A 288,358-nucleotide genomic window follows, 5' to 3' on the forward strand; every position below is an offset into this window, starting at 1 on the left:
GCAACCCTTTGACGTCAGTCCAGCTGCGCCTGCAGGGCTCCTCCTGACTGTGTACAGGCATGGAAGGGATGACAAGAGGGAACAAGGTGAGCCTCAGAGGGGGGGCAGAGCTGTCATACCAGCATAGTCTGAGGACCTGAGAAACTTGAATCAACTGGATCTTCTGCCTCAGGTACACATGCAGTGGTACAGGCTTGGGTCGCACTTTATTTTCTGGTACATTAAAAAGACGTAATATGTGGCCGGGTTAGCTCAGTTGGTGGAGCAGGCACACATGTGTAGGGGTTTGCTCCTCGACGCAGCGAAAGCTGGTTCGGCTCCGAACCTGCGGCCCTTTGCTGCATGTCATTCCCCCCTCTCTCTCCCCTTTCATGTCTTCAGCTGTCCTGTGGAAATATAGGCCTAAAATGCCCCCAAAAAATTATCTTTAAAATTAAATTTAAAAAAAAGACGTAATATGACCTACTGTGTATCAAATTAGACCATAACTAGAAATTATGTTGTTGTTTTTTAGCTAGAAAACAAACAGTTATACCCTAATTCAAGGCCAAACACCCAAATTATCCTGCTATTAGTACATAAATAAGAGATAGATATTTATAGTTATGGTCTAATTTGATACAAAGTACGGCACATTACGTCTTTTTAATGTACCGGAAAATAAAGTGCGACCCAAGCTTGTTTTATAATGTAATAACGAGATAGTATTGTCCGATGTTTATTTCGACAAAGATTTTTTTTCCAAATGTTGATTGCTCTTTTCGAAAGTCTCCTTTAACTGAATGTGAATGTGATCCAAAAATGTCAACATGCCATTGACTTTTGCCTCTACCTGGCAGATATTAAGAACAGAAGGAGTCATCACAAAGGTATGTCAAAATTTGCATGGATGGGAATGACTGTTCCAGGTATAAGTCAAACCCTCAGGTGTTACCAGGGAAACCGAGTTGTTGTTGACTTGATACCACATGGAAATTATAAATGAATGGTCTTAAAAAAAGTGGATCAGTGGCCTTTCAGGTATGAGGTAATTAATGGACTCCCCGTCGGGCATTAACCCTTACGTATAGAGAAAATTGGCCTTGCGAAATTGGCAACAACAAAAATAAATGTCCCATTGAAGCATACTGCATCATGTCTGATTAATTTCTGACATATACTGGAAGGTAGCACAAGCCATGCAATAAAGAAGCAGCCTTCTTTTTGTTGCATCTTGGTTTATGCTAAGTCAACCATGCAGGAGAAGTGACTTTAACACGTCAGTGTCATCATCATTACCAGGGACTAGGCGCTGTCTGTTACATCGTTCAGCTTTAGGAGGCGTTTTAATGTCAGCGTTTGCTTTCTAACATTGTTGTGTTTGGTCTCCACGTGCACAGACACACAAAAGGCTTGTCCACACAAAACGGCGCAAACAATACTTTGTGCTAAACTATGGTGAAGTTAACTATTTGAGTAAGCACTTTTTAAAGCTTTTACAACATAAATCTGAGTGAATCCCGTGTTGTGTTCACTTTGCTTGCTCCATTGTAGTGTCAGATCTGTCAGGACATGAAAGCTGGAAACTGTCCCGTCTGGTGCTCCAGTGACGGGAGTGCTGAGCAAAAAGACTACACAGGGAGGGGCTGTGTTTGCCGGTCCGTTACACCCTCCATTTAAAACACACTGGTTCCTCCAGAGTCATGATCTGCGATTAGTACCGTAATCTGTTAAACCATTAGAAGAAAACCTCCATTCTCCACTAAGGCAAACTGTCCCAGGCTTGTAACTGCTCTTAAATGCATATTGGATTGGTTGCATTGTGTAGAAGAATTGATACAATGTTTTTTAATGTAAAATATCACGTTCTCCTTTCATCATGAAACATGAAGTAAGTAACTGTTGTATGGCAGCTGTCCATGTTGGGAAGCCAAACACTGCTTATCAGCACACATCGGCCACACTGCCATGACACAGAGCTGGATTTAAATCAGCAAAGTATCCTTTTATGCTGCCAATGCAAAGGCCAGCTTAATGTAGACGAAGTATGAGAGCAGGGGATGGGGATGATTGTGGCATATGTATACTGCCATTCACTACTTTCTATCGTTGTGCTCCAAAACTATTGTGAAGTTGTATTTTTTTATATTTTTTATTTTTTTCTTGGATATGTCCTCTGTTTTGACAAACTCTTATAATCCTCCCTGCATGCAAATGAGTTGAGAGGATATATCTTGGTTAACATGGCCATATAGCAGTTACTACCTTTATGTTTTATGAAGAAATGAGACAGTGACATTTTACCTAAAAAAAACATTGTATCAATTATTCTAACACAATGTAACCAATTCAGGATGCATGCAAGAGCAGTTATAAGCCTGGGACTGTGGAGAGTGGAGGTTTTATTTTAATGCTTTGGCAGATTGTGGTAACATTGGGTTTTGGATGCACTCAGTTCTATTTTGGAAGGCACGTCTCATCTGAAATGGTGCGTTAAGCCAGAGCCTCCATTTAACTGGCCCGGCCTGGGTGGACGGACAGCCATGTAGATACTAATCAAAAACCACAGAGCTTTCTGCAATTACTGTGCTGCCGTAAGAAGGGAAACATGGCAAACACACAGAGGAGAGACGGAGAGGGAAAGGGAAGCAAGTCAACTAATCTCTGTATGTGGATACGAGAGTAATCAAATGTAGTGACAAGACGTTTGTCTTAATGTAGAAATGGTGACTGATTGCATTAATTGTGCCAATTGATAAAGAGTTAAGAGGCAGTAAAACTGTTACATGTTTCTAAATGTATGATTCGTCTGCGCAGGGAGCTTGAGCAGAGGCAGAAAGAAGAACGGAGGCGCAAAGGCAGATGGAGAGTGGAGATTAAAAAAAGTGAAGCAGAGCCAGAGCTAGACATCTGGTTGGGTTTTGGTCCTGATCCTGTGTGTGGTGAGGCCTGCCGACATCTGTACCAGGGTAACTCCAGAGAGAGATGTAGCCGCAACCACAGCTAATGGGAGACAGCTGGCCACTGCTGCCCTGACTTGTGTGCTGGACTGAAACTATGTTAAAGGGTAATGTCCATGCATTGATGTCTTTAAGTGATTAATGTGAACGGAAATCTTTGAAAATTGGTCCAGTATTGAGTGACAACGCCGTATCGAGCATCCGCCCAACCAGCCTGCGATGTCACATTACACAATTACTGTAAAGTTACATTTAAGTTTTAGTGTTCAGCTCTAAGATGGACTGGTGTAGAAAAACTAGTTGCGTCCCACCGACTGATAACAACCTAGTTTTGGAAGTAACTAGGAAGTAGGCTACAAGAACAACCACCGAGCTAGCAAGCTACACTCTTAAAATGTCAAGTTTAGATAAACGATTGGATCGTGCAACAAGGCAGGCCTGCTTGGTTCTTTTGGGAGAATGATTGTAAAGATTTCCAAAGAATATGTTTACGACAGGGGTCTTCAACATTTTTTAAGCCAAGGACCCCTGAACTGAAAGAGAGACGGAGCAGGAACCCCCTACTACATATATTGTTTAAAATAAAGTAGCATATTATATACTACATAGGTTGTGAAGTTGCATATTAAACTGGAATTACAATTACATGTAGGGCGTCCTAAAGCCTTTATACATACTTTTTGTACAAGCTTTTAAAATAGCCTTATAATTGTTGGCATGATTTTATACATGTGGCACAGTGAATCCTCAGGATGAACTGGATCTGTGGATGGCTACATTAGTGCACTGTAAAAAAGTACAGACCCATTTAGTTATGTCCACTTATTTCTTATTTTTAACTGAACACGCTTATACAAGTTTTGGATTTTGAACTCAACTTTATGAGTTTTTGAAAGTTAAACTTGCATTTATTCATTGGGTCCACTATTTAAATTTGTATGTGTTGATTGAACTTGGGTATGTAAGTTATCAGTTGAAAAAAAAAGTGTGTGTGTTGCAACAAAAAATGGTTGCCTTTTGATTTTAAAATAACCTGTCTTCACAGCATAGTTAAAGCATGGACAGAATAAATTGATTATACACTGCAGATAAGTGATGTAGCCTATGCAAATTTCTACTAAAATATAACAAGTGTTGTGGCAAACAACAAAGCACTAGCGGGAGGAGGGAGTACCTGTCAAAGGCTTGTGAATTGTGAATTTGGCATTTCACTCTTCTCATATTGAAATGTACTTGAAAAGTACTTTTCAAAAGTCAAACAGCTCCGCCCACATTTAGCCCAACCCCAATCTACATACTGCAGTCAGGTGCAATTGGTTCATTGGCTGGTCAATTCCCATGATGCAAGGTGGTAAATAGAGTTGTGTTAAAATTTGCTGAAAAGTTTGCAATTTGTTCGGAATTGTTTGTTTGAATTCCGTTTATTAAACGTGTGCTTGAATGTAGTGTTTTGTTGCCTGGTAATTGTCATTGTTGTGCTGGTTTACATTTGTAACCATGCGTTAAGTGACTGTTATGTTTGATAAGAAGAGCTGGAGTATTGCAGCATTAAACTTTGAGCAGTAATAGGCTTCCTTCAGCTATTAATCTGTGGTGTGTCACTTCACTACCCCAAGTGATGCAAGATCAGAGGCTTTAGAGGGACCCCTATTTTGCATGGGGCCCTGGGGCGGCTGCACCCAAGCACCCACACTATCTCCACTATAAATGTGGTTATGTTATTATAACTTTAAACCGTGAGTTGTAATAAAGCAGAAAAGTATGTCTGTTATACTAGGCAAGGAAGGTTTCTTGCATTATTAAAGAAAGTATTTTATTTGTTTTAACTTAAAGTATGAAGTTAAACTAAGTAATTAAAAGTTAAATCAACTAAAATAACAACTTTAACAAAACTAGAACACTGTAGTTACATCACCCTCATTAACTTTAATTTCTAAGTTGAAACAAAAGCAGTCTTCAAGTTGAGTGAACTTCGATTTTCAAGGCTGAAGGTGAACTTTCATTTCCAAGTTAAACTACCATGACATTTATTACAGTGTGTGATATTTTAGTAAAAACATGAGTCTGCTTAAGTTGAAAGTATAAGTTCAATTGCTGCCTTAAAAACATGAGTACACCTAACTTGAAAAGACAATTGGTATGAATACAGTTAGTTGAAATTAAATGAAAAATTGTATGTTTGTTTAACAAAAGGAAGCAAGTTTCCTTGAATATACAATGTAAGATAGATGGTTGTTTTAACTCACAGTATCAAGTTCTAACAATAAATTAATATTAATTAAACATCTTCTCTAACTTACCTTCGTGAGTTGAAATAGCATACAATTGTATTTTTGCTTGACAAGAGGAAGCAAGTTTCCTTGAGTGGACAATGTAGTATTGATAGTTGTTTTAAATCACAGTATCAAGTTCAAACAATAAATGATCATTAATTAAACATATTCTATAATCTAACTTTGTGGGTTGAAACAACACTATTCTTAATGTTGGCTTTACTCACATTTTTAAGGCAGCAATTGAACTTAAATTTTTAAGTAGAACCACCCTGATAATTTTTACAGTGTGACTACATCTTACCTATAGGCCAGTCAGCCTATCATCAGTGGGGATTTTTATTTGCTAATAACATGTTGGATTCATGTTAAGACTTTTTATTATTTGAAAAAGCTTTCCAAAAATTAACAATGATTTGGAGGCTCCCCTGCATTGACTCAGAGGACCCCCTGGGGGTCCCGGACCCCCTGTTGAAGATCCCTGGTTTACGGCATTTCCTCTCTAACTGGGACGAAGAGCAAATGAGGTTTAACCATGTATAAAGCTAATTTAAATAGCTCACGTTACTGTACTGTGTCAACAGTTAACTTCATTTAATATTGTATGTGGTGTTTTCTTTTATGGGGTGAAAATGTTCCACCAAAAGTAGCTCCTTCCCGAGACTGTTCTGCAGAGCCACTGGCGCTGCGTCCGGAGCTCAGACGATTGTGATTGGTTTGCTGTAAAGAAATGCAAACAACCCAGAGCCTTTTTCCGAGAATGGATCTGTGGTGTAGCCAGACTTTATGTGGAGATAGGTCTGGCAATGTGACACTATTGCAAACTAGACCCCCAAAAAAAAGCAGATCACCTAAGAAAGTGAAAGATTTAATGAAAAGATGGTAATTTAATCAAGCCTGAGTAAGCTGACTAAAGACTTTTCATGGGGAGGGTTTCCTGTCCATTCTGCTGACTCAATAATCCTGCTACCTACTCACTGCTCCAACAGCTGAGTCGCAGCAGGAGGGAGCCTCCAATCAGGATAATTGGATTGACTGCGCACTAGGCTAAGTGGGCCCAGGGGGGGTTGGACCAGTGACTGAAAGACTCTAGGGAGATGGGACAGGGCAGTCCACAAACCAACGAGTCATGTCACTGATGCTACGTCCATTATTCTTTGCAGCCTGTGGTCTAATGTGATAAATGTTACCTCTAATCGAAAGCTTGGAATCAGAGGTCATAAGGTAATGTGGTCATTTCGTCAAACAATTATACACATCTCCAAAAAACTAGTTTAGGATAAAAGAAAATGAACAAGCAGAGTAAATGAATATAAAATTAAATAAAGTATCTTCAAATAATGTTTCATATAAACAATGTATACATTTGAAATGGTTGTGTATGAACTCAACCCATGCGAAAATAAAAAAAAGCATCAATTTGAGATTTGGATGAAACAAACAGATGTTGCATGTAAAATGCAAGATGTAGCTTGACTAGTGTCATATTTAGCAACAAAGCACGCGTATGGCTTTGGTATAAATTGGACGTGGGGATTAGGCAGCAGGTTTTAGCATATGGCGACTGGTAGAAGTGACTGGTGGGGGTTGGGCGGTGATCTGACCTTCAGTATCTCCAGCTCTGAGGCTGGGAGGAGTGTGGACGCCACGCAAAACTGTAAATATTCGTTTTTGGCCGAAACGTAGTAGTGTAGATGTAGCTTTGTTCAAAACAAATCCCACGAAAAGACCAAAACCAACAATGTGTTAAGGGGCCAGTGTATTCCAGAGGGAAAAAGAGAGAGATTTGGGGCGTCTCACCGAACTGCCGGCTGCAGACGTCTGTCTCGGGCGAGCGGGCAGCTTTTTTCAACTGCAACTCCGCTACCGCTCTGCAAGTGTAACGGGCAGAGCGGTGAACATCCAGGCAATTTCGCCACTGTGCAAACTTCGAAAATGCCGCTGTTCTCATAGCGAATTAATCGACAGCCCGTTCTCACTCCCAAGTTGTATAGCACCGACGCAAAAAATCCCCCTTCAGCGTCTGTATGGAACGCACCGGGCAGAGCAGCAGCACGGCCGCGGCGCTGTAAGATGACGTAGTATAAAGAGTGACAACAGTAGCGAGTAGCATGAAAGACCAAAAGCCGCGTAATGAAGTTGGTTAGGGGGGTGGGGGTGGATGGGTCAAACATCGCAGGACTTTCACCCGGGAGGCCGTGTCGCTGAAACGTACATATATGTAACCCCACCCACCGTCTTTTCCCAGACCTAGCTGTCCCGTTCTTGTGCCGCATGTCAGTTAAACGTACGTCCCGACCCAGAGCGTCAACAAGTCACGCCCAGGAGTCCCGACCAAGCGTGTCTAAAATTGACGCCAAAAGGCTAGACGTGAGTCTCGAGAGCGTCAAATAGTGACGCCTAGGGTCCAGACCCAGAGCGTCAGAAATAGTGACGCCAACAGTTCCAACCAAAAAAGGAGACACCCCCCCCCCTCCCCAAATTGGCAACAAATGACATAAATGGTCTTGTCTTCACAACGCGTCGATCAACCCTTTCAAAAACACAGTCAACCCTGGTTGAGCCCTCTGTGAGAAAGGGGTACCAAGATCCTATATTTGCTACTAATTCTTTTTATGTGAATACAAACTTTTTAACTGAGTTTAGCCTATTGGTCCAGCCCTCCACAACAGTCACAGTTACTCATGTGGCCCCTTGGGGAAATGAAGTGCCCACCCCTGGTCTATATCCTTGACGTTCCACTTCCGGGATTGCTCCGTTGCCGCCGGAAAATCCACGGAATTCCATTCCTCTAGGCCGGATATCCGTTGCCTTGGGCTTCCTTTGTGTTGTAATTTTTTAACTCGGGTGGATTTCTGAGGACTATGGTTAACCTTTTCTGAGATCTCTGCGGGGTAAATCCAGACAGCTAGCTAGACTATATGTCCAATCGGAGTTTTCTGTTAAACGACTAAAACTACTTTAAAACGTACACACGTTCCACCAAAACAAGTTCCTTCCGAGCCTATTTTGCAGCGGCACTGCGGTTTTTCTCCGGTGCTTAGCACCGCCCAAGACGACTGTGATTGGTTTAAAGAAATGCCAGCAAACCAGAGCACGTTTTCCTCCCATCCCCAAATGCTATGTGGAGTAGCCAGACCCTCCTCCAGCACACTTTGGAGGAGGGTCTGGCAAAGCGAGACTAATGGTGCGTTCTTTTTGTCCACCGAAGTCGTTTTACGAGTTGTTTTCCGGAGTTACGACCCGGAAGTTGCAAAAAGAACGCCCCCAAGGTCGTATTTACGACTCGTTAAGTCGTCTGAACTCAGAGGACCCCGAGCTCACTTTCAAAGATGGCTACGTCGTGCATCACGCGTAGTAAACATTGTGGTTTTCTACAATTTTAAGCACTTTTGTCTTTGTTGTAACCAAATGAAGAAGTCGTACACATAGCGCTGTATACTGCTACCTATAGGCATGTCGCTACAGTCTTATTAGGAGTTAAATACTGCCTGATTAGTTATTTTGTAGCTTGTGCAGCTGAAATTGGCTAGAGACGCTCGGTTGCTATATGACAACAATGGCTTTAAGCCGAGTCTTGAGCAGAAAGCAGAGCAGTAGCCTAACGTTAACATTAATCAAAACGTAATTTTCATGTATCAAACTGTGAAATATATGTGTGTAATATGTCAATAACTGGGTGAATAGAATCCTAAATGTTACTAAAAATGTTACAAAAATCCATCTTTTCTCCGACTCGTAGTATTGTGTGACAAAAAGAATGCAACAACCCGCGGTTATTCGTTTTTCGACACGGATGTGACGTCACGCTCGAGCTACTAGTCGCGATTACAAGACAAAAAGAACGCACCATTAGTATCAGAGAACAGCTCAGACAGGTCATGTGGGTGGGGGCTGGGCTGTAACATTCCTTTGTGATCTCCACTGGCTGGATTCAAGGGTCACCACTATAACATTATACCAACAAGCCTTGTATTAACAACAATACAAGTTCCAGTGTGCAGTTAAGTGTTAGTTACCTGCCATCGTGAACTAAAATCCATATTTTCTATGATTATTGCAGAATAACATTTACATTTTAGACGTTAGGCGTTGGTGTCTTGACCCAACATAGGGATGCCTAATACATTTTTAAGGTCACTGGAGGATATTTTAAAATAAGTTGGATACCTTTTTTGGCTTACTGGTTTACTATGGCTCTCTCTTTGTGTATAGTGCACCACTATTATTGATTTCTATTGCGTGTGTTTTGAGTGTGCGCGCGCCTGCCGGCCTGTGTGTGTACAGTATGTTCGTTTGAAGTCTACCTCACCCACACCTTGCTTTCATTTCTCCTTCAAATATTCATGAAAGGCCAAGCCTCTCATATTTGATTCATGCTATTCTATGCACTTATAACAATTATTAATCATAAATCCACACATTTTTCCAGAACTTTCAACTAGTTCAAGTAGTCAAAAGCTCTTGAGTCCCTATTTTTTGTCACAACTACATTTTCAAAGGTCATGAATTAACTTTTTTAGATGGCTACAGATGGAACCAAGTGGGAACCAATGGGCTTGAAGCTCAGAGCCACAGACAGGGTGGGAGGCCAGGAAGTATTTAGCAACGGACCAACAGATTTTTTGTTTTGGACTTCTTAGTTGTTAATAAGAAATATGTAGAGTAACATCAGCCTTAAGAAACAGTACTCAGTTGGTCATTACTCCAAGTAGCAAATCTGTACCTGCGAGTACTGGCCCAATTCAAGTACTGATTGTATTACATTGTAATGTGCTCAGACAGTAGTAGGGATAAAAAAAATAATAAAAAAATAAAATCTCCTTCCACACAGTCTCAACATTAGAAGCTTCACAAAGACAGGATTTAGTTGATGGCCACTGGATTTCGACTTATTGGGCAGGGAATGTATTTTCACTTATTTTGTACAGCTGTATGTGTTGTGTAACGCCCTGCATTATCAATCATTCACCAGTTCATCGTTTCCAGATAACAGTAGCTGTGTATGCTGTGGGAGCACCGACTGCTGATGTGTTTAAAGGTATGTTGTTCTGACAACACTGGAGGGATCATTAGCATGAACCTGTCAGACATTACCTTCTCCCATTCCCCCTAATGCACCGTGACTTTGAATCATCTACAACTCCGGTTAGTCAAATTCTCAGCCATCTTAAGTCAATGTGTAATGAATGAGGCACATAAAATAAAAAGACATGTTTCAAGCAAATAATGCCAAAGTTGCTCAATAATTTATTCATGTTGACAGTCTACAAAAACACAATATACTTGATATAAAAAACTATTTAATGTTTGAACTAACTAACCAACCAAACATCCAGCCAACCCTGGAATACACCTAACTGTGACAAGCAAACGACTTTGGTAAGGAGTGAAAAACTAATCTAAACTTGTATTGTTGGATTGTGCAGCCTCAGTGCATAAGTGTGCAAAGGTCACATCGGTATGACATACCTAACTGAACATTGGGCAGTTACTAACCTAGAATAATCTGAACAGATATATCTTTTGATCAACAAAAGTGTTGTCTTAATATCCCCAAAGGAGGTATTTGGGTGAACATCATGCAACATAAAGATTTGGAGTAAAGTGTGACATTGAAACTTTGAAAGGAACAGGAACTTTGCTCAGGCCAGGCCTGCAGGGTTCTGTTGGCACGACAGTACTGGTTCAAAATATCCTTCAATATTGATGCTAGGGCATCAGTGAGTGTTCACGCATCAGCGAGTGTTCGTTCATATATTGCACAGGTTTTCCTCTGTTGCCCCCTCTGGGGGCTGTTAGTCTCTTTGCCGTGCTGCTTTAAAGATGGGACATGGGGGGTGGGGGGGTGGGAGGGAGGAGTGCTCAAGAGCAGACACTATCCCAAAGGAAGCAGATGTCCAAATGTCTATAGGGTGAAGGGAGGTGTTACCATTTGGAACAGGCTTGAGAGCCAAAGTTTGCGACTCGTCTGGAGGACTGACAGCTTCCCCCTGGTTTCCGAGAAGGCTGCCGAGAAGGTCCTCAGACAAGTCGTGGTTCAAAGAGTAACATCTGTCCCCAAGCAACGCAGCGATCTTGCCGCCTCATCTCTTCTTCTTGCTGTGTCGGAGCACCTTCTTCCTCTTCAGGATCATTTCGTAGAGTTTCTCCAGGCCGGGCTGCAGGCCCTGACCGTCCAGCGCCGAGCAGCCCTGTGTGTGGTGCAGCGTGGACGAGCTCAGCTCGTGGAGAGCCAGGACCTTCTCCACCTGAAACGCAGGAGGCACAAGACAGGACGTCAGTCACAACCAGAGGTCCCGTTCACTGAATATTTCCTCCATTTGGGGGAACAATCGGAAGGCCATCTGTCATTTCGACGGATTAGAACAGTGAGGGTGATCTACCTTACTATAATAATTTAGCACTTTGGAACCAGTGCGAACAACTTGACTCTCTGCACCGTGCATGTGTGTGGAGAGGCTGCAGACGGGCAACATTGAACATGTATGCTATGCCGTTTGCGGAGCAGCTACACCAGGCGGGAGAGCAGCGCAATAGTCGTCCGTATGCGCCATGGAGGTCCGCTCTACAAGCGGAAAACTAGGCCAGTCTTCTTTTTATATTTTTTAGGGTGAAACACCAGAGCAGAGGATATTAATGATGGCGTGAAGAGGAGCTGCAGCTTTCATAATTAGGCAGCAGCGGTGTACGTTCATACCATTGCAAAATGTCATGGCAGTTGAGTCTGAAGTTTCTTTAAAAAGCCTGATAATTATCACGTTGTTGATAAACAAAAGTGGAAAAAGAGGGATTGATGCGATGGAGGATGAAGGATAAGCCACTAATACTGATAATAGCGCACCGTTTAGACAGAGTGGCAGCAGTGTTTAAAGGGACCTCCGCTGTCACTGAGGGAAAAAATATGAATCTGCTTCGTGTGGCGTTGACATAAAAAGTGACCACACGGTCGGCTAATCTACAAGCTTGTTCCGCTTATTTTAATATATTAATGAATGAGCAATTTAAAAAAAAAATATATTAAACACATCTTATCATTAAAATGGAAACTTACAGGTAACAAAACATTAGGATGGAAATTAGTTTGGCCCCTTATTGTTTTTGTTCAATAAAGCTATTGTTCATAAATTCATCCTGGTCTATAAATCAAGCAGTCATGGCGGCTCGCACAGCATTTGAATCAGGACGATTCAGAAAAGTATCATTTGAGAGATATACCCAGGAAATCCAACCGAGTACTGTGCCAAGTTCCATATGTAAAATCAGCTATGCATAATGGATCTCTGGCTAGCCATTTGTTGTTATTTCGGTAAAAGTCTAAAAAACTAAAACAATACTTTGTCTAGATGTCATATCCAGTATAGTGACTAGGGATATAGAGATGATCGGCCCTGGCCGATTATCGGGTGTTTTTTTTGGCAGTTTGCAAATGATCTGTATCAGCGTTTTATTTGCCTGATAACCGATGAAGTTAATACATTAAAAAGTGGTCTACTTTGGCTCGGTTACAGCTCTGTGTCAGTCCCTCACCACTGAGTCTGACTTAATGTCCCGAATTTATAGCCTATTTATCACATATAGCCTACAATTAGTTAATCCCCCAACACTACCTGACTCTTACTGGGTATCATGTTGAAAGTTTCTCATTGACTGCATAATTGCTTAAAGCATTTCAAGTTTTGTGTTGGAGTTTGGAACATTCCAAACATTCCACTCATATCGGTCATCGGTTTCATTGACTACTAGTAATCTGTATCGGCCTTGAAAAACCAGTACGGGTCGATCCCTAATAGTGACATCTTTAAATATCGTGTTTTTTTCCACAATACAGTTGAAAACCCCAAAATACTCAATTCACAGTGATATAACATAAGCAGCAAACCCTTTGATTGGAGAAGCTAGAACTGCACATTTGGCATTTTAACTCGACAATAAAACTTTAATGGTCAATTAACTAACAAAATTGTTGCCAATATATTTTTTTCTGTCAACCGATTCAGCATTTTACCTGAGAAATCAGCTCTACGCAAAAAAAAATACCAACCATTCGTGTAACAATAATTACCTCTGAAGCCGACATGGCGCCATCCAGGTCCTGTTTGTTTGCCAGAACCAGCACGGGCACCCCCTGGTTCTCCGCCGAGCGGCTGATCCGATGGAGCTCCACCTTGGCCTCCTCCATGCGCTCTGCCTCGGCCGCGTCCACCACGAACACCAGCCCGTCGGTCCTCCGGGTGTACGACTTCCAGAGGGGCCGAAGTTTGTCCTGGCCGCCGACATCCCACACCTGGAACGTGGTGCTGTTGGTTTTCGAGTTGCCCATGGGCACTTTGATCCGCTCCATGTTGAAGCCTTTGGTGGGGATCGTGTCGACAAACTCCCGTAGCTTGAGTCTGTAGAGGAGGGAGGTTTTCCCTGCAGAGTCCAAACCAATTACCACGACGTGGAGAGACTGGAAGCTAGGGGCAATTTCTGTTAACTGGTTCCCCATGTTTAGGTCCTGTTGAGTGGATATTCCCTCTAAAGATTTAAAGGACTAAATGATTTCCTTTGGCGGGGGTCCTTTGGTTTGGTTCCGTCGAACTTCCACTATCTCACAGTCTTCCTGGGTCACTTGTCTTCACGGTGTCCTCGGCAGCAAAAAAAAACAAAAAGTGTGTCTGGAGCCGAGGAGGAGGAGGAGGAGCCGGTTTGGCTGGAGAGCAGTTCACACTCCTGGCCTCACTTCAAAGGCTGGTGCGGCTGTAGTCACGGAGGGCACTGGAGAAAGAAAAAAGAAAAAAAAAAAGAGGGCGAGGAAAACATGAGTCAGCTATTTTAACAAGGGCACTGAGCTGACAGTAATTAGACTAACGTTAGCTGAGATTTAAGCTGCGTTTTTTAACTATAGAAAGACACGCATGTAGGTTTTGTATAGGCTGCAGAGTTAACCAGTAATATAAAGTCCGTGCAACAATTGTTTCGATTAAACTATATACTTGGTTTTGTGTAAAAACAGCAGGTTAAACTAAAAAAAGCTTTTGTTCTGACAGACTGCACAGTGAATGGTGAGCCATTGTATTTGTTTGCAAGGCAGAAGGCATTGTCAGGAGCTGCTGCGGTGTTTTTTCGGTTTCTAGCTTCCCCTGCACAGAACTGGAAAAACAGCATCCAGCGGCAGATAAATCCTGTTGTGGCTTTTTGGTAGCGTCAACTAATGCTAATGTTAGGTAACATTAATGCTTGTAATTCGGTTAAAAACACGGCCTCAAACACGAGCAAAGGGAAAACGGCTAAAGAGACAATTGTAGTTTAACAAGTTACAGTTTAGTTACGAAGTTAAAATTCATTAAAAAAAGTAGCTATATTATCCTCTTTACGGTGTGCTTCGCGGCGGAAGGACTCAAAGGAATGTTGTCGCTTGTCGCTCCAACAAAGTCAACACACGCAACGTTAGGTTATTAGACGTTGGTGTAAAACAAATGTAATATATCTCACCTGTCGAAACTTCCAAGCTCCCTAAACTAGTGAACATCGTTGCAGTACGACGAATTTGCGAACAGTATCCAAGTTTTAACGCCCAAATAATCCCGATAATTGTTTTTCAAAGCCGGGGTCGTGTGGCTACGACGTTGGTCCGACGACGACTGGCAACAGTACAGGCAGCAGCGCTGGGAAAAGCACGAGCAACCCCCGCTGCTGACGTAACAGCAGCGGGCGGGACCACGGTGGGCGGGGCGGAGAGAGAGGACTGGAACCACTAGGAACCATGACACATCTCTAGTCTGTAGTATTACAGTAGGCCTAGGCTACTTTCCCTGTGACTGTGGGGGTTCATCATTTTCTGTACAGGGGTTGAGTCCGTTTATGGTTGAATGTTTTCAGACTTGTGTAATCATTTAAATATGCTTTATTTTAAATCACAATTAAAAATGCTGCACGTTGTTGAATTGGATTATGCTGCGTTGGAAGAAGCAGGCCTATTCATACCTTTTGAGGAAAACTAACAATGCCATAATAATAATAATAATAATAATAATAAAAATACTCAATTACAAGTAAGTTAAGAGTATCAAATTAAAAAAGGAATACATTTAAACTTTTTGACATACTGTTGGGCAGTTTTACATGCAACAATGCATCTACATTGCATCATATTCTTAAAGATGATCACAGGTTCTGTGTGTAAATATAACCTGCAAATAGAAACTAAAGCTGTCAAGTTAAGTAAAGTAAAAAAAAAAACACAGTATTTGAGAGAACAAAAAAGTTGCGTGAAATGGAAATGCTTATTTCATTTACAGTACTTTGTTAAGTGTAGGCTACTTACTTTCCACCACTGTTTGACCTCAGGCTAGCTGGGATTTAACTGTTTTTTGTAGTTGTTGTTTATTTTTTTTAAGTTAATAATTATGACCTTAAAGGACTGCATGAAAATGTTTTGGGTGCGGGTCAGCAAAGGGAGAGGGTTCTGGGGGTTCTTTGGGAGAGTCTTTAGTGACTAAACTTCTCTACAGAGACGTCATTTGTCCCCATCCGACAGAAGCTCCTACCTTTACTTTATTTCTACATCTTCTCCATCATTATGGGGCAAAGTGAATTGTACCAATGCACTTGGCTAGTGTTATATTACTTTAAGATATTGAGGGGAGAGTGTTTCAGTTTTTCTGTTAGTCAAAGAAAATGTTAACGATGCTGAAGAGGGCCTTGCTTTAAAATTTTAAACTTTGTATGGGCCAAGACTGGGGATGTGAGTGGCCACACCATTCTCAGAAATGGCAGCACACATAGTTATATTGCCCCCTCGCTGGCCTGGGACATCCACCGTGGCCCGGAGGCCAATAATATTACGGCCACGTCTTCGGCCCTTGGCCAGGTAGAAGCCAGCTTCGTCCACAAACCCGAGGATGTGAGGGGTCTCGTTTCCTTCCAATGCCATCATTCTCTACAATAGAGTAAAAAAAGAAAACATCAAATCAGTCATTTTAGAAGAGTATCACACACACACACACACACACTAAATGAATAGGTAAATGAGTAAATAAAAATAAATATATGTCTTGCTCTATGCACAGTGTCCTGTCCTATACAACATATAATTCCATCATTGACTGACTACATACCTGTTTTCCCTGTGAAAGGTTTGGATGATGGAGGAGACTGTAGAGCCGAGGCACATTAGGCTGCACTCGGCGACCTGCCTCTGCCATTGTGAGGCCATGGTTGATGACATGGTCTATGATTGTGGCCCGAATTTCATCCGGGACAGCATGATGTCTTCGTGCTCCTCGGCCTCTTCCCCCTATTCCACCACCACGCACCCTTACTCCTCCTCCTCTTCTTCTTCTTCTTCCTCTTCCTCTTCCTCGAGCAGGCAGTTGCCCTTGTTCATTTACTTGGCCAGGTGCCTCCATGTTCAGAAATTGTACTGGTCCTGCATGGTCAAGCTCTATATATATATGTTTGGCAGCATTCACAATCATGGACAGCACCTGTCAGGTAACTGATTGGTCATCTGAGATCTCCTTCGTTAGTCAAGTTCTAGTTTCACCTAGCTGTCAATTGCTGTAATCAATTTATCAAATGTTCCAAGAGAGTCATATATGATATTCAAGGTATTATGTTCTTGACAATTGAACAGACTATTGTGCATGTGATGACTTATACAATGAAATGATGCTGACACGTTTTGGAGAGAACAACCATTAGACTGAGAATCAACAATCAGTTTAGATCAACAAGATCTATTCACTTGGAAATTGTGCTAAATGTAGGCTACCTGTACTTAATCATTTGCAAAGATGTACAGATACATTGAGTCATGTACTAAGTCATTTGCAATTTGATGAAATGAATGAGAAATTCAATTCTGTTGTGAACAATTGCCAAGTGGTTTGGAGGTTTGTCCATGTTGTTTTGAGAATGTCATTTCTGTTTCAAGAAATGAGTCAAACCAATGGAGAAATGTCCTCACCCAACATTATGATGTGTTTCGTTATGTCTCAATAAAGATTTTAATAGTCAATATTTCAGTTTTGACCTTTAATTAGCACAATTTCACAGAAGCCCTAGACCTTCAGGCTGAATGTCACAGCTCCACAGAAGAGTGATCTCATAAAACATGAGTTCAGACATGTCCATACCTCTCAAGTCTCACGCATTGGGCGTGAGACACGCGCATTTCAACCCGTTCACACGCTCACACACCACACACTGTATTTCTTATGCAGAGAAATTACCAGGATAACGCCCACCAAGTTGCGCCGATATTTTTTAAACAGTGGAACAGGGTAGAGGAATCAAGTGAGTTCCCCATAGAGTTCAGAAGGCCCTGCTACATACTACATGTACATAGCGGAAACCCTGTTGTATGTCTGCCCTATTTCTGATACTGTGGCGGCAGAAATCACCATAGAGGAAACACTGGGTAGCTTTTGCACCTATTATTATTATTATTATTATTATTATTATTATAGCTACATGTTGAATCGGCTGCAGGGCTACTCTGACAGTTTTATATTTTTTATAAAGATACCCATTTTATAATAGGCCTACCCATAATACTTTTAAACAATACCCATAATAATTTGGAATATTTTTAGTTTTTTCTTTCCTTTTATTTTTACCGCACAACCTCCCGGCCTCCATTGTGAAAACCTTTGGCCTAGGCTATTTCATTATATTTTATCCAGACAATGCATAGTATTAATTATTGCACACACACACCCACACACACACACACACACACACAAAGAAATGCTGAATTCAATAAAAAAACTCCAGTTTTTTCCAACCTGGACCCTATATTCCCAGGTTTTTGTGTCTCAGTCACTGATAGAAACAACAATCTTTGACATTGGTCCAGTATTAAGCGAGGTTGCTGCAGTCGGCAGCGGCGAAACAAGCTACAATGTAAGTTAATGGGGCAATTGTGCAGGTTGCATTTTCGTTCACAAAGTGCTCGTTTTGACACCGACTGGCTCAGATTAATATTCCAAGTGTCTGACAACTAAAAAATCAGTTGTCAGAATCAGAATCTTTGTGAAAAAATCTGGGATTTTTTTGAGGCCATATATCGCCTAGCCCTACTTCCTACTAACACAGAGTATGTCAGGCAGACCCACAGCTGACAACCATGCAGCTAAACTAATTGATGTGGTGGAGACTTGGGAACTGGGAAAGTTGCTGCATGTGTCAACAATGTAGGCAACATTGTGGCTGCTAACTCTCCCAGACGGATGGACTTGGACTTAGTCAGCTGATTGTTAACTGTTGATAAGCGGTTAACACGGGCGGGCTGTCGGTCAGGAAAAAAATCTAAATATGCATCCCTATTAGGATAAATACAGAACATGAAGTCCTGTGGGATTGAACGTGTTGTTTGGCCCCTGAAGCCCAAGTAGTTGTTTGAAGTCACTACCTTAATAAGTCAAAAAACAAAAGGCTAAGAATCTGAACACATTTAGGTATTGCCCTTCTCCAGCTGACCATCCCCAAAATGCACCAGAATACAGGAAATAACATCTACCAAATTCAAAATTTTCTGGGGGAGCACCCCCAGACCCTCCCCCCCTCGCCATTTGCACCCACTCATGCACAAATAGAGTACGGGGGGAGGTTCCTTATGCATCTGTGCCCAGGGGGACAGTAGTTCAAACTCTGTCACTGTATTAATACATAACTTCACTGTATTCATTTATAATGTAACATTATAGCATGACATTTTGTCAATAATCGTCAAGCACAGGCGACTCTGCGTGGTGGGAGGGTGGGCCCCCAAATCAAATTCTGCTTAGGGCCCCCAAAAGTCTCGGGCCGGCACTGCTCCGAACAGCAGCAGACTCTTTTTTTCTTTCTCCCTTTTCTGCCTAGTGCCGCACGTGCCCGCTCGCGGTGTGAAGCGCGTGTCTGCGCTATTCTTGGATATGCACTTTACAATCCCTGCTGATAGACGGCTTTTTGTACACGCTCCGAAACAGACGTAAAAATATCACACTTTCTTTCTGTAGTCTACCGTTAGCTAGCTATTGTAAATGTAGGCTACTTTTAAAATGCCATATTTTACCTCTGGGCTCACCAAAACGGATGTGAAAGCATATTAACCATTCACTGCACGTGATCGCTGGTAAACATATTAAATTTGCTCTGCTAGTCTATCGTTGAGGACAAGACCCTGTAGCCTGGTGGTGGGGGAGGCAGGACAGCCTCCCCAAATTGTCTGCCCTTTCAAACTCCTACCTGGGTGTGTACATGCCTCTTGGACACCGTCTGAGAGAGTTTTCTCCTGTGCAGGACATGCCATAAGTCAGGAGAGGTGTAGTATCTCGCCAGAGAAGGCAAATATGGTCATTTTTCTGCTAAAGAACTGCTAAAGTTTGAAGCTGGTTGGCATACCAACTCAACATTTATTTTGTTGTTACTTGTTAATAGTGTTAACAGTTACACTATTAGGCTACCACTGTAACTGTTATTTGTTAATTTGTTGTAGTTATGTGTTAGGTGACTTTGGTTTACTTATTTAAGTACTTTAAAACGTTCATATATTGTTCAATTTAAATAATTTTCCATTTTAAAAAAACTCCATAAAAAAAAGCCTTTCTTTTGTCATTTTTCAAGAATCGGTTTAGGAATCAGATAGGAATCGGAATCGTTTTAAAAGTACCGGTTCAGCATCGAAATCGTAAAAATCCAAACGGTACCCAACCCTACTGACAACATTATGGAAAGGATTTCTAAGGAGGTCGACCTCTCTGTTAAAGGGTAAGATCCTTTTTTTAAACATAAAAACATCCGCTAAATTGCGTTTGCTATTTTAGCATCGGAAAATACACTTCATTCAAAGTCGACAGAAACAAAAGAGCTGTTTCTGGTTAAACAGAAAGGTCTCACAAACAAATTTGGCATGTATTTTGTTAGTCCTGTCTCTGAGGATACGAGCCAGTCTCTTGACCCTGTCAGTAAATAAGGCCTCTGGCTTGGAACTTATCCCCTCCAGGTTTCTAAGGGATAGTGCTGGGGTTACATATAGTATTCTTACCCATATCATAAATCTTTCCATAAGACAGGGTGTTTTTCCAAATGATATGAATTCTGTCAACTATATCAAAGATTTTTGAGCATCTGGTGTATGAACAGGTGGAGGAGTATCTCATCAGGCTCAATCTATTATATGAGCTCCAGTCTGGCTTTAGAGCTGCATATTCGATAGACGCCGGTCTCATTCACCTTTTCGACTATGTGCGTCAGAACTTTGATCAAGGGAATTATGTTGGTATGCTACTACTTGACCTGCAAAAAGCATTCAATACTGTGAACCACAAGATGTTGATTTCTAAATTACAGTGCATGGGTTTTAGTAACTCAGCACTCATATGGTTCACTTCTTACCTAACAGATAGGTCTCAAATCTGTGATGTTGAGGGGACCCTCTCTGATCCACAGAGTATAAAATGCGGGGTGCCCCAAGGTTCAATCCTGGGGCCCCTGTTATTTTTAGTATATATAAATGACATATCAGCTGCGGTACGGTGCAAGTTGCTATTATATGCTTCTTATGATATTATGATTCTGCTTTACTTGTCCTAGGGTGTAATGTAAAAGACATTGAAAATACTCTTGGCATAGAGCTTGAGTCTATCAACCAGTGGCTGGTAGACAATAAGCTCTCTATGCATTTGGGCAAGACTGAATCAATCCTGTTTGGTACAAAAAGGAAGTTGGCAAAATTAAATACTTTAAAAGTAATGTGTAATGGGTCTGAAATTGTATCCAAATCAAGTGTCACATATTTGGGTTTAACATTGGATCAATCACTTATTGGTGAATCCATTGCAGCCAAGGTTTTAGCCAAATGTGCCTGTAAGTTGAAGTTTTTATATCACAAGACAAAGCTTTTTTGATTTCTCTGCAAAGAAATTATTGGTATTAACTCTGATTCAATGCCATGTAGATTTTGATTTTTCTGGGTTGACTGTGAAACTTAAAAACAAATTCCAAGTGCTGCAAAACAATGTTATTCGGTACCTATTAAAAGCATGTTATCCTTTGGATTACTGTTTTATCGTCTTGATCCAGAAATCAATCAATCAATCAATCACAGAGGTTTAAAAGGTCTATCTTTGTAGGGATCCTTTCCATAATGTTGTCAGACACTTAGTATAATAATAAGCCCGGTCTGTGGCTGCTGGTTACAGCATTCACGCTTAATAATAATAATAATAATTAATAAATTCCAGGTTGAAAAAAAGTTACACTTTAATAGCAGACAGAGAGGACTGAAGGCTTTACAAGTTAATAAAATATTACTTTAGAAGAGACTGTTGGGGAATCGTATGGATATGGACAAATCCCATTTTCAATGATGTAAGTACCTGTGCTGCTCGCAAAGTACTCTTTATTACAGTAAAATCCCAAAGATTTAAACTTGTAATAGCAACTGCTGTAGTGGAGCTGATTGATTTGAACCCCAGGCAGGGACACAGATCGCAGCTAGTGGAACAGAGGCTAGCCCGGACGTGATGTCATGACTCGATACATTTTGTACAGTCCTTAAGAAGCAGTAGTGGAATGTAACTAAATACATTTACTCAAGTACTGTACTTAAGTAGCCTACAAATGTTGAGGTACTTGTACCTTACTTGAGTCTTTTCCTTTCATGCCACTTTCTATTTCTACTCCGCTACATTTCAGAGAGAAATATTGTACTTTTTACTCCACTACATTCATCTGACAGCTTTAGTTACTAGTTACTTTACCCATTAAGATGTTTGCCCACAAAACACACATGTAGATGTTTTTATTCTAAATGAAACTAGCCAACAATATAACGGCCTACAAGTCCAGCTGAAATGATTAGACCATTAAACTATTTGGATCCTTTACACTTTCTACAATGAGAGGAGAGTTCTTTACTTTTAATACTTTAACTACATTTTCCTGATGATACTTAACACACTTTTACTAACATTTTCAATGCAGGACTTTTACTTGTAACAGAGTACTTTTTACAGTGTGGTATTAGTACTTTCACTGAAGTAAAGGATCTGAGTACTTCTTCCACCGCTGCTAAGAAGAAACTGCATCAACAGCAGCTCTGCAACAAGCCAAAAGGAATAATTATGCAAGCAACATTGCTTTTTCACCTCAGAGCCAGACGTGTCCAAATAAAAAGGAGCTACGATGGCCACTGAAAGAGCCGTAGCTAGTGCCGACAGGTCATCATGGGTCAGAATGAGCCATCTATGACATAATGGGTCCGCTGATTTGCATGATAATGGTCTATGTTCTTTCCTGATACTCAACACTCATTATGATAACGATGTGGGTAGGTTGGTGTGTGTGTGTGTGTGTGTGTGTGTGTGTGTGTGTGTGTGTGTGTGTGTGTGTGTGTGTGTGTGTGTGTGTGTGTGTGTGTGTGTGTGTGTGTGTGTGTGTGTGTGTTGAACAGTTGACCTATTGACTGACTGACTGGAGCCAGGCTGACTGACTGCTTGTTGAGCACAGTGAAATCTGACATGCATAAAAGTGTTTTGGGAGGACACAAAAACATATTCACACGAGACACAATTGTATTGAATCATTTTTGCTGGTGCAGTTTGATCCTGCTGCACTCAAGACAAGTAGCAGCCACAATGTTCACGATTTTAATGGGATGTCGCTGCTGTCAGATCATTTGGAGACTCTGATGTAACATTGATTATATCAGCAACATGGAAGATCAGATGCTGGTGTGTGTGTGTGTGTGTGTGTGTGTGTGTGTGTGTGTGTGTGTGTGTGTGTGTGTGTGTGTGTGTGTGTGTGTGTGTGTGTGTGTCATCTAATTAGATCGGAAAAACTGTGTAGTCACTTCAGCAAGCATCACAAGCCTAATCTCAACTTTCTTTCTCTCTCTCTCTCTCTCTCTCTGTTCAGTACCACTGGGATGGGTTTTGTATCTCAATACATTTGGAGCACTGCAATTGAAATAAGGAATGCTTTTCGAGTATCGAAAGCGGGCATCAAATGCTCGGTCAGATTCTGTAGTTATTCTTGGGTTTGATACATTTCTCTCTTTAAATCCTAATTCAGCTAACATTGTATTAAGGCAAATGTCCTTTACAGCTGCTTTATGTCCCACCACAACTAAACACTTATTTACACACGTATTTTAAAATAGATATAAGGTTTTGTAGAAAAAAAACAAACATCATTGTATTTCTCCAAGTAAGGTAGTAAAACGTATTGTTTCGGTAGTGTTACTGTAACTTTGGTACTTTGGCACCAGTATCAAACAATTATTACAGTATTGTGCCTTAGTGGCCTATATGCTGTATTACGCTGACCAGTGGTGGAAGAGGCTTTTGTCACTGAGTTGTGAGTTTTGGGATTATTTAGTTCAAAATGTTGCTGCTTATTTTAGCTGCTGTAGTAGTGATGTTGAAGATATGGAACTGTGTCTGTAAGGCAGGGGTCTTCAACATTATTTAAGCCAAGGACCCCTGAACTGAAAGAGAGACGGAGCAGGAACCCCCTACTATATATTGTATAAAATGAAGTTGCATATTAAACTGGGCCTACAATAACATGCAGGGCGTCCTAAAGCCTTTATGCAGTGCATACCTTTTTTTTGTTGCATAGAATTAAGCTAAGCTAAGCTTTTAAAATAGCCTTATAATTGTTGGCATGATTTTATAAATCTTGAATTTAATGTTACACATGCACAGTGAATCCTTAGGATGAACTGGATCTGTGGATGGCTACATTAGTGACTACCTTACCTATAGGCCAGTCAGCCTATCATCAGTGGGGATTTATATTTGCTAATAACATTTTGGATTCATGTTAAGACTTTTTATTTTGTTGAAAAAAAACTTGAATGCCGGTCGGTCAGTAAGGAAAAGGTTACAGCAGTGTGGCAAAGGAAGTGGGAAAAGGAAAAGAGGGGTCATCATTATTTTTCAATCCCAAAGTAGGGTACGGGAAGAGCAGTGCAATTTGGGCAAAGAAGGAAGACCCTGTGTGTAATAATGACAAGGCAAACAACAAACTGTTCAACATGTACTTTTGGATTGTCTTCAATACAAAAATGAAAGTTTGTTCCCAGTTGTTCACTGCGCCACACAATGTCACGTGGGGATACAGAACATGACATTGAGAGACTTCTGTTGAAAATATCACAGATTCATGCCCCCCAGGAATCGATTCAAATGGCACTTTATATGTGGATGGATCTGAAAATGTTTTCTACATGGTAACATGTAGTACTACTACTACTGTAAAGGCAAAATGACATTTAAGCATGATTCTTTATATTCTTTTATATATTTCTGTTTTAGTTTCTCTCACAATGCTGAAAGTGAGTTTATCTCATTCTCACATGTTGATTTGGATTCTCACTAAACGAAGTGGGAGCCACAAAGTCTGTAACATAACGTGTACGCTGAGCAGATAGGGGCTACCCTAAAACTATCTCTCGGTACACTCATTTGTCCCCTTACAATTGAGATAAACGGCTCCAGGATGTCTCCTGTGTTTCAGATTGTCTTCTATGTCTACAGTTGCCTGTCAGAAACGCAGAGTCATGTTTAGACTAGAACATGTGTGGTTATCACTCCCATTTCTTTTTCTGTATATAAACTCAGTGTTCTTGTTCACTCGTTGAAGAGACTTTTTCACACGGAGCTGCTGTGCTGCTTTTGTGAAACTGTGTTCCTCCTATATTTGCAAATATAATAAAATAAAATAAAATAAAACTTGGTTTAGTCTTCAACTGTCTTATTTGTTTCACTTCCTAACTTTCTAAAATGCACTCCTGCTGCAAAGAAACTTCCACAACACTACCATTACACACTCTCCCATAAGCTCTTCTTCCTCTACAAATAACTCCGCTAGCCCACTGACCAGGGTCACCTGCACTGACTCAGGGGACCCCCTAGCGGTCCCGGACCCCCTGTTGAAGATCGCTGCTGTACAATTAGGATAAATCATTTATAATCCTAAATTATACAAAAATAGAGAGCTGCTGTAGAATCATTACCCAGCACTAGTTAAGCATTTACATTCAGGTTAGAGCCAGGCGTTGTTAAAGTGATTCAGAATACAGCTCCAGACTCATGAAAACCTGCTCCGACACTCTTCTGTTGGTCATCCAGACTGAAGCCATCTTCTCTCACTATTGTCTTAAGGAAAGTAGATCATCCTGAATTAACCACCTTTGTAGGTCACACGAGAGGGGCCTCTTCTTCCTCATCCAGAAGTGGTGAATTAGCTAAACTGATCCCAGCTCCGTCAGCCACACTAGGCCCCCCATTCCTCATCGCACAGGGTGTCATCGCCCTCTGCTGTCCGCAGGAGGAATGGCAACCCTGATGGACCATCAAACCGGACCGAGCTTACTGTAAAGGGAAAACACGTGGTGTGACCTTTAAAAGGTCCAAATGTGTGGGAATTTCTCCCGTCTAGCGTTGAGCTCATACATCGCAATCAACTCTCTCACGCCACGCAGTTCAAAGTACATTTCACGCTTCAAAAAGCCGGCCTCTTGCTCTTTTCAATATCCTTTTTTCTTTTTCTGGGCGAAGAAGAAGAAGACTCCTGTTGCTGAAATTTGGATTTTGAATACGTGTGGTCCCTCCATGTTTCCTTCTTCAAACTTGCCGGGGCCCGGGAAGCTACGATACCTATTAGCATTAGCATTAGCAGCACCCTGTGAGTTTATCATGTGACAGCGAAAACGTGAAAGGCGGAGCAGTATGTCCTGTATGTCCTAACGTATTTCAAGATGGCGCGTGAATATGGAGCGTCTACCCCAGTTCATGTGAACGCAAATGTAAAATTTTAAACCAAAAAAAGGAATACTTGGAATTGATGGTGGAGGTAAATATTCATGAAAAAGGACAAGTTTGTCAACGGGCAACACAGATTTTTGAGAATGAACAACTAAACACGTTACACACTGGACCTTTAATATTTACACATATCTCCACTTTATGTTGTATATGTGTTCTGAAAGATTCAAACCAGAAGCTGAGGAGCAGGGAAGAGTATGTACAGTATGTCTTTGATTGAATTTTTTTTTTAGCTTTTTGATATTTTGATCATTTCATTGCCTGATGAATAGTTAAATCATACATTATGATATACTGGCCCAATCCCAAAGTCCGGACTCACAGACTCACAGACTTTGGTGCGCGTTCTCGCGAAATTCGTAAGGGCTTAGGGTTGTCCCAATGTGGAATTTCGAAGGGCGTGAGGGTTTGAGTACACACTTACTGAGCCCTTTCCGCGAGTCTGCATCAATGCAGACTTCACCAAAGGGATTTACCCACAGTTCAAAGCGTTGTGACGTTTACCGTGGAGATGGTAGGGAAATTACAAAGGTAAACAACAGCACGACACACGGCCACGGAACGGACCAACCTGTGAAGTGCTGTCCCAATCCCATTTCTACCTATCTGAGCCCCTGTGGCCTCACACACTCGCTCACTTAGTACCTGAGATCAATTAAGTCTGTGAGTCTTTAGTCCTTAATCCTCAGGGCTCACTTTGGGATCGGGCCAATGTTTAATATTGCTAAACTGTTCACCCAGTATTCCCTAAAAATGTAATACATGTTTTTGTTTTCATAAAATATGACTGTTTCCTGTAATATAACCGGTTTTCTGCCAGACTGCAAGGTCAGTCAGGACTGAAGGGTTCTTCATCCTTTGTTTCCTTTTGTCTCTCTTCAGTCCTTCCGCATTTTTGCATCATTATTCATGTGTTCTAGTATATAAGGAAGTACACACACACACACACACACACACACACACACACACACACACACACACACACACACACACACACAGCGTGTCACTATCTTTGTGGGGACCCGTCATTGACATAATGCATTCCCTAGCCCCTTACCCTTAACCTAACCATCACAACCAAATGCCTTACCTTAACCCTTAGCCTCACCCTTAACCATAACATAAGTCTAACCCTAAAACCAAGTCTTAACCCTCAAACTGCCCTTTAAACTTGTGGGGTCCAGCATTTTGGCCCCACAAAGCTGTCCAGACCCAACAAGTATACTGTATTCCCAGTTTTTGGACCCCATGAACGTAGTTGCGCGCACGCACGCGTGCGCACACACACACACACACACACACACACACACACACACACACACACACACACACACACACACACACACACACACACACACACAGCGTGTCACTATCCTTGTGGGGACCCGTCATTGACATAATGCATTCCCTAGCCCCTTACCCTAACCCTAACCATCACAACTAAATGCCTAACCTTAACCCTTAGCCTCACCCTTAACCATAACCTAATTCTAACCCTAATCCCCATGAATGTAGTTATACACACACACACACACACGCTGCAGGAGGTGGTGAACAATGATTTATCCACCCTACCTTTCTGCTTCTCTCTTACCAAAGGAGAGCATTATGTTGCCTGGAAACTCCACTTAACAAGGTCAGAGATAGGAGAGAGAGGTAAAGAGAGACTGACAGCTCAGCCTCCACCAGTCCTCCACTGAGGATACAGCTGCTTTCTCTCCAGGACACGGGTCAGGTCAGTAAACACTCTTATTTCTCAGACATCACTGTGCTGAATTGTATTGCCTGCTGAAAGCCATATTCATTTTGTTATTATTTTAGAGCAAAGGATTGCATGTTTTATCCCATGGCAGTTAGTCTCTCACCTAAATACATTAGGTAGTAAGGACGTATTGTATGTGCACATTACACAAAATGAATACCTCTGACTCATATGTTACGTCATGTTTATTCAGACACCAAAAGAGCTTTAGTGGCACAGTTAATAACTGGTACTCTTGTTCTTGATTTTAAGGTTACCAGATGTTACACAGTGTCAATTTTAAATGAAATGGCTCACAAAGAATGTCATTATGTTTGCCAAAAAGACAGAAATTAATGTTTAGTTAGCCTTTACTTTGATTTTTCACATAGGGTTACAAACCACATACCTTATGAGTAATATATGATTTTTGTAATAGACACAAAGGTCTGAAAAAAAGTCGCATGAAATTATAATTTTAAATTTTTGGTCTTTTTGTAGTATCATTTTTAAATGCATCACCCCATTCTTTATATGGTTTATATTTAATGTAAGTCCACACACGCTGGGGCATATTTAAATGCATGACAGAGTGATAAAATGTAATAACCATCTTATTATCAAAATGGTCAAACTAGCGATTAGCTGGGATAGGATATTCAGTGTGTTGCACTGCGATCCGGTAATACAGGAAGAGGTCAGTAATCAGAGGAGCTGATGGCAGTGGTTGGGTGTTAAAGTGTATCAGGTTACTCTGATGTCAGATCAAAAACTCTACACACAACGCAGCTAGAGAGGAAGCAGGTGTACATCTAAACATGATCGTGGTATCAGAACAAAATATCGCATCATATACAGTATATATTGTATATTGCTTAAGCTACCTGCTAACTTTTGACACTTCAAAAGTGGAAGTTTAAGCGTACCTGTTGCGGTTTTATCAGCTGATATACAGTAGATTCAATGTTATACCAGCTTCTTTATATGCTGCCTGCACTACATTTATAGCAATAGTTTGACATTTTGGGAAATAGCCTTTTATTTTTTTGCCTAGAGTTCGATGTGAAGATTGATACCACTCTTGTGTCTGTCTGTTGGACATAAGGTCGCAGCGAGCAACCACTTAACAATGGGACACAGAAAGCAGATTAGGACATGTGGAACTGACCTTTTATTGGGTTTCACCACTACAACACCGTAATGGCTCCAATGAGTTAGTATTGCACTTTCATAAATTTGGGGGATTTGGGAGGGACATAAAAAAACATTATGGTTAAAATCAGTGGTAAGTACAGTTACTCCAGTACTGTACTTAAGTATAAATGTTGAGGTACTTGTCTTTTCTTTTCATGCCACTTTCTACTTCTACTCCGCTGCATTTCAGATAGAAATATTGTACTTTTTACTCCACTACATTCATCTGTTACAGCTTTAGTTACTAGTTCCTTTACACATTAAGATTTCTGCACACAAAACACATGTAGTTTATCAAATCTGATTTTTTTATTATAAATTAAACTAGCCAACAATATTACAGCCTACAAGTCCAGCTGAAATGATTAGACCATTAAACACACAACTGATTGGATCCTTTACACTTTCTACAATGAGAGTTCTTTACTTTTAATACTTTGACTACATTTCCCTGATGATACTTACACACTTTTACTAACATTTTCAATGCAGGACTTTTACTTGTAATGGAGTATTTTTACAGTGTGGTACTGGTACTTCTACTTAAATAAAGGATCTGAATACTTCTTCCACCGCTGGTTAAAATCGATACAGCCCCAAACACTATAATTTCCCATGATGCAACTCAATAGCATCTTCCGCAAGACCTTCCCTGTATGGGAAATACCCTCGTTTCTCAAACTCCACATAATAAAATAAAAAATAAAATTCTGTCATAATTTTGAATACACAAGTTAAGATAAATATGTAGACGGTATGATGTTGTTCATTTTCTCAGACTTGATTACAACTATTTTCACAGGCTGAGTAGGACTCCTCATGAAGGGTCAACAGATTTCCTCATCCCTACCACCTACACATCTTTAAAGTGGCTATAGTCACTATTTTATATTAACAATGCGGACCGCATGACTACATCTGTGTGAAGAGGTGGGGGTCGCTTGTTGTGACCAATCCACAGAGTTATCACCAACAGCTCCATGGAGCTCTACCAGGCAGCATTTAGCAGGTAGAGAGCCAGCTATTTAATGTGCTAATGCTATGCTAATGTTGCTCTGTGTCTGCTGGAAAAGTAAATAGGCAACCGTTTGCTATCACATTAACCTTATCAACTGAAAAGGTGATAATAAGTCAACGTTGTGTTTACACCTGGTCTCCACTGCCCCCAAATTACCACACAATCTGTTATTGCAGGTTTAAATATTCCATTAACACTTAACATTTGTCTTGCCGTTCTGTTTTATATAGCCTACTTTATATATTATTATCAATGTAACCTAGTCTATATCGACAACGTTTCATTTCCGGGTCTGTTCAGACTGTCCGTCCCCTTCCTCTTCCTTTTGTGTTGGCGTTCTAAACTCTGGTGGATTTCTGAGGACTGTGGTTAACTGCTCCTCAGATCTCTGCAGGGTAAATCCAGACAGCTAGCTAGACTATCTGTCCAATCTGAGTTTTCTGTTGCACCACTAAAACAACTTTTGAACGTACACACGTTCCACCAAAACCAGTTCCTTCCCGAGGCTATTTTGCAGGGGCAACGTCATTGTGTCCGGGGCTTAGACGATTGCGATTGGTTTGAAGAAATGCCGATAAACCACAGCGCGTTTTTCTCCCATCCCGGAATGCTGTGTGGACTAGCCAGACCTTCCTCCACAGCGCTGTGGAGGATGGTCTGGGAATGTGAGATTAATTTGACCTAATGCATGAGCAAAACAACAGTTTTTCAGTCATCACGAAATAAACCAAGTCAGACTGTCTCCTGTAGCTGCTGCTGTGCGTCAGGATGTCGGCCATGCACTGGGAGGCCAGGCGGCGTCAGAGTGCTCTGGACCGCAGGATGGCCAGAGACAAACAGCAGGTAAATGGTGTTGTAATAAGCTATTAACAACTATTACGCAACATTCAGAACATTAATGTAGAAACTAACAAATATTTGCTATGTAAAGATATAGTGGAGCAACGGCATCCTGAGCAGAGAATGAAGTCACGCTCCCTCTGTGTGTCTTGTAATCCGAGCTGCTCTATTCTTTGGTTTGGTAGCCGGGCCGGGCGTTAGTTAGTGCCAGGCCCCCAGGAAGTACACCGGGCTTTGAGGCAAACTGGACATAGCGGCCAAATGGTGGAATTGCAACGCAATGATGTTTTAAATAGCCAAATTATTTGCAGGGATGTTGTAGATTTAGAGTGAGGAATCATTTAAAAAAAATCTAAAACAGCGTTTGTTTCATTTACAGTTTGTGGTGGATCCATGATGGAACAGTTAAAAATAGAACGTCTACGGTGGATGTTCTTAAGACATTTCTTCCAAAACTAGTCATATAGACGGTTCTGCTGATGGTGATCCAGCAGCAGTCTGGTCTACTTTATTATTGAACAACAGCAGGGCTGATTGGAAACTGAGAAGGGCCATTTGACACCCCAGCATGGGGTCAAACTCGTTTCCTGTGTGAATCGGACAGCTTGTATCTGGTTGCTGATTTCCAGGATGTGTTCAGAATCAAAAACAAAATGGATGTCTATGGTTTGGACATACTTTTTTTCCAGTTGGATTTCGACATAAGACACCTATTAGATCAAATGTCATGTATAGGCATTAAAAAGAAAGACTAAAAATAGATATCCACGTTGAAATAAAAATGCATCCAAAACAACGGCAGTTATCTTCTGCAAAATCCATTTTGTTCCATAAGACAAAACTAAACAGTGTTTCCAAACTGGGTCACTGAGAAACTGAGAGCTACAGCTCCGGTATCCTGAGTGGAACGTTTCTCTGATAGGGTTATTTAGGGTGGGAGTATTTCTGAAGGATCAAAAAGACTTTGAAGACCAAATTGTATTTTTTCCACACAGAAAATAATTTCATTTGAAAATAATTTAAAAAAGGTAGGCTTTTGTTTTTGACCCCTTTTTAATAAAAATCTTTTCCTTTCTAATGGGCCTTCTGGGGGACATACTGTAAATAAAGTGGGAAATTGAGTGTTAAACACTTCCTTACCTGCATTTTTATGCACCAACTTATGGTGGAAACATTTTTAAGTATGTGAAGGAAAACACAATATTCAGGAGGCAGGGGACAATTCAAAATATAAAATTATAATGGAATATAATGCAGTAAGGGGGCTTTCACATCACCGGTTATGAAACGGTCTCAATGTAATAGTAATGCCACTATATCGGACGGCAGTACAGCCTGCCGCGGACAGACGATGCTAGACTATAATCGAAGCCAAAACATCTCGATCGCCCCCTGGTGGCTGGCTGCAGTATAGGTCATTAGCCCCGCCCCCTCCAAGTTAGTGGATGGGACATGGACCACACAAAAATAAATAAATCTAAGTACACTTTAAATACATTTTCGCCATTAAGTGTTCGTTTTTCTGATCAGTTTGGTTTTAATTAGAATCAGAAAGGGTTTTATTGCAGAGTACGTTTTTTAACACATACAAGGAATTTGTTTTGGTGTTGTTGGTGCACATCACACATTCTCTAAATGGAATATTAAAGAATATAAGTATAATCAATATAAGTATAAGTACATAGTATGTTTTAAATTAAAAATAAAGATAGAAATAAAAAAATAAAAATAAATAAAGAGCAAAGAGCAGATCTGATGCTATAAAAACCGTGTGAAAACGTCATGATTGACAGCTGTGACTGACTGACGATTGGTCGGGCGGGACTTTATAAAGCGGCTCCAGTGCCCGATCACTACTGCGCAGACTCTGGCTCCAAAATTATAAGATGGCGGCTCCCATATCAGAGATATTTTGGCTTCACTTTTTTCACAGTGGGAGAAAGTGGAGTTGCGTCCTTTATCTTTTTTTACAGTCTGTGGGACAGACCCAGATCCGGCAGGAGGCTGAGAGCTCCATACGCGACTTCTTATTTATGTAAAAGCACTTTGTGATATTTTTTCCTGTATATAAGTGCTCTATAAATACATTTTCCTTACTTACTACTTACATTCAGCCGGTCCCCAGGGATACTGCGTCCCCAGACAGACAAACTGACAGAAATATAGGTGTATGCGTCCTGAGCCGCACTCTAGACAACGTAACACAATCTCAGTGCTTCACTTTACATTAACTGCGTCGGGCTTAGGTTGGGTTCGGAAATTGGAAATTAAAACAGAATGCATCTCACATTCAGGTGTGTCCCGAGCCTCCAGTTCACTCTGCCGTCACTCCCATCATGCTCTGGTTCCAACTAGCTCCTCCCACAGAACAACAGTCATCCTCACTGCCAGGTGGCTCGCTATTTGGCGCCATTTGCTGTTGTGAATGTATGTTGACGTTCAAAAGTCTAGACTAGTTTTATATTCTGGCCAATACGCTATTAAACAGAAAAGAAATCCTTTTGAGGTTACCGTTTGAGAGACGGTCTCATTTTGCACTAGATGAAACTTTAAATATGTGCTCTGTTTTGTGGAGATGTGACCGGTTAGCTTCTTATGTGATAATAACATAACGAGAAAGTTATAAAACAGGTAGCTAAAATCAAAACACAACTCTCACGCTGTTATTGGCTGGGGGAGGGGTGGGGTTACACACCCATCAGGGGCCCAAAGGCTCTTTGTTAACGCCCAGAAACGTCCCGCACACAGCGAAATGTCGTTAAGAAAAGAGACTCCAGGCAGAAGGCAGGGTCTCTGCCATACACTTCTAGTGGCTCATAACAAGTGATGATTGGCAGGGATTTCTTTTGTATTAGTCTACACATTGTTTCATTAGTAAAATACGGCGCATATTTTACCGTTAACTGTGCTCTTTTCCGCTGCTTTCGCTGTATTTGGAGTGTTTAGTTCACCTTCTCCTTTACAGCTGTTGCAGAAGAGTTCTGAGACCAGCTCCAATGCAACCGGATCAAACACAACACAAGAACAAACAGGTATCATTATTCTTAAGATGATATATTCAGAACTAGCAGTATCACAATTCTCCAAATCCAAATTGAATTGACTTTCAATTTTAAACTTTTTTTTCCCCCCAGCACTGACTGATATGCCATAGACTAAAGGAGCTTGCACACTGCTCCAACAAACTCCAACATTCTAAACTTGGCAGTTGTTTGTCAGTTGGTAGTCTTTAGAATGTTCATAAAACCAACTGCCAGTCCACACTGCCCAGACAGTAACAGACAAGACTGACTTTTGTCACCTAGTCCTACCTTTTCTTATTTGAGTTTTGGTTTACTTAAACATGGATGAAGTGGAGACCTTGTTGAATGTGGCCAAAGTAGTTCTGGTCTACCTAGCCTGTAAAGCTGCTAGCCATGTACAGGAGAGACAGCAATCAAGACGAGCCAGGAGGAGACTGTGGTGTAAACCTTGGATATTGCGACATGCAAAACAGGGTGTCTATCCTAACTTGTGTCAAGAACTTCGCTCAGAAGATACTCCAGCTTTTGCGAATTTTGCCAGTTTTGCTCCTCAAGCTTTTGAGGAATTACTCACTATGGTCACTCCACTAATTGCCAGAAAAAACACCCATTCAGACAGCATTTTGAGCTGTTAGAATGTTGTCAATTGTTGGAAAATGGACTACATTGGTCCAACATTCTACAACTCCACCAGACCAGACTGGACATGTCAAACTAACTCCATCCAACAAACACAGACGGCCGGCCCACACTGACCCAACTGTTGGAGTTTGTTGGTATTTGTTGGCATTTGGTGGAGCAGTGTGCAAGCTCCTTAAGGAGTCTTGATTCGTAAAGATCAACAGATCATTGGTTTTATTTCAAAAGATAGGCTAAATGGGATATAACCGCCAGTTTTTCTTTTTTTCAGCAGAAAAAACAAACAAAAAAGGCATTTCACTTTACGTTGCTCCAGGTCACCCCACGACTCATTTTCCTATATAGCTTCTTGGTCTTCTAGGCTTCAGTTAACTGCTGTCCATTGATGACATTACAGCGTCCCATCATGCAAAGCGTGAGTCCTCTACTTTCCGTTTTATGGGTTTGTGGCCACCCTCTACGTTCGGAGTGTGAACCACAGCTGTGAGTCACTCGTTTCGGTTGCTGGGTTGATTGCGTTCGCACTGCCAACGACCCGCTCCATGGATCCATTGGAAGGGAGCTGAGTATGGCAGGACATCTTGACCCGCTTGTTTTGTCCCGCATCCGGGTGTGACTGCTTTGTTCATATATGCCCTGGTCTATATCGATGGCGTTTCTTTTACGGGATTGTTCCGGTGCCAGCAAAAGTTTCACCGGATGTCCCTCAATTAGGCCAGATGTCCGTCCCCTTCCTCTTTCTCTGTGATGGCGTTCTAAACTCTGGTGGATTTATGAGGACTATGGTTAACTGCTCCTCAGATCTCTGCAGGGTAAATCCAGACAGCTAGCTAGACTATCTGTCCAATCTGAGTTTTCTGTTGCACGACTAAAACTACTTTTGAACGTACACGTTCCACCATAACAAGTTCCTTCCTGAGGCTATTTTGCAGCAGCACTGTGGCTCCGTCCGCCGCTTAGCACCGCCCAAGACGATTGTGACTGGTTTAAAGAAATGCCAATAAACCAGAGCACGTTGCTCTCCTATCCCGGAATGCTGTGTGGACTAGCCAGACCTTCCTCCGCAGCACTGTGGAGATAGGTCTGGCAAAGCGAGACTATATATGCCCAGACAAACTGATCTTTGGGGGAAAAAGGGAGCCAGGGGTGAAAACAGACTGAGTCCAATATTCTCTCTCATTTTAGCTCTGGTGTAGTCTCCACCAACTCCTGAGAAAAATATCTGTCTCTTTAGATGCTAAATGCTCCACTGTGTTCACCAGTTAGTTGTGCCTGTCTGCCCTTTGCTGCTGAGCTCGGCTTTAACATAATTTCGAAAGACTTGACCGCAAGTGTGTCTGATGCTTTTTCTACTTGCTAGTCTCCCGCAACAGGTAGCTAAACTCTACCGCTCACATCTTAGCTGCATCTCACAGGCGTAAATGTATGGTGGCCCCGAGAGGCCACTGCACTGCAACTTAAGAAAACGCATGCAAATCGATCACATGATGCAACATTAAAGGGGTGATAGAATGATTATATAGGGTATTTCACACTGTTCCTTATGGTCTCCTAATGGGGTATGTAACATTGGTTGGGCTGAAAATGGCCTGGTTGATATTTTATTGGCCCTTATGCATCCCTGTGTTTTGGCCCTATTTGTAACAAGAGCTTTTCTTCCAAATATGGTATGGTCATGAATATTTAGATGAGCTGCGTGCTGATTGGTTGAGCGACTTGCCATACGCACATATTAGAGACGCTGCGATTGGTTGAGCGAACCCCCCAATACACATACATTAGAGAAGCGACAGAATCTCATATTCCAGACACTGCAATGTTTCATTACCAAATTCACTTCTGAGACTTTTTTAAGCGAGAAATCAACTATATAAAGCTGAAATATGGGCCGTTTTACAAAATTTGATGGCTAATTGCAAATTTGGTAAGACGTGTCGGACTTTAGGAGCTCCACACAGTCTGACGAGAAAGCGGCAGCCTGCTGGGCTCCATACCCAGGGCAAAGTCACCCTTTGTGGATACTGCACTACGGGGCTCCGCGGCCAGCTGCCGGCATAACTATAATATATTTACGGTTTGAATTTCGTCACGCCACTTTGATTTTAAGGCATTTTTATGAACGTGAGGCGTCTTTGTAGGAGCGACAGCAGCTGCTTGCAATATGTCCCATTCATTACAATGGGGAAATACCGCCGCTAGCTAGCTACACTGTCGCCATAACTAAATTATATTTACAGTTTGAATTTCGTCACACCACTTATACAACATCATTCCCCAATGTCTTATAAAGCTAACCGTTGTGTCCGATTTGATTTTAAGGCATTTTTATGAACGCGAGGCGTCTTTGTAGGACCAGCAGCTGCTTGCTATATGTCCCATTCATTACAATGGGGAAATACCGCAGCTAGCTAGCTACACTTTCGCCATAACTAAATTATATTTACAGTTTGAATTTCGTCACGCCACTTATATAACATCTTTCCATCATGATGGACTCCATCTCACCGCGGCTCTAACAATGAGACTCGCAGCCAAAGAGGCTTTATTTCCCCGATTGTTTGTTTAAATAACTCAACACACATACCCATTATAAGATTAACTGGAACCTGCGGGCTGCGGTAAAAGATTGCGGGCGTAACAAGCTCGCTGACACTGCGGTCAGGGCGGCGATGTAGCAACCCAGGCAGCACCAACACCGGCAATAAACTCCGACACACAGTCGGAGAAAATTTGCAATTAGCCATCCATTTTCGTAAAGCGGCCCATATTTGAGCTTTATATGGTTGATTTCTCGCATAAAAAAGTTTCAGAAGTGAATTTTGTAATGGAATAGCAGAGATCTGCGTGACCTAGCTAGATTCAGAAGACTACCTGATCTCAGGTCAGTTGTGTAGCCTACGTAAATGTTGGGGCGTGACTGTTCTCTTAAGGTTCCGGATTTTGAGACGGCTTGCGTAAGCAACTCAGCTTTGTTGGGATTCGCCCGTTTTCAGCGGCAGTTTCAAAATATGAGATTTTCATAGTAAAGGGGTGTCAGTGGGACTTTGAGCTTCTATGTATGTCCTATTTACCCACCGAACTGTCGTTATTCAACTATGACAGGGTAAAATCGGTTTTGCATTCTATCACCCCTTTAAGAGACTTTTCTCATATTGTCTTTATTTTTTCTTTTAATACCTGACCCTGTTCATTGATTTTATTGTTTCTGATGGCATGTTTTCTTCTGTATTGCTGTTTATTGACTATTTGTCAGTTGGTAAGCATGCATTCAGTTTTTCATGTGTTGTTTCCATGTTTCTAGCTGGAGACCATTGTCCCCACTGTAAGGGCAACCTGAAGACACCTGTCCATTACAGTGCCAAGATCTCCAACAGATACTCAGTAAGTATCTGCAGGGGCATCAGACTGGGAGGGGGGGGGAGGGAGGGGACTGAGTACCCAGGGCCCTCATGTGAGGAAGGCCCAAAAAGATGCCAGAATTAATAGCTGTAGATGCGGGGAGGGGCCCATAGAAAATGCCTTTCTACAGGGCCCAGAATTTTGTGCTACACCCCTGAATATCTGCACCTTCACTGTCTTTTATCCTCCTCTCCATGACATCTGAGAGGATTCAGAAGCCGTGTCCAGATTGCCTTTCACACATGTAGCACACAACAGGAGATTGTCTGTGTCAGATGTGTTACTGGAAATACTCCGTTTGGTTTAGAAGAGGGGTGGCGCTGCTTGCAATAGACAGAACATGACGTGGTTTACAACCGTGGTCATGTAGCCGGTTTGTAATTTGATAGTCTATATCCACGTCGTTCCACTTCCGGCATTGCTCCGGTGCCACCGGAAATTCCACCGGATGACACTCTTTTCACCAGATGTCCATTACCTTCCACTTTTTTTGTATTGGCGTTCTAAACTCCGGTGGATTTATGGAGGACTGTGGTTAACTGCTCCTCAGATCTCTGCAGGGTAAATCCAGACAGCTAGCTAGACCATCTGTCCAATCAGAGTTTTCTGTTACACGACTAAAACTACTTTTGAACGTACACATGTTCCACCAAAACCAGTTCCTTCATGAGGCTATTTAGCAGAGGCACCGTGGCTCCGTACAGCACTTAGCCCAAGACGATTGTGATTGGTTTAAAGAAATGCCAATAAACCAGAGCACGTTTTTCTCCAATCCCAGGAATGCTGTGTTGACTAGCCAGACACTCCTCGGCAGCGCAGTGGAGGAAGGTCTGGACATGCGATTCTAGTAATATGATAATAAAATCTGGTCCAGGACCATATTTCTCTGCCGATTATTAGGAGGGAGGAATTGGAGATAAAGCGTCCAGAAACTCCTGTAGTCTCATAACATGATGAGCCAGGGCATGCTGGGAAACACCTGGCTCTCAGCTGATTGGTTCAGAATCGACTCAACATGACGTTTTATATAAACTGCTCTCGTCCACTTTACAGGCGAGGTGCAGCTTATCTCCAACGAGCCTATTACTCGAAGCCTGACAAGATGGATTTTTTTACGTGATATGTGATATCGCGATTCTCGCGTGATCTCGTGATATTGCGAGAATCCAGCTGCCGTGCAAGACACTCTGAGCCCGGCTTTAAAGTTATGTTAGATCACCCTCAGTGTTCTAACAGACCTGATGGCATTCAGATTTGTCTGTCCTTTAAGAAAGAATTGGTCAATGACGGAAAGTATCCGGTTAACCTCCGATTTAATATGCCATAAATAAAAGCATTTATTTATTTGGCACCTATCTCAGGATAGAACTTGCTTGTAAAATCAGAGCACATTTTGAGTATTTTCACTAAGGAATAATGCCTGTTTATCTTACAGTCTTCACAGTACAGCCAGCAGTGGTGAAGAAGACGAGGAACATTCTCTGGAGCATGTTTGGATCTCTGAACAGCATCTCTGCATTTGGATTTGTCCAAACTGCATCAGTGAATCAGTGCGAGATTCTCAAATCACATCTCTACAACCATCACACACACACTACGTTATAAAGTTGAAAACCAAGGCAAGCACCACACATGCTCAACTCTCAGCTAACTATCGCACACCCCAGTTCCTGGACTCTTAAGCTGTTTACACACATAGCCGACGGCCGACCGTTGACAGAAAAGCCAGTCGAAATGATCAGTCTCTTGAGTTTTGTTAATCATTTGAACATTTTTATGTATGCATCATGTTCAACAATGCTCACACTGTTCACTGAGCTGTGATATGGAAATGTAGTCAAAGGCCCATGTCCTTTTATTACCTCCGGTGACAGGAACTAGGCATTTTGTAGACCGGACGGAAACACCATCTATGTGGACTGAATGTGAACTGATGTATAGGACAAGGTCACCAGTGGAGAGATGCTGTTTTCTTATAGGACACAGAGGAGTGTTGTTTGAGGATTTCTGTCCAATGGTAATTATATTATAGTAAGTATTGTAGAGAGAATATTTCCCATAGGATAAGGAGAAATTTGTTTTTGGCTGAAAGGAAAGGATTTCTTTTGTTCTCTGACAGTATAAAATCGATGTGCACAAACTTCTCTGTGGGAGTTATTGGGGAAAACTGATCTGGTGAGACCTTGACACTTTTTCTCTGTAACTTCCCTATAATTAATTACATAAACTTTTGCAATATATCATTTTAACCATCTCTGTGTTCTCTGTGCTTCTGTGTTCGTATATTGAGTCCTAAAGCGCATCACTGGAGAGGTCAGAAAATCTCTATAACAAGACGCTCCATATTCATGCACCATCTTGAAATACGTTAGCCGGTAAGGGACATACAGGAAATACTGCTCCGCCTTTCACGTTTTTCGCTGTCACATGATAAACTCACAGGGTGCTGCTAATGCTGCTAATGGGTATCGTAGCTTCCCGGGCCCCGGCAGATTTGAAGAAGGAAACGTGGAGGACCCCACGCATTCAAAATCCAAATTTCAGGAACAGGAGTCGTCTTCTTCGCCCAGAAAAAGAAAAAAGGATATTGAAAAGAGCACGAGATCGGCTTTTTGAAGCGTGAAGGCTACCGTAGCTGTAATACGTACTTTGAACTGCGTGGCGCGAGAGAGTTGATTGCGATCTACAATCTCAACGCTAGACGGGAGAAATTCCTACACATTGAACCTTTAAATGCTTTAAGCAATTATTTAATAAAACTGAAACTTTAAACATAATACACAGTCAAAAAATATTAGTAAATAAAAACAAACATAGCTTCCTGAAGTCTTAACATGGCAACAGTGTGTTTGGAGGTGTCTGCTTACAGAGCTGTAGCCGAGCCAAAGTAGCATACTTTTTAATTCATTAACTAAAATAAAACACTAATACAGATAATCTGCTAATTGCCAAATATCGGCCCCCGATAATCGGCCAGGCCGGTAATTGGTCGATACCTGTGAAGTACCTTACTTTTTCCGCTCATGTAACAATTACAAAACGTAATTAAGCAATATTAGATGCTCTTGCAGTTATTAAATATGGCTTTTCAGACAGTTTTCAACACAAACGACCACAACGTTTTCACATAACCGATAACTTTCAATAACAAAAGCTCGGGACTGATTCAGAATATTTTCAGGAACTCGGAGGGGGGGCAATTCTGATCCAACATTCATACTGTCACAGTATCCTCGCTGCTTTAACCTTGCCGTTGGCCTTTTATCGACATCCAATCAATGTCAATTTTCTTTCTGGGTTTAGTTCACTGTACAAGTACGAGTAAGGTAGAGATGGTGAGAGTGGTGCACTTGTACTTATCCTTCCCTCACAATAGGATGGGGTATAAATAGTCTATTCTTCATTTAGTCACTCAGATTCATCTTTCCTTTCCATCCATTCCATCCATCCATCCCATCCATCAATCCATCAGGGTGGTGGAGGCTGCACACTGTGTGGTACGGTGCTGTTTGCTCCACAGTCGATGTACTCGTACGTCTCCAGGGAGAGCTGCTCATAGTGGGCCAGGTAGTACACAGTCATAGACATCCTGCAGGAAAAGGAAGGCAAAGCATAGCAGAATTATACATATACACACACATATCTATCTATCTATCTATCTCGCAGTATTTTGTGGACCAATTCGTGAAGAGTGGAGCTTCTACAGAGGGAACATGCGGGACAGGGTACCTCGGACTGAGGCAGGTGGGGAACCCCGGAAGGGGGAAAGGACTGAGACATGTCTTGGAGGGTGATAGCAAAGGTGCAAACTCAACTTTTGGTATGCATGCGTATCATGAGTTTGCTAGTGGTACCATTGTTCTGTGTATATAATACCGTCTTGTCATTTGCGTTCTGTTTTTGTTTTGCTTTTTGGCTCTCGTAGTATGACAGATGTTAGGAGAGAAACTCCAACTGTTGTTGGTTGGGTCAGGGAGGGGGGGGACTTGTTCAATAGAGGTTTTATTGTAAGTAAACAAAAATCAATAAAGTCATTGTTTAAAAAAAAGAAAAGGTATTGTGTGTGTATCACAGAGTTCCTTGTTTGTCCAGAAACACATCAATGAGCCGCTCCGTTGCACTGGCTGACATGTTTCTTCATCACCATGAACGCACACTGGACTTTATTTCGACTCAATCCCACATACACCGTCGTATCCACCTATCCATCCATCGTCACCAGCTTATCCGGGGTCGGGTCTTGGGTTCTCTCAATACAGAAAGTATTGAGAGAGCACATTGCTGGTTTACTTTATCCTTTAACAAGGCATGTAAATAAGACTTACAAAGAAAGTATGTGTTTGTGTGTGTGTGTGTGTATACACAGTATGTACTAAGCAAATAGTTGCACTTCCAAACCCTTTATGTTGTTAACACTGCTCTCTTTCCTTATGCATCAAAGAAGCAGCAACAGTGTTCAAAGTTCAAAGTAGTGACATGTACAACAGCTTTCAAACTGTTCCTGGATGCTGCATGGAGTAACACAGCTGGCATTTGAAGTATAATCAAATAAAGGCAAACACTGATGTTTTTTCTTCTGAAGTACGGGACTAAAGCTCTGTGGAGGATTGTTTTATCTGTTCACTAAGAGTCGCATGAACTTTGGCTTCACAGCACAAACTGGGGCAGAAGTTATTCCTCTGTTCTCTGGCAGTAGTCTCAGCACTGGTAACGAGCCTTTAGAAGGATACTGAAGTGGAAACATGGAGAATATAATAGTTTTGATTGCACAACTGTTTTTTTTGGACAGTTCTTACAGGAGGTCCTTTAAAGACCCTAAACCTGCTTTAAATCTTTAGTATTTCTCTATAATTTTAGTTCTTAAATACATCTTGTGATGCACATACGGTCTTTTCGCCACTTGAACACGGGCCTCGGCCTCCAAAGCCGGTGGAGTAGCTCCGATGTAGATGTTGCTGCGACGTAAACTGTATTTATATAACGCTTTTCTAGTCTTAACAACTACTCAACGCGCTTTTACATAGTACAGGAACCATTCACGCCGAGTGCCACCTCGTATGGCAGCATTCACACATCTTTACACACCGATGGCGCAGCATCAGGAGCAATTTGGGATTTTCAGTGTCTAGCCCAAGGACTTCCGATTTTTAGGCGACCGCTCTTACCACCTGAGCCACAGCTCCGATGTATATTTTTGCTTGGCGGCTCTGGAGGCTGTGTGCACTGCCGGACCAAAGTAGCGGCCAGTAGAATGCGGATGGTGAGTGTGGGCGACGCTAAGAGGCTCTGGGCACCGTGGGTCTGGCTCCTCCTTAAGCGTGATTTATGAGTCTGCGTTAAATCAACGCCGTGGCTACGTACGTAGGTATGTGGAGACACGGACCCAACGCCGAAGCCTGACGTGCACCTCTCAAAAGATTTAACTACACGTCGCGTAGGCTTGGTAGCGTTGCATTTCCCCCTCTGACTCATTTCCTGGTTCTCCTTCTCCATAAACAACGTGAGATCAAGGAGAGGGTTAACTTCTCCGGCTACAGATTTCCCACCGTGGTCAGAAAGAACAGGGGAGACACTTTGTTTCTCTCACTATGACTCTAGAGTCAAGTCTAGAGTCATTAGCTCCAAAGCTAATTTAGTTTAGTTTATTTAGCAGGACAATGTTGCCGTCACTCTCTCACTTCTCCCTCACTCTATCACCCTCTCCCCACACACACAAGTATAAACATCAGGCCGCTTATGTAGGCTACGGCGAAAGCTCTGCGTGGAGCCTCTGCACAACCATAAAAAGGCCTTTAGTCCATTGTCGTGTGTTGTAAACCTACGGAGAGCTCATTAAAAAGGTGCTTTTAAAATAAAGATGTGATATATTCTAAGGTTTCAAAATGTTATTGCTATTAATGAACATTTTAGCACCTTGAACCATATTTGCAAGAGCTCCAAATGTTTGGTATTTTTCCCCGACCTTGAAACTGTCTTTGCATGTGGTATTCTGGCGCCCGGCACAGAGCGCCCGGTACCCTGACACATTACTGGACATATGACGATACTTACTGTAAGTGCAGATACAGAATGTGGACCGGCAAGGAAGCCTTCCTGCAGTAGTTCCTGCAGAGAAAAAAAGTGGTAAAAACAGCTAATGAGTGGTGGTGCCAAAACAAATGGCATAGTGCCGTATTTATACAACACAATAATCACACTATTCCAGGGGTTGATGCACAGACTGTATAAGCGAAGCCAAAACATCTCAATCACCCCCTGGTGGCTGGCTGCAGTATAGGTCATAAACCCCGCCTTACAGGGGTTAGGTTAAGTGATTCTCTTCACCGCCAACCGCCTAACACGTTTCTCACCTCTAACATTTTCGTTGTTCAAACAAAGGGCCTGTTTTGACTTGGTTTCAGATGACAAGTGGACAGCTGTAAGAATGTTAGTTCACACCTGGCCGTCTCCACATGCGCCGTGAGTGACCACTTGTCATCAGATCTCACTTCCCCGCTCTATATGCAAAACAACCTCACCATTTTATCTTGCATATAGGCTGGTGGTGTCAATGTGTATAAAGATCAGCTGTTCCTCTGAAAAAGCGCTGGCGACAGTCTGTCTGAGACACGATTCACACTGTGGCTTCTGTGACATGAGAAATACTTTGAATGAGTACTTAGTTCTGCTCACAGTTGAGCACGCGGTCCTTAATGTGGACCAGGACACACTCCCCGTACACACTGCTGTAAATATGTGGCCAAATGCGGCCTAGACCAGCTCCGAATGTGGTCTGAGTAATCAGATCTCAATGCGTCCTGGGTGCATTCACACCTGTCCTTGGAGCGGTCCACTTATGATCCGACCACTCAGATTACATAGTTTTAATACCAGGTCAAAACAGGCCCGGCGCCACAATTTGCTGTTATTTCGAAAGATGTGCCCGAGAGAATTTTACAAATCAGGAAGAAGATACAGTAAGTAAGAATGGCAGCTCACCTCAGGTCAGGGTCTTTCAGCCTGATGGGGATCACAAAGGAGTACTGGAAGGAAGGAAAGAGGCAAAAGCAAATCATTCCCATGCCTCACCCCACAAGTATTTACACTGGCCACAAGTTACATTCATCAATAGCACAATATGAATGAAGAGGATTTTTCTGATATCAACACACAATATGGCAAAGTGTATGTGAAATCACGTGAAACTGCTACAATGTAATGAACAACGTTCCACTGTTATTGTTTCATTACATCAGAAATGTAAAGCAACAACTTCTACTGAATGATTGTACAATTATTTCAAAATCAGACATTTTCTGTGTTCTATATTTTCCTGTCTCTACAGACAAAATAATGCGCCAACTTTCACCGTGTAAAGTGTATGTTAAAGGCTAATGCTGGTGAGAGTCTAGATTATTCTTATTGTCAACAAATCCTATGACAAGACCCAAACCAATAATATGTTAGTCCATCTCTGTGGTAGAGATGTATTAGACATGAAGGAATGTGGGATTTGTGCAAGACCTAGGAGATGTTCCAACTCAACATAGATGAGATCCAGTGTAAATGACGTTATATCAGACAGACTTCTGTTGTAGATTAGTGTTACGTTTCCAGCGTCGCGGCTCCGAACCCTAACGTTAGTTGGGATAGACGCTTTGTTTCTTTAGGCCAATATTAGCTTTAGCCTGGCTGGTAGCAGCTTTCTGGCAACTCTGCGGTGAAAAATGGCCGGGAGACGTTGCGATAACATTGCATTGGTACTTTTCTACACACGGGAGAGCCTCACTTCCCATAACAAACCCTGTCGGACTAACTTTACGTCACATCCACACGTTGGCCACATGGCCGCCTGTCTCTCAGCCGGTAACAATCATAAAAAGGAGACCGGTGAAAGGTTACTTTTCTTTGCTGGACGGCGCTTACAGCGGAGAGCCAAGTGGCACGTCACTAAATCGATAAGACTGCCGGGTTCCAGAAATGCGGTTGCATGTATGTGTGCCTGACGATGCCTGGAACATTGTGGCGAGTCCACAGCTGTCCACGGAACGCGGAAAGTACGTCCGACCCTCCCGGACCATACTACTGATATTTCAGAGCCATGGTCAAGGCCATAGATTCTACCTCGCACAAACCTCAGTCAAATATAGAACCATTGTGTCAGGCAGACTAGACTAACATATTCTGCGTCTGCACTCTCTCTGCTACTAGGGGACGGAGAGGGGGGATGGCAGGTTAACAAGGGACATGCTTTTTCTACTGGTTATCCTTAATTGAACCAGGAAGACTTTGCTGAAAGCCAGGCTCTCTTTTTCAGGAGTTCCCTGTTCACACTCATGTTATGCTCCATTGCATAGAGGCACATTCTCACTTTTGTCATATTTGTTTAATGCTCTTTTGCATTATTCCATTTGCACAAACTGTATATAGACTCTGTACTACACTCAGTATTTTTACTTGGACTATTGTAATGCCATACTACTTAGACATTAGTCTAATAGTCGTTGCACATGAGAATTTGTTCTCAATCGGCCTACCTGGTTAAATAAAGGTTGAATTAAACAAAAACAAAAAAAAACATAGTTCCACATGCACACCTGGAAGCTGCCCAGGACATCCAGTCGGATCTGATGGCAACTGAGCAGCTCCACTGGAGCAGTTGGGGGGTTTAGTGCCTTGCTTATGTTTTAAGAGAGAGTATAGTGTATAGAGGTCCATCCCTAGATGATACTACGCATGTGTTCCTGTGAGGTTGGGAAGATGTCTCACCATTATGATGGATAGAGGTTTGAGAGAGGTGACGTTCTCAATGGAAACTGTTCCCACCACCATTTCGAAGTTCAGGGCCTGTACCGTCAGATTGTAGGCGTGCACCGTCGCAAAGTTGCGGTTGGTGATGTTCAGCACATTCTACAAGGAAACACAGTTGGGATTTTAGAACACATAATTCATCGCCCTAAAATGAGGAAAAAAAAAGTGACATTGCTACTACAAGAAATAACTATTAAAGAAATGACGACTCATTCGATCAATCCTTCCATCCCATAGACAAGATGGAGGACGTGTCTCCCGCGTCCTCCCACTGTGGAAAAGTGAAGCCAAATTGTCCCGGATACAGGAGCCGCCTTCTTGTAATTTTGCAGCCAGAATCTGCGTGGAAATGATCGGGCGGTGGAGCCGCGGTATCAAAGTCCCGCCCACACACCCGCCTGACCAATCAGCGCTCAATCCCAGCTGTCAATCATGACGTTTCACCCAGTTTTTATAGCATCAAATAAGTAATAAAAACCAAACTGATCAGAAAAAATGAACACTTCAACAAACATCGGCGCGATCAGAACTACCTAAAATGACAGAAACCATCTTTGGAAAAAAATTATTTGAAGTGTACTTTTATTTATTTTTTAGTGTGGTACATGTCCCATCCACTAACGATGAGCGGGCGGGGCTTATGATCTATACTGCAGCCAGCCACCAGGGGGCGATGCAGATTTTTTGGCTTCACTTGTTCAGTTTATACAACTGCCACTGGTCCATTCACACCTCTCACTTCTCTTTCCTCATCCATCCCAGCTTTCACTCCTCTTTCACTCTCCCTCTACCCACCGTGATGTTAATTTGGACGTAGTCGTCAGTGAAGTAAACGAAGGATGACTTGACGGATACTGGAGAAAGGAGGACAGAGCGAGGAAACAGGAAGAACAACACCAAGGAGCTGACCAGGAGGCACACACCAACAGACACAGCAACGTAAAGCTTCCTGAGAGAGGAGGAAACACATCATCAAAACATTAGGGGTTAAAAAAAAAAATTAATGTATCGTGATTTTTTGTTGTTGTGACGATTTCTTTTAAATCGATTCTTTTCCTAGAATAGATATTTTTTTATTTTTTTTTACCAATGATTGACCTAAATATTTTCTGTTTCTATGGTACCGCCGACGGCGACTACACCATATCTGTTTCCAGCAAAACAGAGCGAAAGCAGAAAAAGCTGATAATCCATGTTATGTTCTTCTTGATAAAGTAAATAAATGTCAGACTGACTGACTGTTGGCCGTTACACACCAACCAGACGGCAACCGTCGGCAGAAAAGCCAGTTGGACTGAGCAGTCTCCCAGAGTTGGTCAAAAGAACACGCTAAAGAGACGAGACGTAATACGTCTCCATAACAGCAGGCGGCGATAATCTGTATTGTCGCCCAAAAAATGAAAACCGGCAGCTGATTGGACGAACGCGTCACGTGGGTCTGGCTGCTGCTTCCGGATTTTGGATTTTTCAACTGGCCATTAATGGCGACTCGTTCAGAACACGATCTGATATTGTACTAAAATAGTTCACCGAAACGGGTTTCTGAAAACATTTTAAGCGAGAAATAGGCCGTGCAGTTGCTGAATCTGTCTTCATTTCAGATCGACAACGGTCAGTGTAACAGATTTTCGTCAGATTTTGAGAGGCTTAGTCACCGTCATCCCGCTTGCCATGTCCGGGCGAGTCCCGACTGCCCTGTCTCCGACTGAGCATGTCAGGTCGGCCAAAATGAAGGCAGACGGCTCCTCCAACGGACGACGGCACGGAACAGACTCGAGCCACTGACCTCGCCAGACTGTGTGTGTAACTGCCTTGACATGTGATGTGCATTCTTCTTAGAAAACAGTTGTAAGAAATGTCTCATGATATATTGTCTCTAGAAGTGTATTATTCAACTTTTGTTTTTGTTAAGGAAGGAAAAGATAATCGCAATACCCAATACTATCAAATCGCAATGAAAATCGCAATACAAACTGAATCGGCACTCATGTATCGGGAAAGAATCGAATCGAGACAAAAGCATTACGTCCCAACTATACAAAACATAATCAGTCCATTTCAGTCCAATGAAACAGACTCAGACTCATGTTCATGTTATAACGTAGAACCCTATCAGGCCGACACAGTGGCCCAGGTTAAACCCGTGTTGGTGGTCTATCTTTATGGTTCATAAATGCATGCGTCAGCCTACCCTCCTTCATGACTTCTGCAGCAAAAATATGCTTCTTATGCTTTTCATGCTAGGCCTTAAAGTCCGTCACCCTTGGCAGGCTTTACGTCAGGAGACTTTGCTCTGGGCGTCTGGAGGTTAAGCTAAGATGAAGAAACTGTCTGGACCTAGTGTTACACAACACCGCTTTGCAAAGTGTTAATTCTCAAATGTTTCCGTATCAAATATAAAAAATACAAAACATACTTTATACATGGAAGTGCTAGAACTTGCCTGTTAAGCAGCCAGAGACAACTTTGTATGTGATGAGGTATTTAATGTAGCGTAGGTGGGAGACTGTTATTGGGTCATGTACGACCCTTTGTTATGTCTGTCTCCATCATACACTGCAACATCTGGCTGTCTCTGGCTATCAGCTGTGCACATCAGACTGCGGACATGACTGTTGAACATATTGCTTTTCTGCAAGTTTATGCTTGTTGAGCATGCACGTGCTTTGGTAAATTACTCTTTTTGGCTTTTTAAATCACAAAAGGTGTTATTGCACGCACAGTAACAAGCGAAGTTGACGTTAACTGGAATAATATCTTCCATCACTTCACCAGGTGTCATTGTCTCCTCTGCAGCCTCTCTGCTCTGCTGTCCACCCTGTGTGTGAGGACGCCCACACGGACAGTAGAGGAGAGACAGAAACAGAGAAGAGTCTGCATGCGTGACCAAAAAAATGACATCAAAACCATATTGTCCTCTCTGCTAAGGTCACTTCCTGGGTTTGACCAGTGTCCACTGGTCTGATACAGGTCTGCTGTCTGAATCTCTCCATAGATGTAGGTTTAAGGATTAAGGTGCTGAGTATTTATTTCTTACGTGTGTCTGGGTCTCAGCCGCTGGTCATTACAGGAGATGACAGCCACCAGCTTGCACTCCTGACCTGTAACACACATGGGACGTGGTTTCATATCAAGGATGATGTAGGAGCAGGTTTGATATTGTGAGAAGTTGGATCCTTTTAGGTTTGTGTTCAACTGCCAAAGTGAAATGCTAGTGTCAGTGCCAAACCACAACAATAACGACGATATCCTACGTCAGTTCTTAAAAACAGTTTTGGCATCAGTGTTTCATTTTGTTGAAGCGCTGGAGCCTGAGCGATTTTGAGACTGAAAAAAACTCAGATATGCTGTCAATTTATCAGTCACGCTCTATTTAAAAAGGACAATTCTGGCCCAAAATGAACCTAGGGGTTAATAACATATGTGTACCGAGTCAAACGTTCTCTGAGATCTGTTTTCATGCTAATCAAATGCGTCTCTAGCTTTAAACAAGCTACCGCAAACCGGTGGTTAGCTGCCAACGCTAGCATTTGGGGCACATGGTAAATCGCTATTTTCTACCACTAAAAAGGCTCAAAATAGCACCACGCTTCCATGGTAGCATAATGAGGGTCCCTACACGTAAACCGAAGCATTGAGAATTTTGTAAGTATACAGACAGTTTATTTAAAAGATAGATTAGAAAGACAGTAGCTTTCATGTTTACATGCGGGCGCCATCTTGGTCATGAACGTCGAACGCCGTGCAACCAGTAACCAGTAACATAGCTCAAACAACGCGTTTGTGATTCGTACGTAAAATGATTAAAAGAAAAAAAATGATCAATAGATTTAATAGTTTTGGGGAAATTAGTTTTTAATAGAAATAATCGTTGGTGCTGGTGCTCTAGGATAGAGTGTTCTTGAACTTCTTACCCCTAGATTTCACCATGCGCATCTGCGCTGTGTCCCGCGGCGCCACGGCCGCCGTCAGCAATTGCGGCCACTCGTGACAACGCTTGCGATTCCACCAGCTGTCGACGACGAACGTTCCAGAAGCGTCCCAGAAGCGCCTCTCCGCTCAAGCTCAAGCTAAAAAATACGCGCCAGGTTTATTTTTGAAAGTGCCGCAAGGCATTTAACAGGCCAGGCAGGAAGTGGAAGTTTAATTTAAAAAAACAACGAAATCTGCGAATCGGGCGAGCAAATTGCTCCGCCCCCGAGACGCTCCCGGTGTGGTGTGACACATGGTGGAGGGTGTTCTGGGTTCAAGATAAAGCACTCCCCAGCACCCTGCTGGAGAAACATCCTTATTCCCCCTTATTAGAGTGTGCGAGTGCGAGTGTTACCTCTGGGTATACGTCCAGTACCCTGGCAGGTGGGACAGTGCGCCGTCTCTCCAGAGCTCCGTCTCCTGCTGTCATTCTTGTCAATTATAGGCCGGCTGTCACTGTCCTGGCCACTGCCACTGTGCTGTGACCCCGCCCCCCCGCTGCCATCATCACACTTGCTGGGACCCCGCCCCATAGCTGTAGACACACGACAAAACATTTCAGTTACTAGTCAAGTAAAAAAATGAAGCATAAGCGTTAAGTTCTGGCAGGTCACGGAGTCAAGCTCGGCTATTATCTCAGCTCGTAGCTGACGGCTCCTAAGCCAGCACACACCAGCTGATGGCTCAGCTGATTCCCTCTTGTGATTGGATTTCCCAAACAGCGCGCTCTATTTAAACTGCTTTTCCCAGCCTACCTTGCAGCATTGCTGCTAGCGCGTGCAACCCACCTCCACAAGAGCTTCTCCTTTTAAACCCATGATGTCAGACGTTGTGTCTCTGTCATTGATGCTGCTCTGTTCTGTACCCTACGGGGATCCTGCACTGCTGCTCTCCCCGCTTAAGGCTTTCCATACACGCACATGGAAGGGAAGGGAGGTGTGCTCTCCCTGCCTCATGCTTATCACGTACGGACGTGGAGGTGTGGGGGAGGCCCCAGAACAGAGCCATACCGCCAGATACAAACTGCAGAAGAATAAATCTATTTTGACAAAGTGGTCCTGACTGAACTGGTTTTAACAAAATCCTGAGTGATGGGATCATACGTGGACGGTTCTTAGTAGTATAGCTGCGAATGCACCCAGAAGACATTGAGGACTCATTAACATCCGATCACTCAGACCACATTTGGGAGGTGGTCTGGTCCGCATGTGGCCACGTTCTTTAACCAGTGTGTAGGTGAAGGTCTAATCCAGAAGTATCAAAATTGAACAATCACCAGCAACAGCTGTGAGTAAAAGGTTGTTTGTTACTTTGTTTAGAGCAGATTCAGTGCTATGGCGTGCACACAGACCTGATTGAAAGGTATCAAAAATATACGTTTTCAAAAAATAAATCAACTTAAATTAAACTAAATACTTCTCTAAAACCAGTAGACCGAGATCTATTTACAATCGATACCAGCATCGGACCAACACTGTTAAAACAAATCTGAGAACGCTTGCAGCCATGAAATCTAAAAAGGACTTCAATTTGGCCATTATGTCCTTTACAGTGCACAGTGAAAGGTGCTGAAAGCTACTGAGCAAGGTACAGGATGTTGTAGTGGTGGCCAATGACCAATCTGGAGTTTTATTTCATTTATTTTGGTTGTAAAGAAGGATTAAAAAAAAAAATGCTCACAGATCATTGGGGTGGCTTCAGTCTCTTGGCTTAGGAGGGTTGTTAACGGTTTTGAAAAAAATTCTGGGGTTGTGATATTGGAGAAACAGGAAGACCAGGGGCCCGTTTCAGGAAGGAGGTTTAACAAACTCTGAGTCTAACCCTGATTTACCCGGAGATGGAAAACTGAGTTTTTGGTTCCAGAACAGCTGATTCGAGTTGGTTTAATCAACTCGGAGTAAGTGTGGACCAGACATTAGCTTCCTCTGAACTTTGGAATGTGTGCTTGCATGGAATCAGGACTGTGGCTTGTGTCCCCTATCACTTACACTGAAGTCACTTTTAGAAGGGATCTCGTATGTTCCAGTATGGACAGGAGATCTTTACACGATCACCTGACTATTGTTTTAGGACAGACTGGAAGAATGTAACCTGTCCTTTGGATTGACACATTCAGCAATTACATATGGGTGGAATGTTCTGGTGTCCACAAAACTTTTACCGATGCAGTGTGTAAAAGGTCTGCTACAACTAATAAAAACTAAACAAAAAGGATGAACTATGTGCCTCTGCATGTATATTTGCATATTTGTGGTCAGAAAATGGTTGACTAAACTGAATGAAAGAGGAAGGAGGACATTAGGATCTAAAAGCTATCCAGGCACTCAGGAAGAGCGTCCAGTGGCCGCTGCTACGAAAAATCCTCCTGCGGCAAAAAAAAAGGCTTACGTATTCTGAATTTTTAATCCATGGACTTTTTCATATTTGAAAGACTTCACCCTAGCCGAGAAAAGCAATTTGAAAACCTGCGATGTCACCACAATGTAGAAAAGAGAGAAACACCACCTTGTGCCAATATGTGTAAATAAAAAGCAGAATATTGCTATTATCAGTGCATTTACATGTAGATGCGAGTATATGTTAGAGATGGAAATGGAAATTAAATTATTTGAATGAAACTGAAATGATGGCTTAATGTATGATAAGGGTATTGGACTATGTGGTAGAATTTCTAATCCCAATAGGTGAGATCTGAAATAAAGCTTTATTCAACCATAGGGCTGGGCAATATGGAGAAAATCAGATATCACGATATTCTTGTCTTAATACCTTGATATTGTGATGATATAGGGTTATATACAATTGGTGCTTTAACAAAATATCTTCACAATGAGATTTTAGATAAATAATCTTCAGTAATGTAGATATAATGTCTAAGTGGGTAAAGGTAAAAATAACAGAAGAGCTAGAACAGTCTGGTAACACAGACATTTTCTCATTACTATGTGTGTGCATTTTCTCATTATTTTTCTCACGACTCCTCCAAATCTCAGAGAACACAGATATATTTTGAATGTGCACAAAGTTTTGAACATGAGCAGAAATCTTGCTCAAACACATCTGAAATATTACTGTCCAGGGGTTTATTAATTCATTAAAATGGGGGTGGGGGCTGATTGCTAGTATTTAGACCCTATTTTGGTCTCAACTACACACCTGTAAAGGTTTGTAACCACACACACACACACACACACACACACACACACACACACACACACACACACACACACACACACACACACACACACACACACACACACACACACACACACACAAAACAACACACACACACACACACACAAGCCGGTGTTTTTGAATTAACTGGTGATAGAGGCAGATGTGGTGTAGGCGTGGCCCTTCAGGACCCATTCCCGACTAACCAGGAAATAAACATGCTGATCGCTTCGCCTCTATTTCACATTCATTTGTCGGTGTCTTGTGAAACTTGACGATAGAAATGAGTTGCTGAGCATCAATTTTGGTCCCGACAGATGCAAACATTAGCCGGTGTCGTTACGAAATATCATCCGTTGTCTGGCGAGTGTGCACTCACTGCAAGCCACGCACGGAGACACCCAGATCGACCTGTGACATTTTCAATACTAAAAATGTGTAAAAAAAAAAAAAAAAAAGTAATACTAAAAAATTTTGTGAAAATTTATGTTTTATGGCTATTGACACCATATTCTGATTTATGCAGTGAGGATATATCTAAAATAAAATTCCCTCTGTAAAACCCTTTGACTCGAATATGTCAACAAAATAAAAGAAGAATTTGGAAGCTGGCTTCTACTTTGTGAATATTTTTACCAGGCATAGTGAAGATTTGAATATTTCAAATTACACAATATCTGGAATGTTTTTTTTCTCATTATGGATATCTAAAATTAAGATAACTATTAACAATTGGATTGTAGATATCTGTAATTGTAGTGTTTCCTAATCATTTTACTGCAGATATTCAGACATTCAATAACATAAGATATACTTTATTGAGCCCAGACTGGATCGAACTCCTGCCACTTCAAGTCAAGTCAACATTATTTTTTCAATTCTGCAATATGTGCCAGACATACAGAGCAATTGAAAATACGTTTCTCTCCGACCCACGGTGCAATATGCAATATGCACTTGTTGCAATATGAGAGAGATGCCGTCTTATCTTATCTGGATGAATGAGTAGGCATAATGAATATTAAATAATGTGGCTGTGATGAGCCTTTAGCTTTTAGCATAACACATCTACGCAGCCCACAGAAATATAATTACATTTCTATTTTAAATGCCTATGTATCACAAGTTAATCTGAGCGGATCACATTTTGCCACAGCTGACAGCTGTCAAAACCTCATATGTAGTTTCTGTTTTACTTACAGGCTGTATTGAAATATTAACAGATCTCAACACACTTAATCCATGTTGTACTGTTATTGAATTAACTTGTGATGCCGTTGCAAGAACGAAGACTGACAACGTAGGTGGCTGTGTCGATGCCTGTTCATAATTGGCTACTGCAAACGTCAGTGCGTTTTCCAAAACTTTTCCGTTATCAGGGTTATATTTGTAGCCTATCATTCCGTTATTAATCTGACTTCAAGTTGATTTGAGATGCTTTCATACAGGGATAAGTGAAACATACTTTCGGAGGTCTTCGCACGTAATGTTTGTGGCGATGGCAACGCCTGATGCCAGATTAATTTGTGACACAACTTCTATCCCGTTGATTGTGTTTTATATTGAATTCTACGGACGTGCATCATTCTCATCACTATGGTAGTCTACACTACTACTCATTCCTCACATTTGGACAGGACTCAGGACGGTCAAACTCCCATTTTATAGCGATTTGGATATTAGGCGCAGGTGTGGAAAAGTGAAATATCAGGTTTGTGCTCATGTTTTTGTTGTTAGCTTGTTTGTTATCTATAATAGGCCTACCTATAGGTTGGACACCGTTTTATAACTAACTAAAGCGTGAATGTCACTAGATAATCTAAAAAAAAAAAATCGGTGTGTCCATGCATGGTTTACAGTCAGAGACCGTGGTAGAGACACACGACGTACACTCGCCAGACAACGAGTGATATTTTCGTAACAAAAACGGCTCATTTGTTCATGTATATCTGTACGACGCTGAACTTTCGCTCCGGTTCTCTTTAAGTTTCGATTCCACCTTAAAAATGCCTGTTTCAGCCATTGGGTGGCAGTGTTTATTTCAAAATTGTACATATAGCCTACATAACAACAGATGCTGACTTTGCACTGCCCCCTAACTGCCAAATATGCTTGTCCGTTGAATTTCTCACCTGATTCACATACTACAGATTATAATGTTTCCAATGATGCCCCATATGTCCATATTTACTGTAGAATTACGGAGAAAATCGAGTTCAAAAATACATATTTTGACGTTGCTATTGCAACAGATGCTGACTTTGCACTGCCCCCTAACGGCCAAATAAGCTTGTCCGTTGAATTTCTCACCTGATTCACATACTATAGATTATAATGTTTCCAATGATGCCCCATATGTCCATATTTACTGTAGAATTATGGAGAAAATCAAGGTCAAAAATACATATTTTAATTTTTAATACATATTTTTAATAATTGGTTATTACCAGTTACGCTTTATGAATATTAGCGTGTTCATGTGGCTGGGACGTGGGAAGGCTCCCAGTTCTAAACTCCCCAATTCTGAAGAGAGCGTTCCCCATGTTGAGTGACCTCAAAACATTATGCTGGGAGCTTTTCCAAGGACCACACTTCAAACTGCGAAGTCAAGATCATTTGACAATATCAACGTCAAAATATGTATTTTCGAACTCGATTTTCTCCATAATTCTACAGTAAACATGGACATATGGGGCATCATTGGAAACATTATAATCTATAGTATGTGAATCAGGTGAGAAATTCAACGGACAAGCATATTTGGCCGTTAGGGGGCAGTGCAAAGTCAGCATCTGTTGTTATGTAGGCTATATGTACAATTTTGAGATAAACAATGCCACCCAATGGCTGAAACAGGCATTTTTTAAGGTGGAATCGAAACTTAAAGAGAACCGGAGCGAATGTGGAGCCAAGTTCAGCGTCGTTATATCTGTCGGGTCCAAACCTACTTTCCCAACAACCCGTTCCTACCGTAATGTTTTCAATGAATGTGAAAAAGAGGCGAATTGATCAGAATTGTTTAGGCTATTGCAGCGGTGCAGCCCTGCCAGCAACACATATCACCAGTTAAACCAGTTAAACCGAAACACCGGCCCCTGATTACAATATCCAAAATCTAAGATGTTATCTAGTCTCGAATCACGACATCATTATAATGTCGATACATTGCCTTTTAAGTATTTATTTAGGCTAACTATTAACAGCAAAACTGTTTATACCGCACAGTACAAGTCCTGCATTCACATGTTTACTTCGAGTGAAAAGAGAGGCATTATATCAGCCCAACCTCTTTAGCTAGCTACATGTAACGTTACTTAACGTCTGTTAAGGTGGAGCTTTCAACTTTAAAACAATGCTAGCTAAAGAGTTCGGCCCGGTTGGAACAGGCACGTTTTGAACGGGTAAATATGTTGTAAAGTCTGATAGCCACAATAAGAAAGGATTTCCTGTGGCGTTCTTTAAGTCTCATTTAACGAGTTAGCATGACATGAGTTATCAAAACATGGTTACTTGTGTATTGTTGTCTACTGCGCACTGAAGAAATAAGGTCTCCCTTTTAGACGTCATGTTATGTTATGTTATGTCATGTAGCTAGCCTTTACGTTACAGGGATTTGGAGCGGTGTTTTGTTACGTTAGTCTACAGTCGCAACAAGCTATTCATGTCGTACTTTCATTTCCGCCTCTCTCCAGATGTTCCTCAGTATTTACATAGTGTCACTGGCTGCTGAAAGCTTACCTAGCCGCTGAGCTTCGGGTTTTTTAAACGTTGACAGCGTCCTTAGTTCCAGTCGTGTCTGCTGGGAATCAACGAGGTCTTCTTGTTGGCTAATAACATTTGGTGGTGCAGGTGGTCGTTTATTGTTGTCACACGCCTCCTCCGTCTGTCCACACGGAACACAACACACAAACACTTCCTGTCGGAACTTTCAAAGTAAATCTCTTTGATATCGCGATATATTCAGCAGTGGTTCTCAAATGGGGGTACGTGTACCCCTAAGGGGACTTTGGAGGACTGCAGGGGCTACGTGACATTTTATGCAAAATGTTTTTCAGTTTTGTCGCTGTTTTTGAAGTTTGTCACCTTTTTTTTTTTTTTAAAGGTTTTCTCGTTTGTTTTGACCTATTCTTGCCTTTCTTCCTTACTTTTTTCTACTGTCCTTTTTTCTTGTTTTTGTCTATTTTTTCAAAGTTTTTGTCACTTTTTTCGAAGTTTGTCGCTTATTTGAATTTGTTGTCACTTTTGTCGCCCTAGTGTTGCCTTCCTTCTTTCTACTGTGTTTTTTCCAAGGTTTTGTCGCCTTTTTTTCATCAGAATTTAAATGTTTTCCAGGTACAAGACTGTTGTTTAGTAAATCTGACATCGCTGTATTGTTCCTCTTTATATAGACTTTTTTTCTACCAAAAATTATTTGGGCTGGTTAGTGGGTACATGGCTTAAAAAAACTGTTCAAAGGGGGAAAATTATTGAAAAAAGCTTGAGAACCACTGCTTTTCAGTATATGGGTTAATAATACTTAAGATAACGTTAGGAATACTTCCTCTACTATGCTGAAACTTATTTTAGTACATCTCATACATCTTCAGTAGCATTATTCTGCAGCAGGTGCCAGCTGATGTTTGTTTAGGTTTCATTCTGCCCTTAACATATCCCTCTGGATTTTCTGCTTGATCTTTATAAATCTATTAAAAAACATTGGCACTTGTGTCTGTTTTGGCTCAGTGAAGGAACAAGAAATGCCTATTTTCAGCTGACTTTTCTTTGATAGATTTGCTTGATCAAAATAAATATATTTGAGTCCATGTTGAAGTCTTACAGGCTGTGGTAACAGGACATTGCAATATGGCCTTCCACTTTTATTTTGAAATTATTTCCAGTAACATCACTGCTATTTTTGGAAGTTTAGCTCAGCTGTTATTCAGCTTTTTTTTTTTTAAACTGGACCACAACCCATACAAGTGGTGAGATGACAGCAGTGCTCTCAGAGGCGCAGCATCAATTTCTGGGCCCTGTACATACAAATCTGAGTGGCCCCTTTCCGCTTTTATTACATCCATTCTCAAAAATGTCTACATCAACAAATAAACACATGCATCTTTAGTGGTTATTGGAATAATAAGTAATGAACTGTTTACACCACTCATTCACCAACACTAAAAGATACATTTTAAAAAATGTAGACAAAAACAAACTTTTAATTTCAGGCTTCTTAAGAGCCCTCCCCATGTTCCCTGGGCTGTTAGGACACAATGACGGTGCCTCTGCAAAATAGCCTCGGGAAGGAACTTGTTTTTGGTGGAACGTGTGTACGTTCAAAAGTTGTTTTAGTCGTGCAACAGAAAACTCAGATTGGACAGATAGTCTAGCTAGCTGTCTGGATTTACCCTGCAGAGATCTGAGGAGCAGTTAACCATAGTCCTCAGAAATCAGGACATTGCGGAAATGGAGCAATCCTGGAAGTGGAACGTCATCAATATAGACTAGATCGAAAGAGATCATGTGATTGGCCCACTTGTTTGTCGTTCATATGAACACAGGCCATTCACATGCTTGGTCTTTGGCTGACAAAATGCAGCTTCAGTTTACAGACTTGTCACTTGTTGACACCCATGCTCTTATTCTTATTCTTTATTTTATAAAGGACAACACACATTAATTAACATTTCTGTAAATGTGCCAGTGTTAGCCAGCCGGCTAATTTTCAACTGTAGTCCTTTGGCCAGATGATTTTAGACCAGAGCAGCAGGAAACAGCAAGACATTAGTACAGGTTAAAGGTGCACTATGAGTTCCTGCATGACGTCACTTCTGTTGACGTTCCAAGTTAATTCTAAACAAAACAGAGCAAGCTCGCCCCTCCCCCCATGTTTCTGTAACTGTCATGACTAACTGACAAACTGTCACTAACTCTCACCCCCTCCCCCATCCATCTTGTCGGTGATTGGCTGGAGTGATTGGTTATATTTTGGTGCACAGCCTGTGCCCCTAGCATTTGTTTGACGTTTACGACCCCTGTGTTGTCTCCCGAGACCAGGCTTTTCCACAGTGTATTCAGGGGGCAGGTAGCTAACGGAGCAAGGAGAGATGCCTACGATTTGAGACAAAAATGAAATTGCGCTGAAACCGTGCAGGAACTCATAGTGCACCTTTAAACTATATAGACAGAAGTCAACAAGACACCATACAGACAGCTAGCGCAACAAATAAGCTTTCTCAGTAAGCCATGCAGAGCTACAGGAAGCAGCAAGACATTAGCACAGTTAACCACCCTCAACCTTTAGTTATTTTGCCATTCAAGAGCCAGGCAGCCATTTTGACTCAGTGAGTACACTATCAAGTGTAAGCGGCAGCATTAGGGGCTGGTATGTACGTACATGTGTTGGTCTGAGTCTCAAAAGTCCAGGGCTGATATTTTACCCCAGTCGAGCCCTGGTTAGGCGGCATTCACATAGGACCCAGAGGTGATTAGATGCAGGTGTTGTGCGAGGGTGTCGCCCGTTGTGTGTTTTCATCGTTCTCCACGGTGCTAATATTTAGACCCCCGGCCTTTATTTTGGGCTCAAGTACACACCTGTAAAGGTTTGGGACTGCACACACTCTCTCTCTCTCTCTCACACACACAGGTTTGTGGCACTATCTTTGTGGGGACCCGTCATTGACATAATGCATTCCCTAGCCCCTTACCCTAACCTTAACCATCACAACTAAATGCCTAACCTTAACCCTTACCCTCACAGGCGCTTCCTTATAGGTATAAAGGCGGAGGTCATCGGCAAGTTTAAAAATAAAGAAGAAACTATCACCCGGCCGTCCAATTCCGCCCTCGTTCCCCTGGTTATTACCTATTCAGAAAATCTCAGGAATCTTATACCTACCATAAAGAGGAATTTCCAGGGGGCGGGGGTGGATTGTGACGTGCTAAGGGACTGCCGTATGATCTCCGCCTACAGGAGGAATAAAAATCTAAAGGATATTTTAATTCACACAAACTTAAATAAGAATACTGACCCAAGGGAAGCGCTTCGAGGCTCGGATGTTGGTTTTATGAGTCTCCCCCACATTTTTAACCCTTACAGCAGAGTTGGTTTTAACCCGGGGCAGGTCCTGCAGCACACAACCATTAATGTGGTTTATGCAATTAGGTGCAGGGCCTGCCACAAATTGTATTTTGGGGAGACAAGAAATGCACTATATTTAAGAATCAAGCAACACCAGTATATTTTAAACAAGGGCAATGGCACAACTGTTTTATATGCACATTTTAAACTCCATGGTTCTCAAAATGTTCAGAGCATGGGCCTGGAGAGCAACAGAGCCTGGACCACGGCTCAGCGTCGGGCAGCGGAGAGGAAGTGGATCCATCTTTTAAAAACCATAGACCCTACGGGTCTAAAGGAAAAATACTAAAATGGATCCACTTCTCTTTTTAATCTAAGTTTTACAGGGTATTTTTAGAAATACTTCCTCCCACTGCTCTGGTCTCCTCTCTCCTTAGGTTTTATCTGGACCTCCTCTGCAGCACATCATACCCAACCCTTCTTTTCTTTTCCTTGTTTTTTTCCCATCCTTTTCTATTTTAAATGACCTTTCATTGTTTTAATCTATATTTATGATTCATAATAATTTGTTGCAATATTTTCATATTTACGTCTTTTATAGCATGTTTCTCCGATTTTACTGTTCTTTCCTTTCGGGGTTTAAATCTCTGCCTGCAAAGGAGGTCCTACTTAATATTTTAATGTGTTTATTTTAAATAATTATTTTTAATAAATATTTTAAAGATGTCTTGGTGGTCCTTTATAACTTTTATTCTGCCTTACCTATATTTTAAAAATTTGTTTATACTTTTGTCTCTTACCAATATATTATTATTATTATTATTATTGTTTTATTCTTATTACAAATTGAATTACTCAATATTTTAACATAATGATACACATGCCATTGGTTTGATGCATTTTTACTAACAGTGTGGTTTTATTCTATGATGTATTTTAAATTATTTGTGGTTATTTATTGTGTGGCACTTTTTACTTATTAAAGCACTTTTAAATATAGAACTTATTACTAACTTTTAATGGTATGTGTATATTTATTTTCTTAACCTCAAGGGCAAGTAACTCAGACAGTATTTATAATTTAAAATGTTTTAATCTTTGAGTTTAAATAAGATTTTTTAAATATTAGGATAGAATTTATTTTGTATTGGGACACCGGGCTTTTTATTTATTTATTTATTCATTACGTAACTCTATGTATGTGTGTATATGTGTGTATGTGTAGATATATATATATATATGTGTGTATATGTATATTTATTTATTTTATGCATTTACTTTATTTCTCTAGGAGTGACACCAGGGTAGTTGTTGAGTTGACCTTTTATTTAAAGTTTTTAATTTCCCGCTGTCCTTCCTGTCCAGTGGTTCTTTTAACCTTCTTTTAATATCTGTCCGTCTTTTAAACAGCCCCCTCTTTTTTATATAACCGAACCCGGTTTTTTAAGGAGTTCTGTAAAGTGTTTTATTCACACCAGTGGTCCCCTTGTGCCCGTGCCCCTCGTAGCACCCGTCCTGGGCGCCACGTTTTAACCCAAACCTAACCATAACCTAATTCTATCCCTAACCCTACAACCAAGTCTTAACCCTCAAACAGCCCTTTAAACTTGTGGGGTCCAGCATTTTGGCCCCACAAAGCTGTCGGGACCCCACAAGTATACTGGACTCTGAGTTTTTGGACCCCATGAATATAGTTAAACAAGCCCCCCCACACACACACACACACACACACACACACACACGCACACACACGCACACGCGGCTGGTAAATAACGAACCAGAAATCCCTCGTTAGTGTGATGACTTTAATTGGAGACACATTTGTACATCATAACCATGTTCATAAAGTGCAACACAGAAAGAAAACAACTCAAACTCTCCAGCTTTTCTCTTCCGCCATAAATACTTCACTTGTATTCATACCCAAATATGAAAATATTACACCTGACCGTCCCTCGTGGAACACATTCCCGTTAATATAAAGCCAAGCGACATACAGTACAGTATGTGAAACTCTTCACCTTCATCGAGTGCACATTTCAGCCCGGTTCCATTTCACCACGCAGGAGTTTGCATTAGACACGTGTAGCGGGGTTTCAATAACTACCTATGGGAGAACACTTGATGTCTTTTAAAGGGACTGTGGCATAATTTAGGTGAGTTAATATGATATACAATGTACACAAATGTACAAGAAACTCTGGGATACGTGATGTGAGGTTTAGGGTAAACCCTGGCAGATAGGAGTTTAGCTCAGGAACTGTGTACACTGTAGGTAGCAGGAGATGAACTCGTAGGGACATCTCCAAAACAACCAAACAAAAAACCCAGCCCATAATATGTTTCAGTCGCATTTCCTTTTGAAGTACATGTCACAAAGACATTTAAGACACATTTAATAGGTGGCCATTTTTTTTTTATATACTATTTATGACAATTTTGGGGGCAATTCATTGTCCCTTCTTCTCATCTAACTTTGGCCAGGAAAGTTGGACATTAGCCAAAATGTCCAACTATCCCTTTTAAAGTGATGGTTCGGAGTAATTTCACCCTAGGGTCCTTTGCACCATGACATCGAGCCAAACACCCCCCCCAGAAGCTTTTTTCACCTGGGTCGAACATTGGGAGAGTTAGCTAGAGTAGCGTTATCAGCTGAATAGCTTAGCGCAGAGGCTAATGGACCCAGTGATGTATCTCGTAAATGACCCCACTAATAATGCCCGAAATGATACCAAACGTCTACACTAGTATACATAGGTTATGCACTCATAAAACGATGGATTGGAAAGTTTGTAAACACCAGAAGTTTATGTAAATAACACTTGCCTGCTGGCTTCTGCTCTCTGCTGTTGTTGTTGCTGCTGTGAGACGAGTGCTTAGGGACATCTACAAATTACAACACCGAAAAGAGATGCAACAAAAATATTTATTAATTTAACTTTTTTTTTTTTAAAGTAAGTGCTGTAGTATAACTAGCAGGAGACAAGTTATAATTGAGGTAAGTTTGGAGACATTACCTTATTTAATCATTAAATTAATACATATTTTTGTTGTATCTCTTTTCGGTGTTAATTTGTAGACGTCCCTAAGCACTCGTCTAACTGCAGGTAGCAGCAACAACAACCGCAGAGAGCAGAAGCCAGCAGGCAAGTGTTATTTACATAAACTTCTGGTGTACTTACAAACCTTCCAATCCATCTTTTTATGAGTGCATAACCTATTTGTACTACTGTAGAAGTTTGGTATCATTTCGGGCATTATTAGTGGGGTCATTTACTAGATACATCACTGGGTCCATTAACCCCCCCGCTAAGCTATTCAGCTGATAGCTTCGCTACTGTAACCCCAATGTTCCACAAATGAAAAAAATTGGGTTTTTTTTTTTTCTGGTCCCCCAGGGACAGCAGATGTAAACTAGCTATTAGCTAACTCTGGTGCAATTACTCTTAATTGTGCATTGTCCCTGTAAAAATAAACATAAAATGAAATGAAATGAGGTCATGGTGCAAAGGACCCTAGGGTGAAATTACTCCGAACCATCACTTTAACTTCATTTTAGAGTTGGTTTCTATGGATTACTAAAGACTGTGATTTTTAGTTGACTTATTTGACCCGTCCAAAAAAACAAACGCAGAATTTGCATATCTGTACTGCAGGTTTTGTTGGACTACTGATTTACTGTATGTATTACATTAGGGGTGCACGATTCAGAAAATGTCACTATTCAATATCGATTTTCGGGCTCAAGATTCGATTCAAAATCGATTTTCAATTCAAAAATGATTCTCGATTAAAAAAAAAAAAAAAAAAAACGATTCACAGCATGTAAATGTAGTTACTTTTCCCATGTGATTGCAGTAGACATACAATTAAAAAATAAATAAATAATAATGAATTGATTTTTGGCATTCTATGAATCCATTTTGAATCGGCAAGAGCTTGAATCGCGATTCGAATGTGAATCGATTTTTTTTTTGCACACCCCTATAGTACATACATAAAGCTAATCATAATCCTACAAGAAGTGCTGTTTTATTAAATTATGTTTCCAACTCCAACCCCAAATCCTTCAAGTCCACTCATTGGTAAAAAAAATAAAAATAAAATAAAAGACAATAAAACCGATAAACCTGGTAACATCAGTATTTTTTTTTTTTTTACAAAATTAAACACTAACACACACACACACACACACACACACACACACACACACACACAGCAGAGCAAATTCAACCACCACACAATAAGCCTAAAAATACAACATCATCACCAAACAGTCTTCAAGCATTCAAAGCAAAAGCACCTTAAACAATCTTAACTTAAACTAATGAAGTCAACTGATAGTCATTACTTCCAACTAGGAGGTTATATATATATATATATATATATATATATAACCTCCTATATATATATATATATATATATATATATATACATACACACACACACATTTGTGAAGGGGAAAAAAACAGAACACGTTTTCACATTGTGACACATTGTTTGATTCCAGTTTAAGTTTGGAATGACCTTACCGTTACTGTACATGCTCTTTATGCGCTCTGAAAGGAGTCCACATCCTTGAGGAGTTATCAGCCCTCACACCCGACCACTTTGAAGAAGCACAGATGATGCAAAATGATATGAACGCATACTTGTAACCTTTGCTGAGGGGATTCAACTTAACCGAAGCCGAATCCTATTTGAAGTAATTAAACGTACCCCATCTGACTCAACTACGTACAGTCACTTGAAGCGGTCGTTTGTCTCTCTGATGTTAAAAAGAAGAGAATTACAGTGAACAAAATGTCAGGAAAGTCTGCATTTTCAACATCTTTAACCTCGGTGCAATATAAATAAAGAGTTAAGTGGATCATCTACGGTTTCTTTCATACCTGTAATTTGGTATATTTAGTTTCGGGCCAAGAAAAAAAACCAACAACGTTGTTGCGTTTTATTTCTGGTCCGTTTCACGTTCGCGCGCGTTACAAATTAACCAACATGAAGTCATTTGGACTGACACGTAACTCGTTCGTTGGACAGCTCCGGTGATGTCATCTTGCATCACCAGCACTGGACCCATTTAAATGATGACAAACGGTAGAAATGGCAGGTGCTACAGCAGATCACACACACGATACACGTCAGCACACGAGCTGAACGAGAGGGTTCTTCAAGGGTAACTACCGTTATTTAAACATGGACCCTGTTTTCCTATGTGTTTGTGTCTAAGTGACTGGTAGGAACAACAATCTTTGAAACTGGTCCAGTATAATACAGTGAACGCTGTAACCAGCAGCCACAGACCGGGCAGCAATGTTACCCTATGGGGCAAATGTGCATCGTTAGTTTGGTCCACTAAAAGTGCTTAAATTACTATTCTAAGTGTCTGACAACATTATGGAAAGGATCCCTACAGAGAGAGACCTTTAAAACCTCTTTGAGACCTTTCGGTTTAACCAGAAACTGCTCTGAGGTCACTAGAGCTAAACCCACCAGACTCCATTTAAAAAAACAATACTTTTAGCGTGTATAGAACCAACATATTTTCACATGTAAATCAGTAAACTATGTGTTTATTTCAAACAAAACTAGAGTTGTGATGGTTGGAAAAGTGGAAAGACGACTTAAAACGGCTTTTCATAGTTTTTATTTTGTTTCTGTCGACTTTGAATGAAGTGTATTTTACGATGCTAAAATCACTGTTTATTTACATGGAGTCTGGTAGCTTTAAGCAAACGCAATTTCGCGCAGGTTTTTATGCTTAAAAAAAAAAAAAAAAAAAAAGGATCTTACTCTTTAACAGAAAGGTCGACCGTCATCCGTGTCTCAAGTAAAGGGGCAAAGCAGGAATGTGCTATGTGTAGCATTTCAATGCCGACAAATCATAACCATGATTATGATATATCTGCTAACCACTACGCTGCATCTTTCCTTAGCTGTCAAATCGGTTTCATTACTTTACAGCATGGAAGTGGAACTGTATATGAAGGTAACACAAGCTCCCGTTAGCATACTGTGTCACATTAATACACATATTTACTGTTAACGACTGCTTTTATACTTCTCCTTGCTTTTCAAAACCAATGGAGCAATGCCCTCTTTGAAGGCTGCAGTGGGGCTCATGGGATATGTAGTCCTAATTTTGGGAAATGCTAAATGCTACACATAGCTCCTTACAGACTTGTTAAAAACATGTCTCTTTCTTCGTCTCTCTTAAATACCTATGCAAAGCAGCTGCCCTGCCACTATCAAGACCTAAGCTGAACATAATACTACAGACAGTGGGTGTTGGATGCTCTAGTACAATTACCCAAAGAATTAGCTGGAAGGTCTCCTTATATGGTCATAGAGAAGATCTCCAACCCGCTGGACCAATCAGAGGAGGGATGGCCGAAAGGTAGATGAGCGCAGAAAAGAATTTCTCTCCTCCAGTCTTTCCTCATCCATGATTTCTTGTTTCATCTCCTTCTCTCTTCTTTTCTCCGCTTCCTACTCGTCTACCCATCTCTTTCTTCTTTTTTTTTTTTTTTTTTTTTTTTTTTTTTTTTTTTTTTTTTTTTCGCCAGTAGTAGCGTGTTGTGAGTACCAGTCATTGTCAGTCATCTGAACCAGCTCGTTGACCACATCCAGCAGGTTGTAGTTGTATTTCTTCAGCAGCCGCTGGTTCAGCGGCCGATCCCCAAAGCCCATCTCCACCAGCACGGCCATCATGGTGTCCTGAGTGGACGCGTCCACTGGAGGCTGCATAGAAACGACATCTAATCAGTCCAAGATACCTGCTACTGATTTTATGAAACCAAATGTCCCGGCAACATTTGACTAGACCAAGTGAACAAATGACCGTTCGCTAAAACCCCTCCCCTGAACAACGCCTGTCCAATCAGGCGGCAGGCCTAGCTATGGATTTCTCCTACGGTTGGAGCTGTGTGGCTGTAGTTACAGAGATGCTATGTATACGAAGATGGTAGTCTGTTCTTTTAACCTCTTCTAAACCACAAATATAAAAAGGTTAGATGAAAGAAACCCTGTTTACGACTTAGGATTGGGCATCGAGAACCAGTTCCAACTGGGAATCGTTTCAAACATTACGATCCCAATGGAGTCGTTTGGAAATTTTGGTATCAAATCCGATCATCGGTTCCAAATTTAACACGCACTGTACTTCCAGGTGCTTGTTGCGTTGCAGCCATGGAACACAGTAAGCGGCGCTCGGAAGTGTGGCTATATTTTACGTTGAAAAATCCCAATTGAATAAAAATAAAAATGTTCCTCTTATCGGTGAAATAAGCATGTGACCCGTTTCAACTCCACCCATCGATGAATCGGAATCAAGAAGCGAAAAGAACCGCGAAATGGAAAGAAAGAATCGGGATTGGAATCAGAACTGTTAAAATCAAAACGACGCCCAACCCTAACTGTGTAATGCCGACTACGGTGTGAAGGCCCGTCCTGTATGCTATTTTATCCGAGATTAGGCACCACTGCCCTGCTCTACTGAATGTGGGAAAGCTTATACTCCAGCAAACCCAGCCAATCGTTTTCGAGACACAGTTATGTGCATCAAAGTGACCCTAAAAATATTGTAAATGTCACCCTGAAGCCATTTTTGTTAGATGCCATGAGCACAGGTATCCATAATTTACAGAAACAGGAAAATGTTGTATAGGAAAAATTGGATTGGCCTTGGTAACGGCAGATATCTAATATTAAAGGATTTGTGAAAAAAAAAAAAAACTTGATTGGGACAACCCTAGTTTTAGAATTTTAAGAGGAGGAACGACATAAGATGAGTAGATATAAAGTGCTAGCTGACCTGTGTGGGGCCTTGTCCTGTGAACAGAGCTTTGTAGGCGGAAGCAGCTACCGACAGAGCTCCTTTCACCAGGCCGCTGGTGATGCCTGGGTGCCTGAGAAGGGACAAAAAAGAAGTTACACTTCAGTGTTAAATGTTAAGGTTTTTTTTTTTCCATACGGTCGGGCGAAGTGAAAAAAAGTCTTATTGCCCCAAGGCCAATTTTACTGGAACCCTATACAAATTGTTGTTTTTTTTCCCTGGGGGGGGGGGGGAAATGTCAAAAAGCATCAAAAATCTTAAAAACAAAATACAAAATAAGTCAACAATTTGTTTTGTCTTTTTAATCGTCAAAAGCGTCGGAAAGAACTGCGAAAACCCCACCTGAAAAAAGCATAAAAAAAACGTCAAATGTAAAATTAAAAAAAAAATAAATAAAGTCAAGAACCAACTAAATTCTTTAAGTTGGCCAACAGCACATTCAAATCATCAACAACCGTTCTCCGACGGGGACAAGAGAACAATAACGTCATTTACGATTCGATGATGCATGAACGGGAAAGTGGGGTTGTTATATTTACTTGCCCGACGTGGAGTTTTACTTGCCCCGGGCCCATCGGGCAACCCTTATTGTTGAACCCTGCACTCAAAACGTGACTGCTGTGTCAACGCCTTGGCTACATCTCCCACTTTAGCATTTCTACAGAAATAATGTATGTATTTAATTATAAAAGCGGAATTTCTGCAAATGTTTCGCATCAAGCTCAACTTTGGTTGAACTTGGACGCGTGCATTCACACCATTTAACGACACCCTGACAGTGCTGACCTTCTAAGCTAACACAGATGATTAGCGGTGTTAGCTTCCCCTTTTTATTAACCTCCTAAAAACTAGCGCTCCTCATAAGAAGAATGATTTGCAGACAGCTAAGAGAAAAGAGTCAATGTTACAAAATACTTGAAAAAAAAAAAAACCCAACCGTGTGAATGTCTCGTTAGCGACAGTGCTAATGAGCTTGCTAACTGACAGTTGGCAAGCAGTTGGCAAGCAGTTGGCAAGCGTGCCAGCTCAGATAAAAATCTAGAATCAAATTATGTACAAAATGGAGAAATGCCAACTGAAAAAACAGACCAGTAGCAAACAGAGAGAAGCTCTGGAGCTTTTGTGACAGACTAGCACTAGCATTTTCCAGCTAGCTAGCAGTTAGTGGTTAGCTCACCAGCTACAATAGTAACCACCACCCAGCTTTTGGAACTAAAACTCGTGCTGTACCATTTTCTGGTATGAGCAGGTCTTTATGCTGCACAGAGACGGGTTTTAGTAAGCTAGGGGCCTCGATGCAGCCAGCAGAACATTATGTGTCCTTTATATAAACTGCCGATACTCCGGTATATATGCTGGTTGGAGTTTGAATGAGTGTGTTAGACCTGGGGTCCTCAGGGTTGTCGTCCTCTGTGTCTTCAGTAGCTTCAGTATCATCTGTCGGAGTTTGTTCAGGACCGGAGGCTGAGGGACAACACAACATCAGAAGGAGTTTATTGCTGCATCAAGATGCACATACGTGGAATTTGCCTTGGTGATTGGTGCAGGCACACACTAGTGTTAATTTCGTCAGACGAGACGAGACTAAATATGTTCGTCGACGACCTTTTTTTTTTTTTTCATGACTAAGACGAGACGATGACGAGACTGCGCCAATGTCCAAAAACGCTGACTAAGACTAAATTAACATGCATTATTGTTGACGAAAAAAGACAAGACTAAAATGTTTTGCATAAAATAAAAACTAAGATAAAATCTCTCTTCATTTTCGTCTATAATTGTCTCTAATTTTCCATCAAGAGATAGAATATTCAGCTGTTATTAGGGTTGGGTACAGAGACCCCGGTGCTAATATGGCACCGGTGCCTTAACGACCGAATAGCAACGCGAATTTCGGTGCCACCTAAATGCCTGCGCTTCTCTCTTCGCTCCTAAACGGCCGTTAGAGGCAACCGAAACATCGCTGCATGTCACCCTAGTTAACACTACACTTGGCAGCAGGTAACGTTAGCCTACCGTTAGCTAGTTAACACTACACTTGGCAGCAGGTAACGTTAGCCTACCGTTAGATATTTAACACTACACCTGACAGCAGGTAACGTTAGCCTACCGTTAGCTAGCAGCTGGATTAAACACGGTTAAAATGCCGACAGTTAAACGGTTTAAAAGTTTGTCTGAATTTCATTGTATAGAATTCCAACAAGGGGACGTACAACAGTCTGCAGCTGCCGTTGTCTGAAAAACAACACGTATGTTGCGTTCACTTCAAACTCGCCTCGCCAGCATCGTGCTGCGTTCAATGTTATTGTAAAATACCCTTTTCCCATTCAGTGGTTGTTTTTGTTGTTTAACAGGAATTTACTGGCGAAATAAGGAAGAGGCTCGATATTTATATAACTTTATATAATTTATTTTTATATAATTATTTGACTGAAATAGTTATCAGAAATAATCTCAGAAATAATTAGTCATTTAAAAAAAAAAGACTAAAATGTTTTGACTAAAACTTGACTAAGATACCTTGAGTTCTCTTTTGACTAAAACTAGACTAAAATGACGTGCCTTTTAGTCGACTAAAACTTGACTAACAAGAAAAGATATGTGGATGACTAAATATGACTAGGAGGACATTTGGCACAAGACTAAGACTAAATTAAAAATAGGTGGCAAAATTAACACTAACACACAGACAAAGTTCATAAGGAATAAACAATAAATACAGTAACAGAAACAAATAAATACAAAATATACAAATAGCTGTTTAGTGCAAGAAAAAGGAGGCAGAATGGGTTATGTAGCATCACATCGCATTATCTCCGACTCCATCATACATCTATCTAGTTTCAAAAACAAAACATACAGTCATTCACATCTGTATGTCTCAACGTCTACGACACATGCAGTCAGTATCAGCATGTATAGGAAGAAGTGTAGAAGAAGAGTTTTTGCTAGATTTTATACATTTTGATCCGGTTAGTTGTGGTTTCACATCGCAATGATGCGAGCGCAATAAATAACTATACATGACATACCTACGTCCTGTCGCCATCACCTACGTGCGTTTGCCTATACTTGCCATTGTTTGGTTTGTAGACGTGCGTGCGTCTGACGTTGGCGTGTTGTCAACTTGGCGGGTAGCCTTCTATCACCGTTTGAATATAGGGAGAAAAATGTATGGACAGATTAATGTAGTTGCCCATTTAACAATACTATTATGGCATTACTACCAGTAGCATTTTTGGGTACTGCTTCTGCTGCTGCAGCTGCTGCAGCGTCTTGGTCCCCCGTCCTCTTGGAAAATAACTGAAAAGTGTCAAATCTTTGCGAATTTCTTTCCAACGGACTCTTTAATAAGTCATCGGGCCAAATTTCTATTAAACATTTGGTCTCCTCTCCCCCTGTGCTCCTCATTTTGTTTTCTTGCGTGGTTTTTTTTTTTTCTTTTTACGGTTCTGACGATGGCAGAACTTCCTGTAATTGTTCCGAAAGTCCAAAGTACCCCTAAAGAAGATCTAAACACTACGACGAACCTAAGCATGGTTCAATTTGCTCTTGACCAAGACCACCTCTGAACGTCAGACAAAGGTTCGGCTGTGTGGTCCGGGGGAGGTCTCACACCTGTAATTTGGGTTCAGATCGAACTGAAAAGTCAGAAAGTCCGGATAAAAGGAGGTAGGTGTGAAAGGGCCCTAGTCTTGTTATTTCACTGGTAGTGATACATCGACGTGCTTACCATCCTCAGTTTGGTACAGCTCAGGGCCCTCTGCTCCCTCCCCGGCAGCGTCAGGGTCAACATCTGGTTCGCCACTGCTCCCGGGACTGCGCGACATCAAGAGCAAGGCATATTTCAAGCATTTACAACCGGTGAACAAACACTGTGCACCCCTAGTTTGGATCAATGGAAGTACCTTCCCAGGATAAAGCCCCCTCCCCTAACTCCGTTTGCTTTGGGAAACAACCACAAACTTCGAGCTAGCAAGCTACGCGCAAAAAATGTAAGAAAATTTGGATGGTGCAACAAGGCCGGCCTGCTTGGGTCGGGGAATGATTGTAAAGATTTACAAAGAATATGTTTACGGCATTTCCTCTCTAACTGGGACCGACTGGTGAGATTGCTGTGGCCGGAGTACACAGTAAAGCGTGTTTTACAGTAACCGCAGCCCAGCTGGCGCTCGCATATGTGACGTCATGAAATCGCCGTAACCATTTATACCCGCGCTGGTGGTCGAGACACTAGTTGCATTCTTCTCCTGAACAGCGGTGGCGTTAATGAGGAAAGGCTACCGACTTTGCTATTTCTACGGACTAGAAGAAGAAGAAAAAGGTAAACAATGGCAGAACTGGCAGCAGCATTGCCGTCGATGCTTCGATTTGATTCGATGACCTAGCTACTTCGTCGGATCGAGCCTTTCATTCACCGTAAAAGAACTCATCTTAACCCAGTAAGTTTACAAGACAGACCTGAAGTCACTCTGAGTCCTGGCACCCGGTTGTCAGCGAACTCGTTCAGGCCTCCTGTTTCCGCTTTGTCGTGCGCCGCTGGAAAAAAAAAAGCAGTGCGCGACCTCTGCTCGCGCCACCTTGGATGCGGCTAGTATACCGTACGTGTAAGGTTTAACCATGTATCCAGCTAATTCAAATAGCTCACGTTACTGTATAGCGTCAACGGTTAACTTCATTTAATACTGTACGTGGCGTTTTCTGTTGCAATGTGCAAATGTTCCACCAAAACAAGTTCCTTGCAGAGTCTATTTTGCAGAGGCACCGTTCCTCAAGATGAGAGCAATGCTGCCACCAAATTTCGTGATTATCAAAAGGAACTTTCTGAGTGTGATGGGGTCCAAAGCTAATATGACATGACTCTGTTGTCATGCTGATGAAATGAGTGCTGTGGACATGTACATATAGTTAATTTATCAAGACAACAGGTAAACACGGAAGTAGTAATGTGTTTGCTTAGCGGCAAATTAAAATGGGAGCGGATCAGAAAACAAGGAGGCTTCTTATTATAATAGGATAGATACATACTTGTGAAATTAGAGGGAATTAGAAGTAATGTCTTCAGTGTTAGCCTGTTTGACATAAAGGCCTGCAGTACACTGATGCTGTGCTTGTATCCCACCCTCCACACTGACCTTGGTGTGACGGTGGCTTTGGGCGGTGCCACCACTTCAGGAGTCAACGGCTCATCGTCCAGCGTCTGAGACGTACAAAGCATGTCGTTGGCGCTGCTGGCGCCCGACACCCCCATCCCTGAAGCCGCCATGGCTTCATCCGCCTCACCCGGCTCCCCCTCTGAGGGGGAAGTGCCCGGGTGGTCGGGAGACGGGGTTTCTAGGTCTGTGGGGGTCTTGGCTGGGATGTCCCCGGGCTGGGACAAAGCAGAGCTGCAATGGGACAAGGAATTGGGAATTAAAGGGAATGTGACAACTGTTGCTATATTGGAGTTTTTTTAACCTAGGCCGTTTCGGAAACCGCCTACTATACTAGCGGTACGTGCCGATTGGCCCAAAATGCAGCATGTAGCATGCAGTATGTAAACAAAAGCAAAAATATACTAAAAATACCCGGATGTCGTACTCATTCGGAAAAAAAATCTCCAGTAAGCATCGGACCAGACTACCTCGCTTACTGCATCCCACAATGCAAAGCGCTGGAACAACGGTGGCTTGGAGCTGTGACCAACAACTGGAAACTCTTTTTACTAAACTTAGCACAAAAAGTATGGAAGATTTGGTAGATTATTTCTCGGTGGTAACAATGCTTTTTGGCAATAAATCTTATACCGTTGGAAAGCCTGTTTAGGTCCCTTTCATTTGTTTGTAAGGAACATGCATTTGTGGGATGAGCAGCAGCGCTGAAAATGTGGGTTGTGCCCATGAACAATTTGCCAAATCTTTTCTGCCATTGCCAAACAGCTTATTCTTAATATATATATATATATATATATATATATATATATATATATATATATATATATATATATATATAAACACACACACACATCGATTTATATATCCCTATTTAATGGCGCTACCCGTACCTGTACATGGACTCCCCCAGTGGCCGACTGGTGTCAAAGCAGTCAGGGAGGATGATGATGTAATCCTCTGAGGAGGTGGAGGAGGAGCGACTCCTCGTCCGTTCTCTCTTGTCCTCTCCCTCTTTCTCCTTCTCCTCCTCGGGCCCCGTCTCTCTCTCCTCCACCCTGGACTCCACACACACGTTCTCCATGGGGGACTCCTTGCCTTCAACTAAGTTGGGATCAACAAAAAAAACGTATATGCTTCACAGACTATACAGTAGGCGTGGGCCGGTTAGCGGTTTAAAGGTATACCGCGGTTTGAAAAAGTCACGGTTTTAAAACCACTAACATTTTCCGTCATACCGTTCCTGCGGTAAGAGCGGTTTTTATTTTTATTTTTTTTATGAGTCTTCAAGGACAGAAAGTGCAGTTTAGAAATCCGTCTCCCTGCCAGTGTGCAGTGTGTTTCAATGGGGGAAAAAAAGTAGTTTTTTACCCAGACATTTCACAAATGATAGATTTTAAAGCTCTAATTGCAATACCATAATACGGTGAAACCGTAATATTTTTGCTGAAAGTTATACCGTCAGAATCTCATAGCGGCCTATGCCTACTATACAGGGCACAGCATTTAATACCACACTCCCTCAGACCCTGTTAAACAAGTGAAAACACCCTACAGTATATCAGATGGTAACATGCATTTCTCATAGGAAGACAACAGCAGGGGAAGGTCTATATCGACGACGTTTCGTTGAGGTTCCGCCGGATGTCCGTCCCCCTTCCTCTTCCTTTGTGCTGGCGTTCTAATCTCCGGTGGATTTCTGAGGACTATGGTTAACTGCTCCTCAGATCTCTGCAGGGTAAATCCAGACAGCTAGCTAGACTATCTGTCCAATCAGAGTTTTCTCTCGCACGACTAAAACTACTTTTGAACGTACACATGTTCCACCAAAACAAGTTCCTTCCCGAGGCGGTTTTGCAGAGGCACCGTGGCTGCGTCCGGCACTTAACGCCGCCCAAGACCCGGACTCGGACCCTCCTCCGCGGCGCTGTGGAGGAAGGTGTGGCAATGCGAGACTAGGGCTGGGTATCGTTCAGAATCTTTCGATCCGGTGCCAATTTCGATACCTCAGTTTCGATACCGATTCCTAACGATACTTTTTTCGATACCATATGTTTTAAAATCCATTTCAACATCAACAAAAATACATTAAACACAAAGCTTTTATTTCCCACCTTAATTGTGAATCAAAACAGTTATCAAAATTTAAAAAATCTGGTAAAACTGCTCACTAGTAACATTAATAAAAGTGCCTTGCCTTACAAGCTCAGCCTGTCAGTCAGTCATCAGGGCAGAGAAACCACCGTTGTGGCTGCTTGTCTAAGAGGAAGTGTAACGTCAACAGCACCGCGACCGCTTTCGGCTCGCCATTAATATCATATCGCAGCAAACGCTGTCTGCGTGAAGTTTTAAAAAACTGTAACCACACTAGAAACCAACCGTGACTCTCTGTGACTTCAACAAAACTGCAGACAGTTTACTCCGTCCGCACCTCGCCGTGTGTGCGTGCGTGCGTGTGTGTGTGTGTGTCGGTCGGAGCTCCGCTCTGTGTCAATATGCAGAGAGGACAGATAAGCTTGCGCTTACGCGCTCAGATGCTTTTGGAACCGAAATTTGGCACCGAAAGATAAAGAATTTTTCGATATTGTTTTCGATACCATAAAAAGTATCGACGTTCGGTGTTTCGGTTTAACTGGTTTTTGAATGAACTGGTGATATGTGTTGCTGGCGGGGCTGCACCGCTGCAGTAAACAATTCGGATCAATTCGCGTCATTTTCACATTGATTTGAAAACATTACGGTAGGAACGGGTTGCTGGGACAGTAGTTTATTTGGATCCGACAGATATACATGAACAAATGAGCCATTTTTGTTAAGAAAATATCACTCGTTGTCTGGCGAGTGTGTCTCTACCACGGTCTCTGTAAACCACGGACACACCGATTTGTTTTGATTATCTAGTGACATTCACGCTGTAGTTAGTTATAAAAACAGTGTCCAAACTATAGGTAGGCCTATAACAAACAAGCTAACAACAAAGACACCAGCACAAACCTGATATTTCACCTTTCCACACCTGCGCCTAATATCCAAATCGTTACAAAATGGGAGTTTGACAGTGCTGTCCAAATGTGATGAATGAGTAATAGTGTAGACTACCATAGTGATGAGAATGATGCACGTCCGTAGAATTCAATATAAAACACAATCAACGGGATAGAAGTTGTCACAAATTAATCTGGCATCAGTCGTTTCTATCGCCACAAACATTACGTGCGAACACCTCAGAAAGTATGTTTCACTTATCCCTGTATGAAAGCATCTCAAATCAACTTGAAGTCAGATTAATAACGGAATGATAGGCTACAAATATAACCCTGATAACGGAAAAGTTTTGGAAAACACACTGACGTTTGCAGTAGCCAATTGTGAACAGGCATCGACACAGCCACCTACGTTGTCAGTCTTCGTTCTTGCAACGGCATCACAAGTTAATTCAATAACAGTACAACATGGATTAAGCGTATTGAGATCTGTTAATATTTAAATAGAGCCTGTAAGAAAATAAACTACATTTGAGGTGTTTACACCCAGCTGAACGCAGCGTGGAGACAGCTGTCATCTGTGGCAAAATCCGCTCGATTAACTTGTGATATAGGCATTTAAGAAATTTAATTATATTTCTGTAGGCTACGTAGATTATTTATGTTAAGCTACAGCCTCTTCACAACCACATTTTTAATATTCATTATGCCTGTATTAGCTACAACTTTATTCCGTTTTGGGGGTAAAAAATTTAACTCGTCAGTCATGCGCAAACGTGATCATTTATCATTGATGTGTAGGTCTATCTCAGCACAAACGATCTCTTCAACCTGGGCCGCAACCCAGTCAACCAACCTGGTCAACTGATTATAGTTGTGTTTAATTTCATTTTTCATTAGACCCATATTAGGAATCTGAAACAGCAACATTTAATGTTATCAAACTCTCTCGAGTAGCCTACATCAAAGTTTTGTATAATCGTATACCATGATGACCATTTTGTGTCGTCAAAGTAGGCCAACACATTATGTGTGGGATAAATAAAAGTCAAACTGTGAGAAAATAAGCTTCATATGTTCTTCACTTCAAATCACTAGACTTTTGCTGTAACTCACTTCATAACTTAACCGAGACATAACAATAAGTCGCCCGAGAGAAAACGAGGATCAGCACTTTGCTACAAAACATTCAATGGCCATATGGTCATAACAATAGTGTATAGGCTACCATTAGACAAAAAGCGCGATTCTGGGTAGACACAGACATAAATTAAACACAACTATAATCAGTTGACGCATGTTTCATTTATTACCCCCAAAACGGAATAAAGTGTTAAGTGGGGTCATGCCAGTTTGTTGTACATCAGTTAGTTTTCGGTATGTGAGACAAATATGAACTATACTTTACAGTTTCTAGGTTTGCATTTGCCCATGTTAAATTTTGATATCACCAGTTGACATGGGCGTATATTTCTCTCATATGTTAACCTGTGTGAATTTAGACTAAGAGTCCAATATATGGATAGAAATCACAAACCAATTTCAGCAGTGTGTAGTGTAGCGGTATAGATCATGTGTAAGTTAGTCCGTCAACTTTTTCGTCCATGACATCCAAGGTTCGAATCCCAGCTAGATCTCAGCGTTTTTTTGTTTTATTTTATTTTTTCCGTTCATACAGTATGTGTCGTATTTGTGTGGCTAATGCTTAAACGGACATGTATGTGTAAGTGCTACTGCAGTTGAGTTTTCTGACTCTAGTAGTATGAGAAAACAGCCTTTAAAGATTACAAATCCCCACACATTTTGCATGACATTATGTGATAGGGTAAAAATAAATAAGATTAACATGAAACCTCTCCGTGAACCATCACCTTATCGTGGTGAAGAGGTTTGTGTGTCTCTGTGAACCTGAGGGCTGTGTTGTCTGGAGCTTTGTGCTCCTGGTAGGGTCTCCCAAGGCAAAGTGGTCTCAGGTGAGGGGCCAGACAAAGAATGGTTCAAAACCCCAATGGAAAAACAAGGTAGAAATGGAGTGACCCTGCCCGGAGGAAGCCGTCTGGAGCCAGGCCCAGACGGCGGGCTCGTCGGCGAGCGCCTGGTGGCCGGGTTTGCCACGGAGCCCGGCCGGGCACAGCCCGAACAAGCTACGTGGCTCCCATCTCTCCAGCCCATGGGCCCACCACCTGTGGGAGGAACCGCTGGGGTCGGGTGCGCTGCCACATGGGTGGCAGTTAAGGTCAGGGGCCTCGACGGACCAGACCCGGGCAGCAGACGCTGGCTCTGGGGACGTGGAACGTCACCTCTCTGTGGGGGAAGGAACCGGAACTGGTGCGGGAGGTGGAGCGCTACCGGTTAGATCTGGTGGGGCTTACCTCTACGCACAGTCTCGGTTCTGGAACCGTACTCCTGGATAGGGGTTGGACTCTTTTCTTTTCCGGAGTTGCTCAGGGTGTGGCCGCCCGGGGCCGGGGTGTGGGGATACTAACAAGCCCCCGGCTGGCCCTTCACGTTGGAGTTTACCCCGGTGGACGAGTGTCGCCTCCCTACGCCTGCGGGTTGTGGGGGTGAAAGCTCTGACTGTTGTTTGTGCATATGCACCAAACAGGAGTTCGGAGTATTCGGCCTTCTTGGAGACCGCGGGTGGATTCCTGCATGGGGGCCAGTGGGGACTCCATTGTTCTGCTGGGGGACTTCAACGCACATGCGTGGGGCAATGATGGAGACACCTGAGAGGCGTGATTGGGAGGAACGGCCTTCCTGATCTAAACCAGAGTGGTTGTTTGTTGTTGGACTTCTGTGCTAGTCATGGATTGTCTATAACGAACACCATGTTCGAACATAGGGATGCTCATAAGTGTACTTGGTACCAGAGCACCCTAGGCCGGAGGTCAATGATCGATTTTATAATCGTTTCATCTGATCTGAGGCCGTATGTTTTGGAACACTCGGGTGAAGAGAGGGGCAGAGCTGTCAACCGATCACCATCTGGTGGTGAGTTGGGTCAGGGGTGGGGGAAGACTCTGGACAGACCTGGTAAGCCCAAACGTAGTGGTGTAAGTTGGTAAGGCGTGTCTGGAGGAGGCCCCTGTCCAACGGACTTTCAACTCGCACCTCCGGGCGGAGCTTTTCGTGCATCCCTGTGGAGGCTGGGGGCATTGAACCCGAGTGGACAATGTTCAAAGTTTCCATTGCTGAAGCTGCGGCGCAGGAGCTGTGGTCTTAGGGTCTTAGGTGCCTCAAGGGGCGGTAACCCACGAACACCGTGGTGGACACCGGTGGTCAGGGAAGCGCCCGGACTGAAGAAGGAGTCTTTCCGGGATATGTTATCCCAGAGGACTCTGGAGGCAGTTGCAGGGTACCGAAGGGGCTCGAAGGGCTGCAGCCTCTGCCGGGAAAGAGGCAAAGCAGCGGGTGTGGGAGAAGTTTGGAGAAGACATGGAGAAGGACTTTCGGTCGGCACCAAAGTGCTTCTGGAAAACTGTTCGCCACCTCAGGAGGGGAAGCGGGGAACCATCCAAGCTGTGTACAGTAAGGATGGGACACTGTTGACCTCAACTGAGGAGGTAATAGGGCGGTGGAAGGAGCATTTTGAGGAACTCCTGAATCCGACTAATACGCCCTCTATGTTAGAGGCAGAGCTGGAGGATGACGGGGGATTGTCGTCGATTTCCCAGGTGGAAGTCACTGATGTAGTCAAACAACTCCACAGTGGCAAAGCCCCGGGGATTGATGAGATCCGTCCAGAAATGCTCAAGGCTCTGGGTGTGGAGGGGCTGTCCTGGTTGACACGTCTCTTCAACATTGCGTGGAAGTCTGGAACAGTGCCAAAGGAGTGGAAGACTGGGGTGGTGGTTCCCCTTTTTAAAAAGGGGGACCAGAGGGTGTGTGCCAATTACAGGGGTAATTCACTTCTCAGCCTCCCTGGTAAAGTCTACTCCAAGGTGCTGGAAAGGAGGGTTCGGCCGATAGTCGAACCTCAGGTTGAGGCTGACAATGCGGATTCCGTCCTGGTCGTGGAACAACGGACCAGCTCTTCACTCTAAGCGATCCTGAGGGGGCCTGGGAGTATGCCCAACCGTCTACATATGTTTTGTGGATTTGGAGAAGGCATGACCGGGTCCCCCGGAGATACGTGTGAGAGGTGCTGCGGGAGTATGGGGTGAGGGGGTCTCTACTCAGGGCCATCCAATCTCTGTACGACCAAAGTGAGAGCTGTGTCCGGGTTCTCGGCAGTAAGTCGGACTCGTTTCAGGTGAGGGTTGGCCTCCGCCAGGGCTGTGTTTGTCACCAATCCTGTTTGTAATATTTATGGACAGGATATCGGTAAGTCGGGTAGGGAGGGGTTGCAGTTCGGTGGGCTGGGGATCTCATCGCGCTTTTGCAGATGATGTGGTCCTGATGTCATAATCGGCTCCCGACCTTCAGCACTCACTGGATCGGTTCGCAGCCGAGGTGAAGCGGTTGGGATGAGGATCAGCACCTCTAAATCGGAGGCCATGGTTCTCAGCAGGAAAACCGATGGAATGCCTTCTCCGGGTAGGGAATGAGTCCTTACCCCAAGTGAAGGAGTTCAAGTACCTTGGGGGTTTTGTTCGCGAGTGAGGGGACAATGGAGCGGAGATTGGTCGGAGAATCGGCGAGCGGGCGCGGTATTACATTCCATCTATCGCACGTGTGGACGAAAAGAGAGCGGAGCCAGAAGGCAAAGCTCTCGATCTACCGGTCAGTTCGTTCCTCCTCTCACCTATGGTCATGAAGGCTGGGTCATGACCGAAAGAACGAATCCAGGGTACAAGCGGCCGAAATGGGTTTCCTCAGGAGGGTGGCTGGCGTCTCCCTTAGAGATAGGGTGAGAAGCTCAGTCATCCGTGAGGAGCTCGGAGTAGAGCCCGCTCCCTTGTGCCGAAAGGAGCCAGTTGAGGTAGTTCGGGCATCTGGTAAGGATGCCCCCGGGCCTCCCTAGGGAGGTGTTCCAGGCCTCCGCCCAGCTGGGAGGAGGCCTCGGGGAAGACCCAGGACTAGGTGGAGGGATTATATCTCCAACCTGGCCTGGGAACGCCTCGGGATCCCCCAGTCAGAGCTGGTTAATGTTGCTCGGGAAAGGGAAGTTTGGGGTCCCCTGCTGGAGCTGCTCCCCCCGCGACCCGACACCGGATAAGCGGACGAAGATGGATGGATGGATGGATGAAACTTCCCCAGCTAATTACTTACATGAAGACATATTCTTTTCTACAATATATCATATCCCAGTTTGCTTACATTTTAGATACAGTGTTTTAATGTTGAAGTGTTTACTAATGTAAATTCACAAGTCGATCTGGGTGTCTCCGTGGCTTGCAGTAAGATCGAGACACAGTCGCCAGACAACGGATGATATTTCGCAACGACAACGGCTAGTGTTTGCATGAATGTCTGTCGGGACCAGAATTAATGCTCAGCAACTCGTTTCTATCATCAAGTTTCACAAGACACCGACAAATGAATGTAAAATAGAGGCGAAGCTATAAGAATGTTTATTTCCTGGTTAGTCGGGAATGGGTCCTGAAAGGCCACGCCTACACCACATCTGCCTCTATCACCAGTTAATTCAAAAACCAGTTAAACCGAAACAACGGTACCCAGCCCTATGCGAGACTACTGTTGCATTAAACCATACTTCCTGTTGCCACCAGTAACCGCGGGTGTTGCCAAATCCCCAAAACTGAAATCTTGAGAATTACAACTTTAAAGTCAAAGTTAAGTTGCATGGACCTTTTGGATTGAGACATTGAGACGAGTTGAGTCATGTCATCAGATTCGTGACTCAAGTCGATCCAACACCTCTGCAATAAACTGTCAAATTGAAATGATGTGCTTACACGGGTTTAGCTGAACGCTGCTCATTCTCACATACAAAAAAATAATATGTTTTTAATCAAGAACATTTGTTACGCTCTGTTTTCTGCTGTCACCTGTGGTTGTGTGCTCCTGCAGGGTGGGGCTGGGCGGAGCGAGGAGCGGGGTCGGTGCTGAGCTGGGGCCGGGTCCCGGGGCTGGGGTCACAGACAGGGGGGCGGGCAGGGAGGCTTTCAGCGGGGGAGGGAGGGAAGCCTGCAGCGTAGCTGGCGCTTTCAGGGGGTTTATAGAGGTGCTGGGGCTGCTGTCTGGGCTCTCCTCTGCTTTCACCGTTTTACTCTTCACACAGGAGGAGGAGGAGGAGGAGGAGCCGCCCTGAGCAGCCGGACGCACCACTGAGCGCAAACAGGAAGACCCACTGTTAGATACTGTAACTCTGATGCTTGGCTCTTTCAATCACATGCAAAACACACGCAGCTGCAGGCAGAGTGAACAACTTCGATCTGAAATGCTACTGAACACACTATATTTTTCCTGTCCCATCCTAAGTGTTTTGAATTTGTGTTTTCGGCTATTTATAGTCTATCTTGTTTTTTTATCTCTAATGCACCTTCAGTTGTGGCACTCACAATTTCATTGTATGGGTCTCTGTGCAAGGACAATAAAAGGTTTATCTTATCAGTTTTTCAAGTGATCGTCTCAACATGGATTTGTAACAGCCCTACTCATCGGGAGAACATTTCATTATTTAAGAAAGCCACTCAAGGTTCGGAATACATGTGAACCGCGGATCAATTGCAAAGTTTAACCATAATAGTAGTGTGTGTGAAATGCATTTTTACTGTCGCTGTTACTTAAAAGGTGCTGTAAGTAGGATTGTGAAGATCCAGGACTTAGTCAAAGAATTTGAACATCGACAACTTCTCAGTCCCTCCCCCAGCCTTTCTGCTAATTATTAATGTGTATTAAAACACACTTTCTTGTAGTGTTTGGCTAAACGCATATTCTGTTTGAGAACGTAAGAAGAGTGCCTTCCATCCACTGAGTTCATATTTTCCACATATCTTTCCATAACAGATATGTACAGCTTCTATCAGGACTGTGATATGTAGATATAGTTATTTAGGATTTCTTGCCACAATACCACATGGATTTCTTCACTTTTATGTTTCTCTGCTCTTAATTTTTCAAGCAATCAAAGCCTGGGATCAGATTTGAGGCTTTCAGACCTGTAACCTCTGCTGACTGACCTGTCCCTTTCCCGGGGCGGGGCCCTCTCAGAGGGGTGTGGTCTAGCGGCTCCTCCAGGGTCAGTGAGCGAATCACGGTCTCACAAACAAACTGAGTCCCGCTGATGTCATCTTCTCCTTCCTCCTGAGCCGGGACTCCGCCCCCCTCTGCTCCCGATCCCGCCCCATGAGGGACATCTGAGGACCAGTAACAGGTGGACAGGTGTCATGCTAAATGTCTGTTAAACAGAGCAAGGCGCTCAGTTATCACTATGTTTCTGTGTGTTCATTTAGAAACCACTGCGGACCTCGTGAACTGATTGCTAAATACAGACTCCGCTGTCAAACATGGAATCATAATTGATAGATTACAAAGAGGTGCATTTCAGCTTGCATTTGGAAAACAAGTACACTATTTATTTCAGAGTAAAATCATGCCCTAATGAAAAAAAAAGTGAAAAAAATAAATAAAAAAAAAATAAAAATCACTGCAGACTCTCAACACCCTTTCTTTCCTGAATGTGAACTTCTGCCATCAGGGAGAAGAGTCCGTGTGCCGAGATGTAAAACAACCATACTTAAGTTATCGTCTGTCCCAACCACTATCTATCTAATTATTAGGCACTTTTTAAGATTTCGTATTGTCTGTACAGTCATATGTGTCCTTTCTTTATGTCCTAAGGTGCTTTGTTGATCTTCTGATCTTACGTTTGTGTTTTAGGTTGATTTTTAGGTTGATTTTAGAATGTTTTTTTTCTGTTATGTTTGGGTTGTAAAGCAACAGATTGTAGCACAATGCTTAAGACAAACTGCCCCTCAGGGACAATAAAGTGTAGTCTATTAGATTCTATTCTAATGCCTTCATTTCTCCTGGTTTCTCTGCATCACTGAACACCTGGGGCTCTGTATCAGATGATGAGATGACATACATTAGTACTCAGTGTGCTTTAACAATGCTTTAACATTCATTCATTCCTATTCAGTAAATCAGAGGTCTTACATCAAAATAAAGCATGTTTCCGTCTTGAGGACAGGAAGTCCTACAACTAACCCTACTTTAAGGGTTCTGGACATTGATAGGGAAGTGTTGACCATATATGGCATCCTGGGGGCGTTTCTGTAAGTAAATAAGTCTGTTCGTGGATGAGCAGATGGATGAAGAGCAGCTGACATTGATCATTGTTCTTTGCATTAAGGTAAGTACGTACAGTATATTTAATAAATGCCGATTTTCATATTCATACGGACAGTTCCTACACATATATTTTGAACTGTGCATGCTTTGATAAATGAGGCCTCAGATCATATTCAACTGTCAACTGTTCACAGGCTCCATTTTGGATTTTCTTTCATTTACTAACCTGTGAACAAAACTCTTATCAAGAACCTTAAACAAATATGAAGAGAAAACTGCTTTACCCATGATGCTATTGATGACTTCAGTCTCTTCCTGGATGAGACCCAAAGAGGGACTGCTCTTGTCCTGCAGGGGTCCATGTTGAGGCAGAGGGGACATGCACGGAGTCATGTCTGGATGAGGAAAAAACGTCAGAGACTGAACTCAGGTCAGTTTATCAGTCATGTCCATACAGTTACCAACACGTTACACTGATACAGGTTTAATGATTTGTAATTTCAACAGGAGCTAGGGGTGTCACAATTCTCCAAATCAGCTGTTCGAGTTGACTTTCGATTTTAAGATCATGATTTGATTCAGTTCTCAATTTAAACATTTCTTCTTCAGCAGGGACGGCGATGCCACAATAAGAGCCACGACATGGCAAAATGGTACTTTATAACAACAGTTTAATTTTCTTAGAGTTTACGAGGTGCAATTAAATGCACCATTAGTTTAACAGGGTGAACCTGAATGCACCATAAAATCCTGTAAGAGCCCACATCCTTTACCTTTAATGTTCATTGTTTGTTTCCATAACTCTCTCACGGGGAATGCAAAATGTTGCTTTAGCTGCATGCTACTAGCCGGTAAGCTAACGTTACCCTGTGTCTTTAGCTGCATGCTACCAGCCGGTAAGCTAACGTTACCATATGTCTTTAGCTGCATGCTACCAGCCGGTAAGCTAATGTTACCATGTGTCTTTGGCTGCATGCTACCAGCCTGTAAGCTAATGCTACCCTGTGTCTTTGGTTGCATGCTACCAGCCTGTAAGCTAATGTTAGCCTGTGTCTTTGGCTGCATGCTACCAGCCTGTAAGATAATGTTAGCCTGTGTCTTTGGCTGCACGCTACCAGCCTGTAAGCTAATGTTAGCCTGTGTCTTTGGCTGCATGCAACCAGCCTGTAAGCTAATGTTAGCCTGTGTCTTTGGCTGCACGCTACCAGCCTGTAAGCTATCCCGTTTTCTTTTTTTTCTTTGGACGTGCGCAAGTAGGCGGGGGTGGAGAAAGAAAAAATACTGGGGAAAATCGCCAATCCTGCTTTGATTTCGAGATCAAAAGCTCATTTCGATTGATTTTAAAATTGTGACACCCCTAATAGGAGCTGCGACCAAAAAAACCCAACATGCGTCAGTTAAGCATTTTATTGTTCCGTCTGTTTTTAACTCTGCTACAATAATATCATATGGAAATAACGAGAACACTTCTTACCAGCAGGGGTGTTGTTTGGGACACTCTCCAACTCTTGGACGATGTTGATGTCCAACAGCTCAAAAGACAGAAGATCCTGAGAGATCAGCAACAACACATAGCTAATTTAAATGCAGTTGAGCTGCATTATGGGAAATGTAGGAGGCAGTGTTTAGGGATTAAAAGTCAGGATATCTCAGCTTTTGACAATTCTGTTTTTCATCACATCAATGTGAGGATTTACTGCTTTTCTCGGTTTTATTTTATCGTAAAACTGAACATATTTGGGATTTGAAATTTTGAATAGAACAAAAAAGACATTTGAAGACGTCACCCTGGTCTCTGAAAACTGAAGAGGGATTTTGATACAAAAAACTCAAAATGTTCCGTTAATGTGGATGTTAGCGTACCGCTGTTGCTGTATTTGCCACTTGCCAAGTGTTAAAGCATAATTTTATTATAAGATGTACTTTATGTTGTTTTATGTTTAACAAAGCTTAAAGGTGACATATTATGCTTTTTCCGTATTTCTCTGTAATATCTACTATTTTATAATGTTGGATTTTTTGACTGTAGAAAGTGCTGCTATATTCTATTAGTGTCCAATGCTAACTATACCTAGTAGCTACATGCCATTTAATAGTTCCCCTTTAATAAAGGGGAAAGGGCAGACATGACATTATTATTTATAGTAATACATTTGAGAGGGAAATGCTGCACTACATTTATTTTAAAGCTTTAGTTACTAGTTACTTTCCACATTAAAGTGATGGTTCGGAGTAATTTCACCCTAGGGTCCTTTGCACCATGATCTCGAGCCAAACAACCCCCCAGAAGCTTTTTTCACCTGGGTCGAACATTGGGAGAGTTAGCGTAGCGTAGCGTTATCAGCTGAATAGCTTAGCGCAGAGGCTAATGGATCCGAAGTGTCTCTTAACATTACCCCACTAATAATGCCCGAAATGATACCAAACGTCTACAGTAGTACAAATAGGTTATGCACTCATAAAACGATGGATTGTAAAATTTGTAAGTACACCAGACGTTTATGTAAATAACACTTGCCTGCTGGCTTCTGCTCTCTGCTGCTGTTACTACCGGGCAGTAAGAGTGCTTAGGGACATCTACAAATTACAACACCGAAAAGAGATGCAACAAAAATATTTATTAATTTAATGATTAAATAAGGTAATGTCTCCAAACTTACCTCAATTATTACTTGTCTCCTGCTAGTTATACTACAGCACTTACTTTAAAAAATAAGTTAAATTAAAAAATATTTTTGTTGCACTCTTTCGGTGTTGTAATTTGTAGATGTCCCTAAGCACTCGTCTTTACAGCAGCAACAACAACAGCAGAGAGCAGAAGCCAGCAGGCAAGTGTTATTTACATAAACTTCTGGTGTACTTCTACCAACTTTACAATCCATCGTTTTATGAGTGCATAACCTATATATACTAGTGTAGACCTTTGGTATCATTTCGGGCATTATTAGTGGGGTAATGTTAAGAGACACCTGATCCATTAGCCTCTGCGCTAAGCTATTCAGCGGCTAACGCTACTCTACGCTAACTCTCCCAATGTTAGACCCAGGTGAAAAAAGCTTCTGGGGGGGGGTGTTTGGCTCGAGGTCATGGTGCAAAGGACCCTAGGGTGAAATTACTCCGAACCATCACTTTAAGATATTAATACAAAATCTACTCAACAAATTAGTTACTATAGATGAATCTACCTAATCTGTACGTTAGGTAGTTCAAATTAGCTCCAAGTGATCCTTACACACTGAGGTGTCAATAATTATAATCCAATAATATATATTGTTCTAAAATGGGCCATTCTTCATTGTGAGTACTTTTACCTGAGTAACATTTGGAATGGAGGACTTAAACTTGCAAAGGAATATTTCTACACTGCTTTTGCTACTTGTAATTAAGGATCTGTGTGTGTGTGTGTGTGTGTGTGTGTGTGTGTGTGTGTGTGTGTGTGTGTGTGTGTAGGGTGGCTTTTGGCTCGGAGGTAGAATGTAGAATGTGGCAAGACACTGAACCCCAACTAAGGATGGGTTAAATGCAGTAATAGATTTTCACTACATTGTACTGTGTGTATATGACGATTAAGGAATAAAGTGTGTGTCTGTGTGGTTAAATATTAGACAATAACGTTATTGTGCGTCTGTGGTTATGAGGTTGATGAATTTTAATGAATCCATTTCATAAACCTAATGAACACTGCATTTCATTGTCACATGCTGCTGTATGATCATCTTCCCTTGTAGTTAGCAGGTGATATTGTAGTTCCAGCCCCCCCGTGGGCTCAGTGCAGAGTGAACAGCAGTGTGCTGACTGGTTACCTGTGCAGTGAGCAGATCCACAGAGGGGATGTAGTACTCTTCTTGGTCCACGGACATTAATGGCTGCTCCCTCGCTGCACAGGCTTTCCCATCCTTTGCCACAGGGTTCTTACCCTGCAGACAAAGTCACATCTTTTCACTCCCATATTGTACACACCCATATCTACAGCACATCTGGGTGTGTGTGTACTTATAGGGTGTATTTCTGTTTATTTATTCATATCCACACATTCATTCATTTTTTTCACACCGTCTATGTTCCACCATTGAAGTGGCTATTCTGTTTCAAAATGATAGCCACTGCCTCAGCAATAGAAGGGTGGTTTGTTCCTTTGTTGTCCAGGCAACATGCATTTGTTGTTAAAAAATAATAATTAAACTCAAATATCCTCCCTATAGAAATAAATCTTTATGATCCTACAAAAACATTGTAGGCTAATGTAGCATGTGTGTGAATTAGGGGAAATAAATAATACTGATGGTTTCTTGAATAATATGAAATAAGATGAAAAAAGATGATTAGATGGTTAAAAAAACCTGTTTGGTCTCAACTAAAGCTAGAACTCCAAAAACTTTGCACTCAGGTTTCCAACTTCCCTTTATGAATTATACCACACACATAATTACTATGGTGCGGCCGATTTGCTAATCGGTAGCCTAGCTGTCAATCAAAATCAGTGGACATAACCAAAATATGGTAAGTAACTATTGTTCATTAAATATAAACAAAAACTGCTACTTTTGGCTGCTAAAATCCTGATATTTCGGTTTCCAATCATCCACCCATTGGTTCTACCTGTGGTGTGACACAGGGTGACACCAGTATCCCATCAGCCATCATGGGCGCTGGGGCCAGAGGATCAACCACGATGCTGCACCAGACCCTGGGTCCAAACTGCTCTCCAGCGTGGGCCAGGCGCCAGTGGGAGGTGTAGGAGCCGTCCACAGTGGGAGCACACAGCGCTACGCTCACTATACCGACCTGGGCACACACAGACAAGAAAGCAGTGAACTACAATTCAGCATATCCATGTGATTCAGTGGTACAAAGTAGGGATACTAATTTAGATTTTTTTTTTTTTTTTCCTGACCGAAACCTGACACTCATTAAATTAGTCTTGCATAGCCAGACCTTCCTTTACAGCCCTGTGGAGGAAGGTCTGGCTAGTCCTGGATGGGAGAATTGGCATTTCTTTAAACCAATCACAGTCGTCTAGGGCAGCGCTAAGCGCTGGACGCAGCAACGGTGCCTCTGCTAAATAGCCTCGGGAAGGAACTTGTTTTGGTGGAACATGTGTATGTTCAAAAGTAGTTTTAGTCGTGCAACAGAAAACTCAGATTGGACAGATAGTCTAGTTAGCTGTCTCATTCTGCCAAAGTCATGGAGAAAATAAAGTTATTGATTTTTTGTTTACAAAAATAACTAAGTAAGCAAAGTAACTAAAATATGTCTTAAGCGTAATACATTTAACTTAGTGCAGCAAGTGAGTCTTTTCTCTCAACACCAAAACAGTTCTCTCTAGGATCCCAGCAAATGTTTTTTTAATTACTTTTTTATTTTGGTTTTAATAATATTGTTTTTTAACTGTTTAACTTTTAGCATGAATTGGTCAGAATCCTCATTGTCAGTTAAAACGGTTAATAATTAACATCCCTATTCAGAAGAGAAAACAAGAAGGATGAACTAGCTGACAAGTTCAGGGTACTTTTCCCGAAGCTAAGTGAAAACGTAAACTTTCCTCTCACCTGTCCTGGCTGCAGGAAGGGAACGGACACTTCCCTCCAACGGTCCCCTGAACCCACCGCCAGGTTCCCCCACATGAACTTCAGCTGCAGGGAGCAAAAACAAGGCAAAACATGACGCTCACTTATCAACTTTATTAAACTACAACATACTGTAGAACTGTCACAATACACGTGGCAGCAGAAATCATACATGTAAAAGTTCTACCAATCAACCATTTAATGAACAAGGGGTCAAATGACTGTGTGTAATGTGAGAGAGGGGTCACACAGAGAATTATCAACTCTGCCTTTTAGCCTCCTTCAGCTCATTGTTTGGGTTTTTACTGCCTGCACCTTCACCGTTTTGGTTCCCTCTCACCAATCTCATTTACCCCTTTTCCACCAACAAGAACCAGGTGCTGGTTCAGAGCTAGAGCTAGTGCCGGTTCGGAGTTGGTTCGACTGACGAGCCTCCAAAGAACCGGTTTGCTTTTTCCACAGGCTAAGGAGCCAGCACAGAGCCAGGTCTTACGTCACTGTATACGTCTCATCTTTCCCAGGAAAGTTAGCGCCAAACCCCCGCCCCCAGCCGCTGACTTAAGCGGTTCTTACCTCTGGCCCAGCAATGATTTGGTGCTACTGAAGAACCACTTTTACTGGTTCGGAGCTGGTGCTTTGGTGGTCGAAAAACAAAGAACCGATTTGAAACTAGGCTCTGGCTCCGAACCAGCACCAGCTCTGCCATGGTGGAAAAGGGGTAATTGGGTTGTCTCCAGCAGCAGCAGGCAGCTGTTTTCAGTGGGAAAGGCTGTAATAAAGCCACTGTACTCTACCTGTACTCAGTTGTTAAACAATTGTTGAAACATTTAACTTAAAACACCAAAATGTCAGGCTCATGGTGGTGGTATAGGGAATAGTCTGGGTTAAAGTTGTTAAGATTCATTCCCTTGAGAACTACAAATGTTGGTAGCCATCATGACCACCCATTCAATATATCCCGAGATACTTCATTCTGGTCCAAAGTGGTGGACCAACTGACAGACCAACAAACATTTCCACCGGAGCCCAGTTGCATAAAGACATTCTAATCACTATTTGTTTCAATACTACAGCTGCTGGCCAGAGTGCTTTGGATCTTGATATGGATATTTAGGGTCTCCAGAAGAGGATATATTTCTTGGCGCCACATATTTGGCTTATGACATTTGCGAAACACACTTGTGCTTCCAAGAGGATAAACCCTTTTTATTGATAGGACAATTCCGGCCCAAAATGAACCTAGGGGTTAATAACATATGTGTACCAAGTCGAACGTTCTCTTGGACATGTTTTCATGCTAATCGAATGCGTCCTTAGCTTTAAACAAGCTATCGCAAACCGGTGGTTAGCTGCTAATGCTAGCTTTCGGGGCACATGGTAAATTGCTATTTCTATACATCTAACAAGGCTCAAAATATCACCACACTTCCACGGTAGCATAATGAGGGTCCCTACATGGGAACCGAAGCATTGAGAACTTTGTAAGTGCACAGACAGTTTATTAAAAAGATAGTTTAGAAAGACCGTAGCGTTTGTGTTTACATTCGGGTGCCATCTTAGAAAACAGTCATGAGCAGTTGAATCACGAACACTGTGTTTGAGCTATATGCTACTGGTTGCACAGCGTTCGTGGTCTTTATAAACTATCTTTTTAATAAACATTTTTAAAGTCATTACACTTACAAAGTTCTCAATGCTTCGGTTAACATTTAGGGACCTTCATTATGCTACCGTTGAAGTGTGGTGCTATTTTGAGCATTGTTAGTGGTATAAAATAGTGATTTGCCAAGTGCCCCGAAAGCTAGCGTTAGCAGGTAACCACCGTTTTTTTGCGGTAGCTTGTTTAAAGCTAGAGACGCATTCGATTAGCATGAAAACACGTCCCAGAGAACGTTCCACTTGGTACACGTGTTATTAACCCCTAGGTTCATTTTGTGCCAGAATTGCCCTTTTAAGTAGTGCAGTGCTCCTTCGAAACATACCTGTTTGGAACGTGCCGATTGCTTGGCCTCCTGTATTGCAGCTTGTAGCATTCCTGAGAACCACTGTACCCTGAAATAACTTACAGAGGGACCCCCAAAGCACTTAATATGCAACTACCTGTATACTCTTGACTTACTGTGTACTTCAGAGGAAAACATTGTACTACAACATTTACCTGACAGTTTTGTCCCAGCGGAAATTACTTAAACAAACTGTCGACTTACTTTCACACAACGCACAAGTCAATGTGGTCATGTACTGTTTTTTTATCCGTGTTCTACAGTCTGTTTTATATGTTTCATGTTTTGTGTGTTGCATGTTATGTGGCGGTCTCCAAAGTTTTAAGGATGCCCTCCCTCTTAGACTGTAAACCTAGTTTACCTACAGGTACCAATAAAGTAACCTGAACCTGACAGAGAATGTTGCAGATTCAGATTCTACTCACAAAATATCACATTAAATATGATACATATTTTTTTTCTGAAACTATCCAGCATTATGCCTTTAATACAGTTTACTTTAACTAAACATTTGCAGCATAACTTACACACGTAATCTGTGTCCACAGGCGGTTTTACCGTACGGCATAGGTATAGCGCCTAGTAGTGAATGTGTGTTTTTTTAAACTCAAACCCACATGTTGCAGTGTGGTTCAATCAGGGTTAGGGGAGTGTAGAGATTCAACGTGTCCCCTAAATGGGTGTGTGTGTGTGTGTGTGTGTGTGTTGTCACAGTCTGTCTGTCTGTCTCGCTCGTTCTCTGTGTGCCGATCGCCTGTCTTGCTCTAGACACAGCTGAGGAGTCAAGACAGCCAAAATCACCATACACCTGGGTTTATTATTTTTGAAATTCGTTTTTTTTTTAAAGTATCCGGCTGCGCTGTGGCCTTCCACACGCGTGACTTGACACAGCTCGCAGAGACGCCGAAACGATCGCTGTAGCGCGCCGCTGGCAACAAAACAACATGTTGGAGAGGCCGAGGGCCTGGGCGTTTACGTGTTTGTGTTCCCCATTTCCTCATGTGCATGCAAGTTAGACAGCAATCGGTTTTCGGATGATTAGTTTTTGGCATGACACCGGTAGCCGGGGAACCGCAATCACTGAGCCTTGTAGCGATGTAGCAACTCCCCGCCTCCCGCTGCTGTACTGCGCGTGTGTGGGGATACGCTCACAGAGATGCCTTTTGACAACAGTGGAGTTCTTTACCTTAGTATCAGCACTCCAGCAGATTGTTCCAGTGTTCCTCATCTTCCAGTACTTGATAAACTTGGTCCCGGGACGCAGTCGGGTTCCATCAGGAAGGTTCTCGTCCAGAAAGGCAGCCGTCATGGCTGGAACCACCAGGGGACAGGGACGCTTTGGACGCCTGGGCAAGAAATACAGCCATTTAGTCTCGCATCCTTAAAGATGTGTTTCCCAAAGTTCAGACCAGGGTTGATCTTTTGTTGCACATTTCAGCGGGTTTTAAATGAATCTACAGTATGTGTCAAACTAAACCCGGCATAACCTACAACACTGGTTCCCAACCTTTTTTTGTCAGTTGTCAACAGTGTTGGAATGTAACCAAGTACATTTACTCCAGTACTGTAAGTCCAAATGTTGAGGTACTTGTCTTTTCTTTTCATGCCACTTTCTACTTCTACTCCGCTACATTTCAGAGAGAAATATTGTACTCTTTATTGTACTCTTTACTCCACTACATTCATCTGTTACAGCTTTAGTTACTAGTTACTTTACACATTAAGATTCCTGCACACTAAACACATGTAGTTTATAAAATCTGATGTTTTATATGTTTAATATAAATGAAACTAACCAACAATATAACGGCCTACAAGTCCAGCTGAGATGATTAGACCATTAAACACACAACTGTTTGGATCCTTTACACTTTCTACAATGGGAGGAGAGTTCTGCATTGACTACTTTTACTTTCAATACTTTAATACTACATTTCCCTGATGATCCTTACATAATATTACTTAAGTAACATTTTCAACGCAGGACTTTCACTTGTAACAAAGTGGTGTTAGTCAGTCCCTCCAGAAAAACGCAATGATGCGATCGCATAATTCAATGCATAATCAGCCAAAGTCTGCATATTTATGCGGGGGCCGCATTTTTTCAAATACGCCGCACTTTCGCCGCATAAATTGCAGGGTTCCGTGCTAAATATGCAGGACTTGCATGATTACATAATCCCCGCATTTTCGTTGCAAAAAAGTCACATATATCTTAGCAGAAAGTTGAAAAATGTTGCGTTTACTTCACACAAGAGCAGCCATTTTCCCCCTGTTGCCATGGGAACGTTATGAAGTGACGTAATTATGCGGCGTGAACATCGTCGAAAAGCAGGGTGTTGGGGAAATCACTTTGTTTTTCTCTTTTTCATCAAACCGCAGTTTTTGCAAGTTCCCGCAATTTCATTGAATAAAATTGCATAAATATCCCGCATAATCCATCGCATTTTTTAAGAAAACGTGCTGCATAATCAAGGATTTTTGCCCGCAATAATCACAAAAAAACTTTTCTGGAAGGACTGGTTAGTAGTTTTACTGAAGTAATTAACTTAAGCTGGTTGTCAACTCAAGTACCCCACCACTATGTATTTCACCCATTTATCCATATTACTTTTAGCTAGTTATTGAAACTATATATCCATTATGTTGAGCTATTTATCCAATAGTTTAAGATAACTACGTTTGATGTTTATCCATTTCATTAAGCTTTAAACATTTCTATTTGAACCATTATCCATATTCTGTACAGTTTCTACTTCTCTGCGTGCTTGCTCACTTGCTTTCACACACACATATTGCTGATTCAAAACAAAGATATTACTGTATTTTTATTAAAATTCATATTTGTTTCAAATGTCCTGAGCTACTCCATAATCTTCCACTAAAACATAGGGCCCTATCTTGCACCAAGCACAGCGCAGCGCCCAACGCAAGTGTCTTTGCTAGTTTAAGACCGACGCAGTTGTCAGTTTCCTGTCCAGCGCCCACATCGTTTAAATAGCAAACGCACCTGCGCCCATCTGTGACCCATGGGCGTGCTGGTGGAGGGGTGTTCAGGTGCAGTCTGGGCGTATCGCTATCTTGAGGCAGTGGAAAGTGATCGCGACGTCGGCCAACAAAAACCTGGTCTAAAGTCAATAGCGCAGCATTTCATTGTCATTTTAACAGTGCATTAGTAAAATGCCCCATGGCTTATGCACAGCGCACGCACATTATGCTTGTTTTACACACACACACACACACACACACACACACACACACACACACACACACACACACACACACACACACACACACACACACACACACACACACACACACACACACACACACACACACACACACATGCAAAAGATTAAAAATAAAAATATTACAATGTGAAATAGTATTATGATATTATCTGCTCGCGATTTCACTTTACACACGAGCAGATCAGTTTCTTCTCCTGAAAATCTCTCCTTCCTGCTCAGCAAATCCTCCATCATAATAGCAATGCGCCAAGGTAGAAACGTGCCTGGCTTTTAAAGGGAATGGGAGATGATCTCTGATTGGTTTATTGCATGTTACACCCAAAACACACCTATGATTAATTAAGACACTAAGTACGACCCTTTTGAACCATGCGCCTGGCGCACAGACCCTTTTTTCTGCCGTTAAACTAGCAAAAGTGGATTGGTACACGCCCTAAACGCCAGCAGCTACACAGCGTGCGCTTAGATCGTTAAAGTAGGGCCCAAAATACCCCTGGTTGGGGATCACTGGCCTTTTATTGAATCATTCTCCTCTCCAGGGTGTACTCCAACCAATCTAGTTGGGGAGTGTGTGAGCGTTAGTGTTAAGGGACCTACTCGGGGCTGCTGTGCTGGGTGGCTCGCGGCTGCAGGAGGACGGGGGAGGAGCTTCCATCTCGGTGGGAGGAGCTCCACTGGATGCCCCGCCTCTCCATTCTCAGCTGCTTCCGGATCTCTTTGACCTCGGCCTTCAGCAGGCGCTTCTCCGCTTTCAGCCGCTGCTTCTCCGCCTTTCGGAAACTGCGGTCACCTCGCCTGTAGAACCTGAAAGGGGACACCGCCGTTCGAGCCATTAGAACAATGATTCCTTTAACACTGGGGTCTTTAATAGGGGTGGGGAATCGATACAGCATAGTATCGCAATATTTTCCATGGCAATACTGTATCGATACACAGACGCCAAGTATGGATCTTTAATGATATATGTGTTGGTCAGTTTGTCTGCTTGACAATCCCATTTTGCAGCAATAAAAGTAAAGTGAGATGAACAAACAGAGAAATGTATCTTTTTAGATAAAACAGATGTTGACAAAGTTTTCTTTTGGGAACATCATTTGAAATTGGGAAAAATTAGAAGTTGGAAAAAAAGTAATGAATTGCAATATATCGCAGAATATTGCAATATCTTTAAAATCGCAATAATATTGTATTGTGACATAAGTTTCGTGATGATATCGTATCGTGAGGCCTCTGGTGATTCCCACCCCTAGTCTTTAATGCTTTTTAAGGCCAGGGACCCCTTAGCTGAAAGAGAGACAGAGTAGGGACCCCCTACTACACGTGTCAAACTCAAGGCCCGCGGGCCAAATACGGCCCCTCGCAAATTCTGATCCTGCAAATCAACTGAGGTTCACAAGACATTTTGGCCCTCCTTAGTTGTGTGCGCCAAACCAAAAAGATGGGGAACTGTGTTTTACGTAGGGAGAAAATCAGATATCACGATATTCTTGACCAAATACCTCGATATCGATATTGCGGCGATATTCTAGGGTTGACAATTGGTGCTCTAACAAAACATCTTCCCACTTCGATTTTAAATAAATAATCGTCAGTAATGTGGACATAATGTCTAAGTGGGGAAAAGGCAAATAATAGAACAGCTAGAACAGGCTGGTAAGTTCAGAAAAGTACACCACTTTACTGTAATGTAGCCTTTAAAACCAGTAAAAGACGACACTTATGTCATATCATGATATCACGATATCCAAAATCGAAGACGATATCTAGTCTCATATCACGATATCGATAGTCTATCGATATATATTGCCCAGCCCTAGTTTTACGCAACACTCAAAGCAGAATTTTGGCAGATTTTGAGACTCCGAAATTCCCACAATACCAGAGAGTTTGCACATTCATGCTGCGAAACCGGTTGTTGGGCGTCGGCCGTGTGGCAGCCTGCTTTTAAAAATGTAATCATCGTTTTTGCTTGATTTGCTAAATTCTATGATGGCTTCTATGATTGACTTTTTTGATGAACTAAAAGCATGTCAATAAACTACAAGTCTGGCCCTCGATGTCTGCGCTGGATCCGAATACTCTTCCACTGCTGGTAACAAGACTGCGGCGTCCTACCTGCTGTGGTCCGGGGCTGGGGATCCGTGCTCGGGGATGGACAGAGGAGTCCGGGCTCTCACCAGGTTGTGACTGGGATCATGTGAGAAACTGCAGGGCTCGCACAGAGTACAGGACGTACACACACTGAACCACGCACACAGACAGGGACACGTTGGAAAAGAAAGGGAGAGACAAGCTGAGGACTGGCTGTTTCTGTGCAAGTCAACATATTTCTGTGAGGCCCGAAACATGTGGAAAGAGAAAGTAAGGCAGCTGGAACAGAAACCGAATCCCATTTTTAAGTTTCAGATTTCAAGGAAAGAAAGAATGGCTCTCCTCTCTGCCCTCTCTTTTCATTCTGTACTAGTCTGTATTTTCTTGTTGTTGAGCCATGAGTTTAATGTATGTATATTGAGTTTGTGTTCCGTCTTTTATGTATTTGTTGTTGAGTTTTAGGTATTTTAAAAGGCCCGTCTTGGGACTGGCATTGCAAATTAGCTTAGGCCATTGCAGCGCACTGAAAGCTATTCAGTTTTTCTAGTCAATTTTATCATATCAGCACGCTTAGTTAAAATAACTTGCTGTATGTACTTTTGTGAATTCATGTCTTTATGACAAGGTAAACACTATATTGTGTAATGCCTACGGACTGTGTAGGAGGAAACATGTTTTAAGCACAAACTCTTTAAAAAGGTCCCATGGCATGAAAATGCCACTTTATGAGGTGCCTGTCTATGGTCCCCCAGTGGCTAGAAATGGTGATAGGTGTAAACCGAGCCCTGGGTATCCTGCTCTGCCTTTGAGAAAATTACCTCCCCCTTTCTCTGCTTTGCCCGCCGCCCACAGCTGCCCAGAGAATTTGACCCGCCCATGAGGAAATAGAACCGTGGCTGCAAGCTGGTCAAGGCCACACCTCCACCCTCCACCGTGCCCCCCGTCTCTCCTCCTCAATAGCATTTAAAGCTACAGACACATCCTAAGGAAAGCTCATTGTGGGACTGGCTCTAGTGGCTGCAATTCTGCACCAAGGCTGAATTTCGGGAAAGAGACTTCAGATACAGTATTAGGGGACCACTGAGGTCTACATAAAAGAGACTTCAGATACAGTATTAGGGGACCACTAAGGTCTATATAAAAGATACTTCAGATACAGTATTAGGGGACCACTAAGGTCTATATAAAAGAGACTTCAGATACAGTATTAGGGGACCACTAAGGTCTATATAAAAGAGACTTCAGATACAGTATTAGGGGACCACTAAGGTCTATATAAAAGAAACTTCAGATACAGTATTAGGGGACCACTAAGGTCTATATAAAAGAGACTTCAGATACAGTATTAGGGGACCACTAAGGTCTATATAAAAGAGACTTCAGATACAGTATTAGGGGACCACTGAGGTCTCTATAAAAGAGACTTCAGATACAGTATTAGGGGACCACTAAGGTCTATATAAAAGAGACTTCAGATACAGTATTAGGGGACCACTAAGGTCTATATAGAAGAGATTTCAGATACAGTATTAGGGGACCACTGAGGTCTATATAAAAGAGACTTCAGATACAGTCTTAGGGGACCACTGAGGTCTATATAAAAAGAGACTTCAGATACAGTATTAGGGGACCACTAAGGCCTATATAAAAGAGACTTCAGATACAGTCTTAGGGGACCACTAAGGTCTATATAAAAAGAGACTTCAGATACAGTATTAGGGGACCACTAAGGTCTATATAAAAGCATCCAAAGAGCACCATGTCATGGGACCTTTAAGAGAAACAGAAGAGCATCGTGTGTACGTACAAAGAGACAGAAACATGCTTGTATTAAACCGCGGCTATTTATTCTATTAAAAGGTTGCAAAATGACGATATCAATATAGTATAGGTTAGATATACTATTATAACATATACACACATTTTTCAACCTTTTTAGACATTTTAAAAAGGCATTACTTTCTGCAGCAGATGTTGGTACAGTACGTGTGGTATTTACTGATGACTATAAACATTGACTGTCTCCTGAGCAGTGAAAGTGGAGTGGTTAAGTTCATAGAAGAGGAGATGTACACTTTAAAATGACGGCCAGTGTTCAAATAATGTTGGCGCCTCAAATAACAGAGGTTACAGTCACTTCTACTTTGTCGTAGAAACCAAAGGAAATAAAAAAAGTGAATGAAAGCAGTTCTGTTACAGAGGAGAAGCTGGGAGCAGCAGAGTGGTGGGTACGGCGTGACTCTGGAACTAATTCACTAATCCAAAGTGACTTAGGGCTGCCAAATATATGGCTTCAACTTCGATATCAACTGGCGCAATAAACCCAACACGAAAGGCTGCGACATATCGCGAAACACACTCCGAGATTCTTTTGTGTTAGCTCATTCTTCTTTCAGTGCTGTCTTTTATATTCACTTCAACAATTTGTTGAAGAACGGAAGAGATTGGAGAGCTTCTTGGAACTAGTGTCAGTGAAGAAAGGACAGTGCTCTTTGGTAAGAAGGAATAAGTCAAGGCACTCAAATTTAAAGCTATTGTGCGTAGTTTCTGTCGCCCCCATGAGGAATTCTAATTAAGGACAACAAAACTGTCCGCGTGTCAACATGATACAAGCCTTCCGTGATCACGCACCACCCCCCACCCCTCTTCCACGCAGTTGCTAGTAGCCAAGGAGGACACGGAGGATTAAAAAAACATGGACTCTTCAGAAGAGGTCATTATCTAAACTGGAAAGTCGCCGGACGCCACAATCTTCTAAACATAGCCATACCGAGAAATCCAGAGAGAGTTGTGTGGAGCTGATAGTCTTAATTATCTTTGTAGCAACTCATTTGGTGATGGCTTGAATGTAACGAAAATTCATTAATATCAAAAAGTTAGGCACTAAAGCATTAAGAAAAATAATGATATTCTGGCACATTCTAAATAGCAGAATACCCGTGTTGTAAAACTCGAGACCTGTCTTGTTCTACTGCGATTAGATATTAAACTTCCTGCTTCAAATGCAACCAATGACTTGACTCATTTCTTATTTGAAATGCATTACTGTTGTGTTAACCCCTCCCCCCCTTAACACACACTCCCAAAGTGAATGTAGGTGACAGGAGAAGAAACTCTGGCTGTCTAGGAGATGTCAGCCAAATCCTCGGTAATTACATTTTATTTATTACATTTTATTCATTTTATTTTTTGAATAAAGAGTTTATTTGCAAAACAACATCTAAAAGAAAACACAGCAGTGTGTGAATGCAGTGCAAAGCTAACCGACACAGCTGGGACCACCTCAAATGTGTATCTGCACTAAGTAAGGAAGAATAAAGAAAGGTGTAAGTGAAAGTGTAAGTGATGCTAACGAAGCTAGCTAGCTTAAAGGAGAATTCCGGCCAATTTTTACGTTAATCTTGATCGCTATAGCTACGCGAGTACTTTCGATAGAAAAAAACCCCGACCCGAATCAGTGCAGGTAACACGGAGAAGCTGCAGCTACGTACTACAAGCGTCCCCTGAGCTAAAACGGCAGTGTTCGGGGCAAGTTTTAGAGTGCCTTTGTGCCTCTTAACAGACACAAAATGCAATTAATATGTCTGTGCCACATGAATAGGGCCCTTACGTGTCAACAAGATGCGTTTTCAACTCAGACGTTGTTTAAATTCACCTACCCTGGTCCCTGTCTCGATCCTGCCGGTAGCTAGCTTGCCCTGCTAGCTGATGGTGTGGCTATGTCCTCCAGAGGACAATTCATGTCGGTCTTGAAGTGTATTCCCCCCTAAAAAAAACAGTAGTGCGGTAGTAGCTGTTAGCTGCTAGCTGCCCTCCGGTGAGTGTGTACAGCCAGGCAGTTACTGAAGGCTAGCTTTAGCTTGTGCTTGGAGCAGCAAGTTCATCTGCCTGTTTCCCCTGTGTCTGTCAGTCTCGTTCTTTCCAACTCTTGTGAGTTGTGCTAGTTCTTCGTCTGTATACTTGGGTTCGAATAAATAAGGACGACCATCAAACTCAAAAGGCTCTTCCGTGTGTTGTATGTCTGCTATATTCTTCATACTCCAAGCTTCATTCCTTATAAACAACTCCGCTTTTCACTCTTCACACACTACGCTCCAATCTGCACACTACTGTTTACCTTTTTCTGCTACAACTGAATTCCCAGGAGACGATGCAACAGCTAAGCTTCAGTAACGCTATTACTGTGCAAGCCACAGACATCGTTTATCCCGTTTCCATGTAGTTACATAGTCACTGATATGGTCATAACCACTACAGTGCTCAATTACCTATTTTGAGGGGGAAATAATCTAAACCTTTCGCTGCGAAGGCATGATCTGTCCTATGCAGGACATCCACCAGCCGCCGCCGGCTCCATGGATTTTTATTGGGATGATTATCACAGATGCCTGGCTGAATACACTCACCAGACGGCAGCTAGCAGCTAACGGCTAACAGCTATCTGGCTGTACACACTCACCGGAGGGCAGCTAGCAGCTAACAGCTACTACCGCACTACTGTTTTTTTTAGGGGGGAATACACTTCAAGACGTGACATGACCTGTCCTCTGGAGGACATAGCCACACCACCACCGCTCTGTGGATTGTTATTGGGATGATTATCACAGAAGCCTGTCTGAATACACTCACCGGACGGCAGCTAGCAGCTAACGGCTATCAGCTAGCAGGGCAAGCTAGCTACCGGCAGGATCGAGACAGGGACCAGGGTAGGTGAATTTAAACAATGTCTGAGTTGAAAATGCATCTTGTTGACACGTAAGGGCCCTATTCATGTGGCACAGACATATTAATTGAATTTTGTGTCTGTTAAGAGGCACAAAGGCACTCTAAAACTTGCCCCGAGCACTGCCGCTTTAGCTCAGGGGACGCTTGTAGTACGTAGCTGCAGCTTCTCCGTGTTACCTGCACTGATTCGGGTCGGGGGGTTTTCTATCGAAAGTACTCGCGTAGCTATAGCGATCAAGATTAACGTAAAAATTGGCCAGAATTCTCCTTTAAGTTATCGATCTGCCTCTCCAGAAATCTCTTCACCCCTCACCCAAAGGGATTTAGTGAATATTAGCTATACATATTAGCTAGTTGTGTATATATACTGTATGTTTCAGTTGTTTGGTCTGGTCTAGGTCTCCATACACTCTGGTTTTGGTGATGACCTGGTCTCTGTTTAGGTGGTCTTGACTACAACACTGCAGAATACTGAAAGCAGCAGAAATGCAAACCTGAGTACACTTTAATATCTGTTTATTTACCGCTAACTAATATAGTTATCGTGATATTTAACAAAGTTAATGCATATCCCATGTGTTCCTCATATGGTGCAGCCCTACTGCAGCCAGTTAGCTGCCGCCGGCACATACCTGCACTGGTAGCCTCCTCCGGTGGTCTGCCCCCGGCAGGAGGAGCAAGGGGGGGTGGAGGAGGATGGAGCTCCAGGCAGGGTGGAGGAGGACACCTCAGGGACCTGCTGGGCCTCTGCTCCTCCTACTGCGTCCCCTCTACCTCCCCCACCTCCTGCTCCTGCCCCTCCTCCTCCCAGGGGCTTGTGAATGCAGCACTGTCCAGAGAACTCCCGGCAGATCTTCTCTACCGCCTCACGCACAACCTGGTCCTTAAACTGCAGGGAGAATGGGGAGATATGGGAGGAGAGTGCTCAGTAGGGCTAGGCAATATGTCAATATTATATCGACATCGATATATGAGTCTAGATATGGTCTTAAATATTGGATAAAGTAATATCGTCTCTCTTTTCCAGTGGTGGAAGTATTCAGATCCTTTACTTCAGTAAAAGTACTAACAGCCACTGACAGGCTCAGATTAATATTAATAAGTGTCTGACAACATTATGGAAAGGATTTCTAAGGAGGTCCACCTTTCTGTTAAAGAGTAAGATCTTTTTTTTTTTTTTAATACAAATATCCACGAAATAGTGCTCGCTAAGCCACCAGACTCCATGTAAATAAACAGCAATTTTAGCATCGTAAAATACACTCCATTCTAAGCTGACAGAAACAAAATAAAATTATGAAAAGCCGTTTTCGGTCGTCTTTCCACTTTTCCAATCATCACAACTCTAGTTTTGGTTGAAATAAACACATAGTTTACCCATTTACATGTGAAAATAGTTTGGCTCTATACACGCTAAAAGTATTGCTTTTTTAAATGGAGTCTGGTGGGTTTAGCGCTAGCGACCTCAGAGCTGTTTCTGGTTAAACAGAAAGTTCTTAAATAGGTTTTAAAGGTCTATCTCTGTAGGGATCCTTTCCATAATGTTGTCAGACACTTAGAATAATAATCTGAGTCTGTCAGCGGCAAAAAGAGAACTTCCAGCCGTGCAGCTGAAAGCCGTCGCTAAGTCCGCCCACACAGCTGACCAATTCATGTGACAGGACGTCTCATCCCTCTCTACAAACATTTCCTTGTTTCCTCTCTCCTCGCATGACTTCCTCGCACGTCTCTCCAACGCTTCCTCGGTGGGAGGGACTAAGACGTGAGGAAGCGAAGCAAGTGAAGGAAACGTTGATGCAATTTAAGGGAAGGGAGATGCAGCATCTGTCACCCCCATTGGGTTGTTCTTACCTTCTCCATGTAAGAGGTGAACCAGGCCGGAGGAGTCTTGTCTTCTTCTTTGGTCCCCTTCACATCTTTCATGATCACCTGATCAACAGGAAATATTCATTAGATAAAACATGCATATCAACATCTTTATTAGATTATTGTCAATGTAAATGACCGTACAGATTTCATTATGGTCAGAACCCGAGGGTGGCCAACAATGTCAAGCACTAATATTGATGTTGAACAAGAACTAGTCTTCTGTGCTAACCGAGGCCGGTCATATGCGGTTTTCTTCAACAGTTTTTTCCGGTCTTTTTCCGGTCTTTGTCAGTTCTGCTCTCCCAGACACAACCTGCACATATCCATGCTTTTGAACCAGGGGTCTTCCAACGGTTTTTAGGCCAGGGACCCTTTAGCTGAAAGAGTGACCGAGTAAGGACCCCCTACTACATATACATATACTGTCTACAACGGAGTTGCATATTAACCTGGGCTGAATGGATGAAAATAAATGGATATTGTTTATACATAATGTTTTAATGTTAAACGTGGGAAGCACAGTAAATCCTTAAGCTTAACTTCATGGCTATCATAGTGGCTACCTTACCTATAGTAAGATTATCTTCAATGCGTAAATTAAATTTTTTTTCCACAAAAAAGGCCTATTGCCCTGTGTACACTCATTGCCCAGCCCTTTATTGTATTATCTCTGACATCTGTCTGTTGTTTGTTTGTAAATGGTTTTATGGGGGGGGGGGGGTCTGTAGACTGTTAAAAACTGAATAGCCCTTTTTGGGATAAATAAAAGTTGTGTGAACAGTTTTTTTTTCACTTTTTCTGGCGTTTTTCCTTTCTTTTTTAAATGTTTTTGTCCCTTTTTTTATGGTGGCTAAGGAACTTTATGAGGCACAAACTGTAAGTGAGAAAGCTATTTGAGACAATAAGCTCTTAAATAAAAGCATGACCATAAACTCTACATGTCTGACCCTTGATTTGATTCCTGGCCCTTAGTAAGGTGGAGTTCGACACCCCTGAGTTTGCCATATATGACAATTTAGGGGCGTTGACATAAGCTCATGATCAAATCTCCAGAACGTGCAGCTCATGAACAGCTGGTATTTATCAGGCTGAAACGAGCAATTTACAAACGTTTGTGCAGTTATGAGGATTTGGTGAGTCTGAATTATTTATTCTACAACTGATGGCTATTTCAACTGGTTAGAAAAAACGTTGACCAATAACACTTTGGTATGCAGGATTAAAAATTGGGACTTCATCTACCTATATAGCTAGCTAGCTAGCTAGCACTACCTCATGAAATATAATAAAGATAATGGTCACAGAGACACAAGCCTGGGTCAGATCACACAGCTGTATAAGTTGTCAACTTTCAGAAATCATAACCTTTAAATATTGTATAAGGTTTCTTCTATCAAAAAAAAAAAAAAAAAATATTAAGTAATCTCAGGTACATCAGTGAGATGCAAAAAATGGGGGAATTTAAATGATTATGAAAAATGTAATAATAACTTTTCACAATAATAACTTCTTTCACCAGTAGATTGCTGTTAAATGACAAAAACAGATGAGAAAAGGGTATTTTACAGTAACTTTAAATGCACCACGAGGTTTATCAGTTTTAAGTAAACGCACCATTTAGTCTCGTCGGTGTTGTTTTTCAGACAACAGCAGTGACCATAGTGCTACTTTGTGTCGGTTAGCTCATAGCTTTAGCGGCAGACGGTTGTACTTCCCCTGCTGGAATCCTCTCCAGTGAAATACAGACACACTTTTACATCGTTTAGCTGTCAGCATTTTAACCGTGTTTAATCCAGCTGCTAGCTGTATCTTTTCACGGCAACCCTCCATAGAGATTTATCAGCCTACTTTAAGTAACAGCAACAGCAAACATTTAGAGTATTTCACACTATTATTACGGTTAAACTTTGCAATTGACCCGCGGTTCACATGCATTCTGAACCGTGAGTGTTGATCCGTGCACCACTAGTCAGTCCCTCCAGAAAAACGTGATTATGCAATCACATAATTCAATGCATAATCAGCCAAAGTCCGCATACTTATGCGGGGGCCGTATTTTTTCAAATGCGCCGCACTTTGGCCGTATAAATTGCCGTTTTACGCGCAAAATATGCGGGGCTAGCATGATTTCATAATCCCCGCATTTTGGTTGCAAAAAAGTCCCATATATCTTAGCAGAAAGTTGAAAAATGTTGCGTTTACTTCACACAAGAGCAGCCATTTTCCCCTGTTGCCATGGGAACGTTATGAAGTGACGTAATTACGCGACGTGAACGTCATGGAAAAGCAGGGTGTTGGGGAAATCACTTTTTTTTCTCTTTTTCATCAAACCGCAGTTTTTGCAAGTTCCCGCAATTTTTGCATGTTCCGGCAATTTCATCGCATGAAATTGCATAAATATCCCGCATATTCCATCGCATTTTTTAAGAAAACGTACCGCATAATCAAGGATTTTTGCCAGCAACAATCACAAAAAAACTCCAAATTTTTCTGGAAGGACTGACTAGTTGTGATCAGTGGCAGCTGAGGTATCATGGCCCAATATGAACCGCTGTGTGTTGGGGTCTCACCATGCCCTGTTCTGGCACTGCAGCCTGGACTTTGCGGCTGACCACCTGGGCCAGGGTGGGGCAGTGCTGGGGGGGTCTGAAGCCCCTCTTGGGCTCTGTTCCGCTAGCCTTGGTGGTGGGGACCCTCGCCGGCTGGCCCCGAGTCTCGTACACATTCATGTGTAGTCGGTTCCCCTGCCTCGCTGCACTCTGGGAAAACAAGTCAATGGGTTTGTGTCACCCGCTGCCATTTCTTGGATATATTTTGGATCAATTTCTCAACGAAGCTGTGTCTCTCTTCTGATAACAACAAAAAAGGCTTCACTAGAGAGGAGACACCAGCGTCAGTGGAGGAACACCGGTAAACCTGCGAACAATAGCCAATAGACTCCTTTCCCATTGCCAGTAGACTGGTATTCCTGTCTGTTTTCCTGGTGTGTCACATTCAACGTCACAAACGCTATGGGGCTGGGTTCAACTTCAGTTTTAGGCTCCTGCTGAACTTTAGTGCCAAGTAGCACCCTTCTTTTTAACAACCTCCTCCAGCTCTTCCTGGGGGATCCAAAGCACCCCAAGCCTAGATCGGATATGCAGTTGAATCCTTCTGACATGGCAGAGCCAGCTATGCCAAATTAAATTGAGGGACTGCACTATACTGTACAGTGCATGCTGGGTCTCTTCCCATTTGGATGGAACTTTTAAGACCTCCACAGGAAGGCTTCCTAAATGGAAAGTCCACTGAAAACAGGACATTCCTGTTAACAATCTGCGATATGTAACATTATTCCAGCATTTATCTTATAAAAAAAAAAAACTGTAATATAATAATACATCGCTCTTTGCGATAGTGGACGTGTAGGCTACTACTTGCGCGTAGGGGATGGAGGGGGGCCCATTCCGAATTTGTGTCCAGGGCTCATGGTCATGATAACCCGTCCCTGTTAGGATTGTGTGAGATAGCACTACTCTACTTTGCTATGCCTGCTTGCTGGCTGATTCGAACCCAGATAAGAGGCAGAAAATGAATGGATGAACCGTTTCACATTGTTGCTAACTCTTCTCCAATGAAAGCAGCTAGCACCAGCTCCAAAAGTCGCTAAAAGTAGCTAGATGATGTCATATGCTCCTTTGCATGTGTGTGACGTCATTACGCAATCAATTGCACAAAGCTTAGAGGTTGTGTCAGCAAGGTAGATGGAAGGAAATAGAAATCCTGAAATACGTTGCATGTTCGCCGGACAGTACTGGCGTCTTCTCGACAGAAGGTCCCCAGATTTGTCGCTAGTGGCTTTTGTGATGTGATGCTAAGGGGGTAGCTCTTGCATATAGTAAAGTCTCAAAGTTGCCACCGTCGTTACATTACCATCGTCATATTTTATACAGGCGATGTGTGCGGAGCTAAAAGGTGAACAGCAATTCAATCAATTTACCTTCAATGCCTCTTCGTATTCCACTGGAATAAAAGCAGAGACATTCATTAACATGACATTAATATGCAAACTCTCAGAATCTCACAAATGTGTTTGGTTTTGTTTAGCATACGTAGGTATCTTCTGACTGGTTGTTTGCTTACCTTGGCTGTTAATGGACACCTGGAAGAAGAAAAGGGAAGATTCTTTGTGACCATTTCCACAGTGCTGCCAGTTTGTCATTGCGGTTTCAGGAATTAAAAAAAGGGGCACTCCACCAACATTAGGAACATGAAGCTGAGTTTACTCATCGGGGAAAGTACTGCAGTTGTGTCATGTCTTCTGCAGCTCTGGAGGAGCTTTGTAAAGTCTGAGAAAGTACCCTTATGATGTCATTGTGATGACATCAAGGTTATCTTAGCCTGGGTTTTTACTACAATATCTTTAACAGTGGGTAAAGTGAGTGGAGTTTGAAACACGTGGGCATTTAAAAAGGCGTGGAGGATTTAAAGAAAGACGCTCCAGAGCTGCATTAGGGGAAATGTAGGATACAGCATTTTGGCTCAGTTATCTTGGTCTCTGTTGCACCAATTCTGACAATCTTTTTTTTTTTTTTTTTTATTTATAATATGTCTCTTAAAAGTCCACAAACCTGCAGGATGTGCAATACTAAATTGCTGAAGTACCCATTTAAAATGACAGAAAAGTAAGTACCTTTAAGTAAGGCTGGACAATGAATCAAAAAGTAACCAGAGCCAACATTATGATTCTCTAACCGACCTAATTGTAGTCACATTGGGTCTGGTTTATTGGCATATCTTTAAACCAATCACAATCGTCTAGGCGCCGAGCGGAGCCACGGTGCCTCTGCTAATCAGCCTCGGGAAGGAACTTGTTTTGGCGGAACAAGTGTACGTTCAAAAGTAGTTTTGGTCGTGTAACAGAAAACTCAGATTGGACAGATAGTCTAGCTAGCTGTCTGGATTTACCCTGCAGAGATGTGAGGAGCAGTTAACCATAGTCCTCAGAAATCAGCCAGAGTTTAGAACGCCAACACAAAGGAAGAGGAAGGGGGCGGAACATCCAGCCGAAAATGAGGGACATCCGGCGGAATTTCCTGGCCGGGCAATCTCGTAAATGAAGCGTGGATAAAGACTAGGTTCAGAGGTACCAGCAGCTGATTATAGTGACGGAGGTTCACCCTGTAGCTCGCTACAACGCCAGCCAGGGGGCTGGAAACAAGTCGAGAATAAGGCAGGTAGCTTCTGACGCAGCCGTCTGTTACACAACATGTTTGGTAAAATAATGTCACTCCGTACCCTAAAACGTCACACTGCTGGAAAGAAATAACACAAGTGTGTTATGATATCAATTAGGGGTCGAGCGATACTGGCTTTTCAAGGCTAATACCGATTATTTGTAGTTAATGAAACCAATATTTGGAACCGATACGCATTGACTGTTCAGTAAACATGAAAATCTTTTAGTCAAAATGATCATTTATGGAATGTTACAAACTCCCAACACAAAAGTTTGTTTAAATGCTTCAAGCAATGAATAGCTGAAGTGTTAACATGCTAACAGTTTGTTTGCAGGTGTTGCAGACTGTAGCCGAGCCAAAGTCGCGCACTTTTTAAATTAATTAACTTTATCGGTCAACTAAAACACCGATACAGATAATCTGCAAACTGCCAAATATTGGCCCCGATAATCGGCCAGGCCGATAATTGGTCGATCCCTAATATCAATTATCATCATCGGGGTAAATGTGACAATAAATGGTGATATTGATTTGAGGTGATATTGACCAGCCTTACTGTAACGTGTCACAGCTGAAAACAACACAAAGACCGTGTGACGACCAACAAGTCTCTCACCTCCTCGTTCTCCTCATCGAAATAGGTCAGCTGAAGACTGCTCAGGCCAAACGAACGCTTCACCTGCGCACACACACACACACACACACACACACACACACACACACACATTTCTGATAAGGACAGAGGACGGTGGCTGAGAGACAGGAAATGTTAAGGCTTCAACAAATGGACAATTGGACAAATAAAGTGATCCCTATTTCAGTTTCAATTAGGATGAACTCAGTGACTCGGACGGTGATGTGTTCTCGCTACGACTCAAGGATTAATCAAATCCATACCGTTATGGAAACGTCATGGAATTACAGTGTTCAGTCACACTGCTGCTGGCTCTTAATGCTTCGACCCAAAACCAATAAAAGCTCACGTTGCATGTATTACTCCGCAATTCACGTTGAATGAAGATCACTTAAATCCACTTGCCTCTCTCGCTCAACTCTAAAACAACGACTCAAAGTGAAGTGTGACATCTGCGACTCGGCAGCACTCCAACTAATGAACTCTCCCAGGCCTTAGACAGGGACCATAAATCCAGAGGTGCGGGGCTACCAGCCCATATTTCACCTTCTTTCTCAGAGAGAGAGACATCATGGCTTTCAAACGAGCAAAGTGGCAGTTGGTCAAGGACACACCCCCACCCTCCACCTTGCACCACCCCTCTCTCCTCAATAGCTACAGACACAGAAATGGCACATACTAAGGAAAGCTCATTGTGGGATAGGCTCTAGTGGCTGTAATTCTACACCAAGGCTGAATTTCGGGAAAGAGACTTCAGATACAGTATTAGGGGACCACTAAGGTCTATATAAAAGAGACTTCAGATACAGTATTAGGGGACCACTAAGGTCTATATAAAAGAGACTTCAGATACAGTATTAGGGGACCACTAAGGTCTATATAAGAGAGACTTCAGATACAGTATTAGGGGACCACTAAGGTCTATATAAAAGAGACTTCAGATACAGTATTAGGGGACCACTAAGGTCTATATAAAAGAGACTTCAGATACAGTATTAGGGGACCACTAAGGTCTATATAAAAGAGACTTCAGATACAGTATTAGGGGACCACTAAGGTCTATATAAAAGAGACTTCAGATACAGTATTAGGGGACCGCTGAGGCCTATATAAAAGAGACTTCAGATACAGTATTAGGGGACCGCTGAGGTCTATATAAAAGAGACTTCAGATACAGTATTAGGGGACCGCTGAGGTCTATATAAAAGAGACTTCAGATACAGTATTAGGGGACCACTGAGGTCTATATAAAAGAGACTTCAGATACAGTATTAGGGGACCACTGAGGTCTATATAAGAGAGACTTCAGATACAGTATTAGGGGACCACTAAGGTCTATATAAAAGAGACTTCAGATACAGTATTAGGGGACCACTGAGGTCTATATAAGAGAGACTTCAGATACAGTATTAGGGGACCACTAAGGTCTATATAAAAGAGACTTCAGATACAGTATTAGGGGACCACTGAGGCCTATATAAAGGAGTCTTCAGATACAGTATTAGGGGACCGCTGAGGCCTATATCAAAGCATCCATAGAGCACCATGTCATGGGGCTTTTAAAATTAAATGTGGTCGTCTTTTTGGCACTTTTTTCGATGTTTTTGACGATTTTTTCAACGTTCTTTTATAAAAACAAAATTCAATGAAAGTAGTGAAATGATCTTTTACTTTACTAGTTGTATGGAACCATCCACGTTTTTTGGTTGAACAATTTGGTTGAAAGAAACCTAAATTTGTGATATAGGAACTTTTTGAAAATGGGTCAAATTTGAGGACAACAGGAGGGTTAACTTTCATTTTTTCACGTTTTACTACATTTCTTCGCCAACTTTAGTTACCAGTTACGTTTCAGATTAGGATTTGACATGCTCATCTTATGTGATGCATTGTTACAAATGACTCTAGTCTAGTCCACAGTAAAGCAGTTAAGAGGCTTCACCTTGACCCGCTACAACAGTCAAACTAAGCTCGGAAGTTAATGAATCAGAAACTACAATCCAATAAGGAGCGAGACACCCAGATTGCTCACTTTGCATCCCCCCCCCCCCCAGGCATTCATCAATATGAATATTCATGTTAATGATTTTCAGTGCAGGACTTTTTGTATATTTTTGGTGTTATACTATACTTTTACTTTTGTTTAAGAGACACCACTACTCTGTTGTTGTACTGATGGATTAATGCTTTGAAGGTGTACATTATAGTGGCTTTATCAAGAAAACAGGGCCACGTTCAGCCCCGACACAACGTAGTGAACACGTTTTAAACTGTTGTGTGCCACGAGTTTACAGGCACGCTGCGGATTGGTTATCGCCTGCGACACAGCCAATAAAAAAGAGACACGCCCACGAAGCGATAGAAAACATATCTCAAAGCTACCGAACAAATAGGAAATGTGATGAGATATATGAAATGAAAGCCTAACTAAATAGAGCAAAGCATTATGGGATAGGCCTACCTACAACAATTATAACCGTTCCATAATGTGTTCCCTGATTCAATGTGTAGCAACGCTCTTTGAAATGATGCTGCTGTCTAATGAACAGCTGATATCACAGTAACACATTGCAGTGTGTGATTCAAACTGCTCACTAGCTAGTTCTGTTAAGCTAGTAAACAGTGTTTCCATGACAACAACGACATAAGCACTGCAGTGTACTCTCCCTGTGTGTGTGTGTGTGTGTGTGTGTGTGTGTGTGTGTGTGTGTGTGTGTGTGTGTGTGTGTAAGACATACTGTATATTGTTTGCAAATACTGCACTCAACCCATTCGGCCTTTTTTCTCTAATGCAACAGTTATATTGTCAGTGTATGTGTTTTCTGTATTTATTGTTCATTTCATATTCATGTTTAATATGTTTGTTCATGTAGCCTATGTACCTTTCACCAGGCCAAATTCCACATATTTGTGTACTTATTGTGGCGATAAAACGATGAGAAAGGATTGTGTTTGTGTGTGTGTGTGTGTGTGTGTGTGTGTGTGTGTGTGTGTGTGTGTGTGTGTGTGTGTGTGTGTGTGTGTGTGTGTGTGTGTGTGTGTTGGGAGGTTTACACAGATTTTAATGTTTCAGCCCTGACCCCTGCTGGATGATGCTAATGCTAGCTAACGTTATGGTATGTCAATAGCTTCTCTCTAAATAGCATATCTGGAGCTGGTATGAGCTCGCGAAGGTGAGGCTTTTTTCCCGCCTCAAGGGTTAACACAACACCGCGATGTGTCACAGCAATGAAATCATCTGTAAATGGGTGTTTACGAACGGGCCCCGCCGGGGTGATGCTCCCCTTCTCTTACCATGGCCTCCATCGACTCCCAGCTCTTGGTCTCGGATCCCGACAGCAGGAAATTTTTGGAATTTCCTCTGAAATTCACCTTCACGTTGATGTAGAAGTCCATGGCGTCGCCTTGTCTGCGCTTCAAAGCATATTACACACAACGACGGACACGGAGCGTTTTCCCCGAACAACGACGGCTATTTGGGTTAATCTCACTCCACTGTCACTCATCCGACGGGGGTGAGGCGTATTTTGTGTTTACATCAGCGTCCTGGGCACGCCCACCCTGCACCATGTGTCCCGGAACAAAGATCGACACACTTCCATGGCCACGCCAAGACCCGCCCTTCAATAGCATTCGCACATTACTATTGGCCAGGCGTCCATGCTTACATGTACAGGTCCTATCCTCTGACCAATCCCCTAACCTTAACCTTAACCACTCGAGGTGAAATGTCTCAGCCCAACCAATCGAGCTGCTTCGTAGGGCGGGTCTTGGCGTGGCCATAGTGGGATTCGTAATTTTTGCGTGCAGAAGGGCTGGCCATGGGGCTGGCTCGGTGCAGCCATGGGGGCGGGTGCAGCGCTGAGAAGGAAGTCACAGCTTCAGCTGAAGCTGCCATTGGTCACTGCTTTTCTACTCAGACACAAAACAATAACACAAGCATTATAATGTATCTATCAAGATCATTATAACCAATTACTGCATTAGAAAGGAAGATTGTTCCTAACATCAAGAAAAATATCTCAATACACCAAATCTCTAAGTAGGTGATGCTGCACAATGTGGGGATGCTCTCAAGCGTACACCTTTTGGATTCAAATGGCTTCGATCCTTCCCAGATAGTTCCTTACCCTGTCCTTCCATGTTGTTACTATGAGTCCATGCTAAGCATATCTACATAAAAGAATCAGAAATCTGAATCAGAAAAGGGTTTATTGCCAAGTACTGTGTAAGTACCACTTACAAGGAATTTGCCTTTGGTGGTTGGTGCATGTATACTGTAAATAAACATAATTTATTATTTGAAATAAACAATAAATGCAGAAAGAAATATGTACAAAATAGCTGTTTAACAATAATAAAGAATAAAGGCTGAATGGATTGAGTACAGAATGGGCAAAAACATATTCAGTATAGTATGTGCAATGGGCAGGTGCGGTGGTGGGAGAAATATTCAGATCTTTAAAGTACTAATACCACACTGTAAAATTACTCTGTTACAAGTACAAGCCCTGCGTTGAAAATGTTACTTAAGTAAAAGTATGTAAGTATCATCAGGGAAATGTACTTAAAGTATTAAAAGTAAAAGTACTCAATGCAGAAAAATGTTCCCATTTTAGTAATTAATGGTCTAATCATTTCAGCTGGACTTGTAGGCCGTTATATTGTTGGCTAGTTTCATTCATAATAATACATCAGATAAACTACATATGTTTTGTGTGCAGAAATCTTAATGTGTAAAGTAACTAGTAACTAAAGCTGTAACAGATGAATGTAGTGGGAGTAAAAAGTACAACATTTCTCTCTGAAATGTGCTTGTGTGAGGTGCTGTAACGTACGAGTGTGTATATATGATGGTTGCTTTGGTGTGTGTGATCTTGTTTGCGGTTAGATTTATTTTGGCTTTTGCTTAAGCCCTCCGGTCTGATATTCCTGTCCTGTAAAATCCTCACCACAGTTCAGCTCACTAACTCATTAGTGCAGTCGGTGCCACTTGAAAGCAAGTGGCATGAAAAGAAAAGACTCAAGTAAAGTACAAGTACCTCAACATTTGGACTTAAGTACAGTGCTGGAGTAAATGTAGTTACGTTCCACCACTGGCCAACAGTACATGCTATGTAAGGCCCCCCCCCCCGACTCAAAGCAGCTTCTTCCCTTTGTATCCCAGGGCTGCTGTGACACAGTAGGGAACGATAGCCACCGTAGCCAGAGGCACCGTAGCACTTTTACAGAACGACAGCAGGTAGAAGAGAGCTCCGCTGTGGACAGGGGGCCTAAAAGCAGAGTCAAACAACTGCAGCAGCACCAGCGTTGCGCTCAAACAGATGGATCTGTAGATGGCGCCCTCAGACCCCCTGCCCACCACCGCATGCACGGGGGAGTGGAGCCCCAGGCCCAGGCCCAACAGAGTCCCAGTGTTTCTGAACAAGCTGGCCAAGGGGCTGGTGTCCACGCTGACCCACTCCGCTCGGTGGCACCAGCACCGCGCTTTCTCCACGCTCCAGAGGAGGTCGACGCCTACCAGCTGGAGGCACAGGTAAAGGAGGAGAGCCAGGGAGAGGAGGAGCAGGGAGGCGAGGAGGTAAGAACACAGGCCGGCCTTGTAGATCTGCTGGGTCCGGCTGAGAGCTTCTGCCACCAGGATACCTGAGAGGAAAACCTTTTTTTTTTTTATTACAATCTTTTAACTTCAACTATTTGTCTTTGTTTTATGTAATTTACTGTGCAGTAACCATTTGTAATTGCGCTTTGATTTTAAACCTTGTACAACCTGTTTTGATGACACTGCTTAACAATGGCCATGCGATAAGCCTAATTCTTATTTAAAAGCCAATCTGAGAGGGGAGACAGGATTTTATATGGAAGCCCATTCCTGCCAGGAAAAAAATGTCAGGAGTGCCAAAATGTATGACTATTTCAGTAAAAACCATGATACAGCATACTGCCACCATGACAAAAAATTAATTATTGCTTATTTTAAATTTGAATCTCATGATTTTGATTTACTATACCATCATTTTTACTTCTCGTGTCAATATTATCTCATAATTTTGACTTATCTCATTTGGATTTTAGAAGTCATATTTGCTTAAATATCTCATGATTATTGTATGACTTAGCATCTGATAACTGTAGATCTTAGAAGCTTACAATTCCATTATTTTTGACTTAAAAAGTAAGCATAGAATCTGATAACTAGTATTTAGCACCTCATCATAAATCAGAATTAAGATTGAGTGTCTCATAAGTTTGATTTGGGAAATCAACATTTTGACTATTTATTTATTTGATCATTTACATTTGTGGAAGTTTTTTAATTGTGATTACAGGTCCAATGTGTAATGTGTCCAGTACTTTGGTTTATGTTAAGTTTGGTTTGGTACATTGTTTGTAGTGCTGATTAGCAAATGTTAACATGCTAAACTAAGATGACGCATGTCAGCATTCTCATTGTGGGGCATGTTAGCGTTAGCAGATACAGGAATGTACAAAGTAATACTTGTTCTGCATTCCCGTCATTTACTGTAAGATTTACAAACAGCTTTCTGTTGGGAAAAAACAGCTTCCAGCTTCGTAGCAGGACAAGGGATAATGTTTGCAGGCTCTGACATGTTTGCTGGAGGAAAACAGTTAGTTACAGTTAATAGCAATGACAGTTAATCATCTATTTGAGATTTATTTTAATTTAAGATATACGCTTTTTTCACTATGACTTGAACGCACCATGTGCTCTGTCCGTACCTATGAAAACACCTGTGATGACCTGATGTGGGAAGTGAGCAGCAACGAAGACCCTGGAGAGGCACACACACAGCTGCACGCACCAGAACAGTGTCCACAGTGAGACACGCACACACCTGGGGGACAGAAACACATGTTTGCTGCTCTGACTGTGCACGTTGCACAGAGCGACTCGACAGTGAATACAGGTGGCGAAATTACGAATCCCACTATGGCCACGGCAAGACCCGGCCTACGAAGCAGCTCGATTGGTTGGGGTTAGGCATTTGACCTCGAGTGGTTAAGGTTAGGATAGCTGATTGGTCAGGGGATAGGACCTGTACAAATGGGGTTACGTTACCTTGCGTAAGCATGGACGCTTGGCCAATAAATGCTACTGAAGGGCGGGTCTTGGCGTGGCCATGGTGGGATTCGTAATATCTCATACAGGTGAGGTTGATCTTACCATTTCCTGATTTGGTGTCCTTCTTTCTTCAGCACTGTGGTGAAGAGTGATGACATCATGGTGTAGTAGACCGCTGCAGCCCCCATGGCATGACCCGACGGACTTCCTGTCAGGTGGAGGAAGTCAACTTTTTAAGAGACAGACCAAAGTTAACGCTGACTGAACTCACACGTGTTGCCCTAAGGTGTTTGTCCTACCTGGCCCAGTCTCACAGGTCATGGGGAACTGCTCTATCATTGGCTGGGAGGTGTTGCCATAGTAACCCGTCTCCTGAACCCACCAATAGGGACGCTCTCCAAACAGAAGCCTTAATAAAAATATCGTCATGGAATCATTTTGTAAATATAATGCAACCTTCATCATCATCATCACCACCACCACCACCATCATCATCATCATCATTATCACCATCACCATCATCATCATCACAATCACCATCACCATCACCATCACCATCATCACTCACCATTTCAGCATCAGGTTGATCCAGTCTCCCACCACTGCCACCCACACCAGTCTGATGGCGTCAGCCTGCCGTACATAAAACCATATGGGGAACAACAGGAAGAAGGTGTTGCGTAGGTCCGTTGCCTTGGAGACTGAGAGGAAGTAGCCCTGGCTGTGGCTGAAGTGGGTCTGCAGGTAGTATGTGCTGCTCAAACCGGAGCTGTGGAGCACGTCCATTACCACTGCAAAACAAGAGGAGGGAAAAAGGTGCTACTATCCGTGCGTGCGTGCGTGCGTGCGTGCGTGTGTGTGTGTGTGTGTGTGTGTGTGTGTGTGTGTGTATGTAGATTCACTTATTCCTCTAAAACAGAAAGCAAGGTAAATGTGTGTTTGTCCTCAAGTTATTGTGTGCACGTGTAGAACAGAATGCAAGGGGCTGTTGCTGTGTCTCTTAGTATCTGACTAGCTCAGCTGCAGCTCGCCACGGTTTAAAACACAGTTACGAGCTGGACTTGCTGCCGTGTCAAAACCACAGACTCACAGCTGGACCGTGGCTTAACATCGACTATCGGATGCAAGTAAATTAACCATATCCATCTTACTTTGCACATCTATAATGTGTGACAGGTGCGTCAGAGGGGGAAAAGTAAGTCAAAAGTTGCAAAGAAACTCCCGCACACTGTCTAACTTGCAAAAAATGTATTGTATAATAAGTAGGCAACGTTTCGGTACTAGACCATCATCGGGCAAAATGAGTAAAAGGAGTTTCTTCTCAACTTTTGAAAGTTAAAAAAATAAAGAAAAATATCTCTTAACACACATCCAACAAATTATTAGCAAATATAAATCAGCATATTTGTGAAAAAAACACATTGATAATAGGCTGACTGGCCTATAGGCAAGGAAATCACTGGTAGCCATCCACAGATCCAGTTCATCCTGAGGATTCACTGTATGTTTACCATTAAAACATGATTTATAAAATCATACCAACATTTATTTTTTAATAGTTTAGTATTCAATGAACTAAAAAGGCATGCATAAAGGCTTTAGGCCGCCCTACACTTTATTGTAGGCCCAGTTTAATATGTAACATTTTATACAATATACAGTATGTAGTAGGGAGTCCCTGCTCCGTCTCTCTTTCAGTTCAGGGGTCCTTGGCTTAAAAAAAATGTTGAAGAACCCTGCCTTAAACTACAGTTAAGCTGCTGACAGAGCAACAGTGCCCTGATAAAGCAATCCAATGAGCACAGTAAAATCTTATATTACCTAGCATACATATGTAAGTAGACATGATCATACTTACAGAATTTTGTGATGAGATCTCAGTTAGTGCATCTTCCTCGTGCCAAATGCGGTTTGGATGTGGGAACGGCAAGTCGGTCCTCTGGTGCAGCTATAAACAGCAGCTTTATCAGTGCAGCCAGTGGTGTGTGTGTGTGTGTGTGTGTGTGTGTGTGTGTGTGTGTGTGTGTGTGTGTGTGTGTGTGTGTGTGTGTGTGTGTGTGTGTGTGTGTGTGGATGTGTGAGTGAGTCCTTAATAATTTAAGTGGTCTCAAATGTGTCTGCTGAGCTGCCCCATGACTCGAGATGTCCTTGAATGTCGTGTACACGTATTGCTTGTGTGTATCTGCTCATTAAGAGTTTCAATATGATGTAGTAGTAGTAGTATTTCTTAAAAGTATTTGCAAAAAACAGTGTTTGTTGAATTTGTGTCTGTGCCTGTGATGGGTGGAAGGGTCATGACTCTGTATGTATGTGTGTGTTTTGTGTGTGTGCGTGTGTGTGTGTGTGTGTGTGTGCTGCTAGTCACACTCAGGGTCTCTTTTATATTCAGACAGATCATCTGGTCCTCAGGTTTGGACTTTGGACTAGAGTGGGAGAGGGACAACATAAGGGAGGGGGTGGGGGGGGGAGAGGAGGTTTGATGTGGGGACATGGGTAAACATGACATCATGGTTTTAGGATGTGGTAAACCAGGGTATCCAAAAAGACCTTTTTAACAGGGAACTCCAATCATCAATCATTTAATGTGTGCATAAAAATCATTCTTCTCAACTCCTGTTTATAAGATCAGGCATCCTCACTGTCAATCAGGGCTGTAGTCAAGTCCACCCTTGTCGAGTCCACGTGTCCAAGACCAGGACTAGTCGAGAACGAGTCCAAAGAGGTTCAAGGCCAAGTCAAGACCGAGTCCACAAAAGTTTGAGTCCAAGTCAAGACCGAGTCCATATGAGAGACAGTCAATACCGAGACCGAAAAAAGAGAATCCTCCTCAAGACCACTCACTTACCTGTTCATGGTTTATGTGATGTGAGAGACAGTATATTTTCTACTTTAAGATGATAATTTTAATTAATTCAAATTTCTTCTGGTGTCATTAGAAGACAAAAATGTCCAAATGTTCCAAATGTGCAATTAAAAAAAATAAATTTTTATAAATTTATTTAAAAAAAAATTTATTTTAACCCTAAATTCCATTTTATTTAAATAAAGTCACTGTGGGTTTTAATGAAAAGAACACAAACAATGAATTACTTTCAGTAATTGATTTTTCTGTTTTTCACAGTCTGGGGTAAGTCGAAGATTAGCAAAAACCTTGATTTTTGTGCATATTTATTTAAAAGAAAATCCCTCCCTAATGATACCTTAGAGGACATCCCCCATTGCTAAAAAAAAAAATGCTAGGAAATATTAAAAAAAAAAATATTTCCACTTTCACTGAGTTAAATCTTTTAACCCACATCAGTCCTGATTATAACTAACAACAAAAATCATTCATTTTTAGAATTTTATGAAGTTTATTACATAAAGTCAGTGTGTTTTTTTAATGAAAAAAACACAAACTGAATGAATTATTTTCAGTAATTTCTTTTTCTGTTTTTTACAGTCTGGGGTAAGTCCTAGTATCAGTCCTAATCATAACAAAAATGCATACATTTTTTGAATTTTAACCCTTTAAACAAGGTATGAAATGAATGCAAGCAAGAGCTAGAGAAAGTATCAGAAAACATGAACAACAGCTTGGGGGTTAACAGTGAGGAAAATACTGTAGTTTTCATGTTGACCAGCACCGCGTGGGTCACCGTTCCACTTCCCAGCCACAACTTTCCACTGTGACACAGGATCAGGACATGTCGTGATTTACCACTTGGCTGAGGCACGTACGCACGCATGTCCACGTGTAAACACATCTGCCCGTCTGCAAACACATGCATGGATACACACCGACTGTCCACTCCACTGCTCCTCAGCCTGTCTGACTCCACAGAAGTAAGGGCTGTGCAGTTAATGCAAATTGGATGTTATTTTTTGAACCCTCGTGTTGTCCTCGGGTCAAATTTGACCCCTTTTTCGACATTTTTATATCAGAAATATGGGTTTCCTTCAACCAAATTTCCTCAAAAATAACATGCAAACAAAAAAAAAATTGATGATCACTACTTTCATGGTCTACCCAGGTCAAAATCTGTGAGAATACATAAACATATGTTCCTTTGATCTTAAAGGACAATTCCGGCACAAAACGAACGTAGGGGTTAATAACAGATGTGTACCCACTCTGTCGTTCTCTGGGACATGTTTTCATGCTTATCGAATGTATTGGTAGCTTGAAACAAGCTATCGCGGACCGCTGATTAGCTTAAAATGCTAGTATTCGGGGCACAGGGAAAGTAAAAACAGATCACTATTTTATACCACTAAAAAGGCTCAAAATATCACCACACTTCAATGGTAGCATAATGAGGGTCTCTAAATGTTAACCGAAGCATTGAGAACTTTGTAAGTGTACAGACAGTTTACTAAAAAGATAGTTTAGAAAGACAGTCGCATTCTCATATACAGGCGGCTGCCGTCTTGGGACCTACTGTCTTTCAGCCACATTCCATTTCCATTTCTCTACCTGTCCACCAGATGCCCTCAGACTTTTTCACCTGTCCAAGTCACCTAGTCTCGCATTGCCAGACCTTCCTCCTCAGTGCTGCGCAAGAAGGTCTAGTCCACACAGCATTCCTGAATGGAAGAAAAACATGCTCTGGTTTACTGACATTTCCAGAAGTGGAACGTCGTGGATATGGACTACAAGTCACCTGACTCCCACATCCAGCCACTCCCTCCTTTCACACTGTTGCCATCATGTACAATGTAACTAAGTACATTTAAGTACTGTACGTAAGTCCAAATGTTGAGGCATTTGTACTTTACTTGAGTCTTTTCCTTTCATGCCACTTTCTACTTCTACTCCACTACATTTCAGAGAGAAATATTGTACTTTTTACTCCACCACATTCATCTGACAGCTTTTGTTACTAGTTACTTTATTTCTGAGCTCTGAACTAGGACAACCACCGAGTACCCCAAGCTAAAAATCCAACATGGCTGCCCCGTGCATCAACAGCAGTGAAAGCTGCAGTAACATAAAGTTATTAGCACTTCTCACTTCACATCTTCTATCTGTTACGCTGTTTGTATGCACTAAAAACAGCGTAATGCGTTGTTATAAACTGGTATAGCTAACAATGGCTAACGTGGCTAGAGCTAATAAAAACAATGAAAATCCGACTTGTAAATGGAACGCATTCAACTCGGATGTGACATCATTCCCAGCTCCGGCTTCCGAATTCCGAGGTAAATGACACTTGTTGGTACACGATCCGTTCTGCCTGCACGATCCGTTCTGCACATGCGCAAGATAATACTGTTTAACCGAGGATACGACCTGTACGCGATATTTTGTTTCCCACTATGGCCATGCCAAGACCCGCCCTTCAATAGCATTCACACACTACCATTGGCCAGGCGTCCATGCTTACATGTACAGGTCCTATCCCCTGACCAATCCCCTAACCCTAACCTTAACCAGACTCTGAAAATGGAAAGTTTTAAGCGACAATTGGATTGTCAGACTGATCTCATGAAGTGGCGTATGTATGACACGACAATTCGTATGCCATTTTGGCGTGTTATCAAGATGAACGTAGGTCCATGTAAGGTGGTTGGTTGGGGTGGCAGATGGGTAAAGCACAGGACTTTCACCCAGGACAGCTGGGATTGCGTCCCACGTGTGGCAATTTTCAGCCGTTTTTTTTTTTATTGTTTTCCTAAGCGTGTTTTTGTCGTAATTTTTCGTGCTTTTGTTGGATTTTTGTGTTACTAAAGCCTTTCCCTGTGTTCTTTTCCTAAACCCAACCTTTTTTTTTTTTTGACACGTGTGACGTTCTCGCGATAGTACGTCACGTTCTCGCGATAACACGCAACGTGGCGACGCCACGTGGTGTGTATGTTTACATCTGCTGGATACAGCGTAGACATACACGTGGATAGCTGAAAATGCACACAGATAACACGCCATTTGGCTTTAGGAAAGTGGCGTGTATGTTTACGCGAAGTCATGATGCCATGTTGGGATTGTACAACAATGCAGGCCTGCTTGGTTCATTTGGGGAATGATTGTAAAGATTTACAAAGAATATGTTTTACGGCCTTTATTCTCTAACAGGGACATTTTGGAACCTATTGGTGGGGATTTGCTATGGACAAAATACACACGGCGATTCACTGGTAGGAGCAAATTACGTTTAACCATGTATCCTGCTAATTTAAATAGCTCACGTTACTGTATTGTGTCAACAGTTAACTTCATTTAATATTGTATGTGGCGTTCTTTTGCAGGGTGCAAATGTTCCACCAGAACATGTTCCTTCCCAAGACTATTTTACAGAGCCACTGGCGCTTCGTCCAGAGCTTAGCGCCGCCCAAGGTGATTGTGATTGGTTTGAAGAAATGCCAATAAACCAGAACACGTTTTTCTCCCATCCAGGAGTGTTTGTGTGGAAGGCCCAGACCTTTCTCCGCAGTGCTGTGGAGGAAGATCTGACAATGCAAGACTACTATGTTTATAACAGCGGCTGTGGCTCAGGTGGTACAGCGGTCGTCTACCAATGGCAAGGATGTTTTTTGTTTTTTATACCTGGCCCTGCAGTTCCATGTCGAAGTGTCCTTGGGCAAAACACTGAACCCCAAATTGCTCCCATGCTGCGCCATCGGTGTGTGAATGTGTGCGAATGTGTATGAATGGTGCCTTAGAGAATAGTCACTGAAACTGTGATCATCTTGGTGTCAAATTAGTTTTGAAGCCTTGAGTTTACACTACTACAGTCTACATATGTAAATGTTTCTGGCAGGGATGTATTTTGAGGGCTGGTTTTGATTGGCTATGGGACTGGTTTTATCATACAGACCTGGCAACCCTGGATAAATGACAGAATTAAGTTGTTAGTTACCCAACCAGCTAAAGAGCAAGTAACATTACCTCTGACATGGTACTGTAGTACTTTACTGAGTAAATGAAATATTAGTCAATGCAATAATAATTTAAATGTGCTGTTATTACACCTGAGGATTTCTCATAATAAACGTGTGCCATCTTAAAGAAGCTTGGCGAGCTTACTGTTAGTCCAGTATCAAAATAATGGGGAACTATTCTCACGAAAACCCTCACCAAATATGTGAAATGACGTGTGTCCTGGTTGTTTGTCTTCTTGACAGCAGACAACCACCGATTCCAACTGGATTTTTTCACAATAGAATTTCCCCCTCAAAAAACAGTATGTACATACATTTGGTCATAGTATATTCAAACTGCAAACTCTCGCATTGCATGGGAAAAATAGGTTTTCTACTTAAGTTTACAACTTTTTGTGTTAAGCTTTAGGTTTTTTGTTGTCTTTTTTAGAGCTGAAAAATCAGTCAGAGAATTGATTAGTCAACTGACAGACAATTAATTGTCAGCTACTTTGATAATTGATTAATCCTTGCAATAATTTTTCAAACCAAAATACCAAACATCTGTTTCCAGCTTCTCAAATATGAGGATTTTCAGCTTCTCTCAGTTTTATATATTTTATTTTCTGTTCTCCCTTTTATTTACAGTGTGATGCCTTGCTTAGTAAGATAACAAACCGATATTGACTTTGTAAATATGGCTGATGCTAAAAGACGGAGATGGCTGCTCACACTTGAAACATATAAATTAGCCAGTTATCTTGAGAAAGCCTGGGAGAAGAGAAAAAAAAGCTCTTTACCGGGATGATTTTTAGATATTTGTACTGTGCTTTTTTGTTATTTATTTTTTTATTTTACATTCCTTAATTTTTGTTTTCTGTTATTTATGTATTTCTCCAAATGATTTGTATATGCGAGACCTGACATGTCTGTTAAATGGGGGTGTCTTGTAATCCCATATGGCATGGGCCAAATGTTTGGCATGACACAGAAATAAAATAAAAGTAACTAACCAACTTTATAGTTGAATATCTTTGGGTTTTGGAAAACAGCTATTTGAAGACATCACCATAGGGTCTGGAACAGTAGCGTATATTGGGCATTGGTGTTTGGTGGCACAATAAACTTATTAAGTTTAAGAACTTAATAAGCTCTAGACAAGATGCTTGCTCAACAGCTATTAGCAGACACACCCACCTTTCTTTCACTCCCATGAGTAGTCACTTCCTTCACCCAGTCAGACTGCACAGCTCCATTCGTGTTGACTGCCCAGAGTCCACGAACACAGCCCTGCACCTCTAGCTACCAACAAGAATTCCACCTGGCCACACATACACAGCAAAAGGTAAGTAAGGACTTTAATCTCTTTGTTTTTTATCACATCTAGTCAGCTCGTTCAGTTTTTGATCACTTGTAAAACTGGTTCATGCTTTCCATCCGGTCAATTCTTATCTATCAGTTTGATAAGGCTGGGCAAAGACAAATGCGGCACCAAAAGAAACATTTGCAATGTACTTCTACCGTATGTACCAGTCTGAGTTAGTATCTTCTTAGGCTCAACACTTTTTAAACTGAGAGGAACTAACTGTAACAAACTGACATATCTGTATTAAAAAACGTTTGTTTCTTCCGCTCAGGATCAGGTTATTGTTAGAGGGCAGAGAAAAATACAGACGTAAAAAATAACTTGTGTTTGTACAGTGTGCACCACACCTAATAAAGGTGTACTCTTATCTCACAGTCATTACTTGCCTAGCTTACAGTGAATTAAAGGGAGAGTTGTAAGGAGGAGAGTAGAGAGTACTGTAAGTTTGTCCTTAAAGTGGATGTATCCACTTTCTTAGGACCTAAATTCCAAGTATGCATCACAGTAAGTAACCCCAATCTGGTGTTAGGATTATTGATTGAATCGGAGGATGAAACTGTCATACCACAAACTTTATAAGTCACTGCTCATGTAATTTCTCAACCCAAATACAAGAAACTAGCTGTGCTTTCTCAGCTAAATAAAAAAAAACAAGTTTCCTTACAACATGTCTCCCTGTCCTTCCTGATCTGATCCTGGGCCTGCAGCAACACAGATCAGCCCTCACAAGCAGCTACATTCCAGCAGCCTCTCCTGCCTCTGTTGGGACATGTCGCTTTACAGTTTTGGCCTGGAGCCACTCTCCTGCCACACCTGGAACAAAGACAGGACCCGTAAGTGAAACAGCAAACATAGAGTAGCACAAAAGTATGTGCAGTATTCCGTATTCTTTCTCCATAATTGATGGGATCAATACAGGGTGGGACCACATTCCCAATGCAGAATGTACATACATTTTCTCCCTTCTCTTATTACATTAATGTTGCCTGGAGAACCACGGGGAATCTGATTATCAATGCAGGAAATGGACTCAAAGAGCTTTACTACATGGATCTGTCTGTACTTCAGTTTTAGGATGTCTACTGCTGTTTTTGTACTTGGCATTACAGTTATTGTTAAACGCTGCAGTGCAGTGGGTTTGTTCTACACACTTTACGTCAAGCCGTTCTACATTTCAAGCAGGAACGGCCCCAGGGTTACCGCTTCTGTTGCCAAGAAATACTTTTTTGAAACCACTTTATTTTTAGTGTCAGTCAGTTAGTTAGTTGGTGGACTTTGGTCCATGACAAGGCCCAGTGTGGGCTAGCCAGACCCTCCTATGTAACGCTGTGGAGGAAGGTCTGGCAATGCGAGACTATCCACAATATAATTCCCATTTCCTATTGTTTCGTCATCTTCCCTGGTTGCAAAAAATAATGGCAATGGCCGTATCGCCAAACTCGAGGCTTTAAAACGGCATTCCCAATACACTGACCTTGGATAAGTACCTCATACAACCCCACTTCAAAAGATCCGAACTTTGAGCACAGGATTGCATTGAGCTAAATGCACGTGACAGCATGCTAACATGGCCCCAATGACAATGTTAACATGCAGGTACATTTTCCATGTTTGCCATCTTAGTTTAGAATGTTAGCATGATAATTTTTGCTAAGCAATTAGCATTAAACAAAAGTACAGCTGAGGTTGATGGGAAGGTTGTTAGTTTTGCAGTTGTTTGGTCATGAACCAAATTTGTTGACCTGATGATGAAGATAAAGATGGAAGTCAGAGGATCACAGAAGTTCTCCCTCTGGGGACAATAAATATCTGAACCAAAACGTCATGGCAATCCATCTAATTGCTGTTGATATATTTCAGTCGCAGGTGGACCAACCAACTAACAGACATTGCCATCCATTGCCAACCACACTGCTAGTCTAAATCTGTTAAGGATATTCATGGTCCACATACTGAGGATTTTGGTGACCCCTGAATTTAGAATTAGAATTATTATTTGGACACACGTTCCACTTGTATACAGTAAATATCAAAATCTAATGTGCAGTACTTTTGCTAATTTGCAGAGTACATTCCTTTTCCAATTTTAGCATGTTGTTTGAATGGTCACGAATGAAAACACTGAACTCCAATATGCGTGTGCGGGTATTGAGTGCTGTCCTGCTGATAATTTGTACTTCCCAGAGAATGAACTTAAATGTGGTGACCCACTGGCCTTTCCTCTATCGCCACCCGCAGACCATATTTCTAATCGCACACAACATAAAATCAAATGTAACTAGGTATATCACTATGGAATTCACTGAATGAACATTCATGCTCCTCAGAGGATCTCTTTTACCTCTTTACATGATCTTTCCACAAATAACTTTGCAAACATAGTAACTAATGGTGAGATTGCCATGGCATTTTTCTGTATATTGAAAAGATAAATCCTATTCATTATGTGACTGTACCTTTTCATTACACAAACTGTAACAGCCATGACAATTTCCCATTCAAACTCATCGGATGAAGACCATGCAATATTAATTACTTTTGGTTACAATGCCTAACATTTGTGCATGCATATTTCTTTACAGAGATTGCAGTGAGTCCTAACAACAATGTGGTAAACATCTACGAAAAGAACGGCAAAGAATGGGTCAAGATCCATGAGCTGACTGAGCACAGTGGACGAATCACAGGTACTGTAACTTATATCAGCCAACAATGACTGAAGGATAGATGGTATGTGACTTTTGACATCATATGAGTAAGAAAAAAAAGAAATATATAAACAACGGGGTCACCGCCCCAGGGATGCATTGACAGGACTGATCTTTTGGAGCCTGGAAAGCCCCAAGTTCACTGTGTGTCTGTTTTTTGTTGTTGTAATTGAATAAATTGATAATTTGTTACTGAAAGTTCATTCTTGATCTTGGGAATAGTGATTTGATAAAAAAACCACCTGGAAGCCTGTTGCAGAGCTTTTAGTCACATCTCAGTCTTCATCAGTGAATGGAGTTTTCTCACTTGTCATGGGCCCGCACACAGGCACTGGAAATGACGTATTGCAAAACACTTCCTTTGTCCACTATTTGGCACTAGAGAACAAACACTAATTAAACTGCAAGCAGCGCTGAACGGGCACTCACCCCTCCCAGAAAATAACTTGGGTATTAACCTACTAGAAAAAATAAAATCAGTGGACATGGAAACGTTAACCTTTACAATCAGAGATCACATACACAAATGGAATAAGATCTACCCCAAAGATAGAATCTGTAAAATAACATATCTCAATCTCAATCTAGTAAACATTGGAGAACCCCTTTTGCAATTATGTAAACACATAATGTAATCTGAAAACTGCTTCCCTGTGAAAAAAATAATGCAAATTGGGTATTCTGTCTATAATGGAGCGGAATGGAAATTTCTAAGTGACCCCAAACCTTTGACCGGTAGTGTATATATACTGTTAAAACACCATGGTAGAATTTTTCCCTCAGAGTTTTGGGTAATCCCTGTTAAAGATTGTCCCACCACAAAGCACTTAGTAATGCTACTTTTGAGTTCAAAATTAATTATTTGGCCACATGGTGGTATTAATATCCACAATTTAGTACACACATTTCTGTTTTAAGGAGGTCTGAATTAATGGAATTAAAGTGTTTTTGACATCTCAAGTAAAATATATGATTTGAAAGCAAAGGTAGAAAGCATTGCATCATTCATCCATCCTTTGACACTTGAATAGAGCTTCATAATTGTGTCCACAGGCATTGACTGGGCCCCAGAGTCCAACCGCATTGTAACATGTGCCTCTGACCGCAATGCCTACGTGTGGACTCTGAAGGATGGCGTTTGGAAGCCCACCTTGGTCCTGGTGCGCATCAACCGGGCAGCCACCTGTGTGAAGTGGTCACCACTGGAGAACAAGTTTGCCCTGGGCAGCGGGGCTCGCCTCATCTCTGTCTGCTACTTTGAGAAGGAGAACGACTGGTGAGCAATACGTGATCAAATCAAAACTATTCCTGTATGGTACATAACAATTATCTTGATATTGGTTTTAAAGGCCGAGATAATTGAGACTCAATAGTGTCCCCTAAGAATGATGATGTCTGTCAATTAGTGAACAAAAAAAGAGTCGGTAACGTGCAGGTACATGCAGGAGCGTACAGACATGCGCTGCAAATACAGAAAACACAACCAAATACAGAAACGTACTGCAGATACAGAAAACACAACCTAAAAACATGAACTGCAAATAGGCCTACAAAAAACACAAACAGCCGTAGGGACTTGACATTACCTCCTGGGCACTGACATCTCTCCATTTGTGCATGTATATGTCCTGTTGGTGCATGTGTGCCTGTGTGTAATGTAAAAATATAATTTCCCTTTGGGGATCATTAAAAGTATGTCTTCTTCTTCTTCTTCCTCCCTTTCAGGTGGCTGAGTAAACACATCAAGAAACCCATTTGCTCCACAGTCCTGAGTCTGGATTGGCATCCAAACAACATCCTACTGGCGGCTGGGTCTGCAGACTTCCACTGCAGGTGACAAAACTGCCAAAACTGAAATGTAAAGGCACAGAAGCAGACTGGTGTCATAGTTCTACAGACAGATACCTGAAGAACCACACTTGTAGCCTGAGCTCTGAGTAGCCTACCGGATTAAGCACACTAATCATGTTTATTAAAGATGCATCACTGAACCCCACTGTTGCACTGGGTGACATGTTCCTTCATTAACATGAACAAACCCACTGCAGTTTATTTTGAATGAATCCCACACACATCATCCTGCTGCCCCAAATACTCATTAAAGCATCCAATATGGTTTAAAGGTACTGTAGGTAGGATTGTGAAGATCCAGGACTTAGCCAAAGAATTTAAACATCGACAACTTCTCAGTCCCTCCCCCCTTTCGCTAAAGCCCAAAAGGTTCTCCTAAGCCCCTCCCCCCACAAAGGAGAATGAATGCGTGTGCCTGAGCAGTGATTGATACGCAGTTAGACAACCCCAGAACTGGCCCAGAACTTTGACAGAAAGTTAGTTTTATAAGTCTTTTAAGTTTTTTAAGTCTTACCTACTGCACCTTTAATCTGCAACATAATAAAACTACCGTGTCCAGCTGTATAGGAAATTACTAAGCCTTTTCTTATTTTATGAAACAATATATTTATGAGATGTTTTTAAAAGGTGAGGAACCAATGTGCTGGGGGAAACCAACAATGTGTACTGAGACACACACTTTTGGTTTTGGTCTTTTTGTGGGATTTCGTGGCTGTTCCTTTGGAGACAGGGTAGACTTGGCAACTGGCTCTTTGTTGAGAAGATCAAAATAGAGGTGTTAAGCCTGTCTGGCAACGTGATGGGGCCCCCCCTGCTTTTGTACAAGTGAGAATGGCGCAGTTATGCAGTTAATATCAATTAGTGGTGGGGACAATTTAAGGTAATCATAATAGGGGTAGGGATATATCCCCACCGTCCCTATTCTACCATAAATTATGCCCATGGGTGTGTGGTTGGGAGAGGGGAGGCAGTCAACCTACTGCTCCACTATCTACGTGGAGACACCGGAGGAGGCGACGGCTGAACAGCCTGACTCGGGACGTTAAAACTGAGCTTAAATAGTCGGAGCACTGAAGGATCAGACCCCAGCGCTGAATTTGAGTTGGTGCAGCAGCTTGTGGTGGACCCAGGTCTTAAAACAATATCAATATACATAAGCAGCAAGTCCAAATGTACATTAGGCAACCCAACATTGGTTCCCAAATCTGGCAAACTATAACAGAAATCAATTCTATGCTTGTCAGGGTTTTCTCAGCCTACATCAAGGACATCGAGGACAAGCCCGGACCTACTGCCTGGGGGGCCAAAATGCCTTTTGGGGAGGTGCTGATGGAACATAAGGACTGTGGAGGCTGGGTGCACAGTGTCTCCTTCTCCCCTGTGGGAGACCAGCTGGCCTGTGTGGCCCACAACAGCAGCATCACTGTGGTGGATGCCGCCCAGGCGAAGGAGTGAGTACATCTGCCAAGACACTAATGCAATCAGTATGATCGATATTAGTCCAATATTCACTATGGACTAGGACTATGGTTAACTGCTCCTCAGATCTCTGCAGGGTAAATCCAGACAGCTAGCTAGACTGTCTGTCCAATCTGAGTTTTCTGTTGCACGACTAAAACAACTTTTGAATGTACACATGTTCCACCAAAACAAGTTCCTTCCTGAGGCTATTTTTCAGAGGCACCGTGGCTCCATCCGGCGCTTAGCTCCGCCCAAGACGATTGTGATTGGTTAAAAGAAATGTCAATAAACCAGAGCACTTTTTTTCATCCCATCCCGGAATGCTATGTGGACTAGCCGGACCTTCCTTGGCAGCGCTGTGGAGGAAAGTCTGGCAAAGCGAGACTAGGTTGATATTAATATTCAGCAAGAGATAAAGTATCTCTTTAACTTTTGAATTAAAGATATAATATGTAATATTTTCTCATAAAATGTTGAAAAAAAGACTCCCTCTACCTCTCCTGCATCATATAACTTGGAATCCCTCTAGCTGCTATAACTTCAGACAAAACATGGGAAAAGTCCGAAACGCCAGATGATACGTTAGAGAGCAACTGTAAATCAATTAGCTAGCTAATGTTAGCTTGCTCGCTCGCTAACCAGTGAGCTGCCACCACAAATTCAATCTCACTAATTATGTGGGAAACACTGCGGATATTGGATTAGAATTACATGAATAAATGTTACTTATACAACGGGAATAAAACTTAATATAATTGCTCATCCGTGTAATCAAAAAGTTGATTGAAAGACCCTTATGGAGACCCCTAGCGGCAGAAAATGACAAACTGTACGTCCAAGGGGATCAATGACTAAATAACTCTAGACTAAATTACATTTCCAACATAAATCAGCTTCTTCAGCTAACTCACCAGGCCATGCAGCACTTCATGGCTCCAATTCCTGAACAACTTTTTAAGTTTTACAATATTGTTTTTTTTTATGTGTGATCCTGTAAGTAAGTCAATGTCATGGACATCTTTGGACATTATATCATGTACCTTTCTGACCTCTGTCCATCCAGGGTCACCCAGCTGACTACCGACCATCTGCCACTTCTGAGTGTGCTCTATGTCAGCCCCACTGAGCTTGTTGCTGCGGTAACTATCACCTTCTCTGTGTGTGTGTGTGTGTGTGTGTGTGTGTGTGTGTGTGTGTGTGTGTGTGTGTGTGTGTGTGTGTGTGTGTGTGTGTGTGTGTGTGTATGAAGATGAAGACATGATCAACTTCTGTACTTAATATACCTATTTTAAAGCTGCAATAATGAATATCTGTATCTAACTATAAAGCATGGAATCTGTGTATGTGTGTGTGTGTGTGTGTGTGTGTGTGTGTGTGTGTATGAAGATGAAGACATGATCAACTTCTGTACTTAATATACCTATTTTAAAGCTGCAATAATGAATATCTGTATCTAACTATAAAGCATGGAATCTGTGTATGTGTGTGTGTGTGTGTGTGTGTGTGTGTGTGTGTGTGTGTGTGTGTGTGTGTATGAAGATGAAGACATGATCAACTTCTGTACTTAATATACCTATTTTAAAGCTGCAATAATGAATATCTGTATCTAACTATAAAGCATGGAATCTGTGTATGTGTGTGTGTGTGTGTGTGTGTGTGTGTGTGTGTGTGTGTGTGTGTGTGTGTGTGTGTGTGTGTGTGTGTGTGTGTTTGTGCATGTCCAGCAACTCCATGCATAAGTTCTTAAGATGAAGACATGATCAACTTCTGTACTTAATATACCTATTTTAAAGCTGCAATAATGACTGTATGTAATGTATGTACAATACAGGCCAAAAGTTTGTACACACCTTCTCATTCAATGTGTGTCTTTATTTTCATGACTATTTACATTGTAGATTCTCACTGAAGGCATCAAAACTATGAATGAACACTATCAAAATGGAATTATGTACTTAACAAAAAAGTGTGAAATAACTGAAAACATGTCTTATATTTTAGATTCCTCAAAGTAGCCACCCTTTGCTTTTTTTGATAACTCTGCAAACCCTTGGTGTTCTCTCAATGAGCTTCATGAGGTAGTCACCTGAAATGGTTTTACCTTCACAGGTGTGCTTTGTCAGGGTTAATTAGTGGAATTTTTTCCCTTATTAATAAAAAAGCAAAGGGTGGCTACTTTGAAGAATCTAAAATATAAGACATGTTTTCAGTTATTTCACACTTTTTTGATAAGTACATAATTCCATATGTGTTCATTCATAGTTTTGATGCCTTCAGTGAGAATCTACAATGTAAATAGTCATGAAAATAAAAAGGAAACACATTGAATGAGAAGGTGTGTCCAAACTTTTGGCCTGTACTGTATGTGTGTATGTGTGTGTGTGTGTGTGTGTGTGTGTATGTAGGTTGTCAAATTGTTTAATGCAGCTTCAAGGACCCATGTACAGTCATAATTCAGTTGAATATTGATATGATTCTTTGTACTGAACTGTTCTGTCAGGGCCATGACTGTTGCCCGTACCAGTTCACCTATAAGGGTCCAGGTGCTCTGGAGTTTGTGAAGAAGCTGGACATCCCCAAGCAGACCTCTAAGGCCAGCATGTCAGCCATGCAACACTTCCGCAACCTGGACAAGAAGGCCACTGATGAGGAGAGCAATGAGATGGGCAACCTGCACCAGAACAGCATCACGTAAAGCCCACTGCAGCTTCCCTTTAAAATAGCATCATAACCTCTACTAGTATACCAAGGAGGTTATGGACTTGTAGTGCGTTCCATTTACCTCGGAATTCGGAAGCCAGAGCTGGGAATGCTGTCACACCCGAGTTGAATGCGGTCCATTTACAAGTCTGATTTTCATTGTTGTCATTAGCTCTAGCCAGGTTAGCCATTGTTAGCAATACCAGTTTATAACAATTAACGCATTACGCTGTTTTTAGTGCATACAAACAGCTCAACAACATGTCTACAGATAGAAGATGGACAGCGCTGTGTGTATGACTGATTTATTGAGACACAAATAAGACAGAAGTGCTAATAACTGTATGTTAGTACAGCTTTCACTGCTGTTGATGCACGGGGCAGCCATGTTGGATTTTTAGCTCGGGGTACTTGGTGGTTGTCCGAGTTCCGAGGTCAAAAATCCGAGGGTCAGGGGGCGTGTTTTCGACTTTGACGTCGGAAAATCCGACTTCCGAGGACAAATGGAACGCACTTGTAGAGATCTTCAACAGGGGGTCCTCATAGTCACTGCAGCAAATTAATGTTAATGTTTTTTCAAAAATAAGATGTCTTAACATAAATACAACATATTATTAGCAAATATAAATCAGCCTATTTGTGAAAAATGTATGATAAGCATACTGGCCTATAGGTAAGGTAGTCACTAAGGCCATCCACAGATACAGGTAATAAATCCTTATAACTGTGCCACATGTAGGTTTAACATTAAATAAAAAATTTATAAAATGATGCCAACAATTACTATTTTAATAGCTTAATATTCTATCCACTAAAGAGGAATGTATAAAGGCTTTAGGCCACGCACAAGTTATTGTACCCCCTGTTTAAAGCTTGTATCATGTGGATGCAACAGTAATGTTGTCATTACTTAGAATTCCTCATGAGGGAGACAGAAACTACCGCTATAGCTTTAATATGCAAATTAATTACATACAATATATGTAGTAGGTGGTCCCTAATCTGTATGTCTCAGTTAAAGGGTCCTTGGCTTAAAAAACGTTGAAGACCCCTGGACTAAAGGACAAGTGGAAACATTTTGTGTATCTGGACCAGATAGCACCACCATGTGGTCACTTTATGGTTGGTTCATAACTCCTCAAATATCTGGTTTAAAAGCAAAATCCCAGATTTTCTTAGCCTAGTGTCTAAGGCCATAACTGAATGGGCATGATTCTGACTCTTGAAATTGTGCACAGTTGATCAGTAATATTTCCAGGGGAGATGTGGAAATTCTCCAAAAATCATGTACTTATCCGAGGTTACTACATGTGTTTTGTTGCTGTGTGTGTAAAACTCTTGATGAGCTCTGGGTGTCTCCAGAAATCACTCTTTTATTACATATTACAGTTTTTCTCAATCGCTTTGGCACAATCGTCGAATGACTACTAAACTTCGTCAAACTATATGACTATTATATATATATATATATATATATATGCAAAAAGTTTTTTCCTCATTGCATTGCAAGGGAGGATATCAGCTGTGAGGTCGATAAAATGTTGTGGCCTTTGGCCAGACAGAGAGGAGGTGATACATTTGAAGCATATTTCCTTTTTGAACAACCGTTCCTGATAATTTGGCTGTTTTCTTTTTTCTTTTCTGTACAAGCTTTATGTATTTACAGTTGGCTGGCGTGTACATACATTGAGCAAGTATAGTGTGTGCCATGGCTGACATGAATACTATTCAGCTGCCTAAATATACAATGTTAGCAGCTGGACAATATTACAGAGAGTAACTATCACACGTTTAGAGTCCACTGTCATTTGACAAGATGTCTTTACATTTTGACTGGCTTGGCCTAAGCAATGATAAAGGAACAATTTGTTTAGGTGGCAATGATGTATTCATTAATGGATTTATTTACATTTGAAGTTAAGTTGGAGTTAATTATTTTTCAGGTCACATAGAGCGATGTGCTGAATGTACCATGTGGTGGGAGGATTGTAGAGTTTTGACAACTGTAAGTTTGTTTTAGTAAATGTGCCAAAGCGATTGAGAAAAACTGTAACTACAATGTAAAACCTCTACAGTTCAGCTTTGGTGAGCCTTGTTTTTGTGTGTGTGTGTGTGTGTGTGTGTGTGTGTGTGTGTGTGTGTGTGTGTGTGTGTGTGTGTGTGTGTGTGTGTGTGTGTGTGTGTGTGTGTGTGTGTGTGTGTGTGTGTGTGTGTGTTGTGTCCTGCAGGCAGCTGTGTGTTGTATCTGGGAAGAAAGCCAAAGTGGAGAAGTACAGCAGTGTGGGTCTGGATGGAGCCATTGTGATCTGGGATTTTAAGGTACACGTCAAACTCTGTCTACCATGCAAACATGGAACTGTGATAAAGTAAACATTAACCCTTTAAGGCATTTTGATTAGAAGTTATTTATTGTAAGTGAAGGTGTATATTCTGCAGATATTCACATACATAAAGTTATCCGATTCCTTTGATGGAAATGAGTCAATTTGAAAATATAATGGAAAGTTTAACAAAATGTATTGTCTCTGACAACATATAGACCATGAGATGTAGTTCAAAGCTAAAAAACAAACTGGTAGGTGGAACTTGAGTTAATTTTGACAAATGCCAAACATATGGTTATTAAGCACTGGTAATATTGGAAACTACTTTTTCCTATGTCAAGAATAAAGCTTCCCAATCACTGACAGAAAGTATGTTTTGACACATTTCACCTTCCCTGACACATACTATAGTATACCTCCAATGTATTCATGTCATTCTTATCATAGTTATGGTTGTGCCAGTTCAATCATAAATAATAAATTATTATAGGAGCACACTGATTTATCTGATTTCCATTTCCCCAAAACATCAACAATGAGTTTGGAGGAAATTCAGTGACTTGGATGGACTGTAACAGTCGATGAAGTAGCACTTCAGTCAGATTTGACATACACAAAATTCAATTGGACCCACTTAGGGCAAAACAATTTTTGAGTGATGGTTGGAAATGCGTTTCCTGAATAATGTAATTCAAGAGATCATGATAGACAAACTGTTTTACAGAGGCGTTTTCATGTTGCTGACATTCTGATGGAAGCACGGATTAAATGTTCAGTATTGCATGCCTGCTACCAGCTGCAACCATAGGCGTAATTTACAGAGGGGGGATGGGGGGATTACAACAACCAATAATTAAAACTGGCCAGTGCAACCCACCCCAAAAACCTATTATAATTTCCTTTACATAAATAAAGACATTTGCACCATAAATTGATGCAGAAAAGGCACAAATTGTTGCAGAAAAATTCACCGGAATGCTGAAAATGAAGTATTTGACACTCAAAATTTAAATTTTGTTCAAAAGTGGAGATCTCAACCCCCCCTTATGTTGAACCATAAGTTACGCCCTTGGCTGCAACGCAAACATATTGCTACATAATCTACTGCTATCTGCCTTCAAAATACCAAATCAATACAACTATGTAGCATCAAGTCTAACATGTTTGTACTCTCATTGTGCAGCACTGAGACACCACAGAGTGTCAGTCTTTGAGGCGTCAGAGGCTGAAGAGACCAACGCACCCTGCCGCAGCTAAACCTACGGAACTACTGATGTGCTTTTGAGTAACTGGAAACCAATGGGAGCCCATGTGCTTTGCGAAACTTGTCATTAAAAAAATTCATTTGAATAAATAAAGAGGAGATTTACAGGCCAGACGGTGCACTGTAATGACTTGTTCTTCACGTTCACGTTTATGTTTTGTACTCAGCAGTCTTGTAGTCCTTAAAACCGGTCTCAAGACCACTTTTTGAAGGTCTGGGTCTCGGATCGGAATGACCGCATTTGTACTCGGTGAAAAATAAAGATGTGATTTCTTGTGATTTTACATGTCTTTTATGTAGATTTAAACTTTGGAGCTTCTGGCTTTAACAAGGTCTCATTCTATAACAGATTTGTTGTTGAGCTGTACACGATTCCTGAAAAAAAAACATCCCGAAACAAAATACAGGAGAATAAAAATTTCCTTTACATAAATAAAGACATTTGGACCGTAACTGATGCAGAAAAGGCACAAATTGTTGCAAAGATATTCACCAAAATGCAGGTAATGAGGTGTTTGACACTCAAAACTTTCTGGGGGAGGACACCCAGACCCCCCCCCCCCCACCCCCCCCAATTTTGAACAAAACCAATACCCTTGCCCATCAGTATCATAATTACTCGTCATCAAGAGTACTCAGCCTATTAAAAACTGTTGTACACTATGTCGTATGTGGCTTTAGAGGGAGTTCTCCAAAGTCTAAGAAAATACCTCTGATGATCAGGGTGGTCTCAGCTTGGTCTTATAGAACAGAAAGCATCATTTGTGAAATATTTTTAATATATATAGTTTTACATGTTTTATTATAACAATACAAAGCTTAATATGATGAAATGCATTCAATTACTACAGAAAAACCCCAATACAGATCGCCTTAAATATATTTCATAGTACACTGAGTCTGTACAAAAAAACCATTACGGTGGGTCATAGGAGGGTTGTCAAAATCAATCTTGACCCTTGGAATGTCTCACTGCAGTACTCTGGTGTCATAAGCTTCTGGGGATTTAACTTCTGTTCACACTTCTCCTAGTCCATATTGACAATGTTTAATTTACGGGATAGTACCAGTGCCGCTGGATGTCCCTCATTTTCATCTGGATGTCTGTCACCTTCCTCTTTCTTTTTGTTGGCGTTCTAAACCTCTGAGGACTATGGTTAATTGCTCCTCAGATCTCTGCAGGGTAAATCCAGACAGCTAGCTAGACTATCTGTCCAATCGGAGTTTTCTGTTGCACGACTAAAACAACCTTTGAACGTACACGTTCCACCAAAATAAGTTCCCTCCGGAGTCTATTTTGCAGAGGCACCGTGGCTCAGTCTGGTGCTTAGCGCCGCCCATGACGATTGTAATCGGTTTAAAGAAATGCCAATAAAGCAGAGCACGTTTTTCTCCCATCCAGGAATGCTGTGTGGACTAGGCAGACGTTCCTCCGCAGCACTGTGGAGGAAGGTCTGACAATGCAAGACTAGCCTACACATTCTTTGTGAGAACAGTGGTGGGGCGAAAGGCTCAACAGTGTTAGTGATGTGAGCAGGGCTTGGGGTTACTTGACTTCTTCAACACGGGACAAAAAATCACGTGGATTTGATTAAACTGGCCATAGCAGACTTTGTTTTATTATGAAATGTTTTTACCTAAGTTCAGTCCCTTGATAGACAAAAATGTTTAAAACATTAAAAAGTCTGACATTTGAGTCAAGTTTATTTTATTTACTGTATATAGCCCAAAATCATCCCAAAATGGGCTGAAGTCGCTAAATAGTAGCGAGAAAGTCACCCAGTTGGCAACTTTGGTAGGGAGAGACTGAGAAAAGCAGGGAGGAACTAGCCGTGCTAGCGCTAGTTGCTTTGGTCTGAATCATAGACTGTACCTTTGGTTTGTGGACTGCTGTTTTGAAGCCTCGGTTTGGCGATACGGGAGTCACCTTCTTGGTTTTTCTGCAAGCGGATGTGACGATTTTTGACGAGAGGGTGGAGCTGGGGAGGATGACAGGGCCATTATAGCGTCCCTTTAACCTCGGAACTGGAAATAACGTCACACCCGAGTTGAATGCGTTCCATTTACAAGTCTGATTTTCATTGTTTTCATTAGCTCTAGCCAGGTTAGCCACTGTTAGCAATACCAGTTTATAATAACTCATTAAACAGTTTTTTGTGCATACAACAGACAGATAGAAGATGGATAGGACTGCGTGAACGACTGATTTAGTGAGATACAAATAAGACAGAAGTGCTAATAACTGTATGTTACTACAGCTTTCACTGCTGTTGATGCACGGGGCAGCCATGTTGGATTTTTAGCTTGGGGTTACTCGGTGATTGTTCGAGTTCCAAACTCGGAAATATGAGGTCAGGGGGCATGTTTCCGACTTTGACCTCGGAAAATCCGACTTCCGAGTATAAAAGGAACGCACTAAGAGCCAGTGTTGTTTATGGTTGCAATGGCGCTGCGCTAAGCTAAGGAAAGTCGCAGATTTTCAACCCTTCTATAGTGAGTCAGTGAAGATTTACCGGCAGGTAAACACAGACCTCTGGGTACTACCGCCATTCATCAGAATGTACAGCGGAACAGGAAATCTGCAGACTTTCTCATTCCCAGCTAACGCTAGCGGTTGCTAGCTAACTTGGTTGTCAGAACGCTGAACAAGAATTCCTTAAAAATTTTTAGGTGACCAAAATGTTCCAGTTAACTTTGCTGAAGTGAAAGCACACAGTGAGAGGGTCAAAGTTTAAGAAAAAAACAAGTTGAGGTCTATTTTAATGTCCACAGTGTTAGCATGGTTAGCCTTGCCAAGCCTCTAATAATAATAAATTGAATTTATATAGCGCTTTTCATGGACTCAAAGTCGCTTAAACTGTCCTGATGGTCTTAAAGCATCCACTGCTTCATCCTCTATTTTAAAATAAATGGGGCCATTATTGACTAAATGAACATCGTGCTGTATTGAAGAAGACATGAAACTAGTGATAGAGAGGGTGAAATAAATAAAAGTGACATTATGACAAGTTGTCATTTAAGAAAAACTTCACCTTTTAAATAAAAACCTATTTATTTATTTATTGAACTATACTGACTCATTTACATATTTAAATGTATTTAGGCCTATATATTTATTTTAGGATGTATCTCATAAACATGTATTTATTTATTAAATATTGAATAAATGCCATTTATCTCAAACAAAAGTAAACATCAGCCCATACTTATTCTAAATTCACTCAAAAGCATTTTGATGCAACTCGATAACAAAGTGTACTGTTATATGATATAATGTAGCCTAATGTAAAAAAAAACACCAATTATACCACTACTCTAATTGTAATACTATTATTAATAACATATAGATTACACATTGTTACGAATAACATGAAGAAAGACTTCTGGGATCAGTAGGATCTTCTGATATATTTGATAATTTCATTAAAGTTGGAAATTAAGCCTGCATGCTTCTCCACGGTCTATTTGGGGCAAAATGATAGTAACCAGCGATTCAATTCTGTTAATGAACACGTAGGCCTGTTCAAATGTATTGACACATAACTGTATGAATTTAAATACAATGCAATTTACTGATTGTAAACTACAAAATGCAATCATGTTTCACGAGGGATTTTCCATATCTTGACGATAACGGAAACAAATTTAAAAAGTATTTTGTTCTCCACAGAAGTGCCCAACATGAATGGGCGGACACAAACAAAGAACACTCCGCGCTATCAGCCAATCAGGACACATTGTTGCACGCCTGGCCAATCAAAATAGAAGGCTGCGACAACACGGTTTCACCACCAGCCAATGGTAAGAGGCGGAGATGGGACGTAGTGCTGTCAGCTGTTCTTGTTTTGCTTCTCTTTTTTTCCCCACTTCTTTTCCTCCGGGGTCTGGATAACCGACCGGGGAAAAATAAAATAAACGCAGCGAAACTGAAATTGTATTCGATTCTAGCGGAGAAACGCGCCAGCTCTGCCTCGAGAGCGCCCTCACACATCACCGCGGACCACATTTCTTCCAAATTGGAGCCGTCTTCCGCCGACATCGAGCGAAGAGGTGCAGCCGATCCCAGGCCTCCAATCCAGGGCGGAGGGAGGGAAGGAGGTCGCTGGGAATCGGGATGGAGACCGGAGAGAGTGCCGGCGGGCCTGGCGGGCCGGACGGCCCGGACGGACCTGGCGGGCCGGACGGACCGGGGCTCCAGTTTGGCTGTGCCTCTTTCAACCAAGACTCCACGTAAGCGATCAGGCAATTCATTCACAGATAAGAAGCGGATGAGTCAATGAAAGCAACCATCCTGCTTGATTTGTCCCCGAAATTACACAAATAGGCTACATAAATCGAAATATTCATTTTAGTCACTTAAAACGGAGCCATGTAGCCTAGTTGATACACCCTTACCTATTTTCATACAATTAAAGGGACACTCCACCAATTTTACATAGGCCTAATCAAGCTCAGTTTAGCCTCCTTTTTGCTGACTACATATTACTACCACATAGCCAGTCTTGTTGCTATTTTTATAATTCGTCATGGCTTTTATAATTTTGGAGAAGCTTGCGGAAGAGAAGTTTGAGAAGACAACCCTGATATGTATCTTGGGTTGTCAGCTTGTAATAACAACAGACAGCAATATACTGTGTATGGCTTTGGAAGGAAGGTGTTTGAAGATATAATATTAACTAGTAATATATTAAGTGCCAATGACATGAGCCAGTCACCGGTCGCCTTGAGGCAGGCCCCCAAAAGTAAACCCAACTTTACAGCAGAAATAAACATGTTTACAGCCTGGAACAAAAAACTGTTTTAGTCTCTATAGCTAATTTTTTTCCTTCCGGACAACTTTATGGGTTATGTATGTTTTTTTTTTAATTTATATCTTACCTTTTTAAATGATATACCCTTGGTGGGTGTCGCGTTGAGTGACAGGTGCATTCACAGGAGACTGTAGGCTTCATTCAATCCACCTCAGTGTTCCATGCTCCACCATGCCTTTATTTTGGATACGCAGAGAGCCAAAGCGGCTGTCCCTACCCGATGTGAGTCGAGTGCAGTTGTGAGTCGCGCATGCTCAGATTTAAACGGTTTACGGCATAACGTGTCATGCTGAAATTTGTGAAATCCATAAAATAATCTACTTTTCTCGTTACAAACAATAAGAAGATGGAAATCATTTCAAAAAATGTTTTAGCTATCTATGATTGTGTGATTGCTAACGTTAGCTCAAAAGGCCATTCAAGTGACAGCCTTTGTTGTGTTTGATTGCTAACTTGCAGCCAGCAGTGAACAGACTTCGTTATGTAGGTCCATTTTTATTGTATTGACATTTACAGAAGTCCCTCGTTAGCATCTTGTAGGCTACTTGTCGCAAAGTGACGCGTGCGCAACTCACATCTGCACTCGACTCCCATCGGGTAGCGACGGCGGCTGTCAGTACCCGATCCGTTCCACCTGCACAATCCGTTCTGCGCATGTGTAAGATGACACGTATGCCATGACGTAGGCGGAGATGATAATGCTGCGTTCATGCCACCTCGAAATAACAGGCACCGCCCCACTGGTTACGTTGTTTCTGCAGCTAGATTCAGTCTAAAATAACGTTAAGTTAAACTTAATGGGAAAAGCAAGCTACAGCTAAATTAAGACATTACAGTAATAACAATAAAGACAAGTATTGAGTGATTGTATTTTAAATGAGCACAAGTAAAGTAGAACTTACGTAACAGCTGTTATATATGTTAACGTTTATTTTCAAGTTTTATTTTGAGGGTCTTTTAAAGTTTACATGCTGTCTCAGCTAGCGGTTAGCCGAATTAGCTGTTAGCTAAACTAACGTTAGCTTAACTGTGGAGGCTAACGGCAGACCGCTGCAATGAGCTAGCGGTTAGCCAAATTAACCGTTAGCTAAACTAACGTTAGCTTCCCGGTGGAGGCTAACGGCAGACCGCTATAATCACCTAGCGGTCCGCCAAATTAACCGTTAGCTAAACTAACGTTAGCTTCCCGGGGGAGGCTAACGGCAGACCGCTATAATCACCTAGCGGTCCGCCGAATTAGCTATTAGCTAACTAACGTTAGCTGGAGGCTAGCGTGTGAACATCTTGCGCATGCGCAGAACGGATCGTGCAGGTGGAAGCGGTGCCGTTATTCCAAGGTGGTGGTGGAATGAACGCAGCATTATCATCTGCGCCTACGTCATGGCATACGTGTCATCTTGCACATGCGCAGAACGGATTGTGCAGGTGGAACGGATCGGGTACTGACAGCGGCGTCCGGCGCTGCCAAGATGGAGCCACCGGGGACAGCCCACTTGAGCTTCATTTTGTCTCTTCAGCTGTAACATTTCCTAATGTTGCTGTACAATTAATTGTCTCCGAAATAATTGCGATTAACAGTATAATTGTCTCTGTCAAAATATTTATTTATGTATTACTTTTTTAAACAAATTACATTTTTGAATTAATCCCAGGAGACATCTTTTGGTTATATATCATGGTCATGTGATAACCAAATGTGTGTCATGTGACCCAGATAATGTAATAACACAGGTACACAGTCTATGTCATAAAACAGTTTTTCTAACTGTACCCCCCCCCCCTTGCCATTTTTGTTGCTATAAACGTGTAGAGGCTCAAGTGCCACCAATTAGCATAGCTTTAGCTAACAGTCCGACCAATAATCACTTATATAATAACATTTTGGCATATCTAAACAAACAACAATTACCATCAACAGTCAAGACCTTAGCTAATGTTAGCAATTAATTTTGGTTAAACAAAGAAACTGCAATTATGTAAAATAAATTGACAATTAGACAATTATGTAATAATTGTTACAGGTTCAATGGAGATTCAACCATATTTTATACAGTCTATGGTGATAACAGGGAATTGGGAGGCTTAATGTCCAGGCTTAATGTTTTTCATTCACCACACTAGGGCCATGCTAGGATATATATGTATGTATATATATATATATATATATATATATATATATATATATATATATATATATATATATATATATATATATTAGTGCTGCACAATATGAGGAAAATATGTAATTGTAATTATTTTTACTTATATTGTGATATATGATATTGGAGGGAGTGATAATTTTTGTATCATTATTCTCATTTTCATTGAAACATATCAAAATCCAAATGATTATAGTGTGATTTTGCGAGGATTTATTCTGTTGGTAGGCAGGGACGTCTCCGCAGCACCACAACACTTCATTCAGAATGGTTTGACACATATTTTGCCTTTAACAAGATTTGGATATTGCACTAGTCCATAATGCGATTTGGATTATATTATATTGGATTATAATATTATATTGTATACAGTATATTATATAAATCGGTCTCTCACAACTCCCCTAGTTTTAACCACGTTAACCCTAATTCCATAATAAGATGCTGCCCAGTGTAACCACGTTATCTTCTTTTGATGGCTGTAATAGCGCTACTGGATCATTAGGGCTTTCCCAGTGCCTTGCTCAAGGGCAGTGCCTGCCAAACAGTTGCTCTAATTTAAGGGTGTAACTCATATTTCATAGAATCTCACACTGTAAGCAAATGCCAAGTGCTAGTTCTTCGATATGTTTAGTAGGCTCCACTCATTGAGCATTAAACAGGATTTCCATTCAGGCCTGCCTTTGACCTAGCCTGGAAATCCAGACCCAAATCTGAAAGATTAAGGATCTGGCAAGCATGCATTTGAAAATCTCACTGCACGCAATTGGATAACACTACAACCAATCCCAACAATACATGGGGTGACGTATCCAGAGCCCCAAACGCTTAGCTACCAGCGGAGCTAACTGGTAGATTAAACTCATCAGTCATCTGTTTAGCTCGCCCCTGGCCCGCCTATATCGGATACACCGATGTGATTGGTGCAGCTCGGCTACAAATCAAATGAGCATCATTACTCAATGCCAGAGTGACTCGCTGAGCAAATTCAAATTGTGCTCTCGCGAGAACTCTGGATTTCTAGGGTACCTTTGACACGTTCATTTTGTCAAAGTGCTGAGTAATCCAAAGATCAAGGGCATAACTTTGGGTTCAACATTAGGGTGTGGGGGGTTGAGATCTATCGCTATATAGTTAGGTCCCGGGACAAAAAGTAAAAAAAAAACATCGGAAAAAAGGTGACAAATATCGGAAAAAGTGACAAAAACTATGAAAAAAACAAAAACAAAAAGGCAACAAACGTTGAAAGAATTGCCAAAAAAAAATGATTACTGGAATAAAGGCAACAAAAACGTTAGAAAAAGCAGCAAAAACATTTAACAAAAACTATAGCGAAAGCCTAGTAAATTTCGCCTATGCCAGAGACGATAGGGGGATATTGTCAAAGAAATCAAATCACAGAATTAGTTAAAGTGCTGTGTGTATTCAAATGTATTCTGTCTGTCTGGTTGTGTACTTGACTCACCTAATTATTCATCTCCAGTATATGTGTCAGTAACAGTTTTCACACAGTGGAGGAATGCATACTCTATTTTTACGCTTTGTCTCCAGCATATAATAACTCATTCAATTCCCAAATATCAACAAACTCTTTACTTTACAAAAAAAAAAAAAGGGAGGTTAAGAGAGAAAAAAGACGCACGTCACACAGTCACTTTATTCTGCACAGGCAGTATAAATGTGCTGTATTCTGTGCCGAGTCCTGCAGGTTTCCTCCTGCTCAGAAACAGGATGAGACAGTTCAGGAATGTACAGCTGAGGAATGAAGGCACAGGTGGACATTAAGAAAATTACACGTGTAAAAACAAACTGATGTCTTAAGTGCCCATATTATGAAAAAAATCACTTTTTCTGGGATTTGGGGTGTTATTTTGTGTCTCTGGTGCTTCCACACGCATACAAACTTTAAAAAAAAATCCATCCATGCTGTTTTGAGTGAGATACGGTTTCTGAATGTGTCCTGCCTTCAGTCTCCTAGTGAGCTTTTCAAAATCGGCTCGGCTTTCTACGTCACAAGCCGAAACGAGCTGGCTAACCGCAACCGTTAGCATGCTAGCGTTAGCGTTACCTCGTTCTCAATAGCAAAGCACTTCTACAACACACACAAGTTCACCATAATCTACCGTAGAACTACTTACATGTGCACCCTCGTTTAGAAGAAGTCTCCCAGCTAATCCTGCCTTGTAACTGACCAAAGTTGGAGAAACAGGCTTTCTTTTACTGTCTCTAGAGTTAGCTAGCTGACAGGATCTACATCTGAGCTACTGTGCATGTGCGAGTGCAATCAAAGATAGTACAGAAGAAGAAGAGGAAAAGAGGTCTCACTCTGTAGCTAAAACAGAGACCAGGTGAAAAGAGGAGCTACAGCAGTGAGAGAGAGCTGTGTAGAACAACAAAAATATGGTGTTTTTTGAAAATTAAACCATGTAAACCTATTCTGGTACAACCTTAAAATACAATTATGAACCTGAAAATGAGCATAATATGGGCACTTTAAACCATTTGAACTGTCTGTTTTGACTTCAGGAGTCGAGCCGCCATAAGATCTATAATGATGAGTACGACCAGGTAAAAGACGGGAAGAGTTGCAACGCTTGTTTGACAAGAAGGGCATTCTGTGAGAAATAAACTACTTTCTGTCCTCAGCAGAAAATGTTAACCTATAGTTATTGTTTTTTTGTAAACAGCGATGATGTGTTTTGAGGGTGGAGCATAACCGTTGGCACAAAGGGACAGTAGCCGTGGCGTCTATCGTTTTTCCAACACACTTTAAATGAAACCACGGCCACTGAAGCCTCGACGGCTGCGTTCGTTCCCTAAAGAGCTGGGCCATATTGAGAAAAATCTAACGTCACAAAATGTTTGACCAAATAGATCGATGTTGAAGCGAAATTGTAGGATCGACTATTGGTGCTTTCACAAAACATTTACACAATGAGAGTTTTGATAAATATTCACCAATAATGTGGATACAATGACTAAGTGGGTAAAGGCAAATAATGCCAATAATGCCAATGATGCCAATAATGCATTTGGCATCTCTCCAGCTACCAGTCCACACTCCGTACTTTGGTCCGTACAGGGGACTTGAACCAGCGACTCTCTCATATTGATGTTGATATAATATCGACATATTGCCCAGCCCTACTATTTTGCAGAGCCACGGTCGCTGTGTCCGGAGCTTAGCCTCGCCCAGACCATTGTGATTGGTTTAAAGCAATGCAAACGACTCAAAGTGCTTTTTTTCACCTCCTATCCCAGAATGTATGGGTGGTGTAGCCAGACCTTCCACCACAGCACTGTGGAGATAGGCTAAAGTAGGTCTGGCAATGCGTGACTAGTTATCACATGACTGAAATTCCATACTTAGATAACTAAGTATGGAATAACAACTGAACTGCTGCATCTGAGGAAGACTGTTAGATAGAGTTAAAAAGCTCCAGAATTTTTGTTTGTAAGTGGACCAAGTTGATCTTTTTTGTCAAATCACTTGTATTTGTTGTGAGGGTTCACTTCAGCTTGACCCTCTTGTTCCCAGTAGAGCTCACTTCGTATACAGTACATGATGCATTTCACCTAGGGTTTCTCGACTATGGAAAAAATCCTTAGTCATACCATCATTTAAATGGTAAATAAAAGGTAAACAATGGCACAGTAAATTCAATATGGCTGACTGCCTTGAAGTTAAAAAACAGTTAAACAAATCAAGAGTGATTTTCCCTTTTTAAACATAAGACAAAATAAAATTGACTTGCAAGACGCAAAATAAATGTTTTTCTCGGTCACATTGTTTAAGGATCGTTAGGAGCTGAAATCAAGAGCAAGATTTGATTAATTGCAATGTCACCATTAGGTGGCTCTCCAGGGGAGACTTGTGATGATGAGGAAGTGAATGCACCCCAAATCAACAAAATTAGACATAGGTCGATTCTGTCCCTGCTAAGAATGGCTGTAATTAAAATATAAAGAGAAATTAGGGCTTTACACTGTAGATGCAATCTAGTTGTACTGATGGTGTGTGTGTGTGTGTGTGTGTGTGTGTGTGTGTGTGTGTGTGTGTGTGTGTGTGTGTGTGTGTGTGTGTGTGCGTGTGTTGCAGGTCACTGGCTTTGGGAACAAAGACCTGCTACAAGCTGTTTTCTCTGACCATGGTGGAAAAACTGGACTGTATCCATGAGAGTGGTGAGTATGGAGCTCTGACTCTGCACTTTGCATCCATGTGGGCTAAACAATCCATCCACATTTAGTTAAGAACTACATTTCAGTGTAAAGTTACTAAACACAAGCTGTGTGTCGAGTTCTTTGACAAACTGGTTAATTATATAACACAGCTCATTCAAAGCCTGAAACTGTTACAATTGAGAATTTGCTGAATTTATCTTTTAACCTGTACTATTTGTCATAAAACATGAACATCAGAATTATCCATGTATCCCTGGTGGATCATTGAGTTTCCTTCATTGCAGCGTCCGTGTTAAACAGAAAAAGCATTGTGCATTTGCAAAACTATGCATTGTGTAAACTGATCTGTCCCAGACTCAGGTTTCCCTAAAAGGAACACTGTTGTTTATCTCCAAATGGACTTGTCTGCCTGCCTCTAACACTGTTAAGATTATTCTTTCCATGAAGCCATTTTTTAGCTTTGACACAACAGTCCCTCATGTTTTTACCGGTACACACACACTCCAGCAAAATGTTTCTTCTTTTCCTAGTGTATGTCTCTGACTACATATTTAAAGGTACAAAATAACATTTCTGCATAAAAAAACAACAACTGCTGGTTGAGTAGCTAATGCTAGTGCCTGTTGGGTAACACTATAAGGTTACGACATTGCTCAACATGCTCAAGTTATTTTTAGTATGATTGTTTTGACCATGGTTAACAGCACTGGGCTAACCAACGAATAAGTTGATCAGTAATGTTAGCTGTATAGATAGACGGCTAATCTAATGCTAATATAGCCAGCTAGCACACCCTGGTCTTTTTGCCTCATTCCCACGGCGCTAAGAGACTTCAGTCAGACTTCAGCTAGCAGCTAGCAGCCAGCCACTATCATTACAGCAATCCAAAACCAGCCAGTAACTCCATTGCCGGGTGCTAACGACACTAATGGCAGTTTAATGAACTGTCAAGAAACAGACCATATCAGACCCAGGCACCCAAGTCAGAACAGCGGCCATCGTAATGATACGTCTCCGTTAAAATTACCAGTGTTCGTGCCAAAAATCTCCTCCCTGCCGAATTTCTCCCCCCTTCGCGTTTAGCTGTCTTTACAGTTAGCTAAATTAACCCGAAAAAAAGGGGGTTAAGGCACCAAAACGAGTAGTTAGGATTACAAAAAAAATGAAGGGGAGATAATTCCGGGTAGCTCGGAGATGTTCTGCTGCTGTACAATGTAGGCTATCGGAAGTCCTTGCCGCGAACGGAGAATTAAAACTACAACTCCCATAATTCCACGCAACTTCACAACGTCATCAAAAGTCCGTGATTACCATCCATTGTTTTGATTGAGAGACCCCAGTATAAATACTGTTGAAGTATCAAAACACTCAATCCACAAAGAAATGCACAAAGCCAGTATTCAGAAACTGTACCTTTAAACGAACCAATAGGACTATTGTACGGTTGTGATGTCCAAACTATACTATATATAATTAGTTAGTAAGTTTTGCCACAGTGCCGTTACAGTCATTCCCCGGCTGCAGTGACAGTGCAGAGAGACCATGTAGAGTGTAGTGCAGATGCGAAAGTCCCAGAAACGCTGACCACTGGGAGCAGACTAGGCTTTTTCTTCTGCAGGAGGGCTTAACGTGACAGGCGCTACAACAGGGCGTTTCAGACAGAGGGGGAACATTAAAGTATGTAGACATGTTCTAGTAGAAACCCAAAATACAAGTATAAACCTGAAAATGAGCAGAATATGGGCCCTTTAACATTCCATTCCATAACATTTTGATGGAAACACCGCTACAGTCACAAGTTTAATGTGGGAGGAAACCCAACATTAACCAGGTTTCTGCTAAATCAGAGTATGATCTCATCAGAATATGAGCTTAACATAATTATGATGTATGTACACAACCAGACTTTAGGAATAACTGGGCAAGGAAGGGAATTCTCCAAACAGAAGCGGTGATTATCTCAGAAAGGAGATGCCTAAGAAGTCTGCATCTCCACATTAAAGCGCTCACTGGGTTGTTTTTGGGTTTTAGTGGCTGGATGCTCAGACATGGCCGAGCTTGCTGTAATTACACAATGCTCATGGCATTTTAATCAGCAGTCTCCCATGGCAGAGTGTGTTTGCACTGTAGTGTCCAGTGTCAGGTCCAATCGGATGTTCTAAATGATATAGTCTGCTTTATGTCAACCTGACATGCTGGGGAAATGATCTGTGAGAGCTTAACATTGTTGATCATTTGTGTAAAGTTTTATTTGTATAGCCCAATATCACGAATCACAAAATTGCCTGAAGGGGCTTTTATCAGGGCATGCTTCAATACTTAAGGAGTATATTATATTATTATTATAGGACAAATTGGAGTCAAACTGACATTGGATTATGTCGATATATCTGTAAGAATTAAATGTGGCTGCCTTTCTCTTGAGGGAAGGTTTGTGTAGTTTAATATCTGCCTTTTTGGTCTAGAAGAAAGTTTGGAGAAGTCAACATTAAAGCAGCGTCCCTGTCCCTGCCTGTCTGTCTGTTTCCTGTTCTCCCCCAGCAGAGACTCCAGATGTCTACATCGTGGAGCGTCTGTTCTCCAGCAGTCTGGTAGTTGTGGTAAGCACCACCATGCCGCAGCGAATGAACATCTACCACTTCAAGAAGGGGACGGAGATCTGTAACTACAGTTATCCCAACAACATCCTGGCTGTTAAGCTCAACAGACAGGTTAGCTTCTCCATTCCATACCCACAATCCTCCAATATTACAGTGTATCCATATAATTCAGTACATCTTGGAAGTTCTTTACACACTTGTGTCTTGATCAATATATATATAATCGGGTATCATCAGCATAACAGTAAAGTTTATGAGTGTTGTCTAATAATTTTGTCTAGAGGAAGCACAAGGTGAATAGAATTAGTCCAAGCACAGAGCCTTGTGGAACACCATGGCTAACTTTAGCATGCATGGAGGATTCATTGTAAACATTAACAAACTGAGGTTGATCTGATAAATATGACTTAAAATTCCTTTAATACCAGTTAAATGCTTGAGTCTCTGTAACAGGATGCTATGGTTAATAGTGTCGAATGCAGCACTAAGATCTAGTAAGACAAGTACGGAGACAAGTCCTTTGTCTGAAGCATTAAGAAGGTAATTTGTAATTTTCAACAGTGCCGTCTCTGTGCTATGAAGCATTCTAAGTCCTGACTGAAAGTCAGGAGAGAAAGGGAAGATTAGATATAGGTCTATAGTTGGCTAAGACCTCAGGATCGAGAGTTGTTTTTTGAAGAGGAGGTTTTATCAAAGCTACTTTAAATGGCTGTGGTACATAACCTGTTAATAAAGAAATTTTGATCATAACTAGTAAATAACTGTTAACCAAGAGTAAAGATTTCTGTAAGTAACCTAGTTGGGATGGGGTCTAAGAGACAGGTAGATAGCTAAGCTAGAGAAATCTTTGAAGTTAGTCGATAAAGGTCGATAGTAGAAAAGCAGTCGAAGTATAAAGTACGTCAGGTCTTACAGCTGTTTCTAAGGTTCCAGTGTTTAAAAATAAAAATCGGTACCTGGTTGTGGGCAGGAGTTGAAGAATTTGATCTCTAATCGTTATAATTGTATGATTAAAGAAGCTGTTGAAGTCATCACTACTCAGAGCTTTAGGAATACATGGCTCAATAGAGCTGTGAGTCTCTGTCAGCCTGGCTAAAGTCCTGAAAGGAACCTGGGGTTGTTATAGTAATAGGCTGCTCTGGTATTTCTGAGGGCATTCCTATATGTCTTCAGACTGTCCAGTCTAAACGAGATTCATCCAGATTGGTGGAACGCCATTTACTTTCAAGTTTCCACGAGGTTTGTTTTAATTTGCGATTTTGGGAATTACAATGGAGCTAACTTCCTTTGTTTCATCATATTCTTTATTAGGGCAGCAACAGAGTTGAGTGTTGTTCTCAGTGAGTCTGCAGCACCGTCTACCAGTGATCAGTTTGGAGGAACTCATTTAACAAAAGAGTCCTCTGTTATATTGAGGCATGGCATTGAATTATATGCCGTTGGAATCACTTCCTTGAATTTAGCTACAGTACTATCAGATAGACATCTAGTGAAGAAACCTTTACCTAGTGGCTTATAGTCAGGTAATAAGAATTCAAAATGTATTTAAAAAAATGGTGTGATGATAAAGGATTTTGTGGAAAAACTATTAAGTCTTCAATTGCACCAAACTGAAACAATTAAATAATAACGAGTGGGATTTCAGCAATGTGAGCAATAGAAGCCCACCGGTCCGTGTACTTTTTCGTTCATTCGATTTTCATTTCATAAACAGACTTAAAAAATAAAAAACGAATGGTTATTTGATTTTCGTTTTAAAATACAACAATTGAAATTGAAATACAAGGCATTTTTTTCCTTTTCATGGTCAAAAGGGGATGGGAGAAATTAAAAATATGCTGTGATTTTCATTTTCTATTTCATATAACAAAAATAAAATGAAAAAAAAGGTTGTTTTTTTCATATTCAGAGACCGGATGTTCCATGTTTCCAAGGCAACAGCGCCAGCATAGTCTACCAGTGTTGCTTTCAGCCCAGGCTAAAATTACTTTGGAAACCTGTGCTCTTGATAATGCTTGGGGGGGAATTTTATTTCATAATGTCACATGTATTTATTCCCCTCTCTCCCTGCCTCCCTCTGACTCTCTGTCTCTACCCGCCGCAGACAACTTCGCCCCAATCGAACCAGCTGAGGAAACAGACTTTCGGTTCACGGCTGTAACGTTACCGTTACGCCACCGTTAACAATCCCAGCAAACTTTCTGTTGCTGATCTGGCAGAGTCACCGGCGGTTCGGGATCAGATCATGGGGATCTGACCTCCGGTGCTGGGTCTATTCTAATATTAGCTGCTGTTGCAGCTAGCTAGCAATAGCCACCAGCCCTGTGACCTCGGTCCCCGTGGTTCGCTCCCTGGTGTTGACTGACTCTGGTCCGTCTGCAGAGCTGGCGTTACCCGCTCTAGCTGAGCTGGGAATCTGCCGCGCTCGTGATTTATTCATATTTTATTTTATTTGCAGATAGTGATATGCTATGATGCACTGATGTCAGGCAGGCTTGCTGCTGCTTTTAGTCTGAGTCTGTGAGATAACCAAACTTCCTTTAAATATAACGTGCATATAAATAGATGGAATAAATAAAAGTCCCTCGAAATACATAGTAAAACATACATGTATTTAGGCTATTGAAGTATTATGACTAAAGCCTGTATTTCATGATCTATTTCATAGCCATATGTATATTTATGTAAAGGGGGCAAAAACGGAAGTTATAGGCTACAGATTCCCTCAGCTGCAGCCGGGACATTCTAAAACGCTTAACGCGAAAAAAGCTTAACTTTAATGTACCTAAACAATGATCAATCAAATATCAGTCAGTTATCAGTCAGATAACGTCCATACGACTTTGGGTTAGATTTTTTGATCACTGTTTATAAACAGTGATCAAAAAATCGCTTAACGTGAAAAAGCTTAATGGTTAACCACGTTAAGCTTTTTCCTTACAATTCCCTTAATGAAGCAGAAACCCTTAATGTCAGCTAACGTCCATAATAAGTTTGTACTTTGGGTTAAGATTGTTTTTTGTTTTTATGAGTAGAAGAAGAAATATGAGAGAATTTGGTAAGTAATCCTGATCATTGCGCATTGCTCATTAATCGGCGCCAGCTCTGCAGAGTCAGTCCGGGAAGGGCGAGCAGGACCGAGAGTCACGGGCTGGTGGCTAGCTGCTAGCTAGCTGCAGCAGCAGCTAATATTAGAATATTAGACCCAGCACTGGAGGTCTGATCCCTATGATCTGATCCCGAACCCCCGGTGACTCTCTGCCAGATCAGCAAGCTTAACGGCAGCAACAGAACGTTTGCTGGGATTGTTAACGGTGGCGTAACGGTAACGTTACAGCCGTGAACCGAAAGTCTATTTGCTCCGCTGGTTCGACTCTCTTCGGGCGAAGTTGTCTGCGGTGGGTAGAGACAGGGAGGCAGGGAGAGAGGGTAATAAATACATGTGACATTATGAAATAAAATTCCCCCCAAGGATTATCAAGAGTATAGCTAGCTAGGTTTCCAAAGTAATTTTGGCCTGGGCTGAACACTGGTAGGCTAGGCTGGCGCTGTTGCCTTGGAAATGACAACATCCGGTCTCTGAATATAAAAAAACAAGCCTTTTTTCGTTTCTGTTTTCGAGTGATTTTATTTTTGTTATATAAAATAGAAAATGAAAATCACAGCATATTTTAAATTTCTCCCATCCCATTTCGACAATGAAAAAGAAAAAACGCCTTGTATTTCAATTTCAAATGTCATGTTTTAAAACGAAAATCAAATAACCATTCGTTTTTTGTTTTTTAATACCTGTTTATGAAATGAAAATCGAATGAACGAAAAAGTACACGGACCCCCACCCTTATGGAGGATATTTTTATTCATAATTCAAATTGAAAGTCCGAAGAAAAATCAAAAAGAAATTACACTGAATATATTATTTTACCGGTCCGTGTACTTTTTCGTTCATTCGATTTTCATTTCATAAACAGGTATTGAAAAACAAAAAACGATGGTTATTTGATTTTCGTTTTAAAATACAACATTTGAAATTGAAATACAAGGCATGTTTTCCTTTTCATGGTCAACAGGGGATGGGAGAAATTTAAAATATGCTTTGATTTTCATTTTCTATTTTATATAACAAAAATAAAATCACTCGAAAACAGAAACGAAAAAAAGTCTTGTTTTTTCATATTCAGAGACCGGATGTTGTCATTTCCAAGGCAACAGCGCCAGCCTAGCGGTCCGTGTACTTTTTCGTTCATTCTTTTTTCATTTCATAATCAGACTTAAAAAACAAAAAACGAATGGTTATTTGATTTTCGTTTTAAAATACAACAATTGAAATCGAAATACAAGGCATTTTTTTCCTTTTCATGGTCAAAAGGGGATGGGAGAAATTAAAAATATGCTGTGATTTTCATTTTCTATTTCATATAACAAAAATAAAATGAAAAAAAAGGTTGTTTTTTTCATATTCAGAGACCGGATGTTGTCATTTCCAAGGCAACAGCGCCAGCCTAGCCTACCAGTGTTGCTTTCAGCCCAGGCTAAAATTACTTTGGAAACCTGTGCTCTTGATAATGCTTGGGGGGGGATTTTATTTCGTAATGCCACATGTATTTATTCCCCTCTCTCCCTGCCTCCCTCTGACTCTCTGTCTCTACCCGCCGCAGATAACTTCTCCCCAATCGAACCAGCTGAGGAAACAGACTTTCGGTTCACGGCTGTAACGTTACCGTTACGCCACCGTTAACAATCCCAGCAAACTTTCTGTTGCTGATCTGGCAGAGTCACCGGCGGTTCGGGATCAGATCATGGGGATCAGACCTCCGGTGCTGGGTCTATTCTAATATTAGCTGCTGCTGCTGCAGCTAGCTAGCAGCTAACCACCAGCCCTGTGACCTCGGTCCCCGCGGTTTGCTTCCCGGGACGACTGACTCGATCTGGTCCGTCTGCAGAGCTGGCGTTACCCGCTCTAGCTGAGCTGGGAATCTGCCGCGCTCGTGATTTATTCATATTTTATTTTATTTGCAGATAGTGATATGCTATGATGCACTTATGCACTAGCTGCTTTTAGTCTGAGTCTGTGAGATAACCAAACTTCCTTTAAATATAACGTGCATAGATGGAATAAATAAAAGTCCCTCGAAATAAATATAAGTAAAACATACATGTATTTAGGCTATTTAACTATTATGACTAATGCCTATGTTCATGTGTATTTCCTCATTTATGTATTCCATGATCTATTTCATAGCCATATGTATATTTATGTAAAGGGGGGCAAAAAGCTACAGATTCCCTCAGCTGCAGTAGGGACATTCTAAAACGCTTAACGTGAAAAAGCTTAACTTGAATGTACCTAAACAATGATCAATCAGATATCAGTCAGTTATCAGTCAGATAACGTCCATGACTTGGGTTAGATTTTTTGATCACTGTTTAGGTACATTAAGCTTTTTCCTTACAATATCCCTTAATGAAGCAGAAACCCTCAATGTCAGCTACGTCAATTGGGTTAGATTTTTGACAGTTTTCAGTGGTTATGAAAGAGAAATTTGGTAATCCTTGATCATTGCTCATTGATCGTAGAGCGTGTAACGCCAGCTCTGCAGAGTCAGTCCCGGGGAGCGAACCGCCAGGACCGAGGTCACAGGGCTGGTGGCTAGCTGCTAGCTAGCTGCAGCAGCAGCAGCTAATGTTACAATATTAGACCCAGCACCGGAGGTCTGATCCCCATGATCTGATCCCGAACCCCCGGTGACTCTCTGCCAGATCAGCAAGCTTAACGGCAGCAACAGAAAGTTTGCTGGGATTGTTAACGGTGGCGTAACGGTAACGTTACAGCCGTGAACTGAAATTCTGTTTCCTCAGCTGGTTCGATTGGGGAGAAGTTATCTGCGGCGGGTAGAGACAGAGAGTCAGAGGGAGGCAGGGAGAGAGGGGAATAAATACATGTGGCATTATGAAATAAAATTCCCCCCAAGCATTATCAAGAGTATAGGTTTCCAAAGTAATTTTGGCCTGGGCTGAAAGCAACACTGGTAGGCTAGGCTGGCGCTGTTGCCTTGGAAATGACAACATCCGGTCTCTGAATATGAAAAAACAAGACTTTTTTCGTTTCTGTTTTTGAGTGATTTTATTTTTGTTATATAAAATAGAAAATGAAAATCAAAGCATATTTAAACTTTCTCCTATCTTATATCGACCATGAAAAAGAAAAAACGCCTTGTATTTCAATTTCAAATGTATTTTAAAACGAAAATCAAATAACCATTCGTTTTTTGTTTTTTAATACCTGTTTATGAAATGAAAATCGAATGAACGAAAAAGTACACGGACCTTTTTTACCCCACTACTAGGAATAATCAGGCCATAATTGAATTTAAAAAAGAAATTAAAAAAGCAAAGTTGAAATGTAAAATTATAATTTGAAAATGTAAAGTGACAATGTAAAAAGTCACTCAAGTTTCTTATTTCCATTGCTATTTTCAATGTCATCTTTCAATTTATATTTAAGCTTTGCATTTTAAATTTGTCATTTTTTTATTGCACTTTACATTTTCAAATAATCATTTTACAATTCAACTTTACTTTTTCAATTTCATTTTTTTTTTTTTTTATTCAATCATGGCCTGATTATTTCTAGTAGCGTAGTAAAATAATAATACTTTTAATTTGATCTCTTTTCATTTTGTCTTTGGAATTTCAATTTGAATTGTGAATAAAAATATCCTCCATACACCCTGAGCACATTACACTGGAGTGTAATGACCTGAGGTGTGCTGTGTCTTGCAGAGGCTCGTGGTGTGCCTTGAAGAGTCCATTTATATCCACAACATCAAAGACATGAAGCTCCTCAAGACTCTGCTCAACACTCCGTCCAACCCCTCAGGTACAGTAAGACATTAATACCAAGAGACGGCAACTGCAAGTATGTGGTTCACACACACAAACGCACACTTTCTGTGGTGCTGTGGTAGCTGGGTTTGTTGGCTGAAAACAACTTTTTGAAAGGCCCTGGACACCCACACAGGTGTTTTAGTTGTTCTGGCTGATTGGAAGTCTTCCCAGGACTTCTTGGGTGTGTAAAGACTGATTGATTGACATCTTTCTGAGCCTCCTGTTAGCTTTGTTGCATCTGTGAGGGCAGGACAAATGACACCTTTATCATCCTTATTGGAAATTTGTGACATAATAAGTTCCCATCAAAGCTCCGGCCCACCTTCAACGTGAGCAGAGGTCTAATCAGCCAGAATAACTGAAAACAACTGTGTGGGTTTACAGAGGCTTTAAAGTGCCCATATTATGAAAAAATCAAGTTTTCTGCGATTTGGGGTGTTCTTTTGTGTCTCTGGTACTTCCACACGCATACAAACTTTGAAAAAAATCCATCCACGCTGTTTTGAGTGGGATACAGGTTTCTGAATGTGTCCTGCCTTCAGTCTCCTGGTGAGCTGGTCAAAATCTGCACGGCATTCTACGTCACTAGCCGAAAGCATGCTAGCGCTAGCATGATACCTCGTTCTCAATGGCAAAGCACTGCTACAACACACACAAGTTCCCCATAATCTACCATAGAACTACTTACATGTGCACCCTCGTTTAGAAGTCTCCCAGCTAATCCTGCCTTGTAACTGACCGAAGTTGGAGAAAGCCTTTCTTTTACTGTCTATGGAGCTAGCTGACATGATCTACGATCTGAGCTACTGTGCATGTGGGAGTGCAATCAAAGATAGTACAGAAGAAAAGATGTCTTACTCTGTAGCTAAAACAGAGACCTGAACACAAGGTGAAAAGAGGAACTGCAGCAGTGAGAGAGAGCTATGCAGTACAACAAAAATATGGTGTTTTTTGAAAATTAAACCATGTAAACCTATTCTGGTACAACCTTAAAATACAATTATGAACCTGAAAATGAGCATAAGATGCACGCTTTAAAGGATAATTCCAGTTTAAACATGGCTCTTATTGTCAATAGTAAAGCGTGACATAACAGGCAGAGTGATGAATGTTACTTGGTAATCATATAGATATAAATCCCTAAGCCACTGTTTGTAAAACATATCATGTGCCTATGTCTGGTTCAAAAGGATTCTTTCTCCCTTGTCGCAGGTCTCTGTGCTCTTTCTATCAGCCATTCCAACTCCTACCTGGCGTACCCCGGCAGCGCCACCATTGGGGAGATCATAGTGTATGATGCCAACAATTTGGTAAGAAACATGTCATCACAGAACATCTCAAATGATATGCTACATCCTGTAAATACAGATACACATGTATGAATGTGGGCTTTGTGTGTATGTTGTCTTTCAAATATGTCGAGAATCGTTCATCCAATCTACTTCTCACTTGGCTTCCTGGGTACCCAATGAAATTGCCGTTTGGAATTTGGAGCAGTTTGGACAGCGTTGGATATTAATGAACTGTGAATAAAACTGAACGACTGCACAATAACTGTTGAGGGGAAAAAGCACTGGCACATACACCCACATTGCTGGCTGAGTCCGTTTTTGTACTCTGTCCAGTTCAGGTGACCCTCATGATGGGCCAGATGGGTGGCGCCATGAGTCCTTGAAGTAAATAATAATAATAATAATAATACATTTTATTTATAGGTGCCTTTCAAAGCACTCAAGGTCATCTTACAAGAAAAAACAATATACCAAGTTAAAAAACAATATAACAAGCGTTCATAAAAAGGTACAGGGCATATTTACAAAGCAAAAACAAAATCAGACCAGCAATTGTTGTGAAGATATATTCAGTGATCAAAGAGAATAAGCCAGTTTCAAAAGGTGTGTTTTTAGACGAGATTTGAAAATAAATCCCATTTCTCTGCCTCCCTCTGGTGATCCTAATGGCATTTGCAAATTTCCACAGGCTGTCCTTGATCAAAGCATTCCTTAGTCGACGAACACTCATACGATTTTGACAACTAATCGATTAGTTTGTTTTATCCACAGATCTGTAAAACTGAGTTTCTCCACAAATAATCATGCAAAAGCTCCACTTTAAATCCTGTGTTTATTAGAGATGTGCCGATAGGTTTCTTGGAAATAAATCATTCAGCATGAAAAAGCATACAAAATGACTGAGCGACTAAAGAAATCTCAGCAACGCAGTAACAGCATCTCCTGTCATGATATAGTGACAGTTTGAGAAAATATGACAAGTTATTTTTATGAAAGCTACCAACTATAGCTTCAATTCAAAGTTCAAAAGAATTAATTTCATATTTAACGTTTACATATATTTCAGTTTTAAATATAATTTACATATAGTATAGAAGTATGCTGTCGCGAAAAATGAAGCTGTTCTAGAGATCTAGTTATTTAATGTGTGGATATACATTTTCAAAAAAAAAGACCTGAGCTGTAATAAATGAGACTCATCCTTTAAAAATAAACCACAGTGGGTCAAAACTCTTTCAACACTGTATGTACTTTTTACTTGAATGTCACACACCTGAAACTAAATATTTTGCCCGAACACGAGTTGACTCAGGGGACGATACTGGGCACACTGTTTTTTCTGATTGCATTTTCTCGTAAGTGTTTTTTTAGGTCATCTCTTCCTCTCACAGTGTTCGGATACTTGTTTGTCTGACATTGTGTTCTCTGATGACACCTTGTCTGTACGACACCCTAGACTTCAAAATATTTTTTGAATTGATGCTCTAGTTTCAGTGTGTCCTTAAATATACCGTATCAGTGAGCTGGATGGAACATTCGGAATTTGGGGGCACTATTGAACTCACATACACCATGGAGGCTATCTCTGAGCTACTGATATGACTCAGGTAGGAAGGGATTTCTTTGGACCGACAGTTTCAGAATATGAAAAATGTTGTGATATAGTTTCTTTCATAACAATCCAGTTCCAATCCAATACTTTTTTTAATAATCTGTTGTTCTTATCTCTTTCTACACGCAAGTTGAAAGTTTCTCAGTATTTGTTGTTTGCTCACAGCAACCAGTTCTTATTGTTCCTCCACTGCCAGATGAAACATGGAGTGTTTGAACTTTGCCCAGATTCAGATAGCTCAGGTTCCTTTTTAACCTGGAAATACGTCAGCTGATCTCTGCCACATGCTGGCTTTTCGCTGAACTCAGCCAGACAGAAAACACTTTGTGTTGCTTCATACAGCAGAGCAAGTTTGGGCCAACAGGATCAAAACACATCTGGCCATTTGTCAGTGTTTAACATTGCGTCATGGTACTGCTAAGACAATAGAAAATTATATTTTAAATCAGAGTCCGATGGATAGCGGATTTCTGAAGCCAATGCCATGTTGAGAGTTAAATCTTATAACAATATATGAGCTTTTTTATCCTAAACAAATAATGATAAATAGACATTTTGACAAGGATAACAATGTTACAGTTAAAATAAGATATCATTCTAACTTTTCAGTGGAAATTTTATTAGTATCAATAATAACTATAACAACAGCACAAAGTCTAGTACTGTGCGTTTTTGGAGGCCTGTATAATGAGAATTAAATGAAATGTTGACTCTGTTTATCTTTACATGGTAAGTTAGAGTCATCTAATATAGCATAAACATACTACATTTTAATACTTAGCATATATACAGTATCTCACAAAAGTGAGTACACCCCTCACATTTGAGTAAATATTTCATTATATCTTTTAATGGGACAACACTGAAGAAATTACACTTTGCTACAATGTAAAGTATTAAGTGTACAGCTTGTATAACAGTGTAATTGTGCTGTCCCCACATTAATGTCTAAACCGCTGGCAACAAAAGTGAGTACACCCCTATGTTAAATTAGATTTTTATTTTTAAAGGCCAGTTATTTCATCGATCCAGGATACTATGCATCCTGTAAAGTTCCCTTGGCCTTTGGAATTAAAATAGCCCCCCCACACCATCACATACCCTTCACCATACCTAGAGATTTGCATGGTTTTATGTCGGTTAGCCTAATAGCTGGTTAGATTTGCATTGAGAGATGATTTTATGGAAAGTACCCCATGCCAGTCTCTAGGTATGGTGAAGTATCCTGGATCCATGAAATAACTGGCCTTTAAAAATAAAACTCTGCCTGCCTCTATGGAAATTTAACATAGGGGTGTACTGACTTTTGTTGCCAGTGGTTTAGACATTAATGAGGGGACAGCACATTTACACGGTTATACAAGCTGTACACTTAATACTTTACATTGTAGCAAAGTGTAATTTCTTCAGTGTTGTCCCATTAAAAGATATAATGAAATATTTACTAAAATGTGAGGGGTGTACTCACTTTTCTGAGATACTGTACATATATGTATGATAACATTTCATCATTGACATACTTGCTTCATCAGCTAACAGTTTATTTGAAAGAGAGTGTAATTAATTTCAATGTTGGGAAAACTAGAATTTCTGGATTTTACTTTTTTATTTGAATGTCTCTAAATGGCACTTAACATACTGCAGCGTGATGCAAACGCGGCTGGTCTGAGTGACCGTACCATTACATCAGTGTGGAATAACTCGCTCTCTTTCTGTTTCAGAACACAGTGACCATGATCCCGGCTCATGACAGTCCTCTGGCAGCTCTCACCTTCAACGCCTCGGCCACCAAACTTGCCAGTGCCTCAGAGAGGGTAAAACAGACCGAAGGCTCAGAGCCCTGAGATAGGCACACACTGTACATTAGCTCCAAAGACAGGCCCGGATATAGGCATCGTAGGCACCTGCTTAGGGCCCATCTGCCACTACACGAGTGGAAAAGTCCAAATATTTATTATTTTAGTTTTGAAAATAATTTTAAAATGCAAATTTCCAATCGAACACTAAACTAAGGCCAGTTCCTCCCAAAATGTCAAAAGGCAGTTTCATTCGGGCGAGCAGAAATCAACTTGGAGAGCGGAGTTGAACTGCGAGAGCGTGTATGCCCTCCAGCGCTCGCACTGCAGACACTCTGTGGGGCGTGGTGGCTGCTCTGTGCCTGTGTTCAATAGCCGCAGGTACCATTCTTTGCCTCTCTCTATGTTTTGTCTCACGCCCGCAACTGCCTGTACAACTCTCCATTGTTGAATAGGTGCTCGAAGAGTAATATCTGCACGTGTGAAATTATATAATTTGCTCATGAGCACGTTTTATTGCGCATGCAAGATATGACATAAACCTAACGCCATAGAAAATGACCACAACAGTACTTGGCAAATAGACAATTAAATAGCAGCGAAGCAACAGGCAGTCAGTCTCACTTGGCATTCAACCTGTGCTGATCCTCTTTCATCGGCAAAGGCTTTGGGCATGGTTATTGATATTTTCCCACACTCTGGGTACTAGGGTCACGCGCGATTAAAACACCATTTTAAAACCATATCCAACCACTGACCTAAACGGTCATGCATTGATCCAGAATTATATTAAACTCTAAGGCTTTGCCTCAAACGACCCATCACCTCTAGTTACATGTCAGATTATAATTGGGACACTGAAGCTCTGCATAAGGGAATAGCAGCTACCAGGTTCTGTACCAAGTACCTAACAGAAAACTCTTATTTTTCTAGAAAATAAGTAGGTCTTGTAAACCAACGTAAAGATAACCCTTCACTGTCTGTCTCTCTGTCTGTCTGTCTGTCTGTCTGTGTTTACAGGGCACCGTCATCCGGGTCTTCTCCATCCCCGAGGGCCTGCGTTTGTTTGAGTTCCGCCGGGGCATGAAGAGGTGAGAGTTCAAACACATCATATATAACAGCTGCACTCTTTTAAAGAAACACACTGTCCAATGTGTGAGCACAGCTAAAGACACCGCTAAACCTAACTAAAAGTACTAGATCATGATTCCAAACACATATTCTTCTGTGTATATTATATATAATATATTCTTCTTGCAGTGCTACATTGGCATGCATGCAGTTAAGCTTGGAGACTGATTTATAGTTAAGTTATTAAATGGGACATGACCTGTGTTGGCTGAGATCCTCAGGAGCGGAGTACACTGATTGAGTCAATGGTTTTAATAAATAGATTACTAATGGTCAAAGTGATAATCTCCCTTAAACTATTAATTAATCCTCATTTTTTTTGCACTTGGGGTGTGTGTGTGTGTGTGTGTGTGTGTGTGTGTGTGTGTGTGTGTGTGTGTGTGTGTGTGTGTGTGTGTGTGTGTGTGTGTGTGTGGTGTTGTGTAGGTATGTCAATATAAGCTCTTTATCCTTCAGCCCTGATGGCCAGTTCCTCTGTGCGTCCAGCAACACAGAGACTGTGCATATCTTTAAACTAGAGCAACTGGGACTAAGGTACACACACACACACACACACACACACACACACACACACACACACACACACACACACACACACACACACACACACACACACACACACACACACACTTCATTTAAACATGTTGGGTGCTATGTTTAGGGAGAGCTACTGTGTGTTTTATCACAACTTGTATTTTTTTGTAGCTCTGACCACTAGTATCAGTTCTGATAATATACTCACCGAAGTCTAAATGAAGTTGGAGGATGAACATGTTCTACCCTATGTGCAGTGGAGGGGATGAGGCTGCCACCTGGACAGCCTACATGGGGAAGATGTTCTCCGCAGCCAGCAGCTACCTCCCTGCTCAGGTGTCTGGCATGATGAGCCAGGACCGGGCGTTTGCCACCGTTCACCTCGTCACATCGGGCCAGAGGAACGTCTGCACCCTAGCTATGTGAGCTTCTCTGTGGAATCACACTCGCTCGCTCTATGTTTGTGTGTGTGTTCTTTAAAGTCCCAGACCCAGAAACATTTAAAGTACAGTATATGAAAATACTGGTATGATTAATATTTTGTTTAACATGGTTTTTCCACATAAAAAGTAAAAAAAAAAAAAAAAACTCTGAAAAGGGGCTGGAAGCACATTAAGAAATTATGCATATGGACTGGCCCCGCCCACCACCGCTGCTCATGCTTGCGCCATGTTTGAGACTCATGTGGCGACTACGTTCTAGCATCTGGTTGGCCGATGAAAGAGCAGTGTGCATCAAGATCGCTAGAAACAGTGGAGGGATTTAGCCATGGTCTTTGGTTAATTTGGGGCTCTTATTTTGAAATTGCTGAAAATTCCTAACCGTAATGACTACGAAACGTACATTTTGTGCAGCTAAAAGAGTACTTCATCTCAGTTTTATGGCTATGTAAAGCACAGTTATGGTAAACTTCCATATTTAATTAAATATGGAAGTTTTATCTACGAAGAATTACAGAATTTATTTTTGGCCCGTGGCCTTCCATCCAGACACAATTTGGCCCTTCATATGAAAGAATTTGGGCACCTCTGGTCTACATGTTTGAGCCTCACACCGCGTCTGGCCGTCTAGCGGAGGGGGACTTTAAAGAACAAGTTGGGATTTAGACCTTAAACCTACATACACAAAACCTTTGTTCTTTCACAAATATGTGCTCATTCATGTGTAATGACTTCCACCAACTAATCAAAGTATTCTCGTAAGCGTAGAATCTGACATTCAGAACCATTCAGAATACATACGACGGCAGCCATGTGGCGCCTCCATCTTTAAAATACATTAGCCAAAGAGGAGCATACCGTCGCATTTCGCCCTCTTACACCTATTGGCCCCGTGACGAATGCAAGGGGGAGATTACTCGCCAGGGAAGCGAAAAAGAGAATTAAAACGACAACTCGACAGGCAAAGCAAGAAGACCTAAGTTAATACTGGAGTGGCTAGAACAGCTGCGTGTAAACGATGGAGAGAGCTAATTTCGTGTTCAGCCACCGTAGGAGGAAGGGCTAGAAAATAATATTCAGTTGGTTGTCATTAGGGCTGTCCTCGACTAAAGAAATTCTTAGTCGACTAACACTTATAATATTTTGTCGACTAATCGATTAGTTGATTTAATTGACAGAGCTGTGCGCTTTGAGAGGTGGTTAAGACTAGAAAAGCACAATATAAATGTAGTTAATTAACCATCTGTAAAACTGAGTTTCTCCACAATTAATCCTGCAAAAGCACCACTATAAATCTTGTGTTTACCATAAATGTGCTCATGAGTTTCTTGGAAATGAGTAATTAAGCATGAATAAGCATAAAAAATGACTTATCAACTAAAGAAATCTTAATCGACTAAGACCAAAACGACCGATTAATCGACTAATCGACTAAGAGCTGGCAGCCCTAGTTGTCATATACAATTTCACCGCTAGATGGGAGAAATTCTTACACAACGTAGCTTTAAGAGAGTAGAGATTTGACCTTACCTCCTAAAAAAGCCTATTTGAGTTCAGATTTATATCTAGTTATATCTATATCTAGTCCAGCTGTGACTGGTGCAAAAATAAATATCTGTCTACAGACTATTTTTAGGGTGACAAAGTGTAAATGATTCAGTTGCTTGTTCTTCTCACTGTTGGGTTGGATGTTAAGTGAATGCTAAAATTGTTACAAAACAACTGAAACCGATATTTAATGTGATGTTCCAGGATCCAAAAGCTTCCGCGGGTCCTGGTGGCCACAGCTGACGGCCAGCTGTTCATCTACAACGTGGATCCACTGGATGGAGGAGAGTGCATGTTGGCCCACAAACACAGGTGAGGCTACAAACATATTTCACAAGGGCGGGATAGATGTTGAAGGGTAATTTCGTTTTGTTTTTTTTCAACTTGGACCCTATTTTCCTGTTTTTGTGTGTAAGTGACTGATAGGAACAACAATCTTTGAAACTGGTCCAGTATTATACAGTGAACGCTGTAACCGACAGCCACAGACCAGGCTGAAATGTAACCCTATGGGACAAATGTGCATCGCCAATTTGGTCCACTAAAAGTGCTGACGGTCTCAGATTATTATTCGAAGTGTCTGACAACATTATTAAAAGATCCCTACAGAGAGAGACCTTTTAAAAAGCTCTTTAAGACCTTTCTGTTTAACCAGAAACGGCTCTGAGGTCACTAGCGCTAAACCCACCAGACTTCATTTAAAAAAACAATAATTTTAGCTTGTATAGAGCCAACATATTTTATGTCAATCGGTAAACTGTTTATTTCAACCAAAACTAGAGTTGTGATGGTTGAAACGGTTGAAAGACCACCCAAAACGGCTTTTCAGAATTTTTATTTTGTTTCTGTCGACTGAGAATGAAGTGTGTTTTACGATGCTAAAAATCACTGTTTATTTGGTAGCTTTATTTAGTCTGGTGGGCTTTAGCAAGCGCAATTTCTCTGAAGTTTTTATGTTTTAAAAAAAGGATCTTATTTTTTACCAGAAAGGTCAACCTCCTTAGAAATCCTTTCCATTATGTTGTCAGACACTTAGAATATTAATCTGAGCCTGTCAGCGGTAAAACAACCCTTTTGTGAAGATAAATACAAGCTGCACGATTGCCCCGTAAACTTACATTACGTTCAATTTCGATTTGATTCAATTCAGGGGCCTGCGATTGATACGAGACTATACATAAGCCCATTTAAAGCTTTAGTGCCTAATGTTTTGATATTAATGAACGCCCGTTACATTCAAGCCATTGCCAAATGAGTTGCTACAAAGCTAATTAAGACTATCAGCTCCACACACTCTCTCTGGATTTCTCAGTAGGACTATGTTCAGAAGATTGTGGCGTCCGGCAAAACTTGAGTGAAGATAATGACCTTTTCTGAAGAATGTGTGTGTGGGGGGGGGGGGTGCGCAATCTCGGAAGGCTTGTATCATGTGGACGCGCCGACAGTGTTGTCATTACTTAGAATTCCTCATGGGGGCGACAGAAACGACGCACTGTAGCTTTAACACAATCAGTTACATTTATGTACATTTACAAAAAGCAACCACAATATGATATGACAATTTCGTTACTAAGTTCTTCCAGAAATTTTAAAACAAACTACTCTTTTCAATAAAAGGAATAACTATAAAGTGGGAATTGCCAAATAAAGGCGCATCCTAAAGATGACGACATGTATCGATGTTTTCACTTTGTATCGGTAATATTGGATCGTTGAGGATTGAACCGATGTTTCGATCTACAGTAGATCGATGTATCGTTACACCCCTAGTGCTAAATGGGTCTGGAAGTCTAAAAGACTCAAAAAAAAAAGAAAGAAAAAAAATGTCTTGATATGTCTGATGTAAAATTGCTTTTACTCCTGTGTTCTTCCTTCCTTCTTGTCCCCGCTCAGGCTTTTTGGTATTGATGAAGACCAGGGCGAGGGAACCGAGTCGGAAGGGTCAGAGGTCACAGGGACAGCGCAGGCTTGTCCGTCCTACGCTGCGACCGCTGCCTTACCAGCCTCTGGTCCCGTCACTGCAACCCTCACTGGTTAGTAGTCACAGACGCTTCTCCATTTGTGTGAAACACGAAGGGTTCGGCTTCACTCTTTTTGCGAGTGGACATCTTTTTTTGAAGAAAGAAGCAGTGAGAGTTAGCACTCTTACTCGGTGGTGGAATGTAACTAAGTACGTTTACTCCAGTACTGTACAATAGAGAGCCGAAGTCCCGCCCCTACCGGTGGACCTCATGGGACCTTAAAGTGCCCATATTATGAAAAAAACTAGAAAAAACTGTTTTGGTGCTTCCACACACATACAAACTTTGAAAAAAATCCATCCATGCTGTTTTGAGAGAGATACGGTTTCTGAATGTGTCCTGCCTTCAGTCTCCTGGTGAGCTGTTCAAAATCGGTGACGTCACAGTCCGAAATGAGCTGGCTAACCACAACCGTTAGCTCGTAGCGTTAGCATGCTAACGCTAATGCTAACGCTAATGCTAACGCTAATGCTAACGCTAGCATGCTACGTCTTTTACTGTCTCTAGAGTTAGCTAGCTGACATGATCTACATCTGAGCTACTGTGCATGTGCGAGTGCAATCAAAGATAGTACAGAAGAAGAAGATGAAAAGAGGTCTCACTCTGTAGCTAAAACAGAAACCAGGTGAAAAGAGGATCTGCAGCAGTGAGAGAGAGCTGTGCAGTACAACAAAAATATGGTGTTTTTTGAAAATTAAACCATGTAAACCTATTCTGGTACAACCTTAAAATACAGTTATGAACCTGAAAATGAGCATAATATGGGCGCTTTAAGTCAGAAAAAATATGAACGGTAGTGAACGGGGAGAGGCAAATTATTTTTTGATCCCGTTTGAATTGAGCCATGGATTACAAATATGATGTTTGTCAATTTAAAAGATAATTTTTCAACCGAAGAAAGTCTCAGTTACCCGTAGGTTTGTCGTAGTACCACTTAGTTTTGTGTGAAACCGCTCAGTGGACTACATCTCCCGTTTCACACAATCTACGTCACCTAGCTTGATGCTTGGTTTGCTCGCTAGCTAGCTAGCTTAGCTCTGTTCCACAACACATGTAACGTTATCTTAACTGCTGTGTTTTATTCAGTGAAGTGTTTTCAGCAGAGAATCAAAAGAACAAGCGAGATCCTCTGCTCATTTGTGTAACGTCACATCCCCGGTACGATACACGCAGACATTGGAGCTTCAGCGGGACGTCATCCATGAAGTTTGTAGTCTTTATAATTACGTATTTTCACAGTCTTACTTCAACAGTTTAACAATAAACGGAGACTTTCTTCGGTTGAAAAATAATGTTTTAAATTGACGAACATCATATTTGTTGGCTCAATTCAAACGGGATCAAAAAATAATTATTATCTCTCCATTGACCCTCGTTCATATTTTTTCGAAAGATAGGTCCCATGGACCGGAAGTAGAAGGGCGTGACTTCGGCTCTCTATAGTCCAAATGTTGAGGTACTTGTCTTTTCTTTTCATGCCACTTTCTACTTCTACTCCGCTACATTTCAGAGAGAAATATTGTACTTTTTACTCCCACTACATTCATCTGTTACAGCTTTAGTTACTAGTTACTTTGCACATTAAGATTTCTGCACACAAAACACATGTAGTTTGTAAAATCTGATGTTTTTATTATAAATTAAACTAGCCAACAATATAACGGCCTACAAGTCCAGCTGAAATGATTAGACCATTAAACACACAACTGGTTGGATCCTTTACACTTTCTACAATGGGAGGAGAGTTCTGCATTGACTACTTTTACCTGTAATACTTTTAACATTTTCCTGATATTACCTACATACTTTTACTTAAGTAACATTTTCAATGCAGGACTTTTTCTTGTAACAGAGTATTTTTATAGTGTGGCAGTAGTACTTTTACTGAAGTAAAGGATCTGTATACGTCTTCCACCGCTGCTCTTACTAGTACTAAACTATTGGTTCCCAAACCAAGGCCTAATGCATGTTGTATGCAGGATTGTTTGGGCCCCTTTCAGATTGGTTCACTGTTCCATATCAAATGAAGGTCTGAAAGCCTTAGCACTGCGTGCACCAGTACAGCACCCTATTCCTGTTTGTTCCATGAAGCAATCCAGTCAATTTCCCACCACATCTCAATGTAAAACACACCCATTTAGGCTGCCAATGTTGGCTGGTGTTCTTGTTTGGCAACAGTATTGTAACGGTAACGGTACGGTTTATATCTCAAGATGTACAGTACCTGCAAATCACGTATTGATTGTTCGTAAGAGGCATATTCTAGCACATTTCCAATGCCCGTTCTCTGCCTTCAGCTTGTTAAAATGTGGCCTCAGTGCTAAGTGCTTGTTGCATACGTAGGCAGACCTCATGTAGCATCAAGGCTTAAGTATGCTGGGTCAAGTTGTTAGAAGAATTTCATTATCAAAAGGATAGACAGAAACCACTGAAGTTATATTAAAGTTTGTTTACTTGCAAGTAGAGGTTTTAGTCATAATAAAGTAGTTGTCTACTGCTACTGTAGATCTCAGTCTGGGAGGCATGTCCTCCAGACAAGGACAGATTAAAGGCTCCCACGTTATCTTATGAAAGTGTAATGATTATGGCGTTCTATGCAAACAGTTTCAATATTTAACAAGACCGTAGAATCATAATTGTTTCTAACACAAGTAAAGATCAAGCTGCTCTCATGATTTGTCTGCCTCCTTCACTTGTTTCTACCCAGGCTACTCTGAAGACGGCGGGGCAAAGAAAGGCGAAGTCATTCCAGAACACGAGTTCGCCGCTGGCCCTGTGTGTCTGGACGACGAGAACGAGTTTCCTCCTGTGAGCATCCAGAAGTGCTAAATGTCAAGCTATTGCTAGCTCTCCTCCTTTACAGGCCAAACGCCAAAGCATTCAGGCACACAGAAAGACCAAGGTTGCATCCTAAATCGCATACTATGCACTTACATACTCAATACGTATACTATCGTCCAACATACTTTTTGTGCGAATAAAGAGTAGTGTGTATCTTTTCGGACGCACTGAGCTGTAATTTTGTGGTAGCCGTACCATGGTAACCCCTGCAGACCTCCGCTCTAGCGGCATCGCCAGATAACGCTTCAATTACTGAAAAAGATAAAGCGAGTAGGCTCTAGTCGCTTCCCTTTTTCAGTATTTGTTTCTAGTTACCAGGCTGACAGTCGCAAATGACAAAATCACAGATTTGTATTTCTAGAAATGTAAATTAGCGTTTTTGACGTTACAGAGCTGCCTCGGTTTCTATCAGTTTGTCTGTTTCGAACGTCGTCGTTACCACCGCATTGCATTGTGGGCTACTTATGCCGGTCCTAGTGTCCACTGTTTGCACACTAACATTTCACCGAAGATACAGTAGTATGCAATTCATGTACTATTGGCTTCATACTAAGATTTCGGACATACAAAAAAATCTCACATACAGTTTTACAGGCTGGCTACATTGTATTATACGCAGAGTGGACGTTCCAAAACTACGCTTCCACTATAATCTATGGGGGGGGGGGGGTTTACAACCCACCAATAATCCTAACTGGCCAGTGTAACCCCCCCCCCCAAATATCTTCTCATGATGATGAATGAAAAATATCTTAACGGTTTAAAAAACACGTGGGATGTTTTGAATATGCAGAAAGTTTTTAAAAATATAGGTGATTAATTAATTATTAATAATAATAATAGTACTACTAATAATAATCTTTATACATAACCGAAGGCATTTTCACTATATGAGTCGATGCAGAAAAGGCACAAATTGTTGCAGAAGAATTCACCAGAATACAGGAAATTAAGTGTTTCATGTTTAAAATTTCCCGAGGGACCCCCAAGAACCCCCAGTTAGAATTTGTTCCCCCAATGATGAAGACAAACTGTTGTACCGGAATGCCCCCTAATCCAGGAACTGAGACATGAGCTGCATTTGACAAATCCTGTAGACGCAACTAACTGGTGTGTTGATGTGTTTTGGTAGATTAATTGGTGCCGAGACGGGACTGGAGGTGGCCAGGCCAGGCGCTCGTGAATGGGTAGAAGGACAGATGGCCAAACAGACAGACAGGCGCTGGCAAGTGGGATGAACGAGCATTAAAAAAAAAAAAGTCTTTCAGGGTGCCAAGTTCTTTTTTTTTGCTATTAGAGAGAAAATAATAGATTAACATTCAAGTTGACGTGGGAAAAACTAAACACTGAAAAAGAAGTAGATGTAGTCGTTTAGAGAGAGCCACAATCTGGTCCTCGTGTTACATAATGATTGTGTTAAACAGACACTTCTAATTTTGTCACAGCAACGTTAGTACCTCTGAACTTCCTTCCAGCTTGCTGTTGAGTTTCCAAACATCAACGGTGAACTGAAAGGACATTTCTTAAAGGTCCTATGACATGCTGCTCTTTGGATGCTATTATATAGACCTCAGTGGTCCCCTAATACTGTATCTGAAGTCTCTTTTATATAGACCGTAGTTGTCCCCTAATACTGTATCTGAAGTCTCTTTTATATAGACCTCAGTGGTCCCCTAATACTGTATCTGAAGTCTCTTTTATATAGACCTCAGTGGTCCCCTAATACTGTATCTGAAGTCTCTTTCCTGAAATTCAGTCTCGGTGCAGAATTACAGCCACTAGAGCCAGTCCCACAATGAGCTTTTTTTAGGATGTGCCATTTCTGTGTCTGTAGCTATTGAGGAAGAGAGGGGGGGTCAAGGTGGAGAGTGGGGGTGTGGCCTTGACCAACTGCCACTTTTCTCATTTGAAAGCCATGATGTCTCTCTCTTTCTCATGGGTGGGCCAAATTCTCTGGGCGGGCAAAGCAGAGAAAGGGGAGGTAACCTTTCCCCTTATGACCTCATAAGGAGAAGATTCCAGATCGGCCCATCTGAGCTTTCATTTTCTCAAAAGGCAGAGCAGGATACCCAGGGCTCGGTTTACACCTATCACCATTTCTAGCCACTGGGGGACCGTAGGCAGGCTGGTTGAACTCATATTAATATTTTTTTTAAAACTCATAAAGTGAAATTTTCATGCCATGGGACCTTTAACGTGTAGATGCTGTCGACTACTTCAAAATGAATCAGGGAGGGTTGTCTTCAAGGTGTGTTTTATGAAAGTATGAGCTGCATGCTGGAGCAGAACTATAACCACAATGTTCATAGCTTTTTTTTTTTACTTGACAAATATTTTTTAGTAAGTTGCATTATTGTAGCAACATGTTTATTTTTGTCATTAATAATATTTTTAGTTCACGTCCATGATAAAGAATTGAATTGTTTTCATTTTAATTCTGTATTATATTTAACTGCATTGACATGTATTAGATGTTTTGGTGTATGCCTCCTGGATACATTTCAGAAGGTGTGTATGTACTGTATGTATGTGTGTGTGTTTGTGTTTGTGTGTGTGTGTGTGTGTGTGTGTGTGTGTGTGTGCCTATTATCATTTGTAAAAGAGTAAAGTATTTTACTAATTGCACAAGACCAAAACAAGTGAAAGAAACAAAGAAATGAACAAGTGGACTAAGAATGAACCTATGCAAAGCAAAGAATTTGTCTCGTTTTATTTTTATTTCATGTAATTCATTTTTGCATTGATAAAAGGAGCTTCTAGATTAGATTTGAATGACTGACGTACATGTTGATGGCTGTTTATGGTTATGTTAAGTGAGGTCAGTCCCAAGTCAAACATTTCACAACATTTACAGCCACTGACCACAGGCGTTGCTGTGTCAGGATACAGTGATCTGTTCAATGTTCTGACCATTCTGAGCTCTGACTAATTACAACAGCACAGCACACTGGGCTTTTGTTGTGGCTTTTATAACATTTAAACCCAAAAAATGGCCAACCTGGTTATGTGGCTAAACCAATGCTACAGTATTCTACTCCAGCAAAAGTCGTGCCACTTGACTCGTTTAGGGTAAAAGACAAAAGAGTCAACTTTGAAGACTACTCTTAGGCTACATTGACATTTACATTGCTACGTTTTGGTTTAAAAACTAATTATCTTCTGCTACGTTTCCCCCCTCTCATTCTCCCTGCTCTGGTGTTTCCCCCTCTCATTCCCCCTGCTCTGGTGTTTCCCCCTCTCATTCTCCCTGCTTTGGCGTTTCCCCCTCTCCTTCCCCCCTGCCCTGGTTTTTCCCCCACTCTCATTCCCCCCTGCTCTGGTTTTTCCCCACTCTCATTCCCCCTGCTCTGGCGTTCCCCCTCTCATTCCCCCTGCTCTGGTGTTTCCCCCTCTGGTTTTTCCCCACTCTCATTCCCCCTGCTCTGGTTTTTCCCCCTCTCATTCCCTCTGCTCTGGCGTTCCCCCCTCTCATTCCCCCTGTTCTGGCGTTCCCCCCTCTCATTCCCCTGCTCTGGTGTTTCCCCCTCCTCTGGTTTTTCCCCCTCTCATTCCCCCTGCTCTGTTTTTTCCCCTCTCTCATTCCCCCCTGCTCTGGCGTTCCCCCCTCTCATTCCCCCTGCTCTGGTGTTTTTCCCCTCTGGTTTTTCCCACTCTCATTCCCCCTGCTCTGGTTTTTTCCCCCTCTCATTCCCTCTGCTCTGGCGTTCCCCCTGTCATTCCCCCTGTTCTGGCGTTCCCCCTCTCATTCCCCCTGCTCTGGTGTTTTTCCCCTCCTCTGGTTTTTCCCCCTCTCATTCCCCCTGCTCTGTTTTTCCCCCCTCTCATTCACCCCTGCTCTGGCGTTCCCCCCTCTCATTCCCCCTGCTCTGGTGTTTCCCCCTCCTCTGGTTTCCCCCCCCTCTCATTCCCCCTGCTCTGGTGTTTCCCCCTGCTCTGGTGTTTCCCCCTCTCATTCCCCCTGCTCTGGTGTTTCCGAGCCCCTAAACCGGAGACATTTGGAAACCCTTCTGACCAGTTTTGGTTTAGAATCTGCGGGGCTGTGTTGCCGCAAACGGAGACCTTCGCCAACACCGACACTGACGCCAACGTTTCTCCTCCTGATTGGGTCTCATCGGTCAGGTCTTTACTGGCTCGAGCCGGTATTCAAACACGGCTGCAGTAGTGGGCGAAGTCGCCACGCTGCCTCCTGTTTATGCCCAGTATACCAGAATGTTGATGAGATATGAGGTTTGGACAGAGATTAGTTCTTCTACTGGAGATAAAAACACTTGGTGCACGGTGATCACTCAAAACAAGACGTAGCGATGTAGATGGAGCCTTAGTACTATAACCAGGATAGTGAAAGAGCCACCATGGCTTCCTTAAAGGCTAGCCTGGTCAAGGTTCCAAGTGAGCTAAACAGATAAAAAGGTAGAGTTAAAACCACTGATTGGACAGAGAAAATCTTCACTAGCGGGATATGGGACATCCTGTACAAACCCGCCATTTTTTAATACAATATAGAATTATTTTTTGAGATATTAAGTCAATATTTCGAAATACATTCTAATTATTTTGAGATACGAAGTCAATATTTTAAAAGTTTCTCATTATTTTCACATATTTCTTTGACCTCATGACATTTTACATTGGGGTTAAGGAACGGTGGTTAGGAAAAGGACATAAAAGCTTTTTTTTTTTTACTTTTCAACTTCAGCCCTACATGTTTTCATTTCTGTTTTTTTGCAGACTGCAAACTCCTTCAATGAGCCCTGAAAACAAAAACCGGGTGTACAGCGAATATCGCAGGTTATTGTTCTGTAGCTAGCCCCCTCACTTTGTATTTCCCTTTATCGGTACAGCCTTGTGGTTGCGTATTACATAACTCATGAGTATGAAGAAAAGAAAAACAATAACCAGCTGGAACCTCACACCCTGAGGGACAGCCTACTGCCGAGAGAAGACAAAGACAAAAGGTCCCGGGAACAAGAAAACAATCTTAAGTTCAAAGTCAAAAGTAGAAGAATGGAACCCCCGCTTTCTGGGGCGTTGGGCAAGTCTCCGATAGTTTCAATTTTGTTTTTTTTCACACGCCATTCCAGGGACTCAAATGTGATCACTGAGACAAATCTCTAATATATTGAAATGTCATTTGTGGGACAAAACAGTTTTTATTTTTTATTTTATTGGAATCTGAAAAGCAAAGGCTGACTATGGGCAAGGAAACAAGTTCAACACAAAATCAAAGATATTGTGAGCCAAGGAGGATTCAAGTTTAAGAAGTAATTAATGTCATTGTGAAGTTGATAGTTACATGTAGGGGAAACTGTCTGGACAAACATTCAGACACCCTGTTACATTATTCAGTTTGTACAGCAAAGCAGTCTTAAATCTTAAATAGGAAGGCAAAGCCTCCCAGTGACCTCAATACAAGAAATAACAAACTTGGTTTGGCCTTCAGTTAGAGGAGTCTTGATACTTCCGATTCTCGCGTGAAGAAAAAAAAAAGCTGAATGAAATTTAAAGTGTATAAAAAGGAGAAAAAAAACTAAGTAAAAAGTAGGTCCACACGCTGCAGATCACGAGAAATTATTTTAAAAACGTTTTACTCTTTCAGCAACAACCAATGAAAGTTGACATCCTGCCCTTATCTAGAAAATATAGGAAAAGGACGTGGCGCTTTAATCCCCAATTTCCACCAACTGCGGAACGTCTGCGGATCTGCTCCGAGAGCTCCGCAAGCGATTCAGCACAGGGCAGATTGTGCGGGACAGGAAGTCGAGCACGGAAACAAAATAAAACGTCCAGTTAATTTTCAAAATAAAATACACCGTGCTCACGGCGGATTTCCCTTCACTACGCCTCGAAAACGTCATAATGGGGCAGAGACAAGCCTGAAGTCAAACTGTTGCTGGTTTTGTGGTTCCGTTTATAGAAACTACATCCTGTTATATCGCGCGATCATACGCGAATCTGCGAGATCTGGGGGGTCCTTCGTGACTTCAGCTGTCAGTCTTGTCCGCAGCCGTTCCGCAGTTGGTGGAAATCAGATGTAACACCTCTCTGCAACATACCTGTCAATTATCCCGTTTTGGCCGGGAAAGTCACATATTTTACCCTTCTTTCCCGCCGTCCTCCCGTATTAGTATTTTCCCGTAAATCTCCCGTATTTTAACCTGCGTTATTAAAAAATAATGATAGCCCGGGCGGAGTAAAAAAAAATAAAAAATCATTCCCAATCTGAGCTCTGTCACTAGCCTCGCGATAACTTCCACCTGCAGTAGGCAGTAGCCTACTACAGGTGCTGTAGGTGGCAGTTGTCGCAAGGTTAGTGTGTGAGGTCAGATGATGAGTAACAACGCAGGGGAAAAAAAACAGACGGATGATGGACGCTACGACAGAGACGGTGCGCTGCCGAAACTTATGAAGGCTTTACTCTGCATTCCCCATAGCAATGCAAGTTGAGAAAGGGTGTTTAGCATGGTATGAAAGATTGTTACAGAGAATAGGAAGACGTTAGACAACAGAACTGTTTGCGCTCTACTCTCATGTAAAATGAACCACTCTGGCCCCGCCCACTAATACACTCCTTCCAAAACAATCTTAAAGAATGCAAAGTCTGCAACAAATTTGTACAATAACTCACTAAAAGAGTAAAGAAAAGTTATGTGAAATGAAAAGAAAAACTGTAAAAGAAAAGCAATATGAAATGAAAAGAATGTGTGGAATGAAAATAAAATGTAAATGTAAAGACAAGCAATGTTATAAATTGTAAATGTTTTCAGCATTCTGCATCAAGTGGTGGTTTTAGCTTTCTTGTACACCTGTCTTAAAATGTAAGGGATACTGGAGCTTGGTTGGGGTGGTGGGACTGCTCGAGGTGGGCGCCGGAAAATTCCCTTATTTTCAAATCCAAAACTTGACAGGTATGTTCTGCAATGATCGTCGCACATGAAACGGCCAGATATGACAAGATATTTCTTTTAACATCAGCATGTCAGTGTTGAATGGTAAATGAAAGCTCACATTAGTAGAGACCCTTTTGGAAATTAAAGGATATTTTTTTCATAGCTGGGTCAGTTTCCTAGTTTTTGCAGCCAGGGGGGTCTAGGCACTCTTAGTTGGCTTGCGAGCTGGAAAAACCAAACTCTGGTCAGGCCAATCACATCGTGTATAGAGTTGGTGGGCGGGCTTCTTCTGGAAGACTTTGAGTTAAGCTTTTCTTTGAGAAAAGAACAAAGAACAGCACAGAAATCATTCTTAAAAAAAGGAAGATGTGTTCAGAGTTTTGCCGACCAGATACGGCAAAAGTTTAATCTATCAACTAGCTTCGCTACCTTCTTCGTTGCTCTGCCTGGTTGTAGCGCTATCCTATTGCGTGCAGAGGGAATTTGAAAGACAACCGTTTATTGAGCCTCAGATTGAGCCCTGCCAATGGTGAGTTCCCAGACCCAACATCTGGATGTGGGTCTGGCTTGTCAGGTCTCCAGGACTGATGGAGAAAATGCAGGCCGACCGCTTCTTAACCAATAAGGACACTTGATTTTGAGGTGGCACCTGGGTGGACCAATCAGATTTCAGGGCAGGAACTTGTCTGGCCACCCTTTAGACACACCCCTGGCCCTGTCACAAACTGAAAAGTATTTAAGGTCAGGGCACTTCTGAACGCTCAACATAAAGCAGAGGATCAGTCACAGCTGAGAAACAGGTGAGTCATTTATAAATTATACAGAAATAAATGCAGGCTAAAGTTTGACATGGCATTTATCAACACTTCTAAAAACGTGCTAAGTAAAGATTGTATTTAAATGAAATCCAGAATTTTGTTCTGAAAAGGTCAGGACTTTTTATAATGACATTCTCGCACCTGTTTGGTCAAATTCAATTTATGTAAGAACACATATTTTCAGTTATCCCATCTGCACGGCAGAGCATAACCAGGCAGCTCTATTGTGTGCGTCTATGAAAAGGTGATTTTAGCTTATGTTGTGTTCAAATTTCCCTTTAATTAATGGTGTGACTAACAGGGGAACAATGTAGTCAAAAGGTTTGGCAAAGGTAGCCCAACTAGTCTTGGCCCAAAACTTCCTTAAACTTCCATGGAAATTCTCACATGTGCTTGAAGAAAAACAAAACAAAATCCTTTATAGCAGTTTTTTGTGTCCCTCTTCAGTCCTTCCACATTTTCACATACTGTACTTATATATGTTCTAGTACAAGAGGAAGTCAGCACACACACACACACACACACACACACACACACACACACACACACACACACACACACACACACACACACACACACACACACACACACACACACACACACACACACAAAACTCAACTGGAATAAACCTGTTGATCCCCGTGGCCGGTTTACACGTGCGCTTTGTAGCACGCGCATGAACTCAACAAAAAATAAATAATAATAAGGGCACGCACCAGCTGCATTCACGTCCGAAAATAAAATGTGTAAGGTAGCATTCCCATGCGAAAATATTGTTAATGCTAGGTTTGCGTGCTCAAATCATTCACAGTAACATTTAATAACTAATAACTCACATGAGATGAGTTTTATGTAAAGCCCCAGATTCTATGAATTCTTTGCAACGTCAAAGAAATAAGCCAGATAGGAAATTACATATCAAAAGTTACAAACAAAAAGGTAGACTATATGATTCCCATGACATGCTATATTGTTACCACAGTTAATACAGGCTACTGTACATCACAGTGGATAGCCTATCTTATTTATTTAGGTGTTTAGAGCTATGCGCGTGCTACAAAGCGCACGTGTATTGTAGCCGGGCGCAGGGATCAACCGATTAGGTTCATTCCAGTTGAGAGAAAGTGTGTGTGTGTGTGTGTGTGTGTGTGTGTGTGTGTGTGTGTGTGTGTGTGTGTGTGTGTGTGTGTGTGTGTGTGTGTGTGTGTGTGTGTGCGTCACAGTCTACAGTTTAGGCTACAGTCTGTTCTCACTAGGGACGCCCTGCGCGTTCATGGGATTTGCGCAGCCGCGTTTGAATACCGGCTCGAGCCAGTAAAGACCTGCCAAAACAGACAGGAACTGATTCACTGCAGACAAAAAGATGCGGCTGCTGCAGTCCTGATAGATGAAGCAATTTCGGCTTTTACTATTTCACTATTTTATTTAGCCTAGCAGGAGGAGTAGGCTAGCTAGCTTACATATCAGGCTACCATTTTTTTAAAGAAAGAATTGTCTACGTAAAGTATTGCTTGGCAATATAACGTTACATAATAGAGAGACAATGACATGACGAGGAGATAAAAAAAAAAAAAACCTGGCTTTGTTACACGAGAAGGCTGCTTTCCCAACCTCTCTAGTCAACTGCCGGTAAGTAATTACGTCAACCTGGCAACTCTAGCTGTGTGATGCTGCCGAGCCTCCGCTCCGCTCGCCGTCTATGGGAGCACCGCGGCAGCAGCCAAAGCTGTCCCGCTTCATTAGAAAACGGCACCCCGGATGAAGAGATGAAAACCACGCTATGTCGTTTTTCTGGTGTCTGAGAATAACGAGCCGGAACTCAGCGATGTTACGTTGACACATTTATGTCAACCAATTGTAGGCTACTACCGCCATTCAGACACGTAGACAATTTCACCTGAAACCAACCAAATGGGCTATGTAATGTGGCTAATTTTCATGTGTCCACACAGCCGTGTGGAGAGCTGTAAAGTTAGCCTAGGCTACTCTTTTTTTTTTAAGTGTTAGTTTAGTTTTTTTTTATGTTCAGGGCTTTATTTGTGACAGGACAGCTTAGACGTGAAAGAGAAGAGAGAGAGAGAGAGAGCGGCAAAGGGGCCGTCGGTGGGGTCGAACATGCGGCCGCTGCGTCGAGGACTGCGCCTCTGTATATGGGCGCGCGCGCGCTTTACCTGCTGCTACCCAGGCGCCCGAGCTGTAGCCTAACTGGCTGCCTGCGTGTTCCCCGTCATGACATCATCCCTCCTCCACTGCACTGCGGTCTAAAATGTTCTTAGAACAAGTCATTTACTTAAAACATGCATTCAATCGCAAAGCAAGTGCGTTCAAAATATTCCTTTGTTCCGGTGTAATTCTCGGCTGTACAGTGACTCATTTGATGCCAAGAAAAGTCACTGAACTACAGAGATAAGATCATGTAAGACCATAGGCGGAGTTTGAAAAAAAACTCATTGCAGCAGCTGAGACCTGGCCTACCACTTGGAGAACACAGCACGAGCAGACATGGACAAAACAAAAATGCTGAATCAACATATTACATGTTCCATTATTTTTAAAGCAGATTTTAAATTACATTGTAACAAGTGTGCTCCTATCCCCCTCCCCTTTCCTGTCATTCTTCAAAAGGAAGAGGGGCTAAGCCACGCCCAATCCTTCCTCCCTGACCTTTCCATATACTGTATAAAAAGCTATATAAACATTTAAATTTATTTTAAATAATGTAATGTAATATACAGTAATTGTGCATATTTAAAAAAAAAAAAAAAAAGTGTAATCATAAAAGCTGGTATTAGTGCTATTCTTGACACAATCAGCTTTATTGGCCAAGTACGTGTACCCATACAAGGAAATTGGCAGAAAGAGCTTTATAGCGCCATTGACTTTTAGGGCCCTCAGCCAGTGGCCATTAGAGCTAATCCATTTTAGGATGACACGGTGACAAGGGTCATTCATTTTACAACGCAGGGTTTCACAATGAAACGTAAGTTGTAGCCCCTTCAGAACATACATGCAAATATTTAAACTAGAATAGAATCAAATGAAATAAAACAATACATACATGTTACTTAATATGTCGAATACATTATATACATAGAGAGGCTTTAGAAAATCTACTACCCACTGCAGCTTTAAAGCTTCTTTTTTTTTGTGCCTCTTCCTTACACAGGATGATGTAACCATATCATATCACATCGTATCAGAGTTCAACAGTATTTTATATAGGCTACGCCTATACTTGTCTGGGGGATATGACATAATCGTTTCATAATGGAGGAGATAGCCTGAGGTGAAGGAGAGTACCTATCCTGTTTTAAATGAGAGTTTGAGGTGTTGTGTTTGGGTACAAACAGGTGTGTGTGTGTGTGTGTGTGTGTGTGTGTGTGTGTGTGTGTGTGTGTGTGGAGATAGCTTGTGTGTTTGTGTGTTATCAGCTCACGTTGTTGTTCTTACTGGTCCCAGCTGGTGACCGTTTCTCAGCCCTTAAAGCTAAGTTCCCACTACAACACTTTCAGAGTGGCCAGTTTGCTGTACTGCTCAGGATAAATAACGCGCCATTTATGGTCTGTTTTGAAATCCGAGAGCAGGCGCGTTATTGGGTGTCCCACCTGGTTTCTCGCAGGGCGAGCGGTTGGAGCAGAGGAGAGTTTAAGTTCAGTAGAAGATATCAAGTGAATATACGGCACGTGGATGTATAATAAGAACGGTACAGCAGAGTTTGCAGTTTTGTCCACTGTAAGCTGTAGCAGGAGAAGTTAACACCCGTTTGCCTGTGTGTTTGTGACGTCCAACATAACACACCAGAAAAAACTAAATCAAACGCACACTCGTCTACTTGAAATTGGAAAGGAGTCCATCTATCATTAGCAGCTTTTCCTGTTCAAAAACTCGCATTTATGCACACATTTTTGGTGGGAAAAGGGTATAAGAAACAATGCTGACTTATGATTATTATCCGTAGGCCTAAAATAGAGTGACACCGTTATATAGCCGGTTACACTGCCACCTGGTGGAGATCCCATCACACTACAAACAGGCAAACTGACCATTACTATAACAGACGGTTTAGAACCGAGACGCCCATACTCAGAGTAGTTTCCACGCCTCTTTAGGAGACTAGCAGCAGGTCCTGAGTGTGTTGATTCTAATTGGAGAAGTGAACGTGAACAAGGATTATGAGCGATTCTTTCGCCCCGTAGTCACCCAAGTAAATATTGGAGCCATTTTTCACAAGCCACATATCTCCAGAACATTCTGACACTAACATGGCACTTTGTTTGAGACCAGTTTCTGTCTCATGACCAAACTCTCACCAGATCTGGCAACACAGAAGCTAACGTCTGGAAACGCCCCAACAAAACTAATCTCTGTGATGCTAAATATTGTCTTTTAGCTGTGTAAATATCTAACGTTGGCAAAAGAACATATTAATAAATTATACAAATATAACTTTTCATCCATCCACACGACATTCACTACACGTTCAAATGAGGCCACGCCCCCTTTAGGAGACAGGAAGTGTGGACCGTTTCATACCAATTGGCTCTGCTTGAAATGCGCTATCTTTAGCATAGAGGATCTTTGACTATAATACAACTACAGCTATATCAGCTGCTATGACTAAACCAAACAACGCGAAAATGATCGGAATCAGCCCTTTATCGGCAGACATTGCCCGATGATGATCGGCAATCGGTATCAGAGGCTAAAAGCGTGAGCAGGGCATCTCTAGTCAAGTCAAGTCAACTTTATCGTCAATTCTGCAATACGTGCCAGACCTACAGATCAATTGAAAATACGTTTCCCTCCGACCCACGGAGCAATAAGGACACGTACAACAAGTATAATATAAAAGATAAGAAATACAGACAAATATAAAAAAAAAAGATATATAAAATTAAAAAATAAAGATAAGTAATATACAAAAAAGATAAGTAATATGTACAATACAGTAATACATTCTAAATAGTGCAAATGTAAGACAAAATCAAACAGTACAGGAAACTAAAGATAAAGATATTGAAAGGTGCAATTTAAGAGGAAGAGTTTTTCACAGTGCTGTAATGTTTCACACTACCTGACTGAGCGATGACAGGGGCTCACACTACCAGAGTCTTTCAACTGGTCTATAGTGTCAAAATCTTAGCTTGTGTCGGTCTGCAGCTAATAGTTATTTTCATTATAGGTTATAGTATAGGCTCTGGGGAAAGTTCCGCTGCAGTCGTGGCTTCCATTTAGTTTATCTAATTATATGATTTTCACAAAAATGATTGGATGGAAACATTAGAGTAGCGTTGGGTTAGGGTTCCTTTCAGGAATATGTCTGTGCACAGTGAGAGCGATTGGAGCAGTAAAGTTGTCAGGTGGTTGTCAGTAAACAAAGTCTCCTCTGTGAGTCTCCAGACGAGGCCTGGAAGCTGAAGCAGGGACAGTAAACGCTGTCTAGGAAACTATTTGAAGAGTCTTTGAACCTCCTTTGCCAGCGATCGCGTCATTGAGATGAGCAGCCATTGAACAAAATGGATTTAGGTCAAGTTGCAAAGCCGGACACAACAGCACTGTGTGGCATAAACTAAACAGAATAAAAGACAATTAAGTCTTTAATGACGATGATAGAAACATGGTCGTGACAGTCCTAGTTTCAGTCACAGTGCTCTCAAATCACACGTTTTATCACAATAGAGTATTATATTGATTCTTTGGACAACGACACAATATTTACTGATAGCATAAAGTCTGCCACGATACAATTTTGATTTGATTCAATTCAGGGGCATGCGATCGATACGAGACGATACATGAGCCCATTTTAATAGGGATGTCCCGATCCCGATCACAGCAACTCCAATATGACTTGACAATGTCATTACTGAGCTCTGCCAGACGTCCAGATGTAAATTAAAAACAGACTACACTTTTTGATAAAAAGAATATAGTGGGAGTGTGAATTTCAAAATAAAGGCGCATCCTTAAGATGACGATATGAATCGATATTTTCACTTTGTATTAATATAATATTGGATTGTAGAGGATTAAACCAATGTTTCGATCTTCAACAAATTCAACTTCAAGTAGGACTTCAACTCACGTCAACTCTGTGTCTTCCTCCAGGTGGCCTGCTGTAGCCATGACGATGCCCCATTCCCAGCGTTGTTTGGGTCCAAAAGTTTACCCAGAGGTGCCCGATGGCGGCTGGGGCTGGGCTGTGGCCATGGCCTTCTTCTTCGTGGAGGTCTGCACCTATGGGACCCTCAAGAGCCTGGGGGTCTTCCTCCAGGATCTGATGGAAGAGTTTGGGGAGAGCAACAGCAGAGTGTCCTGGGTTATTTCCATCTGTGTCTTCATCTTTACCTTCACTGGTAAGTCACTTAAGCTTTACTTGTGTGCGTTTCCTTTTTTTGGAGGGCTTTTTACGAAGTGCCAGACGTGCATGACAGTGACTTCATAAGGAGAACGTGAAGGACCATTTATGCATCTGCGTTAAATAGACGCCGTGGCTAAGTAAGCATGTACGTGGAGATACGTCGTAGCCTGACGTGCACCTCTCAAAAAATTTAACAACACGTCGCGGCGACGCACGCTGCTAGGCCGTGGCTTGGTAGCATTGTATTCCCCCCCCAACTGATTTCCTGGTTCTCCTTCTCCATAAACTATGAAATCAATGAGAGGGTTAACTCTTCCGGCTACAGATTTCCCACCGTGGTCAGAAAGAACAGGGGAGACACGTTGTTTCTCTCACTATGACTCTAGAGTTGCTACTCGCTCTGAAGCCAGTCACCATTACTCTCCCACTCGCTCTACCACACACTCCACACGCACACACACACGCCAGCCCTGCTATTCTCTTAAAGAGATTGACGCACACACCAACGCACAAGTTTAAACCTCAGGCCGCTTATGTAGGCCAAGGAGAAAGCTCTGCGTGGAACCTCTGCAGAACCATGAATCATGCTTAACGCTGTGACAGCACAGCGGTAAGATGAAAGGAGAGATCATTATACATAGTAGTACATAGCTGGGTATCGTCCACGATTTTCCGAATCGATTAGATTCCCATTCACAAGGTCCCGAATCCATTTTATTCCCAATTCAATGTTATTTTCAATTCTATATTAATTAGGCTAGGATCATTTCACTTACAATACCAATTTTGCTAGGATATGAAAGAGATTCTACAATTGTACAATGTTCCCTCTAACCTGCTGCATTCTTAAAAGTAGCAGTGTTTACATTAAGAACTGACCCCAAAGCAGTTACATTAATGTACGTTTTATTTAAAATTAACACACAATTAAGAATGAAAATGAGCCAAAAATGTGGCCTATCTTCGGAGCATTATTTAACCCCCTTTACTTACCCCCTTATCTAACATGACATAGTTTGTACCAATGGATTCCTTATGTCTTTTAGTTTCATATGATACAGACAAAGATCGATTCTTGGATTTAATTAATTGATTTTGGATCGTAATGTAATTAAACCAATCACAATCGTTTTGAGCGGTGCTAAACTCCGGACGAGGCCGCGGTGCCTCTGCAAAACAGCCTCGGGAAGGAACTTGTTTTGGTGGAACGTGTACGTTCAAAAGTAGTTTTAGTCGTGCAACAGAAAACTCAGACTGGACAGATAGTCTAGCTAGCTGTCTGGAATTGCCCCGCAGAGATCTGAGGAGCAACTAACCATAGTCCTCATAAATTGCACACAAAGAAACACAAAAAAAGGGAAGGTAACGGGACGTCCGAAAAGAGTGACATCCAGCGGAATTTCCAAGCCTGGAAGGGAAACGTCATGGACATAGACTAACACCTTTGTAACCTGAGTTCTTTGAGTAACCAGGTTTATTTTGTGCACATAAACATAGTGAGGTCTACAGTAGTTTCCGCACAACAGCCAAGACTGGACTAATAATCCTTAACTTAATTAGGAATAAAGTGTTTTACTAACTGTACACCATCCATATGCATGTACAGTCTGCAGACAGTCTGCACAGTAATAACACCAATCATTCTGTTCATTTTATCGTTGAGTTGATCGGAGAGTTATTGTGCAACTCGTATGTAACTGAGGTGAAAGGATTGTTATGACTGATGACTGTTGACCATCTCTCACCCCCACCCCAGCCCCCCTGTCCACGATGCTGAGCAACCGCTTCGGCTGCCGCCGCGTGGTGATGGTGGGGGGCTTCCTCATCAGCCTGGGAACCATCAGCTCCGCCTTCACCAACTCCATCAACGAGATGTACATCACCATCGGTGTTGTCTCAGGTACTTACCACAGTCAGACCACCGCAAGCTCATCTACTTCACGTCTGTCTGTCTGTCTGTCTGTCTGTCTCATTGTGACATGCAGAATGACTGTATTGCTGTTGCAGATGTGTTTGTCTTGTTCAACAGCCTGTAGTGAATGAACTGAAGGGACTCCAGTGTCAACAACAAAATCTGAATCAATCTGTTTCTTCCAGAACTGTCCAATGACTGAGAGGTGATCAGCCTCTTCTAAACACCAGGCAGTGGGGTCTACTCCGCTGTCTTTATTCTCTAAGGTGTGAAAGCCCAGAGCAGAGCAGGAAAAAAACTGGTGCATTCAAATAGTCTCCCCAAAAAAACTCAAAACTTCCATTTCAGATGAGGATTGACGGCGTGTCTCTGTCTGTCTGTCTGTCTGTCCATCCATCTTTGTCTGTCTGCCTGTATGTCTGTTTGTCTGTCCATCATCCATCCGTGTCTGTACGCCTGTCTGTCTTTTTCAGTAACTGTTGCCAAAGCATCAACCTATAATTTCAAGGCTGCAGACTGCGACCAAATGGTCGCATTTTGCGACCAAAATTTGAGAGTGTGCGACTGAATTTTACACCCAGTTGCACATGTGCGACCAGTAAATTTGCCCCCTTTTTTTAAATTTTTTTTTACACGTTAAACGTTGAAATGTCGGTACCTGAGAGCGCGTAAGCGCAAGCTTATCTGTCCTCTGAAAATTGACAGAGACCAGAGCTCTGACACAAACACACACACTCGCAGAGCAGCAGACGATACAAACTACGTCGGCTCTCACAATGAGTCATGGAAATGCAGATAAAGTGGTTACAGTTTTTCATAACTTCACGCAGACAGCGTTTGCTGCGATATGATATTAACTGCGAGCCGAAAGCAGTCGCGGTGCTGTTGATGTTACACTTCCTCGGAGACGAGAAGGCAGAACAGTGGTTTCTGTGCCCTGGTGACTGACTGACAGGCCGAGGTTGTAAGGCAAGGCAACTTTATTTCTACAGCACCTTTCAGCAACAAGGAAATTCCAAGTGCTTTACATGAAACATTAAAGAGCAATTAAAAACTGTCATGATGAAAATAAAACAGGCTAAAAAATAATATACAAATACAATAAACAAAATATATATATATTTTTTTTTTTTTACTGTCATGACAGCGATGGGGCTGTCATTTTACCTTACATGTTGCATCTTCAAAAGTGACACTGAATTTTAAACAGCACATTGTAATTTCTGCATCTATTATCAAAGTATTTATTAGTAATACAGTGGAAATTAGAAATGTGAATATTTTGTTAGCATGTTGATATACGGTGTGTGCCCCTAAATTTTCTGGTTGTGCTGCCAAAATTTTCAGTTGGGGGGCCACTGTGCTCCTAGTGAAAAAAAAGTTAGTCTGGAGCCCTGTATTTCCCTGAATATTCAGACAAAAGACAATAAACATATACAATATTACATTATATATTATTATATAAACACAACAATATTAGGATGGATTCATATTAACAGTATATAAATCTATTTGCATAGGAAACAAAAAACTAAAGTTATTAAGCAATATCAAACTAACCACAAAATAAAATCTTTATGTAAATGAAATTGTCTGTCTGTCTGTCTGTCTGTCTGTGTCTGTCTGTCTGTCTGTCTGTCTGTCTGTCTGTCTCATTGTGACATGCAGAATGACTGTATTGCTGTTGCAGATGTGTTTGTCTTGTTCAACAGCCTGTAGTGAATGAACTGAAGGGACTCCAGTGTCAACAACATCTGAATCAATCTGTTTCTTCCAGAACTGTCCAATGACTGAGAGGTGATCAGCCTCTTCTAAACACCAGGCAGTGGGGTCTACTCCGCTGTCTTTATTCTCTAAGGTGTGAAAGCCCAGAGCAGAGCAGGAAAAAAACTGGTGCATTCAAATAGTCCCCCAAAAAAACTCAAAACTTCCATTTCAGATGAGGATTGACGAAACTGGAAATGGCTGGGGAGGAAGGAATAAATGGACTGAATGGAAGGACTAAATGGACTGAATGATAGTAATAGATGGATGAGGCTGATGATGAAAGGAGTTTTAGTTACAGTAGCTCTCCTACTGCGATTATCATGTGTGCTTCTAACATGGACCACAGCTAACTGGAGAACCCCTTCCCCTCTCTCTTATTTTGTCTATACAGGCCTTTTGTCTTTCAGCATCAACTGTAGCAAAGCTGAGTCATCTCACGCAGCCTGCCACCTCTGACAAAGGAGGGACCTGACACCTTGACCTTTGACCCAGCCCACTGGCCACTGCAGTGTTCCTACCCTTTGGGCCAGTGGCTGTCATGTCCCCTCTTTCTCTCCTTTGTTAACAGGCCTCGGCTACTGCTTCAGCTTCCTTCCCACCGTCACCCTCCTCGCCCAGTACTTCTCCAGACGCCGGGCCCTCGTTACCTCTGTCGCTTCCTCCGGGGAATCCTTCGCCGTATTCGCATTTGCTCCAGGTGAGTGTTCAGCTTTGGCGCTGCGGAGGAAGGTCTGGCTAGTCCACACGACATTCCGGGATGGGAGAACAACGTGCTCCGTTAGGGGCTGCACGATACGACCTAAAAATCAAAGCGCTAGAGACAGGTTCGGACTTGTGTGCTGTGGATCGGTGTCAGTCCCGCAAGCGGTTTCAGGAAAGTGGCTGCGTGTGTCCGACAATGCACAGAGCATCAACACCGGTGCAAGCCTACAGCTGTCCGCCGACATGGCGTTTGGAAAGTGTGTCAGAGCCTCCCGGACGGGTGAACTGAGACTCCGTTTCTTGCTTGTCGGTTAACATTTAATTTCATCGTGCTTTCATTTGGAAGGCTGGCTGCCAAAAAAAAAAATCGCCGCTTACTAGCTAGCTAATTAATTAGCCTGAGTTAAACGCTAGCTATCAGTAAACAGAAGGTAGGGGCTGGTGGCTGGTGTGTGCGCCAGTGTTTGTGTGTATGCATTTCGGCCCGCCCCCACATCTGGCAACTGTTAATTTCGGACCCTGCACGCGTGGCAGAATGTTTTTAAGGAGAAAGTAGGCCTATCAACAGAAGTAAATTATCGAAATTTTCGTCTTGGGAAAATACGTCAACAACGGCTTCAGAATTTCGATGTCGATATATTTTCGTCCAGCTCTATGCTCTGGTTTATTGGCAACGGTGCCTCGGCAAAATAGCCCTTGGGAAGGAACTTGTTTTGGTGGAACACGTGTACGTTCAAAAGTTGTTTTTGTGCAACAGAAAACTCAGATTGGACAGATAGTCTAGCTTCCTTTTAACCTCAGGCAGACCCTGACTCTGAGTGGGTAGCCATCGTCTGACGCTGCTAGTTGGGGGGGGGGAGAGTAAGAGAGAGAGAGAGAGAGAGAGAGAGAGAGAGAGAGAGATACCTAACCACAGTAAATACAGACATATAATGATGCCACTCCTGATGAGGGGGGCGGGCGGAGAGTGAGAGAGAGAGAGAGAGAGAGAGAGAGAGAGAGAGAGAGAGAGAGACCTAACCACAGTAAATACAGACATGATGATGCCACTCCTGATTGAATGCATCATATACAGGCTTTGGTGTTAGGGTACACATTAACTACTGTAGAGTAGTGGACTACTGCCCACAGCGCCCAAATAGCGGTTAAGTGGACTGATGGACTAGTCATGTAGTAGGTGAAACTCCTGTTTAGCATGATGACAACTGAGCAACCCCATCTACTGAGGACAACAGTGAGATGCGGTTAAAAACTCCAGAGCAAAGTAGTAAGTGGACCTTGAGTGTGTAATACAGTTTTAACCCATGCTGTCCTCTGTTCACAGCTTTCACTACACTGAAGGAACACATTGGCTGGCGCTACTGTCTGGTCATCCTCGGCACCATACAGGCTTCTGTGATTGGCTGTGGGCTTCTCCTGCGTCCAATCATCATCGAGCCAGAGCCTGCGAAGGAGGACAGTGAATCAGACCAAGAGTCTCTCTCGCTGAATCAGCTGCAGACTGCTTACGAGCTGGAGAACGAGCAAACCAGGACCTCCATCAGCTCAGGGGTCTCCCAGGGTTCAGGGGACTCGGGTGTCAACTCCCTCTCTACTTCAGACGGAGACCTGAGGACTGCAGGAGATGAAAGCAAGGCTCTGAAGGAGTGGGAGGTGCAGGACCAAGAGGGCAGGGAGCCGTCTCGGTCCACACCTCCCACCCCAGGCAAGGAGATGGATGAGGCAGGTCCTCTCCATCCTTCCAGGCCCAAACTTCTGGACTTCTCTGTGCTTAAAGACAGGGCCTTTATCTTTTACTCCCTGTTCGGCTTGTTTGCCACACTGGGCTTCTTCGCCCCGCAGCTCTACATCATCGAGCTGAGCAAGAGCCGGGGCGTGGAGCCCAGCATGGCCTCCTACATGCTCTCTGTGATGGCCGTGGCCGAGATCTTCGGCCGCCTGTCCATCGGGCTGGTGTTGAACAGAGTCCGGTGCAGGAAGACCTCGGTGCTGCTGGGCTGTGTGGTTCTGCTGTGCCTGGTGCTGGTGGCCTTCACAATAGTGTGGGAGTTCTGGGGCCTGGTGGTCTGCTGCGCCCTCTATGGCTACTTCATGGGCACCGTAGGCTCCACTCACATCCCCATGCTGGCGGAGGAGGACGTGGTGGGCATCCAGAAGATGGCTTCGTCTGTGGGAGTGTATGTCTTCATCCAGAGCTTTGCTGGGCTGGCAGGGCCACCCCTTGGAGGTAAAATATCTCGGCTACTAGGGCTGCACAATATTATCTTCTTTTTATCATCGTCATCAGATATCAACTGATCAGATATAAACATCGCGAAAGGCTGCGACACATTGAAAAGAGATTATTTGTGTTAGTTGAAAGAAAATGTCCACAGAAAACTGCACTTTAAAAATTTCTTTTTTAGTGGTGCCTTTTATATTCTATTCAATGTTCAATAATCTTTTTATTCAACAAGCAATTTCTTGTATTTTAAAATCCTGGAAGCAGCAGAACTGAAACCACTTTAATATCTATTCATTTATCACAAGTAATATTGTTATCTGGATATTCAACGTTATCACAAATCACGTTTTCTCCTATCGTGCAGCCCCGTCTGCTACTTTTACGCTTTGCCTTCACACTGATTGCACTCATCCTTGAACCTGTCCGTGGTACCTTCCTAACAGCTGTCTGATCTTCCAGGTGTGTTGGTGGATGTCACCAAGAACTACGGCGCTGCCTTCTACTCCTGTGCGGCGGGCATGGGCCTCAGCGCCATTTGCCTGGCTCTGGTCGGCCCCGCCAAGTCTGGCATGTGCCAAAGACGGAGCAGAAACCAAGAGAAAGGCAGGAGCATAGAAGAAGAAGAAGAAGAGGAGAAAATGTCTCAGGACAGCGGCCAGGCTGACTTTTTGGAGGTGGACTTGGCCCTGGAGTACAGTCCGGTCAGACAGGTTGCGGATCAGGACAACGCCTCTGTAATAGGAAACTGACTACAGCACGTAGTACCGGCGTTTTCTCTGCAGCCCAAGCCCGATTTTACCGGTGTGTCCTGCTGCTTTCACGTTCTGTAATCCTCCCAGAAAGCTGCTCGAGATCCTGAAAGCCTGTTCTTGACCAGGTACCATCCCCTCCGACTAACGCACACAGGGAAGCAAAAAAAAAACATCTTCTCTGACAAGCTACCGGTTAGCCATTCTGTTCCCTAAAGAACCACTCCACGTTAAGTTGGATTATTTCTACCAGTGGTTTGGTTTATGACAGTATGACTGCTGCTGGGCGCCGAGGGGTTTAATCCACACTGTTCAAGGTGGCCGCAGCTTCCATCTTCTTTAAAAGAAATGCCAACTTCTGCCAACTACGAGCAAATGACCACAACAGTACTTGGCAAGTAGCCAATTAAATTGCAGCGGGGCAACAGGCAATCGGTCTCACTTGGCATTAGATCTGTGCTGATCCACTTTGATTGCCAAAGGCTTTGTGTGTGTGTGTGTGTAAAATTCTGTTTTCCTGCACACTGGGCACATGACACTGTGAGCGTGGGGGCTATCCCCACATAGTGGCCCCTCGAGCCAAACACTTGTAACACCATTTTAAAACTTAGACTCGAGAATAATGTTACATACCAGCAGCAACCACAGATGTTTTATGTCATGCATTAATCCAGAATTATATTCATTTCTAAATTCTCAGTACAACTTCAACCACACTTTTTTTCTGCTGCCAACAGGTGGGGCTTTGCCCCACTTGACCCAGATGACCAGTCGCCTCAAAGTATGTGTGTATGCAAAGGTGTGAAGGACAGATTTAACAGGAAAGAAACTCCACATGAAGCGGAGTCCCCCCCTGCAGCCTCAGATCATCTCCACACCCATCACAACACGACTTGAAGTTTACTTCACAAACCTTTCCTTGATCACTGTATAACCTTTATTTAAACTGATAATGAAAATATGATGCAACTTTTTTTAATACAACCTTTTCAGTTTTTTTATTGAATTGAGTACCAGGCGGGCTCCTGTCTGTTAAGTTCTGTAGTGCTTTCATTATGTATTTTTTTTTAAATAAAATCTCCTCCAAACTCATTGTTTTTTGTGTCTGGTCTAGTGTTTAAAGAGTTGATTCAAATGCAGCTCTGTGTCATGGCAGTGTGGGCAGTGTGTGCAGTTGAAAGGTGTGTTGCTTCCACACACCAATTTACCTTGAATACATTTGACTACTACTTTTCTTCTTTATGAAATAGCTCACACACTGTCCAAAGGATTTATACCCAGTTTATTTACAGTAGCATTGCTGACAAAACACTTAAAAGGGATACTTTGACAATTTCAGTCCAGCTGTGTCATGGCCGTCGGCCATAGCGCAGAGAGCAGAGCAAAACGACGCAGCAGATCTCAGCAGACCTCCGTGACAAAATTTCAGCAGACCACGGCTGCCACGCACCGGTTATCTGCACACTCTGCCCACACAAAGATGACACAGAGCTGGACTGAAATTGGCAAAGTATCTCTTTAAGTGTGAGTTTTGACAGCAATGCAAGTGTAAATAAATAGGATACAAATCCTTTTAACAGCTTATCAGCTATTTAATAAAAGAAAAAATATCAACTGTATTCAAGCTAAATTGATATGGTGCTGACTGTTGATGTTTGGAGCTACATAATTGATAATTTAGGAAGGTGACTCATTCATTTACCTGCGAAAGTGTATTTTGTACCTATACATAATACCACATTTCATACATACCAAAAATCATTATCAGCACACACACCCCCATTCTCATCAACGGGACTGAGATGGAGCTTCAAGTTTCTGGGTGTCCACATCTCTGAGGACCTCTCTTGGACCCTCAACACCTCTACCCTGATCAGGAAGGCTCACCAGAGTCTCGTCTTTCTGAGGAGACTCAAGAAGGTCTACCTGTCTCCTTCAGATCCTGGTGAACTTTTACCGCTGCACCATCGAGAGCATCCTCACCGACTGTGTCACAGTTTGGTATGGCAACTGCTCTGCAGAGGGTGGCGAAAACTGCCCAACGCATCACCGGTTCCTCACTCTCCTCCATCGAGGCCATCCAGGGCAAGCGATGTTCGCATAAGGCGCGCAGCATCATCAAAGACTGTTCTCACCCCCAACCACAGACTGTTCACCGTACCCCCCTCCGGGGTGCGTCTCAGGTCTCTGCGCACCCGTACCAGCAGGTTCACAGGAAGCTTCTTTCCTGTGGCTGTCACCCTACTGAACTCTTGCTCTGCAACCCAATGACAATTTAACCTAATAAGCTTTTTCTGCACTTCTGGTTGGATGCAAACTGCATTTCGTTGTCTTTGTACTTGTACTCTGCACAATGACAATAAAGTTGAATCTATTCTCAAACATTACAGTATAATATAGTATGTCCCACATATGTCCCACACATGCTCCATTGGTTGATGAGGATCATAAAATGTGGTTAAATGCTCTGAAAAAAATGCTAGTAAGTGGACCATGTTTTGTCAATCTATTACTAAGGTCAGGATGAACTTTGATACTCAACATTTGACAGAAAAGCGGCATCATAAAAATTGGTGCATGGAGTTTGAACGATGAGGGCATTTAACAGGTAGGGAAGGTGTGATTAAAGACACCATTCCATTGCATTATGGGAAATGTAAGATTCTGTTTTTGAAGCTTATGTCAAGGGATTAAAAGTTAGGATATCGGCATATTCGACTTTTCTTATTTTAAATATGTCTTGCTCAAGTCTCCATACTTTTATGGATGTGCAATACCAAATCACTTAAGTGCACTGAATTGCACCCTGGGGCCTCATTAAAGAAACTTCCTATCCCCCGTATTTCAATTTTTTTTTTTTTAGACATTACACAAACATGTTTACTTACTGCATTTAGGGGGGGAAATCCTATTGTTAGGCTGGGAATTTATCTATTACATATCTGTGCTAATTTAGGGATTTCCCAAATTAGGAATCCTAAATTAGGGTGGTATAGATGCTGTACTAAATTCAAAATAACTGCCAAAAAGGGACGCAGCACTGTTGTTGCGTCTGTATGGCAATCATGATGAAGATGGGGAACAACATGAACACCGAAATATAATGATTAAAAGGCTACTCAAACCATTTGATGAGGTTTTAAATTTCCTGGACCATATATCAATGGGTATACGTATATCGATCGACTGCCAAAATGATTCATTTTGTATGTTACTGACGTGCTACGTCCGGCTGGAGAGGCATGGGGCTCACACAACCTCTCGGAGGTCACCCAAGTTATCTGTACTCTGGCGCCACAACCAGTTTAGGAATAGCTTCTGTAACAGGAAGAACAGTGAAATCCTGTCTTTGAAACTTAATTAAATTAAATTCTTAACTTAATCTTAAAAAGGTGCAATATGCAATACTGACAGCTAGTGTTTAAAATAGTTACTGCAGTACACATTCAAACTCACGTTGGTTGCCAGGCCGCAGTATCCACAACTAGACGCTAGTCTCACATAGCCAGACATTACTTCACAGCACAGTAGCTAACGTTAGATGCTAGTCTCACCTAGCCAGACATTACTCCACAGCACAGCGGAGTAGCTAACGTTAGATGCTAGTCTCACATAGCCAGACGTTACTCCACAGCACAGCGGAGTAGTTAACGTTAGATGCTAGTCTCACATAGCCAGACATTACTCCACAGCACAGCAGAGTAGCCCCCCCCACCACAACCACACCAAACCCAAAACCAAAACCCCCCACCAAAGCTGAGTAGCTAACGTTATATGCTGGCTATATTGACAGTCATAAAAGCCCGTGCTCACGCGGAGCTCTCTACCCGACTGACAGACACACTTTTTCGGCTTAGAATTACGGTAGAAACCGCTAAAAACACAACAACCTCACTGTCCTCTCCACACGCCAGACAGGCACACTTCATCGGCTTAGAATTACGGTGAGAACCGCTAAAAATAACACTACCATGCCGTCCTCTCCACCCGACTGAAGACAACAATCGCTAAACACACTGCAAACTCAGCGCCCTCTCTTCCCAATTTACAGCCTTTACTGGCTGTGTCTCAATTGTTGTTGCGAGTAACCAACTCGGGTACTCTAGCTATATAATTCAATGAGAGTACACAAATGTTGAAATGATATAAAATGCCCGTCCTCGTTAGGGTGACCAGACGTCCCGGTTCGACCGGGGGGACAGTCCCGATTTGGAGTTGTGTCCCCCGAGTCCCGACAAAAGCCTGTCAGCCAACAAATTGATTCTTGAGCAAATTCACTCCGCTAACAAAAATACGGAATGAATGTTTCCAATAGGGAAGCTATCTGCTCTATCAAATGAGATTACATTTGTGTGTGTGCGTGCGTGCGTGCGTGCGTGCGTTTTGTTGGTTAGAATAACACTGGTAACACTTTATGGTAAGGATACATGAATTATCATGAATTCATGCATGAATTAATTGATGTATGTATTATTTTGCATTATGTAATGAATGATTTGTGTTACTGCATTCCTTAATATCCCATGGATGATCAGGAATTGACGTGTTCGTGACCTCGTACATGAACACCACAACTAAAGCATTAGGTACGTGGGCACATCATTATGAATTATGATTTATTAAGCATGATCAGGATATTTTTCTGCAAAAAAAAAAAAAGTGTTCATCACGGCGCAAACTGCGATTTGAACACAACTTGTGCATAATGATGTACCCACCTTACCTAATGCTTTAGTTGATGCGTTGTTCATGCATGAGGTCATGAATTCCTGAGGAGTCATAAGATAGAGGAATGAAGTAATGCACAAATCATAAATGAATTCATAATTCATGTACGCTTACCGTAACCATACGTGTCACCATAACTTTAGTTCAAGCCTGTGGCAGCAGTTCCAAATAATTCGCTTAATGCCATGCAATGAAAAATACCTTTTCACAAAGTTTTTCCGCAAGTTCAGTGTGTGCATTTTCCAAAAGAATGCTTTAATTCTGAAAAATGAAATTGGTCGCACACTTTTACTTGTAACGGAGTATTTTTAAAGTGTGGTATTAGTACATTTACTCAAGTAAAGGATCGGAATACTTCTTCCACCGATGGTTTTCTGTAATGAGGCCCCCTGCTGAGTAAATGGAAGCTCTCCCAGCCGTTCATTCAATGCTATTAAAAGTAGTGAAACAGCGTTCTCTGCTGGCCGAACGTGTCATAGACAGACAGACAGACATATCTATCTGAGCAACAGATATTATGTTCATATATTCACAAGCACATTCGTTCGATATCTAAAACAATGGTCAAAAAGGGATACATTGGCTCAAAGTACGTGGACACCATCATGTGTGAATCCAAAACCATGGGCCTTAGCAGAAGTACTGAAGACGGGAGAGTCTACTTACTGTCACGGTTTCAGCAGGTGGACCCAAATGCAAGACTCTCCAGGCAGAAGTGCAGAACAAACACACTTTATTTTGACACTACAACTGACAAACTCTCAACTACAAACGAACAGAACTCTCACAGGACAAACCGAGAGAGACGAACCGACAAGCGACAAAGGAACACGGGGGCGCAGAGACACACAGACCAATGAACAGAAAGACAGAGGATTGGACAAGACAGTAACGAGCAACAGGTGAGAGTAGAAACGGAGAGAAACTAACGAGACAGGAAGTGCAGACCATATAAGGGGATGGGCGGAGACAAAGACACAGGACCGACAGGTACCCACAGAACACATGGAACACAGCAACAAGCACACATCACAACACAATACACAAAATGGCCACAAGAAGAGTGGCACAAAGGCAGTCAGTCACAGCCGGATCCCAACACTTACCTTTGGCAATACTGTATAGTGTAATACTAGACCCATCCAACGCATTCGCAAGCTCTTCTCATCCTACTTCAGTAGGTCAAAAGTTGACATTATACCTCAATGAGTCATGTTTTAGCATCAGAAGAACATCAGAATTCCCGAAAAAGATATTTAACAATGTAAAGCTTATCTTGGCTGAACTGAACTAGGCCACATTCAGAGGTGGTCTAGGCTGCATATAGCCACATTCTAATAGCATGTACAGGTGGCCAGTGCCCCTGTAATATTATGCCTCGGACCCCCCCCCGACCCCCCTAACTGTGGCAAAACTTTTAACCCCATCTTTCTTCCCAAAGAGGGGATATTATTCATGTGGAGTGATAAATAAAATGTAGGTTAATACTGAATGAGTATTCCTGGGTACGTTGGTCTTTTGTAGAATCAAAACTATGGAGGGTTGGTGGTATCTAACACTAAAAATCACATGTGGCCCCAGCCTGGCCCCTCCATTTCAAATGGTCTAAAACCACCACGGAGTACCGCCTAAACACCTGCGGAACCTGCAGCTCTCGCATAGCAGCTTGACGCTGAGAAAGCAGTGCTGAAAGTGTCTGTGTTGACATGGATCTTTGTATTGGATAAACACATTATTGCAACCCTGATCGCTGGAGTGGGCCACTGTTCCACTGTTCCACTGTCGGACACAGGAGACACACCCGAGAGCCAGTGAACAGCCCCAGGCCCACACCCCAAAGACCCGCACACCAGACCAGACCAGCAACGGTTGGGTTTGTGGCAGAAAAACATTTTGACAAGAGGATTGTAAAGGAAGTGGAGATTGCGCGCAGCAGGCTTTTGCTGCGCGCTCCGCTTTTTCGTCAGATGCTAAGATAAGAGCCCGGCCTCCGGCCTCCAGCGCCCCACGTCCTGCGAGCAGCATTACTGGAAGTACAGTAGATTGATAAGAGTATTTGGATGGCATGATTAATGCCTGCCCAGAAAACAGCATTTATCCCAGAAATGGACACTAAGCAGATTCTGCGTAGTGCCGTGCAGTCTAATGGGTCAGCATAACAATATATCTGCCCTGTGGCTCTAATATATATATATATATATATATATATATATATATATATATATATATATATATATATATATATATATATATCTCATTACCAAGTAATCTGCAATTACTTTTTGGATTTATCTTTGGTCTATAAAAACAAAAGAGAAAAATGTCAATCTCCCCCCCCCCGTGAGTCAAAGGTCACATCATCAATAATCTTGTTTTGTCTGGCCAAAATGTGCCAGAGGTTTATTTTGGCTTAAAAAAAATGACTTAAAAAGTATTAATTATCGTTGCTGGGGTTGGCTCAGTGGGTAGAGCAGGCGCATATATACTGAGAGGTGTATGCCTGGATGCAGAGGTCCAGGGTTCGAATCCGACCTGTGACGATTCCCTGCGTGTCTCCCCCCCCTCTCTCTCACCTAGCTGTCCTACCAAATAAAGGCGGAAAAGCCCCAAAAATAATCTTAAAAAAACAGTGTATTATCGAAAGTTTAGCAAAATAGAACGCCGATCGACTCATTGATTTACCCACTACTCGTTCAGCTCTAAAGCTAATTAGCATCATGTATCAAAAACAGACGTTCAACAAGTTTGTACCAAATAGCCGTGTCTTCTTTGAAAATCCAATAACAGCAGCTGACACTGACAGACAGGTTTTTTATTTTAACTGTTTGTTTGATTTATTCAGGAGAGTAGAAGGGTAAGACAGCATAAGTTAGACTGTACATTGAAAGCTTGTCTATCTGAACATAGCAAACTGGGATCTGAATTACTTGATATGAGGACATCAAACTGCTCGTGTGGCTCTGTTCAAGAGACACCTAAAACGCAGTATAAAACCATTGTTAACATGATTGGACATCTTGGAAAAAAAAAGGAGGCACTAAACATCAGTATATTTGGCAGACAAAATTGCTGAGTTATTCCTGACGTGATTACACAAACATTTCTATAAGACACTGGCATTAGGAGAATCATCAGTCAGTCAATCAGATCAGGATTTTTCTTTCCTTTTTTTTTTTTAACAGTAATACCACATCATGGCCGTGGAGCAGTGCTATTGCATAGATTGGACTATGTAAGGTGACACCGGTGTGCTCGCACAGGTATTTACAACAAACACTTAAGAAAAAGGCATTTTCTTTCCTCAATTTTCCACCAGAAAAAAAACACACATCAGTGACGGTAATGTCAGAGTCACATGGCATACGGAAGATGCGGTGTACAAAACCAGCATCACGGAAATGTGAGAAGGCAAAGTCAAAAGGCAGAGTCTTAGAAAAATTTGAATTTGGTTCATCGCGGGTGAAACTCAGCTCGACTTGGGAGCTTTTGGGAAGCAATATCAAACGAGGTCTCTTGGCTAAAACTGGTTCTTGTCCTGGTCTCCCAGATCAGAACTAAATAAATGAAAATCAGGTCTCGGGGCGTGATGGCACTTAACACTAGCACTCGTCTTCCCATGCCCCCGCTGGGACTGGGGACAGATCCACGTTGGTGCTGGAAGGCGGATGGTGATCGAGTGAACGCGCCGACTGCGATTCCGAAACAGTCGAGCGTCACCCATCGGGCTGGACAACAGTCCAACGGGACACATACGACACCAGAGCACCCATGGGGAAAACGGAGAGAAACTCATCTGGGATGTTAACGATGATAAGAGATTTGTAGTCTACACCGACGACGTCCCAATTTCCGGGATTGTTTCGGTGCCGCCGGATGTCCCCTCATTTTTGGCCGGATGTCCGTCCCCCTTCCTCTTCCCTGTGTTGGCGTTCTAAACTCTGGCTGATTTGTGAGGACTATGGTTAACTGCTCCTCAGATCTCTGCAGGGTAAATCCAGACAGCTAGCTAGACCTAGATCTGTCCAATCGGAGTTTTTTGTTGCAACAACTTTTGAACGTACACGTTCCACCAAAACAAGTTCTTTCCAGAGGCTATTTTGCAGAAATATCTAAATACCAAGAGAAATGCCAATAAACCCGAGCACATTTTTCTCCCATCCAGGAATGCTGTGTGGACTGGCCAGACCCTCCTCCGCAGCGCTGTGGAGGAAGGTCTGGCAATAAAGAGACTAAGCGATTTGTAACTTTCCCAAAAAATAAATAAATAAAAAAAGATTATTGAGTCCATTTGACTTAGTAATTGGTCAGGTGCGTGCGGAGGCGTGAAGGTAAACCAGGGCTCGCGGGTCTCTTTTTCCCCATTCCTACCGCCCCAATTCTATGATTCATGGTTTCAAGACTGCAAAGACATGGAAAAGAAAGAGAAAGAGAAAGAGAAAGAGAGAGAGAGAGAGAGAGAGAGAGTGTTCTTGGAGAGAGCGGGCGAAGGTTAGTGTGGAGAAGACTATGGAGACAGGCTCCTCTCCCTGCCTCCCAACGGGGCCAAATGCCACGTTGTACGAGCTGGTTTGATTAGAGCACACCGAGCCCTTTAGGAGTTAAAAAAAAAAAGAAAAGTAGCAGTGGACAGCCGAAGCCAGCAGAGCCACCACTGGTCTGTCTTTGCGAGACAGTTTGGGCTACATTCGAATAAAAAAGAAAAAAAAGAAGTAGGACTCTGAGGTTCTGACTTTTCCTTAGAGATTAAAAAAATAATAATAAATGCACATATTTCGACACTCAAGTGAACACCTCCTGGCATTTTGCAGCTTTCCAAATTATTTCCCAGTCCTCATCAGCGATTGGACCTTTGGTCCCGTGACAGCACGTCGTTTGTGTGAAAGACCCTGAGCCAATCACTGAAGACTCCGAGCTTAGACACTTTGTTACAAATACTGTTATTGTAAAAAAAAAAAAAAAAAAAAAAATATTCTGTACTTTGATCTATGAATTTGTTTTTTCTTCTCCTGGTGTACTGATCTAAACAAAAACAAAAAAAGTTCTTCATTCTGACTTTGATATCCAAATTGAGTTTTTTTTTAGAATCGTCTGATAAGTTCTTTATTCCGCACTTAGCCCCACCATTTTCAGATTGGGGGGGGGAGGGGGGAAGACAGTTAAACAAGTGCTTTTGGAAGGATGTGTGGCTCCTTTTTGCGGCAGGCTACAGCATCTTAAATGACAGGGACATCGTGACATCACAGCGTCTCCATTAAAAGAGCCGAGACAGTCCTACGGCACGTGGGACATGGTCGCCCACCCATCTGCTCGCGCTGCTGTGTGACAGCGTGCTGTCTGTGCTCTAACAATCCAAACCATGTTTGTTCGGTTTACAAAGGGCCACGTCAGGGTCCCGGGGTCTGCTATGACTTCACGGCGCGTGTTTTGTTTGTTTGTGGAACAACAGGCTTTTCTCCAGACCGTGAAGTCATTACATGACACAAGGGTCTGGAAGAGGCCCCGGGAATCACCGCGCTTTTGACAGCGCCGTCGGTCAACTTCCTCTTTGAGAGTTGGGAACATACACACAACTAGCCATGTGGCTTCGCAGCTCCGTGCTAACACACACACACACACAAACAGACAGAGTGACAGCAGGCCAAAGATCCTCTATGCTAAAGCTAGCGCATTTCAAGCAGAGCCAATGGTATGCTGCGGCACACTCTTCCTGTCTCCTAAAGGGGGCGTGGCCTCGCTTGAACGTGTAGTGAACGTCGTGTGGATGGATGAAAAGTTATATTTGAATAATTTATTCATATTTTTCTTTTGCCAACGTTAGATATTTACACAGCTAAAAGACAATATTTAGCATCGCGGAGATTAGTTTTGTTGGGGCGTTCACGGACGTTAGCTGACGTTAGCTTCTCTGTGTTGCCAGGTCTCGCAAGAGTTGGGGGGGACACAGAAGCTCCCATTTGTCTCTCCAAAGTATGACTATGTTCCTTGATGCCGACGTGAAGAGCTGTAGAAAAATGATCTTAACATTTTGCAAAACAGCCGTGGGTTTTAGAAACGTGCATGCTTTTTTCCTTCCATTGACTTCCATTCAATTTCCCACAATATGAAAATGCATTAACAGACATTTGAAAGACGCTTAAATTGTGTAATCCATTACACAACCATGGCATCTGCACTCTTTTTTTGTTGTCAAAGTCACACTTTAGTTAGGAGGCCATGCAATGCAGACTTTTCTAAATGGCACGTAATGTCAACAATGACTATACATAACTGTTGAATTACACAACTCAAGTCCACGCCAAATCATTTTTCATGTACAGAAATCGATGGAAACCAATGGACGTCTGAAACGTGGCCATCCAGAATTTATAGAACCATAGTTCCATTTCTAAAAAGGTGCTGACACACCAGAGAGACGGACGGCCGTCGGTTAAAGTTGGGCCAACGATGAGCGTTGAGTCGCTAGGGTGGGCGTCGTCTGGATTTGAACAATTCTGATCCCAATTCGGATTCTTCCTTCTGATTCCGGTTCTTTTCGATTCTCTATTTCGTTAAGGGGTGGAGTCGAAACGGGTCACATGCTTATCAGAGGAATAACAGATAATCGGAACATTTTTATTTTGATTCAATTGGGATTTACAGTTTTACCGCTTTTTTGACGTAAAATAAAGCCTGACTTCAGAGCGCCGCTTACTGTGCTCCATGGCTGCAAACACAACAAGCACCTGGAAGTGCGGTGGTCGCTATGGAAACCAATACTTAAATTTGTAACAGATGATCGGCTGTGCCAGTCGAACACCCTCAATTTTTGACATGTTGACATGACATCTGACATGTTGAATCAGCGCCGGAGCTGTCGGTGAGAGAAATCACTCCCGATTGGCTGTTCAGTTCAGGCGAATCAGGGCACGAGACGAAAACCAGAAGTGATGAAAGCAATCCAACGATGAGAGTCAAGAGGGCGCACGCAGAAGGCTTGGCGTGGAGTCATTTCCTCTCACGCAGGTACAGAACGGACATGCTAGTTGGCCCGTTGTTTTCTTCGCGGTGTGTTCAAATGCAACTTCTTGGACAAGACGCCGTAGCGCCACGTAAGGGCGACACCGAAGCCAGCCTTTTCGCCGTCTGCCTAGCGTGTCGGCACCTTAGCGCTTGTTTAGTTATTCGAAAAGTGATCGAGACACACGGGACGGACAGTAGTCGGGGCCATTACGGAGATCCTAAGAGGACGTAAAACAAAAACCTCTCTTCCCCCTAGTTTTCACCTGGGTTTCCTTACAGGCTACGTAGGCTGCGTGGGAGTTAAACTCGAGCTGTTGCGGCGCCTGTGTAGACCGCCTATTAAAAACCGGGACAGAAGACCAAGAAAAAAAAAAGCGAGGCTTAAAAACGCATCCAGTGTGGACAACGGGGTAAGACAAGAGGGACACCGGCAGGCACGTTCAAGCTAAAGCAGGGTGTTAATTCAGGCTTTTGAAGTAATGAGCTGCCATTAGCAATTACAACACAACGGTAAAAGACACAAGTCAAAATGTAACGTAACATATCTATGCTGATGTATTTTCGAATGCGTTCCACCCCCCCCCACACACACACACAAACAAACAAACAGACTTGGCCCTTTTTTGTTAAGACTGAAAACAATAAATAAAAAAAAAATAAATAAAAAAATGTGAATGTGGTTTAGTGAACCAGCGGAGCCAGTTATGTGCTGGAGGCGCGTGGAGGACTGTGGCGTTCACGGTCTCGACGCATCTGGGAGGAAGCTGCGCCGATGGGACGCCTGCTTCCGCTTAAAAAATAAAATAAAAATTGAAATAAAAATAACACTCGTGGGTCAATGTCGTACATACAAACAAATCTGTGTGGGAGGTTACATCAGCGGTTAGAAATGAGAGTGCGCTTGGCGTGAGCGTTACATACTGACACGTTAGTAATGAGGAGGAGGAGGAGGAGGAGGAGGAGGAGTTAAAAGAGGACCACGTGAACTGTACAGAACCGGTACACGGCAGACACCAACTGCCCAAGTTCGTCAGTGACCTACAGGCTGGCTATATCCCTTTTTGTTTGTTTAACATAAGATGCATGGAAAGGGAGAGACAGACAGAAAGCAGTAACAGGTACCTTTTAGAAAATCAAAAAAAAAAAGTCACAAAAAGAAAGACTGAGCCGCCTCACCATTTGTAGCATAATACACATAACACTACTGGGAGGAAGAAGTACGAAAAAAATAAAAAATAAACTAAACTAGTTTTCCCTTCTTCCTCGTCTGTGATGAGGTGAAGAAACCGTCAGACCGGGATGTGAAAGTTCCACAGGGGGCTTCAGTAGAAATGTGTCCATTTTCAACCAGGACCACAACGTCCAGCATTGTTTTTCCCCCCAAAAGTCTTTTACAAAAAGGCTCTACTTGACCTTTGTTCCTCAAAGAAGATTGCAAATGGAGATCCGGTTTCACTGTGTACAAGTGTCACAGTTCCGAACATTAAAGCTACGTAATGGTTGAACTGACCAAAAGCGCAACCGGTTTTCAGGCGACTTCTAAAACAGTTGTTTGTTTGCACACGTTACCTCAAAATTCAGACTGCCGTGTCTGATAGCCTGGCACTGCTTTTTACTGTATGAATGTACACTCACCTTAAGGATTATTAGGAACACCATACTAATACTGTGTCTGACCCTATCCTCTCAATATGGGCCGACATTTCTAAAGAATGCTTCCAGCACCTTGTTGAATCAATGACACAAAGAATGAAGGCAGTTCTGAAGGCGAAAGGGGGGTCAAACACGGCATTACACCACCAACCTGTCCAGTCGTAACAAGCCAAATTCGGACTCTACCATCTGAAGGTCTCAACAGAAATCGAGACTCATCAGACCAGGCGCCATTTTTCCTTTCAGTCTTCAACTGTCCAATTTTGGTGAGCTCGTGCAAATTGTAGCGCTCATTTTCCTATTTTTAGTGGAGATGAGTGGTACCCGGTGGGGCCTTCGGCTGGTGTAGCCCATCCGCCTCAAGGTTGTGCGTGTCAAGATTGTGAGACTTGGACGACACCCCTAAATGCATTGAAGCAGCTGCCATGTGATTGGTTGATTAGATCATTTCATTTACGTGAAATTTAACAGGTGTTCCCAATAATCCTTTAGGTGAGTGTATAGTCTTACAGCACATCATGGACGCGTCATCATTTTGTTTGCTTTGTTGGAGCTGGTTGAAGATGGGCCGCAGGTCTGCTTTTATCGAAGCACGGGGAGACAGACATAGAAAAGACACCGTGAAATCTTAATTTGACCAAATCGGGGGGGGGGAAGAGACAGAGGCATTAGAGTCCTGGTTAGCTTCAGATCACAGAGGAGTGGGGTTCACAGTGTGCCCTGAGAAACGGCTAAATACAATGTGTCACTAGATTAACCCGGCAGTAGCTACGCTTGCAGCGCGGCGTTCCATTTTACAAGTGGTCACGTATCCAGTTAAGTGTAACAGAGGCCATCGGCAAATCGACAAAGTGTAAAATATAAGTTAAAGAAAAATGCATAGGTACATACAGTATGTTCATATATTAGAAAAAGAAAAAACATTATTAGAAAACTAGAATTAGGCAGACTTTGGAACAGGAGATCCAAAACACACCGCCGCTCAACGCCGCACATCAAAGCAGCCGCCCCTCTTATTTTATATGTACAACCCCCCATGCGTGAGAACTCGTGGGCGCCCGGCAACACTTCACACCACTATACTATGTCCAGCCTCTCCGCCCCAAATATAAAAAAATAAAATAAAACACATTTCTCTCTGCTCTTCTTCTTCTCTGCTCCACGTGGCAGCTGGACTTCCTCTCCTCACCTCTTGCTGCCCCCGGGAAAGAACGGACGACGAGAGCTAGCTGTTGAGGTGGAGGCATATCCTGAGCCTCACATCCCATCATTACGGAGACAACAGCAAAAAAAAAAAAAAAAAAAAGAAAGAAAGACATATGTCTGGCAGGACCCAAGTTTAGGTTCTGGGTTCAGGCTTAATGATTTTCAGCTAATGCGGTGGTGGAAGAAATGGTCAAAGTAGTAATAAAAAGTGTTGCCACGGCGGTGTGTTTTTAAAGCTTTGGTTCCGCTGCCCGCAAGAGGAAATACCCACAGTGATGTCATAACCAAGCGCCAGTGGAGAGCTGATGTGAAGACAGAGACAAAACAAAAGAAGTTCGGAAGAGGAAGGCAACAGTCGCTGGAGACGGTTACTCCGTAACACCAGTTTAAAAACAAGCCCCTCCCCCTCTCCTTCACTAGCAACAGTGGTCAGAGCAGCATAGAAAGAAAAAATATATATATAAGGTGTGTGTGGATGTGAAATTAGAGCAACACGGTGAGGAAATAAGGGCAATATGGGTCATTTACAGTGGTTTACAGTGGTTGGAAGGGTCAGAGGGTGGTTGGGGCTCTTAGCCAACAGGGGCTTTCATTAGTCATAGTGAACACGCTCAGTAAGGCAGAGAGCAAGCGTGGGGGGGGCGGGGGAGAGGATGGCGGTGGTAGTGGTGGCTTTAACACACAGTCAAAGTTCAAAAGTGAGGAGCCAGTCAAAGTCAAGGAGGGAGGCTGAATGGGTAGAGGGACACCGCCCGCTCCACCCTTACGGGTGGGGAGAAAAAGGGCTTTCTGCCTGCCTCGGCCCATCCCACCTCCGTCTCCCCCCGGCAGTCCTCTCACTGCAGCATCAGCTGCTTGAGGTTGTCGTGCAGGATGGTGTCCTTGACGTCGCGGAACACCAGCCGGATGTTCTCCGTGTTGATGGCCGTGGTGAAGTGGTGATACAGGGGCTTCTGCTGCTGCTCGCGGCGCTTTTTGCGAAAGCACTCCACCAGGAAGCGCTGGACGTCGGCCAGGCTGGCGGGCTCGCCCGAAAACTCGGGGAAGTAGTCTCTGATGGACACCTGCTTCACCTTGTCCTCCAGCAGGTCCGTCTTGTTCAGGAACAGGATGATGGAGACGTTGCTGAACACGCGGTTGTTGACGATGGTCTCGAAGATGTTGAGCGACTCGCTCAGCCGGTTGGTCTGCCGGTCCTCCATCAGCACCTGGGGGAAGGGGAGGGGAGGGGGATTTGAGATTTGTGCACTGAGGTTAAAGGTGACCGTGACAGTGTGTGTCTGGTTATGAGCAGAAGGTTTATTTAATGGGCACCTGGCTATTGTTTAAAGACCACCTTGGAACATTGGTGAACCAATCTTTAAAAGTTCTTGCCGTGAAAAGGCCACGTGGTTCCCCATTTTGTTGAGGGGGGGCTCCTCAGTTCCTGGGACTTTATTCACATGTGATGCATATGCAATGTTAGGTAGCATGCCAAACACACATTCCATCGACACTCATTTGGGATTTAGTCATGATAAGTTATGCCACTATAACATGACAATAACAAAACCTCACTGTAAGGTTGGCCGAGGCGGAGGCCCAAAAACAGAACAAGGCCCAGGTTGCAGTCCAGAAAACCATAGTTTTAAGTCAAAAAGCCTGGCCCCCAAAAAAAAAAGTAATTAACTGAAGAGAAAAAGATTTATTTTATAGAAAAAATTATTGGAAATACTAAATGCAAAACCGTGAAACCAAAATAAATAATAAACCCCCTACACAGGCCATGCCCCTTTAACTATGGGCCACACTTGCTTCATGTTTCCATGCTTGTCAAACTATTTGCTCTACTGACTAACCACTTCGTCAATAAATGATCTTTTTGTGCAAATAGTTGTCTGTTAGCCTGACGTCGTTACACTCAGATTCTAGTCAGAATAGGAGTCTGATCCTGCTCCATTGGGCTGTGATTATGGGGCGTGTTTCAACCGAACCAGCAAAGAAAATGCCTCTGCACTTCTATTGGATAGACCTGCAACCAATCAGAGCAACGGAGACAGAAGTCACAGAAGCTGCGAGCCAAAGGCAGGCTTCGACAGAGCAGAGGCAGAGGTGGCAGTTTCCGTGTCGTGTGGGCGGGTGTGGAAATGTGTATATTTAAAATGAATGCGCTGTCGATCTCTTCTATAACGGACACAATGGCAGCCATCTTTGTTGTAAACGAATTCAACCCAAGCGCTCTTTGGTGACGTGGTTGATGACGTTACTGTTGATCATCTGTCCATCATGGTATAAAGCCCGTCCTGACAATTTGATTGGCCCGAACAAGCTCTGGTTCGAGCATAGTTGCTCCACAACGGATCAAGTCCAGACCGAACTTCCTGACCTCAAATGCTGTGGGCGGGACCAAGTTCTGCTGGCATTTAGGCTAGCTGTCTGTGTGACTTATTCAAAAAATACATTAAATGTGTTTTTGTTACACCGTGAGACACACTGGCGTTACTACAAATGTGCTTGTCAGCTGCCTTCCGATATGCACAAACCACCGTCAAGATGACGCCGCAACATTGACCCCGCTCGCTGGCACGGCTAACCCCCGTGACACTCACATTATTTTTCTGGCAGACAGTAAGTGTGATATTTTAAAGGTCTCATGGCATGAAAATTTCACTTTATGAGTTTTTTTTTTTAACATTAATTTGCGTTCCCCCAGCCTGCCTATGGTCCCCCAGTGGCTAGAAATGGTGATAGGTGTAAACCGAGCCCTGGGTATCCTGCTCTGCCTTTGAGAAAATGAAAGCTCGGATGGGCCGATCTGGAATCTTCTCCTTATGAGGTCATAAGGAGGAAGGTTATCTCCCCTTTCTCTGCTTTGCCCGCCCAGAGAATTTGGCATCATGGCTTTCAAACCAGTAAAGTGGCAGTTGGTCAAGGACACACCCCCACCCTCCACCTTGCCCCTCCGCTCTCTTCCTCAATAGCTACAGACACAGAAATGGCACATCCTAAGGAAAGCTCATTGTGGGACTGGCTCTAGTGGCTGTAATTCTGCACCAAGACTGAATTTCGGGAAAGAGACTTCAGATACAGTATTAGGGGACCACTAAGGCCTATATAAAAGAGACTTCAGATACAGTATTAGGGGACCACTAAGGTCTATATAAAAGAGACTTCAGATACAGTATTAGGGGACCACTAAGTCTATATAAAAGAGACTTCAGATACAGTATTAGGGGACCACTAAGGTCTATATAAAAGCATCCGAAGAGCACCATGTCATAGGACCTTTAACCCATAACATGGGCCATATCATAGTATTAGAAATGTTAATAGTCAACCTTTTACCCGTTAACCCACAATAAGAATTTTGACTGATTAATATGATTAGTTAAACAGTTAAAAACAATATTTTGTTGTAGGCTACAACGTAGACACTTGGACACAGGAAGTGGTAAAATGTTTTCAATACACCATTTTCAATGCAAAACAATCCACGCAGAAAATAATAATGTCTTAACTCGTCTGCACGGCGTCCGGCGGTCATGGAGATGCGTGAACGGGAAGGTGCGAGGGCCCGTCCATCGCTAGGGTTGGGTACCGAAACCCGGTTCCACTATGGAACCGGTTCCTACGCAATCAGTAGGAATCGGACCGGATAAGAACGCAAATTCCGGTTCCTCATTTCAGTTCCACCTAATGTGTCGATTGAAATATTTCCCTCCGTTGCTCCAAAACGGACGTTAAAATATCACCCTCTCTCTGTAGTCTACCGTTAGCTAGCTACCGTAAATGTAGGCTACTTTTGAAACGTTTTCCCTCTGGGCTCACCAAAACGGACGTAAACGCATTTTAACCATTCCCCGCACGTGATCGCTAGTAAACATATTACATCTCTGAGGTCATTTTTCTGTTTTTCAAGAATTGGTTTAGGAATCTGAACAGTTTTTAAAGTACCGGTTCGGCATCGGAATCGTACAAATCCAAACTATACCCAACCCTATCCATCGCTGGTATGTTGAGGAACACGGAGGTCATTAGGAAAAAAAAACTTTCAAATTTATAGCAGAAAAAAAAAAACTGCAGCTCTTCTCATTGTAATGTGAGCCATTTCATCCAGAAGAGTTATAATGATGTGGAATTTTCTGCCCTTGAATCAAATGTGGGTCTATTGGAGTGGAATGCATGGCTACGTCAATTCTGCAACATTCAGGAGTTGTGCGCCCAGGGTTTGTGTGGCTTCTAAGCGGACTCACCTGGTCGTATTCAGAGGACGAGACGAGAAAGAGGATGGAAGTGACCGAGTCAAAGCATTCGAACCAGCGCCGCCTTTCCGAGCGCTGGCCGCCCACGTCCACCATCTTGAAGGGCACGTTCTTGATCTCAAAGTTGTACTCGTGGATGCCCTTAGTGGGCTTTCTGGCCAGGAGGATGTCCTGTTGGCTGGGGAGGTAGTCCTGCAAGCACATTATCAGATTCAATGTTAGTTTGACAGATATTGGAGGAAAACTGCAAGAAATGTTTAAATCTATCTAAAAACTTGCATATTCAGTCAACAGTGGTTTTGTGATCTTTGTGTTCCAGATAAAAAAAAAACATTCTCATGCTGCTGCTTTGGGGACATCCCTATTGAACACCGCATTCCTGAAATACCAGAGTGCATAAACACATGTGGGGCTTCAAGGAGAGAGTCTGTGTTTGTGCAAATATGATGTAACATGTAAAAATAATCGCATTGTGTGCGCGTGTGACTAGGCTCTGGCTACACCAGATACAAATTCATAACATTCCAGAGGTGCTGACTCATCGTCGCTTAACGGTGACACAGACCATGCTAGCGCGTGCCGTGCGTGCACAAACGCACTCACGAATAACGGACACGGTTTAAAAAAGGTCTGGGGAAAACAAACAAATCACAGATCTTTCGTGTTCAAGTTCATCAGAAAGGTGTTCATGCACGGCGACTTCGACAGCTCAGGTGGCTGCTCATCAAGGCTCCAGTTGTAGGCTACAACTACCACAGGAAGGGACGTGTACCAGTCAAAAGTTTGGACACACTTTTTCCAATCAAGTAAAAGTAAAAGTGTGTCCAACCCTTTGACTGGTACTGTGCGTTAGCTTAAAAATCTGGACTTACATTTGATTTAAGCATGAGGATATAGGGGGAAAACCATAGACTCTAAAATATGGACATAAGTCTCCTTGTGAAGAGCCAAAAATGAAGCTGGAAATTGGGAGGCCCGAAAACACGCCAGCCTAAGCAAACGGAACCAAACGCAGCAGAGTTTAGTTTGAACTGCACCACACAGGTTAGGTGTGATCAGGGGAACCCATGGCCGCCAGACTGGAGCCGGTGCTGCTCACACTCCTGCTGCAGGGAGATAAAACCAACACCAGGGTTGCTGCAGGTTTCACCAAGTCAAATTTAAGACTTTTAAGACCTCAACTATCGCTAAACTTGCACTATCCATAGCTGAAGAATAAAATCCATTTCACGTCTTTGGTACAATCCGGATGAGACTCGTGCCAATAACACAAAAGCTGATTGGCTGCAATATAAGTAGCATGTTGGTCTCATTTGTAGTCGTAATACAGCGAAATTACATTTGGACTAGCGAAAGAAGAACTACAGAATAAAAAAAATTAGATAGCGTTGCACGGATGTAGAAAATGTAAGACCTGTTAAAAATGTTAAAAAAAAAAAAAAAGTAAGACCTAGAACACAATACTTCAGTGAATTTAAGACATTTTAAGGCCCAACATTTTGAAATTTTTGCCTTATTAAGACCTTTTAAAACCCCGCGGAAACCCTGCAACAAGGATACTTGTTACTTTACATTCTCTGGTGTCAGAAATGAATTAAGTTCCGATGTCACATAAAGAAATCAGCCCCACCACAATTTCAAAAGAAGGTACAATTGTTTCCTAGACACTTTGACATACAAGCCCATTTTTATAGTTATACAGTTTTCATAATTGAATATAAACTCATTCATATACCGTATTTATGAATAATAATATCTATATAGAGGGAGATATATTTCAGTGGTTTGTTGGTAGTATGCATGGTCACATGGACTCATTTTTAGTGATTTAATGTCCTCCCTATAATGCCAAACTAACTTTTAGTGTTTGCCCATTTTCAGGCCCAGCCTACCCAAGTCATTAAAGACTGTGCCAGAAAGCACTGAATATTCCCCAACCGATGAATAGTGTTATAGGGATTGACTTTGAGTCATTTGTAATGGGCTAAATGGATGGGTGAAACTATTAGCAGTTTGGTTATGTATCATTTCCTGTCCCTTATTCTGTTGGCGGATTTCAGCAGGCTTTTGAATTCACTGTTTTATACATCCTGGATTGGCAAAAACCAATGCCCAAATTGTTGTTTTACTGAGAAACATTGTCACAGTGTGTGTCTTTGGTAGCAGTACCTACAGTGTTGACCTCAGCGTGTCGGTGTGCGGTGTCAGTGAGCTGTGCGCGCAGGCGGCTACGTGGAGGAGCAGCCCCGCGCGGAGACGTGACCGAGGACAGGAAGACAACGCTTTCACTTCTCTTTACAACAAACTAGCCACCAATCTGCTGCATCAGCCGCCCTGCCTGCTGGGGATCTGTGATCAGTGGAGCCTCTGAAGAATGGGTGGGACTTACCGTCTGTCCGAGCTTCTCCAAATTGTCCAGGAAATACTTGACTGACTCACCCTGAATGGAAGAGAGAGAGAGAGAGAGAGAGAGAGAGAGAGAGAGAGAGAGAGAGAGAGAGACTTTTTAGTGGCTTTTTTCCTCAAAATTGTGACTTGTCATGTCCGAAATCTCATACTCTGCCCTACGTACTCAATACGTATACTATCGTTCAACATACTTTTGTGTAAATAAACCGTAGTGTGCATCTTTTCGGACGCACTGAGCTGTAACTTTTAACTTCACTTGCTGAGAGCCTCCTTGCCGTTGAAGACGAGTAACCGTGGTAACCCCTGCCGACCTCCGCTCTAGCGGCATCGCCAGCTAACGCTTAAATTACTGAAAGAGGTGAATAACTAGACCAACAGTGGTTTAAATATGTAGATATGTAAATCAGAGCGGTATTGACGTTGCAGAGCTCCTTGGTTTCCGTCTTGTTTGACTGTTATGAACGTCGTCGTTACCACCACATTGCATTGTGGGATATGTATGCCAGCGTAGTGTCCAGTATTGCATACTGTTCTTGGCATTTTGGATTCCGTTCTAATTTTTAACCGGATTACGGTTCCCAACCCTAATTTCACATAGCACTCTCTTCCATATTGATATTAGGCATGGGCCGGTTACCGGTTTCAAGGTATACCGCGGTTTGAAAAAGTCACTGTTTCCTAAAGGTATGAGCTGTTTTTTAGGAGTCTTCAAGGACAGACAGTGCAGTTTAGAAATCCCTGCCAGTGTGTTTAAATTAAAATACATTGTGTTCAATGGAAAAGTTTTTTTTTACAGACATTTAAAAAATGAAAAAATACATTTTAAAGCTGTAATTGCAAAACCGTGATATATTTCCTGAAGGTTATCATACCGTCAGAATCTCACACTGGCCCATGCCTAACTGATATTGATTAGTGAACAGCTCTTTTGCATATCCAGTGTAAAGAGCCAGAGGCATGAACGGGGCAAAAAGGATAGACTTAATGAGGGGTGGGAAGAAAAAAAACGATTCATGTATGTATCATTTTTTGCTAACATTATCAGTAAGCTAAGTTAGGCTGTGTCTTTAGCTGCATGCTAACATTACTGGTAAGCTAAGTTAGGCTGTGTCTTTAGCTGCATGCTAACATTACTGGTAAGCTAAGCACATTGGCAGAGGTGGACAAACTAAATCCTGCTGGCAGATGCTGACAATGTGTGTTTGCTTGTTGGGGAAGAAAGCATAGTGACTGTGGTGACATCAAATGCATTCCTTCTACAGACCATAACATGACTTGTTTTGAAGGATAAGTTGTTGTAGGAAACAGGAAATCGTAGTTGAAGCATGTAGAGGCGTAACAGAATGATAATATGTGTACTAACAGGGTAACATTAGAAACACCAAGGCACAGTGAGCCAACTGCTCTTTAAATCGCCGCGGCTCCAAACAGATGCTTGGCTAGCTAGACTCCCTGCAGGACAGTTAAAGATCATTATCCTGCGAGCCCACAATGTAAACTTGTGGAGAGCAGTGAGGGAAGAGATGGAGGAAGGAAGGGCGTAGGGAGGCGGAGGGACAGAGAGAAGAGAGAGAAGCAACCCTTCATTAGCTTGTCTGTGTCCGTCTGTGTGCGCTCAGCAGCTGCAGGCCTGCTCCATCCCCTGTGAGGACGAGCCTTTATTCTGTTGCTGTCAATGCTCGTCTGTACACTCAAAGTCCCCTCAAGCTACTCACAACTTGTCACAAGTAATCATGGGACACGGACATGCAAACAGAGGTAAAAGCAAGCATCATGGATGTCAAATTATGCAACACAGCTGAAGCAGGGGTTGAAGGGCAACTTTATACATGGGTCAGCAGGGTTCAACGTTTAAGGTCCCTTACAGGCTCATTTCCAGGTTCATACTTGTATTTTGTGCTTTTGCTAGTACATTTATTACATGCTTTAATGTAAACATTTTTTTTTTTCTTCATTTTTCTCATACTGTCTGTCTGAATATACCTGTATTCACTTTTTGTCTGAAAATGCTCTGTTTTAGCCCCTGTCTCTTTAAGCCTCCAGAAACTGCCCAGTCTGCTCCGATTGGTCAGCGTTTCCGGGTCTTTTGTACCTGCGCTCTCTGAGTCTCTGCGCTGTTATTGCAGCCGTGAAATAACTGTAATGTCACTGTAGCGGCATTTTCTACCAAAATATCATAAAACATATCAAAACTGTACAAGAAGTCCTGACGGCTCGTTTGAAAGGCACAGTTTCTGAACAGGAACTGTGTGCATTTTTCCGTAGGTTGAGCGCTTTGATACTTTCACAGTATTTATATAGCACCTCGACCAGATTTATTATAAAAGACATGAAAATATCAATACAATATGGGACCTTTAAGATTTTTTTTTTTTTTTAACTTAACTAAAAAAATTCTACTTGCCCGAAGTAAATTTTTACTGGTGCCTATACAACTTTTTTTCAGGATAAAAAACCCTGAAAAACAACAGCAATAGCGTTGGAAAAAAACACATCAAAAAGCATCAAAAACATAAAGAAAACGTAGAAATAAATATCAAACTCGGAAATAATTTTAAAAAACGCCAAAAGTGCTGTAAAAAGCACCACCAAAAAGCGTCAAATGTCGAAAATAGAACCTTTAAAAAGGTGTCAAAAATGTAAAAACTTCAAAGCGGCACATTCAAATCATCAACAAGCATTCTCCGATGGGGACAAGAGAACAATGCCGTAATTTAGGAAACGATGACGCCGGAACGGGAAAGTGGGATGTTATATTTACTTGCCCGTGGAGTTTTATTTGCCCGGGGCCATCGGGCAACCCTTATTGTTGAATCCTGGGTCGGAGATATGGCTAAATCAATACACCAGAACCAAACTCTATGTGACCCACCTCTGCCCTTAACCCTTTAGACACACGTCTAGATATATAGCATCAAATCACTGCACCAGAAATGCAATAAGGACATTCGGTTCCGGACTGATACATCAACACCTCGCAATGTTGGCGGTGGTCAACGCGCTTACTCACCAGCTGGAACTCTCTCCGGCGGTCGTAGGCGTTCTGGATGCCCTGGTCGGCCCACAGGGACCGGATGGACGGCAGGTAGTGCTGGAAAACTTTGTGCTCCACCATGCCGTGACCGTTGGCCATTACCGACCGGGTGTCAAACGCCATCATGGTGTCTCCGTGCCGCTGGTTGGACAGGTTGCCCCACGGGATGTGTAGCTTCTCTCGAGCATCCACCAACACTCGAATACCTGAAGCCGGAGGGAAACATGTCGGAAATGTATTGTAAGTCAAGATTGTCTATTTTTGCCAATACGGGCTACACTTGCATACACGGTAGATATGTGGTTCTTTTAGAAAATAAAAAAAAGAAGATGCTCATGTCACATAAAAATGCTGTTTAGAGGGGGGGGGGGGATCCTCCGACGTGGTGACACAGCATTGTGTAGTGGACACATCAAGGCCGCCTTTGTCCTGCGGTCAGCGCTCTGACAGGAGGCCGAGAGCGCCGCGACCACGACAGCCTCAGCAGACCGATCGGAATTTGGATACATTTCAGAGATATGTTTTGACTCAATGTCCAGAAGAATAAATAAAGTTTTTTTTATTTATTTTGTATTATCTTAACATTGGCAGGGCATCAGATCTTGGTGATTATCTCTTATCATTATCATCAACTGGCACACTTTTACAAAATAACTACAAGACTACCCAATTACTGATTTGACCCAATGTTGAGAGATACAAGCCAGAAGAGGTAATAATCCACGCAAGCTAAATCATTATACAATAATGATAAAAAAAAAAAAAAAAGGGGTCAAAGAGAGACTCTACTGTGCTGTAAACAGAACTCCCCCGAGCCCTGACTGATTTTAACTTTAATTCTGAAATGAAACCGACACCAACGGTTTCCTTTTCAGTTCAACCACGTCAAGAGCCAGTCACTTCCCCCTGACTGAAGCTGAGCGAGCCTTTCCCACTTCCCTGTTTGCGCTGATTCAAAAAGGGAGTTAACATTTAACTGCCCCCTAAAACCCCTGTGACATCATGGAAGCCAATCACATTCGGCTGTATTCGGAACCGCAGCCTACATACAGGGCTTCCCCCAGTGTCTTGCAAGCCTGGTGGCTAAGTTGCCCCCCGCCCACCAGACCTGAGCTACACGTTTGTTTGTTTTTTGGCTTGGTTGGAAACTTAAGAAAGAGTCATATTTTTAAATCTCCAGTTAGCTTTGAGCGCTGACTTAATGTAGAGTCCTATGGAATCTGAATTATAGCTTTTTTTAAATTCCCAATTTTGCGATTCCGTCCATGATTCTGTTACCACAGAAACTATCATTAACATTAATGCTGCCATCGGTCTGTGACTGGCCCCCGTGTGCAGTATGCAGTACCTACTGCATACTGCGTCCATCAATAGTAAGCAGTATGAAATTGTTAAATCAATATATATTAGCAGTATGTTAGGCCAGGTTTAACCTATCTGTGCTCTTGTAAACAATGTTGTGTTCTTGGGAGTGATTTAACCATAAACACATTTTTGTGTAGCAGACGTTTGAGTCATCAAAAGGACAAGCTTTGCACGCTAAATTTGGGCATTTAATTATATAAATACTTATTACATATAGAGCATCCAATCCTTAAGCACTCATTCTTTGAAAAGTACACAACAGGTGTCAAAGGATGGAATTCTCTTTCTGAAGGAGAGCATTTCATTCTCACGTTATTAGACCGTTCTGTGAGACAGCAAGGGCGAGATGATCTGCAGCTTAAGTCAAAAGCATCACTTAAACCTGACAAACTTCCATTAGACATCATTTTTAATCTCACCAGAGCACGTTTTACTCCCACCCCGGAATGCTGTGTGGACTAGCCGGACCTTCCTCCGCCGCGCTGTGGAGGGACGGTCTGGCAAAGCGAGACTATGACCTGCTCGCGAAAGAAATAGAAGAGACGCCGAACCTAAACTGTGAGAATTCAGATTTTAATCTCAAAATTCAGTCTTTTTTTTCTCCAAATTCATACTTTAAACTCAGATTCTTTTTTTTTTTGTGGCCCTAGTCCTCTTCCGTAACAAACCGTGTGCTCCAAATTCAGCCTTTATTTTCATTCATTTAGCCAACTGTATTTACCTTCATTTTCAGGTCAAGACAGACCTTTGTAACAGGCTGCACAGAGCGCGGCTGGCTGCCTGAGGGTCTCCATCACTGGGTCATCAGAGCTGTTCTTCTCTGAGCCCAGGGACATTGACTGTCCAAATTCAGGGAGCAAAGTTTCTCAATAGGGGATGTAGCGAGAGTTAGAATAGAATACTTCGTTATTGTACGCCAAGGTGGAAATGTGTCAAGTACTCAATATCCTGTCCTCTACCTTGTAATAGGTAGAAAATAAAACTATTTAAACACAGACAGGGTTTTCCCTGCCATTATATGGTTTAGGTGCAGCACAGAGACACTTTGGGGTCCACCTAAGCTAAATCCAGTGTTTCCCACACAGACTATTGTGTGGCGGTCTGCCTCAATATCAACACTGGTACACGAAAAAAATTCGGGTTTTAAAAAAAAATTTTTTAAAAACGTTCTTCTTCATTTTTTCCATGCTTTCCGTGCTGTCCTGTTCCCCCACACCACACACACACACACACACACACACACACACACCACACACACACACACACACACACACACACACTCACACACACACACACACACACACACACACATTAACAAAACACGAAACCGAGCCATCAATTAAAAAGGTCCCATGGCACACTATGAAATTTTACACTTATGCTCCAGCGTTTCTAATTAGATATTATGTCCCCAGCGTTCCTATTAGAATGCATGTCCGCCAATCTCATTCCGTGATCCACCCGTCCAGTCTACAATACTTACAACATAAGTTATACGACTTACAGTTCTCAAGGACGCACACACACACACACAGTCTCTTTCTCCTTCCTCTCAACTTTTCCACCGTGTGATGTAGGAGGTCATAAGGAGCAAGGTTACCTCCCCTTTCTCTGCTTTGCTCACTCAGAGAATTTGGCCCATCCATGAGAAAGAGAGAGACATCATGGCTTTCAAATGAGCAAAGTGGCAGTTGGTCAAGGATTAAAACAACCAAAGTGAGCATGAGTTAACTTTGGATAGCCTTAGTGTAATATGATTTAACAGGAGTTAGGAGGTGCACACATGGCTGAGATTTTATAATAACATGTAACTTTCTGTATGGATCATAGTATGGGATTAAGGTTAAATTGTTAATACAACATTTCAGCTCTGGGCTATGTTAATCAGGGTCTTTTTTTTTCCTGCTGAACCATACATTTTATTTGACAAACCAACCAGATTTAGTTTACAAAGCACAGCTACACATCTGTATCATCTTCTAGTCTGATGTAAATATAGCCTCGATGCCAGCCGAATTTAGCCCCGCCCACAACATTTGAGATCGGGAAGCTCGGCCTGGACTTGATCCGTTGTGGAGCAACTGTGCTCGAACCAGAGCTGTTCGGACCAATCAAATTGTCAGGGCAGGCTTTATACCATGATGGACAGATGATCAACAGTAACTTCATCAACCACGTCACCAAAGAGCGCTTGGGTTGAATTCGTTTACAACAAAGATGGCTGCCATTGTGTCTGTTATAGAAGACATGGGCAGCGCATTCATTTTAAAAGAGGAACAGAGAACTGCGATCACGCATGTATACACATTTCCACACTAGTCCGCACGACACGGAAACTGCGGCCTCTGCCTCTGCTCTGTCGAAGCCTGCCTTTGGCTCGCAGCTTCTGTGACTTCTGTCTCCGTTGCTCTGATTGGTTGCAGGTCTATCCAATAGAAGTGCAGAGGCATTTTCTTTCCTGGTTCGGTTGAAACACGCCCCATAATCACAGCCCAATGGAGCAGGATCAGACTCTTATTCTGACTAGAATCTGAGTGTAACGACGTCAGGCTAATGTAAATAGTTATTTCTTTCTAAATTATCTTGTTATGTAGTCATTTTTTTCCCCCAATAAAGAATTCGTAAACCTTTGTTTGACTAGTTCATTACTGAACCCAGCCATCACATGCCGCGCCCTTACATTCTGCACTGCCCACCACCACAAGTAAATTCTCAACCTGCGGGAATCACTGTAATGGCAGCTTACCATTTATGCCAAGTAGCCACAGGAAGCTGTGCCTAATGGGGCTTTTTCTACTGGCCCTTTTGGCTGCGCCGAGCCAGACCATGCCGTGCTGATTTGCATTTCAATCATTACTAGTTTTAGCACACTGAGCCCACCCGTGATGGACCTTTTCCGAGTGGGTCCAAAACTTGGCGGACCCGCCTCCAAATAGGCTGCGGTGACATCTCGTCCAACTCGGGCCAACCCTTGACAATCCACTTTTTCCCCATCAAATGTTGCGAGACTCAACTCATGTCGGATTTATTTGTGACTATTTAAAATGGGTAAACACTTGTTTCACTGTAGGGCGGCGCACAGCGCCTGGATTCGCTCAGCCCCTCCTTGCCCCGCTCCCCCCCCTCTCTCTCTCTCACAAACACACTGACAATGGAGCCGTCTGTGAACAGTAGGTCTGGGTACCGAATTCAATACTTTTTTTGTACCGAACCGAATTGCCTCCTTTGTATCGAGTATCCGAAAAATGCCTCGTCATTCAATACCCAATTTCAAATACCTAAGGAGTGAATCTCATCAGCGGCAGTGAGCCAATAAGCATGTAGCCTGCTTCTTCCAAGATCTAATGAGGTCTGTGATTGGCTGTTACACAGAGACGGCTCACGTAGTGTTCATCACACCCCCAACCGGCCCCGTCAGACACCGCCTACCAAGAGTCTGGGTCTGTCGAGGTTTCTTCCTAAAAGGGAGTTTTTCCTCGCCACTGTCGCAACAGCCACTGCTAATGCTTGCTCTTGAGGGAATTACTGTAATTGTTGGGGCTTTGGAAATTATAGAGTGTGGTCTAGACCTACTCTATCTGTAAAGTGTCTCGAGATAACTGTTGTTATGATTTGATACTATAAATAAATTGAAATTGAAATTGTAGTAGGAGCTGGAAAATAAATACAAAGATTTGTGACGTAATGTTCAGTTATTGTTCAGGAAGCGGTATCAAAGTCACGGTATTGGTATCGAAATGTTTTGAATGACACCCAATTCATAAAATTACCGGAAAAGTGGTGTGATTCACCAAGTAGTTTTGCTACTTTGGTTACTCTGACTCACCTTAAGGCAACAGCTTGTCAGTATGGGATTTCCCTCCACGATGACCCGGGTTAATACCAAAAGTCAACTGCAACCTGGACATTGCTGTGGGTAAAACCTCAAAGCTGTGCGCAACATTATCGGCTCATTAATGAAGTCAGTTAGCAGACTGCTAATATTACTGTAGACAAGAAAGTTGTACCAAGGCTACAAGTTCAGTGAAGGGATTCTGTAACTTTTAGAGGGCAGCTGAAACTACTGACCAACCTGTCCACCTGTACTGTAACACAACAGTCACAAAATGTCCCACTTTTCATTAACTCAGCACAAATAGGTGGATTTAAACCGTTTGGAGAAACCAGACATCATTTAAAAAAAAATGATAATAATATTTAACATTGCAGCTCTGTAACGTTACAGCCAACAACCGGCAAACACAGTGTCATATCTTAATGTAAGATGACTTGTAAGATGAAGCATGGCTCTCAACTGTGAATTACAAAACAGAAAAAGGTCCAGCGTTTCGGTCAACGTTAGTTCAGATAGCTAGATAGATAGGGCTTCCCGTGGTCTTAAACGATAGGCACGTTTACAGTAAACAGGGAGATTTTTTCCAAATGATTTCAGTGTCATGTTCTCTCCATACACCACAGCGATATGTCTCGGTGATAACAGCAGCCATTTGGGGGCAAACAGTTGGATGTCAAACCATTGTGTACGTTGCGTGTGACTGAACATTACAAAAAAAATATATATCTGGGAAGCTCTGAATAAACACAAACAATGACCCCCACTGCACGCGCCACCGTCCCCTTCAGTCCCACCATGTAGACCAACACAAATAACATGGGCGTTTCTTGGTCGCTAACCAGCTAACCACACTAGCTTTGTCGAACACAGAAAAAGTGCCTCACCGATCGGTTCAGCTGCAGCTAGCATGGCCACCAACTTCCCACTCTTTACTCCCTACACCCAAAAGTAAACGGCCAATACAGAGGTCAAAACCAGCCCTCGTCAACACATTAAACACAACGGGTTCTCAGCCGTAGCCTTACCTTTTATAACATTACTAAAAATCGTGGCTCTGAATTCTTCTTTGGCCTTCTGATCGAAGTCCTGCCCATGGATAATGCGCATCTGCTTGAGGAAAGTGGACTTGCCGCTCTCGCCTGCCCCAAGCAATAGGATCTTAACTAACCTTTTGACATACGTCTTATCTCGATTAATACACTTATCTATCTCTTTAGATTTTCGCAACTGTTCTACCTCGCCGCTTGTGAGGAGACAGTTCGGGAAACATACAGATAAAACGGAGCGGGACGGCAGGAAATCCGCCATCTTTGAAACAACTTCATCGATACAGACAGCGAGGAGGGCTGAGCTCACCCGAGTCCGCTGCTGCGTTCACGTGTCGTAGGAATCCACTTCAACATAACTTTCACCAGTGTGGTTTAACCATCGAAATCAAAAGTGTAAATACTGAACTGAAGCTAATCTAAATGTAATTGTAAAATAATAATAACAATGTTAATCTCACGGAAAATTTTGCGTGAGAACTGGGCAATGTTTTTTTAAACAAAATAGGCCTACTTTGATTTCTCCAATAAATTAAATTCTGGTCGCACTCATACACAAATGACGTGTAAAATAGCAATGTGTCTTAACGCCACATATAACCAAAAGTCATTAACAAAAATACAGCTCTACCCCTTCTTGAAATTTTTAGATGTGGTTTATGCATAAAACGTAAAAAAAAGTGTTTTGCATATCAAGTTTAAAAAGTTTAAAGTTTAGTTTAGTATAACGAGGTTCAAATTAGCCTATTTTTGTCTGTCACATGCATAGACTGTATAGAAGTCTATGGTCACATGCGTGGTTACAAGGCGTTGCTAATGCGTCAAAATATATATTTTTTCAAATATACATGAACGCAGCAAAAAAGTACAGTGGTGGGCGAGGCACGCTCACGATAAAGTACGTGAGCGCGCCCATGCTTCAATGTTTGGGCGGGTCGCACAGATTGCTGTAGCAACAGCTCGTTCTTAGCATTTTTTTTCTGACTCAGTTCAACAGATTTTTCAAAACACCTTACTGCGTGGAGGCAAATAAATACATGTATGAAAAGTTAGCAGTGATAAGTTAAATATAAAATTATATATATATAAAATTAAATGTTTATTTTATAATTCTAATATATGACTTTCATGACATAATATGCTATCTGGCCCCAGGTTTGCTTGGTGGTTTTGGTATTGGCAGAGATGGACACAAATAAATAAAAAGGTAGCGTGTTACACATAACAAACACTTAAAAATAGCCTACAAAATACTGGTATGAGAAAATGTATTTATTAAAAATAAAAAAAAAATCCATTTTTGATTCAATACTTTTTTTTATTTGTCACATGAAATTGTACCAGGTACAATTCCAGTGAAATATAATCCCATTAGCTCCTTAAATTTGTGCTTGATTCATCATAAAGCAGAATGTGGCCATCAGCTTTCCGTAACATTTTCGGACATTTCTGTTAATCTGAAAATTCTGTAGATTTACAGTACAGGTATGTCCTCTTTACCCTTAATGGACATTTCTGTTATTCCAAAAAATCAAACTACAGAAAAACAATTCCTTCATATTAACACAGTATATTAGCCCGTATTTCTGCGGACTTTTCTAACAGTGTACAGCCAGTGTAGATGCTACAGCCATCCAGCCTGTGCAGCCATCATCACTTGGACTTCAACACCAGTCAGCAGACATTACTGCAGACAGTGTTTATGTTTTATGCAGTAGGTAAGACTTATAAAACTAACTTTCTGTCATATTTGATGAAACTGACCCTATGTTCCAGTAGAACTACATGAAGCAGGTCATTTAAAAAAAAAAACATCCGGCTCCTCTGGCACCACCTGCCTGTAGTGTGATTTGCAAAATTCCACAGCTCCCTGTTCTGATGCACCAATCAGGGGCAGGGGGGGGTGTCACACATTCATTCTCCCTTGTCTGGGGAGGGACTTAGGAGACCGTTTTGGGCTTTAGCAGAAAGGGGGGAGGGACTGAGAAATTGTCGATGTTCACATTTTTTGTCTAAGTCCTGGATCTTCACAATCCTACCAACGGCATCTTTAATTTAACACCAATTTGGGATCACATTCCGGCTAGAACATGTCGGGTTGAGTAGTTTTTGGTTTAGAAGCCTTTATTGGTGATTTTTCACATTAGAAAGTGCCAGCTTTACTCCGTTACAGTCAATCTTCGACTGCTATTGATGAATGGTACAGTTTTAGCAGGGTTCAAATAACCATCGGCTGACTTGTGTTGAAGCCCTAGTGTTAACGCCTGTGCAGTATGGTGCAATCTAGCATCTTCCTTGGCCCGCTTTCCTGAAAAGCCCAGTCTGCTCTGATTGGTCAGCTGGCCCACTCTGCTGTGATTGGTCAACCAAATTGAAACAAGCCACTGGGCGGGCTGCGCTTGCTCAGGCAGCACCAATGGGCAGCACAGATAAAAAAAAGCTGGGCTGGCTTTCTCAATCAGTGACATCACTAATGGAGGAATTTCAAACAGGTATGTGGGCGAGCCGTTTTAAGGCAGTTGAGAAAAAGTGCTGTATCTGAGTGAGAAATCTCCATTATATGTGTTTCATTTTTTTATTTTGTGAAATGTGTTTTTTTTACTTTATACATCTATTACATACGCCAAAAACTATATAACTCACTAAAAGCATAATAGGGGCTCTTTAAAGATCCGAACCACCCGAGCAACAGAGGTCAGGAAGAAGGTACCGGGTCCATCAGGCCAGAGCTCCCTCGTCCGCCAAGTCCGAAAGAAACCGGGGGACCCCCGCCGGACTTGGTGGACGAGCTCTCATCTCAACTAGCAATCATATCCATCTTTATGTTAAATGATAACGTTAACATAATCAAATGACTTGAGGAAGTGTTTGAGCCCTACTTTTTACCCAATTCAGTTTTTTACAGTACATTGCATCCTTTAATGCAAAAAATAAATTATTGATTCCATGTATTTTAATATGTCCATTAATTAAACAACCAATATAGTCTTTGGTAATTGTAACTAGGGCTGGCTAACATATCGATGATATATCCACATTGATATATGAGGCTAGATATCGTCTTCAATGTTGGATATGTCACAAGTGGTGTCTTTTCCTGCTTTTAAAGGCTGCATTACAGTAAATTGATTTCGTTTTCTGATCTTACCAGACTTACAAGCTGTTACCCACTTAGTCATTAGGCAAGGCAAGGCAGCTTTATTTGTATAGCACATTTCAGCAACAGGGCAATTCAAAGTGCATTACATAAAAACGAAAAAATTAAATACGAGAATAAAAGTTACAATGCAGTATAAGAAATTAAACATTAAAGTGCAGTTAAAAACAGTTAAAAATATAAAAGCAGATAAAATACGAGATTAACCGTTCCCTATCACGGAAATAGTGCACTATTTAGTGTTCCAATTCTCTGCGGTTAATTTCATTCACTATATAATCCACTATTAAATACCCACAATGCACAACTAATTTGAGTGTACACACAATGTACCCTACATTTCACCTCCATATACCACAGTGCAACGTGGCCATGTTTTCCCAGCGGAGAAGAAGAAGCAGAATGGAAAAGGAACTGAAAAGGAAAAATGGAGCAGGCTGTAGTTTCTAAACTGGAAATGTAAAATGCAACATACTATAATACACTACCTTTTACTTTCCTCCTGGGAGCTCGGTTTATTTCAGGGATGTATTAGAAGTATTTTTCATTGATGTATTTGGTCAAAAATATTGATTTTCTCTGTATCGCCCGGCTCCGATTGTGACACACTCTAGCTTCCATACACAGGCGGCTAAACCAAAGGATCCAGCTCTGACACGGGGGTCTATAATGCCTCTCTTTTCACAGTAGTTAATTTAAGATCCACCCAGACTTTTCTCTGACTGCTGGTGGCAGAGGCTCCCTACAGCTGATTGGTGGCTAAATCTACACTTCCCATCCTGTCTTACAATCCCCACACAGGGGGGAGTGTGTTCAAGTCTACTACATGCACACACTTCTCTGTCAGGAACTATAGATATTATAACACATTTCACACCGGGATTTTAACTTTCACATTTGATTTGGCCTTCATCCGTCTACAGATATGACAATTAGAACAGCCCGTCCCGACCGGGGACAACATTTCCAGCCCCGCATACACTGCTTGAAAAAGGTGGGTGGATATTATCATCATCATTATTGGTTTTTATTTAGTGCTTGGTGTTTTTTTTTATCCATAATATTTGATCCTGAATTTAATCAGAAATGTGGACACGTTTAAAAGATTACAGATATTTGAATTGGTAAAGTTATTCTGAAGTTAAATTAGACTTCCCATTTCTGGATTACACTGACATTCTCTTCCTATTGCATTCAAAAAAATATATAAAGCATACTCGGTGGAAACAGCAACAAGAAAAACAAAAAATTATTTCTCACAGTAACTTTTCCCTGACTCAATATGTCAGAAATAAAAAAAATGTCCTCCCTTTTCCAGTTACATATATATCTCATTAGGTAAATTCTTATTTCAGCGAGATGTAGACATGATTTGTTTGCCACCAGAAGAGCAGGAGCTTGTTAAAGATCATCTCTAATTCCACTTGAAAGCCAATTAGCTTTGCTGCTCTGCTGCCAGCTGTCACTGCAGTGGAAATATACCGCAGGGTTTAGCAGTATGACATGACCTCACCTGATAGGCTCCTCAATATCACTAACTAACACGTCGAGTCAAAGAACAGAAGGACCGGACCAACGCTTTAACAGAAAAAAACACTGTGTTTGTCTTTGGGAAAGGGGGAAGACTATGGCTTCAGGTTTATGTAAAAAACATGCTCACGAGCAAATTATATAATTTCACACGTGCAGATATTACGTGTCCTTTTTTCTTTGTTAAATCTGCCCGTGTTGTTTCGTGGGATCCCAACCAATGTTGATTATGCAAGTGAAAAATGATTTCCACCCTGTTCTTCCTTGGCCAATGCTAGGTCTTCCCCCCCCCAAGTTAAATGAACATTGGGCCAGTAGTTTTAGATGTAGATATTAATCTTAGCGCACCAATTTAACAATGGAGAGTTGTACAGGCAACTGTGAGCGTGAAACAAAACATAGGGAGAGGCAAAGAATGGCACCTGCGCTATAAAACTAATGGTACGTGTCCATATACGCGTTGATTTCGCGGATGGGATCTCCCCGCTTCCCAGCATTGCACACCGTAGTGGGCTCCCCACGTTTATTGGTGTTTTTTGCCCCCAATGGTGCCGTCCAGGCATGGTTATGGTTATGGTTATGGTTAGGTTTGGGTTAAAACGCAGCACCCAGAATGGGCACAGGCACAAGGGGACCACTGGTGTGAATAAAACACTTTATAAAAACTCCTTAAAAAACCAGGTTCGGTTAAATAAAAACGAAGACGGGGCTGTTTTAAAAAAAACGGCCAGATATTAAAAGGAGGTTAAAAGAACCACTGGAAAGGAAGGACAGCGGGAATTTAAAACTTTAAATAAAAGGTCAACTCCACAACTACTCCGGTGTCTCTCCCAGAGAAATATCAAGGTAAAAAAATAATAATAAAAAATTATAATAAAAAAATAAAATAAAAACACCCACATGCCTACAAACATATATACAGTCATGTAATACAAAAAAATATAAAAAGTCTGGTGTCCCAATATAAAATAAACTCTATTCCAATCTTAAAACCATGTTATTTAAATTAAAAAATGAAAAAATGAAATACTGTCTGCGTTACTTGCTCTTGAGGTTAAAAATATCCATACACATACCAATCAGAGTTAATAAGTGGGTAAGGTTAAGGTTAAGGTTAAGGTTAAGGTTAAGGTTAGGGTTAGGTTAACTTGAAGGCAGCAGTCGCAGCGCTGCCTGGAAGGAGCAGTTGGGGGCAAAAAAAAACATTGAGCGCTCACCACCATGTTTCTCTTCACTGACCAATGACAAGCAAAGAAAACAGTCTCCACCCTTTTACAACCATGATGGCTGCAGCTGATTGGAGGAACGCGTTACGTGGGTTCTGGCTCCCGGATTTCAAAACATGGCAGCTCGTTCGGAATACAATTTATTTTATGAAAATAGTTCACGAAACGTGTTTCTGAAAACATTTGAAGCGAGAAATAGGCTATGCAGTTGCTGAACCTGTCTTTATTTCAGATCGAGAGCTTTTTTCAGAGCTTTTGAGAGGCGACTCGACGCCCGGTTTCTCCAAAGTCCCCGCGACGCTACCAGAATGCATTGCACGGCTGCTTCCATTGAAATGAATGGGAAGCGTTGACGTTGATCGTGGGATCCCGACCAATGTTAATTATGCAAGTGAAAAATAATTTCTTATCTTCCGTGGCCAACGCACTTTCGCCGCATAAATTGCGGATTTCCACGCAAAATATGCAGGGCTTGCATGATTTCATAATCCCCGCATTTTTGTTGCAAAAAAGTCCCATATATCTTAGCAGAAAGTTGAAAAATGTTGCGTTTACTTCACACAAGAGCAGCCATTTTCCCCTGTTGCCATGGGAACGTTATGAAGTGACGTAATTACGCGACGTGAACATCGTCGAAAAGCAGGGTGTTGGGGAAATCACTTTTTTGGTCTTTTTCATCAAACCGCAATTTTTGCAAGTTCCCGCAATTTCATTGCATAAAACTGCATAAATATCCCGCATATTCCATCGCATTTTTTTAGAAAACGTGTCGCATAATCAAGGATTTTTGCTCGGAACAATCACAAAAAAACTCCGCATTTTTCTGGAAGGACTGGCTACAGATAATTCCCTGTTGAAAAAATGCATTTGTAAATCGAGCAACGTCATGGGAGTCTCAACAAACCCACACACAAAGCAGTGTTCACACATGAGTTTGTAGTTTGTATGAATGTAACAACGTTCAAATGGTGATGAAAATTGAAAATTGATATATATAGTATATAATATATGAGGACAATATGCACTATGCGGTAATGTTATGGAATATCATGATAACAATATTGCTTGCGATAAACAGATATTAAAGTGTACTCAGTTCTGCTGCTTTCAGTATTCTGTTAAATTACAACAAAATGCTTGTAGAATTTAAAACAAATGAAAGGAAATCATTTCCATCATTCTTTTATTGAACATTAAATTGAATATAAAAGGCAGCACTAAAAAAAGAATGAAAGTTACATTTAAAAGTGCAGTTTTCTGCTGATATTTTCTTTCAACTAACACAAAGTGTCTTTCGCGATGTGTTTATGGCAGCAGTTAATATCACAATGACGATCGGAAAAAAAATTATATATATATGAATGGGGAGATTCCAGATTGGCCCATCTGAGCTATATAACATATATATATATATATATATATATATATATATATATATATATATATTTGTACAACCATGTAAAATATACATATTAATGGATTTCTATTACATAGTATATGTAATAGAAATCTCATTAATATGTAAGAAAATTTTGTGTGTTCATCGGAAACAATTTTTTTTACGTGGATACCTTTACATTTATGTATCAATAATACTTGTTTCTTCGTGCACTGAACACCATTTTGTGTAGAAAGGGAATCCTGAAATACATTTGTGGATCCTTCTGTGTGCATTCAGTCATTATAAAACTGATCTAACCTAACACTGCTCTGCCACCCAAGCTACAGCTGCATCACCTAATGTGTATTGCACAGATTCTAAAACGATGAGACAGAAGGTCTTAAATTTAATCTAATTAACATTTGAATGTGATTTCATCAAATGTCACTGCTGAGTTATAACATTGAGTCACTCTCTTAAATCGCCAAATTGATGTTGTAAAACTCAACTGTGAACTGATGTTTTTGTTCAGCAAAGAAGCTGATAGAAAACCATGATTTTACCAGTGTTTATCTAGTGGCTGATGCCTCCCTTTTCCTGAATGCTACATGGACATCTTTGCTGTCCTGTTTTCAGCTGGAAGCCATCGTGGTGGAGATGCAGGACCAAAAAAGTGGCGTCAAGGGCTCGGACCAGAAACTCAACGTCACTACCATCCCACATGTCATCACTGGTGAGACTGAGACACACAGACGCACACATTCACAAAGCCTGAGAAAAGTTCAGAGACTCTAAAAGTATTCAGTTGTTTGAAGTTAATCTAGTACATATTTGTCCAAAGGAATGACAGAATATTATAGGTTTTTTTTACGATATGCGTGCTATCAGCTTAGGGTGCTATAGCAAAATCAGGGTGTCATTCCATAATTTCAAGCACAGACTGCGTGAAGACACTGACAGTTTGCCCTGCTGTCTAAGCTGTCAACACGGGCTAAATAAGGCAGCCCACAATTGGATGAGATGTGGACAGTGCTTTAGGAGCCAAAGTGGCTTTTTAATCCAATCCAAGAGGGAAAGGTCAGCATGAATATATTGGCTCCTGTTCTATGTTAAAGCGCTTTGAGTAGTTGTTAGTAGACTCAAATTGAACTGGGAATGTGATGTCATGATGGTCACTTTGCTTGTAAATGGAAGTTGGTAGAACCACCACCACCACCACAACTCTTGCAAAAAAACAATATATTTTCAAACTTGATATCTTTCAAGATTGCCAAACACAATTATTCAGCACATTAATCACCAATGGCTATCACCATCTTGTAGTTAATGTGACATGGCTGTGTGCAACCGTCTGCTCTTTTGACCTCAAGCTTGCGTCTTCTGAATTAGCTTTGTCATTCTCATGCTCAAATTATGCTTCTGCATAATTTAAAGTTCCTATGACATGCTGCTTTTTGGATGCTTTTATATAGACCTTAGTGGTACCCTAATACTGTATCTGAAGTCTCTTTTATATAGACCTCAGTGGTCCCCTAATACTGTATCTGAAGTCTCTTTTATATAGACCTCAGTGGTCCCCTAATACTGTATCTGAAGTCTCTTTTATATAGACCTCAGCGGTCCCCTAATACTGTATCTGAAGTCTCTTTTATATAGGCCTTAGTGGTCCCCTAATACTGTATCTGAAGTCTCTTTTATATAGACCTTAGTGGTCCCCTAATACTGTATCTGAAGTCTCTTTTATATAGACCTCAGTGGTCCCCTAATACTGTATCTGAAGTCTCTTTTATATAGGCCTTAGTGGTCCCCTAATACTGTATCTGAAGTCTCTTTTATATAGACCTCAGTGGTCCCCTAATACTGTATCTGAAGTCTCTTTTATATAGGCCTTAGTGGTCCCCTAATACTGTATCTGAAGTCTCTTTTATATAGACCTTAGTGGTCCCCTAATACTGTATCTGAAGTCTCTTTTATATAGACCTCAGTGGTCCCCTAATACTGTATCTGAAGTCTCTTTTATATAGGCCTTAGTGGTCCCCTAATACTGTATCTGAAGTCTCTTTTATATACAGTAGGCCTTAGTGGTCCCCTAATACTGTATCTGAAGTCTCTTTTATATAGACCTTAGTGGTCCCCTAATACTGTATCTGAAGTCTCTTTTATATAGACCTTAGTGGTCCCCTAATACTGTATCTGAAGTCTCTTTTATATAGACCTTAGTGGTCCCCTAATACTGTATCTGAAGTCTCTTTTATATAGACCTCAGTGGTCCCCTAATACTGTATCTGAAGTCTCTTTCCCGAAATTCAGCCTTGGTGTAGAATTACAGCCACTAGAGCCAGTCCCACAATGAGCTTGCCTTAGGATGTACCATTTCTGTGTCTGTAACTATTGAGGAGGAGAGGAGGGGGGGGAGGGGGGGGGGCAAGGTGGAGGGTGGGGGTGTGGCCTTGACCAACTGCCACTTTGCTCGTTTGAAAGCCATGATGTCTCTCTCTCATGGTTGGGCCAAATTCTCTGGGTGGGCAAAGCAGAGAAAGGGGAGGTAACCTTGCTCCTTATGACATCATAAGGAGAAGATTCCAGATCGGCCCATCTGAGCTTTCATTTTCTCAAAGGCAGAGCAGGATACCCAGGGCTCGGTTTACACCTATCACCATTTCTAGCCACTGGGGGACCGTAGGCAGGCTGGGGGAATTCATATTAATGTTAAAAAACCTCATAAAGTGACATTTTCATGCCATGGGACCTTTTAAGAATTACATTGCTCAAAGTTATAATTATTCATTTTAAGTTAAAAATGAAGCACATCTTCAGTTTTAGAGAGTTTTATAGTGTTTTGGCATGGCTGGCCGAGTGGAACTATATCCATCAAAAGGGGATTTAATTCTTGCATGTTTTGTTTTGTTGTGCATGACCAAAAAACATCAACATCTCTTTCATATCCAAGCTAAATAGGTTTTGCAACTGAAATATCCCCATCGACATTTAATCGGAAATAGAATTGGGACCTTGTGAATGAGAACCAACTCGAATCGGGAAGTCTGTGGCGATACCCAGCTCTAGTTCATGTGGGTGGGCTGATTTAGCATTTCATGCCTTATTACTGTATGCATTTTTTTCAAGTTGCTCTGGGCTGGAACAAGCTAGAGACATAATAATTCACCATAACTGATCATAATTCTGTACTTTAACTTCAGTAACACTTTGAATGCAGGACATTTAAAATGAAGTGTATGTGTGTAAGTGTAGGTATAGGTGTGTGTGTGTGTGTGTGTGTGTGTGTGTGTGTGTGTGTGTGCGTGTGTGTGTGTGTGTGTGTGTGTGTGTAAATGTAAGTGTAAGTGCAGGTGTGTGTAGGTGTGTGTGTGTGTTTGTGTGTGTGTGTGTGTATGTGTGTGTGTGTAAGTGTAGGTGTGTGTGTGTGTGTAGGTGTAGGTGTAGGTATAGGTGTGTGTGTGTGTGTGTGTGTGTGTGTGTGTGTGTGTGTGTGTGTGTGTGTGTGTGTGTGTATGTGTAGTGGTATAGGTATAGGTGTGTGTGTGTGTGTGTGTGTGTGTGTGTGTGTGTGTGTGTGTGTGTGTGTGTGTGTGTGTGTGTGAGGTGTAGGTATAGGTGTGTGTAAGTGTAGGTGTGTGTGTGTGTGTGTGTGTGTGTTAAGTGTAGGTGTGTGTGCGTTGTTGTAGGTGTGTGTGTGTAATGTAGGTGTGTGTGTGTGTGTGTGTTTAGGTGTGTGTGTGTGTGTGTGTAAGTGTAGGTGTGTGTGTGTGTGTGTGTGTGTGTGTGTGTGTGTGTGTGTGTGTGTGTGTATAGGTGTAAGTGTAAGTGTAGGTATAGGTGTGTGTGTGTGTGTGTGTGTGTGTGTGTGTGTGTGTGTGTGTGTGTGTGTGTGTGTTAAGTATAGGTATGTGTGTGTGTGTGTGTGTGTGTGGGGGGGGGGGGGTTTCTGTGTGTTTCTGTGCAGTGTTTCAGCTTGTATCTGTTTCCACACAGGCAAGGACATCATTACATGGATTACCAACAAGATGAAGACCACTCCAGAAGGTACAACCCTATAAAACAGGGTTACTACTTGACATCTCCGCACATTTCCGTCATTTAAAAAAAGAAAACACATCCACGCGTTATTTACGGCCTCATCCATTCATTTCCTCACCCTGTGTGTTCCAGAGGCTGAGGTCTTTGGCACCATGTTTGTGGCCTACGGCTACATCTACCCCCTGCAGAATCACAAGAAGCTGGTGATGTGCAACGACGCCAGCCTCTACCGCTTCCAGGTAAAGCTAAATCTTCAACACATCCTCACTCCCAGCGCCTCAAAAAGCGACGGCTTGGTCAGGTGCCTTTGGCGTTTGTCATCGACGAAGAAAGTCTCCTTTAGCGTCATATTTAGACGCGCTGTGGGTCAGGACTCTTGGGGTCACTTTTTGACGCTCTCGGGTCTCGCGTAAGATGGACGGATACTGGAGGAATGCTTTGATTTGAGTTGTAGTTCCTCAGGGAAAGTTTTTTTTTTTTTTCTGGGAACTGCAGAATGTCAAATATGAATACAACTGCTCAAATATCAAGATTAGAGGAGGATTCTTTTTGTTTGTGTTGAATTCGCATTTTTATTTTTTTAAATAACGGTGTTTATCAAATTAAATCTGAACAATCATCATGTTGCTCACCACAGCCACATGTATTGTTTTAAGAATAAAATAAGGTCTATTCTACGATCTCTGTTGCCAGTTGTAATCCCCTGTATTCGCCTACTGGATCTAATTGCTATTGCTACAGGGTTCAATAGCTAGTATGAAGTGAAGTGGCGATAGAGGTGAACCTTGGGGGCAACCTTGAATTATTATATATATATATTATTATATAATATTGAAGGGCTCAGACACCACTTCATTTGTCAGAACCACAGCTATAGGGTTGAGATGTAATACTTTGATCCAGTTAAGGAAAGTATTTCCAAAACCAAATTAAGCTGTCATTCCAAAGATGTGGAGTTCTGTTAGGGTGGGTTTGGGGGGGAGCCAATAATCTGTGTGTATATGAACATTGTATTCATGTGTTACTGTGCTACTGCCACTGTTAGTCATAGATCTGAAAGAACTAATACACTAACACTGCCTGTCCAATGTAAACCTTTTCCAGACCCCATACTTCTGGCCTACACAGAAATGGGTTGCGGAGGACTCTGATTATGGTGGGTACAGCACGTGTCACATGGGGTGGGGGTAGGGCTGAATTTCAAATCGAAATCGCAATTTGAAAGAATGCGATTGGCCAATCACGAAGACGGCGATTTATCAGATGTGAACATTTTGTTAGGTTCGGTGTAACATTTGGTGTAACATTTCTACTCCTCTTTTTATTATTATATTTACAGAAATGTCCTATTTTCACTTGCTTTTACATTTATTTTGGATCACTTTATTTAACGTAGAAGGTGTAATATGTAGATGCTGCTGTTGAACTGAGGCAGATCAGACATTTCAGTTTACAGGAAAGTACTGATGTTTTGTTTTTATTTGAATTGTTTTTTTATGATTTAAACTTGATAGCTAATGTGATCCATGTTCTGTGTTTGACTGTTCAATGTTCCATGCGGGGGTGGGGGGTTGATTAGAACAGGAAAATCAGTTCTGCTTCAGTGATTTTAATTAAGATAAAAATCTGATGACTGTTGAGTCACCAGGCCCACGGTGAAGAACTACTTGCATTGTTTTGGAAGAAGGGATGGGATGGGGAGCGTGACCAAGATGAGATAAAACTAAACTAAAATGTAAATCAGACAGCTGTGGAGTCGTAAGAAGGACATATTCTTTTTCAATTTTAACTGATCGGGGCTCCTACATCTCCATAGCTTTTAATCTATGGAACAGTTTAATTTTAATGAATGAATTTTAATGAATACATTTATGTGTGATGGCTCATGAGTTCTGATTTAGTTTCCTTCTGACTTTAGCCATTTACCTGGCAAAGAGGAACATCCGCAAGAAAGGCATGCTGGAACCCTACGAACAGGTCTGTGCACACGTATAAAAATTATTGTTTGTGTTGGTGTGTGTGTGTGTGTGTGTGTGTGTGTGTGTGTGTGTGTGTGTGTGTGTGTGTGTGTGTGTGTGTGTGTGTGTGTGTGTGTGTGTGTGTGTGTGTGTATTGCTGGGTATCCAATGAAAGTGGTGTCTCAAACATTTTCAAGACTTTAAGTAAAAAAATCTGTTCCAAGGTATCACAGGCTTTAATCCAGGGGTGTCAAATTCATTTTAGGTCATGGGCCACATCCCCCCTAATTTGATTAGAAGTGGGCCAGACCAGTAAACCACTCCAGAAACATCAGAAACTTTATCTGCCACAGAGTTTCTTGTCAGCTTGATGTGGGCAAACGCAAGTTGCTTCTGCTACGACAGCGCTCTAAGGCCCAATGCAGGGAAAATAACAATGGGACCGACCCAGGAGAGAGGGGTGATATTCAGAGAAAAAGACTGAAGTATGAAAGAACTTGGATATTCTCTGAGATTAAAGTGGTAAATTTGGAATTGTACTTAATTACTTCCCTGCAAATTTCACACTTTGGAAAATCATCCAGTGGGCCTGATTGGACCCTTTGGCGAGCCGGTTCTGGGCCACGGGCCATATGTTTGAAACCCCTGCGTTGAACGAATCTTAGAAAAAGAATGAAGCTATCCTATGGGTTCAGAGAGTTATAGTCAAGTGTAGAGCTGGGCAATATATTGATATTATATCTATTTTGTGATATGAAACTAGATATTGTCTTAGATTTTGGATATGGTAATATCATAATATGGCATAAGTGTTGTCTTTTCCTGGTTTTAAAGGTGTAAATATTTTGTGAAAGCACCGATAGTCAACACTACAATATCGTTGCGGTATTGATATCGAGGTATTTGGTAAAAAATGTCGTGATATTTGATTTTCTCTATATTGCCCAGCCTTAGTCAAGTATATCTCAGACTAAGCGAGTATGATTATGAATATGTCTCCCAGATTCATCTATTATCTTTCCCAGTCCTTCCTTCAGTCTATTTGCATAAACCTGAGCTAGAGTCGCCACAAAGACGTGTCTAGGCCTCCACCTGTCTAACAGCAGTCTGTCTTTGTTTGGTTTGTACCATGTACCACAATATTTCATGTCGACTTTGAACCGAGGTTCATTGTTTCTACTGGAATCTTCCCTAGCTATGTTTCCATCCACTGGTCAATTTAATTATTTGAAGTTCTCTAAAAACATTCATGGGAATAAAGCCAGTGAAAGTGTGTTACCATCCAACGGCTTTAGAGCGAATAAAAACCTGTGCGTAATGACATCACCTGCTGGTTTGCGGTTAAATTGGTATATCGATCAGATACATAGCTACATATAGACACATAGAGACATTTTATGGAGTTTCCATTTATTTTCACACTGAATCGCACAACATTCAAGCAAACATTTGGGAACAAAGTTTGCAAGCCAAAATGGATTGCGTCGTCTACCTACAAAGGTCTATACTCTTTTTAATTATCTTCAGTCTTTCTTCTTACTGTAGCATCGGTTTGGTTCTCCATAAAGAGATGAGGAGTGATTTTACAACTTGTTCCTCCATGTTGTCTCTGTTTCTGTGTTTTAAAGGCACATTACAACCACCTCCATGAATGGCTCAACCACAAGTGGGACTTCATCGTGATGCAGTCCACTGAGCAGTACAAGTAGGTGAAACCTACTCATTACTCAGAAGGAAGAGATTTCATTTCAAGGATGTGTTACAAGGTAACAAGAATCCACCAATAGATATCTACAGGTTTTGAGTTATTGTTCAACTCGGGACTTGATCCGTTGCAAACAGCACCACAACACCAGACAGATATATCATAAGATACGTCACACGTGTCAAACTCAAAGCCCGCGGGCCAAATCCGGCCCCTTGCAGATTTAGATCCGGCCCGTATATCAATTTGGGTTCAGGATACATTTTGGGCCACCTAGTTGTGCGCCAAACCAAGAACAAAGGAAAATGTTTTTCAAACTGCAGTTACGTGACATTCGAAGCAGAATATGGCAGATTTGCCGACTCTGAGACTCCTGAGACTGAAATTCCCCCAGAAGGAACTCTTTTGATGACTTTTGTAGGGCTTCATGTCAACAAAAATGTTCGGAAAAAGCCACAAATTTACAAAATGGTGACAAACGTCTGAGAAAGCCACAAAAACGTCGGAACAAAAATAAGGACAAAAAGCTACCAAAATGTTAAAAAAAACCACCCCTGCTTGCAGACCAGTATAACCAGTTCAACCAAGTAATCTGGGAAGGGCGGTATAAATTGCAGCGGCTGCATGCCATTGGGTTTACAGACCCTTGTTCACGTGTTTTTCAATAAACATTTACCCTTTACTTACTGTAGTATGTTGAGGACAGTTTAGCACACTGTATTATTAAAAAAATCAGACTTATTAATGGTATTTGTTGTCGCTCACGTATACGAGCAAACACTTCAATCTACGTTCCGGCTGTTTGCTGAGTTAGGGACCGTCTACAAATTACATTACTCAGGCTGGTGACATAGACTACTGGGATTCTTTCAGGAAAGAAATCACCAAAAATCTATAAAAATACATTTTGTCATTATGATTGCTGTAGTAGTTGCCAATGGTGGACTGCTAGTTACTACAGGTCACATTTTTGTCATATGTCACATTATAGTGAAACAGGATGGAATTAAAAGATTAAAATATTCACCAAAAATCAACAAAAGTACATTTTCTCATTCTGATTGCTGTAGTACTTGCCAATGGCAGGCTACTACTTACTACAGGTCATATTTTTGTCATATGTCTCATTATAGTGAAACGTGATGGAATTAAAAGATTAAAATATTCACCAAAAATCAACAAAAGTACATTTTCTCATTCTGATTGCTGTAGTACTTGCCAATGGCAGGCTACTACTTACTACAGGTCATATTTTTGTCATATGTCTCATTATAGTGAAACGTGATGGAATTAAAAGTTTAACATTTTCACCAAAAATCAACAAAAGTGCATTTTCTCATTCTGATTGCTGTAGTACTTGCCAATGGTGGACTGCTAGTTACTACACGTCACATTTTTTTCATATGTCACATTATAGTGAAATAGTATGCAATACAATAAAATTAAATGAAAAGACATTTTCACATTCTGTTTGATGTAGTAGTGACTACGTCATTTTCCACCATGTTGGATTTTATCTAAAACCTTCCAAAGGCATCTCTTCTCTCAAATGTTGTCCAATCATCTTGATACTTGGCACAGATGATCTTCAGACCAGGCTGCTTTGTCTTAAAATTCAAAACAGTTTGGCCATTCAAACTTGACGGTGAAGCTGCGAAACGGGAAGTAATCCTCATTCCTCAGAAACACATTGACCAATCATAACCAAACTGGGTAGATAGACTCATGATATCATCCTGAGGGGACCCAAAACAACTGATCATCTTTGACCTTTAGGGAGCGCTGCAATTAAGGATGTTGTTTTTTAACTCGTATCCTATTTAAAAAAGATGTTCAATGTCTAGTGATACTGTAAGTTCTCCACATTTAGCTCCTAAACTATTTCTCATGAAAATATCATTAGTGATTATATGTTGTAGGTCAAAGGTCAAAGGTCAAGTCCATGAATCTCTTGAGTGTGATATCTCAAGGACGGCTAGATGCACATGCTTCAAATTTGGTATTAATGTTTGCATGGACTCAAAGATCAAGTGATTTGATGTGGGAGGTCAAAGGTCAAATTTCAAGGTCAAAACCATTTGAGTGCGATATCTCAAGAACACCTTGACACACATGCTTTAAATTTGGTATGAGTAAAAGTATGGATTGAAAGATGAAGTGATTCAATGCTTTTTCATGAATTTCCCCAACATCCAGCTAGCAACCTTCCATCCACTATTTCAATTCCTTGGCATTGCATTTCTAGTATTTTATTGATTTTTGGTGAATACTTTAAACTTTTAATTCCATCCCGTTTCACTATAATGTGACATATGACAAAAATATGACCTGTAGTAACTAGCAGTCCACCATTGGCAACTACTACAGCAATCAGAATGAGAAAATGTACTTTTGTTGATTTTTGGTGAATATTTTAATCTTTTAATTCCATCACGTTTCACTATAATGAGACCTATGACAAAAATATGACCTGTAGTAAGTAGTAGCCTGCCATTGGCAAGTACTACAGCAATCAGAATGACAAAATGTCTTTTGGTTGATTTTTGGTGATCCTTTTAATCTTTTAATTCCATCACGTTTCACTATAATGAGACATATGACAAAAATATGACCTGTAGTAAGTAGTAGCCTGCCATTGGCAAGTACTACAACAATCAGAATGAGAAAATGTGCTTTTGTTGATTTTTGGTGAATATTTTAATCTTTTAATTCCATCACGTTTCACTATAATGAGACATATGACAAAAATATGACCTGTAGTAAGTAGTAGCCTGCCATTGGCAAGTACTACAGCAATCAGAATGAGAAAATGTACTTTTGTTGATTTTTGGTGAATATTTTAAACTTTTAATTCCATCCTGTTTCACTATAATGTGACATATGACAAAAATGTGACCTGTAGTAACTAGCAGTCCACCATTGGCAACTACTACAGCAATCATAATGACAAATTTTTTTTTTGGGGGATTTTTGGTGATTTCTTTCCTGAAAGAATCCCAGTAGTCTATGTCACCAGCCTGAGTAATGTAATTTGTAGACGGTCCCTAACTCAGCCAACAGCCGGAACGTAGATTGAAGTGCTGTTTTTGCTCGTAAATCGGTAGCGACAACAAATACCATTATGATTTTTTTTATACAGTGTCAATACAATTCCACTACATTACTAGCGTAGTATGTTGAGGACAGTTTAATAATAATAATAATAATAATAAATTGAATTATATAAATTCAATTTATTATTATTATTATTATTAAACTGTCCTCAACATACTACGCTAGTATCCATCCATCCATCCATCCATCCATCCATCCATCTTCGTCCGCTTATCCGGTGTCGGGTCGCGGGGGGAGCAGCTCCAGCAGGGGACCCCAAACTTCCCTTTCCCGAGCAACATTAACCAACTCCGACTGGGGGATCCCGAGGCGTTCCCAGGCCAGGTTGGAGATATAATCCCTCCACCTAGTCCTGGGTCTTCCCCGAGGCCTCCTCCCAGCTGGACGTGCCTGGAACACCTCCCTAGGGGAGGCGCCAGGGGCATCCTCACCAGATGCCCGAACCACCTCAACTGGCTCCTTTCGACGCAAGCGAGCAGCGGCTCTACTCGAGCTCCTCACGGATGACTGAGCTTCTCACCCTATTTTTAAGGGAGACGCCAGCCACCCTCCTGAGGAAACCCATTTCGGCCGCTTGCACCCTGGATCTCGTTCTTTCGGTCATGACCCAGCCTTCATGACCATAGGTGAGGGTAGGAACGAAAACTGACCGGTAGATCGAGAGCTTTGCCTTCTGCCTTTCTTTTCGCTCACAACGGTGCGATAGATGGAATGTAATACCGCACCCGGCGCCGATTCTCCGACCAATCTCCCGCTCCATTGTCCCCTCACTGCGAACAAAACCCCAAGGTACTTGAACTCCTTCACTTGGGGTAAGGACTCATTCCCTACCTGGAGAAGGCATTCCATCGGTTTCCTGCTGAGAACCATGGCCTCCGATTTAGAGGTGCTGATCCTCATCCCAAACGGCTTCACACTCGGCTGCGAACCGATCCAGTGAGTGCTGAAGGTCGCAGGCCGATGATGCCATCAGGACCACATCATCTGCAAAAGCAGCGGTGAGATCCCCAGCCCACCGAACTGCAACCCCTCCCCACCCCGACACTACCCCGATATCCTGTCCATAAATATTACAAACAGGATTGGTGACAAAGCGCCCAGCCCTGGCGGAGGCCAACCCTCACCTGAAACGAGTCCGACTTACTGCCGGAACCCGGACACAGCTCTCACTTTGGTCGTACAGAGATTGGATGGCCCTGAGTAGAGACCCCTCACCCCATACTCCCGCAGCACCTCCCACAGTATCTCCCGGGGACCCGGTCATACGCCTTCAAATCCAAAAACCACAAAACAACATGTAGACCGGTATGAGCCCCCAGGCCCCCTCCAGGATCCTTTCGTAGAGTGAAGAGCTGGTCCGTTGTTCCACCGACCAGGACGGAATCCGCATTGTTCCTCCTCAACCTGAGGTTCGACTATCAGCCGAACCCTCCTTTCCAGCACCTTGGAGTAGACTTTACCAGGGAGGCTGAGAAGTGTGATACCCCTGTAATTGGCACACACCCTCTGGTCCCCCTCTTTAAAAAGGGGAACCACCACCCCAGTCTGCCACTCCTTTGGCACTGTTCCAGACTTCCACGCAATGTTGAAGAGACGTGTCAACCAGGACAGCCCCTCCACACCCAGAGCCTTGAGCATTTCTGGACGGATCTCATCAATCCCCGGGGCTTTGCCACTGTGGAGTTGTTTGACTACATCAGTGACTTCCGCCCGGAAATCGAACAATACCCGTCATCCTCCAGCTCTGCCTCATAGAGGCGTATTAGTCGGATTCAGGAGTTCCTCAAAATGCTCCTTCCACCGCCCCTATTACCTCCTCAGTTGAGATCAACAGTGTCCCATCCTTACTGTACACAGCTTGGATGGTTCCCCGCTTCCCCTCCTGAGGTGGCGAACAGTTTTCCAGAAGCACTTTGGTGCCGACCGAAAGTCCTTCTCCATGTCTTCTCCAAACTTCTCCCACACCCGGCTGCTTTGCCTCTTTCACGGCAGAGGCTGCAGCCCTCGGGCCCTTCGCGTACCCTGCAACTGCCTCGGAGTCCTCTGGGATAACATATCCCGGAAAGACTCCTTCTTCAGTCGGACGGCTTCCCCTGACCACCGGTGTCCACCACAGTGTTCGTAGGTTACCCCCCCTTGAGGCACCTAAGACCCTAAGACCACAGCTCCTCGCCGCAGCTTCAGCAATGGAAACTTTGAACATTGTCCACTCTGGTTCAATGCCCCCAGCCTCCACAGGGATGCACGAAAAGCTCCGCCGGGAGATGCGAGTTGAAAGTCCGTTGGACAGGGGCCTCCTCCAGACGTTCCCAATTTACCCGCACTACACGTTTGGGCTTACCAGGTCTGTCCAGAGTCTTCCCCACCCCTGACCCAACTCACCACCAGATGGTGATCGGTTGACAGCTCTGCCCCCTCTTCACCCGAGGTCGTCAAAACATACGGCCTCAGATCAGATTAAACGATTATAAAATCGATCATTGACCTTCGGCCTAGGGTGCTCTGGTACCAGGTACACTTATGAGCATCCCTATGTTCGAACATGCTGTTCGTTATAGACAATCCATGACTAGCACAGAAGTCCAACAACAAACAACCACTCTGGTTTAGATCAGGGAGGCCGTTCCTCCCAATCACGCTCTCCAGGTGTCTCCATCATTGCCCACGCGGCGTTGAAGTCCCCAGCAGAACAATCGATCCCCACTGGCGCCCCATGCAGGACTCCACTCAAGGTCTCCAAGAAGGCCGAATACTCCGAACTCCTGTTTGGTGCATATGCACAAACAACAGTCAGAGTTTTCCCCCACAACCCGCAGGCGAGGGAGGCGACCCTCGGCCCACCGGGGTAAACTCCCAACGTAGCGGCGCTCAGCCGGGGGCTTGTTAGTATCCCCACCCCCCGGGCGCGCACACCCTGAGCAACTCCGGAGAAGAAAAGAGTCCAACCCCTATCCAGGAGTACGGTTCCAGAACCGGGACTGTGCGTAGAGGTAAGCCCCCACCAGATCTAACCGGTAGCGCTCCACCTCCCGCACCAGTTCCGGCTCCTTCCCCACAGAGAGGTGACGTTCCACGTTCCCCAGAGCCAGCGTCTGCTGCCGGGTCTGGTCCGCCGAGGCCCCTGACCTTCACTGCCACCCATGTGGCAGCGCACCGACCCCCAGCGGTTCCTCCCACAGGTGGTGGGCCCATGGGCTGGAGAGATGGGAGCCACGTAGCTTGTTTGTGGCTGTGCCCGGCCGGGCTCCGTGGCAAACCCGGCCACCAGGCCCCGCCGACGAGCCTGCCGTCTGGGCCTGGCTCCAGACGGGGACCCGGGCTTCCTCCGGGCAGGGTCACTCCATTTCTACCTTGTTTTTCCATTGGGGTTTTTGAACCATTCTTTGTCTGGCCCCTCACCTGAGACCACTTTGCCTTGGGAGACCCTACCAGGAGCACAAAGCTCCAGACAACACAGCCCTCAGGTTCACAGAGACACACAAACCTCTCCACCACGATAAGGTGATGGTTCACGGAGAAGCGTGAACTAGTAATGAACGCTAGTAATGTAGTGGAATTGTATTGAAGACAGTGAATGGGGGTAGGTCAAAAACGAATATCCTGCGAATATCAAACCTGCTGCTAATTTATACCCGCTATCTGGGAACACAATGAGCACTTTGATAAGTTAGGTTTTGGATCTCAGATATCAGTTCCTCTTGATACGCTTTACATTCTTTTTGTGTGTGTGTGTGTGTGTGTGTGTGTGTGTGTGTGTGTGTGTGTGTGTGTGTGTGTGTGTGTGTGTGTGTCAGGGCTGGTAAGGAGAGGAAGAAGCCGGATCGTGTGGTGTTTGACTGCCAGGAGAGGGCTTACTGGATTGTGAACAGACCACCGGTCAGTATGTGTGACTCTGTGTGTGTGATATATACAGTACGGTATATATATACACAGTATATATATATATATATATATATATATATGTATGTGTGTGTGTGTGTGTGTGTGTGTGTGTGAAGTTTGAATATATGGAATGAAAGCCTGAGTATATTGAATGAAACTTAAATATATACTGTAGAATGAAACTTGAATTTGAATGAAAGTCAGAATATATTGAATGAATATCTGAATATGTTGAATTTGCTTTTGAATATATGGAATGAAAAGTATTAAATGAAATCTGGCATCATTGAGGCCAGATTTCATTTAATACGTTTCATATATATATACACATACAGTACAGGCCAAAAGTTTGGACACACCTTCTCAGTTAATTTGTTTCTTTATTTTCACGACTATTTACATTGTAGATTCTCACTGAAGGCATCAAAACTATGAATGAACACATATGGAATTATGTATTTAACAAAAAGTGTGAAATAACTGAAAACATGTCTTATATTTTAGATTCCTCAAAGTAACCACCCTTTGCTTTTTTTGATAACTCTGCAAACCCTTGGTGTTCTCTCAATGAGCTTCATGAGGTAGTCACCTGAAATGGTTTTACCTTCACAGGTGTGCTTTGTCAGGGTTAATTAGTGGAATTTTTTTCCTTATTAATAAAAAAAGCAAAGGGTGGCTACTTTGAAGAATCTAAAATATAAGACGTGTTTTCAGTTATTTCACACTTTTTTGTTAAGTACATAATTCCATATGTGTTCATTCATAGTTTTGATGCCTTCAGTGAGAATCTACAATGTAAATAGTTCTGAAAATAAAAAAGAAACGCATTGAATGAGAAAGTGTGTCCAAACTTTTGGCCTGTACTGTATATATATACTGTATATATATAGATGATGTCAGATAAGTTTGATTTTCATATATTCAAACTCATATTCCATATAGTCATGTTTCATTCCATATATTCAGAACTGTATGCATGTACATATAAACTTAATGCATATTAACTATATGTAAAGTAGCAACAGAAAGATGTAATTATTATACTTGTACTGCTGTACATTCATTATGAATCTGTCCTGTACATGTCCAGCGTCGTACTCACAGTGCTGTGGACTGCGGTCCAGAGCGTCTTATTGATCCCAACGCAGATGAGGTAACAGGTCAGTACCCACACACACACACACACACACACACACACACACACACACACACACACACACACACACACACACACACACACACACACATACACACACAGGAGAGATTGAGGTCAGATGGTCTTACAGGAGCTTAACATGGAGAGTAATACTGCTGATATCCACTTAGAGAGAGAAACCTCCCTGACCCTCTCTGATGCTATGACTCCTCTTCAGTGCTCTTTCCTTTTCTTTCCTTTCCTTTTACTTTTTACCACATCCAGAACAAGTAACAATTAGTGTCAGTGCTGTGCAATTAACTGAAAAACATTTTTAAAAATGTAATTTGATCACAAAAACTATTTATTCGAGAAAAAAGATTATTTTGCACATTACATTTTGTAAAGTAAACTCTTATTTTGTCTTGTGCTCTGAATTCAAAAAAGTTCAACAGGAAAAGTATTAAGTAAAGGGACATTTCACAGTTCAAGGTGTTTTCACTGTTGATTTTTTTAACTGTTACATTGTTTTTTAACTTCAATAAATGCAACATCTTTCCAAACGTCAATGAGTAATTCCATATTCCAATTTTATTTCCATAATACAGCAGCCCCAGTTAGAGGCTGAGCTTTGTACACATTCCCATTTACAGGTTTTTTTCGATTGCTAAACAACAGCGGGCACAACTGGAGACACAAGTGCAAAACTCCAACTACAGTCTGCCCAGCAGCAGTTCATGTGAACCAAACTCTAGTTCCTTTTTCATTGCTTGAACACAGTTTCAAAACTCGACACACTTATCCCATGGCTTTAACCACAACCTGCACAATACTGTGGATTCACAGCACTTTGTTCAAATGCTAACACGCTGCTGTCAAAACTGTTAACCACACATTCAGAACAGAATGGATTTCAGCCTGGTGCATTTCAAACACTGCTGATTGCAATTTCAACTGAAAGACTTGTTAGTGAACACATCTGTATATATATATATATATGTATATGTATGTATGTATAGGGAAAGCTCAGAAAGGCTTGCGATTGCTCGCGGGGCACACCACGCACCCGGAAACGCAGTGCAGACGCAAATTGCCGGTTAGTCTACTGTTTATCCACGACGTTAAACTTCCGGGATTGCCCTGTTGCCGCTGGAAATTCCACCGGATGTCCCTCTTTTCGGCCGGATGTCCGTCCCCTTCCTCTTTCTTTGTGTTGGCGTTCTAAACTCTGGTTGATTTATGAGGACTATGACTAACTGCTCCTCAGATCTCTGCAGGGTAAATCCAGACAGCTAGCTAGACTATCTGTCCAATCGGAGTTTTTTGCACGACCAAAACTACTTTTGAACGTACACACGTTCCACCAAAACAAGTTCCTTCCCGAGGCTGTTTTGCAGCGGCACTTCATCTCTGCCCAGCGCTTAGCACCTCCCACGATGATTGTGATTGGTTTAAAGAAATGCCAATAAATCAGAGCCCGCTTGTCTCCCAACCAGGAATGCTGCGTGGACTAGCCAGACCTTCCTCCAGAGCGCTGTGGAGGAAGGTCTGGCAAAGTGAGACTAAGGATTGCTGGAATGAATTGCTTAATTATTTGCTAATTAGTAACAGGGTTTACCCCAGAAAAGTTGTTTGGCCCGGTGGCAAGTATCGTCACAGACTGGCCCCATTACCAACATTAAGTCATTGCTAAAAGCTAACTGGAGATCTGAAAATATGACTACGTCTAAGTTTCCAACCAAGCCGCCCCACTGTAGGCTAACTGTAGTTTAAAAAAACGTCTTAAAAATAGATTTAAAAACTAATTCCCAGTGGCTTAGGCCTGGTGGGGGGCAAGGTAGGCCCAGTGGGCCACCAGCTTGCAATACACTGGGGGAAACCCTGAGTAAGTCCTCAAGAACCGGGAGTTCTCAAACTTTGAAAATGCTGTAATTACACTGCTCTCGTTAACATCTGCTCCAGAACAAAAGCTCATTGGTCATGTTGTATTTGTGCAAAACTGATGGAAAAATGTAAATCAAAGCCAAAACATTTTTCTGCAATAGCCAAAACTCTGTAATATTGTAAAATTGTCGAGGACTGTGCTGCTGTTTCAGGAAACACTGCCTGCTCCTTCCAAGTAGCACTTAAAGTTGGAGTCAGCGATTCGGGAGAAAGATTGTTGACATTTGAACTCAACACTCAAACAGACATTCGTCAGTGCTCCTGTTTTTACCGTCACTCACTCCCACTTCAGTTCTGTTTACTGTATACATCCATGGCCTTTCCCCTGTCCTGTGCACGAGCACAGGGCATAGTGTTAGGTGGCTCGGCCTGAGCCACTTGGTTTGTTTCCCGTTTAGATTTACAGAGCCACGGCCGGATTTCCTAGAGTTTCTTTCAGCGCACAGACAGTGAGGCTACATTTACATTGCTATGTTTTGGTTTAAAAACTAATATCTTCTGCTACGTTTCCCCCTCTCATTCCCCCTGCTCTGGCGTTCCCCACCTCTCATTCCCCCCTGCTCTGGTGTTTCCCCCTTTCATTCCCCATGCTCTGGTGTTTCCCCCTCTCATTCCCCCTGCTCTGGCGTTTCCGAGCCCCTAAACCGGAGACATTTGGAAACCCTTCTGACCCGTTTTGGTTTAGAATCTGCGGGGCTGTGTTGCCGTCTCAACGGCCGCAAACGGAGACCTTCGCCAACACCAACACTGACGCCAACGTTTCTCCTCCTGATTGGGTCTCATCGGTCACAACGTCTCGTTCTCTGAGACGTAAAGCTACTAATGTTACTATGGCAAATATCAGCAGTGGGCGGAGTCTCCATGCTGCCTCCTGTTTATGCCCAGTATACCAGAATGTTGATGAGATTTGAGGTTTGGGCGTGTTAGTTTAAACAGAGATTAGTTCTTCTACTGGAGATAAAAACACTTGCACAGAGATCACTTTTGGCTCAAAACTCCGCTTAAAAAAAACAAAACGTAGCAATGTAGATGTAGCCTGAGGAGATATCCGCTGAATTTGACAACAAGTGGATTTGATAAGAATCACTGACTCCACCTTTAAGGTTCTTATCAAGTCTAAGAAAGCTTAGGTTGAATCTTGTGCCCCACCTGCCCTTCAAGGCTGGTTGGGATGGTCGGAACACAGGACGTTGACCCAGGTGACCAGGTTTTTATGTCCCGTTTGAAAATAAAAGTAAATTCTGTGTCACGTGCGTAACCAGATGTGAAGTAACGTAAACGAATGTACTGATTTGAACCAAAACCAGACCTAACCAAGTAGTTTTTGCATTGTAGTAGAGTTGAAAGCCCCACCTTGAACAAACGTGAAGTAAATGTAAATACATTGGGCTGATATAAGGCTTCTCTTTTCACTTGAAGTAAAGATTTCAATGCAGCACTTGTACTGCGCGGTATAAATAGTTTTACTTCAGACAAATATGCTTTGAGTACTTCTCTCTACCACTGCCAATACAAACTTTCCCAGTTAGAGAAAAGTAGGGGACTGCCCGACACTGACTCCGACACTCCATTGTTCCGACCTCTCAATAACCCGAAAAATTCCCTTTGGTCCTACAGCCCACTAGTCTGACGTCCCTTTGGTGGCAAAATTACGAATCCCACTATGGCCCAGGCTTGTGCAAAATTCTGAATTTCAGAATTGGCCTCCATTCAATTCATGAATTTGAATTTGAATTGAATTGACTCCGCCCCACAGGAAGTTGAATTTGAATTGGAATTGGAATGCAAGGAAGTGGAATTAAATTCATTGCAATTCGAAGAAATTCCACACAGTCAAACAACAGAAAGAATGTGTTGAATCTCACATCCATTCAGTGTTAGGAAGGTTAATATTGCTGGAGGACGTCAGACTAGTGGGCTGTAGGAACAAAGGGAATTTTTCGGGTTATTGAGAGGTCGGAACAATGGAGCGTCGGAGAAATGACAGCACCGAAAAATAAAGACGGTTTTCCTGGGACCCCAAATCAAAAGAAAGAAAAACCTTTGGGGGACAGTATACTGTAGATGCTCCCATCTTGAATGTAGCGGTAACGATTATATTATATTGTTTGTAACATGCAAAAAATGAAATGTGAATTAGGCTAAAACTGTATTTTGAGAGTACTGGTTGGGATCTAACACAATCATTGTGTCTTGAATTGTATAAGAAATGGCTTATCCGACACTTTTATATGTACTTGTTCTGTAAACAGAGCATATCTCATTCATTGCATTTTTCCTTGTCCTGTCTTTTTCTCTTTTCACAGACATCCTTACAATGATGAAAATAAGACAGTAAAGTGTAAAAACAGTAGTACACAGTGTTTTACCCAGATTTTCAGTCTTGTGTGTGAATTACACTCTCAAACTTTCCATGTATTCTTTATTCAGTCTCTTCAGGAAATAGTGATGTTGCGATTGTAATAATTATTGTAAAATCAACCAGACACTGCATTTCTTTTAACGGCTTGTCATTATAAATTGGTCATATGCTTAACATGCATACTTATTTTTTTTCCAGCATAAAATAGGCCTATAAGAAGCCAGGTCAATTCAAATGACCCCTAAATTTAGACAAGTTTAGACAATTTTTACTCTTATTTGATTTTTTTTTTTATTACACAGGACCATAGATGGTCCATCAAATACTGAGTTAATTTGTCTTAAAAACTGCTGCAAATGTTTTGATATGCGGCAGCAAAAATCACAAAAAAACAACTCTGCAAGCTATAGTATTTGTTTTTAATCTTGTTTTACTCTGTAGCACTTTGGGATTGCTTTTAAACAATGAAAAATGATCTACAAAAGAAATTTATTATTATTTATTTTTACAAATAAAATGTATTATTACTATTATTATAAGTAGTATCCTTTAGCCTGGAGGGACTGTTTTTTGTTATTTTCTACCTAAGTGTTTGTACTTCAACAGTAGTAGCTTTCTTTAGGTGTAACACCATGGTTAGCATCAAATGTTCCTCTGTGATCCATCCTCTATTATATCTACCTATATACTTTGTGCTTTTTACAATAATATGAGCCTAACAAACTGCACCCATGAAAACATTTTTTTTTTCTTGTCTCTCAGAAAATCACCATTGACATGTACAGACGCATGGTAAGTTACAGTATTTAATAAGTAATGATGTTTAAAAATACGCACGCCGGTATTCAGTCTGATTTTATTATAGCACCACCCAGGGCTGAACTGGGGTAAAAAAATCAGCCCTGGACTTTTGAGAACTAGACCAGCCCCACCACAATCAGCCGGACACCACCCATCCTTGCACTTCCCTTCAACACATGTACATACCAGCAGGGTTCAAAATCTACCAGCATTTGGCATCTACCAGCCAAATGCTGATAAAATATGTAAGTGGCTGGTAGATTTGCTTGAATCACCAGCCAAAAAAAAGTTAAATTTTAACAGTCACTAGCTATTTGGCTGGTGGACAAAACGTTAAGTTTGAACCCTGCATTACCAGCCCCTAATACTCTCTTTTAGCTGAGTGGTGAGTAAGATAGTATGATAATGTACTCACTGAGGCTGCCTGGCTCTTGATGGCAAGTTGAGAATGGAGCATGGCTGTCATCAAGATGTCTTGTATAGTTAACAAGTGCTAAGTCTGTAAGCTGAGCTAAAGCTGCATTTTGTACACAGTATGCAACTTGTGTTATTGTGGAATGTGGATAAATCAGAAAGCTATAGTACTATGTTTGCAAGTGCCTTATAGCTTGCTAAAACATAACTAACATTAGCTTACTAACAGCTAACAAATCCTCTCTTGTAGACAAGGGTGCTAAAATCATCGTTTGACATGCTTAAATCTAGTGTTCTTAGCTAGCTACCGGCACTTTGTGGAGTTTGCCGCCAGTGGGGGCGGGACTTAAATGCGCTCTCTCTCTATGATAGGATGGAAGTGGGCCACAGAAGAATGTGATTGGCCAGTTTTCAGATGAGAGACAAACCAGTGGGCCAATCATGTGATCTCTCTTCTCTCTATGGTCCGATAAAACAATAAAAATAAAGTTTTTCGACCGGAGTGCAGCAAATTCAGCCCAAACTAATAGACCGATGGCCAATCCATGCCTGGCCCCCTGTATCTAATGGTTGCTAATGGTTGATGGTTTGAAGCTGTAAAGTGAGTTGAGATTTAAACAGTGAGCAGGACATTTTCTGTCTACAGATTAGAAATACACAGATGATATCCTTTGGTTTATAAAACTTTCCCAAAATTAGAATTTAAATGAAATTAAACAATTTTGTTTGTTCCTCTTTCATTCTAGAACGTGTTCTATCAACAAGCTATCATGAGGTCAAAGGTCAAATCTAGCGTGTCCCTTGGAGCGTAAGTTCCTCTGGTCTCTCATCTATGTGGGAACCTTTCTATGGGTTACAATTCATTTAAAGGTGTTCTTGTAATTAAGACTTGTCTTGTAATTACGTGCAAACATTCTTAACTAACATTACTATGATATCTGTAACTCCTCATTATATGATAATAATATACAATAAAATATCTTTAGATTATCAGTATTTAGTGATCTGTTAAAGAGCCCCAGTTTCACTTCCAGCATTATATTTGTACTCTTGGGGTCTACTAGAATAGGTTTACATGCTTTGATGTTCAAAAAACAGATTATGTTTCTCATACTGCCCATTGCTGCAGCTCCACTGTCTGAAACACTCTAGCTGTATTCAAAACCATTCCCTCATTCACTCCCTCACTATTCCCTATATAGTGTTTATGAAATAAACTATATAGGGAACGACCGAACCAGATTTCGGACACTCACTGAAAACATCGTTGCGTCAGTAGATGCGCCGGTTATTTGTGTGACGGAGGCATCATGTAAAAAAACTGACCATCGTATGTACACTCAATTCGAACACCACTACAAAATGACGAACACACTATATAGTGCACTATTTTTTTTGTTTTTTGTACATTATACAGTACATCATTACATACATAAATAAACTATATGACACACTAAAGGACAGAAAAAAAATCCCCAAAAGCATAATAGGGTTTCTTTAAAACATTGCTGGAGGCTCTGTGCATCTGATTGGTCTCATGATCGTTCTGTTTCTGCAGACTGGCCAAGTATGTCACGACCTACAAGAACCATGACCCGTTCCTGGCTCCCTGTCTACCCAGCAACCCCTGGCAAACAGACAATGACACATACTGGACTCTCAACATGAGACTGTGAGAGCTGCTTCCTTTTCTGTCTGGCTTCTTTAGATAATACGCTTCGTAGGTGTTTGGGGCCAAGTAGAATAACTTCAGTTTTGTCTGAGTTTAACAACAGGAAATTGTAAGTCCTCCAGGTTCTTGTGTCCTTAATGCATGCTTGAAGTTTAACTAATTGACTGGTTTCATCTGGCTTGATCTATAGGATATATAGCCAATATAATTGGGTATCATCTGCATAACAGTGAAAATTTGTGGAGTGTTTCGTAATAATACTGCCTGGACTAGAATATCTTCTCAATGGTCTAACTGGCAATTTCCACCGGTTGCGGAACGGCTCCGGAAAAGCGGTGGAGTCAATAGGTTTCCATTAAAGTCAACGTGTGTATTTCCACTGATTGCGGAACGGCTGCGTTCACGACTGCGTCCCAGCCATGGTAGCCCTCCGTAGCAGATACGCAGAGTTTCTATTTTTGATGGATTTTCCGCAGCAATTCAGTACAATTCAGATTGTGCGGGACAGGAAGTCGAGCACAGAAGCAAAATAAAACATCCGGTTAATTTTCAAAAAAGAAAATACACCGTACTCACGGCAGATCATATTTCCCTTGAAAACGCAGCACAGAGCTGTTTCCCCTCTACTCCTCTGGATGGGAACAAACTGTTGTTAATTTTGTTGATTTTACACCTACCCCGTTTTGTCCGTTTAAAAACTAACCCTGGTCGGATAGTCCGGTTCATTTGGGCGGGTGTGAAAGCACATCCGAACTCTGTTGCGGTTAAAACAAACAATCTCTGGTCCGCTTAAATACAGGTTTCTTGGTTCGCTGCCAAGTGAACTAGAGTTCTGTTCAGTTCAGGTGAGAACGCGATTCGACCCAAATACAGGAAGTGAACCAAAAAGAGTGCATTTACTAGCCTGCAATTTCAACCTTGCACACAAGTTCAAAGATGATGACTTTCAGATCCATAAGCTGTTCTGAACACACATCGCTGGTGGTCTGTGTGACGTAAGAACACATCATCTCTCTCTCTGTCAGCTGCTCATTGTTCGCCTTCTTCTAAAATATTAGAAACACTAAAGCAGAACAGGAAAACCCAAAGACGTAATAAATTTCAGACCAAAATAATGATAGTAAAATAAACAAGTGACGTCTACATTGTTTGACAAAAGTGAAGAGTGAAAGCTAACCAAAACAAATAAAAAAGGCACCTAAATCATGGTTGCAGCTACCGCCCTGCATCGCCCCTCTACGCCCTGAACTGCTACAACTTTTATTTCTAGTCATAGTTCCACTATCTTTATTGTTACTATAACTGCCACTGTTCATCATTCCAACTGCTATAATTATGAATCATTTTCTAATATCTCAGAATATCTATATCAGTGTCTGTGTCCAAACCGCGCCCTTAAGAAGGGGTTTTTATCACAGCTACTTTAAATGACTGTAGTACATAACCTGTTAAAAGATATATTGATCATATCTAGTAAAGAAGTGTTCAACGAAGAGTAAAGCTCTTTAAGTAGCCTCGTTGGTATGGGGTCTAAGAGACAGGTAGATGGCTTGGATTACAGTAAGAAAACATTAGCGTTAATTGGTTAAGGTTGAGAAGTCTGTTTCTAGGGTTCCTGCGTTTGGAGATAAATAGGTACAGGTTGAGGGCAGGAGGTGATGAATTTGATCTTGAATAGTTATAATTGTATGATTAAAGAAGCTGTTGAAGTTGTCACTACTCAGAGCTATAATATACGGCTCAATAAAGCTGTGAGTCTCTGTCAGCCTGGCTACAGTGCTGAAAGGAACCAGGGGTTTTTCTTCTTTTCTTCTATTAGTGATGAGTAATAGGCTGCTCTGGTATTTCTGAGGGCATTCCTATATGTCTTCAGACTGTCCGGTCTAAACGAGATTCATCCAGATTGGTGGAACGCCATTTACTTTCAAGTTTCCACGAGGTCTGTTTGAACCCTCTAAGGTCAATGGGCATTTTTACATATGGTCTTGAATTCTCCTTTTAAGGGTATTTGCATATAACCTGATCCCCATGTGTTTATATCAAAATGTTCAGAACAAACTCAGCTTTCTGCAAAGTGATGCTCAAAATTGTTCCAGAGCAATGTGTAAAGAGATAATTTGGTCCTAAAGCGGAAATATTTCTCAAATCTAAAAAAAAAAACATACCTACACTCAATTGTTTTGGTGCTTGAAATGAGTTCACAAAAGTCTTAGGTTCACAAAAGTAGCGTAATATATGTATGAATAAAAAAAAAAGGTAATATCGCTTTTTGAGTAGGACTGTTGTCAAACATCGCTTGGACTCGCAGGTGTGTCTTTTGTCCTCAGAGGGTTAATTTGCGAGTTTAGGAGTTAAACCATGGAGCTAACTTCCTTTGTTTCATCATATTCTTTATTAGGGCAGCAACAGAGTCAAGTGTCGTTCTCAGTGAGTCTGCAGCACTGTCTACAAGTGATCAGTTTGGAGGAACTCATTTAATAAATTATATGCCGTTGGAATCACTTCCTTTAATTTAGCTACAGTACTATCAGATAGACATCTAGTGTAGAACTTTCACCTAGTGGCATATCATATGATGATAAAGCAGAGATTCTCAACAGGGGGTCCTCAGAGTCACTGCAGGGGGGCTTCAAATTATTTATTTTTTTCAAAAATGTAAATGTCTTAACATGAATCCAACATGTTATTAGCAAATATAAATCCCCACTGATGATAGGCTGACTGGCCTATAGGTAAGGTAGTCACTAATGTAGCCATCCACAGATCCAGTTCATCCTAAGGATTCACTGTTCCACATGCATGTTTAACAATAAAAGATGATTTATAAAATCATGCCAGCTATTATTATTATTTTAACAGCTTAGTATTCTATGCAAAAAAGGTATTTTATAAAGTAGCAAAAAATTTCCAGTGCAACACAGATGTCTTTATTTCTTAATGTGCATAACAGTGTATTTTATAAAGGTTTTAGGCCGCCCTACATGTATTGTAAGCCCAGTTTAATATGCTACTTCATTTTCTACAATATGTAGTAGGTGGTCCCTGCTCCGTCTCTCTTTCAGTTAAGGGGTCCTTGGTTTAAAAAGCGTTGAAGACCCCTGTGATAAAGGATTCTGTGGAAATAATATGCAGTCTTTAATTTCGATGCCATATGCCAGAACAGGGTCGAGGGTGTGGTTAAAACAGCGAGTTATATCAATTAGTGAGATAAACACCAGAAAATTGCACCCTGGTAATGTGGATACTTTCCCCAGTCATGTTTGAGCAGTGAGTGACTGAGCCTGTGTTTGTGTCCAGGGTTGAAGTTCCCACTAAGATGCGAGTAGAGCGCTGGTCCTTCAGCTTGTTCGAGCTGCTGAGCGACCTGCGAGGCCGAGACGACTTCAAGGTCTTCCTCAAGAAGGAGTTCAGCGGTATGTCGCCACATGTCACTAAACACCTTTCAGTTCGGACTGGGAAGATCTCGTGCTGAACCCGACTGAGCATTCCTGACATGGTTGAGGGATGGTTTGTGTTTACAGATCTCAACACAAGCATTCCCATCCCTTTCTCAGGAACCCTCCCGCCTGTTAATGGAACTTGGGTATTTGCACAAGTCTTCATTTTATTTATCCTTCCTCGCAGTAGGCCTAAGGCAATGCAGAGTCTAAATTGTGATATTTCTGTTTCTCCCATGTCAGAAATGTGATATGTAGTTCCTATATGCAGAATACATGAATATGAGGTACAAAAAGAAGTTCTCCAGACATGCAGCCTGTGGTGGAATGCTAAGTACATTTACTCAAGTACTGTGAAGTTCTAGGACACTCTTCTATCAGTGTGTGTGTGTGTGTGTGTGTGTGTGTGTGTGTGTGTGTGTGTGTCCCAGGGGAGAACTTGGCTTTTTGGGAGGCAGCTGAAGAGCTGAAGTGGGGCACTGCATCGTCCATGACATCAAAAGCTGAGACAATTTTCAAGTAAGTCAATGCTTATGTGTGTGCATGTGTGTGCGTGCATGCGTACAACAATTCCAAGAAGCAATTGAAATCTTGGATCAGTTAAATTATATGGCTAAAATGTTAAATTAACCTTTAAATGAAATATCCATGGATAAGTTAGCAACAATAAAATAAAGGATAAAAGCAGCATTCTTGAAGTATTATTTATTAAAGTGCTCATATTATGCTCATTTTCAGGTTCATAATTGTATTTAGAGGTTGTACCAGAATATTACATGGTTTAATCTTCCAAAAACACCATATGTTTGTTGTACTGCACATTGCTGCAGCTCCTCTTTTCACTCTGTGTGTTGAGCTCTCTGTTTTAGCTACAGAGTGAGACATCTCACTTCTGTTCCATCTTTGTTGGGAGTCTCACATGCTCAGTACCTAGGTAAGGACTACTAGCCAGTCAGAAGCAGAGTATGAGGGCATGCCATAGGCGAGCATTATAACGTGTGTTACAAAGTTACGTACTTTTGTCTCTGAAGTAAAGGCTGGACTACAATAGAGCTGTTTGGAGCAGTTTGTGAACAGTGTTTTCTGTTGGAGATGGTATGTCCCTTTTGGGGTGGACTTTGGGCTTTTTCACTTTTTAAAACCTATAACGTGCACAAAAAAAGATATATAACACGATAGAGGAAAGGGGGAAAAGCCAAAAAGCATAATATGAGCACTTTAAGACTTTCCCACTGCTTCACCAGGACTGTGTGGGTGTGGTTTGATCAAATTTGGTTCACAGTCAACACCAGAATCAGAATCAGCTTTAATGGCCAAGTCAGTGTGAACACATAACAGGGAATTTGACTCCGGCCTTTTGTTGCTCTCAAAGTTCATACACAGAAATGGAAATACGGCTCAAAACAAGGACAAGAACGCTGCACAAGGTAAACATAAACATTTCACTACTATGTACAGATGATCCTAGTGACGGCCTGAGGGAACAAACTGGTCCTGTGTCTGCTTGTTTTCATCAGAGAACAACCCACCAACTGTCATCACCTTTTTACAATAGCTACACCCAAATAAATCTGTCATGTGAAATAAATGAACATTAGCAGTAAATAGTGTGATCACATGGGACCATAGCCCCCATAGTGAGAAGCTGATTGAGAAAACAGGCTTTAAGGGCCTTTCATACACAAACTAGTCAACTTTGTCAACTTTGCAATATGTGCCAGACATACAGAGCAATCGAAAATGCATTTCTCTCCGACCCACGATGCAAAGGACACACAGAAGTATAATATAAAAGATAAGCAAGGGGTGGGTGTTGAGCTTCCTGACAGCATGGGGAATGAACCCGTTTGCCAGTCTGGTGGAACAGGCTTGGAGGCCCCGGTTCCTTCTCCCAGATGGCTGTGTGAGGGGTGGCTTTGTTTTAGAAGTATTATATTTCCAAACCTGGACTACACCCAAACCCCAATGTCAGCCAAGATATTGATTTGGAGTGCGTGTGTTTTCAGGACCTTCCTGGCCCCCGGTGCCCCCCGCTGGATCAACATTGATGGCAGGACAATGGGTCTGACAGTGAAAGGCCTTGACCATCCTCACCGCTATGTGCTGGAAGCAGCTCAGACACACGTTTTCCTGCTCATGAAAAAGGTGCGTCTGTGTACCGATGAGGAGGTCAAAAAAGGCCCTTTTTTCTTACTCTGTGGCTAATAATACAGTTTTTGCCAAATTGCTGACACATTTGTTGTTGGAATGTGGCTCAATGTGTCAAAACTCTTCACACAATCTAAATAAGACAACACTTAGAGATAAATATCTCACGTCGATGTCAAGATGAAACTCTGCAACCAAAACGGAAGGCTTCTGTGAAAGATTGTTCCAGTATAGAACATCTTACATTTCAATAAACGCAAAAAGAAGAGGCACGCGGCCATGTGGTTGGCGGTCATACACTTTCCAATGCCAAGGCGAAAATAATTCCTCAGTCGGATTGAGGAATGGGGGGTTAAGGGGGTCAAGGAGGGACCTACAGTGGCATGGTGATGTCCTACAGACTAATGGCGGCACACAAGGTGATAGTTTCCCAATTTCAGATAGTTTTGCATTTTGAAGAAAAGTGTTTGTACTTTTGGTGCCTTTGTTTAAGGCTCGGTTACAAAAGTTAAGGTTTTAATGCTTTTGTCTAAGCATTCACTTTCAGTGTGTAAGCAATCGGCAAAAACTTTAATAATAATAATAATAATAATGCCTTTAATTAATGTTTCGTGATTAATGTGAGGATCAACTGAGATCACTGGCACTGTTTAGATTGTAATTAAGTCACTGCCAAAGTTTATGTACACTTCCAGAACAGAGTAGTTGACTGCCAGATCAGATAAGTCAAGGCTATGACATATGATATATAGGATATATATATAATATCCATGCTATAATTGGTCAAATGCATTTTCAGATTCAAAATGTGTTTGTGTATTGAAGCTGAGGTCACGTGCAGTCTCGTGTGCTTTCATTGGTACAGGATACTTTCTTCCGTTACCTCAAGTCCCCAGTGTACAAAGACATGCAGAAGAAGGCCCTGAACCCTGAGCCTCATAACTTCAGGTTGGTGGTGGATCCCTGCCGTACCTTTCTGACATCACTGCACAACACATTCTCACTCCCGGCGCGTCAAAAAGATACGTTTGGTCAGGTACCTTTGGCGGTTGTTATTAATGCAAAAAGTCTCCTTAGGCTATGTTCACATTTGGTGTCTTTTTTGACAAGAAAAAGTTTACTAGGGTGCTTTTGTAGTGAAAAAAGAAGAAGCTGGCCGTGTTTTTATTCCAAAAAGCAGCCGAGAGCGTCTTTTACTGCTATGACAGCTACTGCTACAGTATCCTAGCTAGAGTGCTATGTGGAGCGGTGCTAAGGTTAGATAAAACTAAGCAATGGAGAGAGCTAGAGAAAGAACAGAGAGAGAGAAAAAAAAAAAAAAAAAAAAAAAAAAAAAAAAAAAAAAAGAGAAAAAAAACAGGGGGGGGGGGGGGGGGGGGGGGGGGGGGGGGGGAAAAAAAGAGGTGCGTACTAGCTTAGATAAAACAAAGCGGTGAAGTGAGCTAAAGAAAGAAAAGAGAGAGAGAGAGAGAGTGGTGCTAACATTAGATAAAGCAAAGTGGTGGAGCGAGCTAGAGAAAGAACAGAGAGAGAGAGTAGTGCTAACATTAGCTAAAACAAAGTGGTGGAGCGAGCTAGAGAAAGAACAGAGAGAGAGCGGTGCTAACGTTAGATAAAACAAAGCAATGGAGCAAGCTAAAGAAAGAACAGAGAGAGAGAGAGAGAGAGCGGTGCTAACGTTAGATAAAACAAAGTGGTGGAGCGAGCTAAAGAAAGAACAGAGAGAGAGAGCGGTGCTAACGTTGGATAAAACAAAGTGGTGGAGCGAGCTAGAGAAAGAACAGGGAGAGAGAGAGCGGTGCTAACGTTAGATAAAACAAAGCGGGCTACCTGCACAGGGAACACCCGGTCATACCATATAACCAAGCCCCCAGGAGGAGCGCTAAGTCTATATGCCAACATGGGCTTAGCGGATAACGGTGGTACTGCACCCCATGGCCCAGAAAGACTTTTCACATAGACATTACATGGCGAAAGAAACGTCTATATTTCAGCGGATAATTAGTTTCGGGGTATATCAACCTACCAGTCCGAACACTGAAAGGGTCGTTGTTTAAAACGTTACGTTTTTAACATTTTTAACATTCACTAGAAGCGAATCCAGAATTATTAAATTTGAAATGATGAACACGCATAATGGACGCGAGCAGACCCACGGGACTGCGCACGTCCGCTCACATGACTGTTCTCCCGAGCTCATGTAGCTAGCTGTAATAATGGATATAGCTAATGGTTGTAATTCACCATGTGTTCTATTAATACGTCCATGGTATTATCTTATGAAGTTATGATACATCTGAGGGATGTATGTATGTTGTAAAGCCTGTTACGTGGATGTAACGTCATTAGCGTTTCCCAAACTGGCGGGGCTATCGGCTAGCTAGCTAGTTGCTAACATCAGAGTTAGCTAGCATGGCTGTATTAAGATCATGCCTACATAACGTTACTACAGACATAATTACATGGCCTTGGTTCTCTCTTATGATACATCCGAGGGCTGTATGCTGTAAAGCTTGTAACGTGGATGAGAGATGAAGCCATGGATGAGCTCTGTTCACGAAACTGCAGGCTAACTGCTAGCGCTAGCTAGTAGCACGACATAATGATTAAATCTCCTTGGTTGTCTAGCTAAATACATCTATCTTTTATTTAGCTAAGCATGTAAACGATTGGGAACAACGAATGTTTAACATTAGTGAATATTTTAGACAATGAAAACGGCGAGTTCATGAGTTCGCCCAAAGCCAGTCTACTATATTAGAAATTCTTTGGTTCGCCACCATGGATGTATTAAGAGTTCGCCTCTTGTAAGAGCCACGAGAGATAAGCTCATGAATGAGCATGTTGCTACCGGTTGCTACGACAACACAAACAAATTGTTGCTAGTGCGCGTGTCCACCGTGACATCATGGGCCAAGAATGCGGAAAAGCCGAGCTCCATGTTGTCTTAATGCGCTTTTGAGCACTCTCATTGGAACGTACGGGGCTTCCCACCGAACACTGTATCCAGTTCTCTTAATACATCCATGCGTATAACTTGCTGTGCTCCGACTCCACTTTTTCTTGTTGTTATGGAAACGACAGGTCTTGCTACTCCGCTTGTCATTGGTCAGCTGTCAAAAAAAGCGCTTGATGTAGGGCGTTTCTTTTTCAGAAAAGTTGAACTTTTTTCAAGCTCTGTCAGGACGTTCGTTTAACTGGCATGCAGCAGCACAAGAAGGGGACGGTTAGGTTTAGGAAAAGATGGTGGGTGGGGTGTGTGGGGTTACAAAATGTACACCGGGCAGTGCGTTCCATACAGACGCTAAAAGGGGATTTTTTGCATCGGTATCTGACGCTGAGAGACACTGACCAAGCGTCGGTGTTTTACGAGTTGGGAGTGAGAACACATTGTACTGCACATGAATATATGTTGAACACACATGTTCAATTTGTTGATTTTTGCATCCAAATATATGCACAAAAGGCTTCCAAATATTTGTATGATTGTGCTTGTTGTTTCTCCCCATGACATTGCATGACATTTCTACCCCACAGCTGGATACTCACCTATGCAAACACTCTGTATACTTTGAAGTTAATAGTTAGCTGAATCTAGACCTGGAGAGCTAAAGAAAAATGCTTTGTGCAGAGCTCCCAAATAAAATACCATACCATACATGTCAGTGGAATTTGCAGCACAGAAAGAGACTGACTCTGTGGATTATCTAGAGTAATGTGCACAGCGCTTGATGAAAGCAAGGTTGCTGTTGAACTTGTAGTCTTTTTCGAAGCTGTTGGCACCACAAGTGGAATTCCATTCACCATTGTAGAGGCAAAAAAAATCTCAAAACCTGGACAAATGAATAAAAAACAGAAAATCTATATATATATATGTTATATAGTTTGAAGGAACTGACTCTTTCACCATTTATTGCTGCACACTGAACATGATATTGCACCATGCAATTTGTTGTCCTCCGAGGTAAAGATTGAAAATGAATCCTTCTTTAGACCCTTTTTCGAGGTTTTGACTGTTTTTTTGTAGCTTTTTTTTGAGTTTTTTAGTATTTTGTTTCTGCACTTTCTTCACTACCACTGGATTCACCACTAACATCAACTTATAACCACTAGTTTAACTTTGTTTGTTTTTTAAATCATGATTAATAAACCTCATTTATATGATTTACCCAATTTTTTGAGTTAAGAAAAGCTGAAATTAGGCATTTCTTTCAACAAATAGTTATGATTGAGTTGATAATCTCAGACTGTCAAAGTTTAGTCGGGATACTGTTTAGAAACCATTTCCTAAATTTTTCAAATGCTATGAAATGCAATTAAACACAGTAGTGATCTGAGCGTTGTATGGAACCATCCCTGTTATTTTTGGGCAATTTGCTTGAAAGAAACCCAAATTTCTGATGTAGAAACTTTGAAGACGGGTCAAATTTGACCTGAAGGCAACAGGGATCGGGCTGGTTGCAGGTTTAAACTGTCGGTGCGTGAACCTGTTTCTGTAAACCAGCTGAAAGCCACTAAAAAAAGACTGTCCCTCCCGCCAGAATGAAGCTTTCCAATCATCTTGAGTTCACCATGTTTCTGTTTCCACCCTAGTCCAGCCCAGCTGGAGAACAACGCCAAGAACCGGAGCCTGGGCATCCATCCCATCATCCTGTGGCAGCAGGAGGAGGAGCAAAAGGCCAAGGCCGCCGCTGCCGCCGCTCCGGTCGACGTCAAGGCCATGATGAGCAAAATAGACCGGAAGTAAAGATATATAATGCGTGTGTGTACAGGGTTGTACATGTCATGTCACACACACACACACACAAGTACCAACACAGGAACCAGCCCTCTGTTAGGGATTATACACAGTGTAGAAGAATGCTTTCCTCAGTGTCCTGCAATTGAATGTTGTTCTGTTTTAGCAAATTATCGAAGGTGAAAAATGAAGGATTACCCCAACCCTCCCGATCCCGTGTATTCTAGTATTAACAGTCAAACGACTACTGTACAAAACCACCACAAACAGGTGCAGAACTACCACAAAAATGACTACAAGAAGACTCCAAATGACCCCAAAGACACATAAAATGACCACAAGGGATGCAAAATGACCGTCTTTCTCTGGCTATGAAGGAGGAAGGGTGGGGGGGGGGGGGGGGGGGCTTTATATGTCTGTGCCCAGGGGTCCATATTTGACTTAAAGGCATCTCCAGAAATCAGTTTCTTTTTTTTTCTTTGTTTTAGAAAGTAAAAACAGTAGTTCCAGAGACTTGCCATAAGTATGTTGTGTTTCTATAAAATTCATGTTAATTAGGGCTGAAACGATTCCTCGAATAACTCGAATAATTCGATTACAAAAAATCCTCGAAGCAAAATTCTTTGCCTCGAAGCTTCGTTAAATCAAAGGTTGTATGGCTCACTGTGTTTCCGCACGGAGGATTATGACTAGCGCACAAGAGGTTTGCGCTTCTGCGAACACAACACCATAGATATATACACAACACAAGCACAGACAGTATATAAACACAAGACTGACGGCCCAGATTACAAATGAAGGAAGACGAAAATAGCGAGGGTCTAAGAGAAGAGCTACATCACCTCCGTAACAAACCTCCAGTGTGCTCATCCATTCCACGGAGCCAACCCGACACAAGGTAGCTAACGTCTGCTGCTCTCGTCCGCCGCTCTGTTTACACAACTAGCCTACAGCATGCTACTCTGCTAATAGCGATGTTTTACGCAACTAGCCTACAGCATGCTACTCTGCTAATAGCAATGTTTTACCAACAAGCTAAAACGAAAGCTGTCGGTTTATAGTCCAACTGTTTATTAGTTAGCTACTAATCTTTGGAAACTTAGCTGCTGCCGGAGACAAACCGGCTCCTCCCCCCAGCATGGCTACTTAATATGCACGTGAATGACGTCATCATGCATTCTTTATTCTTTCTCCTCACCATAGATATAGCTATGCTCCTCACTGTGTATTAGCCTTCTGAAAATGTGTCCCCCAGAACAGTGTAGTTGAATAGCCCTGCTGTAAGCTTCGTACCGTCACATTTACCCTCTGGTCAGCGAACAGCTCTTTTGCATATCCAGTTCAAAGAGCCAGAGGCAAGAAGGGGAAGGGGGTGAAAAGTATTAACATTTGGGCCACCAAAAATGTACTATTGTAATTTTTTTTTAAGGGTCTTGGAATTTGGCAATACATTTTTTTGCTTTTTCTAAAAAAGGAAACCTGTCTTTTGTATATAACAAGCTACAGGTTTCCTTTTTTTTAGTAAACAGCAATAATAATAAATATTTACTATTGCTGTTTACTAAGTATTTCTTATCCGATTACTCGATTAATCAATGGAATAATCGGTAGAATATTCGATTACTAAAATAATCGATAGCTGCAGCCCTAATGTTAATATCAAAGTTTGTATCAACAAATCAAATGTATCTCATGTTAAATACGTGGAATTATTAATATTTGCAAGTCGTTTTGTCCAAAGCTAAGCCTATTGTTTGTCTGATATTCACTAAATGCTTCAAGGTTTCTGTCTAAAAGAGATGTAATGTAATCAGACTTTAGCATCATTTCATTACCGGTCATAGTCAAAATGCACCACAGTAGGTCAGTGCATTGCAGTTAAAGAGAGCTCATTTCTCTATGGAAGATTTGCACAGTATGTAAATCTGGTTACTTGGCCACATTTAATAAAAGAGGTCAAGATAAAGCAGACTTTCATTGTATTTGTGTGTGTTAATAGTTAAGGTGGAATTTCTGTATACAGGTAATACTAGTCCCGTGTGAATATGGCTTAAGTGACTAATGTCAACAAAAATCGTTGAAATTGGTCCAGTATTAAGCGAGAATGCTGCAATGTAACCCTTTAGAGCAGAGCTCTTCAACTAAATGTCTTAACATGAATCCAACATATTATTCACAAATATAAATCAGCCTATTTGTGGAAGAAAAACACATCAATGATAGGCTGGCTGGCCTATAGGTAAGGTAGTCACTAAGGTAGCCATCCACAGATACAGTTAATATATAGGTTCACTGTGCCACGGATGTTTAACATTAAAACATGATTTATAAAATTATTCCAACAATTATAATTTTAATAGCTTAGTATTTTATGCACTAAAAGGTATGTATAAAAGCTTAGCAGTTGGTTTTTCCACTCGTAGCCATCTTGCCAATCAAAAACTGGCGATCTCTGAACACAACAGGGAGGAGAGTAAAGATGGAAAGCTCCTAAAGCTTAGTTCCATATAAATGCACGGATAATTCGTTGTTTTTTCGTTAGTGAAAAACAATATTGACCTTGTAGTTGAAAAAGGAGCCTCAGATAAGAATGACATTTCCTCCTATGGAGTCCGTTCATTTGCATTCGGAGATCGACTCTTTTTGACTGGCAAGATGGCGGGGAGTGGAAAAACCAACTGCTAAAGTGAGTCGTTCAAAACCTTTTTTAGTAAACTGTGTACATAAACAATGTTCTCAATGCTGGAATTCATGTGTAGAGTCCCTGGTGATACTTTGAGCAAAGTTTAATGTGTCGAGTCTTCTTAGCATTTAAAAAATATCGAATTGGCCATTTGTCCGAAAATAAAAATACAGTAAATCTTAAAAGAGGCACTTCCGTCCTAATTATGCTTTTAAAACAAAAGTTTGACTCGGGTACATTCACAAAAAGACCCTAGGTTGCATTTTGGCGAGTTGTTACGCTTTAAAGGCCAGGCTGATGTTGAAAGTCCCTCTAGTGGACAGAACGTGTAACAACAACCACATGCTTATAGTAGCATAGACAATGCATAAGCCTGAGTAGTGTAGTACATATTAAAGTGATGGTTCGGAGTAATTCACCCTAGGGTCCTTTGCACCATGACCTCGAGCCAAACACCCCCCCAAGTAATAATTGAGGTAAGTTTGGAGACATTACCTTATTTAATCATTGAATTAATAAATATTTTTGTTGTAACTCTTTTCGGTGTAGTAATTTGTAGACGGCCCTAAGCACTCGTCTAACTGCAGGTAGCAGCAGCAGCAGCAACAGAGAGCTGAAGAGAGCAGGCAAGTGTTCATAAACTTCTGGTGTACTTACAAACTTTCCAATCCATCGTTTTATGAGAGCATAACCTATATATACTAGTGTAGACCTTTGGTATCATTTCGGGCATTATTAGTGGGGTCATTTAAGAGATACAAACGTGGGTCCATTAGCCCCGCGCTAAGCTACTCAGCGGCTAACGCTACTCTACGCTAACTCGCCCAGTGTTAGACCCAGGTGAAAAAAGCTTCTTGGAGGGTGTTTGGCTCGAGGTCATGGTGCAAAGGACCCTAGGGTGAATTACTCCGAACCATCACTTTAATAACAGGCTGCATTTGAGCATTGAATATTTCAATATTAGAAAAAACGACAAATGAAATTCAAATTGAATTATAGAGGAAGATTGACAGCTCTAATGAACGTACACATCCCAAACCAAAACAATTTCCTTCCGAGGTTATAGTGCAGAGGTACCGTGGCTTTTCCCAGCCCTTAGCACCGCCCAAGACGATTGTGATTGGTTTAAAGAGATGCCAATAAACCAGAGCACGTTTTTCTCCCATCCCGGAATGCTGTGTGGACTAGCCAGACCCTCCTCTGCAGCGCTGTGGAGGAAGGTCTGGCAAAGTGAGACTAGACCAGGGTTATCTGACCCATGTTCAACCATTCTTATGTCAATTCAAACCAAGCCAGTCAACACGGGTTAAACCCTGGTCATGACAATTCAGATACGACCTGGGTCACAACCAGGACGTGATGCATACTGATTACCTCAAGTGCTGGAAACATGTCATATTAAAGGGTAATTTCGGGGGGTTTTCAACCTGGACCCTATGTTCCTATGTTTTTGTGTGTAAGTGACTGATAGGAACAACAATCTTTGAAATTGGTCCAGTATTAAGCGTGAACGAGGGAGGGTCTTAACAGGATGATGCCATGGGTTGTATCCACTGATGTACAGATGTCTTTCTCCATGTAAGTCTATGGCAAAAACAAAAGTATTTTTGGGCCCCATGGTATCACGTGATGGACACAGAAGTTGTAATTCCACTGTTTGGCCACTATGTGAAATGTCTTTGCATTGACTCAGTATTTTATTGCACCGCGGGAAACATTTTGAGTGACAGCATTTACAATACTCAGCACTATTGTATTTTACTAACTGGCACATATGAACTACACTTCACTGATTTCCATAAAAGTGCCCGTTTAGTGTAATCTGCATCAACTGATCGAGTGAATTAAACCACACAAGATGCTTTTCTCTAAAGGCAAAATGTTTTTACTATACATTATTATTTTACAAAGTTTCTGCAAAGTCAAATAAAAAGTCTGGAGCAGTAAAGGGGTTATTTGGCCATGCCGGACAGCCAGCTGAGTTTGAATAAAGAAGGAGCGGCTGTGTCTTCGTCCTGATCAGCCAGCTGTCTGAACAGGCTGCCCGGTCGGAAGCTGTCCTCGCGGCCCGCTGCGGAGGAGGAGGAGGGAGGCGCCTGCTGGAGGAAGGGGGAAACGTCAGGTTTGCTGAGGTTTTAGTGAACTGTCTTCTTGGTAGGCCTGTAGCAATTTTTCCGTAATTGTCTAGATGTCAATTCTAAATAGAAATTTTGAAATAGTCGCGATTTCTTTATTTAACCGCAATCATTTCCTACCATTAGCTAAGGTCTTAAAGCATTTGACTGCTAATTGGGGGGTCTACCCAAAGGATAGCACCCCAGCATTCAAAATGTCTAGTGAGAGTTGAGTCTTAGCATTAGGTCAAAGAATATTTGCGTAAAAAAGGAGAGTTCTCTGAGCTTATGCAGACCACAACAATCCGGTGCAGCCAAGGCAGGACACAATATAAAATAATAAAAAATTGCCGGTGCAACACAGATGTCTTCTTACCTGATGGCCAGAGGACTCTGATGAAGATGTAACTTTACATTGAAACGTTAGTCACTGTTATGCACCTTAAGAGATAAAACCATCAAGTAAGAGGACATCTGTGTTGCACCGGCAATTGTTTTTATTATTTTAAAGAATATTTGAACTTGTGGGGACTACTTTCAGTGTTTTCAGAGGAACCTTTGAACGGTTACACAACTCTGAAGCTGTTATTATCGATCTAGTGATTCACAGAAAATCAATTAATATGGTGTCGATTGGCTCACCACTGAACAGTTCTGATTTTTGACAACACGGTTTGTTGGAAATATTTTCAAGTTCAAGATTAACAGAATAGAACGATTTCATCTTGGTACCCAGTATAGAGATGAGACATGCTAAGCCTAGCTTAGCACAAAGACTGGAGCACGGGAACACTGCTTGCCATGCAAAGTGATAAAAGTCAGCTTCCACTAGCTCCAAAAGCACACTGATAGTTATCACGTCACAGCTGGTAAGAGAGAAAACAAGACTTTTTCCCCATAATGTCAGTGTTGTATCAGTTGTTTATTTTTTTTAAAAAGGGAAGCTTAAAATGTGAATTTCGGACAAATCCCAACTTGAGCTGCATAGAGACATCTGCTTTTTTTTTATTTCTGCTGACATTAACACAAATTTCAATAATACTGAATGAATCTCAAGATGGGATTGGTCCACTCAAAACAGCTAACAATGCCCAAGGGTCACTGTTGCTGTGCTGCTGTAAATAATGCTCCAATCAATAGTCTGATCCCGAGCTGCATTATGAGCCCAAGAAGAGTGTGGGGAGATTAGTGAGAGCAGAGCAGGATCCTTTAGTTCCAACCCATCTGACACCACAATCATTTCAGCAGTTAATAAAGTACTGCCACACACTGCAAAATGCACCGAGGGGAAATCGAACTACTGAAAAATACGACACACACACACACACACACACACACACGTCAAAATTGAAATCGCGATTTGAAAGAAGACCGCGATTAATCGAATGTGAATATTTAGTTGAATGTTTGGTGTGACATTTGATTTAACTTTTTTTCATTCCTCTTATCATTATACTTAGTTTTTTCATAAGCTAAATGCTGGAATACTGCTACACATCACAGAAATGTCCTATTTCAGTGGATTTTTAATTATTCTTTTACTTTATTGCAGACCGATCTCATGAAGTGGCGTATGTATGACACGCCAAATCGTACGCCATTATTGGCGTGTTATCAAGACGCATACTCGCTTTTTAGCGTGTCTGTCAACGCCGTTTGGCCTCCATTGACTTACATTACCTTGCGATTGCGTGTGAATTGACGCCGTAGCGAGTAGCATGAAAGGGCGAAAATCCGCGTAGGGAGGGTGGTCGTGGGTGGAGGATGGGTCAACCACAGGACTTTCACCCAGGAGAGTGGTGATCGCGTCCCACGTGTGACTTCGTGTCCCGTGTGTGATGTTTCCTTTTCACGTTTGTTCTTTTCCTAAACCCAACCCCGTTCTACTTTTCCTAAACCCAACCGGTTCTTTTTTCCTAAACCCAACCCGCGTGTGACGTTTCCTAAACCCAACCGTAGCCTCGCGATAACACACCAACGTGGCTTTAGAAAGTGGTTTGCAGCGTTACCTTTAGGATTTTGTTTTTAGCAGTGGGGGCAGGTTTGTCCCAACATTTTGACAATAACCGACATCGACCCAACAGTATGTGGAGTTAAACTGGACGGGCCCAATAACCCCTGAATAGTTCTACTTGTTAAATTGCAATGTGAGTGGCAGCCAAGTGGGGGTGCATTATGACGGAAGGATCATTTAAAAAGGCAACCGCGACTAAATCTTTTGTACAGCCCTATTTCTGATACCGTGGTGGCAGACATTTTGCCATGGTGGCACCCACTACAACATCAACATAAGAGGAAACACTGGGTGTGTACGTTTACGCTGTGACGTTGCAGACTGCCGTCCGCTGTATACGGCGTAGACATACACGCGGATGGCTCAAAATGCGTACCGATAACCGAAAGTGGCGTGTATGTTTACACGAAGTCATGATACCACGACGTGTTTTTAACATGATTGTAGAAGGTGCAATATGTAGCTAAAAAAATAAATAAATCGCAATTAGATGTTTTTCCCCAAATCGTTAACACACGCTAGAGCTGGGCGATTTGTTTCCCTAAAAAAATCTGCGATTTTTTTTTTTATAAAAAACTTGATTTACGATTCGATTTCCCCCCCTTCCATTTAAAACAAAATAACTGCGAACTGTAAATATATTTTAAAAATATATATTTATTGTATTTAATTAAAGTGCATCAACATAAACAAAATTGCAAAGGCAAACCCTTTCTCTAAGTGAAAAGTCACTTTGCAGTGTGCAACAAAGATTGTTAAACATCCAAATTATTTATACTGTATTTGGATTAAAAAAAAATCGATTTTTTGAAAATATGAATCGATTTGACCTACCAACTCGATTTTTAAATCAAATCGATTTTTTTCCCAGCCCTAACACACGCATACACACTCACAGACACACACACATATATATACAGACACAAAGACACACACAAAGAAACTTGCCTGGGTTTCTCGCACTCAAAAACGCTGGGAAGGCAGAGGGTGTAACAGACAACATTTACCCAGGGTGGAAAAAAAAACAATGACACAGATAACATTTCCTTTAGTGGTCAGCTGAAGAAATGGCTTATTGCTAATCAGATGTGTGCACACTAGACTCCTGACTCCTGACTGCCTGTTAACTTTTGCTGCGGGCCCGCAGATGTGTCTTGGTTGTGTTTGCTTGCGGTTTTTATCAGATATGTTGTGTTGGTTACTCGTTGTTGTGCATTGGGCCTGTCTGAATGTTGCCTTGTGTATGTTGCTTTCACGTGCTTTAGGATTGTATTTGATGTTTTTTTTTTAGGTTGGCATTTTAAAACTGGCCAGGGACACCAGATGAAAAATGAGCCTGCTGAGCTAACTCTGGCTCATTTACAGTGACTTTGCTGTAGATTCACGAGCGCCGTCCCTGTCCAATAAACAAATAGATGAAATGAAATGGAGACATACTGCGGGCGCTCAGCACAGGAAACAACAACAGTGAGAGTCAGTCAGCTGTTACTCACCAGCTGGTGCGGAGCGTCAGAGCTCCTGGTGGCTGACTTGGATTTACGCACACTGGACATGCTGAGAGGCAGCAACCCGAACCTGCAGAGGACGTAGTAGCCATGGCGGGAATTAGGTCAAAATACTGTTATTAAAAATACAGATTATACAAAACCTAGAGAGAGAGGAACAACAGTTCCCAATTCCTGGTTAACATTAGTAAGACTGGGTACGGAAACCTCAATTTTTCAGATCATCTAAAAAGACTAAGGGCTAGATTTATCAAGCTGTTTGGTCGCAAAGACGGACGTAACCGATGCGGGCTATTTACAAACAGGGCGCACTTGGGTAAAATCGCAGATTGTCTGCCACATGAGCGAGAAGAGACAAGTTGCGCTTTCAATATGCGTTCGTGGGAGGGTCGTGGGGAAAGTGGGAGTTCCACCCGAAAAGGTGGGAGGATAAGCGCAAAGTGCCCCTAATTATATATTCCGTGGTATTTACAAAGACTGTCAGTAAGAGCGCCTTTATTCTGCGGGGAAATTCTTCTCTCTTAAAAGCAGGTCTAAACCAGCCGCAATCGAGTTTCCTCGTAGACCTTTATGCCGCTGGTGAAATGGCAACAGTAATTTGAGCAAGACGAAGACATAGTCGAGGCTGAAAATATTTTTAACACAAGAATCACACTGTCAGTGAACACAACATCATTTAGCGTTACAGATCAAGCAGCCATGCAATATTAGAGTTACTGGAAGAAATCAAAGATGAAATTGAATCTCCCACTCAGCGTTCACGTTCCATTCCAGCAGTTGTTAAACTCCTCGCTACATTACAAATATCGGCATCAGGATCATTTCAAACAGTCATAGCATCAGCAGTGGGAATATCGCAGTCTGCACTCAGCCATATCATAGCACCAGTACCGCTTTGCTACAGCGCAATTTACGGTATAGTGGGCGGAGAAAGACGCTGATTGCCTGATGGGTGTCAGGGTTGATAAATACTACGCAAAATGTGGAAGCATAGCGTGCGCTATTACCGAACTCGCATAAACAGACGCAGCGCAAACTGCACTAGTGTTAGTAAATTAGGCCCTCAGTGTTCCTTTATGGATTAAGACAACTTTCCAATTTCTCATGCTAAATAAACCATTTAAAAATCCATCTGGACACGTGAAGACCCCGAGATGGACAACAAAAACATCCTACGGCAGCTTTCCTCCCATAATCCTCTCTGGTAGAACAATGAGATGGCTGCACGGTTTTATGCTACTTCTACTGATGGGGAAACCCCCAGTCGGTGTTTGGTGTTTTAAGCCCCCAACGTCGTCTTCCAGGCAACGCTGCATGGAAGGCACTAGGGTTAGGGTTAGGTGCCTTGAAGTAGACGGTCGCAGTGCTGCCTTGAAGTCGATGTTGGGGGCTTAAAACACCATGGAGCCCCCCCCCCCACCCGTCAACATGGGAATATCCCTGGTATGACAATTCAGAAGGAGAGGGGGGCTTAAAACACCATCGAGCTCAGAGAGTTTATCGGTGTTTTAAGCCCCCAACGTCTCTTCCAGGCACTAGGATTAGGTTAGGGTTAGGTGCCTTGAAGTAAACGGTCGCAGCGCTGGAATATGCGGGATATTTATGCAATTTTATGCGATGAAATTGCAGGGGAAAAAAAATGGCAGTTTGATGAAAAAGAGAAAAAAAAAAAAAAAGTGATTCCCCCAACACCCTGCTTTTCGATGATGTTCACGTCGCGTATTTACGTCACTTCCTAACGTTCCCATGGCAACAGGGGAAAATGGCTGCTGTTGTGTGAAGTAAACGCAACATTTTTCAACTTTCTGCTTAGATATATGTGACTTTTTTTGGAACAAAAATGCGGGGATTATGAAATCACGCAAGCCCCGCATATTTTGGGCAGAAATCGGCAATTTATGTGGAGAAAGTGCAGCGTATTTGGAAAAAAAAAAAAATCTACCTTCCTTACATTCAAACACCCCAACATGTATACACTTACTACACATGACATATACGGCACATACACACTCCAATCTCACACACACCATTCTCTCTGCCTCTTACCACATCATCACAACTGTTGTATGCTGTATGTTATTGTCTTTACAGTTTGTCGCTGTCTATACATACGTTAACATATCGTAAAAAAGAAAGTGGACTTCTGACCTGATCTGGCTGCTGGCCAGTGGCAGGATGTTGTACGGCTCCTGGGAGTTCAGACTGCTGCTCCGCAGGGCAAACTGCTTCTCCGAGCCGGTCAGCAGCCCCAGCAGCACCTGGGACACAACGTCACGTCAACCTTTCAACAACGTTTATAATGGTAGCTGTTGTAGCTTGAGTTCATGTTACAGAATCTCATATAGTTATTCAGTAATGCAGTTTATAACACACACACACACACACACACACACAGATAGGAAAAAGAGGAAATATGCATTGTAGTTGTAGCTTGATGAACATAGAAGCATCAATGTGAAATTAGTGTGTTTTTTTTTTTTTTTGTGACACTAGCAGTAAATATTGATGCAGTCACTGATACAGGCCGGCAGCGGTATGTAGCCTACAGCTGCAGGTGACAGGGAAATGTACCAATGAAGTAGAAAGGTGAGAGAGAGAGAGAGAGAGAGAGAGAGAGAAAAAAAAAAAAAAAAAAAAAAAAAAAAAAAAAAAAAAAAAAAAAAAAAAGAGAGAGAGAGAAAAAAAAAGAGAAAACTTGGTTAACGCAGAAAGATGTAAACTAGGGATGCAGTACGTTTGTTCACATAAAGTGTTCAAATGAAGAAACGGGCGATTCCAGTCATTTATCATAGAAGCTACAGCTAAGTCCCCACAGTAACTGCAACATCTTTTCTTTCTTCTTTATTTTTTTATATCTGGACAATATTGGACAATAAAAGCATTAACATCTCATGGCTAATGGGACTGGTGGTTCTGTAAGTTTAGTGCTGATGCTTCCAGGGTTCAAAATAAGCACGATTCAGCCAGCATTGTTTGTGTGTTTGTGTGTGTGTGTGTGTGTGTGTGTGTGTGTGTGTGTGTGTGTGTGTGTGTGTGTGTGTGTTAGGGTTGTACGTGTCGATGAAAAACATCTGAACCGCTCGGTTGACTTGTCTCGGTTCGGAGCGTGTGCGCGTGGCACGGTTCGTCAGTACACTGTTAATGTACACTAACCACTTACTGCCGTAGCGCCCACTTTCGACACCTATGTTAAAAGACTTGCCGGAAATGACGAGGGCGATGAGCGTGACGAAAGCAACGCATGGCAGCCGATTTGACGAATGCGTCACGCGGGTCTTGCTGCTCCCGAATTTCAAAACAGACTCTAATGGCGTCTCGTTCGGAATACGATCTCGTATTTTACGAAAATAGTTCACCGAAACGTGTTTCTGAAAACATTTTAAGCGAGAAACAGGCCATGCAGTTGCTGAAACTGTCTGTTTTTCTTGATCGACAAAGGTCAGTTTAAAAGATTTTCGTCAGATTTTGAGAGGCGGCGAGCCGAGGCGAGCGCTCCTCAAGTGGAGTGTGGAGTGCGCAGGTGTGTGTGTGTGTTAGTGTGCGTGTGTGTGTGTGTTGATGATGGCTGAAATTACCGAGGTCCTCTGGGACATGCGAGTTGTGTTTTAGCGGCTGTGAACACGTCCAGGTCGAACGGGTCGATGTAGCCCTCCAGCCAATCACAGACCTCGTGGAACCTGCAAGACACACACAAAAAATGATGTCAAGACTTTACATGTAAAAGAGGAATTCCAACAACCGAAGTATTGAAAGAAAGCTGGGAAAAAAAATATCAAATGAAATGTTATTGGATGCTAGGTGGCTAAACCTATCTAGCTTCTCGGAGAAGGAGAAACTCAACTCCTCGACAACCCCTGCGGACTCGAAAGCCTTATTCGGCCCAGCAGTGGCCACCCGCGCAGAGACGCTGGGGACGCTTAAGGAGAGAGAAGGTGAAGCACTGCAGCTGTGTCTCCACAGAAAAGTGCCACCTCCTCCGCGTCGTAGCATCTGGTCCTATTCAAATAAAAAGATAAAAAGCAAAGGGCTGCATGTGATGAATTAGTTACCTGGGGTCTTGGTGGGACCGGGAGCTTTTGCCCTCCTCCGCCTGCTGCCCAGTGTTGTGTTGAGGTAACGGCGGTCAAACAACAGCTGCAGGGCCCGGTTCTGAGTCATGGGAAATGCACCGTCCTGGAGGACAGAGGAACAGGGACAAAAAGGCAGAGACATTTAGGAAGCTAATGTGGGTCCTAACGAATGAAAAACAAAGTGCATTTCCTTCTCCATTCCTCTATTTACTCCCTCCTTTTTCCCCGTCCCCCCTGTTTTCCCTTCCGATTTCTTTTGTCTGATCATTTCCCCCTCTTCTTCGTGGAATTTCCAGCTTACAAACTCATGCTATGTGTGGTGTCATTCAGGTCAGTGTCCAAAATAACCTCATAACCTTTCCAGGCAGAGGAGTACTTAAACTCTGTGCCTCCATCGAAGATCAGGGAATCTAAGCCCGCTGGCGTGATAAGGCCTCTTTCACAACGGCCGGCGTATGAGCGGCGTGGCGGCGTGGCGTTTTCTATGTCTTTTACACACCAGAAACGTGTCTGACGCGCGCTGCTGCTGCTAGCCTTGTCTGTACACATGCATGTTTCCCATTGATAAAATGAAATACCACTGATTACAGCAAAGACAACGTTGGCAGTATTGATGGCAAAACAGGCTACAGAATATTTCGTTCTGTATTGACAGGTGCAACAATTACATTTATATCTGCATTTATGTCAAAACCTAGAGACTTTCAAACATCAAAATGTCATTTATTTAATGTATTCGTGTCAAAATGACATATAAACATCTTTTCCTTATTCTATTTTGCCTGGAACGCTTCCAACACGCTTGGATGTCGTGCGCGAAAAATAGGCGTCGGCCCCATTTCTAGCATGCACGCGTTTTTGAGACGTGGCGCCACGCAGGCGAGTGTGTAAGCTCTAACCGTTAACATGGCAGCAGCGAAAAAAAAACGGACACGCCACGCGCATGGTACGGCTTCACGCCACGCAGACAGCGTGCAAGAGGCCTATGGGAATGTTCAGGACTGTCTCCTTTTTGGAGGTCAGTGGGCCTGCCACACTTTTGCATACTCTCCAGCTTCTCTTCTCCTGCTTCCAGGAAGACAGGAGCTTCAGAGAGTTGGGACGGCACTGCAAAGTAACCTACATAACATAAAGTGCCTGTCTACATTCTATCCTCCATTGGAGTGCTCTTAAATGCTCCTGTGTAATTCCTCACAGTCTCCTGAATCTTCTTTACGCGCGTGCGTGCTGAAATGAGTTGTGCTGCTCCGGAGTTTTTCCTTAACACTTTGCCCTTCTTTTCATTTTCTTCTTCTTTATCCTCCTTGTTTTTCCTCCTGCTGGGGCATTCGATCACTTTCCGACCTCATTGCTTTTGATTGTGTGAGTGTTAGAATGTGGTTTGATTAACCAGAATGACCAACCATTCACGAGACACGGAGGGCCCCTAACGTTGACCCATATTGGACTCTGATTATCAGAAAACTAACAAACATGGTTATCCACAATTCCTCCATCTTAAAGGTGCAGTAGGTAAGACTTATAAAACTAACTTTCTGTCATATTTGCAGAAACTGACCCTATGTTCCGTAGAACTACATGAAGCAGGTCATTAAAAACAATCCGCCCTTCTCTGGCACCACCTACAGCCTGTAGTGGAATTTGCAAATATCCACCACTCCCTGTTCAGATGCACCAATCAGGGCCAGTGGGGGTGTCTAACTGCATGTCAATCACTGCTCATGCACACACATTCATTCTCCCTTGTGGGGTGAGGGGCTTAGGAGACCGTTTTGGGCTTCAGCAAAAGGCGGGGGAGGGACTGAGAAGTGGTCGATGTTCAAATTCTTTGGCTAAGTCCTGGATCTTCACAATCCTACCTACGGCACCTTTTAATTGCAATTTGCAAAATGCGTAAACTCTGATTTTTGGGATATTTTCAAAGTGTCATAGGTTAGACACTTGGCAAATCCTGAACTCCTAAAGGTTTTCACGTTGTGCCCGTATCGGTTGAAGCAACAGCAGTAAACCGAACTAAACTCAGGTGATGATAACATAAGAAAACCTGAATAGAACTGAAAAGACTAAACTGACCCACCAAACTCAACATAAGCAGAACATATAACCCAACTAAACGGGACAATTAGTAACAAAAAAAGGTATACTTTAAATGCATGATATGGCGGGCACTTGCTACAGTCTGATTGGCCATTTGCTGTATGTAAAGGCTCCGCATTAGGGGGACCTTGTGGTGGGATTTTTGTCAACTGCTGTTTCCCAGGGTCCACAATGATGTCTGAATCTCATCAGGATAACCCTTACCCCAAGCCTTTCAGAGATTACAGAATCTGAAGACCAAGTTATCTCACTACGCCCAAATCCAGGCTTTACAATTCAGAAATGTATAGGTGACGCGACAAATGCGTTACATCAATGTACCTGGTAATCAACGGTCGGAGTATTTTTTATTACAGTACCAGAACTTCCCTAATTCTCAACACACTGTGTTGAGTGTGTTTGTAATGTGGTATTGTGTGTTTACCCTGCTGGATGCCTGCTGTGTGAGGCTGTGGTAGTGGTGCAGGGCCTGAGTCAGACAGGCCTGCAGCAGCTCCTGCAAGTGTGGGGCGGGCAGCAGCAGGCGGGCGCCCCCACCCGTTCACCTCCACACACAGCTGGAACAGCAGTGACTGCACGAACCACGACGGCTGCACAGAAAACACAAGGTTCACCATCAGATCTTTGAATGGAATCAGCCACCACTCTGCTTCCTGTCTGTGTCCTAAGAGGTGGTACGGAGCAGCTGACCTGGACTGGAAGACTGATTTTGGATGTGACGCTGCTCCCCGACTCGGCTTCTTCTTGGATCTCTAGATCCTCCCAGTTTGTTGCCGTTGTTAGGATGGCGCCGGCAGACTCGGCATGCAGCGCTGCGCCAAACTTATCCAGCAGCACCTGTCACAACACCACGCATCGTCACTAGGCAGGTCTTGAAACTATTTACAACGTGAATTAAAGCTGCCATTTTGGGGCAGTGGGACAAAACACAACAGTGACATACTGTAGTACCAACTTATAATGTTGCTATGGCAAACATTTGGCAATTCACGCAGAGCAGCATTAACATTCATTTACAGTCCCATATGGAGGGAGATAATAACCCCTCTCTCGGTTTAAAGATGGTCTCTGATGTTGGATGACAATGGCTACCTTGATACTTAACTGTAATGTGACTGATGCAGTTAAACACTACAAAAAGCTAGTAAATGGACTTTAGCGCTTAGATTAATTCATTATCTATACCCAGTGTTTCCCACATATAAACTAATTTGTGGTGCGGTGCCGCACTATCAACACAGGCACGCCGTATATTGCTTTAATCTGTGGGAAACACTGCTATACCGTTCCAAAAAAGCTGAACCTCCATCCTCAAATTCGACTTATGTTTACGCTTGCTATCTTAGTCTCTGCCACCCAGGATTCTACACTACTCAACACAAATCAGACTGTATGCCACATTTAATAAGAAATAACACAGTGAAATCCAGTTGTCTGACTTAGAGAGGGCGGAGCTCCAGATGCGTGCATACTTCCCATGCTGCAAACGACTCCTCCTTTTAGACCCGCCCACTTGGCCTGGGCGGGGCTGACCTCCGTGGCCTTCGCTTGCCCAGCTTCTTGCCCTGTCTGGGGGTCCCTTTGCTGTGGCCTCAGCACCCCTCTGTTTCCCTCGTTTAGGATGCGCATTTCAGGTTGGGGCAGAGCTCACCCATGGACTGGCAAAGCACATGGAAGGTGAAAAGAACTGAGCTGAGGGGGTGGGGTGGGAGGCGAGTAGCTGCGGCCAGTTCAGAGCGGATGGAGGGACAGGATAAGGCACACGCCAGGTCGGAAGCCGCTTTCACGTAAAGCCTCCTCCACCACGGGTGAGTCCGTGAAGGTTAAAAGAGGATGCTGACGGAGCCTTCTGTGGGACCAGAGGAGGGAACTGCCAGCCGAGATGGAATCAGAGCCTGCCGGACGCACAGCGTGAAAGATGAACATCATGTGTTCACTATATTAGGATGTGAGAACAACACTGGGCCTGTGTACAGTACTGTATACTAAATGTTGTGTACAAACTGTCTGCTTAAATTTTGCACTAGCTGGCATTTTTTGAGCTACAATGATCATTTCTGCCTCAAAACTTGTGGGGCTTTAGTTTTCCTCTTTGCAGATCAGGAATGTTTGCCTATTTAATGTCAGTGGCTCTGCTATGAAATATCTACATTCCCATATAAAAATGGTTCATACACAGCATAATCACAATACTAGGGCCAGTCCCGTTCTTGTAAAAGTGCCCAGAGTCAACAATACAGCTAGAAGTTCTTTTTAATACAGGTATAACATTGTGGAATAATGGGCCGCTTTCTTTGTAAATACCAGAGGCTTTTAGACACAAGGTTAAGGCATTTTTATGGAATAGAGTAGCCAATATTTTTCAATTGGGTAGTAGACTGATTATTTGATTTGATTTATGATTCTCTGATTTTGTGAATGCTTTTAAAGCTTGGATGATCTGTATTGTATGTTATCGTCTTTGACCTGAAATAGGTCTTAATTATCTATTGCATGTTTTCACACCAAGGACCATGTTGGAAATACGTGTTTACACTTTAACATGCTATCCTTTGGATAATGTTGTTTGTCAAATCAAAATAAATCAAATAAAAATAATAAAAAGACGACTATGATGATCTCAGCCTCTGGCTACATGAAATTAGCAACAGGTGTTTGGACATTTAGAACGTGGAGCGGGACTGACAATCCACTCCCTGTCCTAAAGGCCCTGACACACCAAGGAGCTGTTGGCCTTTGGTCCAAGTTGGGCAGTAGTGGAAGTGGATTTATAAGACCGTAATAGACCTCCCTCTCTCTGCACTCATCTGCACGGCTAAACAATTAGCCCCTAGCAAAAAGCTACTTACTAGCAAGCCAGCCAGCCTCTAAAATGGTAAAATGTAACAACTTAATGTTTCCATTCAAACGGTCACATCTTAGGAAGCAGCTCAGCTATGCATCATGAGTGACAACTTGGTTTGGCTAATAACTGCAGTTGAAGGTATGTGGTGGTGGAATTAGCAAGCTAATGTTAGCTACTTGCCAGCAGCACGCCGTTCAGGCTCGTACCGGCTCCCATCGTGGGAGAATTTTAGCGGAGAGAACAGATGACCAGCCCGAGGGACATCTCTGGTTAGCCATCTCCGGGTGTCCGTATTTTCGGATAGTGAAGCAGAGGGGTCAGTGGGCTTGGTTTTAGTTCTGCAACGCTGCTGGTTCAGCCAAACGCTGTTTGTTGTGGCGTATCACAGCAACGTTTGTATCCAGTTTCCCTTACGAATGACAGATAGATTCCGCCAAGGGCCATAGCAGAGTGAGCCTTCGTCTCTACTAGTTCCTGGCTGGGTAGCTGGTGTCAGGGCCTAAGGAAGAAGTCTGTCTGAATGTTACTGGCTTACAACACTAGCACACAGTACAAGCCTTGAGCTGCCTCTACCTGTGTCTTGGGAGGTAGGTAGTACGCAGGTCATCCAGCCTGGCCTTTAGCTTAGCAATCCCAGGGATGAGCAGCAGAAGTTTCAACGAGGGCGCCACAGGGCCTGCTGGGTCTCGCGGCTGTGCCGTACCTCTCCTGGTGCTGCTGCCCCCGGCTGACCACACCACCCAGCCCGGTGACGGGCCAGTGCAGTCCTCCTGAGACTCACTCATGAAGGATGCCACATCTGGCTCTACAGACGAAGCCTCCGGCTACCGAGCCTTCATGGTTGGTACCTGAAGCGAAGTATGGATGGCCTGGGTCTCAAGATCCCCAGCTGAGGTGTGAGGAGCTGGACGAGCTCCAGCCGATGGCTGGCTTCAGTGTCTTCTTTGGTGATTCTTGGGAAATCGGAGGGAAGGAATCATTGAAGTAACATGTAGAATAGGCAGTGCAGGCAGGCCTGCTGATATTGTGATATTGAACACAACATATAATTACCAAGTGGAGGTGAGTATACAAAGTCAACGGATAGACCGCTTAGGATGGATAAAACAGCAAAATGCAATACCAATTGTGAAACTAGAAGAGCACCAACCTGTGGTAATAAGCTGGAAGAAAAAAAGTTGTTGCAGGAAGTCATCCCAGCAGCCAGGGGCTTTTCCAGCAGCCGCTGACACAGTGCTCCAGTGCGCTGAGACTGATTGAGTCGGTGGACAGGAGGTCCGGCAGCGCTCTAATGGCTGCCAATCCCTTCACAGGCTCTTTCTCACATATAGACCAGAAGGCCGCTAACGCCATCGCAGATGTCCAGCTGAAAAGTAGAGGATACATTGATGATGCATTGATTGGATACTGTATCAACATAAAATCAATCAAAGATAGCTTTGAAAATTGATTAGGGACTTCATGACGGGAAGACCCCAGGCTGGGCAGAGATATTCCCACCATCCCTCTCCACCTGACCTCAACACCAAGGCCCTCACAGGGTTAGCTGTGTGTGCCTCGGCCCTCTCCTGTACTCCTTTGTTCAGGGTAACGCACTGCGGCCACCCACAGCTCAAACACCATCATCAAGTTTGCTGATGACAGAACTGCTACTAGCTGAATCACTGATGACAATGAGATTGCCTACAGAGAGGTAGGTCAGAGTTCCGACATCATGATGCCAGGACAACAACTCCATCCTCACTCCAGAAACCAAGGAGCTCACATCACATTTACTGTGGAAGATCGCCAAGAGAAGCGGACCACCTTCATCAATAGGACTACCCAAAGCATCCTCAGGGAATATCACCAAGCGACCTCACCCTAAAATTGCTTTTTCTCCACAGTGCTGAGGCAGCTCAAAAATGGAGGGATACTCTGTATCACCGCCTGCCAATTGCACCTCTGTAGTACTTAATATGATGGTGACCTAAACCTTCTATATCTTTAGCAATAAAATTAAAAGGTTCTGTTATTCTGTTATTCTATACAGTACTGGGGAAAAAACACCTCAATATCCAAAGTCCCAAAAATTAAAAACCAAACACCTACCCAATGAATACATTTTCAAATAATCAAGTATTCAAGACTAGCCCTACCCACCTATCATTTTACCAGTCTCGTGGCTGGGGTATGCTATCAATTGGGCACTTGTCAAACTTTGAAAACACCTGAAGGACAAAAAGGAAACAGAACAAATGTGTGAACAGATGATTGGTTGGAGAGCTTACGTGACAATCCACTGCTGCAGGCGTCCCGGAGCTGCGCCTTCTGGATCACTGGAGCCAGGGTGCTGAGGGTGGGCTGAAATTGCAGATGGAGGGAGGCAGGTGCTCTGGAACCAGCTGGCTGCACTCGCTTCTCCTGCAACACCTCCTGCCTTGTATTGGCGAGAGAGATGGATTGCTAGTCTCACATTTTCACATCGCGGATATTTGCATAGGGCCTGCACGATATGTAAAAGCATGTGATATGCAAAACGCTGTAGAATATCATCACAATAACGTATTATTTGCAATAAATAAACAGATATCAAAGTGTACTCAAGCCTTATCCTGCTGTTATTCAATATTTTGCTAAAAACAGCAACGTTTGTTGAATTTGGGGTGCCGAAAATAATTCCAACACTATTTTGCCAACAAATTAAACATTAATTCAAATAATATAAAAGCTTATTGTAACTCCGCCATCAGCCTGCAAAAGTGAACCTGGAGTCACATTGGGACAGGGATCTTCTCTGCTAACGGAGGTCCAAGCCAGACTCCATCCTCTTAAGCCAGATGGTATTATAAGACCAAACCAGGTCAGATCGGCTGCTGCTCTGCACCTGTGACCATGCTAACGCAAGACAGTTTTACCTCAAGAGAGAGATGTCTCATCACATTTTAATCTTGCGTAATAAGCATCTCGCCACACCTCTAGAAATCAAACAAAATTATAAAAATTTGCCCCATAAAACATCATCATGTTTCGAGCTCCTTCAGTATTAATATTAGTGCAAACAGGAACTGTTCGTGAGCTAATATAGCATGACTTTTCATGGTATACGAAAATTGTAGAGGAGATATTGGCTAAAAGAAAAAGGCTTCAGCCCAAAATTTAATTCCCTCACAACAATATTATGTACTCCTGCTAACATCTCCCATTGTCCCTCCAACAGTAACCAGACAATTGAAACACGGATACATACATGAGATAGTTCAAACCCATGGACATACAGAAACACAAATGTTTATGTTAGTTTTTAAATAAAAACTGTCCTAGAACATGGTTGGTATAACTGATGTTAGATTTATAGACCTTAAAAAGGTAGAAAATCTCAACCTTTAACACCCCTAGCTCGGACAGGCATGGAGTCTCGGTTCCATTACATGGTCACTCCAGCCTCCTGTAGACTCTTCTCGTAGATGCTCACACTGTACGAAATGATCTTGTTAGCATTTTTGCTCAGACCGAACTATGCCTTGAGGTTATATAAGTTTTCTGACCTAATGCTTTTGGGACAGACCAGAGCTCAACCTAAAAGTCATCAAGGGCTACCGGACCTGGTTCTGACATATGTTGTAAAGATCCTCGAGGCTGCCTTGGGAACAGTGTCTCGCCCTAGTCTTCAAATTGAGTTATTGACCTGTATTTTGAAGCGGTCAAATCCATGGGCATACCCACATGGGTTTTGAAAAATATTATACTGATGTTCCGTAGAACAGAAAGTACCTACATTGACACTGTGAACTGTATTGGATGCATCAATCTCCAGGCTTCCATTGTGTATATATAGGGATCAGCTATAATTCTCACTGTTCTTTGAAATATGAGACATCTAATTTCTTTTCCAGATTTCCATCTATGAGGGCATCCCCCATGGGAATTTGGAATTAATTCAGGCCCCCATTACTTTGGACATAGAAGGGGGTATGCTGGCTCAGCATGTCCACGCCAGCTCGGCCGGCCCTTCACTGATGCCTTGCCTGTAGCTCCCATGCAATTCATCGGTCCAAAAGTTGCATATCTTCCTCCCACCCACACATGTTTTGGCTCATAACGTCACGTATGAGGATTTAGGGACTTGAAACTTGTTTCAAACATACCAAGTATCCCTCCGCGACTTGTTAGTTTTTGACCCTGTGGCCCCAAAGGAAGCTGGGCCCCAAACGTATGCCAAAGGAAATCAGTGACTTACTCTGGACACACCCAAATCTCAAGTCAGTAGATTGAAATTTGGGAATTAATTTTACTCGCTTCTTTGGAACTCTTTTGACATAGAGAGTTCCCAAGGCACCGCTAAGTATCGACTGACTGAGGGCTGCTGGGGACTGGTGTTTCTATAACCCTTCCGCTACAGTTCAGTCCCCCAGAAGGGCTGCCACCTGCTGGTGGGAGATATATTTGTTGGGGAGCTTGAAAGCTTTCCATTGGTGCCTGTCCCATATCTCATGCTTCGGTAAGGGATTTATGACCTTTAAAAGGTGGTAGAAAATCTCTCAACCTTTAACACTTCTAGCTCTTGATACAGGAAGGGGGCGGAGCTTTGGTTCCTAATATGGCCACTCCAGCTCCTAGAACCTTTCCAGATGCCTGGTCAAGATCACTGTAATGTAAAATGACCTTGTTAGCATTTCTTTGCTCAAACCGAACTACAGTTTGAGGTTATATAAGTTTTCATGGACCCAATAAGTTTTGGACAGACCAGAGCCTGAACCTAAAACAATAAGGGGCTACTGACCTGGTCTGACATATGTTGTAAAGATCCCCGAGGGCTGCTCCTGGAACAAAGGTCTATTCTTAGCCTCCTTGTGTTCCTGAGTTATTGAACTTTATATTTTGAAGGTCAAATCCATGGGCATACCCATTGATGGGTTTTGAAACATTATATACTTGATAACTCAGAACAAAAAGTACCCATCATTGACACACTGTGAACTGTATTGTATGCATCAATCTCCAGGCTTCCATTGTGTATAGGATCAGCCACTGTCTCTTTGAAATATGAGCATTTTACTTTTCCAGATTTCCATCTATGAGGCAAGTATCCCCGGTAGATGGAATCTCTGAATTAATTCAGGCCCTACTTTGACAGGGCAAAGCTGGCCTAAAGATGTCCACGCCAGCTCACCGGGCTCCTTCCTACTGATACCTTGCTCGTATTCTATGCACTACCCATTCAAAGTTGCATATTCACCCTCCCCCACCCCAAGTTAACATACATGTTTTGGCTCATAATCAGTCGTAAGTAGGTTTAGGACTTGAAACTTGTTTTGAAACATGTACCTGCTATCCTCCTATGATGTTCTGTTAGTTTTTGATCTGTAATCAGTTAGGCATTCCAAACGGATGCCGTGAAATCAGTGACTTACCTTGATACACACCCAAATCCTGGTCAGTAGATTGAAATTTGGAATTAATTTAGGCCCCCGCTTCTAACCTGTTGATGTAGAGTCCTGCAAGGCACCGCTATGCATCGCCTGACTGAGGGTCACGAAAACAGCGGGAACTTAGTCTATAACCCCCTCCGCTGCTGGGTTAGCCCCAGAAGCTGGCGCCACCTGCTGGTGGAGATATATTTGTTAGAGCTTGTTTTCCATTGGTGCCTGTCCATATTCAAGTGCTTCGGGTTGGGGATTTATGACTCAAAAAGGTAGAAAATCTCAACCTTTTAACACCCCTAGCCTGAAGCCACAGAAGGGCGGAGCTTTGGTTCCACATGGCTGACTCCAGCCCTGTAGACCTTCCCAGATTTGTACAAGGTCAAGATCATTGGTAATGAAATGACCTTGTTAGTATTTTTGCTCAAACCGAACTATGCCTGAGGTTATATAAGTTTTCATGGACCCAATGTTTTTGGGACAGACTAGAGCCTCTAATCTAAAACAAGGGCTACCGAATCTGGTTCTGACATGTTGTAAAGATCCCCAAGGGCTGTCGGAACAGTTGGGCCCTCGTATTTAGCACTCCAAAGTCTGAGTTATTGGGACCTTTATATTTAGTCAAATCCATGGGTACTGATGGGGTTTTGAAATATTATACTGATAACTCAGAACAGAAAGTACCTACATTGACACTGGCCAGGAACTGTATTGGATGCATCAATCTCCAGGCTTCCATTGTATATAGGGACAATTGGCAATTTCACTGTCTTTGAAATATGAGATTTTAATTTCTTTCAGATTTCCATCTATGAGGGCATCCCATAGATGCTGGAATTTGGAATTCAATTCAGCCCCCACACTTTGGACAGGAAGGGTGGCGTCAGCTTCAAAGATGTCCACGCCAGCCTGCCGGGTCTCTTCCGCCGATGCCTGCTCGCGTGGCTCTCATGCACTAGTCGACCAAAAGTTGCATATTCAGCCTCCCATAATAACACATGTTTTGCCCATAATCACGCATGAGGATTTAGGGACTGAAATCTGTTTCGAAAACATACCTGCCATCCTCCTATGACCTAGAAAGCAGCTTTTTGACCCTGTGGCCCCAAAGGAAGGGCCCAAACGTGATGCCAAAGGAACCAGTGTGATCACTCTTACTCTGACAATAATACACCCAAACTTCAAGTCAGATTGGAAATGGAATTCAATTT

The 288,358-nt window shown here is 42.1% G+C and overlaps 11 protein-coding genes across 21 annotated transcripts in view; 5 read left to right on the plus strand and 6 right to left on the minus strand.

Annotated features, from left to right (window-relative positions):
• Positions 1-10,439: 10,439 nt before the first annotated feature.
• On the minus strand, positions 10,440-14,863 carry LOC120575170 (ADP-ribosylation factor-like protein 4D). Its single transcript, XM_039825822.1, has 3 exons — positions 14,690-14,863; positions 13,278-13,972; positions 10,440-11,463 (listed from the first exon to the last, which is right to left on the minus strand). The coding sequence occupies exons 2-3, from the start codon at positions 13,701-13,703 to the stop codon at positions 11,299-11,301; spliced, it is 591 nt and encodes a 196-aa protein (XP_039681756.1). The 5' UTR covers positions 13,704-13,972; positions 14,690-14,863; the 3' UTR covers positions 10,440-11,298.
• A 12,805-nt stretch (positions 14,864-27,668) lies between these two features.
• Positions 27,669-39,875, plus strand: LOC120575474 (coiled-coil domain-containing protein 200-like). 2 transcript variants are annotated; one of them, XM_039826282.1, is made up of 5 exons: positions 27,669-27,751; positions 30,720-30,812; positions 33,775-33,841; positions 37,773-37,852; positions 39,306-39,875. In XM_039826282.1, the coding sequence occupies exons 2-5, from the start codon at positions 30,738-30,740 to the stop codon at positions 39,330-39,332; spliced, it is 249 nt and encodes an 82-aa protein (XP_039682216.1). In that variant the 5' UTR covers positions 27,669-27,751; positions 30,720-30,737; the 3' UTR covers positions 39,333-39,875. The 2 variants fall into 2 exon arrangements, with proteins under 2 accessions (XP_039682216.1, XP_039682217.1); XM_039826283.1 differs by lacking the exon at positions 27,669-27,751 and having other exon boundaries at positions 30,400-30,812.
• Positions 39,876-40,753: 878 nt separating this feature from the next.
• Positions 40,754-57,717, minus strand: LOC120574156 (transmembrane protein 106A-like). The gene is made up of 8 exons (XM_039824340.1): positions 57,545-57,717; positions 50,988-51,167; positions 49,698-49,761; positions 47,456-47,609; positions 46,619-46,759; positions 44,849-44,892; positions 43,922-43,975; positions 40,754-41,459 (listed from the first exon to the last, which is right to left on the minus strand). Exons 2-8 carry the CDS (start codon positions 51,163-51,165, stop codon positions 41,339-41,341), a joined length of 756 nt encoding a protein of 251 aa, XP_039680274.1. The 5' UTR covers positions 51,166-51,167; positions 57,545-57,717; the 3' UTR covers positions 40,754-41,338.
• Positions 57,718-68,676: 10,959 nt separating this feature from the next.
• On the minus strand, positions 68,677-113,894 carry nbr1b (NBR1 autophagy cargo receptor b). 2 transcript variants are annotated; one of them, XM_039824338.1, is made up of 23 exons: positions 113,684-113,894; positions 110,372-110,434; positions 108,659-108,677; positions 108,516-108,538; positions 107,107-107,295; positions 104,519-104,596; positions 103,300-103,556; positions 97,967-98,092; positions 96,449-96,655; positions 93,787-93,946; positions 90,580-90,663; positions 89,630-89,815; positions 88,834-88,947; positions 86,505-86,580; positions 85,315-85,425; positions 83,917-84,093; positions 82,783-83,061; positions 74,741-74,951; positions 73,833-74,084; positions 72,431-72,516; positions 71,774-71,839; positions 70,083-70,161; positions 68,747-68,770 (listed from the first exon to the last, which is right to left on the minus strand). In XM_039824338.1, exons 1-21 carry the CDS (start codon positions 113,783-113,785, stop codon positions 71,820-71,822), a joined length of 2,820 nt encoding a protein of 939 aa, XP_039680272.1. In that variant the 5' UTR covers positions 113,786-113,894; the 3' UTR covers positions 68,747-68,770; positions 70,083-70,161; positions 71,774-71,819. The 2 variants fall into 2 exon arrangements, with proteins under 2 accessions (XP_039680273.1, XP_039680272.1); XM_039824339.1 differs by lacking the exons at positions 71,774-71,839; positions 72,431-72,516 and having other exon boundaries at positions 68,677-68,770.
• A 750-nt stretch (positions 113,895-114,644) lies between these two features.
• On the minus strand, positions 114,645-185,725 carry LOC120575010 (glucose-6-phosphatase-like). Of its 4 annotated transcripts, none has more exons than XM_039825571.1 (7): positions 185,630-185,725; positions 119,332-119,896; positions 118,042-118,264; positions 117,773-117,882; positions 117,576-117,681; positions 117,113-117,246; positions 114,645-116,035 (listed from the first exon to the last, which is right to left on the minus strand). In XM_039825571.1, the coding sequence occupies exons 3-7, from the start codon at positions 118,257-118,259 to the stop codon at positions 115,527-115,529; spliced, it is 1,077 nt and encodes a 358-aa protein (XP_039681505.1). In that variant the 5' UTR covers positions 118,260-118,264; positions 119,332-119,896; positions 185,630-185,725; the 3' UTR covers positions 114,645-115,526. The 4 variants fall into 4 exon arrangements, with proteins under 4 accessions (XP_039681505.1, XP_039681506.1, XP_039681504.1 ...); XM_039825572.1 differs by lacking the exon at positions 185,630-185,725 and adding an exon at positions 125,508-125,613 and having other exon boundaries at positions 117,131-117,246; XM_039825570.1 differs by lacking the exon at positions 185,630-185,725 and adding an exon at positions 125,508-125,613.
• zgc:86896 (uncharacterized protein LOC415190 homolog) lies at positions 125,514-138,098 on the plus strand. The gene is made up of 10 exons (XM_039825574.1): positions 125,514-125,655; positions 126,384-126,509; positions 128,259-128,363; positions 129,438-129,660; positions 130,110-130,217; positions 131,480-131,686; positions 132,760-132,835; positions 134,197-134,387; positions 136,625-136,715; positions 137,904-138,098. The coding sequence occupies exons 2-10, from the start codon at positions 126,446-126,448 to the stop codon at positions 137,907-137,909; spliced, it is 1,071 nt and encodes a 356-aa protein (XP_039681508.1). The 5' UTR covers positions 125,514-125,655; positions 126,384-126,445; the 3' UTR covers positions 137,910-138,098.
• On the plus strand, positions 141,826-173,098 carry wipi1 (WD repeat domain, phosphoinositide interacting 1). Of its 2 annotated transcripts, none has more exons than XM_039825568.1 (13): positions 141,826-142,214; positions 149,054-149,136; positions 151,678-151,847; positions 158,520-158,616; positions 159,837-159,934; positions 163,250-163,342; positions 164,345-164,415; positions 164,882-164,989; positions 165,247-165,411; positions 167,182-167,289; positions 168,871-169,010; positions 171,706-171,806; positions 172,972-173,098. In XM_039825568.1, exons 1-13 carry the CDS (start codon positions 142,099-142,101, stop codon positions 173,020-173,022), a joined length of 1,401 nt encoding a protein of 466 aa, XP_039681502.1. In that variant the 5' UTR covers positions 141,826-142,098; the 3' UTR covers positions 173,023-173,098. The 2 variants fall into 2 exon arrangements, with proteins under 2 accessions (XP_039681502.1, XP_039681503.1); XM_039825569.1 differs by having other exon boundaries at positions 151,681-151,847.
• Positions 179,431-194,351, plus strand: slc16a6b (solute carrier family 16 member 6b). 2 transcript variants are annotated; one of them, XM_039825566.1, is made up of 6 exons: positions 179,431-179,526; positions 185,653-185,900; positions 187,662-187,805; positions 190,153-190,281; positions 191,611-192,513; positions 192,970-194,351. In XM_039825566.1, the coding sequence occupies exons 2-6, from the start codon at positions 185,669-185,671 to the stop codon at positions 193,257-193,259; spliced, it is 1,698 nt and encodes a 565-aa protein (XP_039681500.1). In that variant the 5' UTR covers positions 179,431-179,526; positions 185,653-185,668; the 3' UTR covers positions 193,260-194,351. The 2 variants fall into 2 exon arrangements, with proteins under 2 accessions (XP_039681500.1, XP_039681499.1); XM_039825565.1 differs by lacking the exon at positions 179,431-179,526 and adding an exon at positions 180,864-181,173.
• A 12,706-nt stretch (positions 194,352-207,057) lies between these two features.
• On the minus strand, positions 207,058-224,042 carry gna13b (guanine nucleotide binding protein (G protein), alpha 13b). The gene is made up of 5 exons (XM_039826328.1): positions 223,755-224,042; positions 217,506-217,735; positions 214,476-214,526; positions 212,078-212,278; positions 207,058-209,053 (listed from the first exon to the last, which is right to left on the minus strand). Exons 1-5 carry the CDS (start codon positions 224,035-224,037, stop codon positions 208,682-208,684), a joined length of 1,137 nt encoding a protein of 378 aa, XP_039682262.1. The 5' UTR covers positions 224,038-224,042; the 3' UTR covers positions 207,058-208,681.
• A 3,670-nt stretch (positions 224,043-227,712) lies between these two features.
• On the plus strand, positions 227,713-264,653 carry rgs9a (regulator of G protein signaling 9a). Its single transcript, XM_039825978.1, has 17 exons — positions 227,713-227,926; positions 231,706-231,802; positions 235,063-235,113; positions 235,240-235,346; positions 236,212-236,263; positions 237,026-237,084; positions 238,694-238,770; positions 245,679-245,760; positions 246,857-246,919; positions 251,970-251,999; positions 253,169-253,230; positions 253,981-254,094; positions 257,392-257,507; positions 257,963-258,050; positions 259,538-259,676; positions 260,545-260,627; positions 264,273-264,653. Exons 1-17 carry the CDS (start codon positions 227,858-227,860, stop codon positions 264,424-264,426), a joined length of 1,443 nt encoding a protein of 480 aa, XP_039681912.1. The 5' UTR covers positions 227,713-227,857; the 3' UTR covers positions 264,427-264,653.
• Positions 264,654-268,778: 4,125 nt separating this feature from the next.
• cog1 (component of oligomeric golgi complex 1) overlaps positions 268,779-288,358 on the minus strand; it is a 49,383-nt gene continuing 29,803 nt past the window's right edge. The window contains exons 13-16 of one of the 4 annotated variants that reach the window (XM_039824934.1): positions 274,882-274,991; positions 272,722-272,803; positions 272,177-272,200; positions 269,085-269,199 (exon numbers count right to left, since the gene is read on the minus strand). In XM_039824934.1, coding sequence (XP_039680868.1) covers positions 272,192-272,200; positions 272,722-272,803; positions 274,882-274,991 — 201 coding nt within the window. In that variant the 3' untranslated portion in view covers positions 269,085-269,199; positions 272,177-272,191. Of the gene's footprint in view, positions 269,200-272,176; positions 272,201-272,721; positions 272,804-274,881; positions 274,992-288,358 lie in introns of all 4 variants that reach the window. The other 3 variants (XM_039824935.1, XM_039824933.1, XM_039824932.1) reach the window with 3 other exon arrangements.

This window comes from Perca fluviatilis, chromosome 15, assembly GCF_010015445.1.
Source record: "Perca fluviatilis chromosome 15, GENO_Pfluv_1.0, whole genome shotgun sequence".
Taxonomy (NCBI): domain Eukaryota; kingdom Metazoa; phylum Chordata; class Actinopteri; order Perciformes; family Percidae; genus Perca; species Perca fluviatilis.

Coding starts and splice junctions, on each gene's coding strand:
- gna13b (XM_039826328.1), bottom strand. CDS start 224,037: ATGGCGGATTTCCTGCCGTCCCGCTCCGTTTTATCTGTATGTTTCCCG. Junction 217,736..223,754: donor TTTTAGTAATGTTATAAAAG/GTAAGGCTACGG, acceptor CTCCGGCTTCAG/GTATTCGAGTGTTGGTGGAT. Junction 212,279..214,475: donor TGGAGAAGCTCGGACAGACG/GTAAGTCCCACC, acceptor ATGTGCTTGCAG/GACTACCTCCCCAGCCAACA.
- LOC120575010 (XM_039825571.1), bottom strand. CDS start 118,259: ATGGACGTGCTCCACAGCTCCGGTTTGAGCAGCACATACTACCTGCAG. Junction 117,682..117,772: donor GACCTGTGAGACTGGGCCAG/GTAGGACAAACA, acceptor TCCACCTGACAG/GAAGTCCGTCGGGTCATGCC. Junction 116,036..117,112: donor AGGTACGGACAGAGCACATG/GTGCGTTCAAGT, acceptor TTTTCCTCTCAG/GTATCCTGGTGGCAGAAGCT.
- LOC120574156 (XM_039824340.1), bottom strand. CDS start 51,165: ATGGGGCGGGGTCCCAGCAAGTGTGATGATGGCAGCGGGGGGGCGGGG. Junction 49,762..50,987: donor TACTGGACGTATACCCAGAG/GTAACACTCGCA, acceptor TGTGTGTTACAG/GTCAGGAGTGCAAGCTGGTG. Junction 41,460..43,921: donor ATTCTGTATCTGCACTTACA/GTAAGTATCGTC, acceptor CTTTTCCTGCAG/GATGTCTATGACTGTGTACT.
- LOC120575474 (XM_039826282.1), top strand. CDS start 30,738: ATGTCGGCCATGCACTGGGAGGCCAGGCGGCGTCAGAGTGCTCTGGAC. Junction 33,842..37,772: donor CACAACACAAGAACAAACAG/GTATCATTATTC, acceptor CCATGTTTCTAG/CTGGAGACCATTGTCCCCAC. Junction 37,853..39,305: donor AGATCTCCAACAGATACTCA/GTAAGTATCTGC, acceptor TTTATCTTACAG/TCTTCACAGTACAGCCAGCA.
- wipi1 (XM_039825568.1), top strand. CDS start 142,099: ATGGAGACCGGAGAGAGTGCCGGCGGGCCTGGCGGGCCGGACGGCCCG. Junction 158,617..159,836: donor CACTCCGTCCAACCCCTCAG/GTACAGTAAGAC, acceptor CCCTTGTCGCAG/GTCTCTGTGCTCTTTCTATC. Junction 164,990..165,246: donor CTAGAGCAACTGGGACTAAG/GTACACACACAC, acceptor CCCTATGTGCAG/TGGAGGGGATGAGGCTGCCA.
- slc16a6b (XM_039825566.1), top strand. CDS start 185,669: ATGACGATGCCCCATTCCCAGCGTTGTTTGGGTCCAAAAGTTTACCCA. Junction 185,901..187,661: donor CTTCATCTTTACCTTCACTG/GTAAGTCACTTA, acceptor CCCCCACCCCAG/CCCCCCTGTCCACGATGCTG. Junction 187,806..190,152: donor CACCATCGGTGTTGTCTCAG/GTACTTACCACA, acceptor CTTTGTTAACAG/GCCTCGGCTACTGCTTCAGC.
- nbr1b (XM_039824338.1), bottom strand. CDS start 113,785: ATGGACTTCTACATCAACGTGAAGGTGAATTTCAGAGGAAATTCCAAA. Junction 104,597..107,106: donor CAGTGCCAGAACAGGGCATG/GTGAGACCCCAA, acceptor CCTGTTGATCAG/GTGATCATGAAAGATGTGAA. Junction 83,062..83,916: donor CCGCCCCGGGAAAGGGACAG/GTCAGTCAGCAG, acceptor GTTTGCGCTCAG/TGGTGCGTCCGGCTGCTCAG.
- rgs9a (XM_039825978.1), top strand. CDS start 227,858: ATGACAATTAGAACAGCCCGTCCCGACCGGGGACAACATTTCCAGCCC. Junction 227,927..231,705: donor GCATACACTGCTTGAAAAAG/GTGGGTGGATAT, acceptor TCCTGTTTTCAG/CTGGAAGCCATCGTGGTGGA. Junction 245,761..246,856: donor GGATTGTGAACAGACCACCG/GTCAGTATGTGT, acceptor GTACATGTCCAG/CGTCGTACTCACAGTGCTGT.
- LOC120575170 (XM_039825822.1), bottom strand. CDS start 13,703: ATGGGGAACCAGTTAACAGAAATTGCCCCTAGCTTCCAGTCTCTCCAC. Junction 11,464..13,277: donor GCGCCATGTCGGCTTCAGAG/GTAATTATTGTT, acceptor CCTGCGTTTCAG/GTGGAGAAGGTCCTGGCTCT.
- zgc:86896 (XM_039825574.1), top strand. CDS start 126,446: ATGTCGCTTTACAGTTTTGGCCTGGAGCCACTCTCCTGCCACACCTGG. Junction 128,364..129,437: donor GCACAGTGGACGAATCACAG/GTACTGTAACTT, acceptor TTGTGTCCACAG/GCATTGACTGGGCCCCAGAG. Junction 131,687..132,759: donor GATGCCGCCCAGGCGAAGGA/GTGAGTACATCT, acceptor CTGTCCATCCAG/GGTCACCCAGCTGACTACCG.